Source organism: Acinonyx jubatus, chromosome D4 (genome assembly GCF_027475565.1).
Source record: "Acinonyx jubatus isolate Ajub_Pintada_27869175 chromosome D4, VMU_Ajub_asm_v1.0, whole genome shotgun sequence".
NCBI classification, from domain to species: Eukaryota; Metazoa; Chordata; class Mammalia; order Carnivora; family Felidae; genus Acinonyx; species Acinonyx jubatus.
The window spans coordinates 20,771,215-21,059,572 of record NC_069391.1 but is presented as its reverse complement, the minus strand read 5'-3'; the positions used below and the strand labels follow the sequence as shown (position 1 = coordinate 21,059,572).

At 42.7% G+C, this 288,358-nt stretch overlaps 9 protein-coding genes, 1 non-coding gene and 2 pseudogenes across 26 annotated transcripts in view; 6 read left to right on the top strand and 6 right to left on the bottom strand.

Annotated features, from left to right (window-relative positions):
- Window positions 1–3,225, bottom strand: part of LOC106982822 (allergen Fel d 4) — a 10,294-nt gene extending 7,069 nt beyond the window's left edge. The window contains exons 1-5 of one of the 2 annotated variants that reach the window (XM_053204779.1): window positions 2,649–3,225; window positions 2,159–2,295; window positions 1,372–1,442; window positions 536–646; window positions 119–220 (exon numbers count right to left, since the gene is read on the bottom strand). In XM_053204779.1, coding sequence (XP_053060754.1) covers window positions 119–220; window positions 536–646; window positions 1,372–1,442; window positions 2,159–2,295; window positions 2,649–2,738 — 511 coding nt within the window. In that variant the 5' untranslated portion in view covers window positions 2,739–3,225. The remainder of the gene's footprint in view (window positions 1–118; window positions 221–535; window positions 647–1,371; window positions 1,443–2,158; window positions 2,296–2,648) is intronic. The other variant, XM_015080995.3, reaches the window with a different exon arrangement.
- Window positions 3,226–21,509: 18,284 nt separating this feature from the next.
- ZNF883 (zinc finger protein 883) lies at window positions 21,510–22,544 on the bottom strand. Its single transcript, XM_027035530.2, has one exon. It carries the CDS (start codon window positions 22,518–22,520, stop codon window positions 21,615–21,617), a length of 906 nt encoding a protein of 301 aa, XP_026891331.1. The 5' UTR covers window positions 22,521–22,544; the 3' UTR covers window positions 21,510–21,614.
- Window positions 22,545–34,407: 11,863 nt separating this feature from the next.
- Window positions 34,408–35,413, top strand: LOC128312279 (60S ribosomal protein L32-like; annotated as a pseudogene).
- Window positions 35,414–41,360: 5,947 nt separating this feature from the next.
- On the bottom strand, window positions 41,361–86,868 carry ZFP37 (ZFP37 zinc finger protein). 7 transcript variants are annotated; one of them, XM_027034854.2, is made up of 7 exons: window positions 61,776–62,842; window positions 60,338–60,419; window positions 59,953–60,035; window positions 59,720–59,764; window positions 53,822–53,972; window positions 44,661–44,750; window positions 41,361–42,897 (listed from the first exon to the last, which is right to left on the bottom strand). In XM_027034854.2, the coding sequence occupies exons 3-7, from the start codon at window positions 60,010–60,012 to the stop codon at window positions 41,648–41,650; spliced, it is 1,596 nt and encodes a 531-aa protein (XP_026890655.1). In that variant the 5' UTR covers window positions 60,013–60,035; window positions 60,338–60,419; window positions 61,776–62,842; the 3' UTR covers window positions 41,361–41,647. The 7 variants fall into 7 exon arrangements, with proteins under 7 accessions (XP_026890655.1, XP_026890656.1, XP_026890654.1 ...); XM_027034855.2 differs by having other exon boundaries at window positions 60,338–60,416; XM_027034853.2 differs by having other exon boundaries at window positions 60,338–62,842.
- LOC113592915 (U6 spliceosomal RNA) lies at window positions 46,690–46,796 on the top strand. Its single transcript, XR_003412918.2, has one exon. It is a non-coding gene; the product is annotated as a U6 spliceosomal RNA (small nuclear RNA).
- Window positions 86,869–146,156: 59,288 nt separating the features above from the next.
- On the top strand, window positions 146,157–157,542 carry SLC31A2 (solute carrier family 31 member 2). 3 transcript variants are annotated; one of them, XM_027034862.2, is made up of 4 exons: window positions 146,157–146,296; window positions 149,932–149,998; window positions 152,526–152,715; window positions 155,474–157,542. In XM_027034862.2, exons 2-4 carry the CDS (start codon window positions 149,932–149,934, stop codon window positions 155,646–155,648), a joined length of 432 nt encoding a protein of 143 aa, XP_026890663.1. In that variant the 5' UTR covers window positions 146,157–146,296; the 3' UTR covers window positions 155,649–157,542. The 3 variants fall into 3 exon arrangements, with proteins under 3 accessions (XP_026890663.1, XP_026890665.1, XP_053060751.1); XM_027034864.2 differs by lacking the exon at window positions 155,474–157,542 and adding an exon at window positions 153,729–155,139 and having other exon boundaries at window positions 146,164–146,296; XM_053204776.1 differs by lacking the exon at window positions 146,157–146,296 and adding an exon at window positions 146,332–147,045.
- On the bottom strand, window positions 157,282–212,371 carry FKBP15 (FKBP prolyl isomerase family member 15). 3 transcript variants are annotated; one of them, XM_015075977.3, is made up of 28 exons: window positions 212,219–212,371; window positions 205,523–205,638; window positions 198,435–198,519; window positions 197,917–197,986; window positions 194,104–194,178; window positions 193,677–193,775; window positions 190,718–190,867; window positions 189,866–189,934; window positions 187,975–188,121; window positions 185,573–185,715; window positions 184,751–184,808; window positions 182,141–182,248; window positions 179,864–179,966; window positions 179,274–179,380; window positions 177,698–177,812; window positions 175,974–176,083; window positions 175,575–175,682; window positions 175,033–175,127; window positions 174,119–174,221; window positions 168,875–169,046; window positions 166,439–166,575; window positions 164,578–164,733; window positions 163,867–164,019; window positions 162,768–162,890; window positions 162,067–162,174; window positions 161,112–161,782; window positions 160,183–160,279; window positions 157,282–157,912 (listed from the first exon to the last, which is right to left on the bottom strand). In XM_015075977.3, exons 1-28 carry the CDS (start codon window positions 212,269–212,271, stop codon window positions 157,835–157,837), a joined length of 3,609 nt encoding a protein of 1,202 aa, XP_014931463.1. In that variant the 5' UTR covers window positions 212,272–212,371; the 3' UTR covers window positions 157,282–157,834. The 3 variants fall into 3 exon arrangements, with proteins under 3 accessions (XP_014931463.1, XP_014931472.1, XP_053060739.1); XM_015075986.3 differs by having other exon boundaries at window positions 163,867–164,004; XM_053204764.1 differs by having other exon boundaries at window positions 168,875–169,040; window positions 174,143–174,221.
- Window positions 190,336–190,457, top strand: LOC113592913 (uncharacterized; annotated as a pseudogene).
- On the top strand, window positions 212,368–253,168 carry SLC31A1 (solute carrier family 31 member 1). The gene is made up of 5 exons (XM_027034861.2): window positions 212,368–212,709; window positions 245,306–245,471; window positions 246,037–246,109; window positions 248,569–248,737; window positions 249,807–253,168. The coding sequence occupies exons 2-5, from the start codon at window positions 245,373–245,375 to the stop codon at window positions 250,006–250,008; spliced, it is 543 nt and encodes a 180-aa protein (XP_026890662.1). The 5' UTR covers window positions 212,368–212,709; window positions 245,306–245,372; the 3' UTR covers window positions 250,009–253,168.
- A 2,894-nt stretch (window positions 253,169–256,062) lies between these two features.
- Window positions 256,063–262,519, bottom strand: CDC26 (cell division cycle 26). Of its 4 annotated transcripts, none has more exons than XM_015076043.3 (4): window positions 262,376–262,519; window positions 260,403–260,511; window positions 259,767–259,888; window positions 256,063–256,492 (listed from the first exon to the last, which is right to left on the bottom strand). In XM_015076043.3, the coding sequence occupies exons 2-4, from the start codon at window positions 260,452–260,454 to the stop codon at window positions 256,316–256,318; spliced, it is 351 nt and encodes a 116-aa protein (XP_014931529.1). In that variant the 5' UTR covers window positions 260,455–260,511; window positions 262,376–262,519; the 3' UTR covers window positions 256,063–256,315. The 4 variants fall into 4 exon arrangements, with proteins under 4 accessions (XP_014931529.1, XP_053060752.1, XP_014931535.1 ...); XM_053204777.1 differs by lacking the exon at window positions 260,403–260,511 and adding an exon at window positions 260,554–260,669 and having other exon boundaries at window positions 262,376–262,516; XM_015076049.3 differs by lacking the exon at window positions 262,376–262,519 and adding an exon at window positions 261,971–262,113.
- A 54-nt stretch (window positions 262,520–262,573) lies between these two features.
- PRPF4 (pre-mRNA processing factor 4) lies at window positions 262,574–287,833 on the top strand. Of its 3 annotated transcripts, none has more exons than XM_015076024.3 (14): window positions 262,574–262,731; window positions 263,484–263,661; window positions 264,706–264,892; window positions 268,392–268,479; window positions 269,000–269,079; window positions 269,252–269,345; window positions 269,823–269,917; window positions 271,316–271,374; window positions 272,301–272,424; window positions 274,030–274,119; window positions 276,776–276,898; window positions 277,009–277,116; window positions 277,207–277,325; window positions 277,844–279,058. In XM_015076024.3, exons 1-14 carry the CDS (start codon window positions 262,705–262,707, stop codon window positions 278,035–278,037), a joined length of 1,566 nt encoding a protein of 521 aa, XP_014931510.1. In that variant the 5' UTR covers window positions 262,574–262,704; the 3' UTR covers window positions 278,038–279,058. The 3 variants fall into 3 exon arrangements, with proteins under 3 accessions (XP_014931510.1, XP_014931501.1, XP_026890667.1); XM_015076015.3 differs by having other exon boundaries at window positions 262,598–262,731; window positions 263,481–263,661; window positions 277,844–287,833; XM_027034866.2 differs by lacking the exons at window positions 262,574–262,731; window positions 263,484–263,661; window positions 264,706–264,892; window positions 268,392–268,479; window positions 269,000–269,079 and having other exon boundaries at window positions 269,301–269,345; window positions 271,277–271,374.
- On the bottom strand, window positions 281,121–282,770 carry RNF183 (ring finger protein 183). Its single transcript, XM_053204775.1, has one exon. The coding sequence runs from the start codon at window positions 282,768–282,770 to the stop codon at window positions 282,198–282,200; it is 573 nt and encodes a 190-aa protein (XP_053060750.1). The 3' UTR covers window positions 281,121–282,197.
- Window positions 287,834–288,358: the final 525 nt, after the last annotated feature.

Below are 288,358 nucleotides of genomic sequence, written 5' to 3'. Positions count from 1 at the left end.
GACTAATTGGGGGTACTGCCTTCTCTTGTTTTTTTTTTTTTGTTGTTGTTACTGTTTTTTTCCCCCTTCAGTAACATGGGAATTTAAGAAGAGAAAACTAGAAAATAACAATACTTACCAACTTCAGTCAGGTCAAGTATGTTTTCTTTAACAATCCCATGTTCTTGGCAGTATTTCACAAACTTTTCCTTGAGTTTTTGACTCACATCTGGTTCTCGGGCTGTGGGGAGAGTGACAGTAACTGCTGTGTCTTATGTATTTGTCACTGAGGCTCATAAGGGGGTGGCTCCAGATGGATGGAAAATGGACAGCACTGATTGGGTGCTTAGGCAGAAGTCTTGGGGATGAGTTATAACCTGTTTTGAATTTGACATCTTTAGGATATGGTTCTGGCAGGAAGACAGATTACCAAAGGTGAGCATCTGTCTTCAGAGGAGGAGAGACATTCCAGGATAAAAATTGGGAGGACCACTTTGTCTCCAGGTTTACCCTCCTTCCCCACCCCAAAATGAGTGTCAGCATGAAAATACCGTACCATAGAACTCTACCAGTTGGAATGGTCTCTTCTTGTCAAAATTCAGAAGATGTAACAGGATATACTCATCATAGACCGTTTCAACTATGCTAAATACATTGTATCCATCATCTGTGGAGGAAACAGAACACAGTTCAGAACTTGTGCCACCGTGTGCTGGCCTCTCAGAGCTTGATAGGTCAGAGCTTGTTAGATCCACGGGAAGTAAGGAAACCCCTTTACTTATTTTCAACCAGGAAACAAATTCAAGTGCATATCCTGGAAGATATAGAGAGTAATAGAGTAATACTTAATGTCTTCATTTACATCTCCCTGGGCTTCATGAGGCAACATCCAAGGGATACTGGTATTTGACTACTAGTAGAAAAATTCAGCCATAGCAGCAACTTATGCTCTATCATCCTCCCTGAGACTCACCCACCTCCCTTGACCATTTCTGCCAACTATGTGTCTCTATCCTCTCTACAGGCCCGCTGGCATTACATACCCAGTGCTCTATATCCTGAGCGATGATGTGCTATAGCAATGACCAGCAGACATCATCAGAAAGTAGGCAGGGAATGAGAAGCTGTCCCACCACTTATTTTTTTGTCAATTTTCTTGCTGGAGGTACATATAAGCAAACTACCTTCTTTATCTGATGGTATTATGTGCCAGGCATTGACTTTTTTTTACCCAAGGTTCTTCCAGATTCAGGATTTGGCTATTAGATGGCCCCTCATTATATAATGTACATAAGCTATTGATCAGGAATTGGTCAAGATCTTGAAGATATTGGCATTTATTAAATTCTTGGAGTGGAAGTTGAATTTAGAAAGACTTTTTAATATACTTACACACAACACTATATACACCATCCTTTGTTTTGTCAGCAACCAGAAATATTTCAGTACACTTTCCGTTCTCTCTGTAAAACAGAATAAGCTGATGTCCAAGAGATATTGATGCCCCAGCTCCCTCACACTCTACCTATAATTTGGGTTTCTGATTCCACTTCACTGTTGAACATTTTTGGAGTACAGTTTCCAAAGAGCTTTTATTTACATTATTTTACTTTGTGATACTTTAAGAATGAGTCAACTACTTCCATTACTGTCACTCTGCCACTACTTCCCACTATTATCACTACAACTACCTGTCTAGATAATTAGCTTAGTGTTCACCATGTGCCAGCCTCTCACAGAAGTGCTCTCCAACCATTACCTCACATGGTCCTTGCAAAAAAAATAAACCATTAAAGAGAATTATCATCCTCTTTACCCAAGGGAAAATTGGGGTGGAAACAGATGAAGTTTCTTGGTCATACATAAGAGATTCAAGAGAGAGACAGGCTGTCAATTCCAAGTCCTGTGCTCCAAACTTATGCTGTACTGTTACATTACTTATGATTCTGATACCCTCTACCCTGTCCGTACTTCCTCTACTCCTATTTGAATTTGTTTCTGTCATAATTCTTATCTTTGAATCTAGAAAAGGCCCAGGTTCTTCAGGTCCTGGATCAGTGTCAGATAATGGACTCTTAATACAAACCCAGAAGGTATGTGTACCCTCACACACACAGAGTTCCAACACCATATTCAGACTCCCGTGTTTCCTCTCCCAAGTGACAAAGACCACACTTACTTTGTATGCAATACAAAGGCCAGAGAAGAGTTGTCCAGGGCTTTGATGTGTTCGACAAAAACCCTCATGCTACCATTTTCTTCTATCTTTTCCTTAACATCTGAGGCCAAGAGAATGGAATACCACTCTCCTGAAATCTGCAATAAATCAGTAAAATGATTGGGTAAGATAAAGGGGAGAGGGAACTCCATAGGAATACTTGTCTCCTTGAACCTGGCCTGTGTGCCAGGACTCATAATAATGATGTGAAGATGGAATTAGAACTCAGGTCAATTGGTACTACATCTAGGGCTCTTTCCACCATCCCTAAAGCAAGAACAGAGGTCCCCAAGTGTTCTCTTTTAATATGGTACAATTGCTCTTAGTCAAAAGTCTGAAACCACCCCTTTGGTCTAATACATCAAGGAACTCCTGTTCTCTGGTAGGGCCACGTTACTTCAGAATCCTCCACGCTACCCCACAAGGGCAGACGCTACTATACAGACTCTACCTTTGAAATATCGATGTTGCTTCTCACAACGTTTTCTTCCTCATGGGCACAGACTAGAGTCAGCCCTAGACACAGCAACAGCAGCTTCATCTTGGCAGGAAATGGCACGGTCTTCCCTACAGTCACTGGGAGCGAGTCTCTCCCTGATGGTGGCTCCAGTCCCTGGCTCCTCTGTTTTTATATCTGTTCTGGGTCCAGTTTTTTCGTCCACTGGACACCACCTTCCCTCCTCCCACTCCACGAAATGGTATATCATTCACTGGTGTGAGGCCAAAGACTGTTCTTGCCCTTTTGAAACTTGGCAATCTCCTCTCTTTTAGATCTACTTAATGACCTTAAATTTCTCAAAACACTCAAGAAAAATAGTGGAAAAAACCCTGCCTTTTGGAACCAGATTTAACTGTGGATCTGGCTTGGAATCAGCCAATTATGTGAGGCAGGAATGGAATAAAACTTGGAAAGGGAATGTGTAGGGAATCTATGTTCCATTGTTCACATGGTGTGCAGAATTGGGTGCATCACTTCAATTTTACTAATTTCAGAAGCAAAGACACTGCCTCTACCAAAGATGATAGTACCTTCCACAAAGCAGTAAAATAGAGTTGATCAAAACAGGTTTGAATAAAATAATGAAATATGGCTTCTATTCAGTATATTTTAATTTCTTTTCCTTACTCTCTGAACTCAATCACTACGTTTTTTTCTTTCCCCACAATGAATGGACAAGTGTTTAATCACTGAGTATACCTCACTATACCATATGGCCCATAAGAGAAATGGAGAAGTACAAGATATCATCCCTTGCTTCAAGTAACTATCAATGGAGTTGGGGAAATACTTCATATAATCAATAAAAACTTGACACTACAAGCATATGAAATAATCCAACTGAGTGGGATTAAGTCCATACCATTGTAGGTCAGAAAAGGAGTGACACTAGAGAGGTGGTATCACGTAGAAAGGGCTTAAGAGCACGGCTTTGGGGGTGCCTGAGTGGCTCAGTTGGTTAAGCATCTGACTCTTGATTTCGACTCAGGTCATGATCTCACAGTTCATGAGTTCTGGCTCTGCACTGACATCATGGAGCTTGGTTAGGATTCATTCATTCTCTCTCTCTCCCCCTCCCCCCCCCCAATAAATAAATGAACATTTAAAAAAAGAGGGAGCATGACTTTGGAGTTATGTAGATCTGGGCTTCCTTCCTATTTCTGTCATTTTGAAGCCATGAGGACAGATTTAACTTCCTGTGATACTTAGTTTCCTTATACATGCCTCATAGATTACTATAGCGATTCAATGAGATGTGTATAGAAAGAACCCTCATCATGTTTAGCACATATTGGGCTGGTAGGGTCAGAGAATTATTTCTGGAGAAGGTGGGACTTAGCATAGGTCTTGAAAGTTAGAAAGGGGCTTGTTAAAGTTATGGTTCATTTCTGCCTTGTGCCTTGTCCCTTTTTCACTTCCCCCAAACAGAAAGAGGTTGGTATCAAAGAAGGAGCTGGGTAGAGAGCAGTGAACCTAGGGGTTGTGGCATTCAATCTGTGGCTCGCTTTAAAGTCTTGCCAGCTCCTGTGTGGCCATTCCTAATTTATGTTCAACTGATATCCAGGCACTGGTATTTTGAGGTCTATATAATTTTAGCCATTATGGGCTGGTTATGGGTTTTCTATCCCTTGAGATGGGAGAACTGACCTTCAATTGGTGGCAAAGTCTGTGTACTTTATTCCCTCCGTTTGATTAACCAAAAATCAATATCCCTGTAGTCATTTTTTGTGAGAAATTGGCAAATGTATTTTAAAAATTTGAAAGTGCAAAGGGTCTAGAATAGCTAAAATAAATTTGAAATTGATGAACAAGTTGGCAGATAAACACTGTTCTATTTCAAGATTTTTAAAATAAAGCTACCATAATAAAGACAGTGTTGTATTAATGACTGATTTTTGACAAAGGATATATTCTCAACAAATGATGCTGGGGAGTTCAATCCTTATGTTGTTTGTATACAAAAATTAACTCAAAATGGATCATAGACACAAACTGAAAAATCTAAAGCTACAAAACTTTTTTTAATGTCTATTTTTGAGAGCACAAGCAGGGGAGGGGCAGAGAGGGAGAGAGACAGAATCTGAAGCAGGCTCCAGGCTCTGAGCTGTCAGCGCAGAGCCCGACATGAGGCTTGAACCCACAAACCGTACATGGTGACCTGAGCCAAGGTCGGACACTTAACCAACTGAGCCACCCAGGTGCCCCTACAAAACTTTTCAAAAACAGAGAAGAAAACCTCTGTGACCCTACGTTAGGCAAAGATATCCTAGATACAATACCAAAAGCATGAGTCATAAATTGGATATCATCAAAATCAAATAGTTCTGTTCTTTAAAAGGAATGAAAGACAAGCCACAGACCGGGAGAAAATACTGGCAAATATATATACATATATATATTTACACACACACACACATAAAAACAGAAGCCTACTGTAATGAAGACCAAAGACAAGCCACAGACTGGGAGAAAATACTGGCAAAAAAAAAAAAAAAAAAAAAAAAATAAAAATATATATATATACACACACACACACACGTGTGTATAAAATGTATATATATGCACACACACATATACACAAATATAAAAACAGAGAAGCCAATAGTAATGAAGATGAATAAAAAGAGAAAAAAACATAATGTGATTCAATTAAAAACCAATCACTTAATTTCAGGTACAGAGCCAGAATTTTTTCCCTCCAGATGACTGAAGCTTCATCTAAGGAACACACGCTTTAAAAGACTTCAGCCCTCTCCCAGTCCAGTGAAGAGGGGTAGAGAGGGTCTCTGGGAAGTAAAGGTTTTGTGGAGAAAGGGGTGAGAATTCACTTGGTTTGCTAGCCGATCAGCCCCAAGGAAATGGACTCCTTCCTCTCTGCTAGCGGACAAACAGCACTTCTGATGAGCCGGTCTCAGTCAGCACAACAGCAGCAGATGGACTAAGTGTACCTCACGGCATCTGCTGCTGTGCTGGGGAGCTGACCTTTGCACCTTCTCTTCTATGGGATCAGCTGAGATGGTCCTCATTCTTGTTAAGGGTAGCCAGTTATTCCAGGGCTGAACTTCCTAGGCCCCAAATATCTACCGACCTCTTAAGACCAGAGAGCTAATATGCAATCATATAGCCACATTTCAAACATGACACCTGAATCCAAACTGCTACATTACAGTCAAGTTGCATCAGCAACTGTTATATTTAAAGCTTTTAGAGTTCATCAAACTTGGGAACAATTTGGTAATCAAAGAAAGAAGGCCTTGTTCAAAGTCACTTTTAAAAGTTCAAGGATTGGACTGTGCCAGAATCCACTTACTAAGCAAATAGTTACAATGAGGATACAGCAGTACAAGTATCCTCTGTCCAAGGGCCTGATATGTAAAAATAATATTTTAATGTCAGAAATAAAGAGCTCCATACTAGATTAAGTGCTTTACAAATAGTCTTTCATATAATCCTCATAATACCTCTATATGATAGGTTTCCTGTTTTACAGAGGTATGAACTAAGACTTAAGAGAGGTTAAGTAAACCAACCAAGATCACACAGCCAGTCTGTGGGAGAACCCATATTTGAACCCAAGACTGTCTGACCCCAGACTCCCTACTCTCATGACTTCACTGCACAGGTCAAAGCTTAATGTTTCTGACATGAAGGACCAACGGAACCGGAAACAGTAATGCTTTAGACCCTCAGAGGAGTCTGCTTTGTAGTTACTACTGAAGAAGCTGCGTGTAGATTCCTCAAAAATACAGTTCTGTAGTTGTAGCTGCCAAGAGCCTGATCAAGTGAAGGACAAGTAACAACTCTTTTTAGTAAACAAATATTTGAAAGATGAATGGTTGGATTGATGATTTGGAGATATTGTTCTTCTCATAAGGAATTAGGAGATACTTCCATACCAAAAAGCAAAAACTATTCTTTTCCATTCATGGCTTCAAGTTAAGTTAACTTGGTCACTAACCACATTAAGACTTCCTCACTCAATGCCAAATATAGGGCATTTTATAAGTGACCCAAAGGAAGGGGGACAGTCTGCCAGGTGGTTGAGAAATGATTGGCATACAAGCCCCCAAATGACTGGGGCTTATGGAATCCATATATAAATAGATAACCGTCAATTTATAGCCCAGCAACTTGACTCACGCCAACTGGCTGGCTGGAAATGGACTTAGTGACCTTGTCTTCAGTCACACTCTTGACTAATTGAACAAATCACTCATTGAGAAAGCCAGTGGGAACATTCAAGCCATGTTATATAATACCAAGACATTACCAGTGCCAAGAAGAATAGGAAGAAACACAAGTTTAAATATTCATGTGCCAGAGTAGAAGTATTTCTTGGTTCCCAGCACCCATTCTGCCGGTACCAGCTCAAATCCAGTTCTAAAATATCCACTCCCTTCATGATGAAAGGTTGTTTGGAGCTAACTACAATCCATCTGTGGTAGCTGGGTCCTCAAAAAGCAGATGCTGAGACAGATTTAGTGGTATAAAAGGCTTATCAGGGAATAACATTTGTGAAAGGAAAAAGGAGGCAGCAAGACTATGGAAGGATTAGGAAAAGATGACATAGAGCTGACAACGTCTCTGTCAGGCCAGTGGGAAGCTCTGAAGCATGTTAGAAGCATCCTGCATTAGGCAGACACAGATAGGACCTTGTACCACAGTAGTGCTCAGTCATTGGCTGGGCCACCCCAAGAAGACCAGTACCTTAGCTCAAGAACTGAGGCAAATCTGAATGAGTTAACAGTGGAGGCTATCAGCTAACTTCACTCTCACAGCTCAGCCATGAGCACTTTCTTGGAAGGAGAATCTGAGTAATACATCTTTATGTCTGGCACACCATCCTAATATCTAGAAATAAGTAGTCTTCTCAAAAGAAGTCCAGAGTTCTCTTCCCACTTAGAGTAGGAGCAGGGGTGAAAACATAAGCGTTCACTTTCTTTTCTAATTTAAAGTTTCTACCACAGCATGAGGACTCCCTGTAGGTAAGCAAACCAAGAATCCAGTGATAGTTGCCTCCAGATCCACCCATTGAAATTCAGCAAGTAATTATGTACATATGGCTCCAGGTTACCCAGAAGGCCATCTTTCCATTGAAAAGATAATAGTGACTTTGGAGTCATAAAAAAACTGGGTTCAAATTCTGACTACAATTAAGCCCTGTGAGCCTTTGGTTTCCTCAAAGAATTGTTGCAAAGATAACAGAAAAGGTTTGAAAGTGCTAGAATGCAATAAGTTCCTAATAAAAATTAGTCTTTGCACTCTCTTCCTCTCTTCTGAGGCTAGAGACCACGTTTTGTATTTCTTGTGTTCTTCCCCTTCCCCACCCCAGACAGCTTCTAGTAGAATGCCTGGGCTCCGTGTAGCAAGTTATCAATAAATCTTCTCTGATTATTTTATATATGTCTTGTCTGTGACTTAGGCAAGTTCTTCCCCTTCTCTGGCCTCCATTTACCTGGGATAAAAATGCAAAGATTCAGTAGTTCATAACTACGGAGGGCACTAGTCCTGGGAGGTTTTGGAAATGGGGGAGGAGTGTGACATTTTTGTTTTTTACAGTAACTGGAGAGTGCTACTGACATTTGGTGACCAGAATCCAGGGATGCTAACCCTTCTGCCATACCTAGGCTGGTCCCCCACAGAACTATTTCATCCAACATATCAATAGCACCCCCATTAGGAAGCATTGAATGATCTCTATAGGACTTGGCAAATTTCACCATCTAACAACAAATTGATGTTTCTCTGGTGTTTTTTCCCAAAGGATGGGCGATCACAGCTGCACTACAAAGGTCTGTTTTGCTTAAAGTATACTTTATTTTAAAACATTTCAGCAATTCCCAGGTTATTCCATGCCAAAAATGGCAGAAGTACAGCAAGGGTAGGGAGGTCAAGTACAAGCTGGGTGTGTCTGCATCTATCTGTCCACCACCTCATCTGACTATAATGAACTTCAGAGAGTAATGGCCATTGCTTTACTTCTGCCTTCCAAATGTCATGCAAGCTCTTCTTTTGGCCAACTCTAACCGGAACTATATAAAGGAAGCATTGCTGAGTAATCTGGTTCTCGGTTTAACCAAGTTGATGGAACACCAGCCACCATGTGGTCAAGAAGACGACTCAGGTCAAGTCCTGAGCTGAGACCAGAAGGCTGAGAATGTGCCAAACACAGGAAGTATGTAGGCAACAGCTTTCAGACAGAGGGAGGAGTAAGTGCGAAGGCTTAGCTTATGTGAAGAAGAAAAAACAGACCAGGGTGGCTGGATGCTAAAGAGAGAGGGGGTAAAGGGTATGAAACAAAATTAAGCTAGCAATAGGGAATGGGTTTTATAAGACGAGGAGTTTAGATTTTACCTCAAGTACAAGTCATTGAAGGGTTTTATAAGCAGGGAAGTGATATGATGGGATTTGAGTTTTCAGAGGTGACCCCTGGCTGCTGTGAACTAGAATGCACTGCAGTGGGACAAGAGAAGAAACACTTGTGAAACCCTTGCACACTTGTGTGTATGTGTGTAGGTGTGTATATTTCTGTAATCTGGATTTCTACAGGAGAAATCTCTTGATCAAGAGGTAAACATATCGAAGACATCCAGATGGCCAACCGACACATGAAAACATGCTCAACATCACACATCATCAGGGAAATACAAATCAAAACCACAATGAGATACCACCTCACACCTGTCAGAATGGCTAACATTAACAACTCAGGCAACAACAGATGTTGGCTAGGATGCAGAGAAAGGGGAACCCTTTTGCACTGTTGGTGGGAATGCAAGCTGGTGCACCCACTCTGGAAAACAGTATGGAGGTGCCTCAAAAAACTAAAAATAGAACTACCCTATAACCCAGCAATTACACTACTAGGCATTTATCCAAGGGGTACAGGTGTGCTGTTTTGAAGGGACACCTGCATCCCCATGTTTACAGCAGCACTATCGACAATAGCCACAGTATGGAAAGAGCCCAAATGTCCATCGATGGATGAATGGATAAAGAAAATGTGGTGTGTGTGTATGTATGTATGTGTGTATGTGTATATATATATATATATATATATATATATATATATATATATACACACACACACACACACATATATATGTGTATATATGTGTGTGTGTGTGTGTGTATACATACATATTCTGGCAATCAAAAAGAATGAAATCTTGCCATTTACAACTATGTGGATGGAACTGGAGGGTATTATGCTAAGTGAAATTAGAGAAAGACAAAAATCATATGACTTCACTCATGTGAGGACTTTAAGAGACAAAACAGATGAACATAAGGGAAGAGAAACAAAAATAATACAAAAACAGGGATGAGGACAAAACAGAAGAGACTCATAAATATGGAGAACAAACTCAGGGTTACCGGAGGGGTTGTGGGAGGGGGGATGGGCTAAATGGGTAAGGGGCATTAAGGAATCTACTCCTGAAATCATTGTTGCACTATATGGTAACTAATTTGGATGTAAATTAAAAAAAAAAAAAAAAAAAAAAGAGGTAAACACATTTTACTTTTAGTTAAGAATCCAAATTGCTTATATATCACCTTCTTGAAGGGCCTTCTATGACCCTGCCATCTAGGTTTGCCAACCTCCAATCTTTACTTTGTGGCATACCATTCTTAGCAGTGACGACGATATAGAAGATCTTGTGTTTATTTTGTCATCTGTTTTTCTCATTAAGACTGACTTTGTCTTATCCCCCATTTTACTTAGTGCTTAGGACAGTGCCTGGCATAGTAGACAGGAAGTGAAGATTTATTTAATAGATAATTCCCATCCAAAAGGCCTGCACAGATAGATACTTTAGCAACAATATATAAAAGTCTCGTTTCCAAATTCCTCAACCAAAAAGGATATTACTACTCTTTTTCGTACGGGGAGGAAGTGAACCTAAATGACATTTTGATATTTTTGTTTTTTACGTTTAAAAATTTTTAATGTTTATTTATTTTTGAGAGAGACAGAGCACGAGCGGGGGAGGAAGAGAGAGAGAGGGAGACACAGAATCCGAAACAGGCTCCAGGCTCTGAGCTGTCAGCACAGAGCCTGACATGGGACTCAAACTCACCAACTGTGAGACCATGACCTGAGCCGAAGCTGGATGCTCAACCGACTGAGCCACCCAGGAGCCCCTGTTTGTTTACATTTTAAAATGAAAACTACAATGACCTATTTCTATACACTAACGAGAATAGCAAGAACAAAATCAAAACTAAACACCTGACAACAACACACACCAGAAGAATTTCCATACGTTGTTGGTAGAATGTAAAATGATACAATGGGGCACCTGGGTGGCTCAGTCAGTTAAGTGTCCAACTTCAGCTCAGGTCATGATCTCATGGTTTGTGAGTATGAGCCCATGTTGGGCTGTCTGCTGTCAGCGCGGAGCCTACTTGGGATCCTCTGTCCCCCTCTCTCTCTGCCCCTCCCCTGCTTTCTCCCTCTCTCTCTCTCTCAAAAATAAATAAACATTTAGGGGCACCTGGGTGGCTCAGTCAGTTGAGCATCCGACTTCAGCTCAGGTCATGATCTTGCAGTTTGTGAGTTCGAGCCGCACGTTGGGCTCTGTGCCGACAGCTCAGAGCCTGGAGCCTGCTTCAGATTCTGTGTCCCCTTCTCTCTCTGCCCCACCCCTGCTTGTGCTCTGTCTCTGTCTTTCAAAAATGAATAAACATTAAAAAAAATTTTTTTAAATAAACATTTAAAAAATTTTTTAAGTTAAAAAAATAAAATAAGGGGCGCCTGGGTGGCGCAGTCGGTTAAGCGTCCGACTTCAGCCAGGTCACGATCTCGCGGTCCGGGAGTTCGAGCCCCGCGTCAGGCTCTGGGATGATGGCTCAGAGCCTGGAGCCTGTTTCTGATTCTGTGTCTCCCTCTCTCTCTGCCCCTCCCCCGTTCATGCTCTGTCTCTCTCTGTCCCAAAAATAAATAAATGTTGAAAAAAAAAATAAAATAAAATAAAGTGATAACAATGGATTTATAGGACAGTGAACGGAAGAAACCAAAATCAAGGAATACCACACTTAAATGAGAACACTGGAGAAAAAGAATCTAAGAGTTATATAAAAAAAATGTCATTTGAAAAACTATAGCACCCTTTCTTGATCAAAACCCTTAAGAAAGTAGGAATAGAAGGAATATACCTTCAGATCATAAAGACCATATACAAAAGACCCATAGTTAATATCATCCTCAATGGGGAAAAACTGAGAGCTTCCCCCTAAGGTCACGAACAAGACAGGGATGTCCACTCTCACCACTGTTATTCAACATAGTATTGGAAGTCTTAGCCTCAGCAATCAGACAACACAAAGAAATAAAAGGCATCCAAATCGGCGAGAAGGAGGTCAAACTTTCACTCTTTGCAGATGACATGATACTCTATATGGGAAACCCAATAGATTCCACCAAAAAGCTGCTAAAACTGACCCATGAATTCAGCAAAGTCACAGGATATAAAATCAATGTACAGAAATCAGTTACATTTCTATACATCAGTAACAAAGCAGAAAGAGAAATCAAGGAATCAGTCCCATTTATAATGACACCAAAAACCATAAAATACCTAGGAATAAACCTAACTAAAGAGGCGAAAAATCTATACAGTGAAAACTATAGAAGAAAGCTTATGAAAGAAATTGAAGACACAAAAAAATGGAAAAACAGTCCATGCTCATGGATTAGAAGAAAAAATATTGTTAAAATGTTGATACTGCCCAAAGAAATCTACATATTCAATGCAATCCCTATCAAAGTAACACCAGCATTCTTTACAGGGCTAAAACAAACAATTCTAAAATCTGCGTGGAACCAGAAAAGACCCTGAATAGTCAAAGTAATGTTGAAAAAGAAAACCAAAGCTGGAGGCACCACAATTAGGACTTAGCTGTATGACAAAGCTGTAATCGTCAAGACATTATCGTACTGGCACAAAAAGAGACACACAGATAGATCAATGGAACAGAATAAGAGAACCCAGAAATGAACCCACAAATGTATGGCCAGCTAATCTTTGACAAAGCAGAAAAGAATATACAATGGAAATAAGACAGTCTCTTCAACAAATGGTGTTGGGAAAAATAGACAGCAACATGCAGAAGAATGAACCTGGACTATTTTCTTACACCATACACAAAAAATAAACTCAAAATGGATGGAAGACATAAACACAGGAAGCCATCAAATCCTAGAGGAGAAAACAGGCAACAACCTCTTTGACCTCAGCCACAGCAACTTCCTACTCATCACATCTCTAAAGGCAAGGGAAATAAAAGCAAAAATGAACTACTGGGACCTCATCAAGACAAAAAGCTTCTGCACAGCGAAGGAAACAATCAACAAAACTAAAAGGCAACAAACAGAATGGGAGAAGATATTTGCAAATGACATATCAGATAAAGGGTTAGTATCCAAAATCTACAAAGAACTTCTCAAACTCAACAGCCAAAAAACAAGTAATCCAGTGAAGAAACAGGCAAAGACATGAATAGACACTTCTCCAAAGAAGACATCCAGATAGCTACCAGACACACAAAGAGATGCTCAACATTACTCCTCATAAGGGAAATACAAATCACAACCACAATGAGCTACCACCTCACACCTGTCAGAATAGCTAACATTAACAACTCAGGTAACAACAGATATTGGCGAGGATGCAGAGAAAGAGGATCTCTTTTGCACTGCTGGTGGGAATGCAAACTGGTGCAGCCACTCTGGAAAACAGTATGGAGGTTCCTCAAAAAATTAAAAATAGAACTACCCTACAACCCAGCAATTGCACTACTAGGTATTTATCCAAAGGATACAAAAATGCTGTTTTGAAGGGGCACACACACCCTCCCCAATGTTTATAGCAGCATTATCAACAATAGCCAAACTATGGAAACAGTCCAAATGTCCATTGACTAATGAATGGATAAAGAAGATGTAGTATATGTATGTCTGTATGTGCATATATATATGGAATATTACTTGTCTGTCAAAAAGAATGAAATCTTGCCATTCACAACAATGTGGATACAACTAGAGTGTATTATGCTAAACGAAATGAGTCAATCACAGAGAGACAAATATCACATGATTTCATTCATATGTGGAATTTAAGAAACAAAACAGATGAACATACGGTAAGGGAAGTTAAAATAAGATAAAAACAGAGAGGGAGACAAGCCATAAGAGACTCTTAAATACAGAAAACAAGGGTTTTCTGGAGGGGTTTTCTGAGGGCTGCTGGAGGGGAGGTGGGTGAGGGGGATGGACTAAATGGGTGATGGGAATTAAAGAGGGCACTTGTTGGGATGAGCACTGGTGTCATATGTAAGTGATGAGTCATTAAATTCTATTCCTGAAATCATTATTACACTACCTTGGATTAACTACCTTGGATTAAAATTTTTTTAAAAAAAGGAAACAAGAAAAAAATGTCACATGCAAAATAGGATGGCATTTTTTTTTAAATTTTTTAATGTTTATTTTTGAGAGTGAGAGAGACACAGAGCGGGAGCAGGGGAGGGGCAGAGAGAGAGGAAGACACAGAATCCAAAGCAGCCTCCAGGCTCTGAGTGTTGGCACAGAGCCCAACAGGGGGGGTTTAAACCCACAAACAGTGAGATCATGCCCCAAGGCAAAGTCAAGTGCTCAACTGACTGAGCCACCCAGGTGCCCCAATCAGATGGCATTCTTAAACAGAAACATTAGAAGCTAAAAAATGATGGCAAAATAACTTCAAAAGTCTGAAAGTCATTTTTAACCTAGAGTTTACAAAATACAGCCAATCAAATGTAGGAATAGGATGAACACTGTTTCACATAGGAAAAGTTGAACATTTTCATTTCCACAAATCCTTTATTGGGAAGTTTCTGGTAGAAGAGAGTCATAAAATGAGGAAGGAAGCAAAGAACAAGAAAGATGTGGAAATGGGATGGTACACAAGAGAGAAGCAAAGGGAACTCTTGGAATAATGGCAAAGGAATGTTCTAACAGCGACAAAGTTAGCATAAGAGCAAGTACCTGACTGGACGGGGGAAGAGTGCCAGGAATGTGTCTTCAAGTTTAAAAGGAGGAGGAGGAGGAGAAAAAAAAAACAGAAAGAAGAGGAAGAAAAGAAATAATTAAAAGGCAGGGAGTTTGGATGGCTCAGCCACTTGAGCGACGACTCCTGATTTTGGCTCAGGTCATGAGCTCACGGTTCATGAGTTCAAGCCCCGCATTGGGCTCTGTGCTGACAGTGCAGAGCCTGCTTGGGATTCTCTCTCTCCCACCCTCTCTGTTCTTAACCTGCTTGTGTTCTCTCACTCTCTCAAAATAAATAAATAAACTAAAAAAATGTTTTTTCAAGAAAGAAAAAGCAACTTATACTTCTGCCAGATACTTAATGAATAGGGGAGACATACATAAAGAAAATAAAACTACAAAGCAGTAAGTGACTCTCAGGAAAATGGAAGTTTTGCGAAGAAAAGATGTGTAATAACATTATACTACAAAGTTCCAGCATACCTCATATTAAAAAGAACCAAGTAAAGACTTCAGCACAGCCACCTGTCTGGAAGCCTGCACACCCAGCCTGATGTTCATGTTCTTCACACATGGAAGAATACTTCAAGTAGCCCTGGACAAGCTGGAGGCTCACCCTCCTGTCAGTGGGTACATAGTCCACAGCCCTGCGGTGTAGCTGGCTCAGTGGTAAGGTGACCCTCCCCTGGGGCAGCCTTGAACTAGGCCATCGCCATGCCGCATGCTCCACTCACCAGTTAGGCAGCAGGGATCAATCTGTAAACTGACTAGACGAATCAAATGTATTGGGCTGTGCACGTGCAGGGCTTGTTTCACAAGAGTGCAACCCATTGGGACAATGGAGCATGTGCATGGACAGAGGATATATGCACAGTACTTATGTCTGCCATTCCCTACCATCCCTTTGCACATGATGTTTTCCCCGTCCCATGAACAGAGAATTGCAGTGGACCCACAGCATGTAGGAATTCAGTTGAGACTTAAGAAAGGTTAAGTGTTTTGTATCTACAACTGAATAAGTACAGGTGGTGACAGCGAAAGTAGGCGGAGCCGTATGAATGAGAAATTCATTTCCATCTCAGAAAGCAAGCAATGGTTTAAGAAATACAAATGATACCAAGGAACCGTATCTTAGCTTTTGTCACTAGAGTTACATACTTGCATTTACTGATGCTGAAAATTATGACACAGACAGAAAAGAAAAGGTAGTACAACACATAGTTCCTTTTCCTCTTGGTCCTTACTCATCAGGAAGCTGGAGGGAAAGAGTGTTGGTAGAATGTGCACATGTCAAGAAGTGAAATAAAGAGCATTCGTTTTGTGCAACATTTTCCTACTCTTCTGGGAGAATGAAATGCATGTGCATATGTGAATTACAAAACCCAACTTGCTTAATTTTGGTGATCCCACACATGAGTTGAATGCTGTTTGTTGCATTTAAAGCTGACACTGCACAATAGAAAGATAAAAGCAAAATTTATGTTAATACTTTAAATTTTGCTTTAGTTAGAATGGTATTAAACAGAAAATTAAAAAACACCAAAAAGACCACAGAAAGGAAAAAAAACCTCTTAATATTTTTGTACCTTTCAGGGCACATTTTTGAACAAGGATTCCTGATTTTCAAGGATTCCTGAATTTTCATTTTGCCCTGGGCCCCACAAATCAGAGATTCATGCCATAATTCTGTCAGTGGTTATAATAAAACTTTTTCAAAATTCTTAAATTTGTATTTATCCAATAATGGTTGTGGAATGATCTGAAGAAAACTTCAGACTTATGTGCCCAGCTTTCTCATGGAAAACTACCATAAAATAGCATTCATTTATTCTCTTCTAGAATTTAGTTTTGTGTATGCTGAGGTAATTGTTTTTCCAAGTAAATAGCCAATCATCCCAATATCATTTAACGACTAGTCTATTCTTTCTCTACTATTCTATGCTGTTACCATAAACTAGATTCTCATATATACACATTTTTCTGTTTTCTATTCTCCAGATCCAATGGTTTCATCTATGGTGTACCAACTATTTTGTTTCCGACAGGCTACTGTGTGAATTGCTTGGAAGACAAGCCCCATTTGTTGTTCCTAACTTTTAACATTCTTTTAATTACTCAAATATACTTATATTTAGTGTGCTAAAATTTTTAAATCTCACTGAATGACAAGGATGCTCAGACAATTAAATGTGGGAAACAGTCTTTTCAACAAAGGTGCTGGGACAACTGAATATCATGCAGAAGAATGATGTTGGACTCCTATCTCACACCATATACAAAAAAGTTAAATAAAAATGGATGATAGATCTAACAGTAAGCACTAAAACTGTAAACTGTAATACATAAATCTTCAACTTTCCATTACACCTAAGGGACAACAATAAAAGAAAAAATAAATAAGTTGGACTACATCAAAATTAAGACCTTTTCTGCTTCAAAGAACGTCCAAAGAAAACCCACAAAATGGGACAGATATTTGCAAATTATAAGGGTTTTAGTATCTAGAATACATAAAGAACTCTTACAATTCAACAATAAAAAGACAATTAATCTGGGAAGCCTGGGTGGCTCAGTCAGTTAAATGTATGACTTTGGCTCAGGTCATGATCATGTGGTTTACAAGTTTGGGCCCTGGGTCAGGCTCTGTACGGACAGCTCAGAGCCTGGAGCCTACTTCAGATTGTGTCTGCCTCTCTCTCTGCCCCTCCTCTACTCATGCATGCGCTCTCTCTCTCTCTCTCTCAAAAATAAATAAAAACATTTAAAACTTTTTAAATAAAGACAATCTAATTTAAAATGGGCAAGGGATCTGAACATTTCTTCAAAGAAAACATACATATATGTATATCTATAAAAATATTTATGAAAATATACCTACTGTATATATGTGTAAATATTTTTGAAAATATACACATATCTTCTACAGAGAAAACAAGTGTTGATAAGGATGTGGAAAAATAGGAACCCTCACATGTTGCTGGTTGGCTTGTAAAATGGTGCAGCTACTTTAGAAAATAATCTGGCATTTCCTCAAACAGGTAAACACAGAGTTAACTTGTGACTCAACTCTCTCTCTCCAAGGCACATATCCAAGAGAACTGAAAACATGTCCACACAAAAAATTATACATGAGTGTTTACAGCAGCATTATCTATAATAACCAAAAAGTGGAAATAACTGAAATATCCATCAACTCATGAATGAACTGTGGTAGATCCATACAATGGAGTTTTATTTAGCCATAAAGCAAAATGAAGTACTGATACTTATTACATGAATGAATCTTGAAAATATTATGCTAAGTGAAAGAAGCCAGCCACAAAAGGCTACATATTCTGTTATTTCACTGATATGAAAAGACCATAGTAGAAAAACCCACAGAAAGAGAAAGTAAATGAGTGGTCACCTGAGGCTGGAGGGAGAAGGGCAATCGTGAATTACTGCTAATGGGTATGGGGTTTCTTTTTGAGGTGATGAAAATGTTCTGAAATTAGATAGTGGTGATGGTCCCACAACTCTGAATATACTAAAAACCAATGAATTGTACTTTAGAAGAGTGAACTGTGTGGTGTGAGAATATCACAATAAAAATGTTATTTTAAAAAATTTCATTGAGTTACAAAGATAAATTTGAAATAAATTGACAACTATTTTTCCAAATATGTTTCTCTTGTTATTACATTATTCTATGTTCTTCAGGAAAGATTTATCCTATAAACATCTCTTGGATTATTTCTGGTATTTTAAAATTTGTTGTCAATATTGTGACAGTCACTTTTTCCCATTACATTTTCTATTTCTTCTATTTAAGACACCTTTTTACTTATACACTGTTGATAGTTTATATATCTCCACCTTACTAGTTCTACCAGTTGGATTTTCTAGTCACCCAACATATCATTTCAAATGATATCAGTTCTTTTTCTCTTCTTTTGAAATATTACCAGTTCGGTTTTTTTTTCTATTATCTGGTACCTTCAGAGCAATGCTAATAGTAGTGACATGAAAAATCATTTCTCATTACTGCTTCTGGTAAGAATGCTTCTAGTTATTCACAATGTTTACATAAGTTTCTGGTAAATATCCTGTAAGTTCCCTTCTATCCCTAACTTTAAAAAACACCATGGCACAAAAACAGACACTTAGATCAATGGAACAGAATACAGAACCCACAAACGTATGGCCAACTAATCTTTGACAAAGCAGGAAAGGATATCCAGTGGAATAAAGACAGTCTCTTCAGCAAGTGGTGCTGGAAAAACTGGACAGCGGCATGCAGAAGAATGAACCTGGACCACTTTCTTACACCATACACAAAAATAAACTCAAAATGGATAAAATACCTAAATGCAAGACAGGAAGCCATCAAAATTCTCAAGAAGAAAGCAAGCAAAAACCTCTCTGATCTTGGCTGCAGCAACTTCTTACTCAACACGGCTCTGGAGGCAAGGGAAACAAAAGCAAAAATGAACTATTGGGACCTCATCAAAATAAAAAGCTTCTGCACAGCGAAGGAAACAATCAGCAAAACTAAAAGGCAACTGACAAGAATGGGAGAAGATATTTGCAAATGACATATCAGATAAAGGGTTAGTATCCAAAATCTACAAAAAACTTACCAAACTCAACACCCAAAAAACAAATAATCCAGTTAAGAAATGGGCAAAGACATGAATAGACACTTCTCCAAAGAAGACATCCAGATGGCCAACCGACACATGAAAACATGCTCAACATCACTCATCATCAGGGAAATACAAATCAAAAGCACAATGAGATACCACCCTACACCGGTCAGAATGGCTAACATTAGCAATTCAGGCAACAACAGATGTTGGTGAGGATGTGGAGAAAGAGGATCTCTTTTTGCACTGCTGGTGGGAATGCAAGCTGGTACAGCCACTCTGGAAAACAGTATGGAGGTTCCTCAAAAAATTAAAACTAGAACTACCCTATGACCCAGCAATTGCACTACTAAGTATTTATCCAAGGAATACAGGTATGCTGTTTAAGAGGGGCACATGCACCCCGATGTTTATAGCAGCACTATCAACAATACCCAAAATATGGAAAGAGCCCAAATGTCCCTTGATGGATGAATGAATAAAGATGTGGTGTATACACACACACACACACACACACACACACACACACACACACACACACACACACAATAGAGTATCACTCGGCAATAAAAAAAAAATGAAATCTTGCCATTTGCAACGTGGATGGAACTAGAGGGTATTATGCTAAGCGAAATTAGAGAAATATCATGTGATTTCGCTCATATGAGGACTTTAAGACACAGAACAGATGAACATAAGGGATGGTAAGCAAAAATAATATAAAAACAGGGAGGGGGACAAAACAGAAGAGACTCTTAAATATGGAGAACAAACAGAGGGTTACTGGAGGGATTGTGGGAGGGGGGATGGGGTAATGGGCAGGGGGTGTTAGGGAATCTACTCCTGAAATCACTGTTGCACTATATGCTAACGAATTTGGGTGTAAATTAAAAATATTACATTAAAAAATTTTTTTAATTTAAAAAATCCATAATCTATGTCAAATTTTAGATTTATGTTGACAGATTTCTTCAAAAATAAACCATATATTTGCCTCAAAAAAAACACAAAGGCTGTAAAATTTTACCAAATACTTTTACATTATGTATTAAGTATATTATCTTTATTAATGTACATTTCTACTTTTGAACTAGTTTGGAAATCCTATGATCTCAGTATTGATTTTACTAAACTGCTAGATTTGACCTGTTAATCACTGAATTAGAAAATGTAACTTCCCTTTTATGTTCCTTTTCTTCTAGATGTTGTTTTTTTTTCCTTTTTTCCTGTTGTCCTACTTGCTAGAGTTTGTCTATTGACTTATCAAACATATTTTTTGTATCTAATTAATGTATATTTTTGTGTTTATTAATGCATTCCTTTTATTTTCTTTGGGTTTGTATCATTATTCTATTTCCTCTTTTAAAAAACTGAATACTTCATTTATGTTTAAATTTTATTATTTTCTAATAATTATATTTTTTTCTGTTTGGATTTATTCTTTAACACCAAAGTTACTTATAAAATTATTTTTTAATTTCTAAATAACTTTGTGGTGCTATTTTAAGTTGTTCATCTACTTTTATCTCATTGTAGTTAAAAAAAAAAAACAAAATAGGATGGGCTTGACTATTTCCCTTGGAGAGATTTTCTTTGTACCTATATATAGCCTGTTAAAAAAAAATTCCATGAATACTGGAAAATAATGCATACTTCTCTGTGGAGGAAAGCATTCTCTTATATGGCTATTACACAAACTTGTTAATTTAAAAAACTCAAACCCACTATGAAGGTATTTTTTTAACATTCAAAAATAATAGGAGAATTACTAAAAATATAAAGGATGATTTATAAACAACTTTCATTATCCCACTACAACTTTTGTGTACCTGAAAAGCCTTTTATTATAAGCAAATATGTATACTTGTAATTAATTATTTCTAAAAATAATCTTCTAAATATATTTTTAACAACAAACCAGTTTGGGGATAATTCCATTATAAGTTTTTCTCTCAATGATAACACTTTTTTTTCAGAATTGCAAGAATAGTGTTTTTTCTCCATACAAACATAATATTGAGTAAATGAGCATTTTACCTAAAGTTTTTCTTGCATAACATTTACCACTGAGTGCTCAGGTATATGTGATGACATATGGCTGCAGGCTTTCCCAAATTCATTACTCTGATAAGATTTCATTTCTAAAATGAATTCTTTGGTATCAAATTAAATATGTACTATGACAAAAAACATCACTACATTTATTACATTGATAAGGTTTCTTCCCTGTGTGTGTTCGCTTATGTTTAGTAAGGGCTGAGCTTAGCTGAAAGATTTCCCACATTCATTACATTGGTAGGGTTTCTCTCCTGTATGAGTTCTCTGAAGTCGAATTAATGATGTTCTATAGCAAAATAGTTTTTGACATAGATTATATCGATAGGGTTTCTCCCCAGAATGAATTTTTAGATGTTCAGTAAGGTGTGTTCTTTGGCTGAAGGTCTTTCCACATTCCTTACAAACATAAGGTTTCTCTCCAGTATGAGTTCTCTCGTGTTGAGTAAGATGTGCGCTCCAATTGAAGGCCTTTCCACATTCATTACATTCATAGGGATTCTCTCCCATATGAATTCTCTGATGTTGAATGAAGGCTGGGGTATGACTGAAGGCTGTTCCACATTCATTACATTTATAGGGCTCTTCTCCTGTGTGAGTTCTCTGATGTTGGATTAGTGATGTGCTATGGCAAAAAACTTTGCGACATTCCTTACATTGGTAGGATTTTTCCCCAGAATGAATTCCCTGATGTTCAATAAGATGTGTGCTCCAGCTGAAAGTTTTCCTACATTCAGTACACGCATATGGTTTCTTTCCAGTATGAATTCTGTGATGTTGAGTATGGGCTGAAATATGGCTAAAAGCCTTCCCACATTCATGACAAGGATAGGGTTTTTCTCTGGTATGAATTCTCTCATGATTTCTAAGGGATGACCTATAACTAAATGTTTTTTCACATTCATTACACTCATAAGGTTTCTCACCAGTATGGACTCTTTGATGTTGAATAAGATTAGTGCTCTGACTAAAAGCTTTTCCACATTCATTACATTCATAAGGCTTCTCTTCAGTGTGTATTCTTTGATGTTGAATAAGATTAGTGGTCCGGCTGAAGGATTTACCACATTTCCATTCATGTTTCTCTCTCACAAAGATTTTCTCAGGTTCCATTAGCACTGAAATATGGCTTTACATTTTTTATTTTATTTTTTAATTTTTTTTTTCAACGTTTATTTATTTTTGGGACAGAGAGAGACAGAGCACGAATGGGGGAGGGGCAGAGAGAGAGGGAGACACAGAATCGGAAACAGGCTCCAGGCTCTGAGCCATCAGCCCAGAGCCTGATGCGGGGCTCGAACTCCCAGACTGCGAGATCATGACCTGGCTGAAGTCGGACGCCCAACCAACTGCGCCACCCAGGTGCCGCTGGCTTTACATTTTTTAAATTGTTTCCAGAATAAGTAAAGTTTGAGGTAAAAATGCTCTTTTCTTATATCTAATAAGCTATTTTCCATTTATAAGTTGCCTTTAAAAAAATCAACTGAAACAGAACTATGCTTTAAGCTCCCATCATTTTTGGCATGATTATGTCATCATTATCTTTAGAAAACTCTCAGTTGTTTAAAAACAGTTGAGCTCAGGTTAAGTATTTCCTCAAAATTATTACAGTAATGATCTTCCTCTTATCTTTGTAACTTGGTTTTTCTAGTGTTTCTCAAACTGGTTATCTAATTCCAAGTCTTCTAATGCAAAGTTTTAGGAACCATCATTTAGAAAAATGTCCACAACCATGCCATGACACTATTTGTTTTTCAGAAGCTTTCTGCTTTGGAGCTGATGTTCTGACTTTGGATATAGTATCCAGGATTAAATAGAAGACAGTATCTCTTCCCTCTAGAATATAAAAGGAAAAAATAAAACTCGCTCATCAGTTACAGAAAAAAAATAATAAAAATAAAAATGAACTAGTGCTATGATGACACAAAAGATTATACAAGATAGGTGTGGATTAATATGCAAGTTTAAAGAAGGCAAAGATTAAAATAGATAAGTATGGTAAAAAAAATGGAAGTACTGAGGCAAAATACATAGCATAATCAAAAATGAAGATGCAGAAAAGTACATGACATGACAAAAAGTGACACTAATTCAAATGAATGTCTTTGGAAAGCAGAGGTTAAAAAAAAAGGCAAAGTGAATGGGATTAGACAATAAAAACTCTGACAAGCACAGAAATTCAATGCTATATAATAGGATAGGAAAATTAAAGTTTTGTCATAGTGGTTAACATGATAAATATGAGATGTTTTAGATGAAGATGCTTAACTTAATCTAAAGTGGATAATGAGAAAATAAAGCTACTGAATTTAGTGAAACAGTATAACATAAATGATATGGGCCCGGACTGGGGTAGTAGTAATAATAATTTAGTATAGGAGTAAATATAAAACATACAAAAAAAGAAAAGAAAAGAAAATGGACACTGATTATGGGGAATTTTTACAAAATGAAATTAATACAGATACAATAGTTTCTAGCCAATAAATTTGGAACTAATAATGGTAATAATTGTGGTACTAACAGAAGAACTAATAACATCCTAATAGTGGTACTAATGAAATATTGAAGGAAAAGGGAAAGTTGGTGATTTCATTTTTCACCATATCGAATTTAAAGTGATCTAAAGTTGGGGTGCCTGGGTGGCTCAGTCAGCAGTCGGCTGAGCATCCAACTTCGGCTCAGGTCATGATCTCATGGTTCATGAGTTCGAGCCCTGCATCGATCAGGCTCTGTGCTGACAGCTCAGAGCTTGGAGCCCATTTCGGATTCTGTGTCTCCCTCTCTGCCTCTCCCCCATCATGCTCTGTCTCTCTCTCCTTCAAAAAGAAATAAACATTAAAAATTAGAGTAAAAAAAGCACATGCGTTTGTGTTAGGGAGAAAATGAAGCTTAATTAAAAAGCATTTGGAGAGGGACTAGAACAAAAAAGTCCACTGATGTCACACAAGCAAAGAAAAAAACATCAAATGCAGCAATAAGTCTGAATACAGAAAGGACTAAGATTAGGGTGCCATCAAGGAAGAATTCAGGATTCAGGAGTGTCTTCCAAATAATGTTAATATAAAAATAGAAGAATCTAACTTCAAAGACTACAACAGAATAGGAATTCAGGCTGTAGCTACTAGTCTAGTAATGAAAGGAGAGAATAAAATTGAAAGGCGGATAAAAATTAAATTATTGTTATGCAAAGTGTTCTTTTAAAAGAAAAACTTTTGACTGCCTGAAATTAGAACTGGAAGTGACTGAATCATGAAATAATCATTAAATCAAGGCCATAAAACCTTGATGAGTAAGAATGGAATCTGGGAATATAGATAGAGAGGTATCTTTTTCTCTGAGATAGAGTTATGTGAGAAGATGAATAAAGATATGTAGAAACGAAGTTGATGTTCACATTAGACAAACTCTGTTTTCTACACCAGTAAAAGGGCTCTGCACAGTGGGCACTAACCAACATTTCCAAATCTACCTCCTAGTACCAACATTGTTACCACCACCAGCACCACAATGGACAGATGGACTATTGCTTACAAGGATTTCTAGCTATTTGGTTGTTACTTAGCTATCTGATTTTTTCTTGGTTAAGTATTTTGTGACATTTCTCCATTCTTTCCTGTTAACCATAAATATGGTTCTTCCTACTTGAAAGACAACATAGGCTTGGGTGATTTGATGGACCTCACAAGTGTGTCCTATGTTGTCTTCAGGAACTCTGAGATACACAATGTTGATGCTAAGGTAACATAATAAAGCTATCCATTTATAATGTTTTAAAGAAAAGAGGTATCACCTGTTTAATAGTAAAAGAAACACCTTATCTCTGTGCACAAATAAAATTAAAAATCTCTGGTCCCAAAACTCAAAGCCCAATCTCAAATATGCACTTATAAAATATATTTTGACATTTCAGGGGAAGAGTCACTGTAATCTGTAGTAGTTACAAAGCTTTACTTATCCAAAGAGACAAGCCTCCTGCAATTGTCATTGCATCCCTTATGGTGTCTGAGAATGATCCAGCTCTTTTCTTTCCCGTAAGGTAAAGTTCACTGGCACATCCTCCAATGCCACTGGTTCCTAAAACATCAAATACCTACTCACTAAAGGATCACTTATGCAACCATTTATGAAAGAAGAGTAAAGCTAAGAACTGAAATTAACAAAGTGGAGGGCTAGAAAGTTGTACAAAGAGGACTCAGGGTTCTAAGTAAAAAAGTGATTAAAAGTACATTATTTGTTACCATTACATATCTACGGAGTACAGAGAAGCAAAACAAGAGGAGACAATTGAGAATGTTACTACACACACACACACACACACACACACACACACACACATTTTAATGTTTATTCTTGAGAGAGAGAGAGAGAGATTGCATGCGAGAGCAAGCTGGGGAGACACAGAATCCGAAGCAGGCTCCAGGCTCTGAATTGTCAGCACAGTCTGACGTGGGGCCTGAACTCACTAACGGTGAGATCATGACCTGAGCCGAAGTCAGACAACCAACAGACTGAGCTACCCAGGCGCCCCAGGAATGTTGCAGTATTTGAAGGAATAAGGATGGAAGATTTTCCCAATTGATGACTCACAGATTCAAGAAGTCCCAAACCATAAGCAAGCTAAATACAAAGAAAAGCACATCCAAGGATATCATAGCCTAACTTCTGAAAATCAGCAACAATCTTTTTTTCCCTTTTATTTTTTTTAATTTACATCCAAATTAGTTAGCATATAGTGCAACAATGATTTCAGGAGTGGATTCCTTAATGCCCCTTACCCATTTAGCCCACCCCCCCCCACAACCCCCCCAGTAACCCTGTTTGTTCTCCATATTTAAGAGTCTCTTCTGTTTTGTCCCCTTCCCTGTTCTTATATTGTTTCCCTTCCCTTATGTTCATCTGTTTTGTCTCTTAAAGTCCTCATATGAGTTGAAGTCATATGATATTTGTCTTTCTCTGACTGACTAATTTCGCTTAGCATAATACCCTCCAGTTCCATCCATGTAGTTGCAAATAGCAAGATTTCATTCTTGACAAAAAGAACAATCTTAAAAGCAGTTTAAGAAACAGGCACAGCAAGTTCAAAATAGCACACTGCTCACTTCTCAGCAATTAAAGAGCATCAACTGGAAAAATGCATGTTTCTGGATGAAATGACTCAATATTTTAAAGATGCCAGTTCTCTCTTATGAGTTGAAGGTACCACCCCCCTCATACGCTGAAGTCCTAACCCCTAGTACCTCAGAATGTGGCCCTATTTGGTAAAAGTCAATGCAGATACATATGAGATACTACAGTAGGGTAAGCCCCTAATCCAGCATGACTGGTATCTTTGAAAGAAGATGATCATATGAAGACCAAAGACACACAGGGAGTACACCATGTGACAATGAAAGCACAGATTAAAGTTATACAGCTGTGAGCAAGAAATGCCAAAGACTCCCAGCAAAACACCGAAAGCCAGGAAGGATTCCCCTACACGTTTCACAGGCAGCATGGTCTGGCCAACATGTAGATTTTGGACTTCCAGCCTCCAGAACTGTAAGATGATACATTTCTGTTGTTTTAAACCACCCAGTTTGTGGTACTTTGCTACAGAAGCTCTATGAAACTAATATGCCTCCCAATTTTACTTACAGAACATATATTTTTGAAAAAGAAAAACAAAATGAGGCTGAAGGGGGATATGTCCATACTATACATTAAAGCATAGAGTTATGTTAATTAAAACAGAGTAGTCCTGACATAAGAATCGACAGAAAAAGTAAAACAGAATTAAAAGCCTGGAAATAGGCCCATTCTTTTATAGGAATTATTACATGATAAATATGGCATCTCAAATATTTGGGGAAAATGGAGATTCAATTAATGATCTTGGGACAACTGGCCTATCCATTTAGAAAAAAATAAACTTTACACTATTGCCTTATAAAAATAATTGGTGAATTCGAGTGAAACATTAAAAATAAAACTACAGGGGCGCCTGGGTGGCGCAGTCGGTTAAGCATCCGACTTCAGCCAGGTCACAATCTCACGGTCCAGGAGTTCGAGCCCCGCGTCAGGCTCTGGGCTGATGGCTCAGAGCCTGGAGCCTGTTTCCGATTCTGTGTCTCCCTCTCTCTCTGCCCCTCCCCCGTTCATGCTCTGTCTCTCTCTGTCCCAAAAATAAATAAACATTGAAAAAATAAAATAAAAAATAAAAAAAAAATAAAACTACAAAATAACCAGAAAACATATTAGAAAATATTTTCATAATCTTGCAGTGGGGAAGTCCTTTAAAAATGTAAAAACTGGAGCTTATACAGGAATGACTCAGATTGGACTACACAAACCTACAAGGCAATCAATGAAACTAAAAGAAAAAAGTCATATTAGGAATAAATATTTGCAACCAATAAAACAAAAGGACCATTAGCTGTATTATACAGAATTTCTACAAGTCATAGAAAAAAATACAATGCAATACAAATATGAGCAATGGTAACAAACAGTAAATTTACAGAAAAGGCCAACAAAGGAAAAGATTTTCAACCTCATTTTTAATCATGGAAATACAAATTAAAATGAGATCTCATTTTTCAAACATCAGACTGGCAAAAATGTTAAAAACAGGTAATATCCAGTACCACTTACATATGTGGGGAAACAGGTGCTCTCATATACCATTAGTGGGTGTTTAAAATGCAATAGCTGTTTCAGGAGGGGATCTTTTTTGAAAAGGGTGCTTATTTATATGTATTAAAGCCTCATTATAATCATAGCAGGTTCATGACAGTAATTTCTCTTTGCTTGAATCATATATTTTAATAATAATTATGTTATCTGCAAAAATTAACCCATGGCATATTATACTTGCTCTACTACATTTATTATACTACAATGTTCTACTTCCAATGTTTTGTCTTCCTTCCTAGACTATGCGCTTCTGGAGGACAGTGACACTAACTGCTTCTTCTGTCTTTAGTACCATACACAGAACCTGGCATATATCATACATCCAACAAATATTTATTTGAATGAGTGAAGACTTCTCTTGATTCCCAATCTGCTGGTCTTCATACTATAGCATCCTACCAGTTAAACCTGCTACCTACCTTAAAGGAGTGTGATTTAAGACACTATTTTTCCCTATGCCTAAACAGTCAAAGTGTACAGACTGCATTGTGATACTACCAGAAAATTCAGAATTGAACAGGATTAGGATCCCAAAATTTCATCTTATCTGTTCCCCCTTCCTCTATGCAGGCCTACCTACAGCTAAACCATTACTCACTATGTTTCTCACTTTAACATTTACTGAACGTATTCTAACTGCAAAGGAAATGCAGAGTTAATGCTTCCTGTGGTACGCTTTCCTATTTCTATACAAGGACTATAATCACTAATTTTTTTTTAATCCCCATGCACTTGGTAGGGTGCACCTTGCATTCTAGATGTTTCAATGAGTACTTGTTGACTAACAGTCTACAGACTGATATTTAATCCTTTATCAGCTTAGTTTCTGGAAGCCTGCATCTCAAAATTCTAAACCATACCTCTGCTGAATCTGTGAAGTCTGGATCTGTGTAGCCAGACAGACCCATGACAACCCTCCAAAAATGTAATTGTAGACCCTGTTGTTCTTACTTCCTAGTATGCTAGTGACCTGACGTGTTATTAAAACTCTGTGATTACTATTCTTTCAACTCAGAACCATCCCCACAATTGACCACGCAAAGATGTGTGACTGTCCTAAACTTTGCCACATCCCTCAGATCATCCAACTGTGAATCCTTTGGGTTTTTTTCTAGGCTGACTCTGCTGTTGATAGAGCAGTAAAGACAAAAAGATGAACACAAGGACCAGATTCTAGAGGCTTTTACTTTCTGAACCTCACAAAGGATGTCATGATGCCAAGCATTTGAACTAGAAAGAGGCTCAGGAAACATGAAGACTAACTTCCTAGTTTGCCCAAGACACAATTCAAGCCAACAATAATTAAGTAACTTGCCTAAGGTCACATAGTTAGCCGGGTATGGCTAGCACTATATTCCTCTCATCTGTTCTCAAGTTCAGTATTATTTCTATTTAAAAATAGCCCAAGCACTACTTTTGGGGGAAAAAAATGACAAGAATGACCAAAAGAATAATTTTGAATTATTAGTCAAATTCATAGAGGAAAAAGTTTAGAAGTCTATAGAAGAACCATTTTAAGTTTATTTATTTTAAGAGAGAGAGAGAGAGAGAGGCAGATAGAGAGAAACCCAAGCAGGTTCCATGCTCCACACTGAGCTCAACGCCGGGGCTCGATCTCATGATCATAAGATTGTGACCTGAGCCAAAATCAAGAGTCAGACACTTAACCAACTGAGCCACCCATGTGCCCCTGTAGAAATTTTTTGAAAGAGCAATGGGCTATTCAAGTTTCCGTGAGTCTTTCTAAAGACAGGAATACATTATAAATTAAGTTTTTAAATAATTATAACACTGTATTCATTTTTAATCAAATGCATAGACAGCTGTAAGCATCTTTAATGGACAGCCTCATGGTTGCCACATGCAACTTGAATGGCTGTAAAGCAAATCTCCATTCACGAATGACAATGCAATCTGTACTCAACTTAAGGGAAATCAATATGCATTTCAATGGTCTCACCCCAAGCTGAAAACATAGATAGCAAAGCTTTGAGAATTGGCTGAGATGTCTTGCCTTTTCTATATTTGACGTAAACCAAACTGAAAATGAGTCGTACTTGGAAGAGAAGGAAATTCCATGCATTAGTTCTGTTCCAACAGGGCTATAGTTGAACTCTTTGAACGGAAGTCCCTTGTAACTCAAGGATGATAGATGCATGAAATAACAGTACAGATTTCTTCCAGAGCAAATTAGTGTTGATGAATATTATCTCATTTATAATATTTATAATCTGCATTTGAATTTTTTAATTTTTTTCTGGAAAAATTAGTGTTGTTGGTATATCCAAATAAAAAATATATATGAGTTGCAGAACTATCAGGAATTCTGCCCAATGATGATCCCAGACAGTGGCCTGGGTACATGAGAGGAAGCGGGATCTAATGCACAAGTAGAGCGGTTAGCCATACATTGGAGCACAGACCTTTTCTCTATAGTAACAGGAGGACGAATGACAGGAAAATACTTCCAGGAAGGCTGGTGGATGTAAGGGTGAGAGCCTTTGGAAGTTCTTTTCTGGTTCTCGTGTCGCAGTGAAATAGGAACCAGGATCATCAGCTGAGGGTGAAGGCGGGCAAGGAGCTGGAGGTCTGATGTGAGCAACGTATCAAATGGTTGGCAGGAATGGGGCACTGGATCACTGCCTTAGCTTCCTAACTAAATGTCCTATGTCTTGCTCCTATGGAGTTTATTCTCAACCGAGCATCCAAAATGGTTCCTTTAACATATAAGTCAAATCATGTCACTTCTCTCCTCAAAAACCCTCCTACAAAAACTGGTAAATTGCACGTAAATTATACCTCAATAGAGCTGATTAAACAAAAACTACTACAAACCACCTTCCTATAGCTTCTCGTCTCAGAGTAAAAGCCAAACTCCTACACAGCCCTGTGATGTGGAGCCCTCTTACCTCTCTCATCTCAACATCTACTGTCATCTACTGTCAACATCAACTTACTCTTCTGTCCAAGTGGCCTCCATAAAGGCTCAGTGCATTTGAGCCTCTGGGTCTTTGCATTTGCTCCTCCCTCTATGAATTCCCCACCGCAACCTCAGCTATCTGCAAGGCTCAGCCCCTCGTACTCAGTGTCACACTACATGAAATAACAGCTGTCCTGAGCCTCCCCTAAGCCCATTACTCTAGCGTAGTTTCCTCTGCTAGTCACTATCTGACACGCTGTATATTTACTTATTTATTATCTGTGTTCCCATCCTAGACCATCAGTTCCATGTACGCGGGGACTTTGTTTTGTTCACCGCTGTGTCCCCAGTGCCTCACACACTACCTGGCAAAAAGCAGGCCATTAACAGTTACTCAACGACAAAAAAGAAAGATCTTTCTTTCCTCCCTCTGGGCACAGTGATATTTCAGGAAAGAAAAAGTAAAAATCACATTGCATAACAGACTCACTTGTATGTTTTATGCATATAACATTGCCAAAGAGACTCAAGAAAGTATATACTACTGGGAGTTAAGTGTGAGATGGAAGATTCTGCTGTTTCCTCAGTCTCGCTTCTCACATGCCTCTCATAAGTGAGCATCTTGCCATGCTAAGAGTTATTCTGATGTTTAAAGAACATATTTGGATACATTTATACATATATTACTGCATAAATGTACACATGTAATATGCACATATAAATATGAGCAATTTAAGAAAATTACAAAGGATATTTAACTACATGTGATGTATCAAACTTCAGGTGGTAATTTTAGAAATTAAAACCAGCTTAAGGCACAAATTGCCTTGGAAAGTTTTGCTCACCAAAGACAATGTAGTCATGTCCTCCTTCTTAATGACATCTTGTCTAGTTAAATAGAGACCTGAGAAAGCAGAGCTGAAAAAGGGGCCCTGAGAAGTCAGGACTGTCTCTATAGGAACCCTGTCTGACTACCTGGATGTAACACAACAGTCACTGCTCTTCACAGCCCGTAAAAAAGTAGGGAATCAATTCCACAACTCCCGACAGAAAAGGCTTCAGAAATTTATCTACAAAACAACAAAACAAAAAACCTTTGGTGAAGCTGCATTTCAGAGGAAAGAGCAAAGAAGTGGATGTCAGAAGGCCTACAATGGGGACGGGCGGTGGGCGAGTGGGGGTCCTAAGTTCCTAGCTCAGTTCTCCTCTAATTCTCAAACAAGGGCTGGAGCTGAGGTCCCTCTCCTTTTAGTATCTGATCCCACCACAGCCAAAGACCCCGCAGACCCGAGGTCCGTCTTCGCAACCTGCCCTCCTACCTCCAACCCCCAAGTGAGCGCCCAAACCTTGACCCTTAAGGCTGGGGTGCCCAGCCAGGGCTCTGCCTCCCCTAACCCAGAGACAGCCCTAGACCGGCTTAAACCCCGTCGCGGAGCCCAAGACATCGCTTCGCGCCTCAACGCGGACGCGAACCGCGACCTCCAATTCTCCATCTTTCTTCCGCCCCCGCCATTGAGCCGGGAAGACACGCTCCACAGGCTACTCGCGCTCCACCTCATCCCCCAGGGTCGGGAGGAGTCCTGGGCGGAGGCCCCTCCCTGGCTACCACCCGAGTGCAGGCGTCAGGGAAAAAAAAAACGTACTCACCAGCTCCACGAAGAAATGAAGAACACCCTCCGACCACCCAGAGCCTTCACCGCGCGAGCCAGGAAGTGCGCCTGCGCAAGCGGCCTGGAACTACATTCCCAGCATGCTCTGCAAAGGCAGGGCGCGCGGACGCGGAGTCTTACACGCGAAGGCTTGTTGACTTTCTATCTCGTGGCGCCTTGGAAGTGGGACTAGTTTTCTTTCGTTATTCACATAAAAAGAGAAAAGAAGGAGAGGATAAGCTTCTTTCATTGTAGACTAGCATGAATCCAAAGGGATGCAGATTTTTCGTTAACCTTTACACAAAAGGAACGCGTATACATTATAGTAATAACCTTTTATTCAACGAGCGAAAAGGACTGTAAAAAAAAACCCCACAAACTAGATGGAATTCCTTAACAAAGGGACAATCCCTATTGACACCGTGGTATGCGTATAGTATTCTAAAAATACAGACAGCCCCATTCTTCATGTGTTGGGAGGGCGCGTGGGTGTGAAAAGAGAAAGAATGATTGCAGCCAAGAAAAAGGTAAAACTACTTGTCTCGTAATATATTGTCTAGCTTTTTTGTCTGTTACGTGTTTAGGTTATGTTCATTTTAATGGCACTCAAAACAGTGCTTTGATGAATCCTTGTAAATTGTGTCCTCGTCCACATCTCTTCTTGAGTAGAGCCCAATAAATAACTTTAATTGAAAGGGAATGTGCATACCTTACTTTTTTCTATACAAAGAATATAGGTGGGTTGTAGAGAATAGAGATAAGGAAAAAAGATTAAAATCAGGTAAAAGCCCACTATTATATATTTAAATATTACCTGCACTGTATATGTGTTACATATATGTAAATACATATTTACTTGTGAAGTGTGTACTGTAGATACTTCTGAAATTAAAAATAGGGCAACATGGGGCGCCTGGGGGGCTCAGTGGGTTAAGCCTCTGACTCTTGGTTTTGGCTGTGGTCATTATCTCACAGTTAGTGAGTTAGAGGCCCAAACTGGGCTCTGCTCTGACAACCAGGAGCCTGCTTGAAATTCTCTGTCTCCCTCTCTCTCAAAATAATAAACCTTAAAATAAATAAATACATACATACATACCTACAAACATACAATGAAACTTTTATTTATTTAAAGGTTTATTTATTTATTTTGAGAGAGACGGCGAGCATGAGAGGGGGAAGGGGGCAGAGGGAGGAGAGAGGGGAGGAGAGGGGGGAGAGAGAATCCCAAGCAGGCTCCACACTCAGCACTGAGCCTGAGGTGGGGCTTGATCCCACAACCCTGGGATCATGACCTGAGCCGAAATCAAGAGTCAGATGCTTAACTGACTGAGCCGACCAGGTGCCTTGAAAGTGCTTTTAAAATTTAATTTCTTGTAAGCATTCCTTCATGTCTTTAAATATTATTCTACATTAACGTTAGCACAACTTTCTATCAAACTGAATCTAAATATTTGGGTGGTAGAATATCATTTCCAATTTTTCCTATTATAAGAAAATATGAAATAAATATGCTTATAGCTAAATCTTTCTCCACACCCTTATTTGATTAGGACAAAATCACAGAGGATTAAATAAATTTTAGATATCATGAAACTATCTTTCTATAAAGCTATAATAATTTATTCTTTCACCAGCAGTGCATGTGTCTTAGTCCATTTGGGCTGCTATCACAGGACACATGCCCTAGACTGGGTGGCTTGTAAACAATAGAAATTTCTCAGAGTTCTGAAGTCTGGAAAGTCTAAAACCAAATACCATGACTTTAAGGATTAGGTCTCAACATAAGAATTTTGGGAGAAACAAACATACAGCCTCTGGAAGCTATTGTTGTCACTCTCTCGTGTCTCACTGTCCCCTTTTTGCATTTTTAGGTGTCCTTATACCTTTGCAACAACTCCCCTGTATTAAAGTCCCTTTATTCAACTACCTAGTATAGGTTCTATTTTCCTGACTGGAATCTGCCTTATATATTAACTTTAAAACTTACTTTAAGGGGCATCTGAGTGGCTCAGTTGGTTAAGTGTCTGACTTCAGCTCAGGTCACGATCTCACAGTTTGTGGGTTCAAGCCCCACGTCAGGCTCTGTGCTGACAGCTCAGAGCCTGGAGCCTGCTTTGGATTCTGTGTCTCATTCTCTCTCTGCCCCTCCCTCACTTGTGCTCTGTCTGTCTCAAAAATAAATAAATGTAAAAACTGTTTTTAAATAAATAAAAATTACTTTTGTCTATTTGATGTTTTCTTGATTTTACTTTACCTGATTAGTAAAGTTAGGTATCATTTATATGTTCATTTCATTGATTACATATTTCATCATTTGAAATTTTTTATTTTCCCTCTTCCTCAGCGATATTTGTGGAGGTGGCAGCCATCCACATCATAGCCACCCTTAGACCTCTGATGAAGCCCAAAATCATTCAAAAGAAGACCAAGAAGTTCATCCGGGACCAGTCAGACCAGTATGTCAAAATTAAGCACAACTGGCAGAAACCCAGAGGCACTGACAATAGGGTGCGCAAAAGATTCAAGGACCAGATCTTGATGCCCAACACTGGTTATGGGAGCAACAAGAAAACAAAGCACATGCTGCCCAGTGGCTTCCAGGAGTTCCTAGTCCACAACGTCAAGGAGCTCGAAGTGCTGCTAATGTGCAACAAATCTTGCTGTGCAGAGACTGATCACAATACCTCCCCCAAGAACCACAAAGCCATTGTGGAAAAGCAGCCCAGCTGAAGGCCAGGCTGCACAGTGAAGAAAATGAATAGACACCTTATGTGCACGTCATAATTGTATTAATAAAACCATAAAACTATGGGACACCTGGGTGGCTCAGTTGGTTAAGCTTCTGACTTCAGCTCAGATCATGATCGCACGGTTCATGAGTTCAAGCCCTGTGTCAGGTTCTGTGATGACAGCTCAGAGCTTGGAGCCTGCTTCAGATTCTTGGTCTCCCTCTCTCTCTGCCCCTCTACTGCTCATGATCTATTTCTCTCTCTCAAAAATAAATAAAAACATTTTTAAAAACATTTTTTTAAACCCATAAAACTACATACACACACAAAATTTTTTTTTAATATTTATTTATTTTTGAGAGCAAGGGAGAGACAGAGCACAAGCCAGGAAGGGGCAGAGAGAGAGGGAGACACAGAATCCAAACCAGGCTCCAGGCTCTGAGCTGTCAGCACAGAGCCGCACATGGGGCTCAAACTCACAATCTGTAAAAAGAAATCATGACTAGAGCTGAAGTCAGATGCTTAATCGACTGAGCTACCTAGGCACTCCTCTTTTTTTTTTTAAGGTTTACTATGAGAGAGTGTGTGTGCAACTACGTGCACAAGCAGGGGAGGGAGAGAGAGGAGAGAGAGAATCCTAAGCAGGTTCCATGCTGTCAGTGCAGAGCCCCACGCGGGGCTTGATCTCACAAACCATGAAATCATTGACCGGAGCAGAAACCAAGAGTCTGTTGCTTAACCAACTAAGTCACCCAGGTTCCCAAGGAAAGTTTTCTTCTGTATAGGTTATCTTTATCTGTCTTACTGATAGGAACTTAGCTATATTCTGAACATTAATATCTTTTCTGTTGTATGCATTGTAAATACTCCCTACCAGTCTTGTTTTTCTATCTGTAAATACAGTATTTTTGCTTATTTGTTCAAATCTATCAATCCCACTTTTATGGATTAGGATTTGAAATGCCAAGTATATATCCATATATATTACATATATAATTTTTAGCCCCCCATTTTTTTTACCATTGAGCTATTTCTGTGCCCATACCATAGTACTTTACTTATTTTAAATTTTAAAATAGGTTTATCAGATAGGAAAATTCTTCTGTGAATGTTCTTTGCCAATAAGTTTTGGGCTATTTTTTGCATTTGCAGTTTCAGATGAAGTTGAAAATAAATGTGATAACTATTTTTTTTAAAACCTATGGGGTTGAGGTAGAGGTAAGAATTCTACTACCATCCACGGTAGAATAAAATAGGAAACTGGACAAAACACAGAATAATGGTTTCCAGACACTGAATAACAGCACAGAACTGTGATCCTTAAGAGAAAAATAAAGTGACCTCTATGATTGCCTCCAGGATAAATCCTCAGGGAGGAATATCTTAAAGAGAGCCCAGGGGTTCACTAAGTTGAGGAGAAAGAGATCAGACATGAGGGAGGCCAGAGTTTAGACTACTCCAATCAGACTAGTTGAGAGAAGTGAGCTACACAGCAATATATAAAAATAATATGTCATGAACAAGTAGGGTTTACCTCAGGAATATAAGATTGGGTTAACATTAAAAATGTCATGAAATTTTAAAAAGTCAAGAAATAAAGTTGACTGTATTTTTATATTTTTAATGGGTTAGAAAACACACAAAAGTGTAAAACAGAGATGGAAGTGCAAGAGCCAAAATAATTTGGAAAATTAACAGTATTTGGGGTTTCATTTGTTCATATCTTCATAAGGAAGCTTGACTAATTAATTTTACACATTTCTTCTTTTCTAGTAAAACATTTGACACTATAAATTTTACTCCAAGCTCTGGTTTAGTGGCATTTCCAATACTTTGATATATTTTATTTTCATTTCAATATCATTTAACGTTTTTTAATCTTCTCTTGTGACTCATCTCTACTTAGGCTAACAAATGGAAATTTGATTTTCTCCACCTTTTCAGAAAAAAACCCATGGTGTGCTCCCTCCCATCCTAACCATACCCACTCACACACTTGCATAATACCATTTTGATCTGTTATACTCTAAGAATGTCTAAAATACGGGAGATTCGACTGTGAAGTGTGCAACTGTGACAACATTTTGAAGTTGAAATAAACATAGTATCTAAGCATTGGGGTGACCATCAGCATACATAGCTTCAAGTAAATCTCAACAGCAGGCATGTAAACATTGCAATTCTTTAATTTGCAAACCATTTTAAACCATATTTTCAGCATTACTAGAGTAGTTCCATTTGTTTAATTTTTTTTTTTTTGAGAGAGAGAGAGCTCAAGTGGCAGAGAGGGGCAAAGGGAGAATGAGAGAGAATCTTAAGGGGGCTCTGCATGGAGCCTAATGTGGGTCCCGATCCTACAACTCCAGATCATGACCTGAGCCAAAATCAAGAATCAGACACTTAACCAACTGAGCCACCCAGGTGCTCCCATTTGTTTCAACTTTTAACTCTGCCTGGAAACTCTGAAATATCTGTGAGTTTATGTACAGTATAATGTTTCAGAGTCCCTGGGTATGAATCGTGGTGTCCTGTGTAATCCCTTAAATTCCAGTTGTTGAAGACACTAGTACCTAATTCATAGTGCCCAAAAAATACCTATTAGTAATACTACTGAAGTAGAAAGGAGGCAGTATGAAGTATCCATTTAACGAGAATACAATAGGCTCAGATGTCAAAATACAGGAGGAAAGTTAAAAAAAAACACTGTAAATTTCCTACCTATTTTATGCTCATGGTGATGGTAGCTATGTAAAGGAAACCATTAAATAGAAGACAAGACATTGAAAATAGAGATACTGAATCTTCTAAGGATCTGAGACTTGAAATGCCTATAGAAGGGGCACAAGCTTTCTTCTTGCTTAAGTCATATACAGAATTAATGGGATGATAGTGAGGAGGGATAAGGGCTAGAAAAACAATGAATTCTAATGAATGAAGGGTCTCTGAAAATACTACATAGTTCCATATGAGGCCTAACAGGCAAGCTGGATCTGAGAGAAGATCTGAGAGAGAGGAATTCCATAAATTATTGGCATAACTGCATAAGTGGCATTATCATATAGTTTCCAAGATGCAAACATTGAAGGGCAAGATACATGTGAATATTTTCGTTCCTGGTATTTGTTTAGAAAATTAATTTCATACATTTACATCCCAACTCAGTATTTATCTTCAATATTCTTTTTTAAAATTATTTATTTATTTATTTATTTATTTATTTATTTAATTTTTGAAGGAGAAAGAGAGAGCATGAGTGGGGGAGGAGCAGAGAGAGAGAGAGAGACAGAATTAGAAGCAGGCTCCAGGCTCTGAGCTGTCAGCACAGAGCCTGATGCAGGGCTTGAACTCACAAACTGTGAAGATCATGACCTGAGCCGAAATTGGACACTCAACCAACTGAACCACCCAGGCACCCCTGGTATTTATCTTCAAAAGTGACTAATAAAAAATGACTAATAAAGAATTACATGACTGCAATTCACTTATTAGTTTAAAACCATTATTGCAAAGTTAAAATCTACAGTAAAAATCATTATTATTGACACTTCCTATTTTAAAATATTACTTTTAATTTAAAATCTAAGAAAAAATATTTGATAAAAATTTAGGATCAGGGAGCCTGGGTGGCTTAGTTGGTTAGGTATCCGACTCTTGATTTCAGCTCAGGTCATGATATCAGTCATGAGATGGAGCCTCACATCAGGCTCTGTGTTGGCTGTGGAGCCTGCTTCAGATTCTCCTTCTCCTCTGCTCCTACCCAGCTTCCACATATGTTCTCTCTCTCTCTCTCTCTCTCCCTCTCTCTCTGACAAAACAAAACAAAAACTTAGGATCAAGCTCAGTATCAGCTTCACCTTCATTTTAAGGAAAGGCTGAAAGGTTTTTGATATGAACCTGTCTTTTCATAATATTACTTGACAACAATATATACAACTTATATGAAGTTATTGTTCTTTAAAAGGAAAGAATGCCAGGGTGCCTGGGTGGCTCAGCTGGTTGAGCGTCCTACTTCGGCTCAGGTCATGATCTCATGGTTTGTGAGCTCAAGCCCTGCATCGGGCTCACTGCTCTCAGTGCAGAGCCTGCTTCATATCTTCTGTCCCCTTCTGTCTCTGCCCCTTCCCCATGTGTGCTTTATCTCTCAAAGATAAATAAAACACTTAAAAAAATAAAATAAAATAATAAAAACTAAAAGGAAAGGATGCCTTGGACAACAGAATTTCTAAGAAAAGTTATTTGTGATAAAATGACAACTCAACCAAACAAAGACTTAATTTGCAAACAAACTATAAAATAATAGTATTATTTCTATGTTCAGGCTGGTCACAAGAAAACGTATAGGGCAGCAAAATAGATACCCTTCAAAATGTATCTCCAAGAGCTTCTACATATAAGAAACTACAATTTAATAGTCCCTTCAAAATGCATGTTTCTTGGAGCAACTGGGTGGCTCAGTCAGTTAAGTGTCTAACTCTTGATTTCAACTTAGGTCATGATCTCAAGGTTTGTGGGTTTGAGCCCCGTGTCAAGCTCTGTACCATCAGTGCAGAGCCTGCTTGGGATTCTCTCTCTGCCCCTCCCCTGCTTGCTCTCTATCTCTTTCTGTCAAAATAAATAAACAGTTTTTAAAATGCATGTTTCTTGTTAATTTATTTAGCACAATGTAGGGACAGGATACAGAATACCATATTATGTCAAGTTCATTTAAATTCTGTCAAGGTGAAGTGACATGACACCAACTCCTCCATGTCTCCAGTGGGACAGAATTGTGTGGAGGCTAAGAGGTTGATCTGAATCCCAACCTTCCACTTATTAGCCACATGGGTTTAGCCAGGTCAAGAAACTTCTCTAGACTTGCCTCACCTATAAAATGGTGATAATCTCAGTTTCATGTATTTGCTGAAAGGATTAAATGAGAAAGTACATGTAAAATTACTTAGCAGAAAGTGTGGTAGAAATATCCAATCTAGAAGGATTTTAAAAAATTCACTTCTGATAATCACAAGGATATAAAGATCTCAAGATATGCATAAGAGTACGCATGTGAATACCATGAGCTGAAAAAGGGCTATGAACAGGAATTCCTTTGTGTAGAACGATTTTTGTCATATGTTGAGTATGCCAACATTGTCTACATCCACTACTTGCTTTGTCTGTTGTTTGATGTATTTCTTACTTCTGAATGCTTTACATCAAGCAGTATTTTCAAAAGTATAAAAGTATCAGAGACACCAAACTTTTGATGTCTTTATAAATACACTGATTTCGTCTTCTCGTAATTCTATACACATCAAGAAAGAGTGGGGGGAAGAGCTAGTTGTAACTTAGTTACAATGTATCCTTTTACATTTTTTAAGATGTGGGGAAAATGGTGACATTTAGTGTGGAAAGTAAAGCAGGCATGAATATCCATAGCCACTTCCAAATGACAGATAATTTGGGTTATGAACGCCATTCCTACATGATTTGTAGGTTAATCACATATAGTTGTCACTTCGTTGTCCTGATTAATCAATTTGAAGGTGGCCCTTCAACAATACAGGTTTGAACTATGAGGGTCCTTGGATTTTTTTTTATAAATACAGTACAATACTATAAATGTATTTTCTCTTCCTTATGACTTTTTAAAAAGATTTTTAAATAATCTCTACATCTAATGTGGGACTCGAACTCACAACCCCAAGATTAAGAGTCGCATGCTCCACTGACTGAGCCCCATAGATACCCCCTTATGACTTTCTTAATATCATTTTCTTTTTTATAGCTTACTTAATTGTAAGAATACAATATATAATACATATAATATAAAAACGTGTTAATCAATGATTATGTTACCAGTAAGGCTTCCAGTCAATAGTAGGAGGCTATTTATTAGTTAAGTTTTTGGAGAGTTAAGTTACACATGAATTTTCAAGTGCATAGGGCAATGGTGCCCCTAACCCATGTTGCTCAAATGCCAACTATACTCACTCATTTAAAAAATTTGTACTACACAGTGAACAAGTCAATCACATGTGGTTGAGATTTTTCTATCATACTTAAAAAAAACTTTTAGTATTAGGCCTGAACCAAGATGTCCAATGTAATTTTTTTTTGGAAACATGATTTCTCAAAGTTGCTTCTTGGTATTTATTTTTGGTGCTTAATAGTTTGGGAGCTATTGTTGAAGGCTTCTCAAGTTTAGTACATTCATAGAATTTTTAGGCTTAATGAATTCTATGATGTGTGATGAAACTTTGATCACTGAATCAAAGTTTTCTCATTCCATTAAAAGGATTTGTGTTCAATATGAATTCTCTGATGAACAATGAGAGTAGATTTCTTGCTGAAAGCTTTTCTACAATTACTACATTCATAGGGTTTTTCTCCAGTATGTATTCTATGATGCACAGTGAGGTGTGACTTCTTACTAAAGGCTTTTCCACACTCAATGCATTCATATGGCTTCATCCCAGTATGGATTCTTTGATGCACAATGAGTTGTGATTTCTGGATAAAAGCTTTTCTGCATTCACTGCATTCATAGGGTTTCTCCCCAGTATGAATTCTCTGATGTTCAATGAACTGTGAGCTCCGGATGAAGGCTTTCCCACAATCATTGCATTGATACCTTTTGTCCCCAGTGTGAGTTCTCTGATGTACAATGAGATCTGACTTTTGAATGAAGGCTTTTTTACATTCATTACACTCAAAGGGTTTCTCCCCAGTGTGAATTCTGTGATGTACACTTAGTTCTGACTTCCTGTTGAAGGCTTTTCCACATTCATTACATCCATGGGGTTTCTCCCCAGTATGAATTCTCTGATGTACAGTGAGCTGTGACTGCCAGATGAAGGCTTTCCCACAGTCACTACATTCATATGGTTTCTCCCCAGTATGAGCTCTTTGATGAACACTAAGTGTTGATTTCTTGATGAAAGCTTTCCCACATTCATTGCATTCATATGGTTTGTCCCCTGTGTGAATCCTCTGATGAATAATGAGGTTTGACTTCTGGATGAATGCTTTCCCACATTCATTACATTCATAGGGTTTCTCTCCTGTATGAGTTCTCTGATGTACAGTGAGTTGTGACTTCTGAATAAAGGCTTTTTCACATTCATTACATTTGTATGGTTTCTCTCCAGTATGAATTCTCTGATGTACAATAAGTCCTGACTTCCCACTGAAGGCTTTCCCACACTGAACACATTTATATAATTTCTCACTGGTTAGAATTTTCGGCTGTGCAAAAAGGTGTGGCTTTTGCATGAAGGCTCTGTTGTGTTCACTAGATGTTCTGTTCAGATGAGTTCCTTTCCCCAGTGCACTGTTACATTCACAATCTATCTCCTCAGTCAGGGGCTTATTGTTAATGAATGCAACTTGGTTCAAAAAATTGTCCTGGTTTTCCTGGTGATTTATCTCATCTTCAAGTTTCCAGTCTTCAAAGGTTGAGTATACAATCATGTTATGGAGTACCACTTCTTCAGAAATGCTCTTCTGTGTTGTTAATTCTTTCATTCCAGTTTCAAAGTCTGAAAAAAGCCCAAGTGTAAGTGAGCTTACTTCACTCCTGAGCTTTGAAGAATACAAAACACAAAAATAAAAAATAACATTCTTTGTTTTAATAGAAATAGATAGAAATCTGATAAGAGTACAGTCAGTTTTGAAATAAAGGTAAGCTTAAAATTCAAAGATAGAAGAATAAACAGGCATAAAAAAAAAGTTAGCAAGATGCAATGGAAAAAGAAGAGTTGATGAACTCAGTGTCACAGTCCCACATGGCACCAGCCCCAATGCACCACAAGGCTCAGTGAAGAACAGAGGCAGATCCAAAAATCATTTCAGGAAAGACAAAGGAAGGATGCTAGCAAAGGGGACTGAGAATGAGCGGAAGTGACCAGCAGAAAAATTAAATCCACACTAAACATAAAAACAGTTATAAGTATTTTATAAGTAACCAAGCATATTAGAGCACAACTACAGGGTAGGGATTTCCACATATATGCATCTTAAAGAGGCAGATGACATAAAAATGCATGGAATAGGACAGGGTCTATTTAAAGGGGGTGGTTCTGAGGTAGAAAAACAGACAGTTTCAGAGGGAGAAAGAAGGCAAAAAACAAGGAAGACATACCTGCTCATAACTGGGTGGTGGTAATGAGGAAAGAAAGAAAAGGAAAATATGGGTCCTGGAAGACAACAAAAACCCCAAAACCAGAAAAGCCAAAACTTTTCCAACCCCAAAATAAAAGAAGGAGGGGAAAATACCTACTATACTAACAGAAAAGAACTCCATAAAATTTAGAAATCTTACCAAAACACTGTGATGTAATAAAATGAACAGAATAAAGTACAGTCCATAGAGAACTACTACAGAAAATCAGGAAATAAATTTGTGCAGATATCGAGAGGAAACTGTCCCTGCAAAACTCAAAAATAACTAGCCATGAACCAGAAGAAAATATTGTCTGAACTCCAAACAGAATATATTCAAACAAGCATCTGAGGACCTGGAAAACCACTATGAAGCAGAACTTATTTAAAAAAACAAAGAAGCAAACAAACAAAAAATGGAGAGATGAAAAAGAATTGGTTAAACTCAGGGGGAAAATGAAAGATTAAATTACAAGGTGTGGGTAGGGAGGTAAGAAGAATTTAATAAGAAGCACTGAAAAAAGATAGGAAAACAACCAAGATAATAAAAATGACATAATCAAGTGAAAATGGTCACAAAGAAAGTAGAAAAAGAAGACTGACAAAGGAAGAATATTTATATTACTGGAGTATCTGAAAATTGAAAAAACACAAAACAGGACGTTATAATATCAAGACATATGACACTAAATGGAAGATGAATAAAACAAGGTAATTAAAAAGGATATGAATATCATTTGGTAAGTTACTTTGATAGAGGGCATATCTAAGTCTGGGTAAATATGTAACAGGAAGAGTATAAGCCCATTTTGGAAGAATAGGGTGCTGTAGATGTTAGCCAAAGAGAGGTTAACTAATTAAGAATGTCCTAAATGATATGGGCATAAATAAGACACAAAGAACAGATAAGGGGGTTACCTCTCTCTCTAAAAGTTAAGCAAAGAAAATGGATTGCGTGGGTGTTTGATATGTAGAAGTGTTACTTAGGTATTTGACTATCTCACACCAACAGTCTTCTGCCATTTTGAGACCTCTATGGCCTTAAAAGAATGATTTCCTAAAAAATATTTCAAAGATAAATGTCTCACTAATCAATACTAATCTTACATCCCTGTTTCCCATATACCAGGTTCTCACTTACCTGGATAGGCCCAATTTGAGATTTCTCCCCCCTCCATCCATGGTTCTCCTTGCTTCAATAAGACTACATCTGACTTCAGATACTGATACCCTATTTATGGGAAAGGATATAGAACTTGGGCATTAGTGGACATCCAACCATCCTAGAACTCAAGCCCACTACATATGCACTAGAATAGCCAAAATTAAAAAGACTAACATTACCAGGGGTGTCTGGATTGCTTAGTCAATTAAACGTCTGACTCTTGATTTTGGCTCAGGTCACGATCTCACAGTTACCTGAGTTCTCGAGCCTGGCATCAGGCTCTATGTTGACCGTGTGGAGCCTGCTTGGAATTCTCCTTCTCTCTGCCCCTACCCTGCTTGCGCTCTGTCTCGTTCAAAATAAATAAACTTAAAAAAAATGCCAACATTACCAAATGTTGATGGAGCTGCCATAATGCTAGTAGGAAATAAACTGATATAACCTCTATGGAAAACTGCCTGGTGGTATCATCTAAAGCTAAATATACATGTGCCATGATTCAGAAACTCCACTCCTGTATATATACCCAATAGAAATAGAATGTTTATTTCCACTAGAAGGTGTATATAAGAATGTCCATACAGCTTTATTCAATGGCCCAAATCTGAAACAAGCCAGATGACTACCAACAGTAGAATGGATACATTGATGAATTACTCTAAACTCACTGAATGGAGTATGATGAAACAGTAAGGAGAAACAAGCTACTGTCAATTGCAACAACATGGATGAATTTCACAGATACTATGTTAAACAAAGATACCAGGGGCGCCTGGGTGGCTCAGTCGTTAAGCATCCAACTTCAGCTCAGGTCATGATCTCACAGTCTGTATGTTCAAGCCCCGCATCAGGCTCTGTGCTGACAGCTCAGAGCCTGGAACCTGCTTCAGATTCTGTGTCTCCCTCTCTCTCTGCCTCCCGCCACTGGTGCATGCTCTCTCTTTCTCTCTCTCAAAAACAAATAAAAAATAAACATTAAAACATTTAGAAAAAAAGAAAGATGCCAGACAATAAAAACTTATATACTGTGTGGTTACACTTAGATGAAGTTCAAGAACAGACAAAACTAATCTATGGTGATAAAAGCCACAAGTTGTTATCACAAGTTGAGGAGATAAATGGCAAGGGGTCCATGGGAGCTTGCTAGGGTGCCTGAAATGTTTTATACATTGATCTGGGCAGTGGTTAAATAACACAGGGAAAAAAATGCATCAATCTGTACATTTAAGATTCGGGCTATTTACTATATATGTTCTGTCAACTAATCTTATAAAAACTAGGAACATAGGCACAGCCCATCATCTTTAACCTCCAAAGAATGAGCAGGATGCATCACCCATTTTCTTTTCATCCAAGTCCACTGGAATATTTGGTACTCAAAATTAATATTCTTTAGACCTTTATAGCTTGAAATGAAGCTTATTAAATATTCAGAGACCCAGCAGTTTTCAGTAAATAAGAAAGGAAAGGCAGCCAATTGGGTACTCTGGTGGTTTTAATATGTTCATAAGTTCTTTGGCACTCTTCCCTTGAAGAGATTCTCTCCTCCCCTTAAACATGGGCTGGACTTAGTAACTCATTTCTAATAAACACAAGAAGGTGGAGGTGATGGTATGTGATTTCAGAGACCTGGTCATAAAAGGCACTGTGACTTCCTCCTGGCTTTCTCTCAGCTCACTCTATCTGGGGGAAGTTTGCCATGTCATAAAAACGGGTGCACATGGTGAGAAATTGAGATCTCTTGCCAATGGACAGCAAGGAACTAAAGGCTCCTGTCAACAGCCATGTGAGTGAGTTATCTCAGAAACTGGATTCTACAGGGGCACCCTGGTGGCTCCATTGGTTGAGCATTTGACTTTAGCTCAGGTCATGATCTTGCAGTTTGCAAGTTTGAGCCCCACATCAGGCTCACTGCTGTCAGTGTGAGCCTGATGTCCCCCTCTCTCTGTCCCCTTTTCTATGCCCCTGCCTCACTTGCACTCTCCTTTAAAAATAAACAAACATAGTGCTCGCTTCAGTAGCACATATACTAAAATTGGAATGATACAGAGAAGATTAGCGTGGCCCCTGCACAAGGATGACACGCAAATTCGTGAGGCATTCCATAAAAAAATAATAATAAAAAAAAATAAACAAACATAGTAGAAAGGGGAAGATGGCGGCGTTGGAGGATGCTGAGCTCACCTCATCCTGCTGATCACTTAGATTCCACTCATATCTGCCTAAATAACCCAGAAAACAGCCATAAGACTAGCAGAATGGACTCTCTGGAGCCAAGTGTAGACAAGAGGCCCACAGAAGAGGGTAGGAAGGGCGGAGAGGCGGTGCATGCTACATGGACTGGGGGGGGGGGGGGGGGAGCCGGGCGGTGGAAGGGCAGCCTGCCCAGCAAGGCAGAGCCCCCGAGTCTGACTTGCAAAAGTGGAGGGGCCAGACTGTGTGAGTTCTGACAGCCAGCGGGACTTAACATCAGGAATGTTATAAGTCAACAGCTCTGCTCGGAGAGTGGGAGGGCGAGAGGACACTGCTGTTGAGCCCTGGAAGACAGAGCTCAGCTTAGCAGGGAACAAAGGCGCTGGCCAGTGCCATCTCCCTCTCCCATCCCCCAGCCGATATCCCAAAGGGAACCAGTTCCCGTCACTGAACTTACTTGCACTGCAAACACCCAATGCTGTGCTTCTGTGGATCCATCCCTCCAATGGGTCTGCCTTCCTCCTGGTGCTGCAGGGCCCCTGCCACAGGGGACCACCAATGGCAAAGTGAGCTAAGCCTACCCCTCCTGCCCCTGTGCACTTTGCAGATCCACCCCGGCTAATATGCCAGATCCCATCAAAGCAGCACCACAAGCCTGGCATTGTGAAAGTAGCCCAGACAGGGGCCACACCACTCCACAGTGAACCTGCCCCTGGGAGAGGGGAAGATAAGGTACACACCAGTCTGACTGTGGCCCCAGCAGTGGGCTGGGGACAGACATCAGGTCTGACTGCGGCCCCACCCACCAACACAAGTTACTCCAGACAGCACAGGGGAAGTGCCCTGCAGTTCTGTGCCACCTCAGGGACTATCCAAAATGAGGAAACAGAAGAATTCTCCTCAAAAGAAACTCCAGGAAGTAGCGACAGCTAATGAATTGATCAAAAACAATTTAAGCAATATAACGGACCATGAATTTAGAATAATAGTCATAATATTAATTGCTGGGCCTGAAAAAAGTATACAGGACAGCAGAGAATCTATTGCTACAGAGATCAAGGGACTAAGAAATAGTCATGAGGAGCTAAAAAATGCTATAAATAAGGTGCAAAATAAAATGGAGGCGACCACAGCTCGCCAGAGACAGCCTCTGAAGAGGCAGAGGAGAGAATAGGTGAACTAGAAGATAAAATTATGGAAAAAGAGGAAGCTGAGAAAAAGAGAGATAAAAAAATCCAGGAGTATGAGGGAAGAATTAGAGAACTAAGTGATGCAATCAAATGGAACAATATCCGTATAATAGGAATTCCAAAAGAGGAAGAGTGAGAGAAAGAGGCTGAAGGTGTACTTGAACAAATCATAGCTGATAACCACCCTGATCTGGGGAAGGAAAAAGGCACTGAAATCCAAGAGGCACAGAGAACTCCCTTCAGACGTCACTTGAATCGATCTTCTGTACGACATATCATAATGAAACTGGCAAAATACAAGGATAAAGAGAAAATTCTGAAAGCAGTAAGGGATAAACGTGCCCTAACATATAAAGGGAGACCGATAAGAATAGTGGCAGACTTATCTACTGAAACTTGGCAGGCCAGAAAGGAATGGCAGGAGATCTTCAATGTGATGAACAGAAAAAATATGCAGCCGAGAATTCTTTATCCAGCAAGTCTGTCATTTAGAATAGAAGGAGAGATAAAGGTCTTCCCAAACAAACAAAAACGGAAGGAATTCATCACCACTAAACCAGCCCTATAAGAGATCCTAAGGGGGATTCTGTGAGTGAAATGTTGCAAGGACCACAGAGTACCAGAGACATCACTACAAGCATGATACCTACAGACATCACAGTGACTCTAAACCCGTATCTTTCAAAAATAACATTTAATGTAAATGGACTAAATGCTGCAACCAAAAGACATAGGGTATCAGAATGGATACAAAAAACAAGACCCTCCTATTTGCTGTCTGCAAGAGACTCATTTTAGACCTGAGGACACCTTCAGATTGAAAGTGAGGGGATGGAGAACTATCTATCATGCTACTGGAAGTCAAAAGAAAGCTGGAGTAGCCATACTTACATCAGACAAACTAGACTTTAAATTAAAGGCTGTAACAAGAGATGAAGAAGGGCATTATATAATAACTACAGGGTCTATCCATCAAGAAGAACTAACAATTATAAATGTCTATGCACCGAATACAGAAGACCCCAAATATATAAAACAATCACAAACATAAGCAACCTTATTGATAAGAATGTGGTAATTGCAGGGGACTTTAATACTCCACTTACAACAATGGATAGATCATCTAGATACAGGATCACTAAAGAAACAAGGGCCCTGAATGATACATTGGATCAGATGGACTTGACAGATATATTTAGAACTCTGCATCCCAAAGCAACAGAATATACTTTCTTCTCGAGTGCACATGGAACATTCTCCAAGATAGATCACATACTGTGTCACAGAACAGCCCTTAATAAGTATAAAAGAATTGAGATCATACCATGCATACTTTCAGACCACAATGCTATGAAACTTGAAATCAACCACAGGAAAAAGTCTGGAAAACCTCCAAAAGCATGGAAGTTAAAGAACACCCTACTAAAGAATGAATGGGTCAACCAGTCAATTGGAGAAGAAATTAAAAAATATATGGAAACAAATGAAAATGAAAATACAACAATCCAAACGCTTTGGGATGCAGCGAAGGCAGTCCTGAGAGGAAAATACATTGCCATCCAGGCCTATCTCAGGAAACTATTTGTATTTGTATCCCAAATACAAAATCTAACAGCACACCTAAAGGAAGTAGAAGCAGGACAGCAAAGACACCCCAAACCCAGCAGAAGAAGAGAAATAATAAAGATCAGAGCAGAAATAAACAATATAGAATTTTAAAAAATTGTAGAGCAGATCAATGAAACCAAGAGTTGGTTTTTTTGAAAAAATAAACAAAATTTACAAACCTCTAGCCAGCCTTCTCAAAAAAAAAAGGGGGAGATGACTCAAATAGATAAAATCATGAATGAAAATGGAATTATTACAACCAATCCCTCAGAAACACAAGCGATTATCAGGGAATACTATGAAAAACTATATGCCAACAAACTGGACAACCTGGAAGAAATGGACAAATTCCTAAGCACCCACACACTTCCAAAACTCAAACAGGAGGAAATAGAAAACTTGAACAGACCCATAACCAGCAAAGAAATTGAATCAAAAATCTCCCAACAAATAAGAGTCCAGGACCAGATGGCTTCCCAGGGGAGATCCACCAGACATTTAAAGCAGAGATAATACCTATCCTTCTCAAGCTGTTCCAAAAAATAGAAAGGGAAGGAAAACTTCCAGACTCATTCTATGAAGCCAGTATTACTTTGATCCTAAACCAGACAGAGACCCAGCAAAAAAAGAGAACCACAGGCCAATATCCCTGATGAATATGGATGCAAAAATTCTCAATAAGATACTAACAAATCGAATTCAACAGCATATAAAAAGAACTATTCACCATGATCAAATGGGATTCATTCCTGGGATGCAGGGCTGCTTCAACATTCACAAATCAATCAATGTGATACATCCCATTAATAAAAGAAAAGATAAGAGCCATATGATCTTGTCAATCGATGCAGAAAAAGCATTTGACAAAATTCGGCATCCTTTCTTAATAAAAACCCTTGAGAAAGTCGGGATAAAACGAACATACTTAAACATCATAAAAGCCATTTATGAAAAGCCCACCATCGCCAATGGGGAAAAACTGAGAGTTTTCCACCTGAGATCAGGAACACGACAGGGATGTTCACTCTCACCGCTGTTGTTTAACAGTGTTGGAAGTGCTAGTATCAGCAATCAGACAAGAAAAGGAAATCAAGGCATCAAAATTGGCAAAGAAAGTCAAGCTTTCACTTTTGCAGATGACATGATCTTATACATGCAAAACCTGATAGACTCCACCAAAAGTCTCCTAGAACTGATACATGAATTCAGCAAAGTCGCAGGATACAAAATCAATGTACAGAAATCAGCTGCATTCTTATACACTAATAATGAAGCAACAGAAAGACAAATACAGAAACGGATCCCATTCACAATTGCACCAAGAAGCATAAAATACCTAGGAATAAACCTAACCAAAGATGTAAAAGATCTGTATGCTGAAAACTACAGAAAGCTTATGAAGGAAATTGAAAAAGATATAAAGAAATGGAAAAATATTCCATGCTCATAGATTGGAAGAATAAATATTGTTAAAATGTCAATACTACCCAAAGCAATCTACATACATTCAATGCAATCCCAATCAAAATTGCAGCAGCATTCTTCTCGAAGCTAGAACAAGCAATCCTAAAATTTGTATGGAACCACAAAAGACCCCGAATAGCCAAAGTGGTAGTGAAGAAGACCAAAGCGGGAGGCATCACAATCCCAGACTTTAGCCTCTACTACAAAGCTGTAATCATCAAGACAGCATGGTATTGGCACAAAAACAGACACATAGACCAATGGAATAGAATAGAAACCCCAGAACTAGACCCACAAACGTATGGCCAACTCATCTTTGACAAAGCAGGAAAGAACATCCAATGGAAAAAAGACAGTCTCTTTAACAAATGGTGCTAGGAGAACTGGACAGCAACATGCAGAAGATTGAAACTAGACCACTTTCTCACATCATTCACAAAAATAAACTCAAAATGGATAAAGGACCTGAATGTGAGACAGGAAACCATCAAAACTCTAGAGCAGAAAAGCAGGAAAAGACCTCTCTGACCTCAGCCGCAGCAATTTCTTATGTGACACATCCCCAAAGGCAAGGGAATTAAAAGCAAAAATGAACTATTGGGACCTCATGAAGACAAAAAGCTTCTGCACTGAAAAGGAAACAATCAACAAAACTAAAGGCAACCAACGGAATGGGAAAAGATATTTGCAAATGACATATCAGACAAAGGGCTAGTATCCAAAATCTATAAAGAGCTCACCAAACTCCACACCTGAAAAACAAACAATCCAGTGAAGAAATGGGCAGAAAACGTGAATAGACACTTCTCTAAAGAAGACATCCGGATGGCCAACAGGCACATGAAAAGATGCTCAACGTCGCTCCTCGTCAGGGAAATACAAATCAAAACCACACTCAGATATCACCTCACGCCAGTCAGAGTGGCCAAAATGAACAAATCAGGAGACTATAGACGCTGGAGAGATTGTGGAGAAATGGGAACCCTCTTGCACTGTTGGTGGGAATGCAAACTGGTGCAGCCGCTCTGGAAAAGTGTGGAGGTTCCTCAGAAAATTAAAAATAGACCTACCCTATGACCCAGCAGTAGCACTGCTAGGAATTTACCCAAGGGATACAGGAGTGCTGATGCGTAGGGGCAATTGTACCCCCAATGTTTATAGCAGCACTTTGAATAATAGCCAAATTATGGAAAGAGCCTAAATGTCCATCAACTGATGAATGGATAAAGAAATTGTGGTTTATATACACAATGGAGTACTACGTGGCAATGAGAAAGAATGAAATATGGCCCTTTGTAGCAACGTGGATGGAACTGGAGAGTGTTATGCTAAGTGAAATAAGTCATACAGAGAAAGACAGATACCGTATGTTTTCACTCTTATGTGGATCCTGAGAAACTTAACAGAAGACCATGAGGGAGGGGAAGGCATAAAAAAAAAAAAAAGGTTAGAGAGGGAGGGAGCCAAAACATAAGAGACTCTTGAAAACTGAGAACAAACTGAGAGTTGATGGGGGGTGGAAGGGAGGGAGGGTGGGTGATGGGCATTGAGGAGGGCACCTGTTGGGATGAGCACTGGATGTTATATGGAAACCAATTTGACAATAAATTTCATATTTAAAAAAATAAATAAACATAAACAATTTTTAATTAAAAATAAATAAATTGCAACTTCTTAAAAAAAAAAGTACAGAAAAGAAATGGATCCTACTCTGTCAGTCAAGCCTTCAGATGACTGCAGTCCCTGCTAATATCTGATTACAACCATAGGGGACCACATGCCAGAACCACCCAGCTAAGCCCTTCCAAATTCCTGACCTACAGAAATTGTTAGTAAAGATTGTTCGTTTTAAGCTACTAAATTTTGAAGTGATTGTTACATAGCAATAGGTAATTAGTTCCTAGTACCCTCTGAGTGATGTCCTTACCTGTGAGGAATAAGCTTAGGAATTCCCTGAGCCTGTACTGATGAGCTAACAAGGCATAAAGAATTACAAAGCCATGGGATAATCACACCCAAGCTTGGGTAAACAAGATTAGGCCCCCAGAATAAAACGGGGCGGGGGGGGGGGGCAAATGCCTCCAGAATAGAAAGGGGGGCAAAAACCCCCTATACAAAGGTATATGAGGTAAGCAAGATTAGGTATTCAGGGAAAAAGCACCCCCAATTTAGTACTATGGCAGAAAGCTGCTTTCACAGAAAGGACCAAATTAGGTAAACAGGTAAATAGGGCTATAGACTGCTGTGCTGCAGGTGATGCTGCCCAGAAGGGAGCTGATTAACAAAAGAAAGGTGCCTTGTTAACCCTGAGGTGCTCTATCTGTCTTATCCCCTGGGCTAGCTAGGATAAACAGACACAGCGCCTCCTGTCTGCTGTTAACAACCATCTGCCCATCTGCCTGGCACCAGGATTTTGTTTTATATTGAGCCAAACCCCCAAACACCGTATATCTTCAAAACCCCCTTTCCCTCATGCCCATGAGTTAATGTTCACAGATTCATTGTCTCTTCATGCATGCCCATCACATTTGTAAGCCTCTGATCTTAATACATATGGAGCAAGGTCCCTTATTTGGGGCTCTTGTCTTTTCCCGGACATTAGCCATCTCTCATATTTTAATCCTGTCTCTGCTTTCTTGCTGGCCAAGAAAGAACTTTAGACTCAGAGTCTATGACACTTACCCACTGAGACAAGGTTGCTATAGTTCTCCAGCATCACATCCCTGTACAGGTTTCTTTGAGCAGAATCCAGCTGCTGCCACTCCTCCCAAGTGAAGTCCACAGTCACATCCTTGAATGACACAAATCTCTGTACAGGACGTTCCTGTTCAATCTAAAGTGAAAAACGCTAGGTGATGTGTAAAGCATGTACCAGGAGTCACTGCTGTTTTAATCATGCAGAGTCCATCTTAATAAATTAAAGATGTTTATACTATGAGGCCAGTTTTACTATGTGGGAGAAGCAGAACACCTATTAGGAAACCTTTGCTATGGAGAATCATTCATCCTCTCTTTCCATCAATAAGCACTTATTAGGCAACCACACAGCCAGCATTATTTGGTGCTCAGAATACTAGTATGAACAAAAGACAGGAAGTTTACAGACTAGTAGATGGAGGCAAACAAGTAAATATATAAAAGCTACAGGGTGTTAAATAAGTTATAATACAAATAGGAAAGAAAGAATGATTCTATTTTGGGAGGTTGAGTTGGGCTTTGTAGAAGATGTAGTTAGGCAAAATGAATAATGAAAAATGTAAAAATAATTTTAAAAAAGTAAAGATAAAATAACTTTTTTGAAATGTAAAAAATGAACGGCGTAAACTCCAGTAAGATATGGAAGAGGAAGAAAGATCATTCTAGATGGAGAAAGGAGTATGAAAAAAGCTATGGCGACATGAAAAAGAACATGGCAAACTCAAGGAATTTTAAGTACTTCAGAATAATGCTCTCAGAAATCATTTATTCATATGCTGCTTTCACAATTTTTACATATCTGCATGTCACTTGCACTATTACTGACTTAAGAGTTTCAATTCAACTTTTTGACTTAAATTCATGATTTTAAAAGGAAACCACTATAGGGAAAACCAGTATCAGTTCATAAAATGAAGACAACAAAAATCTGTAAAACAAGTATATACTGATGAAATGCCATACATGGGATTTGCTTTAAAATGCTCTAGAGAACAGGGGTGCCTGGGTGGCTCAGTCAGCTAAGCACCCGACTTTGGCTCAGGTCATGATCTCATGGCTCATGAGTTGGAGCCTCATGTCAGGCTCTGTGCTGACAGCTCAGAGCCTGGAGCCTGCTTCGGATTCTGTGTCTCCCCCCTCTCCAATTATATGAAATATCTAGAATAAGCAAACTCACAGAGCCAGAAGTAGTTTTGAGGTGACCGAGGGCTGTGGGGGTAAGGTAGACAAGCGAGTTATCGCTCAATGGGTACAGAGTTTCTGTTTGGAGTGATGAAAAAGTTTTGGAAATAGTGGTGATGGATTCACACATTGTGAACATAATTAATACTACTGAATTGCACACTTAAAAATGATTAACATGGCAAATTTTATGTTATATGGATTTTACCATAAAAATTCTATTGGTCCAGATTAACTTTGAGATAGCCTATTATAATAGATCTTGTAGATCTGGCCAAGTGGCAATAATGACTAGGCAATTAGATTTCAGTGGGATGACGGTGGCTCAGATAAAAACCATGAGGCATGGAATTCAAGCTGAGAAAAGCGAGAAGTAAGAAGTAGGGAGTGGGGTGTAAAGGACACTGAAAAAGTGGAGGATCAATGGATCAGAGCTTTGGATGGAAGTGGAGAATTACTGGAGTCAAGGTACTACCATAAGCAAACCAGAAACAGAAATAATGGCCAGAATGAAATGCTTGGAGGTACAGTTATTGGTGATTATATATCTAGAATAGGACTATGGAAGATGGTTGAGATGGGATAGAGGAAAACGATGTCCGGAAATGAGGAGATACGCTGGTACTGGAAGCAGAAGGAGTTAAAGGTCCCCAGAAAAAGACAAGACAGAGCTTCTGTGAGAAGTCATTTTAGGCCCCCAACTGTTTTCTCTCGATCTACGCCCTCTGGGTTCTACTTGCCTGTGCACATTTCTTGCAGACTTTCCTAAGGTTAGAATTAAATGCAAAAACCTCAGTAGTTAAGGATTTTAAGGGAACAAAGGGAATGCAGAAAACTAACAGTCTCTACCAGGCTAGGAAACAGCCTAACCGTAAATCAATGGTAAAACTCCCAGTGCTGTTTCAAAAGTAAGCAAGGTCCTGAATTTCTTACCCAAGGTAAGGAACCCAAGACCCCATCCAGTTTTTACTGGCTCTCAGAGCTTGCCCACAGCCCCTTACCCTTGTCTGACTTCTCCACTATAATGCTAAAGTGTCTGCCCTAAAAGAAGCACAAGCTTCCTCAAGGTTAACATATGATGCATGCATAGGCATGTTTTCTAAGTATGCCTCTACAAACTTCTGCCTGCCTTTACATGCAATGGCAAAGCTCCACTTTCTGAATATTCATCCTAAACCCTAAATAAAAAGAGCCCACACACCCCTGCTCAGGGTGTCACAGCTTTGGAAGTTATTCCCTGGGATCTCCTTATTTACTGCAAATAAAAGTTTCCTTTGTGCAATAACTCTACCTGGTGTAGTTTCTATCTCTGACTCACCAAGGAGCAAACTCATGTTAGTTCGGTTACAGTACCAAAAGTACGGTGATAATGTGATTTATAATAAGAAATTTACATTTGGTCTTTGTAGTTCCTAGCATAGAGCTCCTAAAACCCTTGGAGGGGTGCCTGGGTGGCTACGTCGGTGGTTAAGCATCCAACTTCGGCTAACCATGGTCTCATGGTTCGTGGGTTCGAGCCCCGAGTCAGGATCTGTGCGGACAGCTCAGAGCCTGGAGCCTTCTTTGGATTCTGTGTCTCCCTCTCTCTCAAAAATAAACATAAAAAAAATTAAAACCCTTGGAATTTCCTGTGTTGAAAGCGATAAAGTTCTCTTATTATATTAATGAGATGGCTTGCGGGGGGGGGGGGGAGGGGGACGATGGGGGGGCACCTAAGGAGAGGGTGGCTGGTCACCAGGGGAGCCAACCAAGAATAGAGAATTGAAACTTCCAGTCCTACTCCTGATTTTTGGAGAGGGAGGTGGAGTTGGGAGGTTCAATGGATCACCAATGGCCAATGATTTAATCAATCATGCCCACGTAATAAAGCCTCCACAAAGACCCAAGTGGAGAGAATTCAGAGAACCTCCAAGTTCATGAACCAGAATGCTTCCACATGCCAGGTGCCAGGTGCCAGGCCTTGAACTCCATTCTCCTTTGTTCAGGACTCTGTCTTATATGTTTTCATCTGACTGTTGATTTGTATCCTTTAACATCCTTTGTAATAAACTGGCAATCTAGTGGGTAAATTGGTTTTCTGAGTCCTCATTATGAGCCATTCTAGCAAATTAATAAAACCAAAGGAGGAAGTTGTGGGAACCTCTGATTATAGCTAGTAAGTCAGAAGCAGAGGTAACAACTTAAGACTAGTGACCGTGTAATGGAACCTGGTCTGGATCACCCAGCAGAAGAACCAAATGGCACTCAGAGATCTTGGAAGGCAGGAGGTTTATTTCACACCAACACGCTACAGGAGATCACTCTCCAGAGGTCTGAGCCCTGAGTGAACAGGGGGGACAATTTATAGTCTGTTACTTCCACATTCCGCATTAGTACTAATCTGGTGCATGTGTGCGGCAAGCAGAGTAGGAAGAAGAACCTGGAAGGGGAGTCTTTGGTCGGGGACTGGAATTTTTCTATCAGTCCTGTCGGCCATCTTGTAACAGATTTTTCTCTACCGATCAGAATCTGAAGTGAAGGGCAGTCTTGTGGGAGCCCTTGACCTATAGTATCTGATACTACCTCTAGGTGGGTAGTGATGAGGGAGCATGCGGCAAGCTGGAGGCAAAATACAGGCTGGCACACCATCCCTCCCACCCAGTGGAATATGTGTGATATTCTTGGACACTGCTAGCTCCCAAGAACAAAGGAAAGGGGTTTAAGTGCTTGCCATGGTAATGTGGGAAACTAAGGCAAATGAAAAATTCCCTTACTGCCTCTAGCCCACTGACAAGTCCTTGAGATTAGCAGAGTGACCTCCCTCTAGAAGCTCAGCTGCCTCAAGGATGACCCTTTGCTGGGGGCAAAAGAGAACATTAGCTTAACATTATCCCAACCTTGAGGATCCTGTAAATCTACTTCCTTTATCTCAACTGCCCCAAGATATATGCTGGCAATCATACTCCAAGCTTATGGCCCCCTGATATATATCGGAAGGTTCTCATGACTGTGGTTTTATTAAACAGTAATAAATGGCACTTCCCTAGCAACAGCTAGCCCCTCAAGGTCCTGGAACCTTGCTTCCAAAATTCCTTAGAGACTTGCTCTACCCTGATCCTCTCCCAACCTGAGGGCATATAATGAGTTACCCATCATGACCCCAGTGCAGCTCTTTCTACCCACAGGCCCTGTTCCCATGCTTTGATAAGATCACCTTTTTACACCAAAGACATCTTCCAGAATTCTTTCTTGGCCGTTGGCTCCAGACCACCCCACCATCACCCCCAAACTTCATCAGGTAGTGTCAAAATTGAGCTGAATTGTAGGACAGCCAGCTGGTGTCAGAAGATTGCTCGGTGGTATAGGAAAGAACCCCCACACATTAGAATTGGGTGCAGAAGTACAGGTACATAACCCAGTAGTCCCCAGGCTTTTAAAATCAGACACTGGATACTGTGATACAATAAGAAATATATATATTTTGGTCTTCATCCCTGGCTCCTAGTCAGAATTCCTAAAACTTTGTAATTTCCTAAGCAATAAAGGTGTGATAAGCATCTTTTGTTCTAGTATTTGGTCTTTGACTCTGGTTCTTGACACAGGGCTCCTAAAATCCTCGGAATTTCTTGGGTGATAGGAGTGTCTTTTGTTCTAATGAGGTGACTCTTGATATTTTTCAGTTAAAAAACAAGCACGTACATCAATAATACATACCTTTTTCAAAAAAAAAACCCATAAATTATATACAAACACTTCAACACTGAGATATTATGACATTAAGAATATATGTACGTAATTCTCTTTTCTCCCCATACCCCAGTGCATCATCTTGCCCATCTTCTAGGAATGGATGCTCCCCACTTTGAAGACGACTATACTCACTCCAACTGTGTGCTACATGGTGGGTATAACCAATGGAACATTATAGATAAAAATTCAATAATATATGCCTTCAAATAAAAACATTTAAAACCATATGACAATCATAACCATTAAGATGTTTGCTAGCAGTGTTTAGCTGAGCAATAAACCAACAGAAACGAGCAAATTCACTTGATTTCCACTATCCACGAGGCATACTCACTTGATATACACTTTGAGGGTCTCAACCTATTGCATTTTAAAGGAAAAATATTTGATTATTTATTGGTTAAAAACTGCAAATTAAAATTGATACTATTATGATCTTTAATAATGTTAATTCCTTGGACCAATTTTACAACCTTTAATTTGTGGATCAAGGTAAATTTTTTGGCAGCTATGTACTTGGGCCCCATGATTTTACTGCCTTCAAATTGGATTATGCATTGTTATTATGCCCTATTGTTATTTTGAGCGACGGTTTAAGAAATAGCTATGGAGAAGCCTCCTACAGAATTTATCAAGGGTTGGTTAAGTGTTAAGGATACTGCCTACTATATCATATGTATGCAGACCCATCAAGAGAATAACTTTAAACCTAAATGACAAAAATGCTTTCATTCCCTCAAGAAAATATCATAATGTGTAATGTAAATCATATCTTTGCAGATGATATGCTCAACTTTAATGAACTATGAAAAACTATGAACTTGTATCACTATATTTCGCATTTCCTTGGTCTAGAACTTCTGTTTTATTTTCCCTGATTTCTAATTACATTTTTTCATTTAATTGAATTAATTCTTTTAAACTGCCTCAAATACAATGGAAAACAAAATGGGGTATAAATAACTCACTTACCTGAGACTTGGTCATTTTCTGTTGCTCTTCAGAAGGCACAGATATCTGTAAAGACAGAGCTGGGATGAGCAGGGAGGGGATAAAAAGAAGACCACCTTAAGAGTCTGGGCCTGCCCTGTGAATTCCTGCCCCTTTCAAAAGTGTCTTTCAGAGAGACCACAAAAGATTATGCTGTGATAACATCAACTTATTAACTTACAGTTCTGAAAAGGTCAGGTCATGGTATGTTTTACCTTTGTGAATGTGTATTCCTTTATACATTTAAAAAGTTTCTCCTCCTCCTTTGGCCCCATAAATCTATAATTAGATATTTATCCTAAAAAAAAAAAAAGCAAGGACACACATAAAGATATATATGCAAGGATACTCATCACAATGCTGCTTTATCACTACCTAGATGTTCAACAATAGGGACTGGTTAAATCAGTTATGGAAGGACAGAATACTAGACAATCATTAAAGTATCTTAGAGAAGAATTTACAGACTTGGAAAAATGTTCTTGTTGTATTACAAAGGAAGAAAAATAGGTTATAAAACAATATATATACTGAAAAGAAATATATTTGAAAGGAACAAAAATATGTCTGAAAGGACATACATCAAAATGTTATGGTTACCTTTGGTGGTAGGATTAAAAGTGATTTCTATTGACTTGTATTTAGCATTTTCATTTTCCAGTTTTTCTAAAATAAACGGCTACTTTTTAAATTAAAAAAAAAAAGATTGTTATTTTTAGCAGCTATTGTCCTACTGACCTCTTAACCCAAACTCTTATCAATGAAGTCCTAAAGGGCACAATTCAGTAGCTTGATACATTTAATAAGCTGTAACAGTCACTGTCATCAATAGACTTATAGGACCACTTCAAATGTATAGGCTCAGTTCAAATGTCACCTCCTCTAGAAAGCCTTTCCTGGATAGAATCAGCTATTCCTTCCTCTGACTTTCCCTTAGTTTGCAACACTCTGCTACAAGGGCTTCCTGATACAAATTTAGGGCAAGGGAAGATGCAGTCTGAACTAGGACCACAGCAGTGGGAATGGGGAGGACAAACTGGAGAGATGTCAGGGAGGCTAAATCACCATGATCAGAAGATTGATTGGACATGGGGAGAAGAAGGCTGGGGAGAAAACTAGATGTCTACAGGATTTTTACTATGGCCATCTGAAGTAAGAGTGACTCTTCATGATGATGAACATAGTAGGATGAGCAGGTCAACTATGGAGAACTAAGAAGATATATTCTATTTCTATCATGTTAAGATTGAGGTTCTGTGAGTGAACCCCACAGAGATGTGTAGGAGACAGCTGGCTACTGTGAATCTGGAGCTTATTAGAAATGTCTAGGCTGGTGCTATAGATTGGCAAGTCATGGCTTTCAAGGTGGAAGGTGATGCAATGAGTGTGGCTGAAACTGTCCAGAGAGAGCACATGCATTGAAAGAAGACAGGGAGAAAGCAAAGGAGCTTTGAGAGAGGATTTTTGAGAGACTTTGGCTTGAAGTACTTAGCTAGCTACCAGACAGTAGCAGAGAATATAAACTGCCTCAAGTCTATTGACCAGATAGATCCAAGAGTGGAAACAAAACCTTTGGGGGAAGGATGGGAACTCTCCCTGACCCTCACATCCTTACAGGCATAAACCCATTCAAGAAAACCCAGCACAATACGCGTGTGGAATGCAGCCTAAATGCAAACCGTTACAACTCAGGGCTGGAGCCCCAATCACTAGTCGCAAACCATCTGCTCCCTAAGCTATCACACAGGCTCCTAACAGCTGCCCAATACAGCCCCACATACATTGACCTAACATAACCCTAAAGACGGATATCTGTCTTCAGGGCCCAATCATTGATTTCTATGTGACCCCAACCCGAGGGACTCAGAATCACAAAGACACGCTCCATCACTAGTCCCACAAATTCCCAATCAGTCGCTGACCCTCCTCAGAGTCCACTACTACCAGCAGCATCACTAAATACCAACCTATACCGGGCGGCAATCGTGATTTGGGGCAGGCCCGCTAAATTACTAACCAAAGACCGAAAATTACGGACCGCTAGAGATGCTCAATCGCTGATCAAACATGATGCCCTTACTCCCAATACCGCAGCCAGTGACTGAAACCTCGTTTTCTGTGAACCGGACCCCTCAACTCCCAGCCTCTCCTGCGGGGACCTCAGCTGAGCGACAAGGCCACCCCCTCCCACCGTGAGGGATGCGGACTCTCCGGAGTTAACGGCGGAAGCAGGCGCAGCCCTCGACCTGCTTCTATCGCGAGACTTTCCAGGTGTTTAGTCGGGCTGAGCCAGGAAGATTAATATGGCTGCGCCTAGTGAGCGGAGAGTGTGACGGAATGGGAGGCGCCATATTTCGAGTAGGTGTTAGTGCCGTACAGCAGAGAATCCTGAGAGCAAGGCAAGGTAGAAGTGGAATACGGGAGCTACAGAAAAGATGTACTGGGACAATGCGGGAGCAACAAAGAATCCCAGGTTTCTGAGGATAGAGTCAGGGAACCGCTCCCGCTAAGATGTGTAGAAAAGAGACACGCGGTGCAAGGTGCAAATAAAGATGGGGAAGTGGGGTGGGGGAATAGGAGAACCCGCTCCCGTTATTAAGCCAAAGAGGAGCGTGAGGCTCAGCCAGAGTCAGTTGATCTACAACACATTGCCTCACTTCCCCAATATTAGGTATAATAATGATAAAATATGCTTACTGAGGTAGGTTATTTAATTTAGGTTTCAATTGGGGTGGAAAAGTCAGGATGGAGCAGTATTCTCCCTGAGACAGAGCACTGGGAGAGGGAAAGTCAGAATGCTTTCATCTGGTGACCTCCAGCCAGTCATCCTGGAAAATGGAATTCAACTGTTCCCCTCCTGGGAATGCTGTCCCAGATTGGGATGGGAAAACTCAGCCACTGCTAAAGACACCTCAGATGGCAGCAGAGGAGAAGTGTTTGAGGATAAACTCTGAAGGATAATCCAAAACCCCTGAAACCTCCTCTCAACCTGGTCTTGAACTTGCTCTGTGGCTTTGGGCCAGCTGCTTTCCCTCAGTTCTCTCATTTGTCAAGAAGAGGAAGGTTGTGAAATATTCATTTGGGTGTTTCAATGTTTGCTGAAAGCACTTCAGAATCTGCGCAGTTTTTAAAAAATAATAAATACCATGTAATAGTGTTATTACTGTTTAATTAACAAGGAGACTATTAGGTGGTTCGAATGCCTTAGCAACCCTCCCAAGCAAACCAAAACCTAAGCCTGTAAGTGCCTCAAGGTTAAGAAATCAAAACCTAAGGCCAACCAATCACAAATGAGGCTTTCCCAAATAAGACAACTGTTTAAACTATAGGCAATCAAATAATTTCCTTGCTTTGCTTCTGCATCTTCTCTATAAAAGTCTTGCCTCTAGCTCTTGTCAGTGGAGCACTTCTTACCCCTTGTGATTTGGTGCTGCCCAATTAGAGACTTTTTGCTCAAATAAACTTAAAATTTTAGTATGTCTTAGTTTGTCTTTGAACATCACTACAGAATATCCAGCCCTAACTAATGCCTAAAGACACCATGGATAAATTCTTGGGGTTCACTCAGCTCTTTAAAGTCATATACAGTGGCCATGATGCTTCTGGAATGTCCTTCCCAACCATATGTCAGGAAAACTTCTATTCATGCTTCAAAACTGGGAGCCAATATCCTGTTTTAAGTTTTTTCCCAGAGTCCCCTGGCATCTGTGCCTTTTCATGGGCACAGCTGCAATATGCCTTCTACTATGACAGTCATCATTGCCAAGAATGGGGATTTCCAGTGTTTGTCTTTTCTCCCCTTTGGTCTGACAGCTACTCAGGGCAAGCCTGTGTCAGTATCAGCCTAGTTTTCCCTTTTTTGTTAAAAACATATTTATGTCTATTGAGTCCCACCATAATGTAAAGCTCATTCATTCCTTCACTCACACAATTCGTTATTGTCTTGCTTGGTAATGCAAGGAACGAGCTCAGAATCTGATAGTGACAATGTAGTGTGACTAGTGACCTGATAGAGGCATGACTGGTGCTGTAGGGCACAGTGAGAGGTAAATAACTTGGTCAGGGACTGGAGTGGCAGTGGTGGTGGGGGTGTGGGATGGAGTTTGTCAGGAAAACAAGATTAAGAAGAAAGTGTCAACAGAACAGCAGATATATACCACTTCTCACATACCTGAGAGCAAAGTGATCCCACCTCTACATCTTTGCTCAGATGGCTCCCTATGTTAGAAATACCCACACACTCCTATTTTGGGGGGAGATCCCATGCCAAAAATCAGGGGAGTCTCGTGCCTTGTGAGGTCCTAAATTAATAGTTTTTTACATGTTTAAATAACGCAGGGGTCTGCAATCTACAACACTTAGGCAAATCTGGCCTGCTGTCTGTTTTGATAAAGTTTTATTGGAACACAGTAATGCTCATTCATTTAGATATTGTCTATGGTTGCTTTTGTGCTATAATGACACTGTTGAGTAGTTGTGACGAGAACCATATGGCCCACCAAGTCTAAAATATTTACTGTTTATTCCTTCACAGAAAAAAGTTTGCTGACCCCTGATCCAATTTAATGCTGAGGGAGAAACCATTATTATCCCCTTATACAGAGAAGGAACTTCAGGCACCAAAAGGTGACACAGCTTGTTAGTGGTGCAGCCATGATGTAAACTCCCAAAGTCTGACTGAGAGCTTATGCTCCTAACCAACTATGCTACACTACACTTTAATGAATGTCTTTTGAATATCAATTAATTTCTTTTGGTAAAGAGGCAAATATAATTAATATAATTATCAATATAACTTGTCATCCAAACCAGGACAGCTTTGACAGTGAAAAGAGGTGCAATTAATCACTATATCTGGACATGGGACACAGAGCCTCTCCTGAACAATCTGTGATGTGTGATCACCCTAGAGATAGGAACAGAGATACACAAGACAGAGCAGAATAGATAGATAAAATCATGAAAGATGTTTTATTTTATTTCATAAGCCAAATAAGTGTACTTTCTTGCTTTATAGTCATACACCTATACATTAAGAATACTTTCTTGTGAATTCTTATGTTACTCTCATTAGCTTATGACATTTCATCTTGCTTAAACAATAAAAATAATTCTTACTGCCCAAATACTCCAAGTTATTCATGCTGTATGTGTGGGGGGGGGGGATAGGGGAGGGGGGCGAGTTCTGTTTAGTATTCCACTCTACTCTCAGGTGGCTTATAAGGTGAGAGGAGACATGGGCAAGACAATCCATAGAAATGGCATTATGCACGTGAGGAAAAAAACGTGTAGAATCATCTGTGCAGCAGACGTGTGCAGATGTGTGATAGCTACTTACTTTGATACGAATTTATAAGCCAAATATTGCCTTCAGTCAATCAAATACAATAAAAATACATCCAAAACTGGTGGTTCTTATAGATTATTCTAGAAAGGATATGCAATCAATCAGGGAAAGCACATACAATGGAAAAAACAAGACACCAAGGATGGAGCCCTGGAAAATTCCAACTGGTGAGGGATAAGAGAAAGAGGGCTTGATGATGGGAAGAGAAGAGAGAGGGAGAGAGAAGATCAAGGGGGAATGGTGTCAGAGGAACTAACGGCAAAATATTTCAAGAAGAGGGAAGCATTAAATATCAGATGCAACCAAAAATCCACTACGATAAGGAAAAAAAATGTCCCTTGGATTAGATAAGAGTAAGATGGCCTTTTTAGAAATTGTTTCACAGTAATGATGAAGACAGAGCCCTACGGAATTCTACTGAAATATAAATGTGGACTGAGGAAGTAGAAACACCAAGGTAATACCAATTTTCAAGAAGCTTGTATATTAAAGGAGAGAAAGATGATGAATCAGGTTACAAGCTGGTATTTTTAATATACAAAATAATTTAAGCAGGTCAAGGACTGAATTATTTCCTGAGACACATATGTCATCAGACAACTATAAAGACACAGATCAAAAACCCAATAGAAAAACAGGCTGGTACCTCAATAATAATTAAAGATATGTAAATTAAACAATGAACTTTTTCATATTGATAAAAATTTTTTTTAATTTTTTTTAACGTTTATTTATTTTTGAGAGAAAGAGAGCGTGAGGAGGAGAGGGACAGAGAGAGAGGGAGACACAGAATTGGAAGCAGGTTCCAGGCCCCGAGCTGTCAGCACACAGCCTGATGCGGGGCTGGAACTCACGAACTGTGAGATCATGACCTGAGCTAAAGTCAGACCCTCAACCAACTGAGCCACCCAGGCACCCCATACTGATAAAATTTTAAGTTGATAGTATCCAATATGAAAAAAATCAAGTATGGAATTATTCACCCATATACATAGATGGGTGGCAGACAATCTAGCAATACTCTCAAATTGAATATGTGCCAAAACAACTTGAAAAAAGAAAAACAGGGACGCCTGTGTGGCTCAGTTGCTAAAGCGTCTGACTCTTGATATTGGCTCAGGTCATGCTCTCGTAGTTCATGAGTTCAAGACCCACATTAGCCTCTGTGCTGACAGCATGGAGCCTGCTTGGGATTCTCTCTCCCCCCACTGCCCCTCCCTACTCTCTCTCTCAAAATAAATAAATAAACTTTAAAAAAAGAAAAGAAAAACAAAGTGGGAGAGCTTACTTTCTTTACCTGACTTCAAAACTTACTGTTGGTTTACAGGAATCAATGCAAGGTAATATTGGCATGAAAGTAAATCAATAGATAAATGGAACAGAGAGTCCAGAAATAGACCGCCACATACATACTCAGCTGATGTCTATTTAACCCTTGGTATCGGTGGTGCCAGTGGTGGGCAGAGATGCCATGTGGAGTTTGTGGCAAGCCCCAATAGGAGAACACCATAGGCTCCTGGAGTTTTGGAGCAAGGCTGGGCCATCTGCAGTGGACAATTAGATGCTTTTGTAAAACATCTCCTTGCATACTATTGCATCCTGGTAAAAACAGAATGCATGCCCATGGGACACTAAATGACTACTCCACCAGAACTACCCATTATGAGGTAGAACCTGTCAAAACCAGCAAATCATGAATTAAGTGGGTTTAGAAAACATCCATTTTAAGATGGAAGTGGTACATTCAGCAACAGCCAGCATAAGCAAGCCCATGGCACCCACCACTGTTACATCAGCATCCCCTACAAGGACTTCAGGTTGATGCGTAAATACTCTCAGCTCTTTGTGTGCAAAGAACCAGTAGGCAAAAGGAGGCATCACTATTTCAGAAGAGGTAAATAACCCTGATATCAGTAGAAAGTGGGCTATCACACAATGTAGGCAGGGAAGAAAACATAGAACTCAGTGATCCACTTAGTACCTCTGGCCCAACTGTGACTGTAAATGTACAGGTTCAGGTCTGAGAAGGGCATTATGGCCAGTGTCTTAGGTCAGCAGAGGTCGCTGCAAATGGATAGTGGAGAAGTGAGGTGATGAGTTATCTACTATGACCCTGGAACCACTATAGCAGCAGGAGCTGTGGTTTATCCCACTAATCTCTCCCTTCTGACTTCTCCCCACAGGCAAAAAGGGACTCAGGAATTCTGGAGGAAGTACTTCACCGATATATAAAAACCAGTATATCTAAACAGAGCAAGGGAAGTAGTATGATATACATAAAGTTGCATATCCAGACTCTTCTTTATTTTTTTTTAATTTTTTTTTCAACGTTTATTTATTTTTTTTGGGACAGAGACAGAGCATGAACGGGGGAGGGGCAGAGAGAGAGGGAGACACAGAATCGGAAACAGGCTGCAGGCTCCGAGCCATCAGCCCAGAGCCTGACGTGGGGCTCGAACTCACGGACCGCGAGATCGTGACCTGGCTGAAGTCAGACGCTTTACCGACTGTGCCACCCAGGCGCCCCCAGACTCTTCTTTAAAGAAGGACTTGATGTTTGGCTGGGGGGAGTGCACTAAGAAGACAACTTCTAGCTGTCAGCTACTTAGAACTAGGACTCCGTTACAGAGAGCTGCCTCACCCAAGGTCATGCCCTTTGCAGTGCAGCCTGCATCTGGTGAATGAGCAAGATGGGGGTCCAGAGGCCTAATACAGTGAGTGGGAAAACACTCACTTCAGAGCTCTTCACCAGGTTCGCAGAAGCTTTGTTGGGCCTGCAATGTATGTAAACTTCGTCCTTCATCCAATCCTGCACTTCCTCCTTCTTTTCATAGATACTGGTTTTTTTTTTAATGTTTTGATTTATTTTTGAAAGAGAGCGAGACAGAGCGTGAACAGGGGAGGAGCAGAGAGAGAGGGACACAGAATCCGAAGCAGGCTCCAGGCTCTGAGCTGTCAGCACAGAGCCCAATGTGGGGCTCGAACTCCTGAACCACAAGATCATGACCTGAGCTGAAGTCGGATGCTTAACTGACTGAGCCACCCAGGCGCCCCTAGAGTTAATGTTCTATAAACACCAATTAGGTCAAGATGTTTTATAATGTTCTTTAGGTAATATATGTGCTTACTAATTTTTCCTTTTTTAAAAATTTTAATTTAAATACCAGTTAGTTAACAGGGTCTTTACTAACGTTCTGTCTAGCTGTTTTATCAGCTGCCTATAGAAGGATGTGAAAATCAATTATGATTGTGGAATTGTTTATATTTCTCCTTAATTCTTTCCACGTTTGCTTCTTATACTTTAGATTTCTGTTTTAGGTGCATAAATGTTTATGAATGTTTTGTCCTCCTGATGAATTAATCTTTTAATCTTTAAAAAAAATTTTTTTTAATGTTTATTTATTTTTGAGACAGAGAGAGACAGAGCATGAAAGGGGGAGGGGCAGAGAGAGAGGGAGACACAGAATCGGAAGCAGGCTCCAGGCTCTGAGCCATCAGCCCAGAGCCTGACGCAGGGCTCGAACTGATGGGACCACAAGACCGTGACCTAAGCTGAAGTCGGATGCTTAACCAACTGAGCCACCCAGGCGCCCCTCTTTTAAACTTTTTAAATTGGCCCTCTTTATCTGTTAATAGTTTCATTGAGAAGTCTGTTTTGTCTGCTATAAATATAGCCATTTATGCCTTTGTATGCTTACTATTTGTGTGATATATCATTTTAATCCATTTAATTTTGACTTGTCTTTTTATTTATTTAAAATTTTTACTTTTGAGAGAGTGAGCACAAGTGGGGAAGGGGCAGAGAGGGAGACACAGTATCTGAAGCAGGCTCCAGGCTCTGAGCTGTCAGCACAGATCCCGACACGGGTCTTGAACTCATGAACTGCGAGAGCATGACCTGAGGAAAAGTCGGACACTTAACCAACTAAGCCACCCCAGCGCCCCTCTGTGTCTTTTTAAAGTATAGATCTTGTGCAGAGCTAAAACTGGGTCTTGCCTTTTTATCCATTATGAAAATCTCTGCCTTTTAATTTAAGAGAGTTTTGTCAACTAACTTTTAAAGTAATGATTAAGATTGGGTTTAGGTCTACTATGTTATTATTTCTATTGTTTGTCTCCTTTAATTTTCTTCTTTTGCATCTCCCTTCCTATTTCTATTATGCATTTTTAAAAGTTTATTTATTTTGAGAGAGACAGAGACAGCACAAGTTGGGGAGGGGCAGAAAGAGCAGAGAAAGAACCCCAAACAGGTTCTGTGCTGCCGGAGCATAGCTCCACACAGGGCTCGAACTCACAAAACTGTGAGATCATGACCTAAGCTGAAACCAAGAGTTGGATGCTTAACTGACTGAGCCACCCAGGTACCCCTCCATTATGAATTTTAAAATTAAAAAAAATTTTTTCTACTGACCTATTTCAAGTTCAATGACTTCCCTGTCATTTACATTCTGCTGGTAAACTTATCCAGTGAATTAAAAAACTTTTTTAAAATATTTGTTTTAATTTTGAGAGAAAGTGAGTGTGCAAGTAGGGGAGGGGCAGAGATAGAGGGGGACAGATGATCTGAAGCAGGCTCCACGCTGACAGCAGAGATGGGGCTCAAACTTACAAACCACAAGATCATGACCTGAGCCAAAGTCAGATGCTTAACCAATTGAGCCACTCAGACACCCCTCCAGTGAATTTTAAATTTCATACATTGTACTTCTAAGTTCTAGAGTTTTCTTTTGGTTTTTCTCCAGTTTCTATTTATTTGCTTAGTTCTTAAAAAATGTGTATTCACTGTGAGCATATCTTTATTTCACAAGCAGTATTATAATACTTATATTAATATCCTCATATGCTCATCCTAACTTTTGGATTGGTTGTCTCTTTTCTTGAATAGGGTCAAATTTTCCTAATTGTTTAACTGTCAAGTAAATTTTTCTTGTATCCTAGATATCATGAATAAGTTGTGGAGAGTTTGGATTCTGTTATATTTCTCTGAAGAGTGTTAACATTTTTGTTTTAGCAAGTTATTAGCATGGCTGAACTCAAACTTCAAACTAATTCTGTGGGGCAGCAGCACAAATAAAAGCTCAGTTCTCTTGTCTTTAGTTGAAACATTAGGAGTCTGTGCCAAATATGCATGGTTCAGAGATCAGACAGGGATTTGGGCCGAGTTTATTCACAGAATTTGGGTTGCTCCTTCTTTGAGTCTTTCTTTTCTGGGATTTTCCTTTCACTTTTCAGTGGCTATGGTTTCCCTGAAACTCAGCCCTATACTTTTTCATCTCCAAAAGACTGAATGTTTTCTATCAAATTACCCACCTCTGCCACACCAACTTTAGCATATCCTCAGGATAAAAGCTGTGATCTAACCTACCATTCCCTTCTTCCAAATTTCAACTCTTTTCCATAATCTGCTTTTGTTCACTCTCCAGTACCTTCAGATCATTGGTTTTGTGTGTGTGTGTGTGTGTGTGTGTGTGTGTGTGGTTTTCCAGAGTTTATAACTATTATCTGTGGAGGGTCAGGATCAGTAGGAATCTACTTGGCCATACCAGTAATGAAAACTCATTACAATAAAATAAAATCAATTCATGAAAATAGAAAAATTACTTAGAAAAACATAAAACTTACTTTAAAACTGACAATCTTGAATCACCATCCACATGATAGTGATATTTTGCATTTTCTAACATATGTATTTGTGTGTATAAACATTATCTTTATATTAAAGAAATGTCTCAGAAACATTTTCAAATACTTTTAAATTTTAACAATGATTTATACCAGTGTTTCTCAAAGTGTGGTCCCCAGACCAGCACCATCAGCATCTCCTGGGAAGTTATTAAAAATGCAAATTCTCAGACTCCCACCCCCTACTGTCCCAGACCTACTGAGTCAGAAACTTTGTGGATGGGGCCCATTTCTACTGTCTGTGTTTTAACAAGCCCTCCAGTCAATTTTGACACATGCTATCATTTAAACTCACCTCTGTATGTCTATTTTCTTTCATTCTTCATCTCCAATAATTTTTTAGACATCCTTTCTTCAGTCATTGATGCTAACATTTAATTCCTTTTTTACCGTACACGTTGGCTTTCAAACACTTATTTCCACTGCTCAGGCATACATACCTATATTCCTCACTGTCCCAGGTATGGTACTATTATGGGTTCTCCACAAGGTGTGGGAAATTTGACCTAGTCATCACATGCAACTGTTTTATCCTTCTAAAAAGTGCAGACTTTCCACAGCTCTGGAAAGTGAAGATTCATTCTGTGTTTGGTGCCAGGCTTCCACCTGGTTATAAATTACTGATGGAAAATGGCTTTCACATTGCATTTTCCTTCTCTGGAAGTAAATAAGTTACTTAGAAATGAGGGTATAACATTCATGAGTTAATTTTTCAACACACACGTGTATATACACACACATTTCATTCTCAATACTTATATCTGTTAATTCTCTGAAGTGAGGAGATCAAGAAGGCAGGAATTTGAATGGGAAATATTTGCAAAGATGGCACTTAACCACATATTCGCTGAGGGGCCATCATTATACTAGCCTAGTATCCAGATGAAGTATTTATTGAGCAGAACTGACCACTAAAAAAGTCTTGCTTATTAACCCGTATGTTTCTTATGAAGAACAAATGAGGTAATGTAGTAAATGTGCTGTAAAAATGTAAAAAGTGACATACATGCCAAATATTATTATTACCTTATATTATGAAACCATTTTTGTGCTTAAGTCACTGTTTTTAGTGTAACAACTTAAATTTTAATACAATTCAGCTGTGTTTTTTATCTATGACTCGTGAATAAAAAATAATAATAATAGGGGCACCTGGGTGGCTCAGTCGGTTAAGTGTCCAACTTCAGCTCAGGTCAGGATCTCACAGTTCGTGAGTTCAAGCCCTGCAGCAGGCTCTGTGCTGATAGCTCAGAGCCTGGAGCCTGCTTTGGATTCTGTGTCTCCCTCTCTCTCTGCCCCTTCCCTGCTTGCGCTCTGTCTCTCTCTCTCTCTCTCTCAAATAAACATTAAAAAATTATTTTTAGGGGCGCCTGGGTGGCTCAGTCGGTTGAGCGTCCAACTTCAGCTCAGGTCAGGATCTCACAGTTTGTGAGTTTGAGCCCCGTGTCGGGCTCTGTGCTGACAGCTCAGAGCCTGGAGCCTGTTTCAGATTCTGTGTCTCCCTCTCTCTGCCCCTTCCCTGCTCATGCTCTGTCTCTCTCTGTCTCTCAAAAATGAATAAACGTTAAAAAAATTTTTAATTAAAAATATTATTTTTAATTAAAAAAATAAATAAGTATGCAGTGGAAAATAGGTCTCATGTGCAAACTCAAATTGATCCATAGTAACCTCTGGAATGCATGCTTTTTTTTTTTAATGTTTACTTATTTTTGAGAGTGAGGGAGACACAGCATGAGCAGAGGAGGGGCAGAGAGAGAGGGAGACACAGAATCCGAAGCAGGCTCCAAGCTCTGAGCTGTCAGCACAGAGCCTGATGTGGGGCTCAAACCCACAAACTGTGAGATCATGACCTCAGCTGAAATTGGGCGCTTAACCAACTGAGCCACCCAGGTGCCCCTGGAATACATGCTTAAGAATGATTCTGAGGCCACGTCTAGATTCACTCAAAATGAGTGTGGTGACCCATTAGCAATGTTTGCTATTGGGCAAGAACAGGAAGTAGTGGCATTTGTTACAATACATTTGAAACCCCAGATTGAGGTGTTTGTATATACGTGCTCTGAATATGAGACAAAACAGAGTGACTGTTCAGAAAAGCACTTTCATTCACCTAAAATCAAAATTTATCTTCAGTTGTTTTAAAAAATAGCATATAGAAGAAACACAGTACAGAATTATAGTTGTAATTCATTATTTTAATAAAAGGACGTGTGTTTGATAGGAAAAGTCTTTGTGAATTCAATATCAAGTTTAATGCCATATCCTCAGATTCACCACCCTTCCTAGAAACTTTTACTTTGTAAACAACACCATGGAGTGGGCTCAGTGAAAATTTTAATCAGTGTTGATGTATGCATATTAAAAGGACTTTAGTTGTGAAAATAATACATTTACATTGTTCAAAAATTCATATACAGTATATAATAAAAAGGAGGTCTCCCTCCAGTCCCAGCTCCCATTCCTGTACTCCTGTGCTCATAGAAACCACTATAAGGTTTCTTATATATTTTTTCAAACCAAGTCTATTTACATACAAATATACATATACATATATACACACATACATATATACACACACAGAGACAGGCAAATGCACACCCTTTTCTACAAAAGTGGGAACATACTATACACACAGTTCAGCAATCTGCTTTTTTCACTTAACGATGTATCTTGGACATCATTCCCCACCAGCACCTGTGCATCCTCAGCTGCTTTCATTTTTTCTCTTAATTTTCTGTTAATATTTTTTACATAAATAACCTTTAGGAAGTTTGCAGCTGATGCAGAAGCTAACAAAGACATTAAGAAAGAGAGAGGTGATAATATCAAAGATCAGGCTCATACCAGTGGCCACATACATTTATACATGGAAATTAACAGATATGCAAATTCAATTCTCATATGCGGTGCTTAAGTACACAAAACTCAAGCGACTCAGGAATTTAGCATATGTAATTTGCTTCTCTACTGCTCTGATTTTTCAGCTTATTAACATTTTTAAAAGCTTTATATTTTGGTCTGAACACATAATTAATAATTGAGTACTTTTAAAACAGTATTTTCTATAAAAGGTTGGTATCAAGTTTAAACTCTCCATCCATTGCTTCCCTGTAAGATTCATTTTCAAATTCCCTCGTATGTAACGAGGTGTGACTTCTTATTAAAGGCTTTCTAACATCCTTAAAATTCAGACTTCTTCTAAGGTTAAATAAAACCTCTAGTTAAAAGGTTTTCCCACATTAATTTCACTGAGATTTTTCTTCTGAATGAGTTTTCACATGTTTGGTAAGGGATGCATTTTGTTTGAAAGCTTTCCCACATTCATTACATTCATAGGGTTTCTCTCCAGTGTGGGATCTCTGATGTATAACAAGCTGTGACTTTACATTGAAAGCTTTTCCACATTCATTACATTCAAAAGGTTTCTCCCCAGTATGAGTCCTCTGATGTACAATGAGATGTGACTTTTGGCTAAAAGCTTTCCCACATTCATTACATTCATAGGGTTTTTCCCCAGTATGAACTCTCTGATGTTGAGTAAGACCTTCAATTTGTTTGAAGGCCTTTCCACATTGGTTACATTCAAAAGGACTTTCACCTGTATGAGTTCTCGTGTGGTAAGTAAGAGATGAGCTATGCCCAAATGCTTTTCCACATTCATTACATTTGTAGGGTTTCTCCTTAGTATGAGTTCTTTGATGTATAATGAGGTGTGACTTCTTGCTGAAAGCTTTCCCACATTCATTACATTCAAAGGGCTTCTCACCTGTATGAATTCTCATATGTTTAGTAAGGGACGAGCTATACTTAAAAGCCTTTCCACATTCATGACATTCATATGGTATTTCACCTGTATGAGTCCTCACATGTTCTGTAAGAGATGAGTTATACCTAAAGGATTTTCCACATTCCTTACATTCATAGGGCTTCTCACCTGTATGAGATCTTACATGTTGAATAAGGTTTGAGCTGTGTCTAAAGGTTTTCCCACACTCAGTACATTTATAGGGCTTTTCCCCAGTATGAACTCTCAGATGGTCAGTGAGGGCATGTTTATGACTGTGGGCTTTGCCACACTGAGTACACTCATATGGCTTTTCTCCAGTGTGAGTTCTCTGATGCACAACGAGGTGTGACTTTTGGCTAAAGGCTATCCCACATTCATCGCATTCATATGGTTTCTCCCCAGTATGAATTCTCTGATGGTCAGTGAGTCCTTGCTTGTGACTGAGAACCTTCCCACATTGATTACATTCATAGGGTTTGGCTTTAGCTTGAGTTTTGTCACACTTAGTAGATGAGCTACGGCTGGATGATTTCTCATGTTTCTTTCCAGTTTGAATTTTGTCGCATTTAGTATGGGATGAGCTATGATGAGATAATTTCTCATGTTTCTTGCCAGTTTGAGTTTTGTCATGCTTATTAGATAAGCTATGGTTGGATAATTTCTGTTTCTTTCCAGTTTGATTTTTGTTTTTCTTTGTATCAGGTAAGCTATGGCTGAAAGATTTCTTGTGCTCTTTAGTTACATTAGGTTTCTTTTTTGCATAGTTTCTTATATGACCAAGTAAGTCTAAATTCTGTTTCAAACTCTTTCCATGTGAATCAAATTTAAGCTTTCTTTTTGAAGGAACATGTTTTGTACTCACATTTATTTCCCCCAATGAGCTACATTCATGGCCTTTCTTCTTAGTCAGACTTTTTTTCTTGAATGCAACTTCCCTAAGGAGTTTGTTTTGAGATTCCTGGTGATTCACTAGCTGGTCGTTATCTTGCTGGACTTCTTCTAAAATGGAATTCAATGAGACATTCTTATGAATCTTTTCACTCTCATATTTTGAACTACAACTTATAAAACAAATGCCCTATTGTGGGGTTGAATCTTTATTCAAGCTTCACATCCCAAGGTGAATGAAATATCAAATGTAAATGTCCCTAAGCTTTTGGACTTGAGGGGAAAGTGCTGTAGGGAGCACTTCCAAGTGCTTATCCAAGAAAAGATAATTGACAATAGCAATTAGAAAAAATTTTGCCCGTTTACAAATATAACCTTGTAACCTGGGATAGATGATAAGATAAACTGAAGGAGCAGTGACTAGGTAATAGATGAAGTTAAAAGAGCTTGTGATTGTAGTTGGTATTTTTTGAGGTTTCTCCACAGCCCAAGCTTCCCAGCTTTGATAACTGCCAATTCATTCACAGTATTTGGCTCCCACAGCCTGTACTACATTAATTCAGCTCTCTATGGTCACAATTGGAGACACATCTGGCTCAAGCGAAAGTGTCCAATATGAGTCTTCCTCCTAAATATTTAGACTCTAGTTTGTCTCCATTGGGTTTTTACAATGATATAAAACGAGTAATAGTAAAGTCATATCTTCCTTGTGTAAACAGAAAGTTCATCAGTATGAAGAACGAAGCATACATCCACAAAGAAGCAAAGATGTTAGATCACATGTTCTCAAAGGGACCATTTATCTAATCCCAATTCTGGATGGCTTTCCAGTTCCTAGTTCTAATCCCTGGTAGGGTCAGGCTGACATATCCACCTTTAGGTTACAAGAGATAAATCTAAGTCCTTATAGTAAATTCCTCGATTTACTTAGGCTAGGCTGAGTAAATTTTTGTTACTGCCCTCCAAAGAGCCAAAATAGAGAAAATAAGGGAAGTCTACCAAGAAATACTGAACAGCTTATAGGTGACTAAGGGAATAAGCAGGAAAGGGTGTTCCAGTGCTACCACCTACGATCAATATAATAATGACATTCCTGTACTAAAACAAACAAACAACCAAAAAACCCCCGAAAAACTAAAAAACCAACCAAACAAAAAACCCTACAGTTTCTGAGTCCCCTGATGCTTTTACCATGATAAAATTCATAGAAATGAGACTTCTCATAGAAATGAGATTTACACCATTTAGAGTTACAATGTACACATGTATCTGTTTTCCAACAGTTTGCTATGGAGCATACCTTTGTTTCTGTCAGGTCACTCTACTAATTACTAATCATAAATTTTAAGCTTATTCCCAGCTTTAAGTGATTGCTCACGTCCTTCCTTCCACCCGTTATACAATTACACATTTTAAGATACATTCCCAGTGTGTGTTTTCCTTCTCTGAGTCCACCACCCACACTGACACATGGAGGCAATTATGTTTGTACCATTATGATCCAAACTCTGGTTGAAAACAATTGATTGAACAGTGGTAAACATAGGGCCCAAACTAGACCAATACTATTCTTTCTCCTAAGAATTTAGAATTGAAATTCAAAGACCTCTTTTAGCTAGGTATGGATATGACATGTGTAAAAATCCAAAAACTTAAGAGTTGGGACTACCATTTTGAGGCAGCTTTCTTCAGTTATGTGCGTGGAAAAGCAGAAAAAGCTTTAGGATGGGAATTAAACAGACTCAAAGAGAGAAACAGATGTAAGAGTCTCAAAGAATATAAGAAACTGAACAGCTGCCTTGGTCATAAAGGAACAACACATGGATAAAGTGAAAACCGGGATCAAACAGAAAAGAGTTTTAGTATTTGGATATAAGCCAGGAAACACCATTACTTTCATGGAGGACTTTGAAGAGATTAGTTCCCATGGGGTAAAAAAATCAATTTTTGTAGGTATAGATATAGTGGTATAGATATAACAGGGAGAGGTAGAGTTGCCAGCTGCTTTTTCCTTTAGGAAACTTTAAGTGGTACAAGCATTTTGGGGGAAAGGGTAGAACAAGAGCAAGACAAAGGCAGCCTCTTCCAATGTGCAAGGATTCTGGAGAGGATAGAGGCAAATCTTCTGGGAAGAAAGGGATCAAAACTCAAACCTTTCCCCTTGAGGTGTAACATTATAAGAACCTCTTATAATGATGAAGATTGGCCAGCAGGAAAAAATATAAAGCACTATGAGAGAAATTCACCATGAGGGGAAAAGATAGAATCTGAACTAGTGAAATGGTATAATAATAGGGTAATAATGAAAAGAGTTGAGTCTGACAGAGCATATGATTACAATTGTGAGCTTATCCTGGGGCGCCTGGGTGGTTCAGTCGGTTAAGCGTCCAACTTCGGCTCAGGTCATAAACTCGCGGTCTACTGAGTTTAAGCCCCGTGTCAGGCTCTGTGGTGACAGCTCAGAGCCTGGAGCCTGCTTCCAATTCTGTCTGTCTGTCTGTCTCTCTCTCTCTCTCAAAAATAAATAAACATTAAAAAAAAAAAAAAGACTGTAAGCTTATCCTGAATCTGAGAGAGTAACTAACACCTGAATTTTAAGCTAAAATGACTGAAGTATATAGCTCAATAGACTCAGCAAATCATTGGAAGGAATAGAACAGTCTTTCCTTGAAGCAATTCCAAGTACTATATAGGAAACTGAACTGAGAAGAAAGTCACTATAGCAATGACAAAGATGTATTAAATGATTCAGTATTATTTTTTAGTTGCAACACCAAGTAACAGTGAGAAAAGTAAACACAGCCAAAATTGGAGCCACTAATGGATGGATCGAAAACTCCATGAGGTCCCTTCATTCGCCATTTGAAGGACTAGTCCTTCTGGTTTCAAGAATTTGTGGAGAGCTGGAAAATTCAGAGGACACTTCAAAATATACTGTAAACATTCTGCTAAGTTGGGGACTATAGTGATGTAAATAATAAGTGAATATTTTAATATTTGGTGGCAACACCTAAGATGAATTACTTAAAAAATGGATTCAACAAATCAGCCTAAGAATTAGAACAATTTAGGTACGAGATAATGTAAAGCTAATTTGGGTGATGTCCGTGAGAAGTGAAGAAAGCAAACAAACAAATCAGGAACTGAAGAGAGGATAGAAAAAGAGAAGGCAGAGAGCAAAGATGCACTGGAACTCCATGGTAGACAGGCCTTAAATCAAAGTAGACCCGGGGCACCTGGGTGGCTCAGTAGGTTAAGGGTCCGACTTCCACTCAGGTCATGTTCTTGCAGTTCGTGAGTTCGAACCCCACGTCAGGCTCTGTGCTGACAGCTCAGAGCCTGGAGCCTGCTTCAGATTCTGTGGCTCCCTCTCTGCCTGCCCCTTCCCCCCTCCCCTCTCTCAAAAATAAAATAAACATTAAAAAAATTTTCAAAGTAGACCCTGATAAAAATATGGAAGGTGAAAGGAAGCTCTAATTTAGAAAGAAATATAAAGCTTTCCATTTCTGACACTCTGAAAATGAGCTTTCCTGTAAAGTAGGTAAAAATATGAGTGCAACACAAAGAAACTGGAGATTTATCTGGACAAGATAAATTTTTCTTGAAAGTCACCCATGTAGAATAAGTAGCTTGTATTTGCACAAATGATTCTTTTGAGGAAAATACAATAGAAAAAAAAAAAAAAAAGAACAGAGAGCAGGAGACAAAACCTTAGGGATACTTCAGCAAGTGGAAAGAAGAGAATCTGGTGAAATAAATGTAAAGAAGCACTTAGAAGATCAGATTTAAGTGGTATATAATTTAAGCTAAGTAGGCAAGAATTTCATGCTGATCGAAACTATTAAAATATGCGCTGGAAGGTAAGCAGGGGTTACTTTAAAGCCAGAAATTTACATAGAGACACAAAATCTGTAGGATTTGACTGTAGAGGTTAAGGAGCAAATGGAAATGATGATTCATTATAGACCACAGGTCTGGAGCATTTTCACAGTGAAAGAAGGGAAGTGGAAAGTAATTAAAGGCAGGGAGCATCATGCCAAGAGATTTGGAAAGAGGATGGACCCAAGAAGGTTTGAACACATAAGGAGAGAAATATATCATGGAGTCCCAGAATTTGACTGGATGAAGGAAAATATACTGAAGATATTAGTAAAAAAGGAGATAATAAAAAACAGCACTGCTTTAAACAAGGTAAGCAGTGATGGGACTTTGAGAACAGCTAAGAGGAGTCACTGTTCCTCCTGGAAGCTGAGCAATGGAGAGCATAAATGAGGAAAGATGACTGACTATATATGGAAAGGTCAGTTAGGCATCTGAGGTATGGTATCAAAGGTTCAGAACTCTAGTTGTCACCTTTTTCCTACCACAATATGAATGGTGTGGCATACTGTGTTACTGTTCCCTGTGGAAAGATTGTACCTCCCAGGCCCTGCATGCCACTTGAATCCTCCCTGGAGAAGGGCTGTCCATTCCTACCCTGCTGAGCTTAGGAGTGGCCAGGTGATCTGCTCTAACCGATTAGCCAATAAAATGTGAGCAGAAAGAGACATCTACCACTTCCATTCAGTAGTTTTAAGTCAACAAGTGGTTCTACTCATTCTTCTTTCCTTGTGACATGAGAGCAGGATTTGCCAAATAGGGGTTGCTCTTTCGATGTAGGTCCAAAGGATAATGTGGAATAGGGCTACAGCATGAGCAAGAAACAAATCTTTCTTGTTGGAAGCCACTGAGATTTGGGGGTCATTCCTTAATGGAGCATAACTTAGCCTAAGCTAACTGATGCAAGTGGTATAAGCAAACCCCCATACGTGAACACAGGCTGACAACTACAGTGAACCTCATATGAGAACCTCACACGTAGACAGGTTCACAGACAGAAGAGATATTAGAATCTCCAAGGTTAGAGAATCTTTGTAGTTTGAACTCCTTCTCCCCCAGGAGAGGATATTTTTCAACTGCTACTCCTGGTTAAGAAAGAAAGGTCTCAAATATTTAAGATTTTAAAAATAAATTATTCATTGGGTTGGCTGGGTGGCTCAGTCGGTTAAGCGTCCGACTTTGACTCAGGTCATGATCTCACGGTTCATGAGCCCCGCATCAGGCCCTCTGCCGTCAGAGCGGAGCCTGCTTCGGATCCTCTGTCTCCCTCTCTCTCTGCCCCTCCCCTGCTCATGCTCACTCCCTCTCAAAAATAAACATTAATAAATAAATAAATAAATAAATAAATAAATAAATAAATAAATCACTGAAGAATTGCAAAGTCACCACCAAAAAACTAGGAACTTACTTCCATTGGTTCCTATTTGCTTGGGTCTTGCTATTTCACTGGGACCACCTTGTCTAGGTGTTTTGCCCTTCCCCAACCATGGCTCTTCTCCTTTTTCCAACTTGGAGATCATGTCTGGTTTGGGAGCTTGATAACCTGCTCACGAGAAATGGTACAAATTGCGTGTTAGGAAAACAAACATCCCAGAAATCAAACGCTAATATTTGGACTTCAGAGCCTTGAAAGAATTAAGAATATACGGCTTCTGAAATTTCACAATGGCTGCCCATGTACCCTATCCAAGGAGATCTTCCATTTTGGAGACAGGGGCACAGTATCTTGAGTTGTACCCAAAAGGGATCACAACTCTTTGATTCATAATAACCATGGCCAAATTTATCAAGAACTTCAGAGAGAAGGTATCACCATGCACACATTTTGAATTATGAAAGAACTGTCCTTACCCATCGAGGCAAGGTTGCTGTAGTTCTCCAGCATCACATCCTTATACAGGTTCCTCTGGACAGGATCTAGTTGCTCCCATTCCTTCTGGGTAAAAGCCATAGTCACATCTTTGAATGTTACTGATCCCTGTAATAGCAATACTTCTATTCAGTCTAATGTTATTCACATTAGTGAGTGATTTGGACAAGATAATAATGATTTGTTCTTAGCTCAACCATTCAATTTGATCATGATGTTATAGTGGATACTAATTCTTTACTCAATGATGCATTTTTTGAGAGGCAAAAATCATATTAAGAAATGTCCCTATTATGGACTGAATGTTTGAGTATCCCCAAAATTCATACACTGAAACCCTCCCCTCCAATGTGATGGTATTAGGAGATAGGGCCTGCAGGAAGTAATTAGAATGGGATGAGTTCATGAGGGTGGAGTCTCCATGAATAGGATTAATGCCCATATAAGAGTCACAAGACAGCTTGCTTCCTCTCTCTGCTCCTTCTGCCAAGTGAGGGTACAAGAAGTCTGCAACCTGGCAGTTGGTCTCACCAGATTCCAACCAGGCTCACACCCTATCTTGGACTTCTCGCCTCCAGAACTGACAGCAGTAAATTTCCGCTGTTTATAAGCTACTCAGTTGATGGTACTTCATTGTAGCAGCCCAAACTGACTAAAACAGTCCCACTTGTGAATTTGTTTATTCAAGAGGATAAAGAGTGAAAAAAGTCATACAATTATCAGAGAGAAAGACAATTACCAAAACAAACAGAATCAGTCTTTACCTTTTCTTCTATAACAAAAAACAGTGGAATAGTGTTTATGAGGTAGAAGAATTGAGATCCTTGATTTTTAGAACCAGCCAAAAAATCACCTATATTTGGAAGCAAAAGTAATGTATTTTAGGCATGTAAGGATGCAGAAAATATAATACGTATATATTTTAGAAATAAAGAAAAGGAGAGGGACAGGGAAGGAGGAGGAGGAGAAGAAAAGGAGTGATTTTTAAAAGAAGGAAAAGTGAATCAGAATAAAGATTTCAAGATTGGGAAGGACATAATGTACAAGAAAGAGCTGTGAATAATAAAACCAGTCAAATGTCTAGTTACATCCAAGTAACTTGATAATCTTCTTGTACAACTGTTACAAAAGTCATTAAAATCAAGAGTTGTGACTTAGGGGCACCTGGGTGGCTCAGTTGGTTAAGTGTCTGACTTTGGCTCAGGTCATGATCTCGCCATCCATGAGTTCAAGCCCCGCATCAGGCTCTGTGCTGACAGCTCGGAGCTTGGAGCCTGCTTAGGATTCTGTGTCTCCCTCGCTCTCTGCCCCTCCCCCACTCGTGCTCTGTCTCTCAGAAATAAATAAACGTTAAAAAATTAAAAAAAAAAAAAGAGGCGTGACTTAAGAAAAATAAACAGGAATATAACTGGTAAGGGTGGGGATGGGAGAAATTAAAGCATGTTTAAGATCTCTTATTAGGCAGGTGAGAGGAGGAGACACAGCTACTGGAGAAGTTTGCCACTAATGAATACACGCTTGAACAGATTTGTTTCACATTGAAAAATAACTCCCTACCTCCATAGACCACCAATCAGTCAGCTGTGTATGTCACCAATCTCTGACCTGACAAACCTCCAGTCATGGACATCTAAGAAGTCCCATCATTGACTGTCACTGGCCTCTCAATCACTGAGACACTGATCCCAACAAAGTCCCCTATCAGTAACAGCAACAAATCTCCCCAGACACCCCCACACACTCCAATCACAAAATCCCACAGGTCTCTCAACTATGGATACCTAAAGAACACATCAGTCTCTTCTCTGATGCAACCCCAAATCCCAACTCTACCAGTCCCCAATCACTGACGCCAACAGACCTCCACCAACAGTGGCGTTTACAGAAACCCGAATCAGTACCAGCCAACTTCACTATACCTTCAATCTCTTTAGCCATTCCCTTCACCTGCTTGCTTTGCCTGAAATCTACCTTCTCCTGAGGATCCTGCTCCCTTACAACGCTCCCTGCTGGAGGTTATTTGGTTTGGCCCAACCATCACTCGTGTATGTCACGGCCTGAAGATGAGGTCAACGATAACTTTCAACTATTCTTCATTCATCCTTCAAAATCCCTATCATGTTTAGAGTATCACCAGACTTCAACCCATTAACCCTCCATTTCAACGATTAACTAGAAGAACTCACAGCCTCGCCATATAGTTGTACTCAGAGCTACGATGTAGTACAGCTAAGGAAAAGGTGCATGGGGTGAAGTCTAGAGGAAGCCAGGCACAAGTATCCAAGAGTCCTCTTCCAGTGGAGTCACACAGGACACACAAGATTCCTTCAGAAATAAATCGTGAGAACACGTGTGAAATGGTGTTTCCCAAGGAAGCGCCGTAGAGACTCAGTGGCGCTCACGGGCACCCTCTGCCTGGCACACACAAAAGTCCCAGATCCCCAGAAGGAAATCGGGAGTTCAGCATAAACCGCATTGTTTACATCGTTTAGTTAATTAAATGTTTTATTTATTTTTGAGACAGAAAGAGACAGTGGGCGGGAGGAGGGGAGGGGCAGAGAGAGACACACACACAGAATCTGAAGCAGGCTCCAGGCTCAGAGCTGTCAGCACAGAGCCCGACGCGGGGCTCAAACTCATGGATTGTGAGATCATGACCTGAGCCGAAGTTGGATGCTTAACCGATGGAGCCACCCGGGCGCCCCTACATAGTTTAGTTCAGGCACGGGGAGCCACTTTTATCATTTCTGGGAATGGTGCAAAGCCTACTGCAGTCTAAGTTCTCAGATGTCAGCCAAAGGTCAACCTTGCAAGCAGGCTTTTCTAAGGACAGCTGTTAGGGGCCACTTATGTCAACTCTTCCACACAGTAATTCTGCCTCATTCACTGCAAACCTGAACACCAGACTCTTCTTTCCTCCCTACAACTCCTCCACTAACTGCATCAATGCAGAAGAGCCCTTCCACACCCTGGCCTTTCTCTTTCCTGACTCCAACAATCTTTTCTTCTACCCAAACTCAGCCACTGATTCGTCACCCAGGCATTCTTTAGACCCTTGCCACATACATTACAGCACCTCTACTTAAAACACTGAAATCTCTACTTAAAACACTGTCCTGCCAGCTTACTTCTTCTAGTACCTTCCATGTCAATATTTCTCCAAATACATTCGGCCCTCATACCCATCGATCCTAGCCATTTTTTCACAATCTTCCATTGCCACGCAGCCTTACTTTTCACCTGTCCCGTTTAGATTTAGTTCTAACACCATACACACTCCACGGAAAACAGCTTTCACTTCCTTGCCCCTCTTCTTCTCCACTGTACTTCCCTAGCAAAGCCTCAAACTTAAACCCAACTTAATCTCTGCCTGCAACCTTGCAGTTAAACACTCCAAAAGAAAAAAGTCAAACAACTGTGCTGACTGGACTCACTTCAAATTATTGCACATATCTCAAATGGGCACCCAATACTGAGAGCTTCCTGTTCCTCTTTCCAAGATGATTATTCCAAACATTCTCCTCTTTCTCTCTGAAATCTGCAGCACCTACTCCTTTCCCACTGTCAGCTGATGAATTTGCCTCACACTTTCAAAGACAAAATAAATGTACGTGAACAAGAACTACCTTGCCTTGTTACCACCAATTCCACCAATCTGTTTCCAAACCCCTATCATCTGTCTCCTTTCTGTTGAAATGGAAGACGTGTCCCTTCTGTCACTGAAGGCCAGTTTCTCCACTTATGCTTTGGATCCTATCCTCAACTGCTTTCTTGAGGATTTCACCCCCTGCAATTAACCTCTCTCTTTTGTGCCACCTATTTTTCCCTTTCTACTGAATCGTTCCTATTGACATACAAAGTTGCCTTAATATCATTCATCCAATGAAAACTGTCTCTTAATCACATGTCCCATCCAATGCCAATTTATTTGCTCCTTTTACCAGCAAAACTCCTGGTGTTGTCTATACTCTGTCTCTATTTCATCACCTCCATTCTTTCGACTCATTCCAACAGGATTTTACCCTCATCGCTCCACGAAAAAAAACTCTTCTTAATCAAAATAACCACTGAGCTACATCTTGCCAAAGTCAAATTCTCTGCAGTGATAAGTCTGGGACTCACAAGAGCTTATGACACAACTGACTCGCATGGTCTTGAAAAGCTTTCTTCTTTAAGCTTCTTTGACATCACATTTACAATTTTCATCATATCTCAGTGGCTACTCCTCACTCTCCCTCTTTTTCTGTTCTTTTCCGAACCTCTAAATGTAGGAGTGACCCAGAGCTCTGTCCTTGGTCCCTCTTTTCTTCTCTATCTGCGTCCTCTCTGCAGGTGACCTCATCCAATCTTATGGCTTCAAGCACCATCTTTATGCTTGACGTCTTTCATTATGAATTCTCCAGCTCACACCTCTCCAAATTCTAGATTCATGCATCTAATGACTATTCAACATCTCTACTTGGGCATGTAATGGGCGTCTTGATGTGGCCAAAGCAGAACCACTGTCATCCACTTCTGGCTCCCATTTGTATCCACCAAATCTGGTCGTCTTCAACACAACCCTTTCGCAGAAAAAGGAAGCACCCTTTATCCGGTTCCTCAAGCCAAAAGTCTAGATGTAAAATCTTGATTCTTCTCTTCCCCCATGTTTCATATCAGCTCATCAGGAAGTCCTACTGGCTCATCTCTAGATGTATTCTGAATGATTTTTCATTCCCTTGCTACGACCCTATTCTAAACCATCATCATCGCTTCCCTTTCACTATTCAATAAACTGCTAAACAGGACCTCTGCACACAGAGAGGGACAGTCTGGTCTCCAACTACCACAGGCACCGTAATAGACTCCCATAGACCACACATTGCCACACACCTCCCCAATCTCTGACACACCACGAAGCCATTTCTGATCCCCACAGCCTTCCAAACGATGGCCTTTCGGGCCACCCCGCCCCGCCCCCCGCCATCACTGTCATCGCAGATACCTCGAAATACGGATTTCCTTAAACTGTGGCACCCACGGACCGCGCAGGCCCCCCATCACTGCCCCACAGATTCCCCCAGCACGCTGACCACCCCTCCCCCCGCCAGAAGACCCTCCAGCCTCGCCTCCAATTCCCAAATCGCTCCTCTCAGAGACGGCGGCCACCCTCCAATCACGGACCCCCAACTAGCCCACCGCGGACCGCCCGGCCGCCCCGCCCCGCCATCGCGCTCACCGCGGCGCTGCCCCCCGGCTCCGACACGGCCATCTCCGCGGCACACCCGGCCCCTTCGGCCGTTCCCGCACCCCTCCTCCGGCCCACGCTCTCCTGCTTTGTGAGGATCGGGTCGCAGGCGGAGGCCGACATGGCGGCTGCTCGAAGCGCGGCCTTAGCGAGCCCGGCGCCTGCGATGGCGGCGCCCCTGGGTATCGCGGGAGGGCGCGGCCATCTTGACCGAGGCCCCGCCGTACAGCGGGGGCTTCGCGCTCCCGGCGCGCGCGCGGGCGGGTGGCCCCGGGACGCCGCGGAGGGTCCCGAGAGCTGAGATGCGAGGCGGCAGGAAGCGTGCTCAGGTACCCAGTGCACGGTGCCTCGCGGCGCTCGACACCCCAGCCCCAGCGTCCGGAGGCTCGGCCACGCAAATGCAGAATTCGGAGTCGCCTTTCTGAATCCGTCACTGCAGCCGGTTGCCGGGAACCCCGCAATCACGAGGCCCAGCGCGGAATCCAGACAGCCAGGATAGTAAGAGAGATTGAGGAGGAAGGAGAAAAGGCCCGATCGCTCAGACACCATTGTTCCATAGGGAGAGAGCACTAATCGGCCAAATACACGTCTTTACCTTTACGGTATAAGAACAATGAGGGGAAAAAATGAAGCAGCAGGTTCAATGAACACATCACTCCTCAGTGAGGTCAGCTGAAGCCAAATAATCAAGCAATTGGAGCAGAAATAATTTCTCAATGAGCTATTTGGCGTACCGACGCCGTTCATTTAACAATTATGTGTTGAGCTTTTACTTTGTGCCGGCTAAGTTGCTGTGCTATGCTAGGTAATGGGGAAAGAGTGGAGACCCAGATGGAAACAGCCTTTGTTCGCCCTGATGGAATTTACAATGGGGCAGCGGGCTTGTGAAGTTATCCCAAATATGTGGTTGCTTTTTCCAGAGTCAAACGCACCTTCCATTTAGATGAGTGAACAATTAGTTATCCCTCAGCACTGGCTGCATCGCGGGCTCAATCTTTAGTCTGAATACAATTCTCAGTGCACCTTCGCTGAGCTCATGAGACTCCTTAGGCCACCTAATTTCAGGACAGTTTTCTGCCTAGTCTCCCCATCCTATTATTGAAAAAGTTTTTCCAACAATAATTTGTTGTTGTTGTTCCACAAATCACAGTGGTGTGTTTCTCATTTATTTTCCAACTATCCCAACAATGCTTTCCCTAGACTTGTGGCATCGATTCTAGAGCCTAGCAAAGTATGTTGTAAATATTGTGATAAGCAGAATTCTAATATGGCCCCCATTATCTCTGCCCCTGTTATCACACCTTTAAGAGATCCCCTCTCTTTCAGGAACCTGTGATCTCATACCCATATAAGATCCCAAATGAGTTGACTTTGAGTTCATAAAAAAGTGGAGATGATTCTGGGTGGACCTGACCTAATCAGGTGAGCCCTTGAAAGAGACTGGACCCTTCCTGAAGTCAGAAATTACAAATAGGAACAGGCCTGCGGAGGGGCCACACAGCAAGAACCTGAAATCAGCCTGTCAGAGCTGAGAGTGGTTTTTGGTCTACAACGAGCAAGACAACAGGACCTCAGTCCTCAACAGCAAGGAAATGATTTCTACTAACATTCTGAGGGAGCTAACAAGCATATCTTTCTCTAGTGGAATCTTTAGTACACAACTCAGCCAGCAGCTTGAATTGAGCTTTGTGTGACCTCGTGTGGGGAATCCAGCCATGCCACCATCAGACTTCTGACCTACTGCAACACTGAGATAATAAATTTGTGTTATTTTTGAGAGAGACAGAGACAGAGTGTGAGTGGGGGAGGGGTAGAGAGGAGGGAGACACAGAATCCAAAGCAGGCTCCAGACTCTAGGCTGTCAGCACAGAGCCCAAAGTGGGGCTCGAACTCATGAATCACATGAACCAAGAGATCATGACCTGAGCCAAAGCCCGACGCCCAACCGACTGAGCCACCCAGGTGCCCCTGATCATTTCTTATGCAGCAAAGACTCAGTGAAAAGTGAAGGCGGGGGTACCTGGGTGGCTCAGTTGGTTAAGTATCCGACTCCAGCTAAGGTCATCATCTCACAGTTTGGGAGTTCAAGCCCTGTATCCGGCTCTGTGCTGACAGCCCAGAGCCTGGAGCCTGCTTCGGAATTTGTGACTTCCTCCCTCTCTGCCTCTCTCCCACTCACACTCTCTCTCTCTGTCTCTCAAAACTTAAAATAAATGTTAAAAAAAAAAAGGGGGGGACACAGCCCTCTTCCCTGTGTTCCAGACTGAGCATTTTTCTGTCCTTGTACCCTGGGTGTGAGCAGTTCCTTCCCATGCTCCTCAAATACAGTCCTTACTTAAATTGATCCGATGTTACAGTCCCAGTGTTCCAATATTTACATTAAAAAAATAGCTCTCTAGCGTCTGGGTGGCTCAGTCGGTTAAGTGTTTGACTTCAGCTCAGGTCATGATCTCAGGGTTTGTGAGTTCCAGTCCATTGTCCAGCTCTGTGCTGACAGCTCAGACCCTGGAGCCTGCTTTGGATTCTGTTTCCCTCTATTTCTGCCCCTCCTCTGCTCACGCTCTGTTTCTCTCTCTCTCTCAAAAATAAATAAACATTAAAAAAAAAAAACTTAAAAAAAAATAGCTCTTTCTATCTGCTTACAGCTAGTTCAGAAAGAAGAGAGCCAGGCCAGTTTCTGTGGGCTTATGACCTGGTATTCCTTAACATATTGAAACAAATTCCAACAAATCTGTACATGTAATGCTGTTCTAAATTGGAACAGTTCTCCAAGCCCCCCTAATTCTAGTAACTGACCAGTATTCCTCAGATACCCTTTGGGGAGCACGGTATTGAGAGAAAGAAATGGGTGGAAAAGATAGGAGAAACAGGATAAGGATATTCGCTGCACTAAAGAGGAGGGAGAGCAAGAAGAGAGTATGGCAAAGACAAAATGAGGTAGTAAAGTCACTTGGTGGGAATAGGATGGTGACCAGAAACTCTTCAACTTAGAAAAAAAGTTCCATCATTTCTCCACATGGCAGAGTGAGTCCATTTCCTAATTCAGGACAAATAGGAAAAGAGAACATCTTACAATTAATTTAATTCTGTAAATACAATAAGGATCAATTGTGGATTGCTATTTACATGAGAGTTTCTGTACATGGTAAGACATTTTCAAGTGAGTAAAAAAGTCATAATATCAAAGAGACCCCTGGAAAAGTGTCTCTGCTTCGGATCAACTCTATTATTTCCTTTGCTATCGCTTGACCTTACCGGATATATATTTTTTAGGTACCCGAGTTTCTAACTCTGTCTCCTAAATTAGCCTGTATGTTACTTCTTAACTATGTAGAATTTCTTATGATAGTCTCTAGGAAATGTCCTACAAACTGATCTCCTATTAAGGTTTTCCCAGAAAAGGAAAGAGAACTGTGTGATCCTGTGTATCAATGCCTCCTCATTCATTCAATAATCCAAAAAGCAATAAGTATTCATTGGACATCTGTTGTACACCAGACACTATGATAGGCATGTGGATACAATGATGAGAAACAATGTAAACACAGCTCCTACCTGCAGGGAGCTGAGGATCCAGGGGAAGAGAGCACTATTATTCCAATGAGCACACACTGAAAAGGCGATATCAAAACTAGAGAAGTGCTTTTGGAAATACACAGGGTGCCAGGAGAGCTTGTAACCTAGTCTCGGCATATTCGGAAACTTTCTCTGAAGAGAGGACATTGAAATTAATATCTGAAAGGTGACCAAGAGTGGCCTGAGATCACATTTCAGAGGCAAGGAATTGCATGTGCCAAGGCCAGGGCCACCTCCTAGCCCTCACCGTCACAAAGAAGACCGTGGAACCTTCCCGACCTGCTCTGAGAGCCCTCCTGGGTCTTCACGGACCTCTGTTCCTCCAGCCTTTCCAGGGTCCTCCCCCAGCCCCTTTCTCTGCAAGGCACAGAGAAAACACCTTCCCTTGCAGAAAACACCTTCATATCTTCTGGGAAAGGGCCTCGCCTCCCCAACTTCTCATTCCCCGGGCTCTTGCCACGGTAGCCCGCCCCACGTCGTCCACGAACATCACTCTCTTTTATTCAGAGGAAGAGATGAGGGAAGAGTCAAGAAGGAGTGGGGTGCCATGGGGGCAGGAAACTTTATGAATACGCGGGCGGATGCAGAGTGGAACAGGTGAGGCTCTATGTGTCCCAAGGAATTCCTCAAGAGGAGGGACTCAAGGTCAGGGCGTTGACGTTGGGGGTGTAAGGACTGCCAAGTGGCAAGCTAGCGATGTCCCATGTCTCATGTCTCGGTTGGAGTGCTCGTTCTACGGGTTTGTAGTACATCTGTGAGCATCTCAGTGACGTGTGCGGGACACAGACTGTGCGTTCTAGGGTTACAAATAAAATCTCTTCAGTGTTGATACAATGAAGCGCCGAAGTAGGAAAACCAAAGATGAATAAAAGATTCAGGAGACTAACAGAATACACTGTCACAGTGGCAGAGGTTTGAAGTAGTAATAACTTTATTGGAACACATGTAAACATAGGGATCCATAAGGAAGGAGACACGTGACTTCCGTTCCAGCTTGAGAAACCCTGCAAGGTCCCTCACACATCCAGGCTGCTCATTGGTCTCATAAGATCTGTTGGAGATACCTTCTAGCTGTTCGTCCTGAAGAAACCCAATCTCCAGTAACCCCACCCCCCCAAACAAAACAAGTGTGTTTTTTTGGAGTGGCGGTCACAACAGGTACACACACACGCGTATACATGAGGCGTTGTATTTTTGAAATAAAACAGGAAAACACCTAGCGATGAGAAGGCACCAATCCCGTCCCTCACTCCAGCGATCTGAGCCACCAGAGGAAAAGAAGGGTTTTGCTCCGAAGGCTCCCGTTCGCGGGCTGTCTTCTGGAAACCTGGCCGCGCCCCTGAGCTGGCACCGGGTGGGAGCCGAGCCGTGGTCCCACCTAAACCCGATTCGCGGGCCGGCGCGTCTGGGCCAGGCTGGGCCCGAGCTCGTCGCGGCGGTGCGCGCCGTGTGGCCGGCCGCGGACGCCTGCCGCCGAAGTGGGGCGCGCCGATCCGACCGGCTGGGACAGAGGGGACCCCTGATCGCCACCTCCCCCCACCCCCCACCCCCAGATCGGGCCCCCTACGGCCCGGCGCCGCGGGCGCCGAGGGCGGCGGGCGGCTGGCCGGCGGGCCCGGGCTGCTGGGCGAGCAGGGCGTGGAGCAGGGCGGCCGCCCAGTGCAGGGTCGCGCCCGCGTGCGCCAGCTGCCAGGAGAGCCAGGCGCGCTGCGAGGCCGAGGGCTGCGTGCGGCGGGTGGGCACAGGCAGGAAGGCGCCCCCTGGAGCCCGCAGCTCGTCCAGGCCCACCGCCAGCGCGCCCACCCGGTCAAAGAGCCTGCCGGTGACCACCTCCAGGGGCTCGCGCGCCTCCGGCCACAGGTGGCAGCGGCGGCGCTTTGGGGAGGCGGGCCGGGCCTCGCGGCCGTCCTGGCAGCGTCCGCGGTGCGTGGTCCTCACGGGCGATCTGCGCCGGGTCCTCCGGTGCTTGTGGCGCCACGGAGAGTGGGCGGCACCTGCGCGGGAGAGCAAAGGAGAGCGGTTTCGGTGAGCGCCCAGGCCCGTGGGGATCCCTTGCCAGGGTCTCCGCCGCCCCTTCCGGGTCTGGACTACCCCGCCCCCACTGGCCACCCCACCCACTGTGCCCCAGCACCCCTGACTCTGGCGGCCCCTTCCAGGATCTGGTGGGAACCGGTGCCAAGGCTTGCACGCCTTCTCCCCCTCCCCCCACCCCCCACCCGCCCCCCCCCCCCCCCCCAGCCCTGGAGCGCTAGATCTAGGAGCATCTCACCCTGGCGGTGTCTGTCTCCTCCCCCGGGGGTACCCCGCTTGCCACTCAGCCCCCACCCAACTCACTACGTCGTCAGCTCTGCAGAGGGCCAGCCCAGAAACCTACCTCTTGTGCCATGACCTCTTGGTCCCTCTGCAGGGCAGTCAGACCGGTGGTCTCTTCCCCGTTGGGCCGGAGATGGTCCTCCCCTTCCCTTCTCCTGGCAGCGTCCATTTTCTCTGGAGCGATCGTCAAGGCAGCCATCGGGGCTTCTCCCTCGCTTGTGCCCGGAGCCCTTGGTCTCCTGGCTCTGCCTGGTGATCGCTGTGAGTGGAGAGGAGAGGAATGAGTGGTCTGTGGCCTAACTCTGGACTCTGGGGTTCAATGGATTAGAGGAGGTTCCAAGTCTGACCCTGGTCGCTATTAGCCTCACCCCCACAGGCCGGTCTCCTCCAGCTGCCCACAGCCAGCTCTCCAGGGCCCAGCCTTCTCTGTCACTGTCTAGGTGCCCGAGCCGCCTGGTACGCATACTCCAGCAAATGGTCCCTCAAGTTGGCAGAGCCCATGACCACAAGGAATCTGACCCTGGTCTTGGGTTTCTCTCGCCACTTTCAGCAGTGTGACCATCAAAGGTAAAATCTTCCTGGGTGTGGAAATCAATGAGGGGAAAGCTCATTTAAAATCCAGTTGGGGGGGTGGGGGTGGGGCTGGGAGGCTCGGTGGGTTAAGGGTCCCACTTCAGCTGGGCTCAGACCCTGGTCTCAGGCTCCTTGGGTTCAAGGCCCGTGTCAGGCTCTGTGCTGGCAGCTCGGAACCCGGATCCTACTTTGGATTCTGTGTCTCCCTCTCTCTCTGCCCCTCTCCCTCCCCGCTCTCAAAACAATTTTTTTTCTGTAAGTAAATAAAATCCAGCCGGGAGGCCAGAAGGGGTTGTTCTCACACCACAGCACTGTCGCCAAGTACAGAATCACCAAATACAAACCCCAAGAGGAAGGAAGAGACGAGACCTGCATAGCTTCTCCTGCAGGACTGGATTAGCCCGGCAACTCAGCCGATGAAAAGCTGTTGTGCCATAGCTTTCACGTTCAGAATTGCCATACCCTGAGATTCCCCGATAAGCCCATTTTTTGCTGGCACAAAAGGTGACTTTTACCTGTAAGGTCAACAGGGGCCTGCTGCTTTGCCCATCGCCGCCCAATCTCTTGTGCCTCCCAAACCCTCACAGCCATCAGGCCAAAGCCACCCTCCCACAAGAGAAGCTGGAACCCCACCTGCTGTGCTCTTCCAGTCCTCTCTGGCCTCCACGATTCCATTCTTTCTCTGTCTTTCACAGGAACGTGGATCTTCTCCTCTCTCTTCGAAGGATGGGCTTGCCTGGGAGTAACTCCCTTTGTAATTTCTGCGGGAGCAGCCCTGTCTCCTCGGGTGCTCCTGGCCAGGCCTCCCTCCACTCACAACCGATTCCATTTCATCCAAGTCTCCTACCTGAGCCACACGTCTGGACACCCAAAGACTGCAGGAGGCAATGGCCAGGCGGGCAGAAGGCACGGTTTTATATGAAGTCCCCAGGGGCCCATGGCCCCTCCTCCGAGGGCCTGCTGGGAGCAGGACCGGACCACACCCAAGGCAGGGGAAGCTATGGGTTGGATTAGGTCCTCTATGGGTGATTCAAAATGGAAGAATTGTACTCTCCACTAAATAAATAATATATATGTGAAATATAACCAAGTATGTATTATAAACTTAATTACAAATATATTTGTTATATTTTGTGTACCTAAGTCTAACATAGTTTTATAATACTGATTTCATGTAGAACTATTAAATATGAAAACCCCAACTCAAAACAAACAACAAAATGTTGTACTTTCTTTGAAATCAACATGCAGCACAGAACCAACTGGTTTTGCCAACGTCTGCAAGAAGAATGCTCAGAAGCTACCAGCTGAAGAGTTTAGGGACTGAGAGCCCATAGAAGACCTAATCCAACCCATAGCTTCCCCTGCCTTGGGTGTGGTCCGGTCCTGCTCCCAGCAGGCCCTCGGAGGAGGGGCCATGGGCCCCTGGGGACTTCATATAAAACCGTGCCTTCTGCCCGCCTGGCCATTGCCTCCTGCAGTCTTTGGGTGTCCAGACGTGTGGCTCAGGTAGGAGACTTGGATGAAATGGAATCGGTTGTGAGTGGAGGGAGGCCTGGCCAGGAGCACCCGAGGAGACAGGGCTGCTCCCGCAGAAATTACAAAGGGAGTTACTCCCAGGCAAGCCCATCCTTCGAAGAGAGAGGAGAAGATCCACGTTCCTGTGAAAGACAGAGAAAGAATGGAATCGTGGAGGCCAGAGAGGACTGGAAGAGCACAGCAGGTGGGGTTCCAGCTTCTCTTATGGGAGGGTGGCTTTGGCCTGATGGCTGTGAGGGTTTGGGAGGCACAAGAGATTGGGCGGCGATGGGCAAAGCAGCAGGCCCCTGTTGACCTTACAGGTAAAAGTCACCTTTTGTGCCAGCAAAAAATGGGCTTATCGGGGAATCTCAGGGTATGGCAATTCTGAACGTGAAAGCTATGGCACAACAGCTTTTCATCGGCTGAGTTGCCGGGCTAATCCAGTCCTGCAGGAGAAGCTATGCAGGTCTCGTCTCTTCCTTCCTCTTGGGGTTTGTATTTGGTGATTCTGTACTTGGCGACAGTGCTGTGGTGTGAGAACAACCCCTTCTGGCCTCCCGGCTGGATTTTATTTACTTACAGAAAAAAAATTGTTTTGAGAGCGGGGAGGGAGAGGGGCAGAGAGAGAGGGAGACACAGAATCCAAAGTAGGATCCGGGTTCCGAGCTGCCAGCACAGAGCCTGACACGGGCCTTGAACCCAAGGAGCCTGAGACCAGGGTCTGAGCCCAGCTGAAGTGGGACCCTTAACCCACCGAGCCTCCCAGCCCCACCCCCACCCCCCCAACTGGATTTTAAATGAGCTTTCCCCTCATTGATTTCCACACCCAGGAAGATTTTACCTTTGATGGTCACACTGCTGAAAGTGGCGAGAGAAACCCAAGACCAGGGTCAGATTCCTTGTGGTCATGGGCTCTGCCAACTTGAGGGACCATTTGCTGGAGTATGCGTACCAGGCGGCTCGGGCACCTAGACAGTGACAGAGAAGGCTGGGCCCTGGAGAGCTGGCTGTGGGCAGCTGGAGGAGACCGGCCTGTGGGGGTGAGGCTAATAGCGACCAGGGTCAGACTTGGAACCTCCTCTAATCCATTGAACCCCAGAGTCCAGAGTTAGGCCACAGACCACTCATTCCTCTCCTCTCCACTCACAGCGATCACCAGGCAGAGCCAGGAGACCAAGGGCTCCGGGCACAAGCGAGGGAGAAGCCCCGATGGCTGCCTTGACGATCGCTCCAGAGAAAATGGACGCTGCCAGGAGAAGGGAAGGGGAGGACCATCTCCGGCCCAACGGGGAAGAGACCACCGGTCTGACTGCCCTGCAGAGGGACCAAGAGGTCATGGCACAAGAGGTAGGTTTCTGGGCTGGCCCTCTGCAGAGCTGACGACGTAGTGAGTTGGGTGGGGGCTGAGTGGCAAGCGGGGTACCCCCGGGGGAGGAGACAGACACCGCCAGGGTGAGATGCTCCTAGATCTAGCGCTCCAGGGCTGGGGGGGGGGGGGGGGGCGGGTGGGGGGTGGGGGGAGGGGGAGAAGGCGTGCAAGCCTTGGCACCGGTTCCCACCAGATCCTGGAAGGGGCCGCCAGAGTCAGGGGTGCTGGGGCACAGTGGGTGGGGTGGCCAGTGGGGGCGGGGTAGTCCAGACCCGGAAGGGGCGGCGGAGACCCTGGCAAGGGATCCCCACGGGCCTGGGCGCTCACCGAAACCGCTCTCCTTTGCTCTCCCGCGCAGGTGCCGCCCACTCTCCGTGGCGCCACAAGCACCGGAGGACCCGGCGCAGATCGCCCGTGAGGACCACGCACCGCGGACGCTGCCAGGACGGCCGCGAGGCCCGGCCCGCCTCCCCAAAGCGCCGCCGCTGCCACCTGTGGCCGGAGGCGCGCGAGCCCCTGGAGGTGGTCACCGGCAGGCTCTTTGACCGGGTGGGCGCGCTGGCGGTGGGCCTGGACGAGCTGCGGGCTCCAGGGGGCGCCTTCCTGCCTGTGCCCACCCGCCGCACGCAGCCCTCGGCCTCGCAGCGCGCCTGGCTCTCCTGGCAGCTGGCGCACGCGGGCGCGACCCTGCACTGGGCGGCCGCCCTGCTCCACGCCCTGCTCGCCCAGCAGCCCGGGCCCGCCGGCCAGCCGCCCGCCGCCCTCGGCGCCCGCGGCGCCGGGCCGTAGGGGGCCCGATCTGGGGGTGGGGGGTGGGGGGAGGTGGCGATCAGGGGTCCCCTCTGTCCCAGCCGGTCGGATCGGCGCGCCCCACTTCGGCGGCAGGCGTCCGCGGCCGGCCACACGGCGCGCACCGCCGCGACGAGCTCGGGCCCAGCCTGGCCCAGACGCGCCGGCCCGCGAATCGGGTTTAGGTGGGACCACGGCTCGGCTCCCACCCGGTGCCAGCTCAGGGGCGCGGCCAGGTTTCCAGAAGACAGCCCGCGAACGGGAGCCTTCGGAGCAAAACCCTTCTTTTCCTCTGGTGGCTCAGATCGCTGGAGTGAGGGACGGGATTGGTGCCTTCTCATCGCTAGGTGTTTTCCTGTTTTATTTCAAAAATACAACGCCTCATGTATACGCGTGTGTGTGTACCTGTTGTGACCGCCACTCCAAAAAAACACACTTGTTTTGTTTGGGGGGGTGGGGTTACTGGAGATTGGGTTTCTTCAGGACGAACAGCTAGAAGGTATCTCCAACAGATCTTATGAGACCAATGAGCAGCCTGGATGTGTGAGGGACCTTGCAGGGTTTCTCAAGCTGGAACGGAAGTCACGTGTCTCCTTCCTTATGGATCCCTATGTTTACATGTGTTCCAATAAAGTTATTACTACTTCAAACCTCTGCCACTGTGACAGTGTATTCTGTTAGTCTCCTGAATCTTTTATTCATCTTTGGTTTTCCTACTTCGGCGCTTCATTGTATCAACACTGAAGAGATTTTATTTGTAACCCTAGAACGCACAGTCTGTGTCCCGCACACGTCACTGAGATGCTCACAGATGTACTACAAACCCGTAGAACGAGCACTCCAACCGAGACATGAGACATGGGACATCGCTAGCTTGCCACTTGGCAGTCCTTACACCCCCAACGTCAACGCCCTGACCTTGAGTCCCTCCTCTTGAGGAATTCCTTGGGACACATAGAGCCTCACCTGTTCCACTCTGCATCCGCCCGCGTATTCATAAAGTTTCCTGCCCCCATGGCACCCCACTCCTTCTTGACTCTTCCCTCATCTCTTCCTCTGAATAAAAGAGAGTGATGTTCGTGGACGACGTGGGGCGGGCTACCGTGGCAAGAGCCCGGGGAATGAGAAGTTGGGGAGGCGAGGCCCTTTCCCCAGAAGATATGAAGGTGTTTTCTGCAAGGGAAGGTGTTTTCTCTGTGCCTTGCAGAGAAAGGGGCTGGGGGAGGACCCTGGAAAGGCTGGAGGAACAGAGGTCCGTGAAGACCCAGGAGGGCTCTCAGAGCAGGTCGGGAAGGTTCCACGGTCTTCTTTGTGACGGTGAGGGCTAGGAGGTGGCCCTGGCCTTGGCACATGCAATTCCTTGCCTCTGAAATGTGATCTCAGGCCACTCTTGGTCACCTTTCAGATATTAATTTCAATGTCCTCTCTTCAGAGAAAGTTTCCGAATATGCCGAGACTAGGTTACAAGCTCTCCTGGCACCCTGTGTATTTCCAAAAGCACTTCTCTAGTTTTGATATCGCCTTTTCAGTGTGTGCTCATTGGAATAATAGTGCTCTCTTCCCCTGGATCCTCAGCTCCCTGCAGGTAGGAGCTGTGTTTACATTGTTTCTCATCATTGTATCCACATGCCTATCATAGTGTCTGGTGTACAACAGATGTCCAATGAATACTTATTGTTTTTTGCATTATTGAATGAATGAGGAGGCATTGATACACAGGATCACACAGTTCTCTTTCCTTTTCTGGGAAAACCTTAATAGGAGATCAGTTTGTAGGACATTTCCTAGAGACTATCATAAGAAATTCTGGATAGTAGAGCCAAAATTAGGCCTGTTTATTTAAGGAACAGAGTTAGAAACTCAGGTGCCTAAAGTGTATATACAATAGGTCAGTACAGCTCACCTAGCTGATAGCAAATTATAAAGAATCTGATTGCCCCATATGCATCTTTTTGAGTGACCATATTGGATTTTCGAACTTCAGGAAGCCTACCCTCCTCTGGACCAATCACCATGATCACTATTTTTTGTTAATTTTTTTAATGCTTATTTACTTTTGAGAAACAGAGAGAGACAGAGCATGAGTGTGAGGGGCAGAGAGAATGGAGACACAGAATGTCTCTGTCAGCACAGAGCCTGATGCAAGGATCGAACCCATGAGCTGTGAGATCATGACAGGAGCTGAAGTTGGATGCTTAACTGACTGAGCCACCCAGGCGCCCCTCACAATTTTTTTTAATGTTTATTTATTTTTGAGAGAAGGGAGAGAGACAGAGCACATGCAGGGGAGGGGCAGAGAGAGGGAGACACAGTGTCCAAAGTAGGCTCCAGGCTCTGAGCTGTCAGCTTAACCAACTGAGCAACCCAGATGCCTCCACTATGATCACTCTTAAGGATTTAATTTCCAATCAAAGGGACCCAAACCATCACAATGATCCCCCTGTGATGATGGGCCATGGAGGCCTTCCATACATTTGAGGAGTTTGAATCATCTCTCACTCTTGTAACATATTTTCTAAGAAGATGTGACAATCTCTATCAATATGGGCTGCAAGGTAATTATTACAAAAGTATTGTGATACCTGACAGAGCCAAGTAATGGTTTCATAAAGCCTCAGAACATGTTAAGAACTCTGGGAGCCTCAGCAACCACAAAACATTCTCATTAATGTGACATAGCTCCTTACTATGAGATCTGGGTTGGTATGAGTACAGTTCTTTATTTTTAAAAGATGTTTTAAAATGTTGATTCGTTTTTGAGAGAGAGAGAGAGAGAGAGAACGAGCTGGGGAGGGGCAGAGAGAGAGGGAGATACAGAATCTGAAGCAGGCTCCAGGTTCTGAGCTGTCAGCATAGAGCCAACGTGGGGCTCGAACTCATGAACTGTGAGATCATGACCTGAGTCAAAATCAGATGCTTACCCAACTGAGCCACCCAGGCACCCCGGTGTGAGTCCAATACTTTTTTTTTCTTAATGTTTATTTATTTTTGAGAGAGAGTGGGAGTGGGGGAGGGGCAGAGAGAGAGGGAGACACAGAATCCGAAGCAGGCTCCAGGCTCTGAGCTGTCAGCACAGAGCCTGACAACAGGACTCCAACCTATGAACTGTGAGATCATGACCTGAGCCAAAATCAGATGCTTAATCGACTGAGCCACCAGGTGCCTCGGTGTGAGTCCAATTTTAAGGACAGATTCTAAGTGGCTTGTCTGCTTTCATCAGTCACAGGCAGCTGCAACATGACCTGCAGGCCCTGTGGATGTTGCTGGAGGCTGTTTTGATGGAGGAGCAGGGGTGGTAACAACCAAAGAAGTATCTTCCCCTCCACCTCTTCTGCTCATCACACTGCTTCGGACATGACCCATCCAGTGATCCCATCTACAGTACATGGCCTCAATGAGAGACAACAATTGTGTCCCTGATGTGCCTCAAATAAATATCACTGTTTTCAATGCTGTATCCTAGCTTAGGTCTGTCACACTCTTGTCATGCGGGGTTTTTAATGGTTATTTATTTTTGAAAGTGAAAGAGAGAGAGAGAGAGAAAACCCAAGTGGGGGAGGGGCAGAGAGAGGGAGAGAATCCAAAGCAGTCTCCATGCTGTCAGCACAGGGGCAGACACAGGGCTCGAGCTCACAAACTGTGAGATCATGACCTGAGCCCAAACCAAGAGTGGGACGCTTAATTGACTGAGCCACTCAGGTGTTCCCTGTTACATGTTTTTGTACCTTATGGACCAACTTGAAAAATATGACCATGCCCGGTACAAAAGAAGAAAGAGAACAGAAAAAAAAATACCTTCTTTTATGGAATACAAGTAAAAGTGTTATTTTCCATGGAAAATAAACAGCAGACACAGACAAAAGATGCAGACCCAATTTCTGTACCTGGTTGTGAGGTGATGCTCAGATGGTTGGTATACGTCCTATACGCACTCATGTGCCCTTCAGTTTTGTTATGATTTATTTTATTCCATCCAATTGAGGCAGGCTATATCTGGGCAGAGTTATTCTGCTCCTAGTTGGCCAATGTCCTTTCCATGGTCTTATTTCCTGGGTATTCTCCATAGTTTCTAAAGGGACCTGAGGCCCGTTACATGGGTAACAAGACTGAGAGAGAAAGGAAGCTCTTTATGCAGATGATTTGGAAATTTGCGGGACAAAAGCTGCCTAAAGACGAATACTAAAAAGTGTCTTGCATAATCATCCTACCCAAGTGTAAGTGTAAAAATCAAAGCCCAGGTATTGAGAATTTCCTAGATATTAGAAACCTGCCTCTTCCCCTGCAGTGTGAAACATAAGCCCACAGTGCAAGTCCCTTCCTCCCAAGGACATGCTTATGGTTCTGAAATCTTGGGCTGGAAATAAGCCACAGCTCACACTCCTGGACCGCAAGAAACTCATTCTCACATAGAACAATCTGCACAGCCTGGTGCTGGGATCTTTCCTCCTGCACCTGCTAGCGCCCAGCAAGCAAGTGGAAGAAGAGCTGGGAGTCAAAAAGAATATTTCTATTATTTCCTATTATATTGGCTATTTTGGTGACATTTAGGAGGTTTTGACAGATAGGGATGAGAATTCATCTTGCCCTTCTCTGACACTCTAAGGATTCTTTTTGGGTCTTTGCTTTATATTGACCTTTAAAAAGGATGGGTTATTTTAACTTACATTCATTTAGGTTTTTTTTAAGTGGGCTTCACTCCCAGCATAGAGCCCAACGTGGGGCTTGAATTCACAACCCTGAGATCGAGACCTGAGCTGAGATCAAGAATCGGACACTTAACTGACTGAGCCACCCAGTCTACCCATTTGGATTCTTAATAGGCCGAAATGTTTATTAGCCATTTATGTGTCTGCTATTGTGTATTCTCTCTTCATATATTTCTACATCTACTCATATGTCATAACAGCTCATCATTACTGAGTTGAAAAATTATACATTAGACACTGTACCAAGTCACGTGATTTTAATGCCGCTAAAACTTATGACCATGTACTATTATTATCCACATATGAGCAACATGAGGTACAGAGAGATTAAGTAACTTATAATTTTCCTCTGTACCTGCATAGCTGAAGACAGATTGTCCTTGTGGCAAAAATATGCAAAAGTCCTGCCCGGAAAGAGTTCTTTTGAACTTTGCTAGGAAAGTTAGAAGGAGATCTGCTTGGGTCCCACATGTGTAGCTCTGCCTTCTCCCTGCTGGGGTGAATGTCTGCCCTGGCCAGTGACTGATTCGCTCTTCTGAGATTCAGTCCATTGATAGATGGATGCATAAGGAAGATGTGGCATATATAAATATGTCTATAATGGAATATTACACAGCCTTACAAAGAATGAGATCTTGCCATTTGTGAGACATGGATGGACCCGTTATGCTAAGTGAAATAAGTCAGACAAAGACAAAAGCCATAGGATTTCACTCATATGTAGAATCCAAAAAAAAAGGAATAAACAAACAAACAAAAAGTAGAATCAGATCTATAAATACAGGGAAAAAACTGATGGTCGCCAGATGGGTGGATAGGCAAAATGAATGAGGGGGTGGGAGACACAGGCGTCCAGTTATAGAATGAATAAGTCACAGGAATAAAAGCTACAGCAGGAGTGCCTGGGTGGCTAATTCGATTAAGCATTGGACTCTTGGTTTCTGCTCAGGTCATGATCTCACAGTTTTGTGGGTTCGACTCCCACATCAGGCTCTATGCTGGCATCCAAACAAAAGACGTTTGGAAACTAGTATGTGCAAAACGCCTCCTTCATTTTTTAAGTTGGGTGAATCTTAAGTGTTTGGCAATGAGAAAAATTTAGTGGAAGAAAAATTAAACATTAAAATTGCAAATAATTTTATTCATAATTTTGATTTCTTTTAAGCTAACTTATTTCAGAATCTGATTGGGGATAGCAGGGAGGAAGATGGCGGCGTAGGAGGACACTGGGCTCACCGCGTCCTGTGGATTACTTAGATTCCACCCACACCTGCCTAAATAACCCAGAAAACTGCCAGAAGACTAGCAGAACAGATTCTCCAGAGCCAAGTGCAGACAAGAGAGGCCCACGGAAGAGGGTAGGAAGGGCGGAGAGGTGGTGCATGCTACATGGAATAGCAGGAGGGAGCCAGGGCGGAGGGGCAGCCCGCTGGCAAAGCAGAGCCCCCGAGTCTGGCTTGCAAAAGCGGAGGGGCAGGACAGAGTGTGTTCGGACAGCAAGCGGGACTTAACATCTGGAAGGTTATAAGTTAACAGCTCTGCTCGGAGAGCAGGAAGCCTGGAGGACAACAGGAGGGAGAGTTGTTGAGCCCCGGACGACAGAGCTCAGCTTGGTGGGGAACAAAGGTGCTCGCCAGTGCCATCTCCCTCGCCCATCCCCCAGCCAAAATCCCAAAGGGAACCAGTTCCTGCCAGGGAACTTGCTTGCACCACGCAAACACCCAACGCTGTGCTTCTGCGGATCCATCCCTCCAGTGGCGGGTCTGACTCCCTCCCGGTGCCGCAGGGCCCCTCCCAAAGCAGATCACCCAAGGATAAGCGAGCTGAACCTACTCCTCCCGCCCTGTGCACCTTGCCGATCCACCCCAGCTAATACGCCAGATCCCCAACACCACAAGCCTGGCAATGTGCAAGTAGCCCAGACGGCCATGCCACCCCACCCCACAGTGAATCCCGCCCCTAGGAGAGGGGAAGAGAAAGTACACACCAGTCTGACTGTGGCTCCAGCGGTGGGCTGGGGGCAGACATAGGGTCTGACTGTGGCCCCGCCCACCAATGCAAGTTATTCAAGACAGCACAGGAGAAGTGCCCCGCAGTTCCGCACCGCTCCAGGGACTATCCAAAATGACAAAACGGAAGAATTCCCTCAAAAGAATCTCCAGGAAATAGAGACAGCTAACAATCTGATCAAAAACGATTTAAACAATATAACAGAAAGTGAATTTAGAATAATAGTCATAAGATTAATCTCTGGGCTTGAAAAAAGTATAGAGGACAGCAGAGAATCTATTGCTACAGAGATCAAGGGACTAAGGAACAGCCAGGAGGAGCTAAAAATGCTATTAATGAGCTGCAAAATAAAATGGAGGCGAACACAGCTGAGATTGAAGAGGCAGAGGAGAGAATAGGTGAACTAGAAGATAAAATTATGGAAAAAGAAGAAGCTGAGAAAAAGAGAGATAAAAAAATCCAGGAGTATGAGGGGAGAATTAGAGAACTAAGTGATGCACTAAAGAGAAATAATCTATGCATAATTGGTATTCCAGAGGAGCAAGAGAGAGGGAAAGGTGCTGAAGGTGTACTTGAAGAAATAATAGCTGAGAACTTCCCTGATCTGGGGAAGGAAAAAGGCATTGAAATCCAAGAGGCACAGAGAACTCCCTTCAGACGTCACTTGAATCAATCTTCTGCATGACATATCATAGTGAAACTGGCAAAATACAAGGATAAAGAGAAAATTCTGAAAGCAGCTAGGGATAAATGTGCTCTAACATATAAACGAAGACCTATAAGACTTGTGACCGATCTCTCTACTGAAACTTGGCAGGCCAGAAAGGAATGGCAGGAAATCTTCAATGTGATGAACAGAAAAAATATGCAGCCAAGAATCCTTTATCCAGCAAATCTGTCATTTAGAATAGAAGGAGAGATAAAGGTCTTCCCAAACAAACAAAAACTGAAGGAATTCATCACCACTAAACCAGCCCTACAAGAGATGCTAAGGGGGATCCTGTGAGACAAAGTACCAGAGACAGTGCTACAAGCGTGAAACCTACAGACATCAAAATGACTCTAAACTCATATCTTTCTATAATAACACTGAACGTAAATGGATTAAATGCGCCAACCAAAAGACATAGGGTATCAGAATGGATAAAAAAAACAAGACCCATCTATTTGCTGTCTGCAAGAGACTCATTTTAGACCTGAGGACACCTTCAGATTGAAAGTGAGGGGATGGAGAACTATTTACCATGCTACTAGAAGTCAAAAGAGAGCTGGAGTAGCCATACTTGTATCAGACAAACTAGACTTTAAATTAAAGGCTGGCAAAAGATGAAGAAGGGCATTATATAATAATTACAGGGTCTATCCATCAGGAAGAGCTAACAATTATAAATGTCTATGCACTGAATACGGGAGCCCCCAAATATATAAAACAATTACTCACAAACATAAGCAACCTTATTGATAAGAATGTGGTAATTGCAGGGGACTTTAACACCCCACTTACAACAATAGATAGATCATCTAGACACGCGGTCAATAAAGAAACAAAGGCCCTGAATGATACATTTGATCAGATGGACTTGACAGATATATTTAGAACTCTGCATCCCAAAGCAACAGAATATACTTTCTTCTTGAGTGCACATGGAACTTTCTCCAAGATAGATCACATACTGAGTCACAAAACAGCCCTTCATAAGTATACAAGAATTGAGATCATACCATGCATACTTTCAGACCACAATGCTATGAAGCTTGAAATCAACCACAGGAGAAAGTCTGGAAAACCTCCAAAAGCATGGAGGTTAAAGAACACCCTACTAAAGAATGAATGGGTCAACCAGGCAATTAGAGAAGAAATTAAAAAATATATGGGAACAAATGAAAATGAAAATACAACAATCCAAATGCTTTGGGATGCAGCAAAGGCAGTCCTGAGAGGAAAATACATTGCCATCCAGGCCTATCTCAGGAAACAAGAAAAATCCCAAATACAAAATCTAACAGAACACCTAAAGGAAATAGAAGCAGAACAGCAAAGACACCCTAAACCCAGCAGAAGAAGAGAAATAATAAAGATCAGAGCAGAAATAAACAATATAGAATTTTAAAAAATTGTATAGCCGATCAATGAAACCAAGAGTTGGTTTTTTTGAAAAAATAAACAAAATTTACAAACCTCTAGCCAGCCTTCTCAAAAAAAAAGGGAGATGACTCAAATAGATAAAATCATGAATGAAAATGGAATTATTACAACCAATCCCTCAGAAACACAAGCAATTATCAAGGAATACTATGAAAGACTATATGCCAACAAACTAGACAACCTGGAAGAAATGGACAAATTCCTAAACACCCACACACTTCCAAAACTCAATCAGGAGGAAATAGAAAGCTTGAACAGACCCATAACCAGTGAAGAAATTGAATCAAAAATCTCCCAACAAATAAGAGTCCAGGACCAGATGGCTTCCCAGGGGAGTTCCACCAGACATTTAAAGCAGAGATAATACCTATCCTTCTCAAGCTCTTCCAAAAAATAGAAAGGGAAGGAAAACTTCCAGACTCATTCTATGAAGCCAGTATTACTTTGATTCCTAAACCAGACAGAGACCCAGTAAAAAAAGAGAACTACAGGCCAATATCCCTGATGAATATGGATGCAAAAATTCTCAATAAGATACTAGCAAATCGAATTCAACAGCATATAAAAAGAATTATTCACCATGATCAAGTGGGATTCATTCCTGGGATGCAGGGCTGGTTCAACATTTGCAAATCAATCAACGTGATACATCACATTGATAAAAGAAAAGATAAGAACCGTATGATCCTGTCAATCGATGCAGAAAAAGCAATTGACAGAATTCAGCATCCTTTCTTAATAAAAACCCTTGAGAAAGTCGGGATAGAAGGAACATACTTAAACATCATAAAAGCCATTTATGAAAATCCCACAGCTAACATCATCCTCAATGGGGAAAAACTGAGAGCTTTTTCCCTGAGATCAGGAACACGACAGGGATGTCCACTCTCACCGCTGTTGTTTAACAGTGTTGGAAGTGCTAGCATCAGCAATCAGACAACAAAAGGAAATCAAAGGCATCAAAATTGGCAAAGATGAAGTCAAGCTTTCACTTTTTGCAGACGACATGATCTTATACATGCAAAACCCAATAGACTCCACCAAAAGTCTGCTAGACCTGATACATGAATTCAGCAAAGTTGCAGGAGACAAAATCAATGTACAGAAATCAGCTTCATTCTTATACACTAATAATGAAGCAACAGAAAGACAAATACAGAAACTGATCCCATTCACAATTGCACCAAGAAGCATAAAATACCTAGGAATAAATCTAACCAAAGATGTAAAAGATCTGTATGCTGAAAACTATAGAAAGCTTATGAAGGAAATTGAAGAAGATATAAAGAAATGGAAAAACATTCCGTGCTCATGGGTTGGAAGAATAAATATTGTCAAAATGTCAAGGGACGCCTAGGTGGCTCAGTCAGTTGAGCGTCCAACTTCGGCTCAGGTCATGATCTCGCGGTCCATGGGTTTGAGCCCCGCGTCGGGCTCTGTGCTGACAGCTTGGAGCCTGAAGCCTGTTTCAGATTCTGTGTCTCCCTCTTTCTCTGACCCTCCCCTGTTCATGCTTTCTCTCTCTGTGTCTCAAAAATAAATAAATGTTAAAAAAAATGTCAATACTACCCAAAGCTATCTGCACATTCAATGCAATTCCAGTTAAAATTGCACCAGCATTCTTCTCGAAGCTAGAACAAGCAATCCTAAAATTTGTATGGAAGCACAAAAGGCCCCAAATAGCCAAAGTAATTTTGAAGAAGAAGACCAAAGCAGGAGGCATCACAATCCCAGACTTTAGCCTCTACTACAAAGCTGTAATCATCAAGACAGCATGGTATTGACACAAAAACAGACACATAGACCAATGGAATAGAATAGAAACCCCAGAACTAGACCCACAAAAGTAGAGCCAACTAATCTTTGACAAAGCAAGAAAGAATATCCAATGGAAAAAAGACAGTCTCTTTAACAAATGGTGCTGGGAGAACTGGACAGCAACATGCAGAAGGTTGAAACTAGACCACTTTCTCACACCATTCACAAAAATAAACTCAAAATGGATAAAGGACCTGAATGTGAGACAGGAAACCATCAAAACCTTAGAGCAGAAAACAGGAAAAGACCTCTCTGACCTCAGCCGTAGCAATTTCTTACGTGACACATCCCCAAAGGCAAGGGAATTAAAAGCAAAAATGAACTATTGGGACCTCATGAAGATAAAAAGCTTCTGCACAGCAAAGGAAACAATCAACAAAACTAAAGGCAACCAACGGAATGGGAAAAGATATTTGCAAATGACATATCAGACAAAGGGCTAGTATCCAAAATCTATAAAGAGCTCACCAAACTCCACACCTGAAAAACAAACAATCCAGTGAAGAAATGGGCAGAAAACATGAATAGACACTTCTCTAAAGAAGACATCCGGATGGCCAACAGGCACATGAAAAGATGCTCAACGTCGCTCCTCGTCAGGGAAATACAAATCAAAACCACACTCAGATATCACCTCACGCCAGTCAGAGTGGCCAAAATGAACAAATCAGGAGACTATAGATGCTGGAGAGGATGTGGAGAAACGGGAACCCTCTTGCACTGTTGGTGGGAATGCAAACTGGTGCAGCCACTCTGGAAAACAGTGTGGAGGTTCCTCAGAAAATTAAAAATAGACCTACCCTATGACCCAGCAGTAGCACTGCTAGGAATTTACCCAAGGGATACAGGAGTGCTGATTCATAGGGGCACTTGTACCCCAATGTTTATAGCAGCACTTTGAATAATAGCCAAATTATGGAAAGAGCCTAAATGTCCATCAACTGATGAATGGATAAAGAAATTGTGGTTTATATACACAATGGAGTACTATGTGGCAATGAGAAAGAATGAAATATGACCTTTGTAGCAACGTGGATGGAACTGGAGAGTGTCATGCTAAGTGAAATAAGCCATACAGAGAAAGACAGATACCGCATGTGTTCACTCTTATGTGGATCCTGAGAAACTTAACAGGAACCCATGGGGGAGGGGAAGTGAAAAAAAAAGAGGTTAGAGTGGGAGACAGCCAAAGCATAAGAGACTCTTAAAAACTGAGAATAAACTGAGAGCTGATGGGGGGTGGGAGGATGGGGAGGGTGGGTGATGGGTATTGAGGAGGGCACCTTTTGGGATGAGCACTGGGTGTTGTATGGAAACCAATTTGACAATAAATTTCATATATTTTTAAAAAAGATAACATAATTAAGGGGTCTACACCCCTAACAATTGTAACATTTATGCTCCAAATGTGAGAGCACCCAAATACATATCAATTAATCACAAACATAAACTCATTGGTAATAATACCATAATAGTAGGAGACTTTAACACCTCACTTACAGCAATGGACAGATCATCTAATCAGAAAATCAACAAGGAAACAATGGCTTTGAATGACACACTGGACCAGTTGGACTTAACAGATATATTCAGAACATTTCATCCTAAAGCAGCGGAATATACATTCTTCTCCAGTGCACATGGAATGTTCTCCAGAATAGACCACCTATGGGGCACAAATCAGCCCTCAACAAGTACAAAAAGATCAAGATCATACCGTGCATATTTTCAGACCACAACACTATGAAACTCGAAATCAACCACAAGAAAAAATTTGGAAAGGTAACAAATACATGGAGGCTGAAGAATATCCTACTAAAGCATGAATGGGCTAAGCAAGAAGTTAAGGAGGAAATTAAAAAGTACATGAAAGCCAATGAAAACGATAACACCACAACCCAAAACCTCTGGGACGCAGCAAAGGCAGTCATAAGAGGGAAGCATATAGCAATCCAGGCCTTCCTAACGAAGGAAGAAAGATCTCAGATACACAACCTAACTCACACCTTAAAGAACTGGAAAAAGAACAGCAAATAAAATCCAAAACCAGCAGAAGACAGGAAATAATCAAGATTAGAGCAGAAATTAATGCTATCTAAACCAAGAAAACAGTAGAACAGATCAATGAAACCAGAAGCTGGTTCTTTGAACGAATTAACAAAATTGATAAACTGCTAGCCAGTTTGATCAAAAAGAAAAAGTAAAGGACCCAAATAAATAAAATCAAGAATAAAAGAGGAGAGATCACAATCAACACAGCAGAAATAAAAACAATAATAAGAGAATATTATGAGCAATTATACACCAATAAAATGGGCAATCTGGAAGAAATGGACAAATTCCTAGAAACATATACCCTACCAAAACTGAAACAGGAATAAATAGAAAATTTGAACAGACCCATAACAAGTAAGGAAATCAAATTAGTAATCAAAAATCTCCCAAAAATCAAGAGTCCAGGGTCAAATGACTTCCCAGGGAATTCTACCAAACATTTAAGGAAGAGTTAACACCTATTTTCTTGAAGCTGTTCCAAAAAATAGAAATGGAAGGAAAACTTCCAAACTCTTTTTATGAAGCCAGCATTGCCTTGATTCCAAAGCCAGACAAAGACCCCACTAAAAAGGAGAACTATAGACCAATTTCCCTGATGAACATGGATGCAAAAATCTTCAACAAGATATTAGCCAACCGGATCCAACAATATGTTAAAAAAATTATTCACCACGACCAAGTGGGATTTATACCTGGGATGCAGGGCTGGTTCAATATCCAAAAAACAATCACTGTGATTCATCACATCAATAAAATAAAGGACAAGAACCTGGGGCACCTGGTTGGCTCAATCGGTTAAGTGTCCGACTTTGGCTCAGGTCATGATCTCATAGTTCATGAGTTCAAGCCCCACGTCGGGCTCTGTACTGACAGCTCAAAGCCTGGAGCCTGCTTCGGATTCTGTGACTCCCTCTCTCTCTGTCCCTTCCCCACTCGTACTCTGTCTCTCTCTGTCTCAAAAATAAACAAAACATCTAAAAAAAGAAGAAAGAAAGAAAGGACAAGAACCATATGATCCTCTCAATAGATGTAGAGAAAGAATTTGACAAAATACAGCATCCTTTCTTTAAAAAAAAAACCCTCAAGAAAGTAGGGATAGGAGGATCATACATCACAATCATAAACGAAAGACCCAACACTAATGTCATCCTCAATGGGGAACAACTGAGAGCTTTCCCCCGAAGGTCAGGAACAAGACAGGTATGTCCACTCTCACCACCGTTATTCAACATAGTATTGGAAGTCTTAGCCTCAGCAATCAGACAACACAAAGAAATAAAAGGCATCCAAATAGGCCAGGAGGAGGTCAAACTTTCACTCTTTGCAGATGACGTTATACTCTATATGGGAAACCCAAAAGATTCCACCAAAAAGCTGCTAGAACTGATTCATGAATTCAGCAAAGTTGCAGGATATAAAATCAATGCACAGAAATCAGTTGCATTCCTATACACCAACAGCGAAGCAACAGAAAGAGAAATCAAGGAATCGATCCCATTTACAATTGCACCAAAAACCATAAAATACCTAGGAATAAATCTAACCAAAGAGGTGAAAAATCTACACCCTGAAAACAATAGAAAGCTAAGAAAGAAATTGAAGAAGTCACCAAAAAATGGAAAAATGTTCCATGTTCCTGGATAGGAAGAACAAATATTGTTAAAATGTCAATACTACCCAAAGCAATCTACATATTCACAGCAACACCTATCAAAATAACACCAGCATTCTTCACAGAGCCAGATGAAACAATCCTAAAATTTGTATAGAACCAGAAAAGACCCCAAATAGCCAAAGCAATCTTGAAAAAGAAAACCAAAGCAAGAGGCATCACAATCCTGGATTTCAAGCTGTATTACAAAGCTGTAATCATCAAGACAGTATGGTACCTGTACAAGAACAGACACTCAAATCAATGGAACAGAATAGAGAACCCAGAAATGGACCCCAAAACATATGGCCAACTAATTTTTGACAAAGCAGGAAAGAATATCCAATGGAATAAAGACAGTCTCTTCAGCAAGTGGTGCTGGAAAAACTGGACAGCGACATGCAGAAAAATGAACCTGGACCACTTTCTTACACCATACACAAAAACTCAAAATGGATGAAAGACCCAAATATAAGACAGGAAGCCATCAAAATTCTCGAGGAGAAAGCAGGCAAAAACCTCTTTGACCTTGGCTGCAGCAACTTCTTACTCAATATGTCTCCAGAGGCAAGGGAAACAAAAGCAAAAATGAACTACTGGGACCTCATCAAAATAAAAAGCTTCTGCACAGTGAAGGAAACAATCAGCAAAATTAAAAGGCAACTGACAGAATGGGAGAAAATATTTGCAAATGACATATCGGATAAAGGGTTAGTATCCAAAATCTATAAAGAACTTATCAAATTCAACATCCAAAAAACAAATAATCCAGTGAAGAAATGGGCAAAAGACATGAATAGACACTTCTCCAAAGAAGACATCCAAATGGCCAACCAACACATGAAAAAATGCTCAGCATCACTCATCATCAGGGAAATACAAATCAAAATCACAATGAGATACCACCTCACACCTGTCAGAACGTCTAACATTAACAACTCAGGCAACAACAGATGTTGGCGAGGATGCAGAGAAAGAGGATATCTTTTGCATTGTTGGTGGGAATGCAAGCTGGTACAGCCTCTCTGGAAAACAGTATGGAGGTTCCTCAAAAAACTAAAAATAGAACTACCCTGACCCAGGAATTGCGCTACTAGGTATTTATCTAAGGGATACAGGTATGCTGTTTCGAAGGGACACATGCACCCCCATGTTTATAGCAGCACTATCAACAATAGCCAAAGTAAGGAAAGAGCCCAAATGTCCATCAATGGATGAATGGATAAAGAAAATGTGAGATATATATACAATGGAGTATCACTCAGCAATCAAAAGGGATGAAATCTTGCCATTTTCAACTACATGGACGGAACTGGAGGGTATTATGCTAAGTGAAATTAGTCAGAGAAAGACAAATATCATATGACTTCACTCATATGAGGATTTTAAGAGACAAAACAGATGAACATAAGGGAAGGGAAACAAAAATAATTTAAAAAATGGGGAGGGGGACAAAACAGAAGAGACTCTTAAATATGGAGAACAAACTGAGGGTTACTGGAGGGGTTGTGGGATGGGGGATGGGCTAAATGGGTAAGGGGCACTAAGGAATCTACTCCTGAAACCATGGTTGCACTATATGCTAACTAATTTGGATGTAAAGCAAAAAACCAAAACACAACAAAAAAACAAAGTAGTACCCCAAACAGAGTTCTCCATAAAGAAGTTACTTCAGATTGTGAAAATAGCAAATACTCCCTGAAGATTTGCAAAGGCAAATGGTAAATGTAAATCATAAAGTTATTTAAGAAATACAGATCATGTTGTTCTCTCTAAACTCTCTTGTGGAAACTGAAGATGTATGAGCACAATTTGGGCTTCTGGGATTTTAGAGTTGATGCAGAAATACAAGGACAGCGGCACCTGGGTAGCTTAGCCAGTTGAGTGTCCAACTTTTGATTTCAGCTCAGGTCATGATCTCAGGGTCGTGGGATCGAGCCTCTTGTTGGGCTTCACATTAGTATGGAGGCTGCTCAAGATTCTCTCTCCCTATGCCTCTCCCCCACTCACACTCTCTCTCAAAAAAAAAAAAAAACAAAAACAAAACAAAAAAACAAAAAACAAGGGCAGTTGCCTTTTTGTGCTTAGCAGACTTTAATAAAATTAAGAGCGTTACGAGTTCTAATTTTTTTTATTTTCTGATTTTTTTCTTCAGGATTTGTTAAATACAGAAAAGCGTACTTCAATGTGTCCCCTGACAAACTGCCAAATAACTGGCGATATTCCTTCTGCTGCAAATAGCTGCTGGGTGCTTGGAAGTGTCTCTCGACAATTCTAAACAGGTGCAAACCTGAAGATTTTCTACTTCCACCTTCTGGGCCAGTCGTTCCTGATTATAACAAAGCTAGAGAGCAATTTATCCAGAATGGCCCAATGCAGGCAGCGCTCTAGTCTCTATCCAGCAGGTTGAAAATTGTTCCCAAGGTGGAAACAGGTGCCTGTGTCTTCTGGATTTGGTATCCCCTCTTTTTCTCATGAAACTTGAAGTCAGTCCTGACATTATGGCATGACTTAGAAGAGATCCTTTCCAGATATCTCAAAGGCATAAAGGTTTTCTTGTTTTCCAAACCACGGCTCCAAGGCATGTCCCTGGAAGGAGAACAAGCATTCCGTAGCCGAGTGTCCCTTGGACCATCCACGGAATGGTCTGCGGGAATCGGGCCTGGAGAATTTCCGGGAGTCCCAGAGATGGCCGCGAGGGGGCGCGCGGCCCCACGAAACCGCGATCCAGCGCGTCTTCCGCTGCTCACCAACCGCCAGCAGAGGGCGTCGCGACTCGCTTCGGGACCAATTGGTGCCACTCTGGGTGCCAGAAGCGCGGCGTCCTGGGGCCGGGCGATGCGGTGACACTTCCCAGGCGGGTAGCGGGGCGTGGTTGGCTGCAGGTCCCGCTGCGCATGGGGCCACCGCCCAGGCTCCGATTCCCTCCCGGGCTGCGCAAATAGTGAGTTAGGAGCGGCCTTTTCCTAGTTCCTCCTGACCCCCCAGGGGCGGGGCCTGGCTGAGACCTCCGCAGACTGTTCTCTGAAATACTGAGCCCAGGGCCTTCCGTTTTCTGGACTTTTCCTTTGGTTGTATTCTTGACTTTCTCAGATAACATTTTAGCTACGCTTATGTCACACAAACATCCATTTATTGAGGCGTTTGAAGGCTTGGAAGAATCACATGGTGTACTAATGTTCATATTCAGGATTGTTTCTGGGGAGAGATCCCAACCCAAATTCCGAAGAAGGGAAACATATCTACGATCGGGCAAAATATACCAATATTGGGGCCTTGCAGTTGAATGAGTTGGGGACCCCACCAGTGCCTGGCAAAGCCATGTGGCCTAGTACTTTTTTGGTGGCAATAATGGATTTTACAAACCTTGCAAACTTGCAACCTTGTCCACCTGCCACCATTGTTCCTTATCACATAGCTGGTCACTAGCATTTTTATGTCCATAATATTAATAATTTCCTAAGTGATACCATCTCCAAATTTTTCTTTCATTTCAATAAAGTCACTAAATCTATTGCTGTGACAGTATTCGTAATGTGAACATACCCTATAATCTGACTCACTTCTTTAACAAGGATGTTTATTGTGCCATCAAAAATCAGGAAAGTATTTTGCTTCTCTTTTCTCCATAGTATTTCAGGCCAAACGTGATTTCTTAGCAGCATTATAAATTTGTGTTGAATTTTATTACGCAAATAACGGGGGGGGGGGGGGGGGAGAAAGCTATACCAGTGGAGAAGCACATGTGATGGCCAGAACCTCTAGAAACAGGCCCATTATAAGAGAGAGATTCAATCAAAAGATTACACAATGCTCTGCTCTCCACAATGTAACACCATACCCCAAGGAATCAGGATAAGTCGGAAAGAGCCACAGGACACAAAATCAGGGGTATTTTATGCGTGCCCAAAGTCACAAGAAGATGACCACATCAAGGACACTAGAGGAATTTGAAGTCTCTGGAAGTTAGAGTGACAGCAAACGTTAAAAACAACTCAAGTCCCCGCCAGATTAATGGAAGTCCTCACACAAAAGGCCTATTTATCTCAGTTCAAATCACCCAATACAGCCTGTCTGGCTTTCAACAAAAAAATTATCAGGGACGCCAAAGGGATGTTTATTCAAGACAAAAGCCTGGGGGCGCCTGGGTGGCTCCGTTGGTTGAGCGATGGATTCTTGATATCAGCTCGGGTGGTGATCTCATGTTTGTGGGATTGAGCCCCACGACGTGCTCCACACTGAGCAGAGCCTGCTTGGGATTCTCTCTCTGCCCCTCCTCTGCTTGCTCTCTCTCTCTCTCTCTTTCTCAAAATAAATAAATAATCTTAAAAAAAAAAAAAGGAAAGAGAAAAAAGCCTAAATATCAGTAAGAACAGTGAGCTTTGAGGCATTTTAAATTGCCCTATGCTATCCTCCCCCTGGTTCCACGGTGACTTGAAAGTCGACAGGTTCACAACCAAAGTAGCTGTGAAAACCCACCAGCCTCACAGCCACAGGAGAGGGAAAATGGTTGTGGAGCTCCCCAGAGCCCCGTCTCCAGAGAATTGCCACTCTTCCACCCTAGAAGGGCCCCATTCACAGGGTTTGTCTTCATTTCCCCTGGCTCGGAGCTGACTCAGTGGGAAAAGCCCCTATCCTCAGGGAGGAGCAAGAGGCTAGCCAAAAATCTTAGACGGAAACTCTAAGCAATGAAGTGTCCATAGGAGGGCTGGAAGGAATTTATGCATCATGGGGCTGAGTAGGGATCCAATAGGAGCCCCAAACCGCCCCCTCCCACCCCACTGGGGTGGCAAGAAGCAAGACACAGCTACGGCTAAGGCACTGATGATAAACCTGGAGATTCCGCAATTCTAAGGGAACGTGCAGAGACCACAACGTGGCACCTCAGCTCCCCTGGGGGCACTCTGCCTACTGACAAGACCCTGCCCATTGTCACCAAGTGGGGTTAGAAGGCAGGCAGGCACGGACCCCCTGTTCCCAGAGAGGGCGATGCCCAAGCTGGACGAGTAGGCACACATTTTTCTTGGGCTTAAATGCAAATCCGATGCAAACGCTTCAGAGATGTCATCACATATCCTCAAGGAGATACGTTGTGGAGGGGTGTGTGCGCACATGGGTGCGTATGTGAGGTTGTGTTTCATGGGCATGCCGATCCTTTACGTGGACTGATCATTCTTTTCCCTTCCTTCTTCCTCTCTTACCACTCATGCTGCCCAAACCTTTTCTTCGCTGTCTGCCTCACTTCCCCAAGGCACTCTGTGTGGCTGCAAGGGGAATACGCTCACCCGTGAGTACTGACTGGCCCTTTTGACCTGCTAGTCATGCCATCAAGCCAGCCAACGTGAAGAGTCTACATGGCAAGGGCTTCCTTTCCCCCAACGTCCATGCTCAGTGGGAGACCTCGTTGCTCATTGTCATGTCCAGGGTTAGACCACAGACATGGCAGACACCAACACAGCACCTGAGCCTGATTCTAGGACTGGGCGGCTCAGCCTGGAACCCACCACAGTGTACCCCCTCCCTCACCCCTTCAGTGCTCACCCAGCACCTCGTCTATCCATATGGCAGTAGACATTGCTCCTGTCCCAGCTCCCCGCTGGGGGCGAGGTCGGCAGGGGGATGGGGGCTGTGCAGAAGTAGACTTCAAGTATGTGTTCCCGGCTTTGAAGTAGGTCCCCACTGCAGTGCTGGAAAGTAACCTGCACTCCTTGTGGGTATGTTGAGATTCCTTGTAAAGCTGTAAATGTCATGTGCTCCTCACTCTTGGTTTTGCTAAGAAAACCTTTTCCTGCTCTCCCCACTCTTTCTCTCTCATCAGGGAGAGGAAGAGGAGTAAAGGGTCCTGCCTCACCCTCCTCCAACCCCCACCCCAGACCTGGGGAGTTCACTTCAGCCGGCCCAGGTCACTCCTCACATAGTCACATCCTGTGGCCCTCACACTGGACTGGCAGAGGAAAGGGCGTTCCAGAATCTTCAACAGGTCATGGAGTAAGAGACACCTGTCTTTTGGCCAGGTGGGGAGGAGCTGCCACAGCCACCTCCCTGTCTGATCCCCACCTCACACCATAGAGCTGGTGTTTCTGGTCCCTTCTGTGCTAAGAGGACAGGAGGGTGGAGGAGGGGACCCGCTGCAGGTGTCAGGCTTCCAGGAGGATGCCCAGGGCTCTTGGGGACAGCTGCCTGCTGTCCCTCATCGGGGGACTGTTTTCTCCTGCCATGGAGAAAGCAGGCCCTTTCGCCCCCAGCTCCTCCAAACTGTGTGAAATGGAAAGTGACTTGTTCCTCACCCATCTTGAAAGCTGAAGGGGAATGCCGGTTGTGTCCTCTCTTTGCAATCTGGCCACACACACCCCTTCCCAGCTGTAGGAAGTGAAAGGTGGGTGAGGAAACAGGACAAAGTCTGGTTTGTCTGTGTCTTTAGATGAGTCTTATGCTCTCACAGAGAGAAGCTGCTGCCAGTTATATAGTATTTTCAGTTGTTCTTATATAAGAAAAAAAAGAAATTTTAAACTAATTGTGCCTTGGAGTAGGTGTGGATGTGTAGATGCGGGCCACCTCTGTTGATCTCTCTCTCTGCACCCCTGGTCACCTCTGAGAAGCCAAAGACGGCCCTCAGGAAGAGTCAAAGCTCACCTCTTTTGTTCTCTGGCCTACAGTCTGGGCTACCCTAAACTCCTATCCTGAACACAGCATAGACGGAAGACAGCACTCAGCTGTTAGAAGAAATACATATATTAAGAAACCGTAAAATATTTTGCTCATGGGAAAGAGACCATCCTCTTCAAAGGATGCTAATATCAAGGCTATTTGATTTTTGACCAAGTATGTGCAAATGCTGCTTCTAGAGATATTTCTATGCACAGGAAATAAGGAAGAATTTCCACCTAACTTGCTGGAAAAACCACCGCCCAAAGTGAAGCCTGGCCCAGTTGGGGAAAGTGGCCTGGGTCCGAGCTTGTGGCTCAGTGCAGAAGCCCCCTGAGGACTGTAGAAGTAGACTAAACCTGACTCAGTCTGACGGAGCATCAAATCTGATTTTTGTGGCGGCCTCTCTCATGGTTTCCGATGCCTCTGCTCAAGGATGTTCTGGCCTCAGAGACCGCTTGACGGTTGCATAAGGCTGCACGCATCCCTCTCCTTCGGTCTTCGGGTCTTCTCCTTCGGATAGGAGGGAGCCTTGTAGATAACAGGAATTAGGAATTCCAGTCTAAAAGCTCTTCCTAGACCTGGATTTCCTCCTTGTGCTGCCTTTCCTTGCATATTGGAAATCTCCACTTTCATCCATCTTGTTTCCCTAGGGTCAGCTCCAAGGTCAGCACGCGCCCCAAGGTCCAGGATTCCCCAGGGTCCATAACGTCCACGTCGTCTTCATCTGGGCTTGTACTTAGCGCAGTAGCTGGTACTGCCACGGGTTTTTGCAGTAGGCCTTCTTGTCCCTTGCCTTTTTTTTTTTTTAACTGGGACTAAAGCCACTGAAAATAGCTTATTATCTTTTTACTCAGGTTCATTTGGAAGGAACCTGTGTGCTCTATGGCAGGACTGGCAGAATCCTGCAAACAAGGATCTTACTGGCCTGGGCAGGGTGGCTCTTTCTTATGACATGGGTGCCCCATAGTCCATTCTGCCTCCCAACGTGTGTGCTCTCCTTCATCAAGGCACATAGCATCCTCTCTCTCAGCTCTTGGGGCCACATCCTTTTTCTGGCTCTTTCTGGCAGCCTAAAGCTTAGTGTGTGCCCGCTGATGCTGGCTGCTTTCTCTGGCTACCCCGTTGGCAACAAGCATCTGGGAAGCTGCAGGTCCTGATTGGCCTTGCTCTGGGGATGAGACTCAGAGACAGTGGGAGCCAGGCCATTCTGAGGTTAGGGGCAATGCAATCAGACCGGCCTGGGGCGAGGGCTGGGATTCTGCGCCTGATGGGAGATTAATGTAAGCGAGAAGCTGCTCTTTAAAGCATGGTTTCCCCAGATCTTACAAGCCACATGGTTACTGGGGTGGCTTGCTTATTGAAGTCCCTAAGTCACGTAGATCTCATCTACCTTATGGCAGTTTTCCGAGCACGGTCTCCCAAAGTCTCCCAGTCGTTCTTAAGGAGCATGGTGCTGTTTGAATTTGACTATTTCTTTGATCTTCTTGACCCCCAAAATTCCTAAATTCTTTGATAATTTTTTTTTTTCGTAAAGAGGAAACTCAGATATTCATGACATGTGGCTGAACCAGACTTGGTAAACTCACATTCTTTGAGGTTGGGGACATGCTTTGGTCCCTTGAGCCTTATGTATACTCAGAATGTCTATTTCTTTTTTTCTTTTCTTTTTTTTTTTTCTTACCTTCCATGATTGCTGACTCTTGAAATGCCTCTTGATTATGGTTAAGGAGTATTGGGGTTTTTTTCTTGCTATTTTTTCCCAGGACACATGACCATGGATATGCTATAAAGCCATGTCCACTAACTTCTTCCTGATGTGAAAACTGAGCTTAGAAGACATGCTTTCCTCTTTTGGTGAGGCTGACATTCGCAGACTTCAGCATTCCAATTCCTGACAAGTTTGGGAAAGAAGAGGAAAGCCAGGAGAGCTTGTCTGGAGTTGATCTCCATGGGATAGTCTTCAGTTGGATTGGAATTGACTGGTGATAGTGGTGTAGAGAGAATTGGTGGTGACGTATGACTGGTCAATGAATTACTGTGTGCAGAATGAAGAATTAACCTTGTCCAAAGGAAGGTTTGGCTCATGCCCCCAATTCGTAGTATGTAACCTCTAAACCTGTAGAATTTCCTGCTTGATATGTTTACCTAGGGCCTTGGGCCATGTCAAATAGTCTACACTAACAAAGTGATTTACGTTGGGGGCCTTGGGCGATGTGGTATCAGCTTGACTCCAGGAGGAGCTAGAGACAGAAGTCAGCCTTGCTGGTGATCACCTATGTTCACATGACTGATCTCTAATAAAATCCCTGGACACCAAGGCTTAGGTGGGCTTCCCTAGTTGGCGGTACTCCATGCATATTGCCATGCGTTGGTGCTGGGAGGATACACCACCCACACGATCCCATTGGGAGAGGATAACTAGAACCTCATATCTGGAACTCTCCTGGACCATGCCCTATGCACCTCTTCCCTTTGCTGATTTTAGTCTGTATCCTTTCACTGTAATAAACCATAATGTGAGTATAACAGCTTTTCTGAGTTCTGTAAGTCCTAATTAATTACAAAACCTGAAGCTGGTCTTGGGAACCCCAAAATTTAGTAGGTATGTGGAGTGGGATTCATTAAAACAACCCTGGCTCAGTGACACATAGCAAAAGCATGATTTGGGTACATGACGGGGCAGGATTTGATGAATCTTTGGTTTCTGAATGACCAGTGGGTCACCTATGGTATGAAATTACAGCTGCACTGCTATCAGTTACTGGAGATAAAAATTACCAGTGTAATTTAGAAACAATAGATCCAACTCCCATGCAGTTAGCTCACTGGATACATAAGGAAATACAAAATGAGATACAAGCTAAATATACAATCCCTTGGCTATTGCTATAGCTAAGATGAAAATAAAGAAGAGTTTGGGGCAGATTCTAATGCTGGGCCAAGCATGGGCTTTGACTGATTAAAAAGCTCTAACTTCTAGCATCAGAGCTGCTACCAAAGGGAAAAGTTATGGTGAAACAACAGATGGCTATAGAAATTAGAGTGAGTGACAAGAGAGAGCTAAGGGAATCATTCGAGCAGAATGGAAATCTTTGAAGAGTCATCAAGAAATGAATAACATTTCTGGTGGGCATGTAAAATGGTACAGCCACTGTGGAAACAGTTTGGCTGTTTCTCAAAATGTTAATCATAGAATTATCATATAATCCAGCAGGCCCATCCCTACATATGTACCAAAGAGAAGCGAGAACAAATATCAGCACAGAGACTTGTATATATGTGTTTACGGCAGCATGATTCATAATGGCCAAAAGGTGGAAACAACCGAAATGTCCATCAGTGGATGAATGGATATACAAATTGTGGTATATCCATTCAGTGGAATACTATTCAGCCATAAAGAGATGAAGTACTGATGCACACTACAACTATGAACCTCAAAAACATTATGCTACATGGAAGAGGCCAGACACAAAAGTTCATACATGATTCCTTTATATAATTTATTCAGAATCAGTAAATCCATAGAGAAGGAGAGATTAGAGTTTACCAGGGGATGGGGGAATAGAGGGATGAAGAGTGACTATCTAATGGATACCCGGTATTTTTATGGGGTGATGAAATATCTAAACTAGAAAGAGCTGATAGTTTCACAATATAAATACAATATAAAAAGTTTCACAAGCAAAATACCACTGAATTGTACACTTGAGTTGTATGCTATGTGAATTTCAACCCTGATAAAAGATTTTTTTTAAGGGGTGAATAAAGGGGTCATTGGTGGGGTCAAAACAAAAGTCTTAATGCAGCATATTGGAAGGAAGCCCTACTGGTCCCCCAACATTAAAGGGCCCTAAATAAATCTCTATTTTCCCCAGTTTGGAAGAATTTTAAAAGCCATAAGGCAAAGATGACAAGGAAATGCCTGACCTAAAATAGCTTGGGGCAATGATTCTACAAACTAATCAAGATAAGGATTGACAAAGAGCCAAGGTCCCTTGGCCCAGTCCCTGACTTGAAATCCAAAGCCATATGCACTTGTGTGGGTAAAAGGGCCAAGGAGTGGAGAAGAAGCTTCTGAGACTCATTGGCATAGGAACCCAATGCACTGATTCCAAATCTGTTGAAGTCTTAGTGGTGGGTTTAGATCAGATTGGGAAGATAGGGGGATGCAGTAACTGATGGGATTAAGGTGAAACTTTAGATTAACATGGAATTTTTATTTATTTATTTGTTTATTTATTTTTATTTTTTTTTAATTTTTTTATATTTATTTTTGAGAGACAGAGTGAGACAAAGTGAGAGTGGGGGAGGGGCAGAGAGAGAGGGAGACACAGGATCGGAAGCAGGCTCCAGGCTTTGAGCTGTCAGCACAGAGCCCCACGCGGGGCTTGAACCCACAAACCACGAGATCATGACCTGAGCCGAAGTCGGATGCTCAACTGACTGAGCCACCCAGGTGCCCCTGAAATGGAATTTTTAAAAAAGGGAGTTTGGGTTTTCTACATGAGATATCTCGAGAAAATCAGTACACGTGTTGCACATATTATGTTGTTAATAATGTATTTTAGATTAATATTTAATGGGTTTTAGTATATGTGCCTAGGAAAATGCATGTATTCTATAGAAAAAGTTATAAACCTTGAATCTCATCTTTGTATCACCATGCAGTTATGATCAATATTTAACAGAATGTTGCCCATAAAGTCTTTTATATCAAGAATAAAGCTTCTAGAATAATAAAAACATTAAAATTTTTTTTAAAAAAGGATACCTGGTGGACAAAAAGTTTATCCCTTGATAGTGACATGTTAGAAACTGGAGTTCTGGTACTAAAAATTTTTCATAGAGTAGACTTCGGTGGGCCACAGACTGGGACTGATGGCAAAAGCCTATGAGTACCACCCAGCAGCAACCACTGAGATCTGGAACCAGAAAATTTCTGGATACTGTGGTACAATGTAAACCATTTGAGAGACAATTACTTGCTTGCTTAATTGAAACTTCCCTATAAAGGACATAAAATAATGGAAACCTGAAACACCCACAAATGTGTTGAGTGATGTTGGAGAAAAACTTTAATGTGGAGGGCAGTAGCCAGAATAAAATGGAAAAGGTTTATGCAGGAACGTGCTACTGGGGCATGCAAGGAAGTACTCATCATATTCACAAGCAGATAACCTCTTTTCCCCTAACACTGACTTTGGAAGCAGCTGAGGAGCTGCTGGATTCCATGACCACATGGGAAATGCCCTATGACTATGTCTCTATTGACTAACAAAGAGTTGCTTGGTTTATAGATGTCAGTTCCAAGCTGAACAAATAGCATCATGTTTGGAGACCAACACTCAGAAGAAAGTAAGAACAAATCAGCTCAGTAGGCTGAATTGCATATTGTTTACCCTGTGTTTGGGTCTTTACCAACTCATGGATGGTAGCTAATGGCCTGTCCATGTGGCTAGGCATATGAGCAGTGGAAAATTAGACAAGTAAAAAAAAAAAATGCCAGTATGGAGCAGAGTCCTAGGGAAATCACTATGGGAATTTAAGAAGTGCATAAAAGTAAGATTTGTCAATACCCATCAGAAGAACCCTCTTTCAGGACTGTAAGGTGAATGGAACTGGCAAGTCAATATTCTGGTGCACTCAATTGAGTTGGCCATCAGGACGGTACTGCAGCAATGCAGAGATGGGCTGACTGTTGACATATTTCTTTTGCACCCTGTGATGCACAAAATGCCAAAAGTGCTGCCTATTAGCAAGAGAGAGACCGCAGAAAGCTATAGGGTAGATTTCTCAGGAGGAAGGCTCCATTCATAGCTGGCAAGTCAAATTCATGCTGGTATCCCTGGAGACTACAAAAGCATCCTGACAAGAGTAGACACTAGACTAAGCTTCACATACCCAGTAGTAGATGAAAATGCTCAGAGTACTAAAAGGGGGCTGGAACAGAAAAGACTGTACCAATTTGGACTGCTAAGTTATATTTCTTCAGTTCAAGGAACACATTGTACAGCCAATAGTGCCCATAATTGGCAAAGAGATATCAAATGGACATGTTACATATCATACTCCTGGTTTAACAGAGAATTGGAATGGGTCATTGAAACATTCGTTATCTAAAATGGAGATAAAGACATGAAGGGCTGGCTTACATGCCTTCATGAGGATGTGCTTACACTTAATGCATAAGGGGCAAAGGAGGGTCCCACTCAATATATTCCTTTGCTTTTCTGAGGGATCCAAGGTAGAGGAGGTTGGGAAGGACACTAGTACAATCTACCATCTTCAACACATCACTTTAATTTTCCTTTCCCCCTTTTTTCTTTTTCCTGGAAGAGGTATTAGGGAAAGAATAAGCATTAAAGCCAGTATCCTCAGTCCTGCTGTGAAGGCTGCAATTTTCTAGCTGTATAACATGGGGCAAGGGAATCTCTAAACCTGCTTCCAATTTCTGTAACATTAGTATTATAGTAGCAATCTCATAATATAGTTGTGAACGTTATCTTAATAACATATATATTGGACATTCTCGTTAAAGAGCAGACAATTCTTCATGAGCAGGGAAAGGGTATTCAGATCCAAACTACCTATGCTTGAAGGGACTCCTTTCATCCCTTTCAATCTGGGATTTGAAACCCTCTGTCTCGGGAGCTGTCCGTGGTACTGATCTCACACACCTCTTGGGAAGGCCTGCTCTGTACTCTACCTGTGTCACTCTCCTGGGGTCTGAATGATGCCTCTATCTTAGCCAGAAGCCTTGCCTGCCACTTCTTCCCTGCCCATTCCCTGCCTGCCAGTTCAGCCCTTTTGTGAGCCTTGTGGAATAAAGGTTGACTCAGAGCCATCATAATGAGATAGGAGTTCTCAGCATCCATACTCCCGGCTCTGGAGAGTTAGAATGGGGCACCTTGCTGGGTTTGTCCATGACCTCTCGCTGCCAGAGAGAGTGCCAGGCTCTAGCTCTAAACTTCTGCAGAGGAAGCTCACCACTCCCCACAAAGCCTAAGAAGTATTTAGCTCCTGCTAGAGCAGTGGCTCTCAACAGGGGGCAACTTTGTCCCTCAGGGGACACTTGGCAATGTCTAGAGATATTTTTGGTTGATACAAATAAAAGGTGGGGGCATTTGTTACTGGATTTCTAGAGGACAGAGGCCAGGGATGCTGCTAAACATTCTGAAGTGCATAGGACAGATTTATCTAGCCTACAACCAAGATTTATCTAGCCAATTTGGCCCAAAAATTAATGGCCCGAGGTTGAGAAACCTAGCTCTGGGGTTTGAGAAAATTTGAAGTGGTGGCTAGGACTTTACTGGATAATGAGGTCTAATTCAATGTTCTTTATTCACCAGCCCTTACTTTGGATAAGTCACTGAACTACTCTGAGCCTAATTTTCTACACATAAATGCTTAGGTTCCTCAACTAGAAGGCCTCAAAGCCCCTGCCAGTTCAAACTCAACAAGTCTGAGTCTTGATGTCTTCATCAATACTTGCTGAGTATACCACTAGGAACCAACATTCTATGATACTATGAATATATAATATAAAATATTAAAAGGAAAGGAACAGAATGGGAGAGGGTGAGAACTGATAAAAGGTTAGTACCCAAATATACACAGAAAGTATGCAAAAATAACTGCAGATAAAATACAGGTGGTAGTTCCTCACGTACTGAGAAAAATGACATCTTCACTAGCAATTGAAGAGATGTAAAATAACTGTGTTACTTTTGCTAATCTTATGAAAAATCAACACAATGTCTTTGGAACTATAATGGAAAAACAATGCACTTAAATATTCCTCTGTCTCCCTCTGAACAAACTTTCAACCTGGCACTACAAAACAGCAGCTACAAAACTGGTTATGCTGTACAATCAAATCATTCCATCACAAAGAGTATACCTGAAGCTTACTTCTGCACCTGTGAAGATTCATGCTAGCCTTTGGACTGGAAGTAAAACATAATCTCTCTTGCTTTTCAGGCCTTGAGACTCAGACTGGAGCTAGACCTCAGTTCTCCTGGGCCACCACCTTACCGATTCATAAGCAGATCCTAGGACTTGTCAGTCTCCATAACCATGTGAGCCAGTTCCTTGTAATAAATCTGTTTCTGTGTATAAGAAAGTGTATAGGAACCTAACATTCTAAAGTATAGAACAAGGTGCTAGATTATTGTTCCTCCTCCTTCTTCACTAAACAGTAAGACACTGGATTTAAAGAATTAGTTCTAAGAATTAGGAATAAACCCCCTTACCATACCTTCCTCTAGCCTCTTAAATATCTTGACACTACCTTCAGAGTTAATGGGGGCCAAAAGGTGTCGAGATCCCAGAAGAAGACTTATCGTGGATTGTGACGTCCACTCCTCAGGAGAAGGTGTAAAGTTGCAGGTATAACTCTTTCCATGTGGAGGTCTCTGCCTGAGGCAGTCAATGTTCCTCATTTATCCCTGTACAAGAAGCTGTTTTATAAAAAGGACCAGAAAGAGGTTGCTTCCAGAAATGGTGTCTTTCAAGTTGATACAATTTGGAGATGGGGGTCTCTACCATACTGGTTTCAGAGATTTGATAAAGACAGACCAACTTAGCTGTGCCAAGGTGGGGAGGGCACACATCATAGGAACATTTTAAATTGTCTCTCTTAAAGCCATATTGGGGGACACCTGGCTGGCTCAGTCCTTTAAGCCTTCAACTCTTGGTTTCGGCTCAGGTCATGATCTCACAGCTTCGTGGGTTCGAGCCCCACGTAGGGCCCTGTACTGGCAGCGTGGAGCCAGCTTGAGATTCTCTCTCTCTCTCTCTGCCCCTCCCCCACTCGCACTGTGTCTGTATCTCTCAATATAAATAAATGAATAAACTTAAAAAAATCCATATTTGCATGACCCTCTATTGCATTGCTTCTGAGTGTGAGGAATCAGACCTCTTTACTCTGCCTGTAGATCAGACAGCGAGAAACAGTTAACACCCCCAGGAAAATGTACTCCTAGAAGAATGAGCCTAGGAAGTATCCCTCTGTTCCCTAAAGTCTCACTTACTTGAGTCTGGCAGTCAGCCTTTTGCTGTTTCAGAGGACTCTTCAATAGAGAAGTCACAGAAAATCAGGCATAGGAAGTAAATGAAGCAAAGGCAATGAGAAGAAAGGTGAGAACCACCAAACACAAAGGAAAACAGACACCTCAGTGGAGTAAATGGTGACCCAAAAAGACCAGAGGGCAGTAATTATCCCCACTCTTGGCATAAGAGTTGGAGGTACACATGGCTGGGGTCAATACTGCACATTGCAAATCAGAGAAGTTGACTGCCTAAGAAAAAGTGAGTCCTCACTTATTCACCATTCTGTGGTGGACTTTGGGAGGAACTCCATGGAAGGGATTCAGGCTCTGGGAGGGGATAGAGAAGACAACTTCCAGCCCAGACCATCTGTGGCTCTCTGACTTTGCCCCATTGCACAGGGGTCTGTGCCCTTAGATAGCTCTTATGATATTTCTCTCCCCCCTGCCAGGTAAGGCTGGCCAACTTCTTGGTCAGCTGCCAGGTGCCCATTTTGAGAAACTGGGAAGGATTACAAAACTGGGCTCTGAAACACTACCTACAGCAGACTTCCTGTGCACAAGCTGGTGAGGAGCACATAGTCTGTTGGACACTGGGCTGCTACAATTACCAAAATTTTCCAAATGGCCCCAAATGGTATGTGACACTGCAAGTGTGGGCATGTGTGCATACTTTTGTCCACATGTTCATATATACACATGAGTTTACTACACTTATGTATTTACACTTGTAGAGATATCTTAACACATGTCTCTCCATGTACAAATGGAAACTGACCTTGTGCACATAGATCCTCTGAGGTCACAGTGCTGCTCTGCTTCTCAAAGAAAGCCCATGTGTGAGGCGACCCTGTTTATATCTTTGGCCATAGCCAACTGGTTTTTGGTCAAATGACCCCTGGGGCTGTCTTGTAGACAAATCTCCAATGGAGCTCTTCCCAGATTGATATGGAAGAAGGGGTGGCTGTCTGGGGCTCCAAGAACAAGGCAGAGGCCATCACTGCCTCTGTAAGTCCAGGCCACTAACATTGGTGCCCACCAGGCTCCTAGACAGGGCAGCCAAAATAAGCAGTTACCAAGCACGTAGGCCATGACAGCACTCTTGTGAGCCACAGTGGTGGTCTTTCCCTTTTGTAAAGCCTCCATGCCTTTGCTTCAGTTTTCTTTTCCAGAGTGCCTGTCTATGGTTAGTGTTCATGGCCCAGAGACACTGCCCAGGAAGTCTTTTCTTGTCCCCACCTCCCCTTCTCCCAAGCTGGAATTAGTCACTACTTTCCCAGGACTCCTCTAATTCATTGTTTCTGTGTTGGTGCATTCTAATATGGCCCCGTGAGTACCTGCCTCTCCAGACCACCAACTACGGCATGGGAGACCTGCTATATGTCTGCACCATCTGCAAGTACCAGGCAGGTAATAAGTCACAGTGTCCCCTTGATCTGAAGTAGTTGCTCAACCTTGGGCAGTTAATGCCCCTATAATTGGGACATGGGGAGTACACACATCCTTCCTCTGATTAAGGTGGGTAACGTTTAATTAGTGCTAAGCTCTGGGGTTATAAAGGTATAGAAAACACATTTCCTATCTGTTGGGATCTCATTTCCCAGAAAGAAATATAGAAATTTAAATACGGGGGCACCCGGGTGGCTCAGTCGGTTAAGCGTCCAACTCTTGTTTTTGGCTCAGGTCATGATCTCACAGTTTTGTGAGTTCAAGCCCACATTGGGCTCTGCACTGACAGCATGGAGCCTGCTTGGGATTCTCTCTCTCCCTTTCTCTGTCTGCCCCTCCCCTGCTCATGTGCTATCTCTGTCTCTCTCAATATAAGTAAATAAAAACTTTAAAAATTTTTTAAGAAATTTAAATGCGTAGTTTTAATGAAGTTGGGTACAGAGTGAGGGTACAGAAATCTCACATATTTGGGCCTCATAGTGACAATGCAGGTGCTGTTGCTCACTGTGTGGTCCTTCACCTGGTGTCTGGGACACTGTGTGACTTGGGGAGAGCCAGCCAGGCAGAGCACAGAAGCCACGCCAGCCAGCAAGGCAATGTAGCTTCCTAGTGAGCTGCCCCAATGCACTGGGGCTTGGGGCTTCACTTGTTTGCCAGGATGAAATGCTGGGGGGGGGGGGGCAGGGGGGGGAACAACTGTTCTCATGGGAGTCAGGAAGGTAGTTCTTAGCCCAGCCCAGCACCCAGCCTGGCACCTGAGGGAGGAAATATCATTCCTATCAAACTTGAGCTCAACTCCCAACCCTTGATCCCCATATTCCCTGGGAATGGTTTTCTCTGGCCTCTGAAATACATAACGGAAATAGATATCTAGAGGTTATCATTAAAAAAAAAAGATAACAAGCATTGGTGAGAATGTGGAGAAAAGGGAACTCTTGTGCACTCTTGGTGGGAATGTAAATTGGTGCAACCACTGTGGAAAATAGTATAAATTTCCTCAAAAAAAAATTAAAATTAGAACAACCATATCATCCAGCAATCCCACTTCTGGGTTATCTATCCCAAGGATTAAAATCAAAATATTGAAGAGATATTGCACTCCCACATTCATTGAAGCAATATTCATAATAACCAAGATATGGAAATAACCTAAGTGTCCACTGATGGACGAATGAATAAAGAAAATGTGGCCCATATACAATCGAATACCACTCGGCCATCACAAAGGAAGAAAATCCTGCCATTGTGACAATACAGGGGAACCTGGAGGACATTATGCTAAATGAAATAAGCCAGTCACAGAAGGACGAATACTATGTGATATCATTTATATGAAGAATCTAAAATAGTCAAACTCATAGAAACCAAGAGTTGAATGGTGGCGGCCAGGGGCTGTGAGGAATGGAAAACAGGGAGGTGTTGGTCAAAGGGTACAAAATTTCAATTATACGAGATGAAGAATTCCTAGAGATCTACTGTCCAGCACAGTGCCTGTAATTAACAATACTCTATTGTATACTTTAACATTTGCTAAAAGGGTAGATCTCAGGTTAAATGTTCGTATCACAAAAAATAATTAAGAAATTGGGCAGAGAGAGGGGACCCTGGGTGGCTCAGCTGGTGGAGTGTCTGACTTTGGCTCAGGTCATGATCTCACAGTTTGTGGGTTTGAACCCCACATCGGCTCTGTACTGACAGCTGGGAGCCTGGAGGCTGCTTCAGATTCTGTGTCTCCCTCTCTCTCTGCCCCTTTCCTGCTCATATTCTGTCTCTCTCTGTCTCAAAAATAAACATTAAAAATTTAATAGAAAAAAAAAAGAGACTGGGCAGGAAGAAACTTTTGGAGGTGATGGTATGTTTATGGCACAAATTCCAGTGATGGTTTCACAGGGGTACATATATCCCCAAACCCATCACCTTGCCTACATTCCATATGGTCAGATTTGCATATGTCAATCATACCTCAATAAAGTGTTGTTTTTTAAGAAAAAGCACATTGCTTCACTAAGTAGCTGTCAAATCTCAAATATTTCTACATTATCTTGCCATGAAATCTATTTTTTCCAATAAGAAAACTAACAGAATTTCATTCTTCCATAAGAACTATTGTCAAAGTGATTCTTTCTACAACCGTCCAAAGTAATTTCTCTCCTTTACTCAGAGACCTTTCCTACAGGAATTGTAACTGTTTTCTTTTTTGTGAATCTGATGAAAACCAGGGATTCTCTCTAAAGAAATGACCCTGAACGTGTGATATAATGTTTCACATATAATTTCTGTGGCTATTTGACAGATGTCCCTGGATCCAGGTTTTTTAAATGTAGAAAAGGAGCATTTAAGGGGCACCTGGGTGGCTCAGTTAAGCATCTGACTCGATTTCTGCTTGACTCACAATCTCATGGTTCCTGAGTTTGAGCCCTGGGTCAGGCTCTGTACCGACAGCACAGAGCCTGCTTTGGATTCTCTTTCTCTCTGTGTCCCCTCCTCCACTCTCCACGCTCGCTCTCTCTCTCTCTCTCTCTCAAAATAAATAAATAAACTTAAAAAAAAAATAAAAGCAATATTTGAGCTCTAAAGCTTCTCAGAAGCCGAGGTGATGATTCTTTCTTACACTGATCAAGCCAGTCTGGACGGTGACAATATCCCCCTCTGCTTCTCAAGTGTGCTGCTCCAACTCCAGGGAATATTCGGCTCAGACCTGCCGAGGTTGACTGTCCCAGCAGAGGCCATGCCTTCAAATATCTCTTCCCTTACCCTCTTTGCTCCTCTAACATCCTGAGCTGGTCTTAATTCATTGCACCGGTGTGGGGTAGATGCAACGGAGAAGCAGGTGGGCAGATGGAAGCCATCTAGTGGTAAATCAGGGCTGGGGGTCCGCTCAAGTCTGCCACTGGGTCCTTGGCAAGACTGATCCTCGATCCCTGGCCAGCACTCCCCCCTCCTTCTGCTGCACTCCTGCCCTGGGCCCACCTAGAAGGTCACACTTGAGGAAAATGCCTCCTTAGAGAGAACCCAGCTTGACTGGGGTCTCCCAGCAAATTCGAGAAGCTCAGAGAAGGGTCATAGTGCAAGTGGTAGGAATTCATACTGCTTTCTTTCACACATGGTGGTAGGTCATTCTGTATAATCCCTAAATGGTATAGGAATGGAGAATGGGCGTCTCTCAACCTTCTCAAAGTACAGACGTAGGGTATGGCCCCCACTGTGGTATCCTTGGGAGATTCAGATCTCATGCTAGATCAGTGTCTGAAAGGTAAGAAGCTTAGGAGACTATTCCCAATAGATCAGAATGCAGAATGCAGGCCCAGTACTGGGCCATGTCCTTTGTTGCAACACTTCCACTCCATTCACATTTCCTACGCAGTCTGTGAATGGGTATAATTACCCTGACTCATGACACATTCACTGGGTTTTTTTTCAGCATGAGAATAACAAAATTCCTATGGACTACTCTGCCCTAGGGTGAAACTGGGCAAGTTTCGTTTGTAGGCCTAGTCTTGTTAGATGCAAGATACATTGGCAATGACTTTCTGTACTCCTCTTTCAGAGAGCAAAGAATAGATTAAAGCTTATCTGCAAGGCTTGCACAAGAAGGAGCCTCGTGGCTAAAATGCCAGAGAACTCGTGGTTATCTAGAATTTCCTATCAGATTATTTCACGTCAGGGCTCTCTTCAAATGTTTGTTTTTTTTCTTAAGAAATGGGTCACAGGTGTGTATAATCTGCCTTTTCTTAATAAAGCTTTGATAACATCTGCTTGGGTATCCAAACTCCTTTGTAAAGTTCCGCAATCATTTCCCCTGGGCACCGTAAGATAACACCTTTCCCTGTGTAACCTGGAAGCCCAACAGGACTGGAGGGCACTCCACTCCAGGTGGTACCTCTAACCCACCATCTGGCTCGTCTGGTCTGCGCCAAAGCCCCTCTGCCCTTGGGGAGATGAGAAATCACCTACCTCTCTCAGGAAGTCTGTGTCTGGGCCAAGCTGCGGTTCTTTGAGAAAGGTCTTCTGAAATGGGAGTGGAGCGAGGCAAGGACAGGGGTAATCAGTTACCTTGCTCTCAAGACATTCCCCCGAGGGCTGATCAAAATGAACACCAGCGCCACCCAGTGGCCAATCCCCATTAAAACAGCCTCTCTTTGGAATGCTGGGTGGCTCCGTGGGTTAAGCATCAGACTTAGGCACAGGGCATGATCTCCCGGTTCATGAGTTGGAGCCCCGCGTCGGGCTCTCTGCTGTCAGCCCAGAGACCGCTTCGGATCCTCTGTCCTACCCCTATGCTCCTCCCCCGCTGGTTTTCTCTCCCTGTCTCTTTCTCAAATAAATAAAACAGCCTCTCTTTTCTGGAGCCACAATTGTCTGTCTAGTAAGGTAGCCTCTAGCTACATGTGACTATTAATTACTTGTAATGTGGCTGGACAGGAATCAAACCCAGGCAGAGAACAGGGCCCAGGGCAGAATGGGGCCCAGAGATGCAGCATTCTCTTCTGCACGCTGAGCCTCTTGACGTCCTGCAGAGGAACTGAGCTGGAACCAGTGAGCCAGAGTGCAGCCTCAGCTCTTCCCTGCTCTCTAGGGGTCCTTGGAGAAAGCACTACCCTTGCTGGCATCTGTTTTTTTTCTTCTATCAAATGGAAAGTATTAAACAAGATGACCCCAGGACGCTGTCGGGCCAAAAGCGTCCCATAACCTCTGTTGTTTCTTCTGTCCTCTCCGTTCTAAGTGAAGGCGGGAGCTGGAGGGGAGGGCCTGATCTCCCCGCTCGTCAGAGGTTCCCACCATTTCCTAGCAGCTCAGGGGCCTCGAGGGGACAACAGAGACACATAGTCGGCATCTCAGCTCTTCACACAGCCACTGTCACACAGCCCTGAGAGGAAGACCAGTCAGGGGGCGATGGCTCTCCCCATTTTGCAGAGGAGAAAACGATTTCGGAGACACCATCAGACTCAGCCAGAGTCAGACGTGGACGCACGGGATGTTAGTGCTGGGAAAGATGTCAGAGATTAAAGGGAGATAATCCCCGCTGTTACTTTACTGATAAGGAACCAAGATGGTGGGCCAGGCAGTAGCTCTGATGGTGACAACAAGGGGCCCCTCAGGTTCCAAGACTCCTGGACCTCTATTCTTCCCTTTAAACTGTGCCTCCACTTCCTCATCTATAAACTCTGACAGTGGTGCCCCCACCTCACGCGGTGAGCACTTCGCACTTAGAGGAAAGTTGCCAACACGTACAGCTCTTATATGACGCTGCCTGCACTCGCCGTTCATCTCCATTCAAAATGTATCCATGACGTCTGTGGCTAGAACTACCCTAAACAGACTTTTCAATAAACATTCACCCTTTGTCATCTGCAGTGGTGGGCTGAGAACGATCAGTGAGAGAGTTGACAAGACAGCGTGCGGAGGGTGTGGAGGGGGCTGCGATTTGGGGAATGATTCTCTTGCAGGTGTAAAGGAATAAAGAGCCTGACAGTCCCCTCCACCCACCCACCCTGCCTGCCCTGCAGAGATGAATGCAATGGAGAGGGACACCCGGGGCCAGCTGGCAGCTCACAAAGAGTTATTGTCCCTGTGCATCTGACCTTGCCCGAAGTCCCTGGAAACGGGGCAGCTGAGTCCTCGTGGCCGTAAGTGCCATCATCAGAGCACAAAACAATCTCTGCGTGTGTTCCCGCCTCTCTCCATGTGACGCTATCTCACATTGCACAGCGCTTTACAGTTTATCAAGGTCAGACTCAGGCAGATCATATCCTTGCTCATCCCCGTGCAGGGTGCGGAGAATGTCTGTCTTCACCAGGCCTACGAGCTAGAAAGCAAGACGCAGAGATGGTTGCGCAACTTCTTATAAGGTCACCCCGCCGGGACACGGCTCGGACAAGGCCCGAACTGCCGTCTGACTTCCCGCTGAGTGCTGTCCAAGCCTCTGCGCCAAAGGACTGCACTGACCAAGGGCTGCTAGCGCCTTCCATCGATCTGCTCAAACCGTAAATGCGCTGAGACGCTGCATACAGTTCTTCCTTTGTTCTGTTTTTTCTATGCGTACTCTGAACCCTGAAGGTACTGCCTAGTGTTGGGACAGAGCCCCTCAACATACCCGGTGAGGGGAACACAAAACATTTGAAATCCCCGGGACCCTAGGATGAAGACATGCCCTTTTAAGCGGCCATATTTCCGGGGGGACATTTTTTTTCTAACAATTACAAAGGATCTCTGGCTATGAAAGAAAACAGCCTGGCACACCAATTCCACTCCTAGGTATTTAGCCAAGGAAAATGAAAGCATATGTCCACAAAATTACTTGCCCGTGAGAGTTCACGTACAACCCAAATACAGATTGACAGGAAATAATATATCCACACAGTTGGGTATATGCTACTCAGCCATACAAAGAATGAACTACAAACAACGACAGGGATGAATCTCAGATGCCTTAGATTTACCAAAAGGAGACAGACACAAGAATATTCACTACATGATTCTATTTAGATGACGTTCTACAACAGACAAGATAAATTATAGTGGTAAAACTCAAAACAGTTGTAGAGGGCAAGTGGGGTGGGTGGTGGGAAGAATTCACTAGAAGGTGACACAAGGTAACAGTTTTTTTTTTTTAAGTCTTATTTATTAATTTTTGAGAGAGAGCATGGGTCTTGAACACGTGAACTGTGAGACCATGACCTGAGCCAAAATCAAGTCAGCTGCTTAACCAACTGAGCCACCCAGGCTCCCTGACACACGGTAACTTTTTAGGATGATGGAAAAGTTTATATCTTGCTTGGAGTAATGGTTTTCCAGGTGTATACATTTGTCAAAATTCACTGAAGTGTATACTATGTCTCACTAAGTGAACACGTTAATAATACATTGTTAAGTTTTGCATCATTTTGAAGTCAAAATTGAGGCAGGGTGCCCAGGTGGCTCAGTCAGTTAAGCGTCTGACTTCAGCTCAGGTCATGATTTCACAGCTTGTGAGTTCGAGCCCCGTGTCAGTCTTGGTGCTGACAGCTTGGAGCCCGGAACCTGCTTCGGATTCTGTATCTCTCTCTCTCTCTCTCTCTGCCCCCCCCCCTCACATGTGCTCTCTCACTCTCTCTCTCTCAAAAATAAATAAACATTAAAACAATTTTTTTTGATGTCAAAATTGAGGGAAAGTTGAGAGTCACTTTAGGAAAAAGTGTTTATCTCATAACTCTATTCACACACACATTTTCTTCGGCATGTATGGTTCTCTACATCAGTGGTTTTATACATATTGATTTTGTGGTCACTTTTGGAACATTTTCAGAAACGATGCTTGGCCTTTTGTTATTCAGTCAACCTAGCATTGAGCAAGCACCTAACCGCATGTCTGGAAACATCTAGAGGTAGTGGATTGGGAACACAGAACCAAGCAAGACATAGGCCCATAGGGGGGCCTCTGGAATCAGACTGCTTAAGGGTCTGTCCTTTACCAGCTGTGTACCCTGAGCAAGCTACATGGCCTCTCTAAAAAGATGGGGATGAGCACAACATTCACGCCATTGGTTTTTGTGCTGATTAGAAAAAATAATCCACGTGGAATGGTTAACATAGAATCAGGTACGCAGTAAATGCTCAGTAACTGTTAGATATCACTATTGTTACCGTCATCTTTTATATATGCCAGAAATTCGGGCAGGCCCTGGAAATTCAGGAGAAAACCTCGTGTTTGTATTATGCAGCTCAGGCTGCTATAAAATAATACCATAGACTGGGTGGCTTGAACAACAGATATCTGTCCTCACAGTTTCAGAGACCGTGGAGTCCAAGATCAAAGTGCCAGCAGATTCCTTTCCTGGGGAGAGCCCCCTTCCCGATTTGCAGATAGCTGCCTTCCCACTGTGTCCTCACAGGGCAGAGAGAGGTCGAGCTCTGGTCTTTCTTTCTTTCATAAGGACACTAATCCCATCGTGGGGCTTCACCCTCATAACCCCATTTAAACCCAGTTATCTCCCAGAGGCCTCGCCTCCCAATGCCATCACGCAGGGAATCAGAGCTTCGACATGTGAATTGCGTGGGTGAAGGAGGGGACACAAACCTTCAGTCTGTAACACATTCTAGTGGGGGAGACAGACAAGCTGACGGATCATTACAATACTATTTACTAACAACTTTGACAAAGAAGACAATTTAGAGATTCTGTGTTGTTGATTATCTTTATTCCTCCATAGAGTCCCTGAGGAGGGAAATGACCTTCTTCAGCTTTTAGGGCAATAGACAGCACAGTCTGGAGTCGGGCCTCCTGAGTCTCAGTCCAGCAGGGGATGTCCACTACTCTTTACCTCTGAAGGAAGAAGACCTATATCCTTGCTCCTTTGAATTTGCTCGAGCTCCGATTACAGTTTTTTTGTTTTTGGGGGTTTTGTTTGTTTGTTTTTTGGAAATGGCGACCTCTCAGTGACTAGAGAGACAGCCTAGGTCACCCCCCACCCCTTATCTGGTTCTTGTGCTCAGTCCATTTTTACAGACACATGTGTTGACAGCTTTCTGGAAGGTGACAACTTCATCTGCCCCTCTGCAAACCAGGCAGGGGTCTGTGGAGGAGGGTGTCTCAGGGCACAAAGAAATGGGAGGAGAATTTCTCGAGCTGGCTGAGAGTAGGACCCAGATAGACTAGCCCTGGGTCTACTAAAGCGCTTAGTAAATCAGCCCTGACTCCAGCTGAAGGCAGGAAGCCCCCGGGTTTGCCAAGCAAGGGACTGGGGACATGGATCGTCTCTGCAGCATTTGCGTCCCACATTTACCTCCTGGGGGTTTTCTCATGGCCGACGGTGAGCACTGCCCATTCCTCTCTCCCTCTTCATCGGAAGTGCCACACTCACGTAGACCTCTATGTGTACACACACACACACACACACACACACACCATTCCAACACTCAGCCACAGTCCCATGTCACGTGACAGCTCACACAAACCCAGACTCACCGCTCATTCTGACTCCCAAGTGCAGAACCATACATACAGCCTCCAAACACACGTACACAGTTGCACAAGCACCCACCACGCACACGTCAGTTCCTCATATACACACAGGTGGCCCCTCATCCACAATGCTTTGTGGTCGACCTCTCCCCGCCCATCGCTTGTGATTTGTCAGAAGGGGACATTCGGCATGTGTGGGAGAGAGCCCCCTGGACCCCTGTGTACTCAAAGCAAAAAACCTTGCTGACTGATAAACCTCCAGGTGGTTCTTTGTCTGCAGTATCCGAGGCACAAACAGTGCGATGTGTCTGTTGAGCGAACAAATAAAATGTGAGCTGCTCATCTGGTCCTTCGGGTCTGTCTCTGACTCACTGTGGGGGCTTCCGTTATTTACTGCCAAATGTATGCCCATCTTTTGGTTGGCTGAATTAAGCATTCCTTAATATTAATCCCTTTTTACGGGCACCTGGCTGGCTCAGTGGGTGAAGCGTCTGACTGGATTTCGGTTCAGATCATGATCTTGTGGTTTCATGAGTTCAAGCCCCACATCAAGCCCTGTGCCAGGAGCGTGAAACCTGCCTGGAATTCTCTGTCTCCCTCTTTTTCTCTCTGCCCCTTCCTCTGCTCCTTGTCTGTCTCTGTCTCTCTCAAAATAAACTTAAATTTTTTTTTTAAAAGAAAGAATCCCTTTTTATGTGTTTATATGTGGGGAATATCAACCAAAGGAAGATAGAAACGGCACTAATTGTCCAGCCCCCCTCCCCCCCCCAGTCAGCAGGTGCAGAGTGGAGGTCTGGCATGCTGCCTCTTAGAGTGGAGGCTGCTCAGAACAGACATGGTATGAAGGGGTTCCTCCTGGACCACTGATGGGCTACTGGGATCTCACCTTCCCTCTCCAGAAAGACCTGAAGGGATAGAGCTATGTCTCGAAGACATTTCCTGATGAGTATGTATATAATTTAACCACTGATGCCTCAGACTGTGACCAGACCTCTGACTCTACAGTGTCAGAGTCACCCCCACCTCCATCCCCACCCCCAAGGCAGAAAAACAACCTTTACTCTCCAAGCAGAACCAGTTTGGTCTCCTCCAAAGTCAGAGCCAACGGGTTTGTCTGCCACTGACTCCCTTCCCCGCCAGATCCAAGCCATTGGCTCAGCTGTTGCTTGACCTGTTGTGTGAAATTGCCAGCGAGGGGAGTTAGGAGTGATAAAGTGATAAAGCGTCAGCAATTTCATCTGTTTCAAATGAATACTTGATTATACTCCCAGAGATAAGGTAAATAAATCCAAATGGTTTTTGCAAATGGGTTTTGCAGGAAGGATACTGTCCTTCCTCCAGTATCAAGCGATCATTTGATTTATGATCCACTAAGGGCCAAAATACCCACAGTAGCTAAACAAGTGGACATCCCAAGATGTTCCTGTCTGGCTTGTTTTAAGGCTGCTGGGGATGAACATCCATTTTTTCCTTTCTTACCGGGGGGAGAAAACCAAGAGGAAAATTTCCATACACAAGCTGGAGCCTGCTCTGCCCAAGATTAAGGAATTAGGGAATAATGTGCAGTCGGGATCTAGTTAAGATTTTCAGGGACACGTTCAGGACTCTGCACCCAGCATGGGCCCTCCGTAGGGAAAGAGAGATGGGGTCAGTTCACAGTTTCTTTCCATAAGAACTGGCAGTGCAGGGTCAAGACTCTTGGAAAGCACTTACTTTTCAAAAGTATTTGTGGGGGCGCCTGAGTGGCTGGGTCCGTTAAGTGTCCAACTTTGCCTCAGGTCACGATCTCACGGTTTGTGAGTTCGAGCCCCTTGTAGGGTTCTGTGCTGACTGCTCAGAGCCTGGAGCCTGCTTCGGATTCTGCCTCATTCTCTCTCTGCTCCTCCCCCACTTGTGCTCTGTCTCTCTCTCTCTCTTTGTCTCTCTCTCTCTGTCTCAAAAAAATTTTAATAAATAAATAAATGATAAAAAGCATTTGTGTTTGTATAGCCACATTCAAAGCAGCATTGTTCACAATAGACAAGAGGTGGAAACAACCCAAGCGTCCACAGACAGATGAATAGATAAACAAAATGTGGTCTCTACACACAGTGGAATATATTCAGCCTTAAAATGGAAGGAAATCCTCATATATGCTACAACATGGGTAAAGCTGGAGAACATTATGTCAAGTGAAATAAGCCAGTCACAAAAAAGACAGGCACTGTGTGACCCCACTTATATGTCATATTGAGAGTAGTTGAACTCCTAGAAACAGCGAGTAGAATGGTGGTTACTGGAAGCTGAAGGTAGGGGGGGCGGAGAGTGGTGGGGGAGGGAATGGGGAGTTGTTTAACAGAGAGAGTTTCAGTTTTGCAAGGTGCAACGTTCTGGAGATTGGTTGCACAACAGTGTGAATGTGCTTAACCCGTAAATATTGTTAAGTCGGCAAATTTTATGTTATGTCTATCTTACCACAATTTTTTTTTAAACGTTTATTTATTTTTGAGACAGAGAGAGACAGAGCATGAACGGGGGAGGGTCAGAGAGACAGAGGGAGACACAGAATCAGAAACAGGCTCCAGGCTCCGAGCTGTCAGCACAGAGCCCGACACGGGGCTTGAACTCACGAACCGCAAGATCATGACCCGAGCCGAAGTCAGACACTCAACCGACCGAGCCACCCAGGCGCCCCTACCACAATTTTTTAGAAAAGTATTGTGTATCTGCTGTCAACAGCTGAGCAGGATGTGGACAGCTCTGTCTTTCAGACCTTTGGATCCTGCATGTGCGGGGACAGTCCGAGGGGCTGGCCCTGCGAGCTCCACGCAGCTCCGAGGGGAAGTGCTCGAAGCCCCCCCTCTTCCTGCAGGAGGCAGGCATGCCAGGCCTGGGAGTCTTCTGCAGCTGAGGTGGACAACCCCACGGCGGGTATGGAAGGAGCCTGTCGGGACAACTCAGGTCAGAGTCCCCGTGAAGTCCAGCAGGGGGCCTGTGCCTGAGAATTCGTGGTGCTGCTCCCCTCCTCAGCCCTGGCCTCGAGAATGAAGGAGTCAGCACAGAACCGCCCTTGCCAATGAGGCCAAAGAAACCAGTCTTCCTTTTCATCCTTCTGTCATCCTGTTGCTTGCTCTGGTTTGGCTGAAGGCCCTTCTAAATTGTGTGTGTGTGTGTGTGTGTGTGTGTGTGTGTGTGTATTTATTTTTGAGAGATAGAACGTGAGATGGGGAGGGGCAGAGAGAGAGAGGGAGACCCAGAATCCGAAGCAGGCTCCAGGCTCTGAGCTGTCAGCACAGAGCCCAACGTGGGGCTCAAAACCACAAACAGCAAGATCATGACCTGAGCTGAAGTCAGACACTTAACCAACTGAGCCACCCAGGCACCCCCGGCTGAAGGCCCTTCTAGACAGGCAGTGACGTTACAAATGTTGATGTTCCCTATGTTAGGCTGAATAATGGCCCTAAAAAGTATCCAGGTCTTAACTCCTGGCCCCTGTGAATGTTACCTTACCTGGAAAACGAGACTTGCACACAGTATTAAATCAAGGATCTTGAGATGGGGAGATTATCCTAGATTATCTGGATAGATCCTAAATATAATTGCAAACTATGTCCTCTAGAAGTAAGGAGAAGGAGACTGGACACACAAGAGAGAAGGCAATGTGAGATTTAAAGAGAGATTTGAAGTTGCAATCCTTCAGGATTTGGAGATGGTGGAAGGTTCCCCAAGGCAAGGAATGCAGGAGCCAGCTCCAGAAACTGGGAAGGACAAGGAAGGGACTCTTCCCTAGAACTTCCTGAAGGAGTGATACCTTAATTTCATCCCGGTGAATCTGGTTTTCAGGCTTCCGACTCCCAGAACTGTGAGAGAGTAAATGTGCGTTGTTTTTAAGCCACCAAACTGGGGGTAATTTTTTTAATAGTAGCCATAGGAAACTAATATCCCCTTCATGGTAGGCTGGCCGGCCCATGCTGTCCTTCATCCTAGCGGGCTTTGGATCAGGAAGGAGATGGATGGGGAGGCCAGAGGCACTTACGTGCACCCTGCATTCCTTGGGGATCTTTACTGGACCGTGGGGGAGCAGAGGCCTGGAATGCAGCGTGGGAAGTTCCCCAGCAGGGAGAAAGAGAGACAGCACAGTCCTGGCTCCCTGAGAACTTGGAAACAGACTACAGGAACCCCCAGGAGCTGCCCTCTTCGTGCTCAACAACCCAGGATGAGCAGGGTCATGTTCCAGAAGAAGCTCAGAGTCCTGGTGGTGACAGAGCCAGTGCAGACAGATATCTCAAGCAGGGAGGAACTTGGGCTCTGACCATCATTCTTAAGAACATCCAGGTCCAGAGCCAAAGTTCACAGCCTCCAAGAAGGGCAAAGCCCCAGGGTTGAAGACAATGCACAGACGCCCACGGGTGACTCCTCCTAGCACATTCCCTCATGTGCCCTGAGAGTCCTTGCTGGGAGAGGCCCGTGCAGGGCCTGGAAACCCCACACCACGACCCGGTCACAGCTGCCCGGTGGCAAGCACTCTCTGTGCATTCAGTGCTAGAGTCGCTCTCTTCAGGGGCTCTTCTGAGTAACTTCATCACTTGGGTTCCCTGATCATTGCAAATTATCCCCTCACTTATTTAAAAAAATTTTTTTTAATGTTTATTTATTTTTGAGAGAGAGAGACAGAGCATGAGCAGGGAGGGGCAGAAAGAGAGGGAGACACAGAATCCGAAGCAGGCTCCAGGCTCCGAGCTGTCAGCACAGAGCCTGATGCAAGGCTCAGGTCCTGATCTCTCGGTTCTTGGGTTTGAGCCGAAGTCAGACGCTTAACCAACTGAGCCACCAGAAGCCCCTCCCTCACTTATTTTTTATCTTTTCTTGATTGTCTGTGAGCTGCTTCAAAGCCTCTGTGTGGAAGGAGGATACATTATTAAACAAATGGTTACTTTTTAAAAAAAAAACCTTCAGAAAAAGAAGATGTTAAGAACATTCCCCACCCCAGTTTCACCTCACCTCCTGTAAAATGAATCCAAGAGAAGAAGAAGAAATCAGCTGGATTATAAATATTCCGGCTCTTTTAATGTTTACCAGATTATCCCCGAATTTAGCAGTTTAAAGCAACCATTTTATTTTGCCCGAGATCTTGTGGGAATTCAAGAAGGACTTGGCTGGACAGCTCTTGTTTGAAGTCTCTTATGCAATTTCACTAAGATGTCTGTGGAGGCCAGAGTCATCTGAAGGCTCAACGGGGCGGGATCAAAGACAGCTTCACTCGTCTGATGCCAGGTGACATTGGGAGACAAGCACACCACCAGCCCGAGCATTTATGTGGAGCCTCTCTATACGGCTTGGGCTTCCTCACAACATGGTGGCCTCAGAGAATTCAGACTTTAATTAATTAATTAATTAATTAATTAATTTAATGTTTGCTTGTTTATTTTGAAAGGTTTATTTTTGAGAGAAAGAGAACGTAAGCAGGGGAGGGGCAGAGAGAGAGGAAGAGAGGATCTGAAGCAGGTTCTGGGTGGACAGCACCAAGCCCAACGCAGGGCTTGAACCCATGAAACGTGAGATCATGACCTGAGCCGAAGGAAGACGCTCAACCGACTGAGCCACCCAGGCGCCCCTCAGATTTTTCTTTTTGTTTTCTAACTTGGTAACTCAGAGCTCTGAAAGTGAAAGACCTAATATATAAAATCTTCAGTGCCTTAAAAAAAAAATAACAACTTTCTTGAGATATAATTCACATACGATAAGGTGTACAATTTTAACATAGTCGCAGACTGGTGCAACCATCACAACTATCTAATTTCAGAGTATTTTTATCACTCGGGAGAAACGCCATACCCATTAGCTGTCAATACCCCCCCCCCCCTTCCTTCCTCCTTGGCCTGTCTTGCCCTGCCAAAAGCTGCCCAAACCTGCCAAAACGCTCGTGAGAAATGAAACTGTCATGTCTCACAGGTTGCTTGGGTTTCTACCACTTCCTTCCTCTGAAGCAATGAAGCACAAACCATCTACCTGCCGGGATTCATTCGTTTGTTCAATGAATATTTATTAATAGTCTGCTTGGTGACATGAACTATGTTACTTAGTAACCAGGAGTACCTTCCTGAACAAAAAGACAGAAATCCCTGTTCTGGGGCGCCTGGGTGGCTCAGTCTGTTAAGCCACCAACTTTGGCTCAGGTCATGATCTCGCGGTTTGTGGGTTTGAGCCCCGCGTCGGGCTCTGTGCTGACAGCTCAGAGCCTGGAGCCTGCTTCGGATTCTGTGTCTCCCTCTCTCTCTGCCCCTCCCTCACTTGTGCTCTCTCTCTCTCTCAAAAATAAATAAACATTAAAAAAATAATAAATCCCTGTTCTCCTTGATCTATTTCTGCAGAGAGAAAGAAAGAATGAATGACCAAATTAAATAGTATGTCACAAGGTGGTAAGTACTAAGGGGACATACAGCAGAGGAAGCAGGACAGGGAATCCAAGAGGGATGGCAGTTTTAAACAGGGTGGTCAGGGTAGGCCTCACCAGGAGAGTGACATTCGGGAAAGACAAGGGGGAAATGCAGCGAGAAAAGCATACACGAAAAACCCTTCGCTGCCTCTCCTTTGTCCCCAAATCAATTCCTGACTTAAAACATAGCCTTCGGCTTGTTCTAGCCTGGATCCTGCTTTCTCCAGTCTCACCAACAGAGTCTCACACACACACACACACACACACACGCATGTGCACACATGTTCTGTCGCCACACTGGCCAACCTCGAATGTCCTACTCTTCCTGTGTCGCACATGGCAGATACATAATGCTAGTCACGGCATAAACATAAAATAACAGGGTTTGGGGAGAACAGAGGAGGCTAGTTGAATGCGGCAACATGGAAAACATACAAAAGTTCTAGCCACAGGGGCGCCTGGCTGGCTCAGTAGGCAGAGCATTCACCTCTTGATCTCTGGGTTGTGAGGTCAAGCCACACACTGAGTGTGGCTCCTACTTTACAAAAAAGTCGTAGTCATAAAGCGAGGCTTCCAACCTCACGCTCACTTCTAACCGCAGATCGTTGGCACGTGAAGGGGAAGTTAAAGGTCATCCATTCCGCCCCTCACTGGGGCCCAGAGATGGAGGGTGGCACCCTTGGGGTCCCACAGCCTTACCTGCACAGTGAGGCCAGATATGCTGCAGGAGTAACATTTTATGCACGCAGTTTTCTCGCGAGGCCTCAAGTTCCTCTACTGAGTGTCAGAAGGAGAAATGACTGGTTAGATTTCCCCTCCACCAACTGACCACAGATGAGCTGAGTGCCGCCGTTGAAGGGGCCCCTCGCAGATCCCTGCGACATCCGAGGCAGCGTCATCTTTCCTGACTGAGGATTCTGTCTGGGGGCTCTAGGAATGTGCTGGAAAAGACAAGGGCAGAATCTTTGTTGTTCCTCAGGAGGAGAGGACTGTCAAAATATAGAATCCAGAAACGATCTCTTGGCTGCGGACCAAGGCTTGACTGGCTGCGGTGGAATCTTATGAGCTGGGGTTCTGTGGTTGGCACCAGACTCTCTGCCCGGGGTCTGGAGGAGGGGAGTCTCTGGTGGCTCAGAAAGAAAAGGGGCACTTTAGAACTTCAGGGCTAGAGTGTTATAGCCATAACACACATGAGGAAGTTAGAACTAAGTGTGAAGGTCACCGGATTGTGACAAAGCCAACAAAAACAGTCAAATGAATAAAGCTGTGTTGTCAGTTCTTCTACGGGGGGATGGAGGTGTGGGCTAAGGGAACGCATGAGAGAGCCTGCTTGCGTGAGGGTCAAGTCTTCTTACTCCTGTTTCCCAGGTGAAGCCCAGGGAGGTGAAAAATTACACCCAAATCTCCAAATCCCTCCCAAGCTCTTGCAACCCAGATGCTTCAAGAATATCCATGAGCTTCCTCCATGGACCAGTGCATTCCCCTCAGCAGGGCTCCCTCCCAGACCCCCTCATGATGTCAGTCCCATATTCTTTCCCTGAGGCTGACCTGATCCCTGACATCCCTCTAACCCCCACTATCCTTCAGACTGAGGCTCTTACAAGCTGCCTGACCCTGAGCAAGTGTCTTGACCTTTGGCGATCTGCTTCCTCTCCAGAAATATCTGTGCTAACGACGACAAGGGCTACCATTTATTGAGCAAGCTCCCATAACCAGGTTCTGTACTGAAAATTTAACACACGAGGCTTCATTTAAGCCTTAGAACATCCCTATGACATAGATTCTGTTATTATTTTCATTTTATTGACCAGGAAACTGAGGCTCAGAAACACAATACCTTTTGCCTGAGGTCCCAAAGCCAATACTTGCTGGCTCAGGATTTGAACTGAGGTCACACTCCAGGCTCAAGTCCTCTACTATTACTGTCTCTGGTAAGATTTCTCTGAGGTTTCCTTTTTCCCACTGGACAACTGTGTATTTAAAAATGAGGGCGCCTGGGTGGCTCAGTTAGTTAAGCGTCTGACTTCAGTTCAGGTCATGATCTCATGGTTGATGGGTTTGAGGCCTGTGTCAGGCTCTGTGCTGACAGCTCAGAACCTGGAGCCTGCTTTGGATTCTGTGTCTCCCTCTCTCTCTCTACACCTCCCCCACCTGCACTCTCTCTCTCTCTTAAAAATAAATAAACATTAAAAAATGAAATACTGTTAAAGGTCCCTCATCCCCCAGAAAATTCCCTGCACCTCGAAAAATTGGATGGATAAAATGGGCAGACAATACACAAACAGAGATACCAAAAAGAAAAAAGTTTACCACCCTAGTAATCAAAGAAATACAAGTTAAAATTAAAACTGTGTGTTGCTTTTTTGCTTATCAGATTGGAAAAGATAGAAAAAGAACAGCCACATTTAAAAGCCGAGGGCATAATTTAATTTACTCCTGATTTGTTGCTATTTGGCCCATAGAATGGACTTTATAATTTTTCACTCGTGTAAAGCTTTGCTCGCGTTATTAGAAGAGCAATAAACTTTTTAAATGATAATTGCAAAGACAGGTCAAGTGCAAAACTGGGTAAGGAGCCAAACGGTGCGCAGGACGGAGCCCCCGCTGCGCTGGCGACTCCGGCTGGCGCGCCGCCGGCTCGGGGACCCCTGGGTGCGCCCCAGGCCGCCCGGAGTGAGGCCTCACGTGGGGACCACAACTCCCAGGCACCCGCGCGCCCGCCTCACCCCGACATGTGACCGCGCCGCCCGGGTCGCGACCGCGGCGGCGGCGGCTGGACGGACTCGGAGCTGGGAGCCCCGAGGGAGTAGCAGCGGCTCCGGCGCCCGCTCGGCGCGCTCACCTCGAAGGTGAGTGCAGGCTCCGCCGACAGCGACGACGCGGGGCGGGTGGCCCGGGCGGGACCCTCGAGTGCCCGTCGCCCCTTGGCCGGGAGCGAGCCTTGGGGGGACGCGGGAGGGGGAGCTGGCGGTGGCTTTGCTTTGGGGTTTTCTCTTATTTGTGCCTCCCGCTGGGAGTCAGTCCGGCCCAACCGGACGAGCGGTGGAGGCGCGGTGGGTGAAGACGGACTTGGCCGAGGGTTCCCTGCCCTGGGGGCAGTGACTTGGCGGAGATTCCGAGAAGGCCCCCATCAGGAGCTAAGGCCCGGTGCACTTCACGCACCGAGAACACGCCCGGGGGTGTGGGGGGGGGGGCTCTCTGTCGCGGCTAACCTGTGGTCTGAATCTCGGGGCGGCGGGGGGGGGGGGAACCCCAGACCCAGCTACTTTCCATCTTCCCTACATTTGGGTAGGAAGTGGCATTTCAGACTATTTTTTTTAGGTGGAGTTCACCTGGGAGAGAATGACAGCTTGCCAGACTCTTTGGTCTTCGAAGAAATAATACATCCCACGAAGAATGTCATAGAATTAAAGATACAGGAAGCCAACACTGGTCACTTAGTCGAAGGCTCACCCCCCACCTCCTACTGGGTTTCTAAAAGGGGAAATAGAGGGGAAGAGTTTGTGAAAAGCTCCGGAGGAGCCGGGCAGCACAGGACAGGGACATAAGCTCCCCCCTGAACTCTTGGGTTTATAAATGAGAGAGCGCTTCTCAAAGTGTAAGTAACCGCAGATGAGAACGTAAAGAAAACAAGTCCATGATTGCTCTCTTCTTCACCACAGCCTCTCCCTGCCCAGGGTGGGGCCCTGAATAAGGCACAGATAAGTTAGACTTGGGGTCTGGAGGCTGAGATTCCACCCAAGTGGGGAAACGAGGGTAGGGCGCTGCCTCATGCATATCTGACCACAGGGCCCTGTTTCACTGAAAAATGTAGCCCCAACTCAGAGTATTGCTGATTTGAGTCTTGTTCTCCGGTTGAAAAGGCAAGGGTAGGCGAGGTTTTGTCTTCCCCCTATTCTTCACTCCCCAGTAGGTGGAACCACTCTCCGGGCACTTCCAGCTTGGAACATACTAAACTCCGTCTTCCCCCTGGCTGCCTCCTGCGCACGCCCCCCCTCCCCCCCCACCCCCTGCTTCAGATGTCCAAGCCATCTGTCTTCCTGGCTGGGTTAGGTACCTCCCCAGGGGGCTTAATCCCCAGCACCCCCAGGAAGCATCCTCTGTGCCTCCCTTGCACTGAACTACATACACCTGTTGTAATGATCTCTTCCCTTCCCTCTCCCCTGATGGATGGTTAGTTCTGTGAGGGCCAAGGACTTGTCTCGTTTGTCTCCGTATCTCCAGCATCTGCATCCCTAGCAAAACGAAAATCATTGTTTGTCAGCTGAATTACATTTATTGCTTTGTGGGTGTTCAAGTCCACAGCAAAAGTTGTTTGAGGCTCCTGAGAGCGCTGGCCCAGGCCCAAGGATGATAGAAGGAAGCCAGTTAGGGAACTTCTCTGATTAACTAGCCGTTGGGGACATTCCAGTCATGCCAACCGCTTTATTAAGTGAACCCAGAGAGGGGGCATATGGTGCAATACCCCCTCTGCTCCCAACGCAGAGATGGTGCCCAAGGCTTCTGTTGAAGCTGAATGAGCGTAACTCCAGTGTAAATGGAGTCTCACAGGACGATTGGTACTTGTTTGCTTTCATATGTCCATCTTTTGTGAACATTTTGTCAAGTCAACGTATATGCTTTTTGAAATCTTAACAAGGGATGTCTGGCTGGTAGGATTGAAAATGATTTATACTTTCTTTTTGGTACTGTTTCAGCTTTTTACATTAAGCAGGTACCCCTTTCCCATTAGGGGGATAAAAAGCTATTTTATCTCAGAATTCTTCAACATGATTTTTATATGATTCCTAGGTTTCCCTTTTCCTCTTATGTGGTCTTGGGCAAATCCCTTCCCCTGCTGGGACTCATTTTCCCCATCTGGGAATGAGATGGAGGTAGAGAGGGGCCAAGTGGGACCAGATCAGTGTTTTTCACACTGAGTTTCTGCAGAGCTCGGACCCCTCTCCCCTCCTCACTCAGAACCCCGGGTTTTATATGGTGGAGTTACAAGGAAGATTTTATTTGCCAGTGATCCCTGGCAAAACACACACACACACACACACACAGAACAAAACAGAGTTGAAAGCCAGGGGACTAAAAAAAACCCTCTGAGAGAAAAAAAAAAGTGATGCCCAGCATGGTGACTATAGTTAATACTACTGTATTGTATATTTAAGAGTTGCTGAGAGAGTAGATCTTAAAAATTCTCATCACAAAAAGAAAATTTGTAACTGAGCAGTAATGGATGTTAAGCTAGTCTTACTAGCTGATCATTTCACAATATATACAAATAGTGAATCATGTTGTACACCTGAAACTAATATAGAGTTACATGTTAATTATATCACAATAAAAGAAACTCTCCAAGGACACTCTAGCTCTGACATTTGGGGATTCTAATACTTGCCTTAGAAGGCAAAGCTTCTGTCATCTGATCCCACTCAGCCAGGGTCCCCTTAGCTGGTGGAGCCCTGATGGTATTTGCAGAGTCGCTGCTGTGGACTACTTACCCGGTGATGAGAGAGGACCTTCCTTTCCCTGAGACGGTGGACTAATATTGATCCCTCCGGCTTTAATGTTGCCGAACACAGTCATTAAGCCTGGTGTGGGTATTGAGAATCGCCACCTGGCTCCCTTCTTGTCCTCCTTTCTTGGTGATCGAGGGGAGCATAGCATCCTGGAATCCTGGCTTGGCATCCAACTAGACCCGGCTTAGAATCTCCGCTCTGCCAACTTCCTAGCCTTGGCACCTTCAGCAGATTACTTAACTCCTCTGAGGCTAGTTTCCCCAAGTTTCCTTTCCATGAGATTGGCCTAATTGTCCCTGTCACACACAGGGCTGTTGTGAACTGAGATTATGTATAAAGAACCCTTGATGCCCCTGCCGACACAGGATGGGCAAGGCACTCTTTGAGAAGGGCACTCAGATGGCAGCTGCGTGGTCTGTGCTTCTGTCTTCCTTCTTTCTGCGAGGTGGAGAGCTCATCGAGGGCAGAGATGTTAACCTTTGTCCAGAATGCTGGGCACAGAATGGGGTCACCAAATGTTTAATGTAAAATGAGCAGACGGATGTGGAGCACACAGTGGAGATGGCGGCATTGGCCCCTCCAGGATACACGTGGCTGGAACAGAATGGCTAGGGCCCAGGGTAAGAGAGGCAGCCGTTCCACAGTCCGGTGCTTCCCCACTGGGTTTGGAGGGCACAGAGGGGACATCTCAGCGTGACCTGACAACACCGACCTGTGTGGTAGTCCCCACACCTCACTTCCACCCGGAGCAGGACCAGCTCCATGATAGCTCTGCTGTGCACCTGCTGTGGGGCCTTGGATGCGTCCCTGCCCAGCCTGGCCTCAAGTTGGTCCTGGGGACAGCTAATGTCCCTTCCTGCACTTAAGACCAGTGACCTCGCTCCTCTGGGCCTTTAGCGAAGGCTGCTGGAGAGCATTAGGGGCCATGACTTCCACTGCCCTAAGCCCCCTGTAATGCAGATTCCCTTCTCTTTCAGATGCATTTCATTTTCTCCAATGAGGTGGTGCTTCTGTTTGATTTTTGGAATGTCCACAGTCCTGCAGGTAAGAATTGAGAAGCCCAGGCTTGTAGCTTGGAAAGCCTGGTAGCTCTAGGCAGTGGACAGCCTGGGTTCTCTTTACGCTCTGTGGACGTTTAAGTGGGCTCAAATGTAAGGGCCTGACTCCTCTTACAATTGAGCAGGAACTTTGCATTTATAATTCCATTTGCAAGCACTGCTTTTCAGATCCCAAAAGGCACCGTTATCTCACTGTCACAAAGGCCCAGAGAGAGGCCAAGGATACAGCTTTTGCCTCTACTACAAGAGAAGGAACTGAAGCCCAGAGAGGGAAAGAGACTCATCCAGGGTCACACAGCGAGTAAACCTCAGAGCCAGAAGTAGATCGAGGTGTCTTGTCTCCTAGCACCTCCTTCATAGCATGCCCAGCGTCAGTTCAGAAACCCAGAGCAGCCGCTGCTGGTTGGGCTTTAGACGAGACACCAGTTTACAAGAGAAGGATAGGGCTTTGACTTGAAAAGGCAGAGCTGGGCCCGAATTCATGATGGAGTTCTGGTTCAGCTTCAATGACTGCATTTTAAAAGTAGAATGAAAGTGGCCCACATGCCCATCCTTGCAGGCGTCGATCAAATAAATCATGATCATGCCTTCAGCAGGTTACCATGCCGGGGATCCCAGTCTGTAGTACCCCTTCTCAAGGCTCTGAGTCGACTGTGCTCTGCCAGGCTGTCCCCCTCAAAGCCTCTCAGGCAGGTGCAGTCAGACAGTGGCTGGGACTGGAGTCCTCCTGAAGACCTCCTCATGTTCCAGTCGACCACTCGCTGCTGGCTGTCAGCGAGGACCTCAGCGGAGGTTGTTGGCCGAAGCCCTCCGTGTGGCGTCTCCTATGGCCCCCCGGTTTCCTGTGGCAGGGCAGCTGGGTCGCAAGGAGCGAGTGTGTCAAGAGAACGAGGTGGAAGTGCATGGGATTTTTAAGACCCAGCCTTGGAAGTCACAGAGCCTCACTTCCACCTATATTGGGTGAGGAAGTCACAAAGGTCTTCTCAGCCTAAAGGGTGGGGGGCATGGACCCCACCACTTGATGGCAGGATGCTGACATTGTAAGCAGAGCACGTTGGCAGGGATAGGGTGAGGTGGCCGTCTTTGGAAAATAGACTCTATCACAGACACTATGAAACCCCAGAAATAAGGCAGATCTGTGTGAACTAAGGGGAACCTCTGTACAAGGTGTACTTGGATGGCGACGTCAGATGCAGAAGAATATGCACAGACAGGATGCTGGCGTTCAGACAAAGGCTTATATTGACAGCGAGGATCCCTGGAAAGCTATGGAGGAAAACGCTCCAGGGAGACGACTGGGGTTTTAGGGACTGGGCTGGAAGACTAACCTTTCACTGTATACCCTTTTGCACCAGTTGAATTTGTACCATATGCATGTAATTACATGTAATTTTATATTTTAAATAACCTGCATCTTTTGTAGATGATTTCCTCCTGGGAGCCCAATAAAATAACTATAGCTGGACCATTTAGTATCCCTCCTCTTGTCTTGTAAAACCAAAGTAGCAATTAGCAGCTAATTTTACACAGCAGCCCTAGTAAGTACTTAATGTTTTCCATAAAATAACTTACTGGTTCTCCCCCCTCCCCACACACACACACTATTATACAAGCAATAAACACAGTAGAAACTTTGGGAAGTTAGGTGAGAAGAAAATAAAACTCTCTTATATCCTGGGGTGCCTGGGTGGCTCAGTCAGTTGAGTGTCTGACTCTTGATTTCGGCTCAGGTCATGATCCCAGGGTCATAAGATCGAGCCCCATGTCAGGCTCTGCACTGAGCATGGAGCCTGCTTGGGGTTCTCTCTCCCCCACTCCCTTTGCCCCTCCCCCGCTCATTCTCTCTAAAATAAATCTCTTATATCCTAATTTGCTAAGATGATTACGACTCCTTGGCTGAATCTCCCTTCTTCCAGACTTTTCTATGTACATACTCATAAACGGAACCTCACTGTACATGCTCTTCCCTTAACAAGAAGTCATGACAGGGGACGCCTGGATGGCTCAGCCTGTTGAGTGTCTGACTCGTGATTTCGGCTCAGGCGCTGATCTTGAGGTCGTGAGATAGAGTCCCACATTGTGCTCTGCGCTGGGCGCGGAGCCTGCTTGGGATTCGCTCTCTGCCCCTCCCCTGCTTGTGCCTTCTCTCAAAAAAAGAAAAAAAAAAGCAGTCTTGACAGAGACTTGTGACCCCTGCAGGGGGAGCAGCTGGGGGCGGTGGCATGTGTCTTCTTCACCCTAGGACCCTACCTTTCCCAGAGGGCTTCTCTTCCTGACCTCAAAGCCATACCCCGATAGGCCAACCCTTCCAAGAAAGAGCTGGAGAGGGAAAGAGACAGTGAAGTTCTGAGCCCACGGCAGGGGGAGAAGATGCGAGAGAGGCGGATGGGATGGATTCAGAGGGAATGGGTGGAGGTGGTCTCCTGCCACCTACCCCAGGCCCCAGGGGAAGCTGCCAGAAGGCGACCACGGCTTGCCCGGCCCGGTCTCTGCAACTCGGCTTCGTTTGACAGGCATGGCCCTTTCCGTGCTGGTGGTCCTGTTCCTGGCCGTGTTGTACGAAAGCATCAAGGTTGGCAAAGCCAAGCTGCTCCACCAGGCTGTAGTGAGTGTGTCCATCCTCTCCAGCCAGCAGCTCACTGAGGAGACAGACCAGGATTCTTCAGCCTCAGACTCGGCCCCGGTCAGCAGAGCCCGCCTCAGGTAACAGGCACAGTGTGCGGGGAACGGCAGAGTACTACTCACAGTCACCCTGAGAGAGAGGCTGGGCCCACAGGGCATTAGCCCCACTTCACAGAAAGCACATCGAGGCCCAAGGAACAAAACTTGCCGAAGTGCTTACCGTAAGTAGTGAGGACACCCGATGCCCAGGCCAGAGCTGTGAACAGCCACTTGGGAGGCTCAGACCTTCAGAATTCTGTGCAGGCCTCTGCCTAGCAATACGGGTGTCCACCCGGTCCCCCTCCAAATCTCAGCAGTTTCTTAGGTCACTAAGGTTTCCAAACCCAGGATGGAATCTGCAGCTGTCCCTACACAAGTAGTGAGAATTGCTGTCAGTGGTGGATCTATCTGGGTCAGGGAGCCCCCTCCTCCCTCCTCCCCCTCCTCCCCATCCCGGTCTGATAAGGCAGTCCCGTAGGGTCCCAGTTCTGCCCTCTCTCCAGCTCCAGCCGTGCGTCAGGAGCCTGCCTGCTCCTTACACGGGCGTCTCTACTATACACACCCACCCTGCAAGGGAGGCGTTCTTATTCCTGTTTCCCTGATGAGGAAATTTCAGTTCAGAAAGGTTAAGTTATTTGTGTTAAGTGACAGAGCCAGGAGCTGATCTGCCACCAAAGCCCATGTTCTTTCCATTGTAGTATTGCCTCTCACAGTAGATTCAGAAGGAAAAAAAAAATCTGCTTTACTGATTGATGAGTTTGTATTATCCTTTATCAGACATGACAGAATACATGTCTCATTTTCCCTTTTGCCTAGGATGCCAGGAAGCTCAGAGCTAAATGTAGTAAAGAAGTGATTATCCAAGGCTCCTTGTACAAGGCCCTGTCCCGTCAGTGGTTTCTCATAGAGCTCTTTGAAAAGAAATCTCTTCTGGGTGAAGCATACAAATTACAAATAAGCTCGTCCTGTAACTCAGCTGCTCTTTCTACTTCCTGACACCAGGTCCTAGCTTCCAGCTCATTACCAACATTAACATGGCTCTCCTTTTCACCTAGGTGGTTTCTCTGTCACTTTGGCCAGTCGCTAATCCATGTCGTTCAGGTGGTCATAGGCTACTTCATGATGCTGGCTGTCATGTCCTACAACACCTGGATTTTCTTCGGCGTGATCCTTGGCTCTGCTGTAGGATACTACCTAGCCTACCCACTTCTCAGCATGGTTTAGCTGGTGAGGGCTCTGCGGGCACCGAGGGCTAGAGAGAGCTGGGGCCCCCTCTTCCAGACACTGAAATTCCAGCCCCATGTCTCCCGTTTCTTCTGATGGCGGTTCCTCTCCTCGCTCCCAGCTCTTGGAGACTTTCGGCTGAAGCCGGCACTTGCTGCCTGGAGTTCGGAGGCCACCGCAGCTACCTCTGTCCTCAGCCATCATGCACAGGGCCCGGGCACGGTCATTTTGTGCCTTAGTAAGGCTTCTGTGGCCCGAGGGAGAGTGGAGAGACCAGAACCTGGGGACAGGGTTGCTGAGCCCATGAGGACTTATTTCTGTGACTCAAAAATTAAGAATTTCCAAAGATCTTCAAGACAGGGAGATGGGTTCTGGGTGACGAAGGTCATGGAAGCTGTATACCTTCTGCTCTCGTGATTTGTGCCTTATGTAGAGGAGCATCTTCCACTGGCCTTCCCGACCTCTTCTGTCTGAGGGATGGAGACCACACTGGCTCCTTTTTCTCACCTTTCTGCCTTTGGGACACATAAAGTTTGTCCCCTGCTGTGGATCATGAGAACGAACTAAGATTTTTCATTTTCCCCACTGAACCCCTGGTTGGCAATTTTGCACATTAATACAAGACAAAATTTTTAATGAAATGACTTCATGTTATTCATGATGGACAGCAACTTCTGCTGGGAACGGTTTCTCCTTCTTGTGGGGAGAATGAGTGACAGCAGATGAAAGGCAGAGGAGCTGGACTTATCCTCTGGGTAGGGAGCTTCTCCCATCAGACAGCACTGTCTGCGGGAGGAAGACAGTCTAAGGGCTTGAGGTGTCTGGGGCACTTTCCATGGCTCCAATGCCTCCTTTGATCCGGATCCTTCTTTTAGCAGAACGGAGAACTGCACTGAATGTTCAATACTTAACGTTCTCTATTTATTACTTCCTGCTCAGCCATAATCATCTGGTGGGGAAACATGATTTCATTCACTTGAAATACTGGGTAAGCCACGGGGGTTGCTGACCGAAGACGCGATAAGCAATCAAACCAAAGCATTACATTTGTAGACTTAGATGGAACTCTCCAGATAGTTCACGTTACAGAAAAAGGAAATAAGAGACCCAGGGAGGGAAAATCACTGCTGTATACTGTAATGCCTGCGTTCAAGTACCTCATGGGCTAGATGAAAGACGGTCTTAAGCTTTGGGGATTAAAAAAGAAATATACGTTTTAATAAATATATATATTTTAAACAACGTGTGACCATTCTTGTGTTTCTCCTCACTGAGACAGCAAGCACACGCCGCCCCCCCTCCCCCCCCTTATAACTCAGCAGGAGCTGAGACTGAGTCTGTGCACCTGCTATGAAGACAACTCTGTGCTCAGGGAAGCCAGCCCTGAAATGCCACGCCCTCAGGCAGACACCCCACAACCTTAGCCGAGCCGACAGTCATTCTTATGCTCACACACCAAATACTGACTGGGGGCTGTGCCGTGAGAAAAACAACGCTTTGTCACACAGACTGCAAAGCACCTTCTCTCCCTAGGCCAGAAGCAAAAATACATCAAACCCCCCTCTTTAATTTACAGTGACAACAGCAACAGAAAGTATGTGCCGCCTTCAGTATTGACCAGCGCAACCTCCACGCCTCAGCAGGAAACTGGAAGGCTGTTCTGTGTCATGACGGATGGAAGGTTTCCAGTGTCCAGCGCGGTCTCGCTGATGCAGCCTCAACGTATCCAGTTATCCGTGCTGAGCGGCTAAGGCTCCCTCCCCTGGGCACTGCTGAGATGAGCACTTCTATGGGTGACCGGCAACCTCTTTGGTTTGATACAGCCTCTAAAGGTGTGTGGGGCCCGAACAGCACAGAGGGCTTTTAGAAAATCTATGCTCTAGAGAAGCTAGGTAGACTAAGCATGTGGACATTCTTCAGGGCCAAGTCACAAAAGGTAGCACCTTCACTAACCTGAATTTTTAAAAATTTAACAGACACCAGCTTTGTACGTGCCAGTGTCCTAAGCACTTTACAGTATTAACTAATTTAACCTTCACAACAAGGTAGGAAATCTGTCCGTCTTAGAAAAGAGGAAGCTGAGCACTGTGAGTGGCAGAGCTAGGAGGCAGGGCCAGGCAGCCTGGCCCGAATCCGCTCATCCGCACAGATGAGGGGGAGGCTAAGAGAGTAACTGGCTAGGACCACATGATGCCCAGTGGCACGAGGCTGACTGTATGTAGACTGTGGGGACTGAAAAGTCCGTGCTGTGTATTTTACCACAACAGTCCAGAGATTCTGTTCCAGGAGATCTGGGATGGGACCCAGGGGCCTGTATTTCTTAGAAGCACCACTGCCCTCTTCCCTCAACGCAGTGATAGTCGCCACCATGGTGGACCAGAGTCCAGGCTCTAGAATAGGCTGGCCAGGATCTGAATTCTTGTCCTCTTGCTTCATAGCTATGTGACCTTGGACAAATTAATTTACCTCGAAGCCTCAGTCTCTATAAAATGGGGTAACAGTGTCTTCTGCAAGGGCCATGGAGATGAGACAGTCTGTATAAAGCACTCAACAACAGAGCTGAGTCAGTGGTAGTTCTGTTGCCCAGCCCCACTTATGGCGGACAAGCTCACAAAAGATCCATCTTCACAAAGGATGGTGTCAGGCCATGGGAATTCAGGAGCCTATCTTACAAACATTTTAAACCAGGGAACGTTTTTGTTAAAATTATTCTTTTTGAAGACTGGTTGCATGGTCTTTGGAAGAAGTAAAATGACCACATATATTGTCTCACTACTCTTCTTGGCATTTGCCCTGGCCCTGAGTCCACAGGGAAAGGAAGCTGCTCTCAAAGAGAAGCATCAGGGATGCCTGGGTGGCTCAGTTGGTTAAGCATCTGAATCTTAAGTTTGGCTCAGGTCATGATGTCAGTCGTGAGATCGAGCCCCACACCGGGCTCTGCACTGAGTGTAGAGGCTACTTGGGATTCTTTCTCCCTCTCTCTCCACCCCGCCTTCCCTCCCCCTCTCAAAATAAATAAACTTAAAAAAGTGGGGGGAGGAGAATCAGTCCCTCAGGTGCCATGATGAATGATAATGCAGCGTTTGGACCCTCCCACCTTCTGTCCACGGCTTCCTAGGGTGCAAGACTGAGTGTGCCAGATCAAGCGAACGAAATGACGGGTTCTCAGATAACCACGATGCCCCAAGCCTTCAACGGCTGGGACGAAAGGGGACAGCAGAGTGGGGACATTCCTTGAAAGCCTGAGTTCCGGGGTACCCAGGGAGTATGTCATAATGCTTTTGTGCATGTTAACCAACCCAGGTCTGTTACAACTCTTACCCTGAGATTCCCAGAGAGGAGCACGGCCTGCCTTAGCACCAAATTCGATTTCTCCCCAAGAGCTTGTGTCAAGTTCCATTGCAGACATTTATTTGAGTTTTGTTAATTTCAAATATTCATTGACCTCTTGTATCAGACTTAAGGCAGAGAAAAGATACATGTCCCAGGACTGCAGGCAAGGCTGTTAACCGAACCGGGGTTTAGACAGTGTAATCCGCCCTGGGTTCCACCAGGGAGACCTCACCCAAGGCGACAGGTTCTGTTGCTGGTGCACGGTTGAGCATCGGGAGGCAGATCAGTCTGAGTTAGTGAAGAGACTAAAAAGCTCACAAGAGGACAGGACTCTTGTAGGTGACTGGCTGGAGGCTACCCACCAGCCTTTCCTCCCAACGGGACACTGAGGCAGGACCCCAACGTTGTGAAGACAGGCTCACGCTCCTCTCGGACCAGCCGGGCGGGGCGCTCAGAAGCTGGGGAACTCGGATATCTGCACCGCTGTCCTCAGAACGCTCACCTTCACCTCCCCCTGTGGCTCGTCTAGACCCAGGGCTGGCTGTGCAAAATCGCGCTTAGGGAAGGGGCGGTAGAGAAACCTTTGCACCGGTTTCCTGGGGCTTCATCCCAGCCAGTCAATGTCATCATCATCGTCATCATCTCCAAAAAGGGGTGTCGGGGGCGGGCGTCCCTTCAAGCTCTGCCAAAACAGGAAAGAGTAGTCAGTCCTCACTTGTCCCTGCACCAGACGGCCTTCCCGCCTGTGTGAGGGGAAGTGAACTGACACCCGTTCCCGGCTCCAGGTTGGAAAGGAGGGTGTTGGTTATGGTTTTACTGAAAGGACTAACCCCGAGGCCATCATACCTGGGCTTCCAGATAAAGCTGAGACAAGCAGGCAGAGAAGGGAGGCAATCTTCCAACACAGACACAAGAAGACCAACTTTGTTTGCCTAATGACCAAATTAGGCAAATTGCCTAATTTGGTCATTTATTTGTGAAACACATGTATTGATTTGACAGGTTTCTTCTCATGCAGTGACTTACACATTTCGTGTGGGAAAAGCAGGGTCGATAGGGGAGAGATGGGAGCAGGAGGAAGAAAGAGAGAAGCAGAGCAGCCCTAAGGGGAGAGAGAAGATGCAGGAAGATGAAGGGAGGCTGGAAAGAATACAGCTCTATCCGAAAAAACATTGCTGTGGCCCATGGTGGCCTGTCTGGTTCTAGATGTGACCCCGCCATTTGAGAGAGAGTTGAGTTCAGCGGCTTGGCCACATTACCAAGTGGAGAAGCCAAGAGATGAAGAAAGCCCAGGAGCACAGGGCCACGGCCCCCGCATCCTTGATCTCACTGGCCCTTCCCTCGCTTCCTCCACCCGGGTAGTAGGAAAAGGGGGATTAACAGGCTCTGGAGGAAGTTCCCTACTTTTCATGACTTGAGCTCCTGGCCTTTTCTTCTGGCTTGGTGGGGACCAGGTCCCATGGGGGAAGCAGGGATTGATGCTGGAGAAAGGCACGCACAGACCACCCCCTACTAAGATACTTTCTGCTCTGAGCTACCCTGGCCCAGGGTCAGTCTTCACAGGGCTGGCCAAACAGAAGGCAGCATGATGTGGTCAGGGGTGCCTGGGCTGATCCCATCTCCACCACCAACTAACAGACCTTGTGCCTCTCTCTGGGCATCAACTAGGTGATCTCTATGCTCTGACAGTAGTGAATAAAAATGTGGCTCACTGCTTCTGTTCTATTCTGGCTCTCCATTTACCAGCGTGATAACCCTGAGCATGTTATTTAAACTTGCTGAGCCTCAGTCCTCTTTCCTACAGAACAGGATAAAAGTGCCTACGTCACTGGATTAGTAGCGGATTCAATGGGAATGTCTGTGAGGTTTTCAGAGTACCCCGGAAATAGGAATTAACTTCATAGTATTCATAGTAATACCAATAATATACTGCTAATTAAACACTCCAACTATATTTAGGGCAGCCACTTGGGATACTCAATTGGTTTTTCGTTCTTATTTTTAAGTGCAGAATTCATATGCAGAATTCCTGAATGGAAATGTAATTGTTGAAGGCTAACAGAAGGAAATGGTGCGTGTCCCGCAGGGGCACAGGCAGGAGGGAAAGGTTTTGGTCGATGCAAGCCAGCTCCTTGCTCTGCCACACCCCCTGGTTCTGGCCAAAGGCAAAGCCCACTCTGGCTGACATGTGAGGGGAGAAAATGTGCCCCCAGTCACCGCACGTTTCTGTCCTTGGGACAGTCTGAGCCTAAGGCTGGTGTGTGTTCTCCATCCACGCCTCCTCTAGTGACATTCCCATCAGAGCAGCTGAATGTCCTAGTGACAGCCTGGCGTTGCAGAGTGGGGACAGGCTGCACGGGCAAGCTGCTTCCGGCCGCCACCCTGGCGCTCTGTAGAGTGAGGCTGTTTTCTACCCTGGGTGTTGTGGTGACAAAACAAGACAGCAGCTTGGAAAGCAGGCTGGGGAAGCAGAAAGGCTCAGAAACAGGTGCCCAGTTCAGGAGGAGCCCAGCTCTGCCACTAATTCCCTCTGTGGCTTTAGGTAAACCACCTTTTGGAGCCTCAGTTTCTCTATGAATAAGGATGCAAGACAAGACCTTCCAAGTCCCTTCAGGTTGTATAATGCACATGGTCTCTGAGCAGACCTGAGGGAACCTGAGGCTGTAGCGTTTTAAGGCAGGACTGAGCAGCGCAACTTCCTTCACTGACAGTAGAAACCATTCCCACATGGACGGAGATCGTGATCCTTTTTCAGGAGTAAAGTGGTATCTGCCCATCCCCCCTCTGCTTACAGAGCTGCCCCCTCCCAGCCCCAAGCCTGCTCCCACAGGGCGCTGCACACAGAGCCCAGGGCGTGGGCCACCCACAGACTCCGGCCCTCTTCTCAGGGCCAGCGGGGAAGGGCCCCCAGGTAGTGGCGGGAGGACTCGGCAGTGTCTGGGATTTCCTTACCACCTCATCTTCATCCTCCTCGTCAGGCTGTGCTTTGGGCCTTGAAACTTTCAGAGCTGCCCCTTTAAACAGTTCATCTTCTTCATCCCCAGAGAGACTGAAGGAAAAATCAAGAAAATCAAGTCACAGGCAATGTTGCTGTTCCTGTTCCAGCCCACGGCGCCCACACGAGGAAAGAATTCAACAGCTGTGATGACCACCCAGGAACTCCTCCCGCCTCCATGCTAGCCTCTGGCACTCCTGACTCCCTTCATAACCTACAGCCAGCGTGATCTTTTAAAACGAATATATCAGGCCGTGTCACTTTTTTGCTTAAATCCCTTTAGTAGCTTTTCATGGTACTTAAAGTCCAAACTTCTAAGAGTGATACAAAATCTCACATGACTCGGTCCCTACTTTATTCTCCAATCTCAGGTTAACACCACTCTCCTACTTACCGTGCCTTCTTTAGTTCCTTGTGTCATGTCCCTTTCTAGCACAGGGCCCTTGCACGTGCGGTTCCTGCTTTCTGCAGTCTCTTCCTCCCACTCCTGGCATTGAAGGCTCCTTTCCATTCTTTAGGTCCCAGTTTAAAAACTGCATTCTCAGAATCCTTCCCTAACCTCTCTATCTAAAGTAGAATAATTCCCCCTTTATTCTCTATTATAATAATAGAGAATTTCTTTTTTTAAGCACTTATCATACTTTTATAATACATAAATATTTGTGTCTTCCCCACTAGACTATAAGCTCCTTAACTCAAGAACCAAATCTGCCTTGCCTACCACCCTATCACAGTGACAACCACAGAGCCTCTCACATTACATGACTGAATGAATAAGTGAATCAGACAGTCCACCTCTGAGGATGCGTTATCAGCCCTAGAAAAACCAGCGGCAACCTCCACATGCAGCCGCCTTGTTCTGGAAACTCTGCTGAGGCAGACATACCTGGTGTGCTGAGAACAGTGGTTGGGTCCGCCTGCTGCTCCAACAGCTGGAGAACCCGCCTCTGTGCCCCCTGGCTCCCTATAGGGAATAGCGGAGCTAGTGACATCCTCGTCTTTCTTGAGCTCTGGAGGCTGAGGCTCTTCTCCTGGACTTTCGGACCCCGAGGCTAGTGGGTCCCCCTTCAAGAGATGTGAAGTCAGGGACAGTCTCGCAGTGCTTTCTGGCTCCTCAACACAGGGATTTTCCAATGCGCTGGCAAGTGTCTCCTCGCACTCAGAGTCCACAAGTACAGGGCCCGGAGGCATAGGGGGAACGGAAGTCGGAGGCCCCAGAGCTCTCTGGGAGGGGCCACAAGTCAGTTCAGGTGAGAGGGACCCCTCTTCTATCTCTGAGAGCGCCTCTGCTTCTGAGGGCTCCCCTTCCCTTCCCTGTACCTCTTCCTGGGGAGTGGAGAGGACCCGAGGAGGTGGGGGGACAGCCTCCTGGACTGCCTGCTCCGGTGACAGTGAGGGGGACCCCTGCATCTCCCCGCTCAGGGGCACTGGAGGCGGTCCAGCACTGCCTGAGACTGAAGGTTGCCGAGGCCGCTCTTCTTTCTCCTCCTCCTCTTCTTCACTGCTGCTCTGTCCCTTGTCTTGCTCGTGTTGGTTTAACAGCTGAAGAGTCACCATCTGTTCAAAAGTCAAGGAGGAGGAGATGACCGCTAAGAGGAAAATAGCAGGCATTCCTATCACTTCCGTCCCTGGTCCCTGTTTACACAACTACTCATGCAGCTCAAATGACTTTGCCTCTTCCTCTCACAGGAGGCTGCCCTTATGTATCCAGATAAAAGTCACTCCAATTATCCTAATTATTGATGAACAGTCTGGAATACCTTTGAAATTTATGATCCCTTGGAAGGTACTTAAGCAACAAGATACCCGCTTCAGTGAAAACAATCAACAGCCGGCCACACCTTGATGGTGTTCATGATGGTCCCCAGAACGGCCCTGCCATTGTAAGATTCCTCCAGCTCGAACTCTCCCCGCAAGGACTGGAACACCTGGTTCATGATCTTCTTGACCTGTGTGAAGACGTGAGGAGAGCGAAACAAAACTTGTATGCTGCCAGAATGGAGTGATCAAGGGACGCATGTCAGCTCTAGAGAGGCGTTTGGAGGGCTGAAATGAAGCCTCCTGGAACCAATCAGACAACACAGCTGGTCACGAATTGAGACGCCGAAAGCTGTCACTGTGGAGAACGATGTTAAATAAGGAACCGTGTTGGATGGAAGGGCTACCGGGGACAGGCGAGCTGTGGCACGTGTGCCCACAACTGCTTAAATAGCATTTATTGCTGCTTCTTCCTACCATGGCCACCACTGGAGCTGCCGTGGGCTATGAGGATTAGTGGTACCAGATGCTGGGCACGCTCCTCACTCTTGTGAATTAGAGGCACTTCCCTTATCTGTCAAAACCTCAGGATAGGGCCCTCTGGGCTTTGCCACCAAGTGACGGGCTCCAAGGGGTTAATTTTTACTTAAGTCAAACAAGTGGTCTATCACTAAAGGCAGAAAATAAAGCTATCAACACAACACATTGGCCACATTCTTTCTGAATACCTGCTACGCTCATCAATCCCCTGATACGACCTGGGCTGCTTCTTCGAAATACTCACCTTCTCTGAGGGGTCAGTGGCAGCAGCTGCAACCCCAGACATGTGGGACTTGTTCTCCAGGTCTTTGGTGTGCTGTTCATTTTGCTCTGTCAGGGCTGTGACCTGGGCCTGGAGGGCTAGACACTGCAAAACAACCAGACCGTGGCCATGGCCTCGGGAGCCTGCACTGCCAGATCCAAGTCAGGACACCCAAGAGGACCAGAACCATCCTAAGCATCAGTGTTAACCTCAGGAAGGTCTGCTGGTATCCATACGCCCCGCCCACCCCAGGCCTGCTGACTCAGGGCATTCTGTTTCCTCATCACTCAGCCTCAACTCACAATGTCGTCTCTGCTTCCCCAGTAAGGCCACTCGCACTGTTCTAACCAGGTCAAGAGCATGATGAGAAAAGAGGGGATGTAAGTCCAGGGACACAGACATATAAACACCAGTCATTAGAAGCAGCCTATTCACCTGCAAGACTGCCTTCATCACCTGTGGGTCCAAGATTTTCAACTAGATACTGTAAGGGTGGACAGTGACCTCCAGACGTGGGGACTTTCATACCAAGACCCTAAACCATCTTCTAGCTCTGTCATTTTCATGCCAATGAGTCTACCATACCCACGCCCCATCCCATCTGTGTGCTTCCGCCCAGGGTGTTCTGCCGCCTTCTTCACCTTCCCGAGGCCACTTGTCCTTCTTGGCTCTGCTCCCTTAGGCACTTCTTCTTCTGCGCCTCACAGCACTCAGTGCTGATCTGTGTCTCTCTGTCTCCCTTCCTTGACTGTGAGATTCTCGAGGGCAGAGTTCTTTGTAAGCCCTTTCCCTAACGGTATCTGGAGTCCAACTGGCAGTCAATAAAGATTTGCATCATAAATGACCAAATAATGGAATTAAACACCTTCCAGAACACTAGCGCTGCCTTTTCTCTCTCGAGGTCACAGACCTGTCATCCCAAATCAGTCAGACTACTGACAGACCGGAGAATTGAGCAAGTGTGGTTTGGTTTTGGTTTTCGAGCTGGTAACATCTTTTAGGTTCAAAAGAATTTACGAGACTCCACGTGTTCACCTCACATTAACTGTGCTAAGCTGTCTGGCCCAGGAGAAACACCTACCTTTTCCTGAAGGCGGAGCAGCTCCTGCTGGCTGGCGTCTCTCTGCGCACACACTTCCTGGTACTGCAGCAGGTGTTCATCCTTGGCAGAGGCCAACAGGTGTTCACATTTTGCTTCCCACTGGGTCTGCAGCTCAGCCTGTACGAGAGACAGCTGCCAAGAGAATGGAATGACCGCATCCCGGGCAAGAGCCGTCACAGCCAGGGAAGCCCATCTTTCATTAGGCAAAAAGAATAAGCTAACGGTCCAGACTTCATAGGAACACAACTATTCGAAAGACCTTGATTACTTTCAAAGTAAATGTACTTTGTAAACATAGGGACGCAGATGTCATTGGCTGTCGGGAGTTTAAAAACTACTCCAACCAGATAAAGGTGTGACTGCCCAGCAAGGTTGCGAGAGGACAGGACCGTGACATGATCATACTTTTCAGAATCTGGGCCCTAAACCTTACAGGTTCAGAAGAAACAGTCTTGTCAAGGTTCCCAGAGGTGACCAAACTGAGGGCACCAATTCACTCAACAGTTAGACGCACAAATATGAATTTATGAACTTACAAGGAGAAAGGTCTCTGTCAAATGGACTAGAGACCCAGGTGTGCCCTGCCACTCTCCCGGGCTTCCCTGCCTGATTTACCCAAGTGAATCCCTTTTTTCCAAGGATGATCATGTACCTGAAGGCCTATTTCCAAGTGCGTCAGTTTCCCGTTACCTGCTCTGCAGCTGCTTGGTCTGTGGACACCCGAGCCTTTTTCAAGAGCTGCCGAAGTTTGTCCAGTTCCTCCTGGTAGGACTTACGGATTTCATCGATCTCCTCCTCGGCCCGACAGCGCTCTTGAGCAGACTTCTTTTTCCTTTCAGAGAGGTTCTTAGGAATAAGAGAACCATCGTCAGCTCTAGCTGTTTGACCGAGGATCAATGCAGAAGGTGGTGATATTGGTGGTAGCTTTGGACCCTGCTGGGTCCTTCTGGAAACAATTCAACGTTAAATTTAATTTTCCTTCTATATTTAACATTCTCAGCTATTGGACGAGAAAAATTGTGACAAGAAGAAAGGAAAACAAGAATGGTTTTATCTACAATTCTATTAAGAGATGGTAAATATCTTAACAGTGTAAAAGCATAGGGAAGTGGACACTTTCATACCTGCTAGCAGGAAAATAAATAGGTATTCTCTCTTTGGATGCAATTTAGTAGTCCTGTGAAAGGAATTTCAAAATATACATACCCAGGAATCTCACAAATTACCATTTATCTTAAGGAAGCAATAAATCATGCCCACAAAAACTGTGTTACAAGGGTGGTCACTGTAGTGGTATCTGTAACAATGAAAAACTAAAACAGCCCCCCCAAAAATCAGAAGGAATTAGGTTAAAAAAAACCAAACTGATAAATGATAAAATCAGAAGAAACTGAAAATGAAAACCAAGATTTATCCCCTAAAAAGGAACCAGGCCACAAAGCCCTTACTAAAGAGTTTCATAGAAATGTCAGAAAGTTTGTTCTTTTCACATTTAAACTGTTCCAGAACAGAGGAAAAAACCAGGAATGTTCCCATTTTGTTCAATGGGGCTAGTTTAGGCTGACCTTAAAATTTTAACACAACAAAAGATACTACAAATACTAAATAATATTTGTAACATCTCTGAGTGACAAAGGATGAACACCCTCAGTAATGTTTATAAATCAAACTAATATTACAACAGGAAAAGAGAGCAAAGGCCATTAAAAAGAAAATTTGCAGAAGAAATACAAATAGGTACTAAATATATGAAAGCTTTACTACTAACAAAAATACATGTTAAAACAAGACAGCATACTGCAGCTATCAGACTATGAATATTAGAAAAATTGACATAAGCCGAGGTGGAAAGAATATAGAGAAACGGGCTTCCACAGTGCTGGAAATGTAAGCCAGCATACCCTTCTTTGAAAATAATCTGGCAATGTGCATTTTAAAACTTTAGATGTGTAGCATTTCCTGTGATCTAGCAATTCTAATTCAAGCAATCAAGGTTATGGAAATGCTCAAATAAATTCACAAAAAATAACTATATAATACAAGGATGTCTACAGCAGCAATGCCTGAAATTGTGAAAAAACAGAAATACAAATATCCATCAACAGATGAATAAATTATGGTATAACCTCACAGTAGACTAGACTACTATGCTGTAGTTAAAAGGAATGAGAAAGTTCTCATTCTTAGTAGTACAATGTCCAGGATGTTAAAAAAAAAAAAAAAAAAAAAGCATTAAGCATGATTATCTTATCGTAACAAAATGATCCGTGTACATATATGTATGTGTAAGTGCAGGTGTACATATGTTTTATACACACAGAAAACAACCTGCACAGATAATCATGCGTTGTTTACAGTTGTTATCTCTAACGCTTGAGATTGGAGAGGAAAACAAGATAAATTTTATTTTTGATTTTATACTTCTGTCTTATTTGTATTTGTTACAATGAACACATGCTACTGTTAATATTTAAAGGAAAATAAAAATGTTTATTAAAAGCTGATCCTGGCCACCTGGGTCCAACAGAGAAACTTTAGTTGTAGAACTCACCTTTTCCAGAGATTCCTTCTCAGCTCGAAGATCTGCCAGCTCCTCCTCCAGGGAGGTCACCTTGAGCTCCAGTTGTCTCCGGCTTTGCTTTTCACTTTTGAATTTGGACTGTGCTTGCTCAGAGGTTTCCTGGAGCTCTGGGATATAACAACAAAGAGACTACTAGCCGCACAACCAGGGGCATCCCAGCCGCTCCTCCAAACCGCACCCCAAGGTCTCCCAATTCAACCACGTGAGCGCCTTCCTCTCACTCCCTTTGGCACCAACTCACTGACCAGCAAAAGGTGTATCAGGTCACGAACCAACTCCCTCACCGACCCATGCTCATTTCTCTGCGTGTGTGTCACCTTCTCCACACACAAAATTGAAAGGAAACATTTGAGTAGTCCGAAACCACTGGCGACATGTATCACTGCCACAATCCTCTTTCAGTCATTGGCTCCACACACTGAACTGATCTTTATTTAGCTTTAGTCCAGGCCCTGTCTCACCACCCGGTAAGATACTCCCAACCTTCTTGGTAGTTGGGACATTCTACCAAGAGTTTGCTTTTAAAGCATCAAACAGGGGGGTACCTGGGTGGCTCAGTCAGTTAAGCGATCGATTTTGGCTCAGGTCATGATCTCACAGTTGATGGGTTTGAGACCCGTATCAGACTCTGTGCTGACTGCCCAGAGCCTGGAGCCTGCTTCCGTCTGGATTCTGTTGTCTCCCTCTCTCTCTGCCCCTCACCCACTTGCAGACTGCCTCTCTCTCTCTTTCAAAAATAAATAAACATTAAAAAAAAAATCAAACAGGGGCGGCTGGGTGGCTCAATCAGTCTCTTGATTTCAGCTCAGGTCATGATCCTAGGGTCATGGATGGAGCCTTGTGTTGGGTTCTGTGCTAAGTGTGGAACCTGCTTAAGATTCTCTCTCTCTCTCTCTCTCTCTCTCTCTCTCTCTCTCTCTCTCTCTCCCTCCCTCCCTCCCTCTCTCTCTCTCTCTCCCCCCACCCTCCCGACCAGCTCACACTATCTCTCTCTTTAAAAAAAATAATAAAACATAAAACATCAAATAAATGCTCAAATAAAGCTATTGTAATATTTCTTAAAAAGGTAACATCTCAAAGTTACATTTGTTGGGAAAACTTTTGAGACCCTTATGGCACTTTAGAAGTAACCATCGTAGGGCATCACCAAAGCAGAAAAGAAGACACCTGTACAACATTCAAGTCTAAGACTGTCCCTCAGGTGTACCCGGGGGACACTCTAAAAGGGAAAAGGTGTATCTTCAAGGTATCACTCTAATGACTGACATCAGTGTTTTTAGCTCTTTTCAGGCAAGCAAACTTTGCTTCTTCCCAGTTCTGCTGCTGCTCCAGCTATGCCCCACCCCCGGTCCCATCTGTGCCTTCCCCATTTGTTCCTATACACCGAGGTGCATGAATCAGGTGCATGAAGCACTCTGGGCTTCCCAAATCTTCTATTCAAGGCCCCGTGTCTTGAGCAGCACCTTTGTGCCAGGCATTGAACTAACACGAACTTGGAGAAAAGGACTTAGCGAAGATGAGCAAGACACCATCCTTGTCCTCCAGAGGCTTGTATTCTAGGAGGGAACACGGACATGTAAATCGTGCTGATCTAAGGCTAACTCTGATAATGTCAGAATAACGTACTTAGAGGTAAAGGATTTTAAAGGAAATCAAATGTTGTGGGAAAAAAACCAGGAAAGTTTCTAAAGAATGAATTTTGGAGAATTAGAGGCAAACATTGGTGACAGCAGACACACCAAGTCCAGGGAAGAGCATGGAGGAAAAACAAGACAAGAACCACAGGATGGGCTGAAGCTGCAGCAGGCTGGTTAGGATGTCCAGAGCCAAGATGAACTGAGCAACATAAGAGGAAGTAGGCCAAACTGGAGAGGCCTCGAGTGCCAGACTGAAGGGCTGGAATCCACCCTCTAACAAGAAGGCAACCGCCACAGGAAGCATTTCTTCCTTAAACTTCCAATGAGTCACGAGTTAGAGGAACCCATTAACTCAAAGGCACTGAAGGCAACACTGGCCCAAACAAAGTAGAAGAGTGGTGGCTGGTCCATCCAGATGGGTAGTCCATTCTTTAGTTGTCCTTTATGTCAAGCAATCGTGTAGGTTGATACAGGCCTACTTTCATTTTTGCCTCAGTCCCTCCCAAGCAAACTTCATGAGCGTCATGACAAATGGATGGGGAGGAAGGACACGGTTAAATTCCTTTTTATAATAATAACAATAATAATAATTATTATTGTTATTATTATTAGTATTTATTAAGTAAACTCTACCCCCAGCGTGAGGCTTGAACTCACGACCCTGAGATCAAGAGTCACGTGCTGTTCTGAATGAGCCACCTAGGTGCCCCACACTTTCATTCCTGAAGTTTAAACGGCAAACGTCGCAGCCCCTCCACCAAGGACGCACCTGAGAGCTCTGCCTGCAGTTTGATGAGCTGGCCCTTGAGGAGGTCTGTCTCCTTCAAGCTTTCTGTCAGCTGCATCTGCAGCTCCGCTTCCTTCTTCTGGTGAGCGGTCACCTTCAGCTGCAGACGAGAGACTTGAGCGGTGGCTGCTGTTAACTCTTCCGTCACCTTGGCCTGAATAGTAACAAAGTATGACGCCACTTCAAACACAGCTGTCCCTTGCCTCCAAGTGAGGACCCAACCGCACACACTCTGCTGACTGAACTGGCAGGAAGGGAGCTAACCCTCAACATGCATTAAACCGAAATCAAGCCTTCAATATGCGTCTCTGGTCCACGAATTCCCTTGCGGAAATCCGTCCTTAGGAAGCATTCAGCGAAATTACAAAAATTTTGCTACGAGATCTTCACTGCCGATTGTTTCCAGTTGCAAAAGAGTGGAAAAATAAAATGCTGGGAAATGGGCTTGATGAAGCAAACTGTGATACATCTATCCTGCGTGCAACTATCAAGAATGGGGCTATGAGAGAAGACATCGGGGACAGAGCCACAGCCTACTATTAAACGTTACCAATCTGATACGTGAGAAATGGTATCCCTGCCCGTTTTCTAACTTTCCTAGGATAAACACGTATGGTTTTTTTTTTTAATAAGAAAAGGATCTTTTAAAATTTAAACTGAACGCCTTCAACACCGTCAACTTGTGAGTTTGCAGCTTCTCCCTAGTGGTCCTGACCACTGGCAGTATTACGATGGAAAGCTCAGCCATATGAGAGCAACTGTGCTGGGGGTTCTTGGAAGAACAGAGCTAAAAAAAGAAGGAAACGTTTCAGTTTTTCTGGGGGCTGAACGTATTGCAAACGGTGCCCTGGATTGGCCTAAGAGAAGCTGCGTGTGCGTGCTCGAGTAACGTCTGGCGAAATACAGTGATTACCCTGGAGAGCCCTCTAATGATAGTCTGTGCAGTACGCGTGATGATTAAGAGGACGGTCAACGGAACAGAATGGTAAACAAGTGACAAATACCACAGTCTCATCACCTGAACTGATGTGCTCCCATAAAAGTGAGGAGAAATGAGATGACAGGAAAGGCAGTGAACAGTTGCTCGGCTGGTGACGAGTCTTGATTTTGGACAGTGAAGTATTGATGTGGTTGGACCATCTCTCCTATACTATTACGCTGCTACTCCTGTTCCTCCTCCTGTACTATCTACTTGTGCATTTATAGTTGTTTACTTTCTTACTGTCACTTGTCCCTTCTTATGGTATTCACTGCACTCCTGCAGATTTAAGCTTTCCAAAGCCTTTACTGGTTTTCTAAGCTTACGTTTAAAAAAAAATTTTTTTTTTAACATTTTATTTATTTTTGAGACAGGGAGAGACAAAGCATGAACAGGGGGAGGGTCAGAGAGAGGGAGACACAGAATCTGAAACAGGCTCCAGGCTCTGAGCTGGCAGCACAGAGCCCGACGCGGGGCTCGAACTCACAGACCACGAAATCATGACCTGAGCCAAAGTCGGCCGCTTAACCGACTGAGCCACCCAGGCGCACCCCTAGCTTACGTTTAAAACCTGATATTCTGGGGGCACGTGGGTGGCTCAGTTGGTTAAGCGTCTGACGTTGGCTCAGGTCATGATCTCACGGTTTGTGGGTTCGAGCCCCACATCAGGCTCTGTGGTGACAGCTCAGTTTCGGATTCTGTGTCTCCCTCTCTCTCTGCCCCTCCCCTGCTCATGCTCTGTCTCCCTCTCTCTCTCTTTCTCTCTCAAGAATAAATAAAACATTTTTAAAAGTTTAAAAAATAAAATGAAATAAAATAAAATAAAATAAAATCTGATATTCTGATTCTCCTAAAAGTGGGGGAAATAAAGCAAATTAAAAGTGTACCTCAAATAAAAAGAAACAGGCTATGAATGAGTATTGAGAACCCCCTGACAAAGACTCTCTCCTTGACCAAACTTCAGTCAGACTCCTCTGAGCCCCTGACCTTGGCCTCCCATCCTGTCTGTGGCCTGCCCAGCCTAGTTTTAGCAAGAATCCTGCTATGTCCATTCAGAGACAACCCCTCTCCTTGATATTTGAACAAGTTCTTCATCCTCGACCTTTGGTATCTCAGTCCTTGGCCTGTCATTAGCAAGAATCCTACTAGGTCGGTTTAGCCAAGAATCCCCCTACCCATGATGTCTCCTCTGAGTCATTTTCTGGCACTGACCCTCACTCTGCTCCTTAGCTATAAATCCCCCATCTGTCCTTACTGTATTTGGAGGAGCCCAATCTTTCTCTCCTTCTGCAACAATGTTGAATAAAGTCTTCCTTACTATTTCAGTAAGTGCCCAAATAATTTTTTCTTCTAACAGTATGAGACCTTTGGAGTGAGCTCTAAGATACTTATTTCTGCTGTGTGGTAGCCTTAGGTTTTTACCTGTTAAACACAGAGGACAATGGTATCTAGAACGTCCAGAGAGAAGAGGGGTTTTCATCTGCCCCAAGTAGAAAAAAAGTTTTAGTCACTGTCCTGCCACATGTGGCCTAATGGGACCTGAGCTCACACAGCACCCACAGAGCATCATGTCTGTCTGTGGCTCGAGAGTTCACCGATATCAGAACGAGGGCCATTCACAAAGGACTCACAGCTAAGACCACTGGAAGGACTGTACGTCCCTGGAGGGGAGGCAGTGGGATGGGTGGTCCCTCCCTCACCAAAGGACAAGCGAAGTCAAAGGTCACTCAAAAGTTCTTTTTAGCTCAGAGCCTTACCTAGAAAGGCCTGTTAGAAGCATGAAAAGCAATATTTTCACCCAAACACACATGTGTTTCACCCAAACACACATGTGTGCACAGAGGAAACAGTGAAGGGATGAGTAATAGGAAAGGAAAGCAAAGGCAGGGAGAACCAAGAATTCAGAAAAACAAGTAAAAAAGAGCATTCAAGTTAGAGGCAGGAAAAGGTACCAAAGAAAAATGGCAATTTTCCTTTCCAAAAGGAAAACGGACATAGCTGACTGGAAGTGAGGCCCTGGGCAAGTCTCTGACTCTCTCTGGGTCGCAGTTTGATCCTCTGTAAACCAAGTGACCTCCGACAGCTCTTGCATTAGTCCAGGGTTTTATGTGGAAATACTAACCCTGTCACAGAAAAAAATAAAAATAAAAATAATAATAATGATTAATTCCATTTACCAAATATCCACTGAGCACTCAGCCAAAATTTTCTGAGCTGCGTTTGAAGGCAGAGAACTGTCTCCAGGGATTAAAGGACCTCAATTATCTCCCTTTAGGAGAATTTTCACAGGGACGACTGCTAAGTAAGAAAGAAGTGGAGCAAAAGAAAAGCGGGTAGAGTCGAGCCTTGAAAGTTTCCCTGGAAGAAAAGTGGCCAAGTGAGGCATGTGGTACTTGGTACCTGCCCACCAAGCCCTGTGATCCTTAGTCCAGGAGATGCTCTCCGATGTGTGGAAGCAGGGTGCCTAGAACCTGGTGGGTACTTAACATACTGCAGCTGCTACCACTGTTATTATTACTAATGTTTCTGCTCTTACAGACAGAACATCTACCAGTTACAGGCACTGGGCCAGACATTTCTGTTTATCAATACGAATCACGTGGGTGGATTAATAAGCTAACTCATGGGGTTGGCAAACCCTGACCCACGGGCCAAACTGGCCTGCTGCCTGTTTTTGTAAATAAAATTTTATTGGAACTCACACACACACCCCTACTGATACTCAGCATGAGAATCACATGGTGAAATTACTAAAAACAAATGTGCCCAGCTGCCACGTCCAGAAATTGCCGCAAAAGAAACCACTAACAAGAGCAGGGTCCTCAGCTGGCTGTGCATCAGAATCAAAAGGAGCTTTTTAAAAGTTCAGATTTGGCTTTCAGCTAGATATCCTGAATTAGAATCTCAAGATGAAGTTTAAGAAGATGTATTTTTTAATCAAGCATCTCAAGGGTTCTGAGGCAACCAGACTAGCATTTGGGAACAACTGATCTAGAAGTTCTAGTAATCATTTTAGACCTGAATAACAGGTCTAACAGCTAGACCAAACATGTCTGGGTGTCCCTGCCAGGCCTATGGATTAAACAAAGAAAGAAAGGAAAAAGGAAAAAGGAAAAAGGAAAAAGGAAAAAGGAAAAAGGAAAAAGGAAAAAGGAAAGGAAAGGAAAGGAAAGAAAGGAAAGGAAAGGAAAGGAAAGGGAAAAGAAAGAGTAAAGGAGAGAAAAAATAAAAGTAGAGGAAGGAGAAGTAATAAAAAGTATGGCAAACGGGAGTGGTGAAGTGACCCCAGTACTATTTGGTGATGCCAATGTCATAGGCTGCTGACCTTGACCCAGGCCAGACAAGTCAGCCACAACAAACAAAGGATGTGGAAAGTAGCAGTGAGGAAGGACCGGGATCAGGATGGAATGGGGCTGTGCTAGGCAAGGCACTGCTCATCAGAGGCTAAGAGGTCGGAGATATTTCTTCCCGGGATACTATAGCTAAGAGAACACAAAGAATGAAAAATTACATGAGACGTAAGTAAGGAATCCTCATCATGATCAGCCAATGAGGAAGTGGGTAAACTCCACAAGGTTATCAAATGCATTCAACTCAACTTTTCAAGTTTCCAAGAAACATTCAAATAGAAAATGTAAACCATTTCTTAAACCTGAGGTAACAGACAACGGGGTCAAGGGCTCCCAACTGAGGAATGGTAGCCCAAACAAGGAGGAATCCATGCCGGATAAACAGTACTGCCAGAGCAGAGACAGGAGGAGTGATCTTCCGAACCAGCCCAGCCCAGCCCAAGGCCCACTAGAGTCTTGCTTATAGCTACTCCAGGAACAGTCAAAATTCCTACTTCTGAACTGACTAAAGCCAAACAGCAGTACTTCAAAATGCTCCAGCAGACGCAGGTGAAGGAACAAAGTAGCCAACCTTAAATTTCACCATAGTGTTTGTTATGTGGCATAAGAATTTTCTGTTGTGTCAACAGAATAAATTTCATTTTCTAATAAATGATGTAATCCTCACCTTAATCAAATTACTAAGATCAAGGATAGTTTTTGAGTCAACCCATTGCAAAGCATATTATAAAACAGAAGTCTGGATGGTGGATATACTAAAATCTGTTGGATGCTTTCTAGTTCTTTTCCCAATGATGGCAAAAACTTTTGTTGAAAAGTAGATCGTTAAGTCCGTACACAGGACCACTCCTGAGCTCTACACATCCTGATGGGCTTTCCTCTCCCTTGTTACTTTACCTTCTCTTGTTCAGCATGCAATACTCTTGCCTGTGTGTTTTCTGTGGCTGTCTGAAGCGAGTTGTTCCTCTTCTCCATCATCAGGTTACTCTGCTCAACATACCTATGAAATAGGGGAAAAGACATTTATCGAGCACCGAATGTATACTGGGCACAATCAGTGCTCACAACATTGCTCTACACTTCAAAAAACAATCTGAAAGCACTTTTGTTTTCCTTAGATCTGCAGTAATCAAGTTTGGAGGTAAGAACCAGGGCTGGAGGTATTGCCTTGCATAATGAAGAGAAGAGGAATTGGAAGCATGTATGGTGAGGGAGAATGAAAGAGAAAAGAGGAAGGAAGAAAAGAAAGCCCTTATCCCCCCCAAATCCCCCCACAAGTGGGAATCAAGAGACCCTAGAAAAGAGAAATATGGAAGAATGATTCTTTAAGTGAAATGCTATATGCTGTGACATGTTCCCCTGACCAGCCCCCTAATATCTTCAGAAGGATCTAGAAAAATTACACAATGTTTGGGCTTTATATGGAAATCAGTGAAGTTCTCATTGATGAAATAGAGTCAGCCCACACAAAAGAGAGAAGAGTTGACAGTATTCCTAAGGGTTTTCTACATATTAACACCATTTTTACAGATGAGAAAACTATGGCCAAGAGGAATAAATAAATACACAAAGCCACATAACAAAAGAGGAGCAGAGCTTGGATTCAAACACAGGTTTGCCTTATATGACAGCCTACTGTGCTCCTTCTACCAAAATGCCTCTCAGAAAACAAACAGTAATTCACATGACAGGCAGGAAACAAATAGCAGAAGTACACATAAACTACACTAAACAAACATGCTTATCTAACTTGGGCATTTACAAATGAAACCCTCTGTCCATCCTAGCCAGTGCCCCGTACCTGTCATTACCTCTGATTTCGTTCAATTAGTTCACTAATCTTGTCATTCTGTTCTTCTATGCGACTACTCTTTTCGAGGATCTCTTGTTTCAATCTTTCATTTTCCTAAATTCAAAATATATGATGTATAACTTGAGTTTTTAAGAGAAAAGTGCCAGAAATATAAGGGAATCAGCTTGAACTGACAGGTAACACTGTTATAAAATTTGAGATTAAAAAACTAGAACTTATGTCCGCACAGATATAATATTTAAAACATCGAACCATACCTGATGAATACAAATCACTATGCCCAATAGATTAAACATATACATGGACATAAAATGAAGAAAAATTCCAAACTACAGTCTAAAAAAAAGTTTTCTTGGACTTTATATTGATGAGGCACTTGGACTCAAATTAGGACATAATGGATTTTCCAGAATTTCCCAACTCAGTGCAGCATTTATCACAAGCTCTCTATCTGTGCTGCAGAGGTTTTAAAGCATAGTGCATCCTGAAAGAGAAGGGGGCAAGACCCGCAGGCTGTGTTCTCTTCTTGATCCCTCTCACCTGAATAATTCGTTGGATGTTGCCCATAATCATGCTGGTTTCCATTGTAACCGACATGCTGGGAAGCAGCAGGGAATTGCCAGCACTGTGCTTCTGTAACTCTTCAACCTACAAAAGGGGGAAGGAAGGACTTTGTGAGAAATTTTTAAATGAAGAAATAAAACTTACCCAAGATCTGACCACTTTTTTGAAGAGTTTCTGAGACAATCTTGAACATAAGCTAGTTTTCTTCTGCCACCTGGATTCCAAAATAAAAACTAACCTTCTAGGAAAATAACTACTAACTACTAGGAATACAGGAAACCAAGGAAGAGTTTACCCGTAGTCTTGGTTGCTCCCTATTTGCACCCCCTGTTCATTCCCCTACTTTCAACACAGCCCCAACCCTGACTCAGTCACCTTGGTCATGAGATGATCCATTTTATCAGCCACTTTGCTGACTGCCATTCGAATTTCAGTGTTATGTTGCCGGGCTTCAGTCATGAGAAACGAAGCCATGTCACTGGATCCTAAACAGACATAAGCCAAAAAGAACCTAATGAAACTGGAGCAGAGGAGACTGTATGAGGAAAAACCAACAGCTCTTGCAGCAGAGGAAAGAAAGAAATTAACATCTCAAAAATACTGGGAAATGCGGTAGGCGATTCACACTGTCAGGAGAAGATATAGAGAACACAGAGGAAAAGGGCTCCAAAGCTAATACTAAGCTATGCTCCTGCAAAATGCATTGAGGGAGACAGTCTGGTCCAAGGGCACAAGGATGCCCACTCTGGTCTGCCATAGCACTAACAGCTCAGATTACTTCTCCACTCATCCAAGTGCATGCCAGGCATCGTACCAGGTACCAGGGATTCAGCAACAAATGAAACCTGGTTCTGCCCTTGGCGAGCTCACAGTCTGGTGGGGAGACTCACATGAAAACAGATTATTACAACAGAGTGTTTTAAGTGCAAGAGATGGACCATGTACAAGGTACAAAAGGAGCACAGAGAAAAGCAAAGATTAACTCTTTGGTGACACATATACGCAGTTCTGTGTGTGGGAGGAGAGAAGGTAGGGATGTTAACAAGCAGGGAACATTTCACAGAGAAGAGATTAGATGGTTTCCCAGATGGAGAAGGGGCAGGGCTCCAGACACAGTAGCATCCATGAAACCCTTACCACTCCGGGACCATAAATTATGTTGTAGGATATGCTGTCTTCTTCTTACCGCTGTCCTAAGACAAGCTGCGGAATAAGAAGGTAGGATAGCATTCCAGCTATTTACGTTTTAGTTTGTGTTGGTTTTTAAACATAAAATGTACATTTCATTTTCTTTCGTTTTTTAATACAAAATTTACATTTTGTTTTATTTTTTATACCAATGAGTTTTTTACAGACACTTGTACATGCATGAAAGATACCTGTAAGTTACCCAAGTAACTGTTAACAACAGTTTCCCATGGTCAGGGATATTAATGATGGAGATCAGGAAGTTTTTACTTTATACTCTTGTGTTGACTTTTTTATCAGAGCTTATTATTTTCATAATTTAAAAATGGTAACAAAGTAGCTTCCATTTGAGATACTGAATACCCCCAGTCACCATGCTTTCTCACAATTTTCCCCAACATGTTATTCTCTTATAGTTTTCTATAAACTCTACAGAACCACTCTGACAGAGCAATGTAAAAGGGCTAGCAGGAGAAAATGCAAAAACAAAACAGAAAGTGGGCATGACAGGTTTTTTGCGGATGATGGAAACGTTCTAAAATTGGACTGCCAAGAAGGTTGCACAACTCTGTAATTTTACTGAAAAAAATCCTTGATTTATGTGAGAGAGAGAGAGAGAGAGTAGGGGAAGGGTGGAGAGAAAGGGAGACACAGAATCTGAAGCAGGCTCCAGGCTCTGAGCTGTCAGCACAGAGCCCGACGCGGGGCCTGAACCCACAAGCGGTGAGATCATGACCTGAGCCAAAGTCAGGATGCTTAACCCACTGAGCCTCCCAGGCACCCCTCTCAAGAAAGCTATTTAAAAAAAAAAAAAAAAAAATGGAAGAAATCTATTGGAGTGAATATGAAAACGGGCTGGCGGCGGGGGGAAGGGGAGCAGAAGATGAGAAACCATGGGGTCCGCTCCCTACCTTGAAAATGGGGAGACTGAGAGAGCGGTGTGGGGTACAGGGGCCGCGCGGGCTGCAGCTGGGAGGTGACGGCTGACGCGTGGGGATAAGCGTAGGCTTGCATACCTGCATAGGGCTGAGAAAATGCCAAGTTATGGCCAGTTTATAAAACATTCACGTCTTTCTTTTCTGCTTAATCTGTCTTTGATGGCATAAAGAGATTAAGCTGAAAGGAGACGCAACCTTGTTAAGGGTGGAGACAGAGTAGATCAAGTTTGGTACTGGGTAGGCACTGTAGCAGGAGAGTGATCTGTGTCATCCAGTGGTGCGTGATCACTAAAGTCCTGTCCAGAAAGTGAGGGAAGTGTGTCTCAGGTCACTCCCAAGTCCTCTGGCAGTATGATTTAATTAAGTAGGGATTCATCTCCCAGCCACTGGGCCTACTGATGGTCTAAGAAATTTTTAAACTAAAGAAACATGGCTGAGGCTCCACTGGGGTCACAGGACAGGTATTCATTGAGATTTCAAAGTAAATCCACCAGTCTCCAAAGGATGACTCTTCCCTGCTAGATTCTGATGCTCTTGTGACCAAGAGCTTTCATTTTCTCCTGAACTGTGGTCCCTTCAACTATAAAATGAAAATAATAACTCCACTCAGGGTGGTTGTGTAGACTAGACGAAGTGATATATATGTAAAGTTCCTAACAGCTGGTAAGTTAAGTGCCTGGCAGATAGGAAATGCTCAATAAACAGTAGCTTTCATTTAAATGATGATGGTTATTCTTCCTTGAGTTAAGGAAATCCAGCTCATTTCCAGGTATAGATAAACTACCTACCCAGCCATTATTAACAAAAACAAACAAAAAACTCAGGCTATAGGATAGTAATTGTCCACTTGGCAGTGGGGAGAGGGCAAGTTGGGCCTTTATTTCACTCTTGACATACCCTGTCCCACCAATGGGGCCTAGCTCACCAGCCATCACTCCTACCCTTCCACTATGGATCACCAAGGAAGTGAGGCCCTCTTATTACTGGGGGTATGTTTTATCCACCAAATATGTCAAGGCAGTAAAAAGAATCCACTGTCCTGGCAAATGTCAGCAGAGGAGACAGACTGCTGTCACTGCCTTCTGTGAAACAGAATAAAACTTACTTTAGGAGATCTCTTTTGGAAGATAACTAGAGAAAGAGTCTCCATAGAGACTCCACCCTCAACCTACAACAGTTCTGCTAAGTACAATGCAAAATGTTAGCCTATCAGCTGCTAGATAGAAAAGAACACAGAGGACTTGAATACGTCCTTCAAGGAGACATGTGCAAAGGAAAGAAAACAAACACTGACTGGGCCTTTACCATGTGCCAGGCCTTGTACCGGGTGCTTTGCCTGTTCTCACATTTCTGCTTTACAACAAGCTGTAAGGTAGGCGATCCTTTGTCTGGTTTAGAGATAAGATAGTGGCGGTTCAGGAAGGGGGAGAGTGATAAATTCTGATGTGGGGAATCGCTACGGTACAATCTGTGCAGGAAGGTGAAAAGACACTGACAAGAACCTAGTAAGTTACAGCTTATAACTGATGTGGTTTAAAAACCTTGTTACCTGAAAGGACTGGGCATTTCCAGACACAGCTGAGTGGGAATCGAGAGATGCAACTTGCATTAAGGCAGCAGAGGGTGCCTGGAGTCCAGAAACAGATGGCTGAGGTGCTAAGATAAAGCAGAAAGTTTTCACCATTATCCATCCTGCCCTCCTTGGCAGAAGTCTGGCCTAGAACTTTACATACTACAACACACTCCAGACTTGACCACTGTCCTCATCTACTCTCCTGAAACCAACTCTACTGGAATCTCAGCAACGGGCTGGCACAAGGAACCTGGGGGTCTCGGGCACATGTGACTCAGACCTATGGTCCCATCAGCTGACGGGAAGTACAGAATTACATGCAGGGGGGTGTCTCCTTAGCTGAGTGCACACTTCCGAAACTGGCAATATCCCACAGCGGAGACACAGCAGGCAGACCAAATCCATCTCCAGGGCTGAAAACGCCCCACCCAGGGACAAACTGACAAGTTTTACACTCTAATCCGGTTCTCAATACTAAAACAATGCAGCCTAACAATGTAAGGAACAGGGATGATAACTCTGGTGCTGACTTAATTCAAGGCCACAGAGCCAGAGAGGTTCCTTACCTTGTGAGGTCATCTGTGGTAGCACGGGATGTGCTGGCTGGAGAGAGGGCTGCATGGATGGAGTTGCCACCGGCTGTCCAGCTCCTCGCACAGTGTTCACTTCCTGAAACAGGAACAAACATTTTGGTTACTATGTATTGGGTCCTTAAATGAAGACCGAGGCTGATCATCTACCCTAAACCTGCTTACCCCCAGTGTTTTTAGGCAAAGAAGAGGAAGGAAAGGCAAGAGTTTAGGGTGTGGGCTGTGGGAGATCCCTTCCCCCTATAAATCATACCAAGTAATTAAATAGAGTTAATTTCTTCAAACATTCTAAGTTGTTGATATTTTAGGGACTAAAGCAGTGTAGTGACCGCTCTCCAGAATGTACCATTTTCCAGGCGAGCAGTTACCTTAAAATTGACCTAGTGTGTTCCTAGAGAACAGGGTTCTCTTGCAAGGAAACCCGGGGAACAGTATAGCCTCTCCTCTTCTGCCAAATAATCCCCACAGACCTCAAGGTACTCACTTAAAACCAGACAGATTGGGTTCACTGAGTCTCTTTTTAGAGTGTTTTCCCCCATTCTTTCTTTTCATAAAAATCAAAGCAATGTTGGTCTCTACTATAATTCTACACAAAATTATCTTCTGAACATTTGCCCAATTCGTACAAGGAAAAGACAAACTTGGGGCACAAAATATGGTGACTATGATCTGCTATCTTACAGTTCGAAGGCTGAAATCTCTTTGACATTCTTTTACTTTAGAACTTCCCCTTGTCCCCTCATATTCTCAAAAATGTATTATGCATTTCTGGAAAAGTATGACAGTTTTACATCACTGCAGCTCTAATCCACCTAAATGTCTAACAACAGAATGAAAGGAATTTAAAAAATAGAGCTAACAGAACACTGAGTTGCCTTTGAAGAAAACAATGCTTTATTTATTTATGTTAATTACATTATTTACAGTGAGTACCTATAACAAGAGGCCCCAGAAATCCTATCCTCCTTTAAAACATTAAATCTACTGAGAGCCTGGGGCACCAGGGTGGCTCAGTTGGTTAAGCAACAAACCCTTAATTTCGGCTCAGGTCATGATCTCATAGTTCATGAGTTTGGGCCCCATGTGGGGCTTTGTGCTGACAGCATGGAGCCTGCTCTCTCTGCCCCTCCTGTGTGCCTTCTTTCTCAAAAATAAAGAAAGAAACTTAAAAAAAAAAACAAAAAAACTCTTAAAAAAATTTGAACTTCAAAACTACTTAGGGCTTTGCCAGGAAGAAATAAAACAAAATGAAGAAAAATAAAGCCTATTTTGGAAAATTTTTTCAAGAGCATCACCTTTGCTTTGTTTTATATCAAAGTCAAAGAATCCTAAAAATCAATCTGTTATGTGTTTCAGTTCAACTGAGAGAGGATGATTTTATTCAATAAGGACCTGACCAACAGGAAAAGAGCTAAGTTAGAACTAAGCTACTTTCATATCATACACCAAATTCCAGGTGGATAAAAATTTTAGATCAAAATATGAAATAATACTTTTAGAAAACACATGTGATGTTTATAATATCTGAAAATGAGAAAGCTTTCTAAACATAATGTCAAAGCATAATGTCAAAAGCAAAAGACATAGGGAAAAAACTGATACAATTCATTGCAATAAAATTCTTGAAATTCAGGGGTGCCTGGGTGGCTCAATTGGTTAAGCGTCCGGTCTTGGCCCAGGTCATGATCTCTGCTGTCAGCACAGAGCCCACTTCGGATCCTCCAACCCCCCCACCCCCGCCTCGCCTCTGCTCCTTCCCTGCTCACTTTCTCAAAAGCAATAAATAAAAAAATTAAAAAAAATCTTTTTAACTTCAAAACAACCACACCATATACAAAGCCAAAAGACAAAACAGTGCGATCCTCAGTAAAAGGTAATGTCAGTGGGAACACCAACATGTCCGAAGAGAATCTAGACATTCAATCAACCAATAGGAATTGAGCATCTTTCATGGTTTGGGCACCATGCTGCCTCAAGCGTGGTTTTTACTGACAATAGAGATTCTAGAAGAAGGCTAAACTGACTACTTAAAACTTGCCTGTTCTTATGGCAGATGTAGGAGATTGCTTCCATTTCTGAGGGGAAGTACTAATCACAGTGGAAACACATGTACCAATAATAACATGCATCGTTTTGAATATAAGCTCTCCACATGATTCTGGGTTACAGGCAGAAAAAGTAATAATTTTAACCAAAAGAACACAAGGTAGAAATATCAGCACTATTCATTCTAACAGAGCCAGGGGGTCATACCTCAATTTCTGAATCATTGGAATCCAGCTGTGGTGGAAGGATGGGCAGCATGGGCTGGCCCATTTTAGCCATCCGAGAGATCAACTTGGCTTTGACTGTATCAGGATTCTAAGAAGAGAAGAGAGTCACAAAAGTCACTATAATCAAAGCTCACTACTTTAGTCCTATGTCTTTGGCTCTTAAATCAAATCCTTCAGTAAGCCCCCCTGCCATGTTGATTTGAAACTATTTCTTCTACAAAATAAGAATTAAATATTTCTTGCCAAAGAAAGCACACACGGGTCACAATTAATAATAGCCGTAAAAAATAATTCCCTGTATGTTGGAATGAACACAGGGGTTCCACATGTATTACCTCATTTCAATCAAGTCTCCCACCAGGCGTAATTCTTCTCATTTTACAGGTGAAAAACTACATACAGATCAAGGGAAAGAGGCATTGTACATGACAGTACCCTCTGAAAACCCTGGGAGAAATTCAGCAAATAGATGTTCAGAAAAGATTTGGGGAAAGAAGGAAACAGGAGCTCTTTGTTCCAAATTCAGGTTCATATAACTCTGACTTGGCATTGACTACACACTAGTCCCTGTGCTAGAAGCCTCTATATCTGTTCAAGTGCAGCCTTCAGAGTGGAGAGTACATACCCTGAGGGTATATATGATGATCTATTGGGCATAAAAAGAAATGACCATAACCTCTATTTTTGGATTATTTTAAGCGGTTATAAACATAAGATATTAAACTTATTTATTACAGGGATGGACAGTACTTTACACAATTTGTAAACAGATATATATTAGGCGCATGTTCTCATTTTTTTAACTGATCAGAGGGACATAATCAAAGAAAGCCGGGTCCATCAAAAGAGAACTAGATATACCATAACCACACAGTGGCATACCCCGATCTAGAGATAAAAAAAGAACGAGGAAGCTTTCAGTATACTAACACGGAAAGATACTGTTAAATATACCATAATGTAAAAAGCATGGAGGACAACACATATACTATGCCATTTTTTGTGAAAGGATGGAAAAATAGAATATACATTCCTATTTGTTTGCATCTGCATTAAAAACATTAAAAGAATATATATGAAACTAATAAAAGCATTTACCTAAAAGGAGAGGGAGATGGGATGGGGTAGATGGGGCTAGGGGCAGGAGTGAATCTTTGCAATGTATATCTTCTTATATTGTTTTGATCATTATCAAAACATATGAATGTAGTCACCTATTCAAAACAAAAAATAAAAACTTAAATGTAAAAAGAAAGAAGAAGATGGTGAGTTTTGCCTCAATTAAAAAAAAAACAAAAACTACTGGGGCGCTTGGGTGGCTCAGTCAGTTGAGTGTCCGACTTTGGCTCAGGTCATGATCTCACAGTTTGTGAGTTCGAGCCCCGCGTCGGGCTCTGTGCTGACAGCTCAGAGCCTGGAGCCTGCTTCGGATTCTGTCTCCTTCATTCTCTGCCCCTCCCCACTTGTGGCCTGTCTCTCTCTCAAAAATAAATAAATGTAAAAAGAAAAAACAAACAAAAAAAAAACAACTGTAAAAGACAAAAGAAAATTTTTAAAAAGTTTGAAGACCAAGTGTCTACTGGAAGTTACTGAAGCTTAGAAACGGTGACAACAATAGCTCTGCCTAGAAAGTACCAGAGAACCCACACTAAATAATTTTTGTGACCGTTTGAAGATCCGAGGTTATCATTGTTTTTCAATTTTCTTAATTCTCTGGCTTCAAGTTTTGGGGTTCTGGAGATCACTCGTTATACATACCAAATCAATTATTTGTTTAATAATTCCTGCTTTGGGCTGATTATAAACAAGTAAACCAGGGCTAGAGAGAAATTAATCATCAGTTCCACTCCACGCAATTATCTTGTTTCCCAGCATGGAGGCGAAGGCCCCAGGGCTTTCATCTCATCCTCATGCGGCAAACTCAGATGCCTTCACCGGCCAGGCAGGGCAGCAGTCAAGAACAGTGTTCATGCTCCCAAAGGCTTTCAAATCCAAATTCTACTACAACCGTATGCTAGTCTTCTCATCTTGCAGTCAGAGAAACACAGAGGCCCAGTGACTGCCTCAAAGTCAACTAGTTGGTGAATTAGTGCAGGATTCGTCTAAGACAATGAAAGTGTGAAGCCACACGGTGTTAGCAGTAATCATGATAATAACAAGAGCTAATGTTAAGTGAACGCTTACAGTATGCCATACACAATGCTAACACCTCCACAGACATTATTTTATTTAAACTTCATAAAAATCTCTTAAGTATAAAGTGAAGACATACTTTATGTAGGCTCTGAGCTTAGTGCTTTACAAACAGATCACAAGAACCCTTTAAAGGAACTATGAGAATTATATCCACTTTAATAATGAAGAAGCTGAGGACCAGAAGTTAGATAATTTTCTCAAGGCCACAAGTTTACCAGAATAAAGATCTGAACACAGGTCTGTCCTTGTAGAAGCCCAAGCTAATTTATACTAATTTCCAAGGAAGGGGAAATTAATAAAATAGTGAACTTTTTTTTTTTTGGTCTATCCTACCCTAGGCACATGAAACCTTTTCAGCAGACTTGGGGTGAGGGAGACAGACTTGCATACTCACTGTATTTACTGTCAGCTGTTCATTGAGGGAGTTAGATTTGATACGAAGAGCCGGCTCCCTGAAAGTAACACATATGCTAAGATAAAAAAAAAATCCCAAATCCATAATCTTAAGTCTCAATCATGCTGGATAAGCAAACTGTTTTTGAAAACATTTGTCAATTCACTTGCTGTGAAAAAGAATTTTAATCATTCTTCAGTTTGCACAATCTCTGAAAGTTGGTGAAAATGACTAATTTTCCATTCAAATTTTTTCGATTATTTCCATTTTTTTCCCCTTGAGTATGTGCTTTATGTTTATGCCTTTTACCCAATTTTCTTCCAGGGTCTGGCAGGTATTCATATACATGAGTTAGTGGTTTAAAAGACTGTGAGTATTAATCAATTCTTTGTCAGAAAAATCTTCAAGCAAATATTTTCCCCACTTCCCTCATCTCATTTTTTCCCAATTATTTAAAATTATTTTAGGGGCGCCTGGGTGGCTCAGTCGGTTAAGTGGCCAACTTCGGCTCAGGTCACGATTTTGCGGTCCGTGGGTTCGAGCCCCGCGTCGGGCTCTGGGCTGATGGCTCAGAGCCTGGAGCCTGCTTCCGATTCTGTGTCTCCCTCTCTCTCTGCCCCTCCCCCGTTCATGCTCTGTCTCTCTCTGTCTCAAAAATAAATAAAACGTTAAAAAAAAAATTTTTTTTTAAAAGTATAAAAAAATAAATAAATAAAAAATAAATAAAATTATTTTAGTTTGCAACTACACCTTATTTCTTAACCCCTCTACGGATCGCTTCTATGGACAATAAAAAAGCATGATACAACTTCAGGATCTTACCCTGATTTGAAAGGCACCGATGTAGGTGGTGATACAACAGGGTCAGCAGAGAGGCTGTCCGCACCTGGTATGGGAGAAGGGGCAGCGGAATCGCGGGAGCTAACGCTGTGCCCATCAGAGCCAGAATCTCTGGCAAACTTGACCTGGGAAGAGATCAACCACAGGTGGAACAGGCTACAAAAAAAGAGATCCTGCCTTCTCTGCCCTCCTTTCTTTTACTTATTCTTCACTACACAAGTCATTACCTGTTCCCTTGTAGCAAATCAGAAAATGTAGATAAGCCAATCATCATCATCATCCGTAATCCAACCACGACACAATAACACTGCTAGAGTCTGTGCAGTGTTTCACATCTATGTGTTTGTATATTTTTTACAAAAAAGGGACCATATTGTTTTGAAACCTGCTTTGCTCACTCAGTAATACATTTCCATGTTACTAAATTACCAATCTACAACATCATTTTTAACTACTGAAGAGTATGTCTAACTTCAAGGGTCATACCCATACCTGCTATTATCTACAGGAAAAAGTCTCTAAAAGACTATGGAAACCGAAGTCTTAAATATGTTGCTACAAAATTGATTTCACCAATTCCTAGTTGTTAGACATCCAGTTCATTTCTAATTTCCCTGTCACATCATAAACAATACTTCTATGAATGACTTTTTATCTATATCTTTGCACATAGTCTTTCCCAAAGTATAAATTCCCAGAAGTTAAACAGTTGGAGAAAAGGTATGTTCATTTTTAAGGCTTTTGGTATACACCACTACATTTCACACCACAAAGGGTGAACTCCTCTCTCTCTACTCCACAAGTAGTGTGTAATGTTCTCTTGATGCTCATCACACTGGGTATTATCATTCTGTATCAGCCTGGTCAATTTAATAAGCATGTCAATTTGTAATTCATTGATTATTAGTAATATAGAGTTTTTTTTTCTTATGGTTACAAAATGCCAGTCTTAATGGATTCAAATTGGTTTGCTATCTTTTTTTTTTAAATGTTTATTTATTTTTTAGATAGAGACTGAGAGAGACACAGAGTGTGAGCGGGGAAGGGACAGAGAGAGAGGGAGACACAGAATCCAAAGCAGACACCAGGCTCCAAGCTGTTAGCACAGAGTCTGACGCGGGGCTTGAAATCACGAACTGTGAGATCATGACCTGGGCCGAAGTCAGACGCTTAACCAAACTGAGCCACACAGGTGCCCTGGTTTGTTATCCAAGACCAATCATGACTTCCTCAAAGTCAAAGGAAAACTCAGAATATAAAAGCTGTGGAAAAGGCAGCTCAAAGCACATCAGTAAAAGAAGGCTGGAATGACTCAGCAGAGATAAAGGGTTCAATTAGGAAAGTCCTTGAGAAGAAAAGCATATCATTGGTTGCAGCAGAAAGAACAGCCACAGTGAAGATAATCATAATTTTTATTTTCTATATTATATTTTATAGTCACAAACACTAGCACACCTAACAAACACAATGTAAAAGCAAACAAGGTCTTTTTTTTTTTTTTTTTTGGAGGGGAGCATTAATTTATTTAACCACAATTTGTTACAAATTTTATTGTAGAAATTCTACATATTCACGACAAAAATTTTGGAGGATGTACAAAAGAAAAGTTTCTGAACTCCATTTCCATTCCCCAGAAAAAGTCACTTTTAATCATTTTTTTTAACATTCCAGAAATTTCCTATGAAGATATGGGCAATATACATGTATCTATCTGTATAGATACAGACATACATATGTACATGTGTATGACTGTGTATATACATTTTTATATATGTTTGTTCATAAATATTTTATATATTTACATACACATGCACACACGAGATCATACTATCCATACTAATTTGCAACTTGCTTTTTTCACTTAACAACAGATTTTGCATATTCTGTAAGAAATGCATAAAAGTCCACTCCATGAAAAACCGTAACTTACCAGTTGCTTAATGATGGATATTTAAGTTATTTCCAGTTTTTACTATTATAAACAACGTGGCAGAGAGAGGAAGCTAAGTATCTCTATGTACAGATATCTTTGCATTATTATGTAAACATAGAGACAAAATAAATTAAATTTGTAGCCATGGAAATACTAAAGCAAAAATCACGTACATTGGATAGGAACCACTATTTTACAGACAGAGTAAAAAAGTTAGTATAGAGAACTGACTTGTTCAGTCACTACCTCTTCTAGACTCAACAGAGCACCAGGAAGGACATAAACCTTGGTCTTTAGATTCCAAAGCTGTAGCTCTTTCCAACTATACCATTTCTTTAAAAAATAAAAAATAAAATAAAAAGTCTTTGAACTTGTTTTTCAAACACATTTATTCATTTTACTTAATGGCAAAAAGGACTCATCAAACACAAAACAGCACAATTTCACTCACCCGCCTCATCTCCACCTCGTACACCAGGATTGAGTCTGGCGACTGAGTCCATCCGGTTACCCCTTCAGACCCGGCAGCACAGGCTGGAGGGATGACAAGCAACCGCTTCCCTCCTTTTTTCATGCCCAGCATCCCATCCTCCCAGGCCTTCAGGAATCAGACAAGAGGAAAAGCTTATCAGACACAAGCCTTCTCATAAGACAAAATGAAGTGCTGGGATTAGGATCCTCTCATCCACACTTTCAGATTTGGACCTCTAAAGATCCTAGAGAGAGATCAACTATTCCCCTTGCCACCCCGCCCCCCACAGGTTATAAGAATATCTAGAATACTGCTTCTATTCACTTGTAAAAGCCAGCATATTTGGGGCTAGATGAAATACGTTTATCTTAGATAACGAGAGAAACTGGAGGAGAGAATGGTATTAAAAGAGAAATAATTTGCAACTATGTGGATGGAACTAGAGGGTATTATGCTAAGCAAAATTAGTCAGTCAGAGAAAGACAAATATATGACTTCACTCATATGAGGACTTTAAGATACAAAGAGATGAAGGAAGCAAAAATAATATAAAAACAGGGAGGGGGACAAAACAGAAGAGACTCATAAATATGGAGAACAAACTGAGGGTTGCTAGAGGGGTTGTGGGAGGGGAATGGGCTGAATGGGTAAGGGGCATTAAGGAATCTACTCCTGAAATCATTGTTGCACTATATGCTAACTAACTTGGATGTAAAGTAAAAAATAAATAAATTTTAAAAAAGAGAGAAATAAAAGCTATCATTCCTTAAATACATTTTCCAAGTACTCTGGTAACTGCTTTAGTTGGACTGTGTTGTTTAATCCCTAAAATAACCTCATAAGGTTAGAAGCATTATCCCCATTTTACAGATAAGAAAACTGAGGCTTATAGAGGCTTAAGTAACTAACCCTGGATCAAATTATTAGTGAATTGTTAAGCCAAGATGTAACACTAGATCTATCTAGCTTTAAAGGTCAGGCCTTAACTCCTATGATCTATAAGAAAGTCTCCAAAAGATTCTAAGAAAAGGAGTGATAAACAAAGCTATGAAGAAAACCGAAAACCTTTTTGTCACTTGAGTGGCAATGAGTACTTTTACCAATGAGTACTTTGTAACACCTCAACATTCCTGACACAATGATAGCCCACATTTGTAAAATACTCTGAATTTTATAAAACACTTGCACAGTTGGTAAAGAAAAACTTCACAGTATGAACCCAAGTCCTCAGACTCCAATCCCAGTGTTCTGCCTGCTATATCATAGCTGCTCACAACGATTGGAAAATGCTGATTCAAAGCATCTCAGACAGATAAAAATCACCCATTATGATACAATTCTAGAAGAAACAGTTTCACTTCTCTCCCTATGAGGCTACAAGAAGGACTTAATAATTTCCTCACAGTAACACAATGAAAAAGAAACAGTAGGAATTAAAGAAATGTCCCCATCTTCGCCTGAGTGGCTCAGTTGGTTAAGCATCCGACTTCCGTTCAGGTCATGATCTCACAGTTCATTAGTTCGAGCCCCGCGATAGGCTCTGTGGTGACAGCACGGAGCCTGGAATCTGCTTTGGATTCTGTGTCTCCCTCTCTCTGCCCCTCGCCAGCTCATACTCTGTCTCTCTCTCTCAAAATAAACATTAAAAAAAAAAAAAATTATTAAAAAAAAAATGTCCCCATCTTCAATGTATTCTCATAGGTTAAATTTTCCCATGTAGTTTTCCAGATAAAGTGGAACTTATTTTTCCTACTTTTTAACCACACCTTTCTGGACTCAATGCACCCAGGCTAGAAATTTCACAAATTTAATCTAAATTAAGCCCACTGAAACTAATACAGTCATACAAAGAACACAGTTAACACTGTACCTTGATGACTTTTCCTGATCCTAATTTCAGGCGAAGCAGCTTATCTTTGTTAGCAGTAGAATCCAAAACCTGCAATTTGATCAAAGTAAATGAGGTCAGCCAATTTCCAAATAAATAAATAAATAAATAAATAAATAAATAAATAAATAAATAAATAAAATAATGTGATAGTCAATATAGATCAGCACAGTATTCCTGGAATAAGGAATGTCAAATATACTGGGCAGGGGCGGCGGGGGGGGGGGGGGTAGGGAGTTCTTAAAAGACCCAAAAAGAAGGGACCACATCATGGCTAAATTGGGACTTGAATGTTCATTTTTTTTGACTGAGTCTAAAGTTCTTTCTATCACATCATACTGCTTTTGAGAGCTTAATGATATTAAAACACAAAAGTCCATTCTATTTCCAGTATCTATTACACACAAAAAAACAAAGAAACAATTGTTAGGAAAGTCTAAAAAGAAGTTTTAAGCTTTGTGCAGTTGGCAGTATCATAGCCAATGAGGTTTATCTGAGGTGTGATTATTGCTAATACAAGTTTTAAGACCTAATCCCATGAGAATAAATTCAAGTTTGAAACCAGTATAGAAGGACAAAGACATACACACAAACCATTACCAAAAATGATACTTAGGAGGAAACTGGTTTCCATTCTAAATAGATGAGACCAGGTGGCACCGAACACATTGAACATATTAGCATTTCATGACTATACACCAAAAGCAGTCAGAGCAGGGTCCCTGAAAGATTTCTATTTGCCAAGAGCAGCAATTCACAGCAGTAATGCTTTACATATGAAGAGCCCTCATGCTATTTCAGTTACAAAAGCACTTGCAGGCTACATTTCCTTACCTGGCCCAGCACATGATTCTGCAAGAGCCAGCTGGTATAGGCCACTTCCAAAGAATCTCCAACTTCTACAGCAGGGCCCTCCACTACAACGAGGTCCTGGCAGAGCACTGCATCTAGGGAGGGGGTGCTATTGCACTTGGCAATGCACACCTGTGAGACGAAATCAAAGCAGCATAAACTTAGTTCGAGCTCAGGAAATATTATCGTTAATGCTCTTTTCTAAACAGTGCTGTCCACTAACAAAACTGATTACGTGTTTAGGAATAAACCACTCTGAAGTCAGTAATCCTGCCAGGAATCAAAGTGCTTAAGAGTAAGGCTTTGGAGTCAGACTGTCTGGGTACAGACCTGGGCAACTGCCACTTAATACCTTATGGCCTCGGGGCGCCTGGGTGGCACAGTCAGTTAAGCGTCCGACTTCAGCCAGGTCACGATCTCGCGGTCTGTGAGTTCGAGCCCCGTGTCGGGCTCTGGGCTGATGGCTCAGAGCCTGGAGCCTGTTTCCGATTCTGTGCCTCCCTCTCTCTCTGCCCCTCCCCCGTTCATGCTCTGTCTCTCTCTGTCCCCAAAATAAATAAACGTTGAAAAAAAATTTTTTTTTTAAAAAAATAAATAAATAACTTATGGCCTCAGCCAAATAACTTAACTTCTGTGAACCTTATTTCATACAGGTTATTTTGTAAAATGGAGATAAAAACTCTGCAGTTAAGTTATACAACTTAGTTAATACAAATACAGTATTTGTATCTGTAGTTACTATCTGTAGTTGTGTCTGGAGTATCTGTAGTTAATACAAACACAGCACTTGGCACAGTGCCTGGCAAAGAATAGTAAGTACACAAAAAGCATTAGCTAGCATTACTCTGATGATTTTATTATTTCAGTGTTCAGGAACCTAGGAAAGAAAGGAGGGCTTCTAAAACACTTTCAAAAGGCATTTCTAAAGACAAACTAGAAAAAAGGCCATTTACAAAATCATGCTGCATTCCCAGAATTTGCATCTTCACTACTTACAGATTTAGTCATATTATCTTAGCACAAATCTTAGACAAAAGAGTCAGACACATCTTCATGAATAATTATGGTCATTTTAAAACATGATACACATGAAAAATTTGCTACTCATTTTCTTAAAAGAAAGGTTTTATGGGGTACCTGGGTGGCTCAGTCAATTAAGCATCCGACTTTTGATCTTGGCTCAGGTCATAATCTCATGGTTGGTGAGTTTGAGCCTTGCATCAGGCTCTGCACTGTTAGTGCTGAGCCTGCTTGGGATTCTCTCTCTCTCCCTCTGCCCCTCCCTGCTCACTCAGTCTCTCTCTCTCTCTCTCAAAATAAATAGAGTTAAAAAACAAGATTTCATAATTGCAATCAATTACAATGAGACATCATTTTTTACCAAGCAAACCAGACTAAAAGAAAAAGGTGATTTCTAAATGTTGGCAAAGGTACAGTGAGAGAACAGATATGAATGTGAAATATTATAATCTCTCTGAAAAGCAGTATGCCAAATTGTCTATAGAACCAAAAAATATTTGGACTCTTTGACACAATCTTCCACATCTAGAAATCTAGCGCAAGTAAATAATCAGGAAAAAAAAAAGAAGACACAGACTTATATACAACAATGCTTGCTACAGTATCATGTCAGACTGAAAACAACCTAAATGTCTAAAAGTAAGGGAATGGTTAAATAAATTCAAGAACATTCATACTATGCAGCTTTCAACAATGTTTCCAAATAACTTTTCATGAGGTGGGGAAAAACGCATTATACATTGTTAAAAAAAATAAGCAAGGGGCGCCTGGGTGGCGCAGTCGGTTAAAGCGTCTGACTTCAGCCAGGTCACAATCTCTCGGTCCGTGAGTTCGAGCCCCGCGTCAGGCTCTGGGCTGCTGGCTCGGAGCCTGGAGCCTGTTTCGGATTCTGTGTCTCCCTCTCTCTCTGCCCCTCCCCCGTTCATGCTCTGTCTCTCTCTGTCCCAAAAAAAAAAAAAAAAAAAAAAAAGGTTGAAAAAAAAATAAGCAAAATATTTAACTCTTAAAGGAGTATGCCTATTTACATATATTACCCATAGAAAAAGGGAAACAGGGGCCTGGGTGGCTCAGTCTGTTAAGCTTCTGACTTAGTTTCAGCTCAGGTCATGATCTCATGGTTCGTGAGTTTGAGCCCCACATTGGGCTCCATGCTGGCAGTGCAGAAACTGCTTGGGATTCCCTCTCTCCCTGCCCTTCCCTCCCTCACGCTCTCTCTCTCAAAATAAATAAATAAACTTAAAAATAAATAAATAAGGGGGGCGCCTGGGTGGCTCAGTCAGTTAAGCATCTGACTTCAGCTCAGGTCATGATCTCACAGTTCATGGTTTTGAGCCCCACATCAGGCTCATGTCAGCTGACAACTGAGAGCCTGCTTCGGATTCTGTGTCTGCCTCTCTCTCTGCCCCTTCCCACTTGCGCTCTCTCAAAAAGAAATTAAAATGGTAAAAAAAAAAAAAAACCTTATAAATAAATACATAATTTTTTTTTTTAATAAAAAAGAAATCTAACATATTAATAGTGGTTCCTTCGGGCACTAAGATTTCAAGTGATTTTTTAAAAAATGCTTTTCTAAATTTTCTACAAGGATCATATAACATTATAAAATTGTTCTTCTGAAACACTATTTTTGAAAGATAGTTTTATTTATCCCTTAAAATAATTTATAAAGTGAAAAATGTTTGAAAAAAAGTTTGCATTAAGCCTTTTTGCTCTGAAAGTCATATTTTCAAGCAATTTCAATAAACATTCCTATTATTTCTCTGAGCCACAATAAGCTCAAGTGACAAATTTAGTGTTTTTTTTTTTTTATGCTTGTCACTAACAACACATAGCAGGTTATAAGTTTTCCATTTAGTTTCCTAAATCAAGAGAAATCCAAACTAGTGTTTGGCTTTTCACAATAAGAATAAGATGGTTTTACCTGTTTATTGAACTCCACAGCAGCCTTTTCCGACTCAAACATGATGGACCAGTTTTGTCTCTGGTCATCATAAAAGGTGCTATAGTTATTGGGCCGAACCTGGGGAAAGGAGAGATACTAGGATAACCCAACCACAGGTAGCACAATGCATCATCTGGCTGCCTAAACTCACTGAGAAGGGCCTTGACTGAAGTGGACCCAAAGAGACATAGGGAACTTTCTTCTTCCCTCCTGCCCTCCACCAACCACCCTAGGTCCATTTCCCAGAAGGCAGGCAAGAGACTTTTTTGATAGGCTCTGTTAAGACATCCACACAGACGTCCAGGGGCTGAAATAGTAGATCTAATTCCTACCAGGTACGCACAGACCAATCTCTCCTATAAACCCTTCCCAAAGGAGCTAATGATTCCAACATGGGAAGTCTTACCATGAGCTCAAAGTTCAGATGAATCCTGGCAACAGTAACTGGCTGTTGTTGACTGATATAAAGAAGAATCCTATACTGTATTCAAGTAAAGATAGGCAGAGAAAAAAGAGAACGGAAGTTAAAAGGCAATACAAAATCAGCAGTAAGATGTCAGGGGCTGTGCTTCAAAGAGGCATGAAACTCAAAACTCAGTTGATTGCTGAAAGCTTCGATTTTAAATTATATCCATTTTAACTGCTTCTCATTTTGGCCTTATTCTTTTACTGTAATTAGCAATGTCTTTATTTTGTCGGTGTTTCCATTGGTATGAGGGGTGACAAGAGATCTACAAATGGCCAACAGGTGCATAGAAAGATGCTCCACATCATTAGTCATTAGGGAGATGCAAATTAAAACCACAAAAAAGTACCACTTCACACCAACTAGAATGGCCATTTAAAAAAAAAAAAATAATGAAACAGTGGCAAGGTATTGGAGAAATTGGAACCCTCACATACTGCTTGTGAAAATGTAAAACAGTACAGTTGCTGTGGAAACAGTCTGGCAGCTCCTCAAAAAGCTAAACAGAATCACCATAAGACACAGCAATTTCACCTTTAGCGCATCGCCCAAAGAGCTGAAAACAGATAATCACCAATGTTTACTGTACCATTATTCATGACAGTTGAAAGGGAGAAACTACCAAAAATTCAACTGATGAATGGATAAACAAAATGTGTTACCTACATACAATGGAATATTATCCAGCCCTGAAAAGGCATGAAATTCTGATAACATGCTACAACATGGATAAATCTTGAGAACATTACACTAATTGAAATAAGCCAGACATAAAAGGACAAATGACAAATATTGTATGATTCCACTTATATGAAATATCTAGAATAGACAAATTCATAGAGACAATGTAAATTAGAGGGATGCCAGGTTGGCTCAGTTAAGTGTCCGACTCTTGGTTTAAGCTTAGGTCATGATCTCACAGTTTGTGAGATCAAGCCCGTCAGGCTCTGCACTGACAGCACAGAGCATGCTTGGGATTCTCTCTCTCTCTCTCTCTCTCTGCCCCTCCCTCTTCCTCCCTCTCACTTAAAATAAATAAGTATTAAAAAAAGGAAAAGATTAAAGATTACCAGGGGATATGGGAAGGGAGAATGGGAAGTTTGTTTAAAGGTGACAGAGTTTTTTGTTTGGAGTAATGAAAAAGTGGAAATAGACAGTGGTGAACACTGCTCAGTATCATGAATGTACTTAATGCTATTGAACTGTGCACTTAAAAATGGTTAAAACGGCAAATATTTTCTTTTTTAATTTTTATAATTTTATTTATTTTCACAGAGAGAGAGACAGAGCGAGCAGGGGAGGGGCAGACAGAGAGAGAGAGAGAGAGAGAGAGAGAGAATTCCAAGCAGGCTCCACTCTCAGCACAGAGCCCGACACGGGGTTGGAACCCACAAACTGCGAGTTCATGACCTGAGCCAAAACCAAGGGTCAGACACTTAACTGAGACTGAGCCACCCAGGTGCTCCTGAAAATATTTTGTTTCATTTATATTTACCACCCCACCGCCCCCCCCCCCCACATACACACAAAATCATAGTTAAGCAAATAATTACAATTCAATTCCAGAGGGGAGGGAAGAACTTGGGGGCTCACATACAATCTGGTACCAGAAAGTACTTTCCTTATCCTATGTTAGGCAGATAGAGTGAGGGGCTGATCACCTCAATCCAATCCAATTATAGGCTGAACTAGTTAGGGAAGATTCATAGATTTATCAAGAGTTGGTCTACTTCTGGGTTGTCTCTATCTCAAGCATTATCTTCCCTGACTTTTGATTAAGAACCTAGAAGGTCTCTGACTCCTTGGTCCTGAAAGTTCTGCCCATCAGACATTCTGAGCTGGGTTCTCCTCCCCCTTAAGTTCAAAATCTAGCAAATGTATTGAGATGAAAGTTGTTGCTTGCTGTTTATTACAGGTACTCCCCCTACAGTAGGACTTTATCTCCTATGCACCACAAGATGACAGAAGTTTCCCTCTGCCTTTCTGGCACAGCCCCTGGATTTCCACGCCACCCCAGAATTCTGCAAATGTCCCATGGGGAAAAACTAATCTTGTGTTTGGAGCTCCTCTAGCTTCTGGCAGTATCTCTTTCCCCCAAGAGGTCTCTCTGATTGGGCCATACCTGATGCTTGGTCCACCCCTAGGCACATCAGCAAAAGAACCAAGAGAAGGAAATACTTGGCTCATAGGCTTTTTCCCTGTTTGAAATTTTAGTTCCTCTAGTCCACATCTTTTCTAGAGCTCTCCAGTGAATTTTAAAATATAATTTTTGCAATTTATCTGCTTTTTTACAATTGTTGCAGTGGGAATTGCTGCTTGCCATAACCTACTGCATCTTATCGGGGCTGAAGGCTGGTGGAGTCTCAATACCAGATTTTTAAAATCCAATGGCAACTCCTAATGAATTAATACATCTGGATAATAATCATGGATGGTTACTACATAACCAAATCAGGGATAGTTAGACACTATGTACCTCTGGATGAGAGAATGGAAGATTTAAGGGACATGGTAGCCAACTACAATGTATGGACCTTATTAGATCCTGATTAAAACAAACTTAAAAAAAAAAAAAAAGAGAGAGAGAGAGAATCAGGTAAATCTGAACACTAGCTGGTAGTGAATAAGATCAAAAAATTATTGTGGGTTTTTTTAGGTGATAATTGAATAATGGTTATGTTAGGAAAAAGATCTTGGGATATATACTAAAGTATTTACAGGTAAAATTGTATGCTGGAGATGTAGTCAAAATAAGACTAAGAAGAAGGAAGACAGGCTGGAATTAAGATGAACTAAGAAGAGGGGAGCGTGAGTGGCTCAGTCAGTTGAGTGTCTGACTCTTGGTTTCCGCTCAGGTCATGATCTCATGGTTGTGACGCTGTCCATGGAGCCTGCTTGGTATTCTCTCTCTCCCTGTGCCCCGTCCTAGCATGTGCTCTTTCTCTCTCTCAAGATAAATAAATAAACATTAAAAAAAAGAAAACGATGAACAAGATTAATAACTGTTAGAACCTAGTAATGGGTTTCTGGGGGTTCATTATTCTAGTCCCACGATTTTTATGTGTTTCCAAATTTCCAGTTAGACTTTTTTGTTTGTTTTTAATACAAATGAGTGTTGTCTATTACATTAGTTACCTGAACAGGCCATCTTATCCAGGTCTCTGAGTGTCTCAGGAGCATGGCCCTTAGTTCACTGGACCTCTGAAATTCCATAATTTCTTAGGCTGCTCTCACCAATGTTTAAAATGTTCTGGAGCAGAACTTGAAGCTAGAGACAACCCACACAAGGAAATCAAGTCTCAGGGCTGCTAGCCATATCTTCTTTTTGATCCAAACCAATAGTATTCTGTGTGATCAACTACCCAACTCATTGTCAAACTTTCAAAGGATAAACACCAGTCATTAATTCAGGTGTAAAGACAGAATGCTCTAAGTAGAACACTAAGTGTTGTTCATTACCTAACAAAGGATTGTCCTTAGTAAATGGTTTACTCTAAAACTCTCCAAAGTCTTAAGCTAGTTCCGTAACACAAAGGTCAAACTTAAAAGACTGAATGGTTGCTTTGTTTTAATGCACAATAGTAAGCAAGACAGGACTATAACTATTACTATGTACCTTGTATTAAAAATTCACATTCAATACAAACAAACAATCATTCTAATCCTCTGATACGTGAAACACTGGGCAAGCGTAGGTACAAACCAGCTCAACAGTATGATCTGGGACACCTGAAAACACACAAGAGTTCTCACCTCTCTGGCTGTGTGGTTCCCCAGGACTGCAGCACCAAACTTGCCCTGCTTTACATACTGACCATTTGTGCTAGAGAAGCAAGAAAAATAACAGGTATTACTAATAATTCTTTAAACTCAGCTTTCTCTTCTGCCATGTAGAAGTGGGGAATCTAGTCATTCAGTCTCAAGAAGACAACACAGGTGAGCAGTTCGTAATTTAAAGCTCTTCTACAACTTCTTTACTCTCTAAATATCTATTCATAATATCTCAGTGAAGTGGCTTTCTTTCAGCACTTAAGAAGGCAGTTGTTGAGGGTACAAGCACTTCCTAGTACACAAGGTATACAAGATAACGGCTTTTCAGGGTTTTACATACCGAATTCTCGAACTGAAATGTTCAAAAGCATTACTGATACTTTGCCTGTGGAAGGACTGTGCAGCCTAACTGCAGTTTATTTCACAATGAACAGAGGCTTATTGAGAAAAGATGGGCACCTAACCCCAACTGCAGAGAGCACTCCTTCTCAGCTACTTACTATCGATACGCATGGACTGCTGTTGCAACCAATACGGTGGAAGTGCCTGTTGTACTGGGTGCTGGTTTTGGTGTTGCCGGATTTCCTGAAGATGAAGAAAAAAACAAAAGATGTCATTCATGTCTTTGCTGAAACTGATTTTAACCACTAAAGCGGCTTCAAAATTCTTGTTTACATTTTACAGTTAAGTGGTACAGTGCTTTCATGACCATTAGCCTTATCTGATCTGCAAAACAACCCTATGACCTCATCTGGGGATGAGGACACTGAGGCTCTAAGCACCCCAGTGTCTTACACAATGATAGCAGCAAGCCTAGGACTAGAATCCAGGACTCTGCCTCCACTCCAAACACAGCAAGGTCCTATCCCATCTACTTTCTTTTCTCCAATATTTGGCCAGCTATAATAAACATAAATAAAGTTATTTCTCCTGCCCTTATTTTGGGGTAGAAAATTTATGATGATATTCAGGTCATATCCATTATTTAACTTTTGCAGGGTACAGGGTAACATTAGTGTTTTAAAACAGTATATTTAGGGGTGCCTGGGTGACTCAGTCGGTTAAGCATCTGACTTCAGCTCAGGTCATGATCACATAGCTTGTGAGTTCAAGCCCAGCGTTGGACTCTGTGCTGACACCTCAGAGCCTGAAGCCTGCTTCAGATTCTGTGTCTCACTCTTTCCCTGCCCCTCCTCTGCTCACGCTCGGTCTCTCAAAAATAAACATTAAAAAAAATTTTTTAAATAAAACAGTATATTAAGAGAAAATTGCATATTTACACTCACCACATGAATGTGGGGAGAACACTGGGAAAGACAAGAAACCAAGAACTTACTTTCAAAAGTATCCTTGCTTGATTTCTTTCTTTCTTTTTGTATTGTTAAAAAGATGGCAAGCTTAAAATGGAGTCACTTATGCTAAAGCCCCAGGGCACCAAACGGAGACTAACTCATAGTTTTGGCTCTCCCTGAAACGGAATCTTAAACCAGTTAATCAGGAATTCCCAGCTCAGCACAAGTCAGACAATCTGCATAATAGACCCCTGCCACCCACTAAAGGAAAGTAATCCTGCAATAGCGATCTTGCTTTTTTGCCTCCTGTAACTTCCTCGTTCCTACTTCCTTCTCTCCGTAAGAGTCCTTTTTCTTCAGCTCCTCAGAGCTCTTTTCTATCTGCTAGATTGGAGGCTGCCCAATTTATGAATCACTGAATAAAGTCAGGAAGATCTTTAAAATTTATTCAGTTGAATTTTGTTTTTTAACAATATTGACACATCTTTTTTTCTGATTATAGAATGCATGTACTCTGTAATATGCAAAACTTGGCAAATACAGAAATGGAAAAAGAAGATAAAAATGACCTGTAGTCTCACCAGTTAAAAATAAAAGTTCATAATTTGATGTATTTATTCCTAGTTCCTTTTTCAAGACAGTTTTTCTATATTTTTTTATACAAAATTAATACTCCAATTTGACAATCTCCTTTTCTTACTTAGTATTAGTATTTCTTTTAAAGCATTGTCCAAAACAAAGATAAAATAATCCTAAAAATACTTTTTGGTGGTTACATAAAATACTACGTTATGACTCTACCAGAACCTATTCAATGTCTTATTAGTTGACATTTCTTTGGACTGTTTCCAATTTTCCTCTATTATAAATAATGCTATGGTGATCATCCTGAAAACACATTTTTGTATGTACCACTAATTACTTTCTTAGAACAAATTCTTACAACTGGAATTATGGAGTGAAGAAGTGTAAAACATTTAAAGGTTTGTTACGTCCTGCCCAAATGCCTTATTGCATCAGTTTACACCCCTACCAGCAGTGTGAATATGCCAGCTTTGCACCCCTGCTAACAAGAGGGGGCTGTTTTTTTAAATCTTTACCAACGAAGCTGGGCAATAGAAAAAGGGAAATACCATGTCATTGTTGTTTTCATTTGCATTTATTGATTACAATGAAGCAGAGATGGAATATTTTCTATAGATTTGTAATGGTCATTTGTTTTGTTTAGATGAATTGCCACTTACATTGTTTGCTTACTGTCCTGTTATTCATGTTTTCCTTATTATTTTGTAAAAACCTACAACATAGTTGTTAATTCAACCACTACTGTCCAGTTGTATGTAACACTACAATAATATTTTTCTCTTGATAAGCTGTAAGAAAAAAAGTAACTAAGGTCAGAGGCAGGTTATTAGGACAAGTGTGAAATGCTGAGAAAAATTACTGTCTGCCCAAGATCAGCCTAGCATCCTCCTTTAGGATAGAAGCTTAGTTCAGCTTCTCCCACAATACTCTTCTGGTTGTCTAATGCCCTGGAAAGGGAAGGTTGTTCACGGAGTTGCTAGAAGGTAAGTCAGGTGCTCACAATCGTGGGATCTTATTGGCTCAGCACTTCCTCCTCTCTGAAATCAGTACTGCAGATTCTTGAATTCCCCACTGACAAGGACTTTTAATATGTACTTTCAAATCTTTTTTTTTTTTTTTGAGTAAAGTTTTCTTGAACTATAGTTTCTAAAGTCTGTTCTTTCCCCCCTTTTTTTCCTTCCTGTGTACACACACACACTCTCTCTCTCTCTCTTTCTCTCTCTACGTATTGGATCTTCTTTGCCATCTTTAATATTTATCACACTTTCTTTTGGAACATTTTTATCTCTCAAATTTTTTATTGTTTAAAAATGTCCTTCTGTTAACCTTCTGTTTCTCTTCAGGCATGATCTGCTCTTTGTATTCATTCTTGTGTTCCTGCTCGTTTAGCCTTCGTTTCTGAAATAATTCTTATGTCTCTAATTCTTGCCTGAGTCTTGTCACTTACTTCTGAGATTTTCTAATTCTCATTTCATGTCTTACATTACTTTCTTAAACAGGTGGTGGTAGTTTTTGAGAAACATTCTCACAGAATCTCTACAGCTCTCACTGTACGGATATTATTCTGTTTCTTGCTCTCTTTGTTCTTATAATTTTACATGGAGTTGGATTCTGCTAAGTTCCTACTGCTCATTTTAACGTGAAATCTGCTTTTCTGAATTTTTAGAAGGAGATAGGGTTCAAGTGGCTTTCCTAACTTCATAGAGCTCCCTCTTCTGTTGCTTTTGCAGAGTTAAAAAATATGGTGGCTCCCTCCTGAGACTTCCTGATTCTATTTCTATCCCTACTTTTATTTTTATTTATTTAAAAAATTTTTTAATTTTATTATTTTAATTTACAACCAAATTAGTTAGCATATAGTGCAACAATGATTTCAGTAGATTCCTTAGTGCCCCTTACCCGTTTAGCCCATCCCCCACCCCACAACCCCTCCAGTAACTCTCAGTTTGTTCTCCATATTTATGAGTCTCTTCTGTTTTGTCCCCCTCCCTGTTTTCATATTTTTGTTTCCCTTCCCTTATGTTCACCTGTTTTGTCTCTTGAAGTCCTCATATGAGTGAAGTCATATGATATTTGTCTTTCTCTGACTAATGTCGCTTAGCATAATACCCTCCAGTTCCATCCACGTAGTTGTAAATGGCAAGATTTCATTCTTTTTGATGGCCGAATAATACTCCATTGTGTATGTGTGTATGTGTGTGTGTATATATACATATATGTATATGTATGTGTATATATATATATACACACACACACCACATTTTCTTTATCCATTCGTCCATCAATCGACATTTGGGCTCTTTCCTTACTTTGGCTATTGTTGATAGTGCTGCTATAAACATCGGGGTGCATGTGTCCCTTCGAAACAGCATACCTGTATCCCTTGGATAAATACCTAGTAGTGCAATTGCTGGGTTGAAGGGTAGTTCTATTTTTAGTTTTTTGGGGAACCTCCATACTGTTTTCCAGAGAGGCTGCACCAGCTTGCATTCCCACCAACAATTCAAAAGAGATCCTTTTTCTCCACATCCTTGCCAACATCTGTTGTTGCCTGAATTGTTAATGTTAGCCATTCTGACAGGTATCTCTTTGTGGTTTTGATTTGTATTTCCCTGATGATGAGTGATGTTGAGCATTTTTTCATGTGTCGTTGGCCATCTGGATGTCTTCACTGGAGAAGTGTCTATTCATGTCTTTTGCCCATTTCTTCACTGGATTATTTGTTTTTTGCGTGTCGGGTTTGATAAGTTCTTTACAGATTTTGGATACTAACCCTTTATCTAATATGTTGTTTGCAGATATCTTCTCCCATTCCGTTGGTTGCCTTTTAGTTGTGCTAATTGTTTCCTTCGCCATGCAGAAGCTTTTTATTTTGATGAGGTCCCAATAGTTCATTTTTGCTTTTGTTTCCCTTGCCTCTGGAGACGTGTTGAGTAAGAAGTTGCCGTGACCAAGGTCAAAGAGGTTTTTGCCTGCTTTCTCCTCGAGGATTTTGATGGCTTCCTGCGTTACATTTAGGTCTTTCATCCATTTTGAGTTTATTTTTGTGTATGTGTAAGAAAGTGGTCCAGGCATTCTTCTGCAAGTTGCTGTCCAATTTTCCCAGCACCACTTGCTGAAAAGACTGTCTTTATTCCATTGGATATTCTTTTCTTCTTTGTCAAAGATTAGTTGGCCATACATTTGTGCGTCCATTTCTGGGTTCTCTATTCTGTTCCATTGATCTGAGTGTCTGTTTTTGTGCCATATTATTTTTTAATTTGAGAGAGAGAGAGAGCACAAGTGGGGAGAGGGGCAGAGGAGGAGAGGGAGGGGGAGGGGAAGGGGAGGGGGGAGAAAGAGAGGGAGAGGGAGATGGGGAGAGAGACAGACAGAAAATCTCAAGCAGGCTCCATACTCAGTGTGGAGCCTGACTCAGGGCTCAATCTCACAACCCTGGGACATGACCTGAGTTGAAATCAAGAGTAGAAGGCTCAACCGAGTCACCCAGGTGCCTCATCCCTACACTTTTTTTTTTTTTTTCTAATTTTTTTGGGGGGGGGTATTTATTTTTGAACGAGAGAGAGAGACAGAGCACGAGTGGGGAAGGAGCAGGGAGAAGAAGACACAGAATCTGAAGCAGGCTCCAGGCTCTGAGCTGTTGGGACTGAGTCTGATGCAGGGCTTGAATTCATAAACTGTGAGATCATGATCTGAGCCCAATGTGACCACTTCACCAAGTGAGCCACCCAGGCGCCCCACCCCATCCCTACTTTTATTTGGATCTTCTCTTCTTCACTTCTAATATATCCCTATCTTCTTCAATTTTAATTCCACTCCCAGAAGGTTCTTTTCAGTGTGGGGGCCTGTCCTGGAAGGCCACACTAGGGGGTGAGTTTCAAAAGTTCATAGGAGCAGGGCACCTGGCTGGCTCAGTTGGTAGAGACTGTGACTCTTGATCTCAGGGTCATGAGTTCAAGCCCCATGCTGGGCATGGAGCCTACTTCTAAAAAGAAAAAGAAAAAAAATAGCTCATAGGAGTGAGACTACTCTAGCTCTTCCAGTCCCCGTTATCAACCCCTTGTACTTAGCCACAATTAGAGTGGGCAAAACGCCTTCCAGTTTCAGCTTGGCCTGCCATATTTTCCAAGAACATTTGGTGGCTACTTGGGGTTCTCCCATTTTCTGATGGAGATACCCCACCACTACCCTGTATGCTCCCACGCAAATGCTGATACTACACTGCCTTATGGCTTGTCCAGACCTTCTTATATTTTGGGATATTCATGAAGATACCTTTTCAACGGGTGTTGTTGTAAATGTTATCCATAGGTTTGTCTTTTGTATCTGATGTTTTTCCATTCAGATCTGAAGAGACTCAAGAACTGTATTGCAGCCACCTTCCCCACAAAGACTTCTTATACAAATATCCCTTGAACAGACAGGGTCTCCTGTCTTGCTACTTTATTTTTGTAAGTGCCTGCATATGACTGTGTAGGTAATTTTTAAGCTGAAATGCCTCTATAATTTCCCTTTAAAAGTGTAATTAGCTCATAGTTGTTGTTTTCTGATTAAAACAAAATCAAGTTACCTCATTGGGTGGGGACTGGGGTTGTTTATTTTAATCCACATCCATTAACTCAACCACTTTAAATTGAGTCAGAATCACACTGTTGATGAAGAGATATGCCAGAGGAAATATAGAGGCATAGCCTACTAGAAATCTGGCCAGGTGATGGCTTGGAGAACAGGACCAGAAATCTACACCAAAGATGCTAAAAGTGACAGGTCAGATTTAGAGCAGAGGTCAGCAAACATTTTCTGTACAGGGCCAAACAGTAAATAGTTTAGGCTTATGGGCCATATGATATCCGTTGCAATTCTTCAAAACCCTCAATATCCCAACAACACCCTCAGTGCCAGCATTGTGCCTAGTATGTAAAAGGCACTCAATACTTTCATCTTCATTCAGGAAACACTTAATTTAATGTCCCTTACCATCTGTTCTGCTTAGGGTTATTTCTATTGGTCCTTCATTCCTCTTCAGGTTCTTACTCAAAGCAAAGTATAGAGGAAGAGCTTTGGAGTGAATCAGGTTAGGGTTCAAATTTCAATTATGTCACTTACTGCTGTAGGACCTTGATGGAGTCCCTAAACCTCTCTGAGCCTCTAAACTGGGGGTAGTCTTACCTATTTCACAGCACTGTTGAGATAAATAAACAAGGCAATCTATGTAAAGCATCTGAGACCAGACACACAGCAGGCATTTTAGAAATATTAGTTGCCCTTTTCTCTCCTTTCATTCAACAAATGTTCATTCAATGCGTCTCCATCACGATGAAGGGTACGGGGGATATAGCACTGAGCATCACTGTCTAATTGGGAAAAATTCACTGTCAGGATACATCTAACCTATCCAGGTAAAAGAAGTGAAAAGCAGCTCTTCCTTTTCGCCAAAACATTGGACCGTGCCTCAGGCACATTAGAGTGCCTCAGGCAGTTTTAGAGAGTGCTGTTCACAGGAGGTAAAAGAGTTTGCCTGAGACCTCCCTCCATTAACTTCCGACAAAGGACACACTCTGTCTAGCTGCTGGAATTCGATCTCAGAGCTTAGAGAGAGAATGCACCACTGGCAGTGAGCTTGGTCAGACTGATTGAGGCATGTCACTTTTGGAAGGCTGTTCATCCTTCCAACTAACCTGTTAGAGGCCAATCGTAACCTCATAACTTACCTGTTGCTGCTGTTCCCTGGCCTTTCTTAGGCTGCTTTGGGGCTGTGTACTGGAAGAATTCATTTCCGTGGCCAGCAGATGCCTGATCCAGGCCAAAAAGAGAGGCCAATCTGGCACTGTTAGTAGAAAATGAAAATGACATTTCATTTGACATATCTCAAACCCGGAATCATTATGAAAGCTGCTCACCTCCAACTTTGAACGAATACCTCCTTGAATGTATATCCCACCATTCAATACTGGAAGTGACAGCGAAGTGTCTTCAAAATCAAGATTGTATTTCTGATCTGAACAGCATCAGCTGACCTTGCCTGTCCTCAGGACTTTGATCAAGGCATTTCTTCTTTTTGGACCTCAGTTTCTCTGTATGTAAATTGAGGTGATTGGTCTAGATGCTCTCTGTGGTCTCTTCAAACCATAAATTCTTGCCTTTAGCAAGTCATAGTTTCCTACCTTTTACTAATTTATTACACTGAAATAAAATTGTACTCCATACTTACTCCTAGTTAACATAGAAGAGTTTATGCACAAATAAGTGACAAGAAAAGAATGTCCTTGTTATCTTTAGTATGGGTATTGGATTTGCTGTTTTAATTTTGCAGGTATGTTTTTTTCAAGGGAAAGACAGAAATGTCATGTAAACTATGTTTCCATAGATGCTCTAAAGGCCGGCCTTGATGACTGCAAAACCAATCCAAAAGCCAGGTCAACCCAATTATCTTTCAAATCCATTTTATTTTCTATTAATTTTCTTAGATAAACTCTATATAGACTTAAGGGCATAAGTTTCTTGTAAATTATTATTTTTTCTACTTCTAAAGTATTCTCAAATGTACACATTTCTCTCTGGTAGCAAGAATGGGCTTGCTAACTCTGGACTTGAGTCTATGTTTATAATTATGGGAAGTCATCATGGCACTAATTACGTTTTAAAAATAAATGCTGGCCAATGCATTTAGTTGCCAAAGTCTTTATCTAGCCTTAGTTTCATACTCCTTTTCTTTTCTCATCAAAAACAGTAACACACAGCAGTTATACTATATTAATATATTTTAATAAAAAGGGATCTTTTGTTGTTAAAGTATTTCTTTTATGAACTATGGCATCAAACACCTACTTTTACAATAATAATAATGGGCACATGGCAGTCTAGTAGAAATCTGATTGCCTGATTTCAAATCTAGGCTCTTTCACTTTATAGTTATGTGATCCTGGGCAACTCACCTCTCTGACCCTTAATTTTCCATGTGTAAAATGGGTATAATAGTAAAAACCACCTAATTGACCGGTGGGGAGAAGAAAATATGATAATGTATATTTATACTTAGTTTGGTACCTGGCATAGAGTATGTATTTTAGATATATGTGCATATTTCCTGTTACCTAAAAATGTTGCTTGAGGAGCACCTGGGTGGCTGTCAGTTAAGTGTCTGACTCTTCATTTCGGTTATGATCTCAGGGTTCGTGGGTTCAAGTCCCATGTCGGGCTCTGCGCTGTTAGCATGGAACCTGCTTGGGTTCTCTCTTCCTCTCTGCCCTTCCCCCACCTTTCTGTCTCAAGAATAAATAAATAAACTTAAAAAATATATATATTTAAAATGTAATTTGAGGGGCGCCTGGGTGGCTCAGTCGGTTAAGCGTCCGACTTTGGCTCAGGTCATGATCTCACAGTTCATGAGTTCGAGCCCCGCGTCGGGCTCTGTGCTGACAGCTCAGAGCCTGGAGCCTGTTTCAGATTCTGTGTCTCCCTCTCTCCCTCTGCCCCTCCCCTGCTCATGCTCTGTCTCTCTCTGTCTCAAAAATAAGTAAACATTAAAAATAATAATAATAATAAAAATAAAATAAAATAAAATAAAATAAAATAAAATAAAATAAAATAAAATGTAATTTGAACTCAGATACCCCTGTAAGGGAGAAAGCATGCTCAATCAGGGCACAAACTGACTTGTAACTATAAAATGCTATTAGCATAAATACAAAAATATAGAACTGGAAAAGGTCTCAAAGATCACCTAGGGCAAGCCTAATATTTAATAGACTGGGGTATGGAGAACCAAAGACGAGAAGTGATTTGTCTAAGGTTACACTCCTCACTGGGGGCAGAATCAACATTAGAATCTAGACTTTTCTGTATCCTTTACAGAACCTAAAATACTTTCTGATAATCAAGTTCCATATTTATCTTTTTTTATGCATTTTTTTAATGTTTATTTATTTTTGAGAGAGTACGAGCAGGGGAGGGGCAGAGAAAGAGGGAGCCACAGACTCTGAAGCAGGCTCCAGGCTCTGAGCTGTCAGCACAGAGTTCAATGTGGAGCTCGAACTCACAAACCGCAAGATCATGACCTGAGCCAACGTTGGATGCTTAACCAATGGAGCCACCCAGGTGCCCCTAGATTTCTCTTTTTTCTACCTCTACACTGGTGACTTCTCATTACTATGCTAATCAGATTTGCCTACATATACCTTTTATATAGTCTAAAACATGTATTACATAAAAACAAGTATTTTTACGTAACTGGCCTCTTAAAAATGCTTTGTGATTATTACTGGATTGGTTTTATTGCACTACTAAACTGGGAGTTTCCTAGGGGCAAGAATTGTGCCTTATTCCTATCTGTATTGGATGAAGAGAAGTACCATACACTTAAGCAGACACACATTTCTTCACTTCAAAGTCACCATGGTAGGAAAAGAGCCAAAAAAAAAAAAAAAAAAAAAAAAAAAAAAAGGCAAGCTTCCTGATTACTACTTCTGGGTTAAGCATGGGTTTGAAGAGGCCTGGAAACTGGAACACAGATTATCAATCATCTTGACAGCCATCCAAGACACTAATGCTCCCGCTTCTACCAGGCCTGAATATCCTAAATGGAATCAAGGCAAGTCAAAATACATGAAAATTAATAAGCAAGTATATTTACAGCAAATTACAGTTATAAGAGGAAGTGGAAAGCAACTACAACACCCACTGTCATATGTTCTATTTCCTCAGGAAAAAACAAAGAAGGAATAGATAAATCAGAAGCTGCTGGGAAAACTTATGATATTCTCAATCTTAAATTTGATTTGGTTTTTCTGGTTATTACTGGGAATAAAAATAAGTTATATGTACAACTTTGTTTACTAAGTCTTTTATCATTCAGTTAGCTGCTGTCTACGTTTAAGAGCATAGATAAATGCCCAGAACTAAAATGTTTCATGTCCTTGATGGGCCTACTCAGAAAAGCAGCACAGCTGAGCCACCAAGAACTATCTCCGGCCAGCAATCTGGAAAAGAGCACATGACTGTTTTTATCCTGTCATTTTCAGTCAGTAGCAGACTGCTCGCTGCATAAAAGTTGGGAGCTCTAACATTCGTTTATAGACTTCTCCCCAATATTTTCACCTAGTGAAGAATGTGAATTTAAAGTATCTCTTATAGGGGCACCTGGCTGGCTCAGTTGGTAGAGCATGTGACTCTTGATCTCGAGGTTAGGAGTTTGAGCCCCACTTTGGGTGTAAAGATTACTTAAAAATAAAATCTTAAGGGCGCCTGGGTGGCTCAGTCGGTTGAATGTCCGACTTCAGCTCAGGTCATGATCTCACAGCTCATGGATTCGAGCGCCGCATTGGGCTCTGTGCTGACAGCTCAGAGCCTGGAGCCTGCTTCACATTCTGTGTCTCCCTCGCTCTCTGCCCCTCCCCGACTCACACCCTGTCTCTCTCTCCTTCAAAAATAAATAAGCATTTAAAAAAATAATAAAATTTAAAAAAATAAATAAAATATTAAAAAAAAGTTTTTTTTAAATACTGATTCAAAAGGCTCTTTTCCTCTTTTAAAAAATATATCCTTACTAGTTTTTTTATCCACTTATTCTAGGTTTGGGAGATGTTTGTTACAGTCTTCTTTATTAATGTGTCTATTTGTCCTTTTATATCTTGTAGTTTTGCTTTATGGAAGTTGCTGCTCTACTACAAGAAGCCCTCAGCTTACACAGTTCCTACATGCAGCATCTTCAGTTAGTATGTCTTAATTAAACTAATACCCGTCCCTCAACAGCACAGTGCAAATTTCACTTATAAAGGTATATTAACTGTAAGTAAATGCATAAAGTGCAAACTTTGCAGCTAGCTCTTCAGTCCACAGATCACTACACGACAGACACACGTATGATCAGTGACCAAGAGTGTCATTTCTTTCAGTCTGTTGGTGATTGGATATTGCACACCTGTTTTCCAGTTCAAGAGACAGAGAGCAAAGCATGTGCTGTCTTGTCTCCCAGTGATAAGCTTATGTGACATTTTACAAAAATAGATACTCAAAAGAGGGAATTGGCCAACAAAGATAAAAGTATAGCACAGAAACTAACATGATAATGCTGGAAGTGAAATTTGGGTCATATATAAATGAAGTTATAGAAGAAATGTAAACTGAGGAATTGATACCACTGCTGTTTGAGAGACTCTAGATATAGAGTCAGAGGAATTTAATGAAGGCAAACATCAATATAAGTAAGTGGTTATGACAAATGTCCTGGAAGAAATGACAAGGCAAAAAACTTCACATTAAAGGAACTCTTACAAGTATTTTACAACATTGAAAACACAAAGGATAAAATATCAGAAGCTGATCCAAACTTAGAAACATGACAACTTCCCAAAACAGAAAAAATGCTCACTCCATATCATAAGTTATACAAAGAGAAGGCAAGCACTTGACTTTTTTTCTTGATAAGTTTTTTTTTAAAAAGAAATAAAACACTAAATCTCAATGTACCAACAGTTTGTTTCAACCAAAAATTTTAAGGGCTGTGAAACAATTATAATCTTTCCCATTGATTATTAAGCTTGCTTTGTACAGTTTCAGCTTGCATGGCCATATTTACAGTAACTCACTACCATGCAAAGTTAAGTTCTCCCCATATTTAGTTCTGATTTCCCTACATGCTTACCGGCCCATTATTGTCTTAGTGGTATCTTGTTGTGATTTTGATTTGTATTTCCCTAATTAACTAATGATGTTGAGCATCTTCTGACATACTTATTGTCAATTTGTACATCTTCTTTGGAGAAATATCTATTCAAATCTTTTGCTCTTTTAAATTGGGTTCATCTTGTTATTTTTTAACTGGATCTAATTGCTAGCTCATCTAATGGGTTTTTTTGTTTTAAATAGGTGAGTTAGGCCTAAATCAAAAAGCTGACTATGTCAACAGCAACTGGCTGGGCTATGTAGCAATTTTAGTGTTTTAGGTAGAATAGGGAAAAAGGAACCAAAGCATTGCTTAACTCTTTTTTTTTTTTAATGTTTATTTATTTTGAGAGAAAGTGAGAGAGATGGACAGAGCGCGAGCAGGGAAGGGGCACGGAGGGAGAAACAGATTCTGAAGCAAGTTCCAGGATCCTAGCTGTCAGCAGAGCCTGATGCAGGGCTTGAACTCACGGACCATGAGATCATGACATGAGCCGAACTTGGACGCTTAACCAACTGAGCCACCTACGCGCCCCTCAAAGCATTGCTTAACTCTTAAAATAACTGAGGAACTGAAAGAACCCAAAGTGGAACTCAGTGGATGCCGGCCATCCAAAGTGAAAGCAGGGTGGAATGGGGTGGTGAGGGTGAAGAAAGGACTTAAGAGCAGGTAATACAAATTCAGTCACAGTGTAAGTCAAAAGATCCTATGGAAGACCAAGACAGCCAGAGTCATTTTATGGTCATTCTTGTACTGAACTCTCCAACAGGAGTAGAAGCATCTTGAGAGCAGGCACAGACGCTTAATCTGTTAGTAGTCAGTAAGATGAGGGGTGTATGTTGATGTATTCATCATTCTCTGTACATTCTTAAATTTGTTAAACATGTGTTCAAAAAAGGCTCTTCAAGGATCAGGACTGGCAGCTCACTTTCAAAGGTCAAGTGGTCTACTGACACAACCTGAGGGAAAAGGCTAAACTGATTATCAGAACAGACAAAATCCTGCCACGTGAAGACTTGTGCCCCAGGCTAACAGACACAATGACTGGGGACAGGGAATAGCAACCGCAGTCTCTTATACTGGTTTTAAGCTCTAGAGTGCAATTTCACAACTATCATTCATTCAACAGGCACTCACGGAGCACACACTACGTACAGTGCTGAGCGCTAGACACAGATGAACGACCTAAGCAGTCCCTGTTCCGTCAGGGCTCATAATCTAATAGGTTCGGTGTTGCAAGGATGGAGGTAATCAGCCTAGCTGTGGGAATAAGGAAGAGAAAGCAATGCATTCTGCTTGGGTCTGTAGCGAAAGGACCAAAAGGTGCCATCTGAGCTGGGCCTTGAAGGATGCTGCAGCTGACCCAGAAGGGCCAATTCTGAAGTGTCACTGCCTTGTCCCCGGGGAACAGAAAGTGTCATATCGACCTCAACTGACTCCTATAAAAACCCTGAGGCAGATGTTCTCATCAGCAATCCACTTCACAGAAGGAGAAACTGACCCACAAAGCAAAAGGCGAACCCTAGGGCCATACTGAGTGCCAGGGGACATGCCGGGTCCAGAATCGAGGTGGACAGATAACAGCGCAGTTTCGAACTCTGCCGGGATTCTGAAACCTGTAGAGCACCGGAATGTGGCAGGGGTCTGGACCCGGAAGTAGGGAAGAAGTCTGAGAGCGACCCCTCCAACCATTTGCCCGGTTCTCTCAGCCACGCCCTCGGTCCCACGCTTCTCAGTCACTCACCCGCCGCTCGGCGAGAGGAAGTCGGTGTCGTCTTCGTCTCCCGCACCGAACATCGCGGTGCCTTTCACCCAGCCGCAGGGGGGGAAGTCGGAAGGTTTTCGGGGCCTTTCCCCGCTGACGTCGTGAAATGCCGCGGCGGCGTGCTGCTTTCCGGCAGGACGAACTCTCGCACGGTTGATCGGCTGGGAGGGGCCTAGGGGCTGGAGAAGGTGGGGGAAAGGCAAATGGGAGGGCCTCGCAGGCACGCGCGCCCGTGACGTAAAGCTTCTCCAGCCTGCAGAGGCGGTGAAATTCGCGGGAGCTCCAAAATCCTGCGCAGGGATTGGCCAACGAGGCAGGGGGCGGGGCAGGGGCAGGAATCCGCGGCCTTGGTGGCTGTCGTGGACACGTCGAGCCGGGCATAAGTGGAGGGGGCTTCCGAAGAGTCGTGCGATTGGTGACGGGTTAAGGTTCCAAGAGGGAGGTGCCGGTGGCAAGACTGGATCTGGAAGGTAAGCAACCCACCCCCCCCCCCCGCCCTCTCCCACCTTTGGCACAGGAACAGCCCTTTCGCCTCCCGGACAAGGACCCTCCATGCGACTCTAATCTGCTCTGCGAAAGGAGAAAGGGCCCGAGACTGGCAGACTGGAGAACTGCGCTTTCGGTCAGGCCCCACAGTGACATAGGGAGAGTGACCTTGGGGCAGGGTGTTCGGTGCCTCACTTTCCCCGTCTATAAAACGGGCTTGACGTCCCTATCGCTTGTGCCCTGTGGCCGACCTCACTGTTTATTCAACGGGCTATTTGTCCACTAATTCCATGTGCCGGCTGGTCAAGAAGCTTTTAGACCTCAGAGGTCATCGAATTCAATCCCAATCCCCTCATAATCCCAGAATTTGCAATAGGGAAACGGAGTAATAAGCCCTTGGATGACTAGTCCTAGGTCACACAGAGTAAAGGGCAGGCAGACTGGGGCTGGATCCCTCCTCCTCTCTTGGTTCAGGAGTTAGCAAGCTGATGGGTGAGCAAGAACCTTATCAGGTTTTAAGCACTGTGCACCTTTACAGAGTGCTCATTGCTGGACTGAGGCATACATCTTCAGAGAATTCCCCTCTCGATGCAAGTGAGGTGCAGAAGAGCTGGGATATTCTGGGGGTGAGTGTTGGAAAGGAGAAAACTTTAGAAGTGCAAAAATCCCAGTCCCAGTCTTGGTCTGGGTTTTGCTTCGTCTTCTTGCCACAGACCTAAGTCAACATCAGTTGTTGGGGACTTCTCTTTCTTCAGTTTCCACCTTCTCTGTATCTTATGTAAGTGTTTCTTTGACTAACCTGGTAGAGTTACTGAAACCATCTCTGGGTAGGCCTGATTTAGCCAAGGTGTAGATAAGCAGATAATGTAGCGTCCGTTTCTTAAACAGTTTTTTTAAGTTTATTCTGAGAGAGAGAGCGCAGGAGGGACAAAGAGAATCCCAAGCAGGCTCCACACTGTCAGCGCAAAGCCCAATGCAGGGCTGAAACTCAAGAACTGAGATATGACCTGGGCCAAGACCAACAGTCTAGACGCTTAACTGACTGAGCCATCCAGATGCCTCTGTAGCATAGCATCCATTTCCATAGATCTCTTTCACTCAGGGCTTCTCCCGAACAGTTTAGTATAACCGGTGTCCCTTACCTGAAAGTTTTAGTCTGTTAACATGATACTGAAGTGAAGTGATTGATAGTAATTCACCTCCTAGAGAACTTCCCACCTCTTGGTACTTCCCTGGTTCTGCTTTTTATTATAGTTTGTGTACTTGTACTAAAGTGTGAGCTCCTCAAGGGCAGGGACAGTTTTATTCATCTTGAGGTCACCTGTGCCACACGGTACTGTACCCTCTTGGCAATAATGGTTTCTTATTCTTTGTTACAGTGAGTAATGGAATTCATCCTTGTTCCCATTCCTTAACTTATGCTCTTAGGATTTTTTGCACGTGGGACCCAGTGAGCCCAGCAATGACTCTTGCCTTCCAGAAAGATAGATATGTTGTACTAGCTATGAACAGTCAGGGTTGCTTCGTCTCTTTTGGTAATTGAAGATGATTTTACTATTGTTTAAAGCTCTAGGGGAGGGGAAAGAGGGAAATAGAATAGCTAGAAATATTATGTGTTACTAATTTTTGTTAGGATTCCTTTGTTAAACTGAGGGATGGGGCTGTGGTCTGCTTCCTGTGTTTATTTTAAAGATTAAGATGGTTAGAACAGTGAAGGCTGACAGTGTGAAAACAATGATGCCACTGGAACCTAAGCACTAGAACTGGAACCCTTTGCCATAACTCTGTTTAGAATATGAACTTGGCTATCTCTCAGGGAAAGAAAGAATGAAATGCATAAGTAATTTACTAAGCTCTTTCTAATTCCTCTTCCTCGTACTGATCATTGTCATTCCAGCACTGAAACATCAGAATAGTGTTTTATTTCTTTTTTAATATTTATTTATTTTGAGAGAGAAAGAAAGATGGCTAGTGGGGGAGGGCAGAAGGAGAAGAATCCAGATATCAAGAGCCAGAAGCTCAAACCAACTGGGCCACCCAGGCACCCTTGAATAGTGCTTTTAAAAAATGCTAAAGGATTGGGACACCTGGGTGACTCAGTCGGTTGAGCAGCTGACTTCAGCTCAAGTCGTGATCTCACTGTTTGTGAGTTTGAGCCCTGCATCCTGCTCACAGCCGTCTGAGGAGCCCACTTTGAATCCTCTGTCTTCCTCTCTATCTCTCTGCCCCTCCCCAACTCACACGCACTAGTTCTCCCTGTCTCTTAAAAATAAACATTTTTTTTTAATGCTAAAGGATCATTTGAGTGCTTATCTTGAATTCTTGAGTTGGGAATGTTTTCATGCAGGGTATTTAAGTAGCCTTTTTAGATAGGCAGGAACATAAAATCTGGATCAACATTTTTGAGACACCACAAACATGCATGCCTAGGTCACCATTGTGGGAACACAGCTGCTAGTTCTGATCAGCAGTATGAGAAAGGGGAAGATAATGGTAAGGCGTCCTCAGTAAGATTGGGTACACTAAAAAGCCACTGTCTTCCTGAACTGGAATATTGGACCAGGAATCAAGAAACCTGAATTCCCATCCCAGCCCTTCTAACTCACTCTGAGCTTGGGCCAGACTCCCTAAACACTTTGGGAGTGAATTAGACCCAGACATCTATTAAGTACTGTTGAGGATGCAGAGGTAAGTAAAGCACAACCCTCATCTCAAGTGTGAATTAAGCATTTGTGTTTGTTTTAAGTACACAGTTTTTAGGTGTATTTATAAAATGGATTGACCCCTGAAGATTAGCTAGGAAGTGGCAATTTTAACAATTCCTTTCAAATTCTCAGTAATTTTGCCATAGAGATGGTAATTCTTGTATATAAGCACACCCATACTAGTCTACTAGTGAATGCATTGTAAATATTAAACTATAAAAACTATTAATGTTTAAAGTTATAACCAGGTTAGATCATAGGTGTGGTGATAGTGATATGAATTGAATATAAGTTTGGGGGAGTTGGTATAGTGTTCTTTCTGTTCAGTCACTGAAAACAGAAGAATGTCAGAACCCAATTCAAGAAATATCTGAAAACCTTCTATGTGTAAGGCCCTGTGCTGGGTATTGGCAAGGAATAGGAAAACAAATAAGTCATTGCCCTCAAAGTGCTTATGGTTGAATAGCGGGGATAATTGAAGTATACAAATAATTTAGAAGACATAGCAAAGTAAGTCCCATAAGTAGAAATTAATTATTGTGGGATTTCAAAGGAAGAAGAGATCATATCTGGATTGGTGGAGTTTGTGGGTCTAGATAATGGCCTTTGAAGATGACTGGGGTGGTTCCTAGTGAAATGAGGAAGTAAGGTTTTCCAGGTTGAGGGGGTGGCTTTGGCAAAAGCAAGAAGGCAGGAAAGAAGGCACGAATTTCTTTTTCTTTTTCTTTCTTTCTTTTTCTCTTTCTTTCCTTTTTTTAAAATTTTTTTTCATGTTTATTTATTTATTTTGAGAGACTGAGCATAAGCAGGGAAGGGGCAGAGAGAGAGAGTCCCAAGCTCTGTCACTGCAGGCTCCATCTCGAACCTAGAAGTCACAAATTTCTTATGGGACAAGAGTTGCCCTTTTATCTGACGCAGTTAGGGCCAATAGTTGGCCAACAACAAAAATAAGTTAAAACAAGGAATCATTCAGATATTAGTTACACACAGATCTTAAACATTTAATTTTAACTTAAAGCATAAACATCTTTTTGCCATTCTTTAAAATAAGCTGTTTCCGGGCTGACAATGTGTTACCTGCTTGGGATTCTCTCTGCCCCTCCTGTGCACACCTGCTTGTACATGCCCCCTCTTTCTCTCAAAATAAGTAAATAAATAAAAAAGAATAAGGCTTTTCTTGGGACACCTGGATGGCTCAGCCCATAGAGCACCCAACTCTTGATCTCAGGATCACGAGTTCAAGCCCCTCATTGTACGTGGACCCTACTTAAGAAAACAGTAACAACAGAAACATTTAATAGTTTTCGTAAAATAAGCCTTTTCTTAGGGTGTGGGTCCCAGAGATCTGCAAACTACAGCATGGCGGCCAAATCTTGTCCTAGCCCTCTGTTTCTGTAAATAGTTTCATTGGAACACAGCCATGCTTATTTATTGCCATATTATCTATGGCTACTTTGACTTACAAAGTACAGTTGTCTGTATCTGTGTGACTCATCTTTATCTAGTCTTTGAAAAGCTTTAAACTTGGTTTTCATAGAAGTAACTACCAGAGAGTCTATGTAGTATAGTAGCTAAACTCTAATGTTTGGAGCCAAATTGTTTCACCATTTATTAGTTATGCAGTCCTTGAGCAAGTTGCTTGGTTTTCTCCTTTGGAAAAAAGGGACAGTGACAGTATCCAGTCTCTAGGGATCTTGTGAAGATTGTATGAGTCAATTCATGTGGAGCACTTAGAACAGCATCTGGTAGGTAGTAAGAAAATATTAGCTGCTGCTGTTGTTTTTCCTCTTCTCACTTACATTTAATTGCTTTACATAATACTTTATTAAATTATATTCTTATAACAGTAAACACAATTGGCATAAGTTGATTTCTTTTTTTTTATTAATGTTTATTTATTTTTGGAGAGAGAGTATGCTCACATGCCAGTGGCAGAGGGACAGAGAGAGGGAGACAGAATCTGAAGTAGGCTCGAGTCTCTGAGCTGTCAGTGCAGAGCCCGAGACAGCCGGATGCAGGCTCCAACCCACCCACTGTGAGATCATGACCAGAGCTGAAGCCGGATGCTTAACTGAACTACCGTAGCAAGGCCCCCAGTTGATTCATTAACAAACATACCTGACACTCTTGATAAGCACACAAATTCCCTAAGGGAATCCCATGATATTAGAAAATAGCCAAGGGGCACATGGGTGGCTCAGTTAAGCATCTGACTTCGGCTCAGGTCATGATCTGGTGGTTCGTGAGTTCGAGCCCTACGTTAAGCTCTGTGCTGACAGCCCAGAGCCTGGAGCCCGGTTAGGATTCCATGTCTCCCTCTCTCTCTCCCCCTCCCCCGCTCATGCTCTCTCTCTCCTTCGAAAATAAATAAACATTAAAAAATTTAAAAAAAAAGAAAGAAAAGAAAATAGCCTGGTTACTGTGTTATTTAAATTGGTTAAACCATCTGTGAGGATGGTTTGCTAAGAGTATAAGACAGCAGGAGCGCCTGGGTGGCTTAATCGGTTGAGTGTCCGACTTTGGCTCAGGTCATGATCTCACAGTATGTGTGTTCGAACCCCGCGTCAGGCTCTGTGCTGATAGCTCAGAGCCTGGAGCCTGCTTCACATTCTGTGTCTCCCTCTCTCTCTGCCCCTCCCCCACTCACATTCTGTCTCTCTCTTCTTCAAAAATAAACATTAAAAAAATTTTAAAAAATACTGTAGGACAGCAGAACACATCAGGAAGTAGTGGATTAAGATTGAAAAGGAGAGCAGGGCCATATTTGTTTAATACTTTGAAGGCCAAGGGGATAAGTTTGTATTTAGCCGTGTGGGAAATGGGACTATTTATCCTACATGACATGAGTTATATGAAAAAATTCAAGTGGTTTAAGAGTATATGATGTAAAAAGTAAAATTCTCTCTAGCTGTGCCCCATGTGAGTATCCACTTCATTTTTCTAACAGTCCTGGAAGGTGGAGTTGACCCGAGGACTGAATGAGATAAGGCATGGTAAACAGTACTTGGGGCATGGGTATTAGCTGTTAAAAACCTCAGCCCAGTTTTTCTTTGGATTATAATCTCAGTTTTGAATGAGAAAAATAAAGGTTCTAGACTGTAAATAAAACTAAATGCTCTAAAGGGAACAATTTTGCCACACTCCTAGGAGTCTCTGAACCTTGTTCTTTGCCTCTCCTGGTTCTGGTTTGGCTCTGCTGTTGATCCCTTTTTGAAGTGCTACAAAACAGAAGAAGATGGCATAATTATCACTGGAAAAGCAAGTGTTTACAATGGCAAGATGACTTGAACTAGTGGAAGATGTCAGATAAATCAGTGACCAGGCATCCCCCAGATAACTGCCATTTAAGGTTGGCAAGCCAGGCACGATTGGGGGATGGGGAGGGAGAAGGGAGGGCAGGTTGATGATGCTGGCACTCCCACAGGCAGCTTTTAGCATAATAAAGCCACTTTAAAAATCAGAAGTTTTTTGTAGATCATGACTAAGTATGAGAAGTCATCAAAAGTGTGATACTTAATACTTTAAAATGAGCCTTTTATGCCAAAAGAAATCTTACAGTAAGGACTGGGAAGGAAATGCTTTTGAAGTTCCATTGCTTTGAGTGATATCATTTCAGATTTAGGTGACCTTCCCAAGCAGAGGAGGGGCCCATCCTTAGGAATGCAAAGCCCTGCAGAGAAGGAAACCTTTGAGAAGGGTCCACCCTACCTCTTTTCCTTTTACACAAAGGCCCTAGGCTTCTGTACACAGCCTGCTTTTGTAGGCTGAGGACATTATGCAATACAGTATACTGAGATGGAAACCTGCATTCCAGAAGTAAATGGATAAGTGGTTTGGAGGGAATCTCTATGGAGAGCAGAACTCTAGCGACCAGTGACACGTTAAAGGACCTTTTTTGTTAGTCAGGTTGAGTCTTTTCTCTAAATAGGTAGCAGAGGTGCTGTGGAAAATGTGCTGTTTACACAATTTTGAAGCAGTTTAAGAGCACCTGGAACTTAGTCTTTTGGTTTACAAAATAAAAGGCAAAGGAATGCTAAGTATACCCCCACCCCCACCCTGTTCCTCTCTCCTTCCTTTTTTTTTCCTCCTACCTTTTCTGATGGCTTTTTATCAGCTCCCACACAGCCCTCTGCATGATCTATATCTTAGTACATCTTCTACTGTTTTTTATTGTTTGTATGTATTTCTTCTCCAACAGACTGGACTTCTTGAGGATAAGAGTTCACCACAGTACCATCACTCAATAGGTACACAATATAATGAATGAATGAATGAATGAGTGAGTTCCTCAGGGTCACACATATAGTAAGTCCCAAGAGCCAGATCTAGAACCCAGGTCTTCTGATTCCTAGCCCAGTACTTTTTCTACCACACCATGCAACCTCAATCTGAGGTAATAAACAACTTTTCTCTTTCTGGTTTACATTCTCTCAGTGCATTTTCATTAAATCATCCTTTATTAATTAAAGGGAGGGAGGAGTAAAGTAGTAGCAGTTAAAATGCTTTCTAGTTTCTGCTTCACACCAAATTTATTCCCAATATTCTTCAGAGGCAAACCAAAAACATGATCTAGATGATTAAAATCCTTTGTAATATAACCAAAGGAAAATTTAGGGGTGCCCGTCTGGCTCAGTCACTAGAACATAGGACTCTTGATCTCAGGGTCATGAGTTCAAGCCCCACATTGGGCAGGAAGCCTACTTAAAAAGAAAAAAAGGAAAATTTAAGCAAGGGGGACCTTTGCCTTTGATTATAACAGGAAGGCAGTTAAAGCAATGCTTTGCCAATGTATGTTTATCTGACTAGCTTGTGTTCTTTTTTATCTTATTTTATTTTTTTAAGTTTATTTACTTTGAGAGAGAGAGAGAGAGTCTTCAAGTAGGGGAGGTACAGAGAGAAAGGGAGAGAGAATCCCAAGCAAGCTGCATGCTCAGTACTGAGCCCAATGCAGGGTTCATTCCCACCACTGGGAGATCATGACCTGAGCCGATATCAAGAGTCAGATCCTCAACCCACTGAGCCACCAGTTACAACCTAGCTTGTGTTCTTTAAACCAAACTGTAAGGGACTGTATACATTTTTCTTAATGTTTATTTATTTTTGAGAGAGAGAGAGAACGTAAGCAGAGGAGGGGCAGAGAGAGGGGGACAGAGGATCTGAAGCGCGGGCTCTGCACTGATAGCAGTGAGCCCAATGTGGGGCTTGACCTCACGAACCATAAGATCGTGACCTGAGCCAAAGTTGGGCGCTCAACTGACTGAGCCACCCAGGTGCCCCAAGAGGCTATATACGTTAAGTGACGTGGAAGTGAGCCGTATGTGTGATTTGGACATCTCCTTTCAGAGTTTTTGTCATCTAATGAGTAAGCAAGCTATTACTAATAGGATTTCATCCTTACTATAACTTAGAATTAAAAGTATTTTGACATATTTTATTTGATCCTCCCAACCCTATGAGTTGATGGAGTGTAGGTATTTTTATATCCATTTTGCAATAAACTAGTATTTGTTGGCTTGAGTGATTTGCTTAATGTCACGTGGCTAACGTATGGTGCATGTGTCTGTAGCCCAGGGCCACTTGTGTCTAGTCCAGTGTTTTTGCTACTTTTACCACACTCTCTGTAAAACACTGTAATCTATGTAAATCATACTAAAGCACTTGTGGTCAGCACGTTGGGAATGTGTCAAGACTACACAAGGATCCAGTAAGAGGAGTATGAAAGGGTGCATCTTGTGCTTGCTGGATTTCAGGATATGGCTTAGCCAACAACAAAGGGTATCTGAGAAATGGAGTATAGTAGCTGGGAGATCCACTCCCCATTGGACTTAGGCCCTTGTATCATTGCATAACTAAAAGACCTTTTCAGTTTGTTTGCTTGACATATCAAATTTAAGTTGTCCTATTCAGACCAGGTAAATAAAAGCTTCGCCAAAGGCCTTTGTGAAGAATGTTGTACACTTGATCTTCTATGTACGGAAAGGTGAGAGTGGGCCATAGAAACAGGAGCTTCTATGTTATTTGTCACTAAAGCAGGATATGTAAAGCTCAGAAATCCCTCCTGCTTAGCTGCTTCCCATCTGAAGAACCATCTGAAGAAATGAGAGGGTCGGGGTAAGTGGTTAGACCGCTGTTACAGAAGCCTTATGTGAGAAGTAAGTATTACAGATTCAGTTGAATAAAGAGTATATTAGCGTTATTGTTTACTAACGTGGGCCTCAGTTTCTCCACCTGTAAAATAAGGGAGTTGGACTTGATAATTTTTTAATAGGAAATATATTCACATGGTTGACAATTCAAAATGTATAAAAGGATATTAGTGAAAAACGCTCCTTCTACTCTTTACCCACATCTGACCAGTTCCCCTCCTAGGGACCTAGTTACCACTTTCTTGTACCCTGATAGTATAGATGTTTACAAATAATATGTATATACTTTTTAAGTTTATTTATTTATTTTGAGAGAAAGAGCAGGGGTGGGGGAGGGTCAGAGAGAGAGAGGAAGAGAGAATCCCAAGCAGGCGTCCCCCTGTCAGTGTAAAACCCAAGGTGGGGCTCCATCTCACAAACCATGAGATCATGACCTGAGCCAAAACCAAGAGTCAGAGACACTTAACTGACTGAGCCACCCAGGCACCCCAAGAGCTTCCTCATTGTTTATGGCTACAAAGTATTCATTCTATGGAAATATGATTATTTATTTAATCGGTACCCAATCAATGAACATTTATGTTGTATTTTTTTTTTAATTTTTTTTAATGTTTTATGTTAGAGAAAAAGAGACAGAGAGCGAGCAGGGGAGGGGAGCAGAGATGGAGACATAGTCTGAAGCTGGCTCCAGGCTCAGAGCTGTTGTTGGCACACATCCTGATGGGGGGTTCAAACTCACAAACAATGAGATCATGACCTGAGCCGAAGTCAGACTCTTAACTGACCGAGCCACCCTGGCGCCCCTATTTACACTGTATTTTCAATATTTTGCTATCACAGTCTCTGACAGATAACTTTGTTCCTATAACAGTTGACATATGTTTCAATGTATCTTTAGGATATATACAGCTGACCCTTGAACATGGTAGGTTTGAACTATATGAGTCCACTTACAGGTGGATTTTTTATAGTACTGATCTGTAAATGTATTTTCCCTTCCTTATGATTTTCTTAATAAAACTTTGTTTTTTCTAGTTTATTGTAAGGATACAGCACATAATATACATAAGATATAAAACTTATTAATGGACTATGTTATCAGTAAGGTTTTCGGTCAACAGTAGGCTATTAGTAGTTAAGTTTGGGGGGCATCAAAAGTTATACACAGATTTTCACCTGCTTGTGGGTCGACGCCCCAACCCCTGTGTTCTTCAAGGGTCAACTTGAAGTGCTGGCTCAAAGGGTATGTACATCAGACTGATAATTAAACACTCTCCTAGTTCTGGTATTCTATGAGATCTTAATTGAAAATGAACAGTAAAAGAGATGAGAAGGTATCGTTTTCTTGGAACATCTTAATTTTTTTTTTTAATGTTTATTTTTGAGAGAGAGTGCGAGCAGGAGGGGGGCAGGGAGAGGAGACACAGAATCTGAAGCAGGCTCCAGGCTCTGAGCTGTGAGCACAGAAGCCAATGTGGGGCTTGAACTCACGAGCCATGAGATCACGACTGGAGCCAAAGTCAGACGCTTAACCAACTGAGCCACCCAAGCGCCCAGACATCTTAATTTTTAATCTCTTTTTATTCAGAGACTACATCTCAAGTAAAGGCCAAGTATGCAACGTTACCAAAATGATGTTGAATTGCAAACTTGACAAAAGTCACCTACTACATTACAATCCTATAGATTTCTCTAGTGCTGTTCAGTGTGCTATTACTCAGAAGTTAATTTGTAAGATCAATGTTATAAACTCAGGACAAAAGAGAACTATTGCCTAACTACTTTTACCAGTACTTACGATGGGGTTTTGGAGTGGTGGGGTTTTGGACCTACCATCCAAGAAAGAATTCTGGGGACCTCTTTGGTGCAAAAAAGGTGATTTTATTAAAACACCTAGGGGCGCCTGGGTGGCTCAGTCTGTTAAGCGTCCAACTTCAGCTCAGGTCATGATCTCGCAGTCCCTGAGTTACAGCCCTGGGTGGGGCCCTGTGCTGACAGCTCAGAGCCTGGAGTCTGCTTAGGATTCTGTCTCTCTGTCTCTCTGCCCCTCCCCCGCTTATGCTCTGTCTCTCTCACTCACAAAAATAAATAAATGTTTAAAAAAATTTTTTTAAAAACCCAAAACACCAGGACAGGACCCCTGGGAAGAAAGAGCTGCTGGGGTTGTGAGGAGTGACTGGTTATATACTATGGAGTTGGAGGAGGTAAAGGCCAAAGGGAGGTCTCCAGAAGGGCTTTTTTTTCCCCCCAGAAGGAGTTTCATATGCTAAACAGGACTCAAAGAAGCCAGAGGTCTTACTATTATCAAGCTGAGGTTGTTCTTCCTCTAGTAAGGCATTAACAATATGACTGTAGGGGGTTCCTGGAGAAATGTTATACTCTGTGTTTACCTCAAGTATTTGTCAATGGACTGCAGGTTATAAGGAAATTTAATTTTATCTGCCATTTCCTTCTTGGCTTTGTTCCCTTCATCACTATAGAGGGGAGGGTGATATTAAGGAGTCTATAGGTTTCTGGAGATTAGGCTATTGATAAGATTGCCTTTTCCTTGTAATTTACTAAGATATTTGTAAACTGAAGGATACCCCTGTCCTGCATGACTGTGATCTCTATCGGTTAGCCATTTGTTTTCTTTCCTTCCCTTTGTTCTTGGGCAGCCAGGGGTGCCTGAGGAGTGTCCTATATATCCCACCTGGGGTGGGAGTGGGACGGTTGTTAAGCTTGTGCTTTGCCCTCAGCTGACCTTATGCTCCCTCATCACCTCATAGAGGATTCAGAAGATTAGCTGTTTATGACAGTCTATGTAGGGAATGAAAGTAGAAAGATAAAGGAGAGCCTAACTGAGATCTGTCTGTTGGTGTGTGTTTTTCACCGGCTTCCCAGGTTTTTGACGATTGTGGAATGTGATAATTTTGTGAAATAGGTGATAATGTCTTCCTGAGGTGCTAGGGGCACAAAGCAGATCGAAATTCTGTCATCCCCTCATACTTCTTGACTGGACCTACTAACCTTCCCTCCATTTCTCACCTCCATCTCATTCTCTTTCTAGGTGTCTTAAGCCATTTGTGAAATTTGTTCTGTAGGTAGTAGGTTTCAATTAGAGCCTCCATGGGCGTCATCACAACATTCTCTAAAGCCCCTGGGGCAGAGGGTACTTAATACTAATTGAATGTTGAACTGAGTTGAGTAGATGTCTGAGTGATCCAGCCTCTATCCCGCTACCCTCTCAAGGTGCCGTATCTCTCCTTCCCTCCCCCACCCCCATATATGACACACCTTCCAACCGACCCCTGAGCACACCTATTATGATTCAGGAAGGAACAAGAGGTCGAGTAAATTGTCTTGAAGAAAGGTGTATGTGTGGGTGGGTGTGTGTTTGGGTAAATCTACACACACATTCCTTCTGGCTCCCACAGCCATTCTTTGTACTGTGGTTAAAAATGTGGACCTTATTTACTTAACTACACACTAGTGGCAGCTGTGAAGTTAGACACACTTTAGCAATGACCTAGGAGGTTCATCTCAAAATAAACATGTATCTTTTTATTCCCACAAGTCTCATGTGTATGAAATCATAAAAATAAAAGGGAATATTAGATACATATAAACTCTGGCTTATAAATGCAGTCATATGTTTAGAAGAGGCAATTGGATTAGTGTTGGCTTCTCTGATTTTTTAGAAAAAATTTTTTAATGTTTATTTATTTTTGGAGAGCTAGCATGAGCGGGGGAAGGGGCAGAGAGAGGGAGAAACAATCTGAAGCAAGCTCCAGACTCAGTTGTCAATATAGAGCCTGATGTGGGGCTCAAACTCCCAAACCGTGAGATCATGACCTGAGCCGAAGTTGGACACTTAACCAACTGAGCCACCTAGGTGCCCCTTTTTTAAATGTTTTGATGTTTATTGTTTTAGAGAGAGAGAGAGAGAGAAAATGAGCGGGGGAGGGGCAGAGAGAGAGGGAGACACAGAATCTGAAGAGGCTCCAGGCTCCCAGCTGTCAGCACAGAGCCCGATCTCAAACTTATGAACCGCGAGATCATTACCTGAGCCAAGATCGGACGCTCAACCAACTGAGCCACCCAGGTGCCCTTTGACCATTCTGATTTTAGAATAAAGAAACTTGTCTATGAACCATGCTTTTAAACACTTAAAGACTCTGTGGGATAGGAGATAGCTCAACCCTCTTGTACACTATACCTCCTAAAGTTACAGATGAGAGGATGATAGGGCCGAACACACAGCATACCCAGGTAGGTCCCCTCTTTTCAAATATAAGCTTTCCTAAATGTCAGGCTCCCAGGGAAATTACTGCTGGGTAGCTCAAGCTAGATGCCTCACTAGGCTTCTTTCTGCCTGTTATTTGGACAGCTTGTTAAAGGGCCATTAGCTACATGAAACGAGTTTACTTTATTATGGTTTCAGAAATACCACAAGGTGTATGGTGCTATGTTATAGGTTAGAATTAAGGGGTAGTATTACTACCCTTTCCCTATTCTTAAATTAGGATGTAAAAAAGATGAGATGGGTAAAAATATAATGTATCCTATTTCCATTTCAAGATGGCATTTTGAGCACATTTCTTTTCCTTCCCAGAATCTTAGCATTTTGAAATGACTATAGAAATATAAACAGTTTTCTAGGGTACCTGGGTGGCTCAGTCGGTTAAGCGTCCAACTTTGGCTCGGGTCATGATCTTGCGGTCTGTGGGTTTGAGCCCCGCATCAGGCTCTGTGCTAACAGCTCAGAGCCTAGAGCCTGCTTCAGTTTCTGTGTCTCCCTCTCTCTCTCTGCCCCTCCCCCGCTCACATTCCCTCAGGTTCTCTCTCAGAAAGAATATTTAAAAAATTTTTTTTTTAAAACCCATTTTTTAAAGTGTGATATTTGTGATTTATGATAAGACATATATGGTCTGCATCCCATTTCTGGCACAGAACTAAAATCCTTGAGATTTCCTACGTGATGAGAGCTGTAAGTGCCCTGTGTTATGTTATAAAGAGCTAACTTCTTTTTTAGCAGTCTATAATTTAGTAGGAAATCAAGAACATGAACTTGAGTCACTTAACCTTCTAAGTAAAGTTCATGTTCTTAAAAAATGAATAAGACACTCTGGGGAAATGCAAACACAAACTGGACACTTGACGAATAAAGAATTGTTAATTTTTCAGGTGAGTTAATTGTATTGTATTTTCTCTTGTTTTTTCTAAGGTCCCCCTCTTTTAGAGATGTGGAAATGCATACGAATAAAATATCATAATAGTCAAGATTTGCATCAAAATTATGTGGGCCATGGGAATGAATGGGGTATAGATGAGACCAGGCTGGCCTTGAGTTGCTAAGTGTAGAAGTTGGGCATTGGGTACATAGGAGTTAATTATACCATTCAGTCTAATGTGCAGATAATTGAAAACGTTTATAATAAATTATTATACTTTATTGAGTTTTTCTTTGATTGTGAAATCAAAACACTAAATATTTCTGGAGCTTCAAGGACCCACCACACAGCATATTACCCTCTCTCTACCTTTATATCCTACCCAGCAGCTTGCCTGCCCTTCCTCCCAGGCCTCTATCCAACTCTAATGAGGTAACTTTTAGAAAGCCCTGAGGTCTCCTGAGGTTGGTTGCCAGTGAAGCAAACCAATATGATTGGAGAATTGGACTTTCAGCCCCCAACCTCCTAGGAGGGGAATGGGGCTGAAGATCGAGTTGTCACCAGTGGCCAATCATTTAATCAATCGTGCCCCTGTCATGGAACCTCCATTTAAAAAAAGAAAAAAAACAAGTTCAGAGAGCTTTTAGCTTGGGAATCCAGAATGCTTACATGTGCCGGGTCCCAAACACCAGGACAGAAGCTCCTTTGTTCCGGACCTTGCCCTCTCTTCATGAGGCTACTAATTTGTATTAATATCCTTTGTGATAAATCTGTAATCTGTTGAGTTCGGTCTGTGGGTTGCTCTAACAAATTAACTGAACCCAAAGAGAAAGAGTTGTGGAGACTTTTGATTTTATATCCAGTTGGAAACACAGGCAACAACCTAAGTTTGTAGTTGGCATCTGACGTGGAGGGCAGTCTTATAGGACTAAGCCCTTAACCTGTGGAATCTGATGTTGTCTCCATGCAGTGTCAGAATTCAGTTGAATTGTAGGACACCCAGCTGGTGTTGGAGAATCTAATTGCTTGGTGGGGAAACCACTCATAGAAAGTATCTTTTATAATTATAATTAGAAGACGTGGAGAAAGAAGTGTGAAGATTTGAGACCTTTCCAATTTTTTTTTTATTATTTATTTATTTGGTAGGGGGGTAGCAGACAGAGTCTAAAGCAGGCTCCAGGCTCTGAGCTGTCAGTACATAGCCCAGTGCGGGGCTTGAACTCACAAACCTGTGAGATCATGACCTGAGGGACGCTTAACTGACTGAGCCACTCAGGTGCCCCTTGAGACATTCAAAGAATAGAGATGCAGATTAGGATCAAATTAAAGCAATTACGACCACCCAATTCAACATAGGTGAAGGATGACCCTGTGTGTGAAGGTAAGTGGCTAGGATTCACTAGCTCACCCCAAAAACTCCCAAAATGAGAAGGTTAGGAAGAAAGACTAGCTATGGAGTAGGGGGTGAAAGACAAATCAAAGACAGAAAATTGCCCTTATGCCAAGAACAGTAGATGAAAAAGTAATACAATACAGTATTCAGGGGTTTTACGTGTTTGGGTGCACACTGTGATGAGGTCAGTGCTACTGACATCCCTATCTCTGAGGAAGCTAACTTGCCTTCTTTACTATGCTATCACCTTAATGAGCTCCTTATAGCAGTCCTTAAAATAATCCTAGGAGGTAGCTACTTTTATTACCCTGATTTTACAAAGGCTGAGGGACAGAGATATTAAGTAATTTGCCCAAGGGCCCACAACCAGTAGGTACAGTCTTACCAGTTAGGGGAATGGCTATACTCCCTTGTGTACTTGGAGAGCCACCATAAAAAAGAAAGGGAAAATACCTTTTCTGCCCACAGTTTCCTGCTCATGATTTTTTTGGTTGCTTTTGGTAGGCTATTCAGGATCTCAGAGTTTCCGGTCTCAATGCAGGAGCTAATGGTTGGTTAGGAACAGACCCTGGGAGCCCATCTTAATTTCATTAATCATGCTGGGAACTATATCCAACAATTTCTTCACACGGAGGTTTGGTTTTTTTGTGGGTCTTGTTGTTTGTATTTTGGGGTTGGTTTTTTTTTGGGGGGGGGTGATTTTTGGTTTTCGTTTGGTTTTTAGACAGTAAAACAGTGCATTTCCTATTTGAGGTTTGTCTTTCAAGTAGTTCAGTTAGTATATTTCACAACTAGTCTAGAAAAATAAAACTACAAGAGATGTATAAATTCCTCTTCATCCGGAACTCAGAGATTTTATTCACATAGTAGGTGGAAAAACTTCTCTCAAATCCCAAAGATGAGCCATTTGGTATTAAATTCAATGTTAACCCAGAAAGTTCTTTGATTATTAGGTGATGGTATGTGTACCTTTTAAGTGAGGGTAGGCTAGCTCTCCCCTTTTGGAACATCACAACAAACAATGCTTTATTTTAGTCCCTGGTTGAATCTTGGCTTTCTTTTCCTTTCTTTCTTTTCTTTAAGCTCTCACTTGTTAAACATCCAGTCCTTAGATTCTGAGTAGTATATATCTATTTTATACATCTCTATAATTCAGAACTATGGTTCTCAGATTTTAGGGTGTTAAGAATTGCCTATATAGCTTGATAAATGTCTAGATCTTGAGGCACATTCCCTGAGAGAAGATGCACTAGTCTGGAGTGGGGTCTATAATTTTCATTTTTTGCCACATATCCTAAATGATTCTGATTCAGGCGGTCCTAGGACACACTGAAAGAAACCCTTGAGTTAGGAGGAAATGAACACTGTTTTCTATGTGATTAATGTACAAGTCACTTTCATATGTATTTTTACATTTTGATGTTCAAAATATTATGAGATTTTGTTTCCTGGTTTTTATGGATCTATTATCCCACAAAGTTTCAGTAACTTGTTTTGAGTTTCAACAGTTAGCAGGCTGACTCCCAGACCAAGAGGGCTCTTGCTCTTAACTGTTTCTGCTTCAGCAAGGTATCTCTCAAAAGAGATGGTTAAGATTGGTGAATTGGAAAATGTTACAGGGCGATATGAACAGTATGCTCCGAAATGTGTTTGATAAGTGTTAAAGCCACTGAGATGTTAGAATGTCTAAAGCATATCAATATTCACAATGCATCTAGAAAAGACAGATATGCATTTGTTTCTCATTGAAAAATATTATGTATACCTAAACTTTTCTAATTGAAATAGGCCCTAAAGATGAGTTATTTTCTTTACTGAGGAAACTGTGCCCATAAAGATTAAATTACCTGAAATAATGGAAAAACCTAGGCTAGAACCAAAATTTCCTGATTTTACTCTCTAGTATTCTTTCAAATTATAATAATGGTAAGGATTAAGGGTGGCTGCAATTTATCCAGAGGATTGGTTGGGAGTGATGACTCTGTGACGATATTCAGCATTTGAAAGCTTGTACAGAGGCATAATAATTAGAGGTGATCTGGTATTTTATTTTATTTATTTCTAAATCTTTATTCGTGTTTGTTTATTTTGAGAGAGAGAGAGAGAGCACATGGCAGGGAGCAGGAGGAGCAGAGAGATCGGAAGAAAGGGAGAAACCCAAGCAGGCTGTGCACTGTCAGCACAGAGCTGGACGCAGAGCTCAAATCATGAGATCATGATCTGAGCCGAAATCAAGAGTAGGTCGCTTAACCCACTGAGCCCCTGCAGGTGCCCCTTAGTTTTTGTTGTTTTTTTTTTTTTTTTTTTAATGTTTATTTTTGAGAGAGAGAGAGAGAGCGGGAGAGGGACAGAAGGAGAGGGAGACAGGATCCTAAGCAGGCTCTGCGCTGACAGCAGAGAGCCCAGCCCAGTGTGGGGCTCGATCTCCTGAACCCTGAGATCATGACCTAAGCTGAAGTCAAGACAGCCAACTGAGCCACCCAGGTGCCCTTACAAGTTATTCTGTAAGAGTTCTGGTTCTGACACTGGAAAACCTATAGTAGAATGATGGCATTTTGGGATTGCGTGAATTTTAACAGAATGCTGAAATGTGGCCTGGAGCTCAGGCTATGTGGAAGTCTTTTCTCACCTTACTTAGAGTCATGTAGAGGTAGAACAGTCAGGATTACTGTAGGTTACAACTTTAGCCTGAATTGTATGCCGTAGCACAGTAGCAAGCAGTGCAACTGCTCTAGGGGTAGCTAACAGTAGACTTAGTTCCTCCGGGGCAGCTTACTGGGCAAGGACTTAGAGACTTGGCAAGGCGCTTGGATAACTTGGCACTGGTTTACCCCGAAGACAGGGAATAACCACGTGTGCCTCCCAATAAAAATAGGTCCGCTTTTCTTTGTAAACCTCTCTCATTAAAAACTGCAACCCCAGGAGTGCCTGGGTGGCTCAGTTGGTTAAGCTTCTAACTTTTGATTTGAGCTCAGGTCATGATCTCACGGTTCCTCAGGTCTGGCTCTGTGCTGAGAGTGCAGAGCCTGCTTAAGATCCTCTCTCTTCCTCTCTCTCTCTCTGCTCCTCTCCTGCTCACTCTCTCTCAATATAAAGAAATAAACTTTTTTTTTTTAATTAAAAAAAGTTGCAACTCTGTTTCCTTATCGCAATTTTCCAGGATTGCAGCTGGAAGGCAAAATAGCTGACTTTGTGTTAAGAGACGGAGACACAAGGTGGGTGGATGAAAGTGCCATGGCACAAATGATAGAGCGCTAGAGGTCAGAATCTGGATTCTAATTGCAGACTGCCACCAGACTGACTGCCACGTGATGACCTCAGCCAGTCTGTTAACCTTGAGTACCTCAATTTTCCATCTGCAAAATGCGTAGCCATTCTCGTTTAACCCAGGCCCATCTTTCAAGTGCCGTTAAGTTTGGAAGCACACTACACTGTTGTAGCTCAGCAGAATGACCTAAGAACATGCCACAAAAGTAAATGAAGTGATTATTGGACCCAGACTTAGAGTCAATCAACAAATATTTATTGAATGCCTAGAAGGTATATTAGACAGCATAATAGCCTTAACCTAAGCCTTACGATGCATCCTATAAGCAAGATGTGAATACTTTTCTTCAGCCTCATTATTGATCACTCAGCATGATGATAACTCACTGATGCCAGAAGGGAGGTGGACAGGGTGGGTGAAACAGGTGATGGGAATTAAGGAGTGCACTTGTTGTGATGAGCACCAGGTGTTGTGTGTGGGTGTCGAGTCACTGATTGTGCCCCTGACGCTGGTATTACACAGTATGGTAACTGAGTGGAATAGAAGTAAAAACTTCAAAATAATAACAATAATAATAACTCACTGAATAATAATGCTTTTACATATGTTATATGGTCTTTTTCCCCCTCAGTATTTCTTCCCATTCATTATTTCATTTGAATGACGTAACAACCCTAAAGGCGAACAGATGTTATTTCTGTGTTTCCCCGAGTTTTGGATGAGACACTGAAACTCCGAGACCAAAGTAGTTCTCAGAAAGGTAGGGTGATTTCGCCCCTCAGGGGACTTTTGGCAATGTCTGGAGACATTTTTAGTTGTCACAACTGGGACAGTGCCACTGGCATTTGGTGAGTAAAGGCTAGAGGTGCTGTTAAACGTACTACAATGGACAGGACAGCTCATTCAACAATGAAATTATTCAGCTTCAAATGTCAGTAATGCCAAAATTGAGAAACTCGGACATAGGTGTTTTATCCGAAAGAACATGAAGCGATGGAGTTGCATGGACCAGAATCCAGATCTTAGACTCAGTCTAATGTGTGTTCCACTGTCCTCAAAACATTGGAGCAATTAAAAACTGGAATCACATAAATTCTGGATTTGTTGCTAATGTTTTGAAAAGGTATAAGGGAAAAATGGAGTTGTTTCTATCACTGTTGAAGGTTTCCACGTATAGTATAGATTGTATAATCCACTAAAAATCTATTAAGTACTTGCCATGGACCTCAGTCTGCCGTTCATGTCCTGCAGAGAGCTTAGTCTACTTTTATCATATTTTTCTATTGAGCACATTACCAAATTTGAATCATTTATCCAAATACTATTGAAATCTGGACACAGTCTCTTTAGCATACTCTGTACACAGTACCCACTAATAACCTAAAGACCCAGGGAAGTTTTATAGGAAATGTCACCATGACACTCAGCTGGAAATTAACCCAGCCAGGATTTGAATGCCATCTGTCTCCAAACTCATGCTCTTAACAATATTCTGTAAGCTTAACTCTCATTGACAAAGGGTGGCATGGGACTTGAAAAGCTCTTACAACCCGAGATAGTCCTTGTAGAATATTCTTCAATTTTGACCCTCAAACCATTTTATAACCCAGACATCAGAAGGTTCTTCTGATCCTTCTAAAGCTTTAACAGATGTCTTTCTGGTTTCTGGCAAATCAGAGGATTATAGCCCATGGTTCCATAAGGATTTTTTTTTTCCTGTGAATACCTCACAGAAGAACTTGAGCAGAAAATGTTAGGGAAGAGCAAATAAAGGCCAGTTACTCTACACAGCAGCAAAAGTACTCTATTAAAATATAAATCTAATCATATCCCTTCCCTGCTCATTACCCTCATAGCTGCCAGTTGCCCTTCAAATAAAATATAGTCCCCTTAAAATGACTCACTGTGTTCTATTCATACTGACCTTGAATGGCCTTGATTCTTTTCTTGCCTCCGGGATGCTGTTCCCTTACCTTTCTACCCAACTCCAGTTATTTATCAGTCTGTTTGAAGGTTACCTCCTTAGAGAGGGCTTGTCTCTCTCTCCACATGCCTCTCCCCTGCCATCTAAATTGGTTCTCTCTGTTCTCTGCTGCAGTACCATATTTATTTCCTTCATTTCATATATCACGATTTGTAATTATATACACTTACACATAATTATTTGTTTACATACTTAATGAGGGCTTTCTCTTCCTAGAGTAAGCCCCATGAAGGCAAGAATCTTGTCTTTTTGCATCTGGCTCACTGGAGGTAGATCTTGAAACCTACATGGATGGTACTTTTGGAATGAATGAACGTTTGTTGAATGTTCTTCCAGATGCAGTAAGGAGGTAGAAATTAGAAAGTTTACTTGTCCTTAAGGAACTTGCTGTATAAAAATGGTGTTTTTTATCATGTATTTTAAGAACTGTAAGTCAAATTTTCCATAAGAGAGGACTGCCAGGGAAATTCAGAAAAGAGATTTCTTCTGTCAAGATTCCAAGGGAAACCTAATGGAAGAGATGGCATATTAAATAATCCTTTAAGAATGAGCTAGATTGGGGGCGCCTGGGTGGCTCAGTCGGTTGGGCGTCCGACTTCAGCTCAGGTCATGATCTTGCGGTCCGTGAGTTCGAGCCCCGCGTCGGGCTCTGTGCTGACAGCTCAGAGCCTGGAGCCTGTTTCAGATTCTGTGTCTCCCTCTCTCTCTGCCCCTCCCCCGTTCATGCTCTGTCTCTCTCTGTCTCAAAAAATAAATAAACGTTAAAAAAAAAATTAAAAAAAAAAAAAAAAGAATGAGCTAGATTGTAAACTCAGAAGAGCAAGGGCCATGTTTTAACTTCACCCTAATTCTGGTATATTTAACTGGATAAATGTTGAATTAATAATGGTTTGCACATATTCAGGAAATGGGGGGAGAGAGAGGAATTAGGGGAATGACACAAGCCAAAAAGGCATACAAATGTCAAAGTGCTCAGTTTATTCAGGAAAAGTAAGTAGATCAGTGTCAGTGGAATATTGGCAAAAAGGATTAGTTTGAAATAGGCTGGAAAGTAAGTCAGTAACAGATAGAAAAACCTAAATGCCAGAGAGTGAGCATAAAGTAAGCATACCCACTATCAAAAGTTAGATATGAAGATACTTAGGTTTTCTCTTTGCAGACAGTAGGTAGGTATTCAGGGGAGTGAAGCCTAAAATGCAATTATAGCTCCAGAAATACATGCAAATAGTACCTGGAGTACAAATACTGGTTTAGTTTTGAGTACTGGTTGTTAACATCATCACCCTCAAATAGCAAGATTCAGATTCCTGTGGAACATCTTCTGTACTTGGTTTGTCTGGAAAGAGGCTTTTCTTTATTATATTTCTAGAAGGGAGCAACACGCTAGCCTGAGAAGTTCCTAGACATGTTCAAACAGTTATTACAGAATTTGTATGTTACTGCAGAGCTCCATGCAATGGTCCTTCTAATTCTTCGTGAGATTTCTATGACCCACAGATTAAGAGGGCATTCAAGTTTCAATTTCAGGTGGTCTGTATATAGTTGAAGAAGTGGCCCATGCATCTTTTTCTAGGCCTAATTGTCCAAGCTAGGCTTCTCTCCTTGGGTGGGCCAAGAAGGAGAAGCATTCAAGAGGAGCTCATTAAATGTCTGCAGTTGATTAAGCTGAGAAGGAATTTTGGAGAAGTACTCCATTCAACTGTGTCTCCTACCTTTTCTCAATACTGTTCTACCAACACGATGACAGAAATAGGCACAGATTGAAAAGATCAAAACAACATTTCAGGGTATTTTGTGAGACCTAGGCCAAGCTGGAGTTCTTAGGAAAGGCACAATGTGCTCTGAATGTTCAGAGGGCTTAGCAGGAGACCTTGAAAGACGAGGAGGGTTTGTTGCATTAGAGATTGTAAGGATGGGCGTTCCAGACTGAAGAAACAATGTGAGCAAAGATATCAGACAGAAAAGTGTGGGGTTTGTCCAATTAAAGCTTTGGGCTATTAGACTTGTTCGACTGGAACTCCAAGTATGTGTAGGCAGAAAGGTAGGTTGAGGCCTTCATTTTAGAGATCTGTGATCTCAGAACAAGGAGGTTAATAGACAAGGGAGAGAGGTTCGTAGGCAGTGGAATTTTTTTAACAAATAAGTAGAGCCATGCCTTAGGTAGATGAATTTGTCATTGGTGTATCACATTAAGATGAACGGGGTAGGGGGTACTGTTAGGAAAATCCATGTTTGTAATAGAATCTCTGGTGGCAAAACCAGAAGCAGTCTGGGTGAACCTTGTAATGTACTTGGGATTAGGAAGGGTGATCAAAACTGTGACATTTAATGGATACAAAATTGTGACACTGGGTAAATAATAAGGCAGATTTAATAAAGACTTAAGTCCTGGGCAGGGAGTGAAGATAGATAATAAGTTCTAGCAAAGGCGCTTGCAGAGCTTTCTAAAATAGCATTGCTTAAGCTCTCAGCACCTCTGGTTCTGAGAAGAGAGATGGTGAGGGACGCCATTACTTCATACCACATACCATTTGTTCAGGTTCCACACCGTTATTCATTGGGTAGATGCACAGAGTAAAAGTATTTTCAAGTTGATCTTATCTTACAGTTTGGTCTGTTTTCTCTACTGTCCATTTCAAGAAAGTGGCATTTACCCAGGATTAGTGCCCTAGAGATTTTGACTCTATAAAGGATCTGGATTTAGCATTTCACACCACTGGAAGGTCAACAGCAGTATGTCCTCTTCCTTCCGTTTTAAAAACAGGTGTGAGTTTTGTGTACAGTCTCCTTACATTTGTCACCAAACATTTTATAGAAGTATCCGTGAAGGCAAATTAGGCCAGAACATGTAAATATTAGATTCTCCCAAGTGCTTTGTGGTTTCATACTCTAGGCTTCCATGAAATGAATAAGTAGGACTAGATGAATTCATAATCCCCTTCCAACTCTTAAAAAGTTCAACTTTTCCGGGTGGCTCGGTTGGTTAGCTTCCAACTCTTGGTTTCAGCTTGGCTCATAATCTCACAGTTCATGGATTCCAGCCCTATGTCCCGCTCTCTGCCCTTCCCCCACGCATGTGCACATGTGTGCGCATGCTCTCTCTCTCTCTCTCAAAAATAAATAAACAGTAAAAAAAAAAAAAGTTCAGGAGCACCTGAGTGGCTTGGTTGGTTAAGCATCGGACTTTGGCTCAGGTCATGATCTCGAGGTTCCTGAGGTTAGGACCCGCATAGGGCTCTGGGCTAACAGCACAGAGCCTGCTTTGGATCCTTTGTTTCTCTGTCTCTGTCTCTCTCTGTCTCTGTCTCTCTGTCTCTCTCTGTCTCTGTCTCTCTCTCTTTGCCCTTCCCCTGCTTGTGCCTGTGCTCTCTCTCTCTCAAAAATAAATAAACATTAAAAAAAAAGAAACAATGTTTTAAGTTCAACTTGTCTATGTTACTTCTATATCAACTACATTTTGCTACTTCTTAATGTAGAACTACTGAATAATTTCTAAGCATATCCATCAAATATTATTACGTAGCATTTCAGAGTCACTAAAGTGGTAGAGAGGAAATTGAGGTTTGCCCAGTGTGTCATTAACAGATTAAGAAATTGATTTGTCTGTCTTATGTCTAAGTTGCCAGGGAAGAAGTACAGAGAAAAACAATTTATTTCAGCAAGCACTTACTACGGTGTGCAGGATGTTAGGAAATGCAGGAGATTCATGAATGAACAAGACAGGGTCCTCATAGAACTTACAACCCAATAATAAGGATAGGGATAGAAAAGCATTCTACTCTTCTGGAAACTGAACTGAAAAAATACAGAATTAAGTTTTAGCTCTGGGTGAAGTTTGATTAACCATATAATTCAGTGTTTATACAGTTACGGAAAATGAAGCTATAAAATATAAAATTACTTGCCCAATATAGTGTTTATCACCTGCATCCCTTTCACATTTAAACTTGTTCTCTTGCCTTTATATTTTGTTGCTTACATGGTAATAGCCTGGTTCATTCAGGTTTGCCCACAAGGCTTAGGTGATCTAGAAATGGGACAATGAGTATTTTAAAAATTAAGTTTGTCTTTAGCGTGCTTTCTGTTGAAAATGATAGCCCTCTCTGCCAGTAAAGGTTTCCATGTGATCAGTTCCTCCGGGGATCTGTCCTGCCCCAGCCAGTTTCTTATCTACCTTGCTGAGCCTGAGCAGCTTAATAAGGTGGACCGGAGATGTGGGAGGATGAAATTTATGATAGAAAAGGGTGACCTTGAACCAGTATCTGGAAACAAAGTGCTCGTCTTGCTTTGATTAGAATCAGATTACAAGTCTTGCTGTCTTTTCTGTGGATGGTTAGAATGAGATAGAATCAGAGTCTGCTATCTTGTGTTTTCTGTGGATAGTTAGAATGAGATTTTCAGGACAGCTGAGTTATCGTCCTTTCTATTAACATAGATATTCTTAGTCTTTTTTATTAACATAGGAACTTCTCAGTAAAGAGCTACTCTAATTCCTAGCTCCTCTTTTATTTTTCTAAAAACTTGTCAGTCCACGCCACATTTCTTGTTTGCCTAAATCACTGGCTACTCATAAATGAAGGCTCTTTGAGTTTTAAATGTAATTGTTTGAAGTTTTCCCCTTTATGACTCTGGCAGTTACCTTTGGTGAAGCCCATCAGTCTGATATATGAGTAATTCAGCCACATAGACTCTGCTGTTATTGGGTATGTAAACTGCTTAGTTTGGTTTCTTTCCATGAAAAGCGCTTTCAGGGAATGGTGCAAAGTGGTAGAGCTCACTATGCTAGATGGTGAAGAAAAAGAAAATAATACTGAAATTAGCAAACAATCACTACATGAATTCTTTGCCAGTTCTATCAGATCAGCCTAGCCATTGACATGAAGAAAAGAAAGTGAGAATTTGTTGTAGATGATCGCTTGGAGTTATTTTTATTATCAACAAAGGCAAAAAGTTAGAAGGGACAACAGTAGCCTTTGTTTCATTGAAGAATTTTTAAAAGGATAAAAATCTAAGTGTTTTTGTATTGGTAGTAGTAGTGTTAGTGGTGGGTTTTTGGCAGTTATACTCCTGAGTTCTGACCATTGATAAACCTTTAGTCGTAGCAAGTGCCCTGTTGATGAAGTTTTGGGTTGATGGTTGGGTGGTCCAGAGCCTTTGGTCAAGAAATAATTTCTGAAGACTTTGGTGCAAAAAGGTGATTTTATTAAAGCATGGGGACAGGACCCATGGTCAGGAAGAGCTGCATTGGGGTTGTGAGAGGTAACTCATTGTATACCCTCAGGTTGGGAGAGGATCAGTGATATAGGAAGTCGCTAAGGAATTTTGGAAGCAAGGTTTCCAGGACCTTGAGGGGCTAGCTGTTGCTAGGTAAACACCATTTATTACCATTTAATAAAACCTCAGTCATGAGACCCTTCGGATGCATATTAAGGGTGGGGGGGTCGGGCGGGTGTTGGCGTAAACTTGGAGTATGATTGCCAGCATATATCCTGGGGCAGTTGAGATAAAGGAAGTCGACTTATAGGACTTATAGGATCGACTTGTAGGATTTATAGGATCGGTGAAGTTGGGACAATGTTAAGCCAAGGTTCTCTTTTGCCCCTAGCAAAGTGTTATCCTTGAGGCAGCTGAGATCCTAGAGGGAGGTCAAGGTCACTCTGCTGGTTCGAGGACTTGTCAATGGCTGTAGGCAATAAGGGAATTTAATTTTTCATTTGCCTTAGTTTCCCATATTACCATGGCAAGCACTTAAACCCCTTTCCTTTGTTCTTGGGTAGCTGGGAGTGTCTGAGGAATATCACACATATTCCACCGGCAGGGTGGCGGGGGCATGGGGTGCCAGCCTGTATTTTGCCCTCAGCTTGCCCCAAGCTCCCTTCCCTCATCACTATCATGTCCCATCACCTGTCAGAGTTGATCTGGGGACAGCTCTATGTGTGTGTCTGTGATTTTAGGGACTTTTTTTTTTCTTATTGACCTGACCTATTTTCTCTCTACCTCTACTGCATAATTTTACTTAACTGTATTTAGTACATTGATGCGGCAGAACTTCATAAGTTTTTGCCAGTACTGGCTGAGAACCTGTGTAAACCTACGATTTACTCAAGCCTTTTATAAATAAAATTGGTAAAATTCAGTGTCCTCAAGAAGGACACAGGCCAAGGAGAGGCAGCTAAAATATCCAAAGCGTTAGGTGGGTTATGTGGTTATTGTGGTCATACAATTATGACCAATATTTCTGCCAGTCAGTTTGGGGTATCAGAATGAGGCCAGGGCTGAGGGATGAATGGAACAACAATATAGCCTTCAAGGGGAAGGGTCTTCCCCTATGTGTTCATCATTATATTTCCCCCTCCTATTTACTGGGAGCTACTACTTTTTCTCAAAACAACCCTAGTAGGGGTGCCTGGGTGGTGCAGTTGGTTAAGCATCTGGCTCTTATTTTAGCTCAGGTCAGGATTTCACAGTTTGTAAGAACAGGCCCCAAACCTGCTTGGGATTCTCTCTGCCCATCCTCCACTCGCAAGCGCGCATACGTGTGCACTCTCTCTCAAAAATAAATAAGCTTAAAAAACAAAACAAAACTCTAGTATATTGGGCTGGAATGCCATGTGATGGAGGTACACCTAGACCCTATTTTGTTATTGCATTATATCTCTCCTTTACCTCTGCGTCTCCTTAAAGGCCTCCCTCCCCAAAGGACAACATAGTGTGGAATTACAGTCGTCAAGAGAATTTTGAAGTTCACCTATAGGGGCACTTGAAACAAGGCCAGAGCCATTTCTCAGAATATCTGCTGACCCCGTACAGGTCATCAAAAGGCAGGATTAGTCCAGTTTAACTGGTTGCTTGATCGTGAGAACATAGTCCATAAGCATGAATCCCTATTTGTGGTAGCATAGTGTCTGTGACCTTGAATTTTCCCTATCTGTGCTTGCCGAAAGCTTAGAAGTCCTCAATAAAAATAATGACTGCAGAAAGCAGAAGAGCAACTAGATAGATTTGTCTTTGTTTTATGGTTTTACACATCTAAAGAGGAACATGACCTTTATCATTTTAAAAATAAAAACTCTCTTCCTTATTTTCTTTATCAGGAAACACTGTAGGCAGTCTCAAACAATTGTCTAAGGTTCCAGACTATGTCTGAGCTGGAGAAAAGGGACCATGTGGCAGATGTCTGACTACTTCTGTGTAGTCTTTTTGTGGGGTCTGATCTCCATAGTCCCTATGATTATTGTTTCTTATCCATCATTGTACAGTACCAGGAAAATAAAAAAGAATTTGAGGTTTAGAATAAATCCAATAAATTGACTTAAAAGGAAAGTCAATGCTAAGACTCAGAATGGGCATCAGAATTTAGCCTTCTTGCCAATTTCCCAACTTCTGTTCATAAATTCATGTTTATTTTGCTGAAGATGCTAGACTTTGCAAAGAATCTGGCCCTCTCGGTGCTTTACAGTGTGCCTGTTTTGAGAGGAATAGAGAAAACTTCTTTTTTGATGATCCTCAGAAGTAGACTGAGAAATAATTAGACCCTTGAATACAGGGATGTTCTAGAACCTATTTGTATAAATGCTGCACAATACTTACTAAGTGGGGGAAAGGGAAAGAACAAAATACAAAGCTATGTGGCATTCAGCATAGAATGTGCCATCTCATTTTCCACATCTGAGAGTATTCAGGGCAATACAAACAAGTTGGCATATAGCTGACTTCAAGTATACAACTGAAGATAAGATAGAAAGTGAATAGTGTAAAGCCTTCTGAGAAATAAACTTCTTATACTCTGTATGAACTAAGTTCTGTAGAAGCTTATGCTTGCTTGCTTGCTTGCTTGCTTGATTGGTTGATTGATTGATTGATTGATTGATTTCTGTAGTCAGATCCTAAACCTTTCTCTTGTATTTCCTGAAAGATCCAGGGACTTGTCTATGCTAGAAGGAACTATTTCAAACCAGAGCAATTCTGAACTATACACATGAGTGTCGAGAGCCACTTTGTGTTCTCGGTTAGGAGACAGGATAAGCAGAAAGGGCCTTGAATGTGGTCTTGGCTAGAATACTTTGTAGGAGAAAAGCAAGCATAATATTTTGGTTGTGTCTTCTCCCACAAAGTTTATCCATTGGATTTTCCTGATCTAACGTCTTTTATCTCCCCATATTCCACGGAATGACAACACTACCACTTGTCAGGCACTCTGCTAGATGCTTTAAGCCTTTTATCTCATGTCACCCTCCCAGTAGCCCTCCACGTTCTACTGGCCAGGAACCAGCTCCAGAGAGGGTGAGTGAGTCTCCCAGGTTGTACAACCAGAGCACCTTCAAAATTCTTTGACTATGTTTCCAGCTGTGTAGTTGAGCTCATCACTCTGTTATCTAAAGTGAAGGTGCTTCTCCAGCACGGGTCCCTCATGAACTCTGTTAGAGAAAACTAGTTGACCTGAGTTGCAAAATAAACAGAAGTACTATATTCCTAATTTTTTCATCTAGCTATACACTCAGCTTGGTAAATAAATATTGGAGATGGATTTTATTGTGGATTGAAAGCTAGGAATACTCAGATTTTTTTTTTCAGTTTTATCCTTGAGTGATATATTCAGATTATTATTTTTTTTGGTTGGTATTCTTTATAAATAATTTGTAAATTTGATGAAGTAGAAGGATAAAGATAAGAAGAGAAGTGAATGATAGGTTTTTACAAATCAAGAAAATTGCATAAAAGAACTATAGCTACTTTGTAGACCTTGAACCTAGTTCTTGGAGACAGTGAGGTGGAGCTATATTAGAGAAAAAAGTTCTTGGACAGCAGCAAGTAGTTCAAGTTGGCTGTGGAGTTGAGAAGCTTGAATAAACCAAAGACAAAAGAGCACAACTCATGATTAAACCATTTTTTTCAGATTACAAATTGAAACAGCAAATGATATTGCTGTGCCACTATTCTTTGATTTATTCTCAATTCAGTACCCATTTTTATTCTGGAAGAAGCTGAGCTTGGATCTTCTCAGATTAAAGCTATTGAAAGAAACAGACTTACACTAACCAACTGCCAGTTTACCTCCTGTAAGTAGAATTTCTCTTCTGAAGAGAAGGGGTTAGATGTGTTTGATTGCTATAGAAGATGAGTTATCCAAACACATAGGACACAGCACTGAAAAGTCAAGTAGGAAGAGAAAAGAATATAATTGCTTTAATTTTTGATGCTTTAATAATCAATTTCTAAGATATATATATCTATCGATATATCTATCTATAGATATATCGATAGATATATCTATCTATAGATAGATATATCGATAGATAGATATATATATATATATTCCCATGGCATTTTTGCTGGAACAGACTTGTAGTGAGCCCAGGATTGGTTTGAGTTTGCATCTGGAGTGTATGTATATACATTAATCCACCAGATTTGTACCTTCCTATTCATACACTATGGGGCAAGCCTTGCATAGGATTCCATTACAAGAAATCTATTGTCCACTCACAATGAAAGAAAATAGATTCTATTCCTGCTCTATTTCCTAGTATGTTTGAAAGTGAAATTTATCCTACAAAGATGACATTTAAAACAGGTGCATACTTTGAAAGGCGTTCTTTAGATTTGGACAGATGAATTATCGGGCCAGTGATATGTCTGAAGAGATTTGATGATAGGTCTTCATTGAGCAGGTGTCTCTAACTATAATGAGGTACCTAAACAAGTAGGAACCTGTGGGTCTTAAAATGTTAATGGGAAGAATATGTGAAAGTTCATCAAGGATTTCAAGGGTGCAAATCTTTAGTTTGTGGTGCTAAGATCTTGCTTTTTAAGCTGCTCTTTACATGTCTTTTTATGCCCAAAATGAAAAATTAAAACTGTTCGGTTTCCCTGTTTAGCTTTTAGCATTGAGGCTCCTTGGTGAAAGACTGTATGTCTGGTTCATCTCTGTATCTTATTTCCCTCAGTCTTTTACACCAGAAGACACTGCAAATAATCACTGAATCAGTGGCCAGGATTCGGGTTGATAATGTGAAATGAAGTTATCCTTTATGGTTTTCTTTTGTTATAATCACTTTTCAAACTCTTCTTGGAAGAGAACAAACCGTGACTTGTACTTGAGTCTCTTTATGAGGATGTGTTCTCAGTCTTTCTGGCTGGCAAAAGTCTTCTCATGCTTGCTTCACTGCACTTGCTCGGCTCAAAAACTATAATCTGTCATCACTCAGATACCAGTGCTCTCTCCCTTCTACCGTGATTCTTTTATCCGAAAACTGCTGCCCACTTAATTTCTCCCATCACTGAAATTTTCTGGGTGCTGTTGTGTTGATTATTTTTGTGTGTATTCTGTTTTTACTCTGTGCTATAAAAATTTTATGGACAAAGAGCCTGTTACAGATGTCCTTTATGTCCATAGTATTAATAATACCAGATTGTCAAGCTCTATAATTATGAAATAATATAGTGTCTGGCATGAAAATTACTTAAATTCAGAGTTGAACTTTGATTGTCCCTTACTGATACGTTGCCTCGTCTTTTGCTGGAAATACAAGCCTGTTTCTTAAGCTTGCTGTCATAGAATCATGAGACGGGAGTTTGAAGAGGGGAAAATAGGTGACTGAATATTTGTGCTTTTAAGTTAGACATACATAACTCCCTGAATCTAAAAAGATTTCCTGGTCTAAGATATGCCTTTTTCCACCTCCTAGTAATGCTGCCATATTACCCTATTTCCTTCACAGCACTAATCACACCATGAAATTGTTCTGTTTACTTTGTCATTTCTCTCTCCATGAGGTACCTCGTTTGTCTTATTCACAGAATCACTAGCACTTAGCTCAGAGTTTGGCACATAGTAGGAGCTTGATAAATATTGATTGATTGAATGAGAAGCACACTCAGGCTGAGGAATTTCTAAAGCACACTTTTCCTCCACAGACTGGAGTTGAGGGACACATAAAGAGAATCCACCAACACCTCACTCTCAGCTTCCCACTCTCTACCCCCACCCCAGCTACAGGAGTTTTTGCTCCTTGGTTTATGTCCCAGGTGGACTTTTGCAGTAAACCAGTAATGTGACAGTAAAGACACAAGGCTGAATATCCAGTCGTCTGGACCTAATTTAATATAGAATATCAATTTATACCTGTTTGCAGTGTTCTTAGCTCTAATGCTCAGCTAAGATTGAAATTGTATCTTCTGAGCACATTGCTTGCCTAGGGCAGTAATAGACCTTTTCTTCAAGTTTAAATTAGCTGAAGGCTGGTTGTCCTATACGTGAAAATGCATTCTTAATATCTTGATAAAACACAGGCCATCCAATTAGGTGAATTATTTGAAGTACTTTTTTTTTTTAATCTACTGACATTTATGGTTAGAAAGCCTTAGAGAAGTTAAATTTCATTAATGACATCAATCTGTCCATTATACAAATTGTTTCTTGCAACCCAAAGAAACTACTTTTCTTTTTATGTTTAAATTTAGATGTACTTTGAACATACCTATCAAAAGAACAATTCTGCAGAGTAAGGGTTAAGTTTCTGAAACCCTAGGCGCAAATCCCTTGTGCACCAGTCCTCAAAGGTAATCTCTATTGGATGAAATCCCACATAAACAAATAGTTATCAAGAATCAAGATTTTAGGGGCACCTGGGTGGCTCAGTCCGTTAAGCGTCCAACTTCGGCTCAGGTCATGATCTTACAGTTTGAGGGTTCAAGCCCCACATCTGCCTCTGTGCTGACAGGTCAGAGCCTGGAGCCTGCTTCAAATCCTGTGTCTCCCTCTGTCTCTGCCCCTCCCCCACTTGTTCTCTCTCTCTCTCTCTCTCTCTCTCTCTCTCTTTCAAAATAAACAAACATTTAAAAAATAAGGTGTATAAAAATAACAAAATTTAAAAGATAATCAAGATTTTATATCATGAAGTCAGTATATATAATTCTTTTTCTTTAAAGAATCTTCTGCCGAGTCTCAACTTTTCCTGCAATCGTGGACCATTCCCACCATACGGGCACAAGCCATATGGCTGACAACAGTACAACGGTGCCTCCTCACCACCACCACCACCCGACTACTTCGGCCCACCACTCTCATGGTGGGGGAATGGACGGTATGATGATGGTGAGTACCTCAGGAGAGGCGGCCCTTTTACCCCCACTTGGGTAATAGACTGGCAAGTTATCATCTTTAAAGATCAGTTTACTGATGAGGAAAAGCTGAGACGGACTCAGACAAGACCAGTGATTTGCCCAAGATCACGTGGCAGGTTAATTTCAGAGCCACACCAGCACCAGGATTTCTGGGGCTCTTGCGTATTCCTTCCATTCAAAATTGACCCTTTTCTGAATTAAGTTCTGCTTTGTGTGGAAAAGAGAAAAGGACAGTGCATTTATCACGATGAGCGCCGAGTAATGTGTAAAATTGTTGAGTCACTATATTGTGTACCTGAAACTAATATAACACCGTCTGTTGACTACACTGGAATTAAAATTAGAAAGAGAGAGAGAAGTTGGTGGTAGGGACAAGGAAGAATACTTGTAGAGCGTGTCTGTGGTGATTGTGCTAAAATGAAGTAGAGAGCCTCCTACTTCAGTGAAAGTCTCTTACAATCCAGAACTGATACTTTCAAATGCTCTAAGCTTCTTTACCTGAAATCTCTAATTGACTTGTTTTGGTTTTCTGGCAGTCTATGACCTTCTACTTTGGCTTTAAGAATGTGGAACTGTTATTTTCTGGTTTGGTGATCAATACAGCTGGAGGTGAGTAAACCTTCATCATCAGGTGGTATTCGAGAATGACACATGAGAGGCAGTGACAAAGAATCTAGAAACCCAGCAGCTTTTTCTGCCATAATTACTGAATGGTTATGGTTATGATACATAATCATCTTCCTATTAACTGCCTAGAAGGTAAGGATACACAATGCTTATTTTGGTCCTACAGTAAACCTTCCTTAAATAACATGTTCTAGAGTTTCTGAAAAATAATTATTTAGATACCAGATAGGAGTCTTTTTGCAATCCATTTCCTTTCATCCTTTTCTAGAGTGCTTCCTTATTTGATAAGTTATTGATCCTGGACGTAAGACTATAGTCAAGGTAAAATGACATAAGGGGGTGCCTGGGTGGCTCAGTCGGTTGATCATCTGACTTCAGCTCAGGTCATGATCTCACAGTTTGTGGGTTCAAGCCCCACATTGGGCTTTGCGCTGATAGTGTGGAGCCTGCTTCAGATTCTCTGTCTGCGTCTCTCTCTCTCTCTCTCTCTCTCTCTCTCTCTCTCTCTCTCTCTCCCCCTCTCTCCCTGCCCCCTCAAAAATAAACATTTAGAAAAATGACATAAGCATTTTGCATCAACCACAAAATAACCCTAGGTAGAAAACTATTGATCCAGTATAGTCCTTCCATTTTATATGGATAGATACATTAAGGGTCAAATGCTGAAATGATTAGCCCTAAATCACATAGCATTAGTATGTCAGAGATAGGACAGGGATCTAGACTTTCTAGACCTCCCTACTCCTGTGCTCTTTCTAGCATACCAAACCGGTCTACATCATTCCTGATTCTTGGCATGGCTCATCTTAGGGTCATTCCTACTTTGCAGATAACTAATACCCATTTCTGTGTGTCTGTAATGTTAAGTGGGTATGCCTTAAATTCAAATTGCTCAAGCTCAATCATCAGTTGAACTGCTTTCAGAAGGTATATCTTTGGAGTCACAAAATCAATTTGGAGAAAAGGGGAAGCATTTAGTTCAAGTAGTGTGTTAAATCTGGAGTTTGAGTATATTCGTATGATTATTAACAATGTGAAAGACTTAGAACTAAAATGTTTATTCAAGAAATAGCACTTTATTGGGGTTCCTGGGTGTCTCAGTCAGTTAAGTGCCGTCTCTTGATTTTGGCTCAGGTCATGATCTCACAGTTAGTGACTTTGAGCCCCGCGTTGGGCTCTGCACTGTCAGTGCAGAGCCTGCTTGGGATTCTCTCTGTCCCTCCCCCATTTGTGCGCTCTCTCTCTCTGTCTCTCTCTCTCTCTGTCTCTCTCTCTCTCTCTCTCTCTCTCTCTGTCTCTCTCTCTCTGTCTCTCTCTCTCTTTCTCTCTCTCTCTCTCAAAATAAATAAACTTTAGAAGAAAGAAATAGCACTTTGTTTTTAAGTTTTTAAAATTCTAGTTACTTAACGTACAGTCTTATATTAGTTTCAGATGTACAATACAATGATTCAGCAGTTACATACAACACCCTGTGCTCATCACAAGTGTATTCCATAATCCCCATCCCCTTTTTCACCCATCCCCCCTTCAACCCCCTCCCCTCTAGTAACCATCAGCTTGTTCTCTATAGTTGAGTCTGTTTTCGGGTGCCTGGGTGGCTCAGTTAGTTAAGTATCTGACTTCGGCTCAGCCCCACATCAGCCTCTCTATTGTTAGCACAGAGCTGAGCCCGCTTCAGATCCCCTGTCCTCTTCTCGCTGCCCTCCCCCACGTCCCCTCCCCGCTCCCCCATCTCAAAAATAAATAAACATTAAAAATATTTGTTTTACAATGTTTTTTTTTTTTTTAAGTTACTTGATTAATTTTGAGAGCCAGGGGAGAGAGAGAGAGCACATGCAAGTGGAGGAGGGGCAGACAAAGACAGAGAGGAGAGAGAGAGAGAGAGAGAGAGAGAGAGAGAGAGAGAGAGAGAATGAATCCAAGCGGGCTCCATTCGGTGCAGAGTCCAACCAACACGGGGCTTGAACTCATGAACTACGATATCATGACCTGAGTCAAAAGCAAGAGTTAGACACTTAACTTACTGAGCCACCCAGCCACCTGAAGAGTCTATTTCTTGATTTAGGTCTCTTTTTTTCTCTTTGCTCAAGGAAATAGCACTTTACAGTGTTGTTTTATTCCCCTTTTGCGTACTCTATGTTGTGTGGTTCAGCAAATTTATGACATCAAGCAGCCAGACCTAAAGATTATTGTTGTTCAGATGATTTTTTTGTATCATAATCAGAAAATGAGTATGTTCTTCAGTGGAGGCAATGGTTTTCACTAACACCGTCACACCGTCTTTGCTATTCTCTTCTATCTGCGCAGAGGAGAGGCAACGATGTAATGTGTTCAGACACTGAAAGGAGCCCTTTTTTATGTTGTCTCTCTAGCTTGGACAGCACACCACCTAGTGATTTTGCATGTTTGACCATACCACCATCTTTTCCTTCCCTACTTAGAAATGGCGGGAGCTTTCGTGGCAGTGTTTTTACTAGCAATGTTCTATGAAGGACTCAAGATAGCCCGAGAGAGCCTACTGCGTAAGTCACAAGTCAGCATCCGCTACAATTCCATGCCTGTCCCAGGACCAAATGGAACCATCCTTATGGAGACACACAAAACTGTTGGGTAAGAAGACTGAACAGATCCAGAGGGAAGTTCTGGAAAGCTGGATTAGTTAAGCAGCAAAGCAGCTCTTTTATTAGCAATAGCCCTCTTCTTGAGTTACTGGTGATTCTATATCTACCCAGCTCTAGTCTCATTTGGTTTACAGTGTAAGACTATATAGAAAACCTGTATTCCGTCAAAGAAAGTATTTAGATTACTGCTGGTTTTTCCCCACAGATTGGCAAATGCCTTTCGAGATTTTTGAGTTTTAATAGGAATGTAGGTCTTAAAAACTAAACCCAAGGGGTACCTGCGTGACTCCATAGGTTAAGCATCCGACTCTTGATTTCAGCTCAGGTCATGATCTCACGGTTCATGCGTTCGAACCCTGCATCGGACTCTGTGCTGATGGTGTGGAGCCTGATTGAGATTCTGGCCCTCCCTCTGGCTATGCCTCTCCACTACTCATGCACGCCCACGCACTCTCTCTATCTCTCTGTCTTTGAAAATAAGTTAAAAAAAAAAAAAACTGAAATAAATTGGAGTCCTTGAACACTCTTATAGACCACTATGCTGCTTTCAAGCAAGTGCAGTATTATTGAGGCCCAAACATGTTGTGACTTACCTAAGGTGACAGAGCTGGTAAGTGACAGAGGGGATAGCCACTCCTCCTGATCCCTTGTAAATACTTTGTACTATACTACCCAACCCTTGATTCTATTTCTGTTTTTTAGAATGTGAACTTTGCAAAGGTGGAAGGCCTGAAAATGTTCAAATAAGTATGGGAGGGTTTAGGGCTTCCGTTTTGGGATCCATGGTAGAGGTAAGTTAGGGAATTAGTCCTCCTTCCTCTCCTCCTCCTGCGGACATAGAACTGTATCTGGCCGATTCTTATTAACCCGGCAGCCCTATCATATTTCACTCCAGGGACCGTACACAGCATACATACACAAAGAAGCCATGAGTTGCCTGGATGGCTGTGAGGAGTCCAGTTCAAGCTGAGCTCGTGACCAGAACTGTCCCCCTTTCTCTTGAGCTGCCCAGACACTGCTCAGGGTCCCTGATTGCTATGTTCCTCTCTGTTCTCCAGGCAACAGATGCTGAGCTTTCCCCACCTCCTGCAGACAGTGCTGCATATCATCCAAGTGGTCATCAGCTACTTCCTCATGCTCATCTTCATGACCTACAACGGGTACCTCTGCATTGCAGTAGCAGCGGGGGCTGGCACAGGATACTTTCTCTTCAGCTGGAAGAAGGCAGTGGTGGTGGACATCACAGAGCATTGCCATTAGCGTTCAACTCCATGGTGCGGCCTTATCGATTGCAGTGGGAAGCAGTTCAAGACTGAAAGACATGATTCCTACTCCAATCTTCCCTTCTTGCTCCTTATTTCCTTTCTCTCTCTCTCTCTCTCTCTCTCTCTCTCTCTCTCTCTCTCACACACACACACACACACACACACACACACACACACACACACACCCCTACTCAACAGAGGCTTAGCTTTTAGTCTCTGAGCTAAGGTGATAACCTCCCTGGGTTTTTTCTAATGATCTGAGATTCCCTCAGAATCTCTCCTCCCTCATCATCTTAGATCCAAGTTACATGTTCTTGTTCAAGCCAGGTAGCTTTCTATTCAAGACTTGATCACCTGCTTCCTTTTTTAGTCCTCTGTTTTTATTTTGTTAACAGACAGTGTGTGAATTTGGTGGGTTTCTCCTGGGTCGGTGATGGAAGGAGATTCTATTCAGCTAGGATTGATGGAAGCTGAGGGAAATTCTGGCCCAACTAAACCCAGAACCCAAACTTAACACTTGAAAGTGAGTTCCAGTCTTTGGATTCGATAAGTGTGAAATACATTGTGCCTTTCACTAGTTGTGATGTGTTGCGTCAGAATCTTTGTAGTGTCTAGAAGGGTGGTTTGAGACTAAACACAGGGCTGGGGCATGCAGAAGTGTGCATTCTTAGGTGGCTGGCTCATGAACTTGTGTTCCTACTTGACATTTTGATTAGAACGAACTTGTCAATCAAAAAAAAAGATGACAATCAATTTGAGAAACTAGAAATAGATATTTTAAACTAAAACCATTGATACTTTGACTTGGTACCTTGGATTGTCACAGCTGAATGAATCAAGAGTTTGAATCATTTTCGTTCGTTATTGTTTTCTTATGTTGGCCTCTAAACCAGTGGTTTTCAAACTTGAGCATGCATCGGAATCACCCGAAGGGCTTGTTAGAGCACTAGCTTCTGGGCTTCAACCCAGAGCCCCAAAATTGGCATTTCTAACAAGTTCCCAGGCGATGATTCTGCTGATGGTCAGGGGACCACGCTTTGAAAATCTCTGTTTTAAAACTAAGGACGTGTCACCTGGTGCGGTGAGCTACCTGGTATTGGGCACAGGAGTTTGAACTGCTGGTGGTAGGTGATATGTCTAAGCTTAACTCGTGTACTAAATGCTGCTGGTCAATACTTAATCATTCCAGAAACATCTATTCTGCTCCAGCTGTGTGTATGTGTGCCCAAGGGCTATAGCCAAAGTAACTTTTATCAGTATGTATGAAATCACTAGTCTTTATTTTTAAAGGTCTGTGGTTTCTTAGAAGTAGCTTGAAGATTGAGGAAGACCTTTGAGCTGCAGTATAAAATCAGCTAGTCATGGGTCAGAAGGGCAAAAGCCCAGCCCTCTCTTTGGAGAGGTTTAGGGTATGGTCTGCTGATCATCAGATTTTCCTCAGCCCCCAGCATCCATGTCCACACCAAGCAGGTCCTCATCTTCTACATGACCATCTTCGTTACTCTCTGGGGTTTCATTAGATCACATGTGGCCAAAACCTCTTTTTCTCAATGAAGAACCACACTGGATTTTTATTCTGTTCAGTTGTTAGGTTACACTGCAGTCTCATTCCCAGTCCAAACTACCTGCATGAAGCGACTCTTCCTGTGCTAGTCTGTTAAATCCTGCCCTCCTTGGTGCTAGACTCCAATCATGCCTCAGGGCAGAGGAGACAAAACACAACTATTCTGTTTGTCTCTGTTGTGGTTTTGAAGTTTGTACTTTCTCTGTGGGTGCCAGTTAAATATTGGAGAGCAAGGAATGTGTACTTCCATGGCTTTAAGTCAAGAGAGGGTTATCAGCTTCCTGGATCGAGGGTAAAATCTAAGAACCAAGATTTAGAGTTTTGTGCTTTTCTCTCATTCCAACCACTTGTGCTGATATTTAGCAAGAGTAGAGTGAATGACAGGTAGCGACAGAGTCCAACAGGAAGGTGTAAATAACCTGTTATTATCTCAGAAGCCAAGGAATAATAAAACCATGAGAAAATAAGACTCAATGTTTAATAGTGACCCTGGTGCTCTCTGGAAATCTTGGCATGAGCTGCTATAAAATATCCTTTTCAGAAACAGGACTTTATCAGTAAGGTAAGAAAAATCGAGGCCAGTTAAGACAAAGTGCTGTGAGTTTGAAACTCAACAGAGAAACATCAGTTTGGGATAGGTCTTCAGGTATTCAAGATCGAGTGTCATATAAAACCTGAATTCCAGCAATTCTTAGATTAGGTTGCCAAAGGAAGAAGTTAGTGAAGGAGAAACAATTTAAACCTTAAATTCCATCTTTCTTGAGCTCTTGGATTGTGTTAATGATCTCATTGACTTTGATTTGTGTATCTCTGTTCATCAGTTTAGTGCCTGACTTCTTTGTTCCTTCTGGATCCAAATTTCTTTTCTTCCTTCCCTGTTCAACATCTCTTAGAAGCCTGTATCGCCTTTTCTTTGGCTTTTCTTTCCTCTTCTGTCTTTTCAGTCTTTAATCCCATGTATCTGGTTTATTAATCTCCTTAGCCCTCCTGATGCAGTGGACATAGCTGTGCAGTGGATCTAGATACCCGTCAGAAGTTGTAAAACCCCTTAAGCACGCTTTGAGGAGAAGTTGTTCTGCCGGAATGTCTATAAAAAGCTGAGTAAAGGGCTGCCTACTAGTACCACCTGCAAAGTCCCAGAATCTTAGGTGCTGTCTCCAGTCTATGTTGGAGGAACACTCAGCCCCTCGTTGTCCACGAACAGGGAATCCTCTGTGTCCAACAGCAAATGAAAAATTAAGGTTTCTTCACTACTTCTATGGTAGGACTGTCTGGAATTCTATTTCAGACTGAGGCTCTGGGCTTGGGATCTAGCCACAGAGTTTCTTATAAGGAGCTGGAAGGGGAGGGGGCAGGGGTTACAAGTTCATGTCCTTTAATTTTGATCCTGCTCTCTCCAGCTGCTTCTTTCAGAAGATACATCTAAAGATACAAAGTCTGCATTTGATATAATGCCTTAATCACTGAGTCTACAATTAATGTTGACCGTTTTAGATTGTAAGCTCCTGGAGAGCAGTATTGCTGTAGTAGGAATGTTTTAACAGTGTCATATGTAAAAGAACAAAATAAATATTTTGATTTTGTGATTCTATGCATGTCTTTCTGCCCAGAGTGACAGTAGAGTAAGTGGTCTTTTTCTTGGCCATTACCATCAGTTTTTAAGATGTCCGACTTTTAAGTGTTTTGATCCCTTTACGTTTTCATCCTACTCTCCTTAAAATGACAAGCTAGTACATGCCAGCAGATCTACATGACATTTCTCACAGGAGACAGGGTCTTCATGAAGCTGCAAATAACTCGGCATACCACGGATTCCTGAATTTAAAAGCTAACCCACCATATCCTAATCTCTTCTTCGGTGTTTATGCTATTGGGCAAGAGGCCCTGAGTTGGGCCTCTAGGATCTTCATGACCAAGGCTTGAAGTGAGCACTGGCCCTGCCTATCCCTTCAGAAATGCCAGAACGCTGCTGTTATCTGCCATTCCTACTCACTGGCCCCCAGAAAGCATCTTACCATCCAGGACCATCCCTAGTCACCTCCATAGTGTAGTATGAGGAACATGGACTTTGGAGTCCAGCATACCTGGGTTTGAATCTTGGCTCCCCCACTTACCAGAAGTGTGACCTTGGGGCATGTGGGTGGCTCAGGTGGTTAAGCTCCAACTTCGGCCTGGGTCATGATCTCACGGTTCGTGGGTTCGAACCCTGTGTTGGGCTCTGTGCTGACAGCTCAGAGCTTGGAGCCTGCCTCGGATTCTGTGTCTCCCTCTTTCTGCCCCTCCCCTGCTCATACTCTCTCAAAAATAAAATTTAAAAAAAAAACAGAAGTGTGACCTTAGGCAAGTGATTTTGATAATCCCTAAACCTTAGTGTTCTCATTTATAAAAAGGCAATAATAGTACCATTTTCAACTTGGGAGCAATATGTATAAGTCACCTAGCACTTAATAGGCAACTGGACGATAGTAAGTATATTTTTGATGATTTTTACTCCAGCTTTCAGGAACTGAAAGGTAAGCTCTTCGGGATGAGGTTAGTAGCTCTTCACGAGCACGTGACCATTTTCTAGAAATGAACACTAGGACCTAAGGAATAACAATTTATGCATGGGGTTTTAGTTGTGTCTAAAAGGATTTATGCTGCAATAAGCCCTTATGTACTCATCTGGTAAATGTCTCCTGTATACATAAAATGGCATGGAAATTTCCTGCGAACTGGAATGGCATCCTCTCACTCTGCCCCTGATAGATAGCCTCACATTCTAGACCCAGCAGGGGGAGACTAGGAGAGCAGTGTAGCCATAAAGTTTAGACATGGGTTCAGAAATCAATATGCTTGGGTTCAAATCTCAGCTTAATAGCTGAGCATTAGTTTCCCCTTTTGTAAAATTAGGATCTAGTACTCTCACAGGAGTTAAAGATTAAATGAGATAATCTGTATAACGCACTCCATACAGTGTCTTTACATATACAGCCCTCTGAGTATTGGCTGGTTAGGAGGGAAGAAGAAATTAAGGAGGCTCAATGTTTTCATGCTTCTGTGCCTACTCATGCTGGGAAGTGACAGCTTAAGACAGAAGCTAGTTTCTCTCCCCTCCCCCACCCCGCCTTTTTTTTCCTCTTCTATCCTGGCCTTTGCAGGCTTCGAGGTAATGTACTCAATTTCCCTATCTGGAGCCTGACTCTTGCTCTGTCTTTAAGACCATAACAGAATTGAAGGTCTTTTATCAAACTGGAAGTATAAAGGTTTTGAAAGAACAGTTGGAGAAAGAGAACTATATATCCTTTTCTATCACTGCCTCTCCCATGTGTATTTTTTTAATGTTTATTTTTGAGAGAGAGGGTGCATGCACAAGTGGGGGAGGGGCAGAGAGAGGGGGACAGAGGATCTGAAGCGGGCTCTGTGCTGACAGTAGTGAGCTCAATGTGGGGCTTGAAATGAACTGTGAAATCATGACCTGAACCAAAGTTGGACACTCAACCGACTGAGCCACCCAGGTGCTCTGCCTCTCCCATAATCTTTTTACCCAGCCTTAACCTACCCCTAGAACTGGGTAAAATCTTGCCAAAGGGTCTCTTCAGAACTGATGATTCCAGGGGCACCTGGATGGCTCAGTTAAGCATCTGACTCTTGATTTCAGATCATGATCTCACAGCTCATGAGTTTGTGCCCCACACTGGGTTCTGCACTGACAATGAGGAGCCTGCTTGGGATTCTCTCCCTCTCTCAGCCCCTCCCCTGCTCAAGTGTGTGCACGCATGCACAGTCTCTCAAAATAAATAAAATTAAAAACTGATGACCCTCGAGGCTCCTTCTACCACAGTTGGCAATTCACTGTAGTTGAATTAAACAGTGAAAACAATAGGACATGATTTTTTTTAAGGTTTTTTTTTTTTAGTAATCTCTACACCCAATGTGGGGTTTGAACTCACAACCCCAAGATGGAGTCACATGCTCCTGAGCCAGCCAGGCGCCCCTCCTCCCCTCCGATTCTAAATTACCCTCTCAGATTAGCTCCTGGTGGCAAAAATTCTTAGGCAAGTTGGAAAAGGATGGCAAATTGGAATGATGGGAATATTGTTAGCATTCCTATTATCATGTTTTTCTCCACTGCCTGTTCCCCCCCCCCCCCCCAAATTATGCCCAAACTAGCTACAAAGCCATTCTGTAAATAGATTCTGGAAACCCACAGCTTGATCACATTTATACAAAATCACTAGAATCTAATCTCCACAAGGGCAGAGATCTTGGATTTTGTTCACTGATGTTACTAAATGCCTAAAATGGTCCTGGCACATAACAGAAACTCAATAAATACTTGAAGAGACAAGTTGAATGAGTCCGTGACAGGGATCAACTGCAAGTGTCCTGTGTTTAGACACTCAGTAAAGGTGGGAAGAATGATGTCACCTCTTGGAGCAATTACCTTTCAAAGTCTTGAGGTTAACAGTACTATTCTTATACTTCATTAAGGGTGTTGCACACTTTTCCAAAAATAGATTTATTTTTAAAAACAAAGTCAGACAAGTTTTATAGAGTCAAATTTTCCAGAGATAAACTAGAGTTTGGATTTCCACTTAGAGTGAAAGGTAAGCATTAGTTATCTCATGCAGAAGTATTTCTCTGCAGGAGTAAAACATTCTGCTTGACTTCAAGCACTCAATTCTCTAAACCTTATTTGTACTTCTGCCATCATTTTACTCCATTCCAGGGCTCTGGCATGCAAGATAATCTGCCTCTAAAATTCAAAACTTCCAAACTGAGATGAACGATTGTTGGGCTTGGGTTGGGGTTTATAACCAATTCGATCATTAATCATTTGTTCCCGGTTCTTGGGGTCACTGCTGAGCCCAATGGCACCTTCTCCATCACTGATTCCTACGACATCCACTTCTTCCTTTTGTTTCTTACGGTTCTGAAAGTATAAAAGTTTTAGGATTTAGGCAACATTCTTTCCATTACCAAACATTTATTTAGCACCTACCATGCACTAGGCATACGGTAAAGTCTAGGGTTAGGGTCTATGGAATAAGAAGCTGAAATCCTAGGTTTAAATGGATAATAAGGGTACAAGGGGGATACAGGGATATAGTGATAAAAGATATAACCCCTACCCTCCAGGATGTCACAGTCTAACCGGGAAACAGGTAAACAGACAGTGACAACACAGGGTGATCGTGGCTATAACAGAGGAAAGTCCACACTACCAAAGAGACACAAAGAAGGGAGAATTGGGTGTGCAGTGGTACAGCTTCAGAGCAGGAAGCTGCAATTAGAAAGATAAATAATAATGAGAAGATGGATGTTAGCTGAACGTACTGTGGTCATCATTTCACAATATCTGTCAATCACACCATCATGCTCTACATCTTAAACTTACACAGTGATGTATGTCAGTTACTCCTCAATAAAACAAGGAAAAAAAAAATAAGAGTTGGTAGACAAGAGGGAGAGAAGGGTGTTTCAGTAAATGTAAATCTGTTCAAGAGAACAGATGGAAAAATTAAGTGGTAAAGCAATAACCACCAGAAATTAACAGTTTCCCTAACACCATGAGATTAAATGTAACACAGGAATACAAGGTTTTGTGCTATCTGTAATCCCTACACCCAACGTGGGGCTTGAACTCACAAACCTCGAGATCAAAAGTTGCATGCTCCACCGACTAAGCCAGCCAGGTGCCCCTCAGTTTGATCATTTTCAAAGACAGACTAACCCTGATCCCATAACTACTACTACCTAACTATAAAGATGGTATTAGATAATAACATTCCCTGAGAGAATGAACAAATGTTTTATCCAGTGTGCATTAGGAGAATGACTACTCTAGCCACTGGAAGCCCCACTATTATTCACCACTTACTAATGAACTCCGCATGTAAGTGCCCAGATCATAGAAGTACACTGAATAAGATGTTACTTTATACATCTATATGTATGTGTGTATATAAAATGACCTTTCCGAGTTACTCTCTAGTTAGTCTACATTACCAATAAGTAACATTACAAAGTTCACCCCAAATACCTTAGTGAAAACAGGTTAAAAGGCAAAGGATACTATCATTTTATAAGCCATGAGAAACTGAGAATGTCCAAATGGAATGAAATCATTTAAAAGGCTTCCCACCATGAATAACTGCTGACTGTTTCAGAATCCAGAGTCATCAAAATGTAATTAAACTAATTTCAGTAACAAATGAAATACCAGTTTCTGTTGGTTTCATTTAAGTTTAGTTTAAGGCAAAACTATTCCTAAGTTGCTCTAAAACAGGTCCAACTCACTGGATAATTGCCTTTAGTAGAAAGACTGACTCAATAGTGAGCTGATTCTGCAGAGTCAAAGTTCAGTATGCCAACACTTTATGAGACTCATTCCAGCTGAAGTTTAAACCATACTGAAGGGCATTTCAGGGAAAGAGAACCGAGTGTGCAGAGGCACTGAGATTAAAGATAACTTGTCAGTGGAAGATAAAGTGGAGAGATGAGCAAGGACTACGCCACAAAGGGCCTTGTACACCATCCTAAGGAGTCAAGGAGTTATTCTGAGGGTTACTAAAGAATTTAAGTCTTATCAATGGACATCTAATACTGGGGGATAAGCTACACTTAAAAATACATACTGAGGGGCACCTGAGTGGCTCAGTCGGTTAAGTGTCTGACTCTTGATCTCAGCTTAGGTCTTGATCTCAGGGGCATGAGTTTAAGCCCCACGTGGAGCCTACTTAAAAACAAAACAAAACAAAACAAAACAAAACAAAACAAAACATACAGAGTTCCTACCATCATACCAGACGCTGGGATCTCAACAGTGAAGCAGACAGACATGATTTCTACAATCAAGGCTCCTAATATAAATGCTTTTACAATAAGCAAATCACTGTAAATTATAACAAATGCTGTAAAGTAAAAGAATAGAGTGCTTTGAGAGACCCTAATGAGATGGTGACAGCTTGATGGGAATGACACTCTTAACTTGGGATAGGTCAGAAGCAGCATCTCAGACTGAGAAAGTGACATTTAAACAGACATGAAGAAAGGGGGAGAGGAAAATAACATGGGCAAAGGCCACGAGTGATAAAATAGCTTGGCGTATTCAAGGAAATGGAAGAAAGCCAGTGTGCCTGGGGTACAGAGACCAAAGCAAAGAATGGCAGGAGGTAAAACCCGAGGGGCCAGAACATACCAAATCTTGTAGGCCATGGTAAGGAACTGAGATTTTATTCTATGTGCAGGAAACCATGAGTAGTTTTAAGCAGGGGAATGACATGATCTGAAAATTTTTAAAGATCATTCTAGAAACCTGATGAAGAATGGGTTAACGAAACTAAAATGCAAGTAGGAAGACCATTTAAGACGCAACTGAGATTGTACAGAGAGAGACGATGGTTACTTGGACTGGGGTTGTAACCGTGGAGACGCACAGGGCAAAAATAAAGGGTAAGGAAAAGCTAGAACTCAGGAGTGACTCCTAGATTTCTGGCTTGAGCATCTATATAGATACCCACAAGGGAACACTGAGGTGGAACCGCCTTGAGGGAAAAAATCAAGAGGTGTAGAGGTTTTTTTGTTCTAACGTGTTCAGTTCAGTAGGCTGAACCGTGACCTCCAAAGCTCTTAGGTCCTAATCCTTGAACCTCTAAATGTTGCCTTACATGGGAAAAGGGTCTTTGCAGATGTGATAAGGATCTTGAAATGGAGACATTATCCTGGAATTATCTGGGTGGGCCCTAAACGCCATCACATGTATCCTTGTAAGAGAGGGCCAAGGGAGATTTCACAGACAGAACAAGAGAAAACAATGTGATCGTGGACACAGAGACTGAAGTGATGTAGCCACAAGTCAAGGAATACCAGTGGCTACCAGAAGCTGAGAGTCAAGGAATGGATTCTCCTCCAGAGCCTCTGGAGGGAGCATCGGTCCTGCTGACACCGTGATTTGGGACCACTCACACTGATTTCAGATTTCTGGCCTACAGAATCGTAAAAAAATAGATTTCTGTTGTTTTAAACCACCAATTTTGTGGTAATTTGTTATAGCAAGCCACAGGAAACTAACACATTAAGTCTGAGATGCCTGTAAAGCATCCAAATAGAGGTTTCAAATAAGCTATTGGTATAAGCATCTGGAGTTCAAAAGTTAAGAGCTATTGTTTTAAATATCCCTAAGGGTTCAAAAGTTGTATTCTTACCTCCAGGTCCTTTCGAATGCTCTCAAACTCCTCAATGTCATCAAGCTTCAGCTCCAGGCGGGTTGGTTTTCGCCGCAGCATAATGAGATCAACCCCAAGGGCCAGACCCAGTGAACTGTCAGCTGTTAGAAATAGCAAAGGAGGAAAAACTGGAGGGGAAAAACCTCAGCTACAAATACAAGATCAATTTGTCAGCATGCATGCTAAATGAATAGTGATACAAAAGACTCATTTGGGTTCACACAGACACTTTGATGTCATCTGATGTATGATTATTACATGATGGAGATCTGTAACTCCGCAATTCCAAAAAAAACAGTTTTCAAGGAAAAAAAAAAAGAGCAAGCTGCCTATAAAAGAGAATTCTAGGCAATAATCGCCTTAATCTTATGCTCCAGTCACATTTAAAGAAACATTCCACCTTAGAGAAGAAAGTTAAAATATCACATCTTAGAAATAAATTAAATAAATAAATAAATCATCACATCTTAATTCGGTATAGTTAGTGGGAGAGTACACAGCCGTTAAATTTGTTCAGCTCTGTGTGAGAACTGTAAGAGATTTGTGAATCTGTAAGAGATTTCCTGAATACTGAAATCAGTTTACTAAATTTTAGGCAAACTCCATATAACTCACAATTCACGGGGTTATCCTCAGGGTCTAAATAGGTCCTAAATGGACAGGTCATTCATTAAACAAACACTTCTTGTGCTCCAGCTACAGAGTTAAAAGGCATAGTCGCAGTCTGTGGGGAAAACAAACACGTAAACAGAAAATTGCAACATGCTCTAATAAGATGATGAGGATAACACGATGGCACCACACAGGCACCCAATCCAGTCTGGGCAGAGTGTGGGGTAGACAGGGATGTGGAAGACTTCCTGGAGGAGATCTCTAAGCTGACTTGTGAAGGGCAGGCAGAGAAAGGAGGGTAAGGAAGGGCATTCCAGGCAGAGAGAACAAGTACGCAAAGAGGCTCAAAAGAACACTCTGAAAACCCAAGGTAATGCTTATGCTAACAAAAAGCAATTTCCTTAAAGACAGTGAAACTCCCCAACTGAGTTCACAACCTGTTGAGGGCAACATCTTTATAGTCTCCATTGCCCCAAGTAGTGTGAATCTATAATAACCAGTCAGTAAATGTGTTGTTGAATAAACTAAGACACCCCAATTAGACGAAACGAACTTTTCTTGAACGCTGTGCTACGCTTTTCCACTCCCCTTCTTTGGACTTTTATTTTAACACAGAAACCCTCTGAAGCTGACAAAATTAGCTCTATATTAAAAATGAAGTTGAGGCTGTTCATTGTGGTTAATAAATGTCAGCCTCCTATAAAAACTACATGGTGAAAATTAAATGAGAATGATGTAAGTGAAAGCTCCTTTAAAGTATGTACAATTACAGGGGCGTCTGTCTGGCTCAGTCGGTAGGTAGTGCATACGTAGTCTTAATCTCAGGGTCATGAGTTCAAACCCCATGTTGGGTGTGGAGCTTACTTTCAAAGAGTATGTACAGATATAAATTATTATCACATCTATCTAGGAAGTAGCTAGAGACTCTGAAGTATACGAAGGAAGAAATGTATCCTCCCTGGAAGCTTGGAACAGAACCGGCTGGCACATTACATTTCAAAATTGCTTTGTATGAAATCAAATACTATCTTGAATTCAATGTAAACAAATGGTAGAGGAAGCCAAAGTTCCAAGGGGGGAATAAGGGAGGAAAGAATATTTAAAAGGAAGAAAAACCCTGCTGTAGGTTTTCTTCACTTTTCTGCAAACTGTGAAAAGCTCGCCACTAGGAGGCAGTACAGAGTAACGGGCAAAAGAGCTCCCTCCGGAGGCCAAAGGGCAGGGGGCGAGATTCTAATGCCACACGCCACTGATCTTGGACAATTAGTTTCATCTTTCACTGGCCCTTAGTTTCCTCAGGTTTCTGTACTCTGTTGTTGCATAGATTGAACGACGTAATGCACAGCAAGTTCCTAGAACGTGACTTGGCATTTAGTAAACACTCAATAAACAATAGCTATTATTATTGTAATTGCCCTTGGGGAAGGGGGGGGGCTGTCCAGCTCAAGAAACACCAACAGTTTAAGCATCTCCACCCCCAACACGGGGGCAAAACCTTTGCCTTGTTACCTCCGATGTCCCAGCACCCAGCGGAACCCAGGGCCACGCAGAGTTGCCTGGGCTCAGTTTACCTGACGCTTTCGTGGGCATCATCTCACTCGGAGTCAGACACAAAGACCGGGCTGAATACAAACTTCAACAAAAGCAGGCCATACCTCCTCCTCCGGGTCTTTATTTTTACTTTGGCGCTAGAAGGCTCTTTGAGCCTAATCTGTCGCCACTGCTCAAATACACCAAAAATTCACCCAACTCAGAGGAAGGCCCTGGGACAACGTCCCCACAGCGGAGAACAGCACTCCCTCCGCAGCTCCAGAGCGGCACTCACCAGTCCAGGGAGAGGGTGTCCATGGCAACATGGCCCTCCGCTCAGGAGGCGTGAAGCCCCTCTTATTAGGGCCAAGAGCGACAACCGGCCTCGGAAGCCCTCCATTTGCTACCGGAGTTCAGCCCAGGGCCGCGCGACTCGACGCACCTACCTCTTTTCAACCCAGCTCAGCCTCTTCCCGGAACCCCGGCGCCCCCCGCGAGTCTCCTGCTAAGCTCACTGGACTACACTTCCCAGACTGCTCTGGATCTCCCTCCTGCAGAACCTCGTCCTCCGCCCGCTTTCCTCAGAGGCTCTTCGATTGGCGCCACGACTCTCGCCTACTACGATTCCCATCATGCTACCCGTCACCCAGGACGCTGCGTCGGCCCCCGGCCCACTTCCGGTCGGTGACGTACTTCCGCTTTGCTGGGCGCGCGGTGGACGGTCTGAAACGCAGATCTCGGCTTCGGCTGGGGTTTCGCGGCTCCAGAGCTCAGCATGGCTTCCTCACGAGCCTCCTCCACGGTACGGATGTCAGCTCACTCCGGCAAGAAGCGCGAAGGGGGCTGGGAGGGTGTTCTTGGGGGTTGGGGCCGCTCGGGAACGGGCTAAGGCGGTGGAGGACTGGGGTGAAAGGCTGCGAGACTCGGTCCTGCCTTAGCGCTGCAGCGTTTTCCTGATCTCTGAGTGCTTGCCTGTGTTTTAGTTGATTTGCATCTCTCACTACAGCCCCTAACGGCAAATACCTCTTCCGACTGGTCCAAAAACGGAGCTCTGAAAGGGAGTAGTGTTGTGCCCCAGATGTATGTCTGTGTCAGACTTCTTAATTGTAATAAGGCCTTCAAACTTCATGTCCGTTGCCTTACGACTGAAAACGTTTGAAATGTGTAGGCCGGTAACTAACTTGTTCCCCCTTAATAATTGCGTTGGTTATTTGTTATCCTTTCTTTCCCCTGGGATGAGCCGAAGCCTCGGGTGTTTCATAAAACCCAAGAAGAGATTGCCAGCGAATGATGTAAACATGTGCCAAAGCAAACCTTTGATAGAAAAATTAACAAAAGTAATTCACTAGTTTTTCCAGCCTCTTCCTATCTGCAAAACTTAAGTGATTAAGAGACACCCCCCCCTCCCCGCCCCACCCAATCAGTGAAGATACCTTAACTGGTGTCCAGCTTGTCCTTTGGGGAGGAAATAGGATTGAAGCTCCATCCTTTGGGGGAAGCCTTGTGAATTGCTAAGACTGAGCCTTAAGTTAATCCAGGTCTTTGATTTAGCAGGCAACCAAAACTAAGGCACCTGATGACTTAGTTGCTCCTGTTGTGAAGAAACCACATATCTATTACGGAAGTTTGGAAGAGAAGGAGAGGGAGCGTCTGGCCAAAGGAGAGTCTGGGATTTTGGGAAAAGAAGGACTTAAAGCTGGAATTGAAGCAGGAAATATTAACATAACCTCTGGTAAGATGCAAATTGTGAGTCCCTCATTATTTTTGTTTTATAATGTCAAAAAATTCTCAATTAAATTTGCATCTTTATAAGGCCATCCTTTGCCTACCCCAGTTAGCAACATCCAGAGAGACTTTTTCTTAAAACCTTTTATACAGTTTTTCTCCCATTCACTTGTTAGTAATTTTACCAGGAATTTATTCAGTGTATATTGAAGTTTATTTATTTTGAGAGAGAGAACTCGAGTGGGTGGGGCCCTGTTCAGCACAGAGCCCGATGTGGGACTCAAACTCATGAACCTAGGCAGAAAGTAAACCTGAGTTGCAAGCTTAACTGACCCATACACCCCTAATAAGTATGTGTTTGGATTCAAATTGATTCCATTTGTCTTCTGAAGATCTAACATAGTTCTGGCATTGATTTGAAGCTACTGTGGTTTGTACCATTCTCTCCTTTTAGTTCTCCAGTTTTCGCAGTCAATGAAATATGTTTTAAGTCACAAAACTCATAGTTATTTTTATTTTGAAAGAAATGAAACTAGAAATGTGTGAAGTAGAAAATGTTGTAATCCTTATTAACTGGGTTTTTCAATAATTTAATAAAGCTGTAAAAATTTGTAATTTTTTTCATAAATGAAATTGTGATGTACAGATTGTTTTTATTTTTTATTTTTGAGAGAGAGAGTGAGTGCACGAGCAGGGGAGGGGTCAGAGGGAAGGAGGGAAAGAAAGAATCCCAAGCAGGCTCCACACTCAGTGCGGTGCCCGACATAGGGCTTGATCCCACAACCCCGGGATCATGACCTGAGCCAAAATCAAGAGTCAGACAACTCAACCGACTTGACCACGCAGGCCCCCCCAATTTTCCTGCCTTTTAAAGCTGTGCCATTTAGTTTTTTGTGTTTGACACAATCTAATAAACTGAGAAACAGTAAACTATGAATTTATGTACTAGATTAGTTCCTAGAGGTATACACAGACTCCAATTGTAAGACATTTTTTCTCCTATTTGAAGAAGATCTGGTGATTATGCTGATATTGCCTGTTCTTTTTATAGGAGAGGTGTTTGAAATTGAAGAGCACATCAGTGAACGACAGGCTGAAGTATTAGCCGAGTTTGAGAGAAGAAAGCGAGCCCGGCAAATCAATGTTTCCACTGATGACTCAGAGGTCAAGGCTTGCCTTAGAGCCTTGGGGGAGCCCATCACACTCTTTGGAGAGGGTCCGGCTGAAAGAAGAGAAAGGTGCCCTTTCTAAATTTTTACCCTCATCTTTAATCACAAGGTTCTACTTTCCAATTTCAGTTGATATTTGTAGTAAAACTTTGATAGAACGTCTTAGGTAATGTTAATAAAATATCTTAGTTGTTTTTATATAGTGTAGCCCATGATCTAAGTAGGCCAGTTTTTTACTCCATTACTAATTTTTTTTTCTAAACTATGAATATGGTGTTAATATATGAACCCCCCTTCCCCAGTATGGAATTTTGAGTTGGGTAAATATTTGTTGTCGAACTTGGAACATTTAGACAACACTCTTTCTTTGTCAGTGACATAAAACATAACGATAAGTACTTTTTGGTTATTATTGAAAGGTTATTCTTCAGATGATGTTCCTCTTGTGATTTTAAGGTCACAGAGTCTCTTAGTGACAGGCTAGTCATACACAGTTATGAGGACCTCCCTTGTCTTTCCACTGTCCCATCTCTCCCTTTCATCATTTTTTTTTCCTGGTTTGCATGGTCTGTGCATTTAGTCACTAAACCTCTCCCATTATCTCGTGTCCATTAAATAGAACCAATAATGTTGGGCCTGTTTAAATAACAAGGGGAAAAAAAACAACAACAACACTGTGTACCATCCCAGTATCTTACAAAACCAGGCTGGCTGGCCACAAGGTGGGAGGAGCGGAGAAGAGGGGGCAGCTCTGGGCAGGTAGCTGGGGGCCAGGAAGGGCTAAAGGACAGACAGAAAAGGCAGCTCCCAGATGGGAGGGGGCTGGTTGTCCTAGTGGGGGCGGGGTGCAAACGGTACTTCAGAAGAGTGGAACTTGGGGAGGGGACCAGTCAGTGCTTTCTCTACCAGAGCACAGTGTTGGAGGAGGTGCTCTGTGTCACCGCTTGCCTACCTCTGGCACTAGGAGAACTGAGCCATGAGCCCTGGGTATGATGAGCTCCTCTGAAGCATGGATGACAGCCTGCCCCGCCCCCCCCCCCCCCCCCGCCCCCGTCTCCTTTTCCTTGAGGCTCAGCTACTCCTCACTTACTGCATTTACTTTCTTTGGGCCCTTACCCCTCATTTATTCATCAACAAACCGACCACTGCCACATTGAAATTGCTCTTTATTAAGGTCACTAATTTATCTTTACTAAGAATAGCCCGGGTATACTGTCAGCTACTCCCTCTTTGAAACACTCCCTTTCATAAACCAAATCCTAATTTTTCTCCTATTTCTCTGGCTAATTCTTCTAAGCCTCTTTTTTTCCCCTGCCTAACCTTTATATACTGCAGTTCTTTGTCTTGATTCTACATTCATCCTGGGCGATGAGATCCACTCCCGTGGCATTGTTTACCACGTATATTCTGAGGACTCCCAGGTCCCTATTTGTAGCCTAGATATTCTGTAGGTACTTCAAACTGGACATGTATAAATCAAACTCATCTGTTTCCCTCCCTTCTCTTATTCTCCTTTTAAATAACATTACCATTCACAGTTTTCAGTTGCCTTACCTCCTTTGTAATCTGTCAGCAAAATCTAGTCTGTTCTAGATTTGTGCCCAAATGTACCTCCTCTTTTCTCTACCTTCATTGCTTTCACACCTAGATGATTGTAATAGTCCCAGACTTGTGGTATTGCTTGCTTAAAATCCAACAGTGTCTTATTAAACATAGAGTAGGGGTGCTTGTGTGGCTCAGTTAAGCATCTGACTCTTGATTTCATCTCAGGTCATGATCCCAGGGTCATGGGATTGAGCCCTACATCAGGCTCCTGACTGAGCGTGGAGCCTGCTTGAGACATTTCTCCCTCTCCCTCTCTCTCCCCACACCCTCTCTCTCCCTGTCTTTCCTCTGTCTCTCTCACTCTGTCTCACTCAAAATAAATAAACATTAAAAACAACAACATGGAGTAAAAAAAACTGTGGATCATACTCTTTAATCTTTTGTGCCTCTCTTCCCCAATTTAATAGACTTAGTAGCCTTAAGGGTCTTCCTGGAATACTCAAACTCTTTTTCTGGTTTTCCACTTAATTTTTCTTTTTGCCTTTTTTTTTTTTTAAATGTTTGTTCACTTTTGAGAGAGAGACAGAGTGGGAGCATTGAGGGGCAGAGAGAGAGGGAGACACAGAATCTGAAGCAGGCTCCAGGCTCTGAGCTGTCAGCACAGACCCCGACGTCGGGCTCGAACCACAAACCATGAGATCAGGACCTGAGCCAAAGTTGGATGCTTAACCAACTGAGCCACCCAGGCACCCCTCCCCTCTCTTGCCTTTTAAAGCCTTTTTATTCTTTTGGTTTCAGCATAAATGCCACCTTCTCAAAGAAGACTTTTATCACCTGACCCCTTATAAAGTAAGCCCCTTCTTTATTACCTCTCATAGAATGTTACTCTCTCAACAGCATTTACAAAGGGTATACTTTTAGTGTTGTTTGTTTATCTTCCAACCAACAGCAAAGTCTTACTATGGCGACCCTTAGGTGAATGTCTCGAGTCCCTACTGCCTCTGTCTTAATTCAGACCACCATTAAGACTCTGGGGATTCCTAAATAGTAGACTGATTTCCCTGCCTTTATTATTCCCTCTTCAGTCCATTCTCTCTACTTCCCCAGGGATCTTTCTCAAAGGTAAACCGTCTTTACCATGGCATGAGGAGCTCTTTGTGACCGGGCCCCTACTTCTGTTTGTAGCCCTAGCTTTCACCAGCCCTTTTCTGGCACTCGGTGCTCCAGTGAACTATTTGTGATTCCAAGTTCAACATGTTTTGCTGTCTCCAGACCTTTGCATTTGTTGAACCCTCAGCTTCAGTTGTCCTTTCCCATTCTTGACCTGTCGACCTTACTAATTGAGGACTCAGTGTAGGGAACACCTCTCTGAAACCATCCCTGATTTTCCCTTCAAGCCTAGGTTAGGTATTTCTTTTGTTTCCCCTCAGTGCCCAGCACTTACCACTGTCAATACTTATTGTAACGTATTGTGGTTCCCTGTTACTTTCTGTCCATCCACCTTCTCCCTTCTCCACCCCCGTTCCCAACCCCCAGGATTATGCTACTTGGAATGAAGAACTGCTATTTAGTCGTTTTTGTACACTTAGCACCTCAGTGCATAATCCAGCACATTGTGGCGTGGAGCAAAGGTTGGCTGTCTTCACAGACCAAGTGGTAGCAGTGTTGGGGCTCGTTGACTCTAAACTGAAAACTAATTGCTTATAGTCCAATTTAAGCAATCTCTAAATAAAGAAGACCGAGTAGAAGAAATCACACTAGAGGGATGCCTGGGTGGCTCATTTGGTAGAGCATGTGACTCTTGGTTCTTGCGGTCGTGAGTTCGAGTCTCACATTGGATCTAGAGATTACCAAAAAAATGAATAAACTTAAAAAAAGAAAAATCATGCTGGAAGTTTAGGCATGATATGACTCTTAACATTGCCTTAAATGGAGAGAGTAGGGCAAGCTTTCTCCCTTCTTAGATACATTTTTCCTAGCTTTATCTCAACTCCATTTAAAATTCTGATCTTTTTTGTTACAGGTTGAGAAATATCCTCTCAGTGGTTGGTACTGATGCCTTAAAAAAGACCAAAAAAGATGATGAGAAATCTAAGAAGTCTAAAGAAGAGGTAAAATATGTCTTTGGCGTCACAGTAATAAAATGAAGGAAATGAGGGGTTAGTTCTCTCATTTTCTGTTTTCAGGATTTGCTTTGCTAGAGGGAAGGGAAGTTTTGAGGATTCTACCATTCAGGAATAGTTGTTGACCATAGTTTGTGGTTCCTGTGTGGGTATAAATGAAGGTAGGTAGGTTTCAACACATGGAAAAAACCATAGCATTCCTAGTGTAACTTCTAACAAGGAACCGGAAGCCATCCAATAAGAGTTCATAAAAACACAGTAGAGGGGCACCTGGCTGGTTCATTCGGTGGAGCATATGACTCTTGATCTCAGGTTTGTGAGTTCAGGCCCCACATTGGGCATGGAGCCTACTTTAAAACACACACGCAGTAAAAAGCACACACACCTGATTTCATCCTATGACTGAACTAATTCACCTTTTTTCTAGACAGTTACAATAGAGAACTGACAGCTATGAGGAGCAGGAATGCTTCAGACTTAACATTTCTGCTCTTAATTTAAATTTCAGTATCAACAAACCTGGTACCATGAAGGACCGAACAGCCTGAAGGTTGCTAGACTGTGGATTGCTAATTATTCGCTGCCAAGGTACAGAGAGCCTCTAGAAGGAGAAAGAAGCGTATTTTTTCTTGTTTTCTCTTAAGCAGTGATGATCTGTTTTATAAAGACTGGTGGTTCTTAAATGAAACTGATGGTTGGAATACTTGTGTGGACCTTTGTTTCCAGTCTGTCTGTTCACAGTAATGTTTCTGTGTCACAGGGCAATGAAACGCTTAGAAGAGGCCCGTCTCCATAAAGAGATTCCAGAGACAACGAGGACCTCCCAGATGCAAGAGCTGCACAAATCTCTCCGGGTAAGATGCTCTCAGTGATTGTCTAATATATTAAGGGCTCTTAACTACACATTAAATTTCCTACTTCGGCCTGCCTCTTGGAAGGTACAGGCAACTGTGGCAGTTAAGGTGGCAGGAACCTCCTGTAATTAGGACTTAACAGAGGCCTGTGGGTCTACACTTCAGTTCCCCTTGAATATGTCAAAGCTGTACTTTAGCTCTCTCTATGGTTTTCCTGGGTGTGTTGAGCTGACACAGAAACTAGTGATACTGCTAGTGTAAAAGACAGCATGTGAGTTCCAGGTGAGCCTTAACTCCATTCGTTAACATAAGTATCTCCTAACAACAAAAGTGTAAAAGAATCTTGTGGGGGTGGGAGGGTGGCTAAAACCAGAAAGTTGTTTTTTTTATTGTGGAAAAACCAAAAAACTCTTGGATCAGCCTATTAATGATTACTGTTTGTCTTTTTTTTTTTTTTTTTTTTTTTTTTTTTTTAAGTCTTTGAATAATTTCTGCAGTCAGATTGGGGATGATCGGCCTATCTCCTACTGCCACTTTAGTCCTAATTCCAAAATGCTGGCCACAGCTTGTTGGTAAGTCCCATTTTACCGTGATATTTTTTCCTAAATGGAGGATAGGTTCGGGGGGGTGGGGGATCAGCCTTTTTCTTAGGTGCTCATTTCTGTGTCCTTTTCCTCTGCTTCTCATGATCGTACCAAACTAGAGATGCCCGTACTTTCCCCTTATATTATACAAGATAGTCTGGGTATAATACTTCTGCCTGTTCACAAGGGACACCAGAGATCCATGACACGTCAGTCATGCTCTTGATGCTAGCATTTTGGAGCAGATAAATAGTGGATTTATAGACTGACCAGTATCCACACCTCAGTATAGCTTTTCTTTTTAAATTAGATAGCCCAGGCAAGGTACTCTGTAAGCTTCAGTTGCCTTATGTGTAAAGGAGGATGAGATAACGTTGTAAACCATTTTACCTTAGTAGTGCGCCTTATGTGGTAAGGACTCAGTAAACACGAATTACTGTTTGTTGTTGTTGTTTTCTAGTTATTGCCACATATGCAGAAAGCCCTTAGGATGTGATAATTTTGTTGTTCTATTTAGTGGTTCAGTTATTTTCCTGGGACATGGCCATCAAGTGAGAAGAGAAACTTCCTTACTTTGCATGCACAGGAACTACTTGACTAGATAGAAATTGAGCCTGGTTCAGGAGAAAGCGAAGGACCTAAACAAATCCCCCCGCCTCTCCAAGCCTCCGCTACCTTCCTTAGAAGTAGAAATGATCAGGGGCGCCTGGGTGGCGCAGTCGGTTAAGCGTCCGACTTCAGCCAGGTCACGATCTCGCGGTCCGTGAGTTCGAGCCCTGCGTCAGGCTCTGGGCTGATGGCTCGGAGCCTGGAGCCTGTTTCCGATTCTGTGTCTCCCTCTCTCTCTGCCCCTCCCCCGTTCATGCTCTGTCTCTCTCTGTCCCAAAAATAAATAAAAAACGTTGAAAAAAAAAAAAGAAGTAGAAATGATCATTCCCGCATTATGTACCTCACAGGTCTATTATAAGGATCACCGAGATGATAGGAATAAAAGTAATTTGTTGGAAATTTTCTGAAATAAAGTCTTTTTAAAAAATTTTAGGGACTTTGTAAGTAGTAAAGTGCTCTTCATATTTAAGGAGTTAGTATGATTATTAATATTACTGTTGGATAGTTTAATTTGTCCTATTTTTCCTCACCGATCACTCTAGATGTTGAGGAGAATAGCTTGTGCTATATTAACTACAGTCCTGTAGACGCCTCGGGTTGCGTGAGACGTGCATATAGCTTCCTTCTGTAAACCATCAAACGATAAGCTTTCTTTTTCTGTGTGCCACTGTAAAGTTTTTTGGGGGTGAGAAGAGATTGTGCTTTAGGAATGTTACCAAGGTACCTTTTCCTTCCCAGACCAACCCTGGCTGAGATGCTTTCCTTTGTATTTGATAGGAGTGGGCTTTGCAAGCTCTGGTCTGTTCCCGATTGCAACCTCCTTCACACTCTCCGAGGTGAGTTAGAATCTTGTTTATATGTCACTCGTTTTCCCAGCGTGAACCCTCTTCAGACAGTGAAACTAATACTCTGCCTGACACTCAGACCCAGTGCACACAAGATTAATTTTTGATTTGAATTGACAGGGTTTGGTTTTCTCTGACCACAAGGTGGGAACATAATGACCTTATACACAAACCACTATTCTCTTGTGTACAACCCCACTCTGGCATTGTACAGTCTCTAGACCAAATAAATAAAGGTTGTTTGTGTTTTGCACCTTTTTTATTTTAAGTTTATTTATTTTGAGAGAGAGGCAGTGTGAGGGTGAGGGAGCAGAGAGAATCTGAAGCAGTCTCTGCATTGTCAGCATGGAGCCCGATATGGGGCTCGAACTCAGGAAACCCTGAGATCATGACCTGAGCTGAAATCAAGAGTTGGACACTTGACCGACTGAGCCACCCAGGTGCCCCTTTGTTTTGCTTCTTTTAATGTAATTTAAATGTTTTGTTTTAAGTTTATCTTTTATTTTGAGAAAGAGCATGAGTGGGGGAAGGGCAGAGGGGGATGAAGACAGAATCCCAAGCAGACTCCACTCTGCCAGTGCAGAGCCCAGAACAGGGTTCAAACTCAACTGAGATCATGACCTGAGCTGAAACCAAGAGTCAGACGCTCAACCAACTGAGCCACCCAGGCACCCTTGTAATTTAAATATTGATTTAAGTTAAAACAGTTTTTTTTTTAATAGTTGAATAGTCACTTTACTACCCTTATCTGTCCACATGTTCTCTAATACTTGTCTGTGTTACTCATCATAGTCTGTTTTCACACATAAATTATAAGGAGTAGGGACCCGCTTCTGGGAAGGGAGGGGAATAAATTAAAAAAAAAAAACAAAAAACGAGTGGGGACCCTTTAACTTTCATCTCTTACACCCCTTCAGGCCATAACACAAACGTAGGAGCAATTGTATTCCATCCAAAATCCACTGTCTCCTTGGACCAGAAAGATGTCAATCTGGCGTCTTGTGCTGCTGATGGTTCTGTGAAGCTTTGGAGCCTTGACAGGTAAATATTACTGTTCTGTCCATGCTGCAGTCACTAAGGTAAATAATTGCTTGGTTGGTCCTTGGGACCTGAAAATCTGGCATTTAACTCCAGAGATGATCTTGAGAGTCCAGGGAGCTTGGTGTGAATGTGGAATGTAGGATTTCTTTCTTAGACCTGTTCTCACCAAAGGCGTTGGGGTCCGGTTTTTCTTATTTGTTAACTTTGGACCTCGATTTTTGCCTCTAACATAGTGGCCATTGTTTTCCCACTCCAGTTATTCTGGAAAGATATATTTGCACCTCCTATGCAATACATTGACATTGGAGAAATGCACCATTTGGTAGATTGACTAAAGATAATATTCTTGGCAGCACATTGGTTCCTAGCAGATGGGCACAGGGGAGAGGAAAGTAAAGTTCTGTCTGACAGTCTTGCCAAGGAACTGATGTCTCCTCCCAACTGCTTCCTCCTTTGCCTAGCCTGTATTCTCCCGTTATAACAGTTGATGTTGTTGTTGTTTTTAACATGCTTATGATGGTTGTATTCCAAAAAATTCTTGAAAGCACTTTGCTGGCTAAAAGAAATCTGAATTCAGTTGCTTAGTTGTTTTTTTTTTTTTTTCTTTGGGAAAGCACATGAGACTTTAATTCCAGGTTTCTGTAGAGGGCTAATTAGTTTCTCCATCCTTTGCCAGATAGGGTCTGTCTTATGAGCAGAGCAAGTTTTAATTGGCTTCATATCACTTAGCAATATTTGTTCCCCTAGGGCTTTGGTTAGCTCTATGTATGCACATTGACAAAGTTCCCTTTTTAATTGCCCTCCTTAGGGTTTGTGTTTATTTCCTTTCACTGGTGTTTCAGAACTTTTTTTCTGTGATTACTGGGGAGGAGAATTTAATGGTTACCAAAACGAAACTAAGCGTCTATTTAGGAGTTCCTTTTTTCATGTGGATCCTTCAAAAAGCTAAAGTTTGAGGAAAATTTATGTGTAATCCACTTGCACCAAAACTGTTTGATTTCTGTAGCTTCATATCTCTATCAAAGTATGTTTTCTTTCTAGAATCTTAATACTCCTTTGGTGTAAGGAGACTATTTTGCTTGTCAGGCTGAATTATCTTTTATTTTTCTCTAATCGTAAATGAGAACAGCATTAAGAGTTGATTATCGGGGCACCTGGGTGGCTCAGTTGGTTGGGCATCTGACTTAAGCTCAGGTCACGATCTCACAGTTCATGAGTTGGAGCCCCGCATCAGGCTCTCTGCCCCTCCTCTTTCACTGTGTCTCTCTCTCAAAAACAAATAAACATTTAAAAATTAAAGAATTGATTATCACAGTGAATTGAGATATAGAAAGATAGAGAGTTGTTTATCGAAATACTTTGGGCAGTTTTGCCTTGTAAGCACATGAAATAGTCCCAAATCTTTTAAAACTTGGGAAAGTAACATAAATTGTTCCTTAAATTAAAAAAAAAAAAAAAAGCCCTGCATTTTTAATAAACTATGAGTTTAGTTACATAGTCTCTTAAATCATACAGAATGGGTACATCGGTCACAACAGTTAACAAATTCAATGAACATTTATGACTATAAAATAGCTCACTCACTTGTATTTGTTTCTTTTTCAGTGATGAACCAGTGGCAGATATTGAAGGCCATACAGTACGTGTGGCCCGTGTAATGTGGCATCCATCAGGACGTTTCTTGGGCACCACTTGGTAAGCCATCCTGTTCTGTTCATACAGGCCCATGGCATGTTGTTAACCTTTACGACTAACTGCCAAGTAAATTTTAAGAACAGAAATCTTCAAGTAGGATTTTCTTGGACTGCAATGACTCAAAATCCGAAAAGAGTGTTATAAAGTTATTGCCAAGTGTATTTGCTTTTATTTTTTTCTTTAGTTTTTTTTTTTTTTTTTTAATGTTTATTTATTTTAGAGACATAGCAGGAGCAGGGTAGGGGCAGAGAGAGAGAGAGAGAGAGAGACCCCGAACCCTAAGTGGGCTTCAGGCTCTGAGCTGTCAGCACAGAGCCTGACACAGGGCTCAAACCCATAAACCTCAAGATCATGACCTGAGCCAAAGTTGGGTGCTTAACCAACTGAGCCACCCAGGTGCCCCCAAGTGTATTTGCTTTTAAATTGCAGTTAATCAGAAATTTCAGTCACTAATTGCCAGAAAACTAGAACTTTCACTTTTTTTCTTTTTTAAGGGGGTCGGGGAGGGGCAGAGAGAATCTAAAGCAGGCTCCATGCTCATCGTGGAGCCCGATGCAGGGCCCAATCCCATGACCCTGGCGTCATGACCTGAGCCAAAATCGAGTTGGACGCTCAACCAGCTGAGCCATTTAGGTGCCCCATATTCTCTTTACCAATGTTTTGTTTTGTTTCTGCCACACGTTGTATTGTAATCTCTCTGCTTACAAATCAGTCTCCCTTTCTGGAGTACCTGGCTGGCTCAGGCAGTAGAACATGTGACTCTTGATCTCTGATTTATAAGTTCAAGGCCCATGTTGGGTGCAAAGATTACTTAAAAATAAAATCTTTAGGGGCGCCTGGGTGGCGCAGTCGGTTAAGCGTCCGACTTCAGCCAGGTCACGATCTCGCGGTCCGTGAGTTCAAGCCCCGCGTCAGGCTCTGGGCTGATGGCTCAGAGCCTGGAGCCTGTTTCCGATTCTGTGTCTCCCTCTCTCTCTGCCCCTCCCCCGTTCATGCTTTGTCTCTCTCTGTCCCAAAAATAAATAAACGTTGAAAAAAAAATTAAAAAAAAATAAATAAATAAAATCTTTAGAGCCGTCTGGGTGGCTTAGTCGGTTAAGCATCCGACTTCAGCTCAGGTCATGATGTCACAGTTTGTGAGCCCTGTATCGGGCTCTGTGCTGGCAGCTCCGAGCCTGGAGCCTGCTTTGGATTCTGTGTCTCCCTCTCTCTCTGCCTCTCTCTGGCTTGTGCACACAAGCACTCTCTGTCTCTAAAATAAACATTAAAAATTTTTTCAAAAAAAAAATAAAATCTTTGTTAAAAGAGTGCAAATTGGTTTCCTTTTCTGGTTCTGTAAGTTCATTGAGGGCAGAATGTGTTAAAGAACTTTTTAATTGAGATGTAATTTACATGTAATAGAATGGACTTATTTTCATGCACTCATGTAACCCACATTCCTTTTAATAGAATATTTCCATCACCCTAGAAAGTTCCTTCATGTCCCTTCCCAATGGACTCCCCCTTCCAGAGCAACCACTGATCTGATTTCTATTGCTGTAAATTAATTCTGTCTGTTCATACTTTATGAATTCGTTTGTGGCTGGCTTCTTTTAGTCAGTATAATGTTTTTAAGATTCATTTATGTTGCGTGTTTCCTTTTTTTTTTTTTAATTTTTTTTTTTAATGTTTGTTTATTTTTGAAAGAGAGACAGAGACCAGAGACAGCATTAATAGGGGACGGGCAGAGAAAGGGAGACACAGAATCTGAAGCAGGCTCCAGGCTCTGAGCTGCCAGCACAGAGCCCAGTGTGGGGCTCGAACCCACAAACTGCTAGATCATGACCTGAGCTGAAGTCGGATGCTTAACTGACTGAGCCATCCAGCTGCCCCAGAAGTTTCTTTTTATTGCTGAGGAGTATTCAGTTGTGTGACTCTGCCATAGTTTACTTATCCGTTGTCTTACTGAAGGACATTTGGGCTTTTTCCAGGTTTGGATCACTCAGAATAAAGGTGTCATGAACATTCTCATATAGTGTTTTATACGAACATGTTTTTGTTGTTTAAGGTGTTTTTCATTTTTTGCTTTTTACGTTTGTTTAAGTAATCTCTACCCCAACGTGGGTCTTGAACTCATGACCCTGAGACTGAGTCACGTGCTCCACCAGCTGAGCCATCCAGGTGCCCCCTAGTTGCATTTATTAAAGAGACTTTGTTTTCCCTATTGAAATGGTTTTAGTGGTCTCATTTGAATATATCTTTGACCAAAAACGTGTAGGTCTCTTCCTATACTTTCTCATCTGTTGCATTGATCTATTTGCTTATTGTTCTTTGTCTCCCCAGCATCAGTTGAAGGCCCAACAAATAGTCAGTGAGTAAAAAAACTTAACAGTTGAACTGAGAAAGAAAGAAGGCAACAGCCTTTGCTGGGCCATTCTTAGGAAATTGTATTCTTAAAATAGCCACTGGAGTAAGTTACTAGGAAGTCCATGGTTTCCCAGTTAGCACTCAAGACAGATATGCGTAGTTGTTGAGGTATTGTTTATACCAGAAAAGAATTTCTTGTTAATACGGTTATACAAGTAGTTTCAGAAGCATAATTTAAGTTACAAGTGTTTTTAACACATTGTAGGAACTGATTATCTGCTAGTTAATTTCTAATTAATTTTTTTTGTAGCTATGACCGCTCATGGCGCTTATGGGATTTAGAGGCTCAAGAGGAGATCCTGCATCAGGAAGGCCACAGCATGGGCGTGTATGACATCGCCTTCCATCAGGATGGCTCTTTGGCTGGCACTGGGTAAGCCCTCTTCCACATAGCCAGGGGCAGCTCAGTGGTTCGCCTCTTACGTATGCTTGCTTCCACGGAGAAATGGATTCAGAGTGTTCATTTATAAATTCTTTTGTCAGGGGACTGGATGCGTTTGGTCGTGTTTGGGACCTGCGTACAGGACGGTGTATCATGTTCCTAGAAGGCCACCTGAAGGAAATCTATGGAATAAATTTCTCCCCCAATGGGTAAAATAAACTCATTGAATGACGGGTGGGAAGGGTTATTGGTCAGAATGTATCTTTGTTTCTGACTTCGATACTACACCTGATCCACAGCTACCACATTGCAACCGGCAGCGGTGACAACACCTGCAAAGTGTGGGACCTCCGGCAGCGGCGCTGTGTCTATACCATCCCCGCCCATCAGAACTTAGTGACCGGTGTCAAGTTTGAGCGTAAGTTTTCCTCCCGGTTTGCCCGTTCACAGGACAGGCAGATTATACTTCACGGAGTGCAGGCTAGGCTTTGGCTTCACTCGGAAGTGTGACAGGAGAGGAAGTGTGCCTCTGGTGAAGAAGGAGCAAATTCTAATTTCTTTCACCGTAGCGTTTTTCAGACACAGCTCTGGCACAGCTTGCTTCTTGTTTCAGGAAGTAAAGAAGACTTTCATAAATGCTTTGAGTCATTTTTTTTTTCCATGAAAGTTGTAAGCACTGAATCCTTAATATTACTGTGAACAGATTATCAGGGAAAAAGCCAGAAGAACTTAATAATGTTACTTGTTTCCCTAAGTCTGCTTGTAGTCCCTTTTTCCTGGAGGCCTTATAGGAATGTAGATGAGAATGTTGGACTTTTCCAAATGGGGAAATCCCTTCTTTTTCAAAATCATGTGTTCTAGCAGATTTTTGTGCTTTTATTTTCTTTGCTCTTTTGATACGTGAATTCCTCAAGCAGCTCCCCTTTTCTCTTAAAGCTATCCATGGGAATTTCTTGCTTACTGGTGCTTACGACAACACAGCCAAGATCTGGACACACCCAGGCTGGTCCCCACTGAAGACTTTGGCTGGCCATGAAGGCAAAGTGATGGGCCTAGACATTTCTTCCGATGGGCAGCTCATAGCCACTTGCTCTTATGACAGGACCTTCAAGCTCTGGATGGCTGAATAGGCAGGACCGTGGAAAAAGGACTCTAACCTCAAGCTCTTCCTTAAGAACCATTTTCAAAAGAAAGGGATTGATATTTTTTGTCCTATCACGTTTTTTGCCAGTTATCGTGTGTAGACCCTCTAAAGAATTGGATCTCCAGGCCTCCCTCCGCTCCAGGTAGGCAGCCAAGTCTCTGGGTGTTGATGGACCCATTTCATAGTTGAAATTTTAATTTTCATCTTCAAGCCCTGCCATGGACTGCGTAGACATTGTTTTTGTTAATCTTTTGTTTGAATGCCTTGTTGCCTCCTTCACAGCACTCAGGATTGTGACTGGCTCCATTTTTAATTTTGAAACTTGGCTTTCCATTACATGGTACATGCTTCAGGACTACATGTGACCCACAGAGCAAGGTGGCTGGCCCGTAGTCTGGAAGCCCTCAACTTAAGAGGCACTTCTCACCACACACCGGTTAACCGATGCCTGACAGTGGGAACCTTTCCTCTACCTTGAGAAGGGAGATGAAGAGGTAGACCACAGCTGTGTTCAGAGCGATGCAGCAAAGAAGATTTTACCTCTTCCTGTTGAGTTCAAATGGGATGCTCACTGCAACAGGAAGCTCAGAACTGAACATTGGCCCTGTCAGAAAATATCCTCCATTTTGCTCTGAAGTTTGGCATCCTTCGTGTCAGCCCAAAGCTAGGCCATCGTGTCAAGATGCGGTGAAACTTGTAGGATGCAAACGTGAAGTCTGTGTTGTGCCACCTCCTCTGTGTTGGTTAGAGGACGCACCCTGTGTTTCCAGGTGACTGGAAAAAACCCTAGTGGGCATTCCTGAACATAAACCTTTTCTTTTTTTTCTTTATTACACACTTGCTACAGAGTAAAATTCTGTCAGAAAAACTGTCCTTTAAAAACTTATTTTGTATCGTTAAGCATTTTCTGAATCGCAGCCATCGGTCCATAGAAGCCCCCCCCCCCTTTTTTTGTTGTTGTTTTTGGTTTGAGATACAATGGATGATATTAAATATGGCTTATTCCAGTTCCAGTCTCCTTATAGTTTTTCGTAGAGACTGTTGGACTGTGGGCGACTAGCGGTGAGGCATGTCTGGACTCTGTCATTCGTGCTCCTTGGTCCTGCAGTGGTTACCTTCACCTCTGTCCATCCCAGATGTCCGGACACTGAGCACTGGGAGGACACGGTCCATTCTCACAAAATACAGGAATTGGGAAGAAGAAAGGCATTTGAGAAGGGCTTCTATGATGGCTTTTCCTTAAATGTTGAAGACACTTTCATTTGCAGTTCCAGAGAGCTTGACAGTGGCTTTGTCTAACTCTGCTTGGCAAACTGTGTGTGATGATATAGCTAAATATTCTGTTTCATTTAATTTTAATTCTAACCAGATAGTTGCATCTTTTGAGTACCTGTTAAGCTTCTGAATTACCAGCTCTACCCCCTCTTGGGCACTTGGCATTTCACTATTATTTAAGTATTAATGGGCTCTAGTTTCCTCCATAGTTGGCCACGAAAAATAATTCTTTGTTACTACTTTTGTAGTGTGCATGCATGAACTAATAGTGAACGTTAGTGTTTTAGCATGCAATTTGGATATAGTGTGTTAACAAAGGTTTTTCGTTTTTCAAATTTGAATTTTACTATTAGTTCCATTAAACTTTTTTTTTTTTTTTTTGGTTGTTCCAAGAGATGTAGAGGTAGCAGTTGGGTGAGCACATTTTCACGTAAGCCTTTGGCAAAACAGTTACCTTGTGGAATATACATTTGTGCTTTGGAAACATTGTAAGGAAACAGCTGAGGAGCATAAACCAAATGTAGCATTTCATAATAACGGTGAGATAAATATGAGAGCCACCACTTAAAGGACCTAACTTACTGCCTAGAGACTGTGCTAGGCATGTTCAGACACCTCATTTAATCCTCCCAATCTTCTGAATTATTCTCCTTTGATAGAGCTGAAGCTCAGAGAAGTAACTTGCTCAAGGTTACCCCATCGGTGAGTGGTGGAGCCTGGCCTGTCTTCTGTGACCTTATGAAGAGCTTTCATAGGGCTATTGAGTCTGTTGGCACCGCCGGCCGGACAGAGTGACCAGTCTGGTCAGCGTGGCCTATTTCCTGTACACATTTTAGCCACTCTACCCTTTATACCTCTCTTTTGATGAGTCGCTGCATCTCTGCGTCTGACTTCATGCCAAAGGGAATTACGGTAATTTCACCACTTCTGCCTCATGAACTAATGAAGCACCTATAGTGTCGACAGGAAACTGTCTTGGGGTAGATATCTTGTTGTGTAGAACTTTCTTAAGCATTGCAGCGAGCCTTAGCATCCCTGACCTGCGGAGTGCTAAAAGCCAGAAGCACAACCCACCCCCTTCGTTGGACTAGCAAAATGCTTCCAAACATTTCTGCGTGCCCCAAGTTTAGAACTACTGAGTGTGAAAATAGAAGACGCCCTCATGTTAAATATACCCCTCCCTACCCAAAAAACTCAGATCTACATTTTTCCTTATGTGGATGGTCTATCAGCCACCGCAAGAGCCGCTGCAATGCTATTTTGACTAAAAGGCTTCACCACTTAACTAGCTGGGCTACCTTGAACTAGGTAGCTAAACTTGCGGAGCCTCAGTTTCATCTGTAAAATAGGGATGAGGCTTCCCTCACTCGGAGCAGTAAGCTCCAGTGCAGAGCAGTCGCTCTGGGCTTCTGCCCCCCACCAGCTCCTGTCCCTTTTCTCATGACTCAGAGAACACGGGAGATCACTGCCTGATTTACCTGTCACAAGGTTAAGGAGCAAGGACGTGTAAAGAAATGAAGTCAGTGGGGAGAGGTTGAGTCCCAGCTTCAGTGCAATTATCTTTGATGGCACGAATGGAGAGGTAGGTGCTAGTCCCCTGGTGGGTTATGTAGTGGCTTTCCCATTTTGTAATGGAGAATTTTCACCTTGGCCCTTAACACCATTTGATTTTACTGAACACAAAATACAGGTCTTGGCTATTTTGGAATATCTTGTATGCAAACATCCCTTAATTTATAGAAGCTAGTTCTGTTAAGCACAAAACTTTATTTAGAACAAATAATACCAACTCAGTTTCTGACTCTGAAAGTTTATTCCACAAATCAAAATACCCCTCAAATGTTGTCTTTTCATAATTGTAATGGTGTTTTAACCACTTTGAGATTGTTCCAGAACTGTGGGCCACTGGACAATATTAAAACTGGGGAAGAAGAAACAGTTTTAGATACTGCCTAGGTGGCAATTTAGAGTTAAACCACCTACGCATCTAGTTTGCCTTGGTACTGGGATTAAGTCCCATGAAATGAAAACTAGCATCTCTGTCTGCATGGCCTGGGATGGAGCCCTCTATCCAGGGCTTCTGCCCTACCTCTTGAGGTCAACTGCCTGGAGCAGGGGAGTCAGCTCTGTCCAGCATCCAGGCTTAATTAGGGCCTCTGCACCTACCTGGAGGAATAAAAACCTTTTCTCCAAATCGCAGATTTCTTTTGATCACCTTTACTCTCAACACTCCAGAAGCCACACACCGACAAGAGGTTGTCCTGTACAAGCAGCTGAGGAAACATGCCGTCCTTGCTGGTAGAGGCTCTCTGTGACCCATGGATATCCTATCCTTCCCTTCCCCTAGTTCTGACACCACATCGACCAAGTGGTTATTGAATGAGTCAGTGCATGAGTTCGTGACTGCAGGTGGCAGGACTTCTAAAGAGAAAACTGAAAGAAGGCACACGCCTTTGCTCACAGAATTGAGGCTCACTTTCCAAAATTGTAGCAAGATATAACAAACAAATGTGAACCGAGTTGGGAGCAACTCCAGTGAGAAATGCACTTTCTGGGCTGGTCGAGCTCCCGGATACCATCATCCAGCCCTTGAGCACAACTTGCCATGTAGCTCTTTGTCCCAGGTCTGCTTCTCTGCCCTTCTTGGCCCATGGCTCACACCCAGGGGTCTCTTCACACCTTTTCCCAGCCTTTTCGGTTTCAAATATTCCCATTATAGGACTGTTCCCAGAAGCAAACACCTGGCCTTACTGATCTCCGGATTGCAAAAAGGAACAATACTACAAAGGAAGACAACCCCAAATGAGGCTCTGAGGTCCCCATCCCCAGCAGCAGTCAGGAGAGACTTGGTTCCTTGTCCAGAAGCAACGCTCATCCCACACCCCAAAGGAACTGCTTAGTCCAAAAGACGGAGAAGATGAGCAACAGGGTGACACTGAGGATGACAGCCATCAGGTAAGCAAAGATCCGGAACTGAGGGTTGCGGAAACACTCCCTCAGAGAGTAGTGGCTGGGGACGGGAATGGGCAGAGACCTGGGGGAAGGGCCTGCGTCCTGGGGGGGCCCAGTTTGGCCCCCGGGCTCAGGGCCTAGGTCCAGCGTGTAAACCCGGGGCTGGCGCAGGAAGTAGCGGCTCTTAGGCTGGTCCTTGAGACAGAGCTGGTGGCCTTCCAGGATGACATGGTGGGGCTCCAGGCGAAGCAGGGTGAGCACGGCAGTATCCGTGGGCAAGTCCGTGACAGGCTGCCCAGAGGCCAGCACCGTGGGCTGGCGACAGAGGGGGCAGAGCAACCGGCGCCGGGCTGGAGTCACCAGGCTGAGGTGGGCCAGGCATTCCACGCAGAAGGAGTGACAACAGTCCAGCACTTTGGGGGTGTGGAACGTGTTGTTGAAGGGGTTCCAGCAGACAGGGCACTCAGGCTCCCGGCCCTGCTGCTCGGCCATCCTCAGATCGGACACCGCGAGGCCTAGTAGGAATGTCCTGGCAGAAAGGGCAAAGGAGCAAAGGGACACCCATTGAGCCCATCCTTGTGCCTGGCCCTAGGCAAGGAGTCTGTGTGCTGTTGAAAGATACTGTCACCCACATTTCACAGATGAAAAACTCAGCAATTTGTTCCAGACCACCCAGTTCCTAAGCTGCAAAGTCCAGGGCTCCTGCAGCATGCCTTCTATCAGGGCAAAGGCCTGAGCCACCCCACTGTTAACAAGCTGCCCCTGGAGGAGACTGCACCCTGGCTCTGGACACGGATAGAGTACTCCTTGTGTTCCATGTGATCACCCTTGGCTCCTCAGACTCCAGGAAGAGGGAGGGGAACCAGTCAGTGGTTTGTGTTACAGGGCAAATACTTCCTTCCCTGTGGCCTCAAATCCCTGACTGGTGTGTGCAGAGATGGCCTTTGTGAATCCCCCGGTCTGTCTCTCTGGGGACAAATGCCAGGCCCTCTTTCCCTCCTCCCACTGGGCTATCGGGCCAACCCTCCAGAGCCCATTTGCCCAGTCTGCGCAGGGCACTGCACTGGCCCGGCAAGGGGGGCCCTGGCAAGGCTTTTCCCCTTGACCTGGAAGCTTAGAGACACCCAGGTCCCCAGATCAGCCCTTCCAGAGCCTCCTCCCAATACTTGGCCTCTCCTGGCTCCTCCTCCCTCCCTCTGTCCCGGGAAACCCCAGGGCACCCACCTGGGCTTCCTTGGCACTAGGTCGGGCAGACTACCTGAAGGACCTGAGGCTCCGGTCTCTCCCTCTCCTGAATCCACAAAGCTTCGGGAGACGGCCTTCTCTCCAGCAGCCGCCAACCCCCGGGCCCGTCTCCATGGCAGCACACACAGCACCTGGAGCTGCCAGGGGGCCCGGGCTGCGGCCTCCTGAGCACACCTGCCCGCGGCAAAGGCCACGGAGCCGCCTGGGTGGCGGAGTGGGGAGGTGGGGGACCAGAGTTCCCCCAGGGCGTGGCACACAGCCAACCGTGGAAGCCAAGCGTCTGCAAGATTGTGGGCGGTCTCTTCAAGACCTGGGATCCAAGACCTGGGAAGGGAGGGGTGGCAATTTCCTTTTTCTAGATTGTGGAGGGGGTAAGTGAGCCTCTGGGCTGCTTCTCTCCCGGGCCCCCATTTCTTTCCTAAAGTGGCCAAAGCCTCCTCCACACACAAAGGGGCTGCCTCCCCTGTCCTTTGGCTGCTACGATGTTCACCTGCTACACAGTCCAAAATCTCTGCACATCCTCTCTGGTCCCTCTCTGATCATTTTTTTTTTTTTTAAGTTTTTTGTTTTTGTTTTGTTTTAAGTAATCTCTACACCCAATGTGAGGTTCAAACTCACAACCCAAGATCAAGAGTCGTGTGCGCCTCCTCCTGAGCCAGCCAGGTGCCCCCTTTTTCTTTTTTTCTTTTTTTTTTTTTTGATGTTTATTTTTGAGAGAGCATGCACCAGCAAGGGAGAGGCAGAGAGCAGAGACAGAGGGACAGAGGATCCGAAGCGGATTCTGTGCTGACAGCAGTGAGCCCAATGTGGGGCTTGAACTCGAACCGTGAGATCATGACCCGAGCTGAAGTCGGACACCTGACCGACTGAGCCACTCATGCACCCCAAGACGCCCCCTTTGCTGATCATTTAATGTGCCCAAGTAGCTGCAACCATGCAAGTCTTGCTGCCATCTTTGTTCTTAGAACACAGACAACCAGCCTGGCAGGCACTGACCACTGAGATCTTAGAGTCCAAAGGCCGGCCATCGCTCCACCCTTGGGGACTTAAAAGGGGGAGCCAAGAAGGAGGACAGTTCCAGCCCCGCTTCCCCATTTCAACCAGAAACACCTGGCTTTTCCCATATCGATCGCTTGAATAAGCTGAGTGGAGCTGCTGAGGGGAAGAAAAAGTTTAAGAACCATTTCTCCATCCTAACCACTCACTTTGCAGACGGGAAACAAGAAGTGACTCTCACCCAAGGTCTCCCGGCTCGTCAGTGGTGTCACCCAGTGGTGACACTAGAGCTTCCAGCTCACCACTATGCTGCTGCTTAAAGACAACACTCATCCATCAGTTCACCTGCCGGGTGCATATTGTTAACTACATAGTAAGTGTTTGCATCTGGCCCGGGGATTCCTCGCACCAGGAGTCTCTCGTGGCAATCCGAGAACCACGCACGGGGCTTGGGGGAACCAAGTCTCCCTTGTGCGCCTCACATGACACCATCTGCCCCGAGTTGAGACCTGAAGCAAAACCTGCTTACACTCTCTTGTCCATAGCTTCCTGGTGTTCTCTCTTCTGTCACTGCTCCGCGCAGGGAAGAGGAAACAAAGGTATGCAGAAAGGGGATGGAACAGTCCTGGCCGAAGCCGGGAGAGTTTACCAAGGATAATGCCTTCCCCTGTGGACCATTCATCCATTCTACAGTTACTAAGTCATGTAATGTTTATTTCATTTTTGAGAGAGAGAGAGCGCAGGTGGGGGAGGTGCAGAGAGGGAGGAGGACAGAGGATCTGAAGCCGGCCCCGCACTGACAGCAGAGAGCCTGATGTGGGGCCCGAACTCACGAATCACGAGATCATGACCTGAACCGAAGTGGGGGGCTTAACTGACTGAGCCACCCAGGCGCCCCTACAGTTATTGAGCCCTCACTGCGCGTGCCCCGGAGCGTGGCACTGGGGAAATGATGAATGAAAGAGGCGTGGCTTTGACCTCAGGGCATTTAGAGTGCTAGGAGGGAAAAAGCTGACTAATGAGTAGTGGGCAATGACTAAACCTACCATTTTACTGCACGCTATAAAGGACAGAAAGGAAAATGGGTTCAGGGAACAGGCTCCCTAGGAAACCACCGGGGGAAGGTTTCTTCAAAGAGGTGGTATGAAAGCTGAGTCTGAAGGACAAGAAACCAGCCGCGCAGCGGGGAGGAAGAACACTCCGGGGCCATGGGAACAATGAGTACAAAGCCCCAAGGTGAGAAAAGCCTCTGCCAGATTCAGGAAGTGAAAGGAGGTGGCTGAGTGTAGTGGGTGGAGCTGGAGCAGGAAAATGGCTCAGGATAAGCCAGAGGGAAAGCCTCAGGCCCTGGGGAGCTAATCTGAATTTCGTTTGGAGGGATGGGGGAGGGGGGGTTCATCCTATTTCCATTTTGTTATTTTTTTTCCAATTTCCATTTTAAAATCACTGTTGCAGGGGTGCCTGGCTGGCTCGGTCAGTAGAAGGTCGATCTCTGGGTTGTGGATTCGGGCTCCATGTTGGGTGTAAAAGTTGCTTAAAAATAAAATATTTTTAAAAATAAGAAGGGGCGCCTGGCTGGCTCAGTCGGTGGGCGGCCGACTACAGCTCAGGTCATGATCTCACGGTCTGTGAGTTCGAGCCCCACATCGGGCTCTGTGCTGACAGCTCAGAGCCTGGAGCCTGTTTCCGGTTCTGTGTCTCCCTCTCTCTCTGCCCCTTCCCTGCTTGCTGTCTCTCTCTCTAAAAAAAAATAAATGAGAAGAAGAAAAAAAAACAGCATTCCAGCTGCAGAGCAGACAACAGACTGAAAAGGACAGTAGAAATGCAAGACCATGAGGGACTTTATCACCAGGCTGGGGTGGTGGCACTTGATGTAGACCAGGCCATGGCAGAGAAGGTCAAAGGGATGAAGAAAGAACTATCTGTGGAGATGAAATCAAAGGCACTTTCCAAAAAGCAGCGGACAGCGTAGATTCTGGAACCGTGTTGTTCAGGCTCATGACTCCAGATGTGCTGCTTATTAGGGCTGTGATCCCAGTTGAATTGCTTCACCTGTGTTTCAATATCTTTTTTTTTTTAATGCTTATTTATTTTAGAAAGAGAGAGAGCACAAGCGAGGTAGGGGCAGAGAGAGAGAATGAAAGAGAATCCCGAGCAGGCTCCACGCTGTCAGCGCAGAGCCCCAGTCAGGGCTCGAACTCCCAAACCAAAAGATCATGACCTGAGCCAAGATCAAGAGTCAGCTGCTTAGCCGACTGCACTACCCAGGTGCCCCCTCAATGTCTTCTTCGGAAAAGGAGGCTGAAAGTAGTACGTCAGAAGAGAAGGCTCTTAGAGCCTGGCATCCGGCAAAGACTACGTAGGAGGCGGTTGGCATTATCCCTGCAAATGGATTTGAGAGAAAGGTCAAGCCTCGCCATGAAAAAGGTTCTGTGTTGAGCTTTGAGGGGCTCCGAATTCCAGAGTGTGTATGAAGCAGACCTTTAGTACTTATCAAAGCCTTAAAATGTACATGGCCTTGGGGCACCTGGGTGGCTCAGTCAGTTAAGCGTCTGACTTTGCCTCAAGTCATGATCTTGGGGTCCGTGAGTTCAAGCTCCTTGTTGGGCTCTGTGCTCACAGCTCAGAGCCTGGAGCCTGCTTCAGATTCTGTGTCTCCCTCTCTCTCTCTGCCCCTCCCCAGCTTGTGCTCTGCCTGTCTGTCTCTCTCTCTCTCAATAATAAAAAAAGAAGGCACATGGCCTTGATTCAGAAGTTACCCCACTGGGCATCTGTCCCATGGACATAATCAAGGACTTCTGCTAAGGCTTGACTGTAGAGATGCCCATAGAAGCACAGCTCTAACAGCCTAGTATGGAAAACTGCTTACTCATTCAATAGTGGGACGTCAATTAAAGATATTCTGCTCTATCCCCGTGAAGAGACACTTTGCAGCCTTTAAAATGATGTGATAAAACATCTATTAATGTGGAAATGTTTGTGATGCCATTAAGCAAAAAGAGTAATAAAATCCTATCATGACCGTATATCCAATATATGTATGCAGTGGAAGAATTGTCTGGAAAAACAAACACCAAAATGTCAACAATGGTTATCTCTGGGAGTAAGATTATAGGTGTTTTTTTGTTTTGTCTTAAATTCTCTCATCTGAGGGGCATCTGGGTGGCTCAGTCGGTTAAGCGGCTGACTTCTGCTCGGGTCATGATCTCATGGTTCGTGCTGTCAGCTCAGAGCCTGGATCCTGCTCTGGATTCTGTGTCTCCCTCTCTCTCGATCCCTCCCCCATTTACATTCTCTCTCTCTCTCTCTCTCTCTCTCTCTCTCTTTCAAAAATAAACATTAAAAAATTTTTTTTTAATTCATCTGAAAATTCTTTTTTTTTTTTGAGAGGGAGCAACTGAGGGAGGGGCAGAGAGAGAGAGAGACAGAAATGCGGCTCACCTGGGGCTCGTGTTCGCCTGAAGCAGGGCACGAGCTCACCCGATGCGAGACTTGAACTCGCAGACTGTAAGGTCATGACCTGAGCTGAAGTCAGATGGTTAACTGAGCCACCTGGGCGCCCTCTCGTCTGAAAACTCTAACTTTACTACAATACAGTACAATGAACTTATATTACCACCCTTAACGATCTCTCCCGTGCCCCCAAAGCAGACCTATTTTTTCTGAAGTTCCATGGCCAAAGCCGTAAGAGACCATTCAAGAGTAGGAATGATTACTGTCGCATGAGCGCCTGGGCCCTTATCTGCCAGGGTCCCCTCAGACATCCACTGTTGTTCCAGGATCAGCAGGTCAGAGGCCAGCCTCTCTAGGACAGATTCCGGCCCTGTGTCGGTGTGTCC

Bases quoted from the DNA above. Each gene is read 5' to 3' on its own strand.
- CDC26 (XM_015076043.3), bottom strand. From the start codon at position 260,454: ATGACCTGTCCATTTAGGACCTATTTAGACCCTGAGGATAACCCCGTG. The intron at 259,889-260,402 runs GTGAGTTATATG...TATTTCTAACAG, and splicing joins TGAGGATAACCCCGTGAATT to CTGACAGTTCACTGGGTCTG. The intron at 256,493-259,766 runs GTAAGAATACAA...TTATACTTTCAG, and splicing joins GCATTCGAAAGGACCTGGAG to AACCGTAAGAAACAAAAGGA.
- ZNF883 (XM_027035530.2), bottom strand. From the start codon at position 22,520: ATGGAACCTGAGAAAATCTTTGTGAGAGAGAAACATGAATGGAAATGT.
- PRPF4 (XM_015076015.3), top strand. From the start codon at position 262,705: ATGGCTTCCTCACGAGCCTCCTCCACG. The intron at 263,662-264,705 runs GTAAGATGCAAA...TTCTTTTTATAG, and splicing joins AAATATTAACATAACCTCTG to GAGAGGTGTTTGAAATTGAA. The intron at 271,375-272,300 runs GTGAGTTAGAAT...ACACCCCTTCAG, and splicing joins CCTCCTTCACACTCTCCGAG to GCCATAACACAAACGTAGGA.
- FKBP15 (XM_015075977.3), bottom strand. From the start codon at position 212,271: ATGTTCGGTGCGGGAGACGAAGACGACACCGACTTCCTCTCGCCGAGC. The intron at 193,776-194,103 runs GTAAGACTTCCC...TCCTTTCCCCAG, and splicing joins ATCTGAACTTTGAGCTCATG to GTTCGGCCCAATAACTATAG. The intron at 188,122-189,865 runs GTACAGTGTTAA...TGATTCCTGAAG, and splicing joins GATCAGGAAAAGTCATCAAG to GCCTGGGAGGATGGGATGCT.
- RNF183 (XM_053204775.1), bottom strand. From the start codon at position 282,770: ATGGCCGAGCAGCAGGGCCGGGAGCCTGAGTGCCCTGTCTGCTGGAAC.
- SLC31A2 (XM_027034862.2), top strand. From the start codon at position 149,932: ATGCATTTCATTTTCTCCAATGAGGTGGTGCTTCTGTTTGATTTTTGG. The intron at 149,999-152,525 runs GTAAGAATTGAG...TTCGTTTGACAG, and splicing joins GAATGTCCACAGTCCTGCAG to GCATGGCCCTTTCCGTGCTG. The intron at 152,716-155,473 runs GTAACAGGCACA...TTTAATTTACAG, and splicing joins GTCAGCAGAGCCCGCCTCAG to TGACAACAGCAACAGAAAGT.
- SLC31A1 (XM_027034861.2), top strand. From the start codon at position 245,373: ATGGCTGACAACAGTACAACGGTGCCTCCTCACCACCACCACCACCCG. The intron at 245,472-246,036 runs GTGAGTACCTCA...GTTTTCTGGCAG, and splicing joins GAATGGACGGTATGATGATG to TCTATGACCTTCTACTTTGG. The intron at 246,110-248,568 runs GTGAGTAAACCT...TTCCCTACTTAG, and splicing joins GGTGATCAATACAGCTGGAG to AAATGGCGGGAGCTTTCGTG.
- ZFP37 (XM_053204778.1), bottom strand. From the start codon at position 86,540: ATGTCGGCCTCCGCCTGCGACCCGATCCTCACAAAGCAGGAGAGCGTG. The intron at 80,864-81,171 runs GTAAGGACAGTT...TCTCGTGAGCAG, and splicing joins CAGCAACCTTGCCTCGATGG to GTTATCAAGCTCCCAAACCA. The intron at 75,553-80,728 runs GTAAGTTCCTAG...ATTCCATTTTAG, and splicing joins GCAAATAGGAACCAATGGAA to AAGAAGTCCAGCAAGATAAC.